General features: G+C 39.9%; 4 protein-coding genes across 10 annotated transcripts in view; all 4 read right to left on the bottom strand.

The window, feature by feature from the left end:
• Positions 1-39764, bottom strand: part of loxl2b (lysyl oxidase-like 2b) — a 77809-nt gene extending 38045 nt beyond the window's left edge. Inside the window, exons 1-5 of the mRNA XM_062051508.1 lie at positions 39664-39764; positions 31828-32166; positions 27616-27791; positions 6413-6624; positions 625-841 (exon numbers count right to left, since the gene is read on the bottom strand). Coding sequence (XP_061907492.1) covers positions 625-841; positions 6413-6624; positions 27616-27791; positions 31828-32155 — 933 coding nt within the window. The 5' untranslated portion in view covers positions 32156-32166; positions 39664-39764. The remainder of the gene's footprint in view (positions 1-624; positions 842-6412; positions 6625-27615; positions 27792-31827; positions 32167-39663) is intronic.
• Positions 39765-46944: 7180 nt separating this feature from the next.
• On the bottom strand, positions 46945-59727 carry LOC133651653 (lysosomal membrane ascorbate-dependent ferrireductase CYB561A3). Of its 2 annotated transcripts, XM_062049658.1 has the most exons (8): positions 59313-59722; positions 59070-59180; positions 58975-58997; positions 53538-53742; positions 50670-50878; positions 47469-47623; positions 47208-47376; positions 46945-47118 (listed from the first exon to the last, which is right to left on the bottom strand). In XM_062049658.1, exons 4-8 carry the CDS (start codon positions 53722-53724, stop codon positions 47092-47094), a joined length of 747 nt encoding a protein of 248 aa, XP_061905642.1. In that variant the 5' UTR covers positions 53725-53742; positions 58975-58997; positions 59070-59180; positions 59313-59722; the 3' UTR covers positions 46945-47091. The 2 variants fall into 2 exon arrangements, with proteins under 2 accessions (XP_061905642.1, XP_061905641.1); XM_062049657.1 differs by lacking the exon at positions 58975-58997 and having other exon boundaries at positions 59313-59727.
• Positions 59728-68169: 8442 nt separating this feature from the next.
• Positions 68170-88622, bottom strand: hdr (hematopoietic death receptor). 4 transcript variants are annotated; one of them, XM_062051505.1, is made up of 10 exons: positions 88519-88622; positions 81581-81722; positions 81331-81459; positions 81089-81200; positions 80908-80999; positions 77927-78028; positions 77736-77764; positions 76860-77030; positions 71699-71735; positions 68170-69850 (listed from the first exon to the last, which is right to left on the bottom strand). In XM_062051505.1, the coding sequence occupies exons 1-10, from the start codon at positions 88540-88542 to the stop codon at positions 69558-69560; spliced, it is 1131 nt and encodes a 376-aa protein (XP_061907489.1). In that variant the 5' UTR covers positions 88543-88622; the 3' UTR covers positions 68170-69557. The 4 variants fall into 4 exon arrangements, with proteins under 4 accessions (XP_061907489.1, XP_061907491.1, XP_061907488.1 ...); XM_062051507.1 differs by having other exon boundaries at positions 76968-77030; XM_062051504.1 differs by having other exon boundaries at positions 68171-69850; positions 76860-77042.
• An 18012-nt stretch (positions 88623-106634) lies between these two features.
• On the bottom strand, positions 106635-271761 carry unc5db (unc-5 netrin receptor Db). 3 transcript variants are annotated; one of them, XM_062051503.1, is made up of 17 exons: positions 271698-271755; positions 260844-261023; positions 216327-216530; positions 194890-194994; positions 192100-192203; positions 182155-182323; positions 175939-176106; positions 173867-174031; positions 170111-170296; positions 155325-155681; positions 151580-151664; positions 138358-138529; positions 134930-135157; positions 132821-132970; positions 123780-123944; positions 119048-119226; positions 106635-107491 (listed from the first exon to the last, which is right to left on the bottom strand). In XM_062051503.1, exons 2-17 carry the CDS (start codon positions 260923-260925, stop codon positions 107266-107268), a joined length of 2745 nt encoding a protein of 914 aa, XP_061907487.1. In that variant the 5' UTR covers positions 260926-261023; positions 271698-271755; the 3' UTR covers positions 106635-107265. The 3 variants fall into 3 exon arrangements, with proteins under 3 accessions (XP_061907487.1, XP_061907486.1, XP_061907485.1); XM_062051502.1 differs by having other exon boundaries at positions 106638-107491; positions 194851-194994; positions 260844-261026; positions 271698-271761; XM_062051501.1 differs by having other exon boundaries at positions 106638-107491; positions 194851-194994.
• Between the last annotated feature and the right edge of the window lie 16597 nt (positions 271762-288358).

Genomic DNA, 288358 nt, shown 5'->3' with positions numbered 1-288358 from the left:
GTGTTCACCTGCGTTCCGGCGATCGACGGCGCGACGAAGGACTTCACCCGATCACAGATGCGGTCGGCGGCCCGGAGACGGAGGAAGTCAAGGTGAGGTCGGCGGCTAGCGTGTCTGCTATCCATCTCAAAGTCCTCCTGGTTGTGTTGCTGTAGTCCGCCGCTAATACACCGATCCCACCTATAACTTTCTTCTTTGCGGTCTTCATTGTTCATTAAACAAATTGCAAAAGATTCACCAACACAGATGTCCAGAATACTGTGGAATTTTGAGATGAAAACAGAGCTTTTTGTATAGGATTCGATGTGTCCGCATACTTCCGTTTCAACCATTGACGTCACGCGCATACGTCATCATACAAAGACGTTTTCAACCGGAAGTTTAGCGGGAAATTTAAAATTGCACTTTATAAGTTAACCCGGCCGTATTGGCATGTGTTGCAATGTTAAGATTTCATCATTGATATATAAACTATCAGACTGCGTAGTCGGTAGTTGTGGGTTTCAGTAGGCCTTTAACTTACATAATCAGATGGGTAAGCTTACCCCAAACTGGTTTGCTTTAATTGAACATGCGTTTGCCCCAAGCCCAACACGCGTGACAAGAGGTCTGGTGAGAATGTACCTCTTGTTTAAAGGCCTTTTTGAATCCAGTGGTAGATGACGGGGCGAAGGCTCTGCCAGGCACACAGCTCACCACCACTGGCAAGCCACCGTCACAGGTCCTGTTGGAACTCAAGGAATCAGCCTGTCCCAGTTTGCAGCTGGACAAATGGGCCTCGGTGCCAGTGCAGTTCACGGAGAACTCCCAGTATGTTGGCTTTCTCCTGCGAGCAAACATCCTGCAGGAGGGAGGAGAGATCAATTTAGATTTACGTGAATAGATACGGTAATACCATTGGGAGACAAATAGATTGTACTTACAAATTCACATACATACTCACTTTCATACAATTATTTATACATATATACACACACTTACGTATATTCATTAATTAATACAAACCCCGTTTCCATATGAGTTGGGAAATTGTGTTAGATGTAAATATAAACGGAATACAATGATTTGCAAATCATTTTCAACCCATATTCAGTTAAATATGCTACAAAGACAACATATTTGATGTTCAAACTCATAAACTTTTTTTTTGTTGCAAATAATCATTAACTTTAGAATTTGATGCCAGCAACACGTGACAAAGAAGTTGGGAAAGGTGGCAATAAATACTGATAAAGTTGAGGAATGCTCATCAAACACTTATTTGGAACATCCCACAGGTGAACAGGCAAATTGGGAACAGGTGGGTGCCATGATTGGGTATAAAAGTAGATTCCATGAAATGCTCAGTCATTCACAAACAAGGATGGGGCGAGGGTCACCACTTTGTCAACAAATGCGTGAGCAAACTGTTGAACAGTTTAAGAAAAACCTTTCTCAACCAGCTATTGCAAGGAATTTAGGGACTTCACCATCTACGCTCCGTAATATCATCAAAGGGTTCAGAGAATCTGGAGAAATCACTGCACGTAAGCAACTAAGCCCGTGACCTTCGATCCCTCAGGCTGTACTGCATCTACAAGCGACATCAGTGTGTAAAGGATATCACCACATGGGCTCAGGAACACTTCAGAAACCCACTGTCAGTAACTACAGTTGGTCGCTACATCTGTAAGTGCAAGTTAAAACTCCCCTATGCAAGGCAAAAACCGTTTATCAACAACACCCAGAAACGCTGTCGGCTTGGCTGGGCCTGAGCTCATCTAAGATGGACTGATACAAAGTGGAAAAGTGTTCTGTGGTCTGACGAGTCCACATTTCAAATTGTTTTTGGAAACTGTGGATGCCGTGTCCTTCGGACCAAAGAGGAAAAGAACCATCCGGATTGTTATAGGCGCAAAGTTGAAAAACCAGCATCTGTGATGGTATGGGGGTGTATTAATGCCCAAGACATGGGTAACTTACACATCTGTGAAGGCGCCATTAATGCTGAAAGGTACATACAGCTTTTGGAGCAACATATGTTGCTATCCAAGCAACGTTACCATGGACGCCCCTGCTTATTTAAGCAAGACAATGCCAAGCCACGTGTTACATCAACGTGACTTCATAGTAAAAGAGTGCGGGTACTAGACTGGCCTGCCTGTAGTCCAGACCTGTCTCCCATTGAAAATGTGTGGCGCATTATGAAGCCTAAAATAGCACAACGTTGAACAACTTAAGCTGTACATCAAGCAAGAATGGGAAAGAATTCCACCTGAGAAGCTTAAAAAATGTGTCTCCTCAGTTCCCAAACGTTTACTGAGTGTTGTTAAAAGGAAAGGCCATGTAACACAGTGGTGAACATGCCCTTTCCCAACTACTTTGGCACGTGTTGCAGCCATGAAATTCTAAGTTAATTATTATTTGCAAAAAAAAATAAAGTTTATGAGTTTGAACATCAACTATCTTGTCTTTGTCGTACATTCAACTGAATATGGGTTGAAAAGGATTTGCAAATCATTGTATTCCGTTTATATTTACATCTAACAATTTCCCAACTCATATGGAAACGGGGTTTGTATATATCCCTAAATCACGAGTGTCTCAAAGGGCTGCACAAGCCATAACGACATCCTCGGCTCAGGGCAACAAAAAACTCAACCGGTGACGGTAACGGTGACATAGACCAAACTGTAATACATCAATTCCAGTGTGCAGCCTTTCCTTTGTTTCTCTGTGAAAGCGACATGTTCAAGTCGAGGGCTCACTCTTTGTATTTTGGATCGTGTACAATAATCCGACACGGAGAATAAAAGTGACTGATGTTCCAGCTCCAACAAACAATCTGAATGTTAGGAATTAGAACGATGGTTAGAATGATCTCATGCTCAGTCTTCATTGCTTACTACTATTAACCAAGAAGCTAAATAGCTAGTCAACGACAGCTGGCATTTTGGGAGAGAATTCAACTTCAAGCGTTCCACGCCGACAAAGAGTTTTCAAAAAATGAAGACGACGTGGGATGGGCTGGCATAGTGACTCAGCAAGAGCATAATCTAGGCTTAAGTCTGCGATGTTTTGAAGAGCAAGCTGTTTATGGGATCAAATCTAACAAGTCTAATGAGTGTGCATCACTCCGAATATTCTGCAGAGATTTGATTTCTTGATCACATTTAGTACCCAACATTCAAACCAGTGATGACTTAGGGTAGCCAGGTGTTGTACTTATGAGGGTAAATGTTGCCTATTGCTGTGAACATGAGTGAGAATGGTATATACTGTATGCTCTGGGCATGACGTTAAAGTGCATCCGGCAGTGGAGGCTCCTCTACGGGGTCTTGGGGCACTAGGAGGTTAACCTCTTTACTACTGTTACCCCAGGTGGCCCTTGGCAAAGGCCTAGTACCTGACTGCCCCCTAGCCAGGGATACGGTGAAGACCTCAACGGCGGAGCAGGCGGAAGACGGTAGATTTAGGAACTATCACAACGGCTGCGATGGCGGGAAAAGGGTCCCCAGTCGTCTTGGACTCCATGCCACTGGACCCTGACCCGATTCTGTCAAGGACCGTGTGGTGACTGTCTGTGCACCAGTCTCCCCACGTTAAACAAAGTCACGCACAGGCATCCTCCATGAAGGGATACACCCCTACCAGGAGGCTCGTCATACTCTTTCGAGTGACCGCCGATGACCTATGCTCTGGGATTGAGTGGCAACTAGTTCAGGACGCACCCCGCTTCTCAGAAGGACTAGGCTTCCACTCAACAACCACCTCAATGAGAACAACCAGTGTAGAAAACTATTTAAAAACTTTTAACAACCGGATAAATATGCGCATTCTTCAACTAAGACTTGGTTGTGGCACTTTTTGATTTCATTATAGCAGTCATTTTTTGGGGGGGTAGGAGTTCATTAGCATAGCACATCTTCAATTGTAATCATTGCACCAGTGCTCTAAATCTGTCAGCTTGAGCGGACTTCTTAATAATTCTTCCGACATGAGTAAGGCCAGACGGGATTGTTGTCACATGTCGGACACAGCAAGTACTTTCCACAAATTCCTGTAGCTCATTAAATCTGCTGACCAGTTTTCTTCTGGGATGCCATCACTGTGCTCCATGGACTAATACCTTCTAAAGACAGGATCCATATCAAGCTCTACACCAGGGGTGTCAAATGTACGGGCCAACATGTTTAATCCGGTCCGCAAGATTAGTTCGCCAAGTATAAAAACGATTTTTAAGGAAATAAACTGCTGTTCTGAATGTGTCCACTTGATGTCGCAACAGCAATTCGAGTGTAACCCAAGTCGTACATGACACCTTTTAAAGACGCCCTCTGGATTGGCTGCTGCTACTCCAATCAACTAACAACTTTTTGTTGCATTGTTGTCAAAGTCGTCTTTACTTTCTTTTAGTTTTAAAAGTCCCAGATGCTTTGTGATATCGTTTTGCATCTCCATCCACCGTAGCTATGCCTGGTTGTAGAAAATCGGCAGCGACAAGTACCTGGCGAGTTAGAGTACTGCGGAACTTGCTGTTTTGATATTTATCTACAGTTTATTGTCAGATAAGCACGGATAATGTTGTTGTACTTACATTAAATACATTACACAGACTGTAGAAAGTTACATAGTAAATGTTCCCGCAAATGACAAAATGCAATGAAACAAAGCATCCCAATCAGTGTATGCCAATCAGTGTAGCCTCTTCTCAGGTTTCTGCTCTATATTTGATCAGGAAATGTAAACATTCTGCGACGTTTACTTTGGGATATGTCAAATGATATTTGGAATCATACACAAAACACATTTATAACATAGTTAAATTCAGTTATGATAATGTATTTTCATGATGACTGCAAGCAACTCTTCCACACAACCACAATATTTGACATTATTTTCATTCAGTTTTTAGTTAAGAAATAAAACCATTTGTTTTTAGATGACGTTGTACAATATTTGACATTATTTTCATTCAGTTTTTAAGAAACAAAAGCATTTGTTTTTAGATGAGGTTGTACAGTGTATAGCTCATACAAAAAGGGAGCGAAGTAAAATTGTCATGTTTTTTTTTTAATTTATTTATTTATTTTTGTCCTGCCCAGCTTCTCAGGCAAATCATATAGTTGATGTAGATGCCCAAATCGGTTGTTCAGATTTACTTTACTAAAGAGAAGTGTAGGATACTTCTCTTGTTGCCTTATTTGTATTTGACTTTATTAAATGTATTTATATTATCATTTGGTGCAGCAGGGCCGGAGCAGGAGGGGATAGAAAGAGAAAAAAAGGAAGACAGAGGGGGAAATTGTGGGGACAATAGGGGGACCAGACAGAGAGACAAAAACAACAACAGCAAACACAACAACAACAACAACAGATCAACATCAGCAAATACTATATATATATATATATATGTATGTGTGGGAAAAAATCACAAGACTATTTCATCTCTACAGGCCTGTTTCATGAGGGTTTCCTCAATCATCAGAAATCTCCTGATGATTGAGGAAACCCTCATGAAACAGGCCTGTAGAGATGAAATAGTCTTGTGATTTTTTCCCACACATACATATTACGCTCTACCACAGTATCGAGCACTATTTTTTTGGATAATCTAATTAAGACATATATATATATATATATATATATATATATATATATATATATATATATATATATATATATATATATATATATATATATATATATATATATACTTATATAATAATACCACCTTAACGTCATTTTAATGTGAAATAAATTATATTGATATTATGATATTTTCTTAATTCATATCTTGTGTAAAAATATACCGAAAGTTTATTCCTGTGTAAAGAAACGTCATGACATTCATACTCAAGTTCAAAGATTGATATTTATATAGGGGTTGAAAAAAGTAATATATACATTTTTTAAATACATTTTTTGACCCTACCTCCTAAAAGATTCGGAATCGATACCAACAACCGGAATCAGAACCGGAATCGTACAAATTCTGATGATGCCCAACCCTAATTGCAACTATTGTAGTTATTCCTGACTACTGTCGAGGTGCCTTTGAGGAAGGCATCTCCCCGGTCTCAGACCCAGGGACGCAGTCACAGTTTGCGCACTTCTTAACAACCTTATCTGTACTGTAAAGTTCAAATTTGAATACAAAGGAAGTCTAAGTCTAAGTCAGTAGTACCTCAATTTACGAGCACATTGCATTGCACCACCAGCTCGTAACTCAAAACACTCAGATGTCAAATCAGCCCAGCCCATTGAAATACATTTAAATCAATAGAATCTGTGCGTGGCCCTACCAAAACACCACTGTGTTATTAACATGTGACATGCCTTTAGAAATGAAACCTAATTTCAAACTCTGAATGACCAACAACAACCCTGGTCAACATCACCAGACAATGTATTTTAGCACAAAAATACCTACTTGTAGACTCTGGTATTAAACTTCCTCTCCGAAGGGAATCCAAACATGCCGCAGATGACTCTGCTGTTCAACAGGCTCCACTCTGCATTACAGATCTGCTTCCATTTACCGCCATCCTTCACCTCCACATAGCCCTCTGTCACAGGGATCCGCTTGCGTAGTGATGACAAAATGGCTCGAATGCGCACATCTTCAACTTGAATATCAAGATTCTGTAGGGAATACATTGATGAACAGGAAAGAACACGTTTATATGATGCTTGTTTCCATACTAAACCTCAAGTCTAACCTCTAATGTTGCATACCAAACATCGTCTTTCCGCTTCCACCTTGGGCATAGATCGGCCAACTATTGTGCTGCTTGTAACTTCTCAGTCTGATCAAACTTTAGTGTCGTTAAAAGCTCCGATACTAAATAATCTCAACAGTAGACTACCGTTCAAAAGTTTGGGGTCACATTGAAATGTCCTTATTTTTGAAGGAAAAGCACTGTACTTTTCAATGAAGATAACTTTAAACTAGTCTTAACTTTAAAGAAATACTCTATACATTGCTAATGTGGTAAATGACTATTCTAGCTGCAAATGTCTGCTTTTTGCTGCAATATCTACATAGGTGTATAGAGGCCCATTTCCAGCAACTATCACTACAGTGTTCTAATGGTACAATGTGCTTGCTCATTGGCTCAGAAGGCTAATTGATGATTAGAAAACCCTTGTGCAATCATGTTCACACATCTGAAAACAGTTTAGCTCGTTACAGAAGCTACAAAACTGACCTTCCTTTGAGCAGATTGAGTTTCTGGAGCATCACATTTGTGGGGTCAATTAAACGCTCAAAATGGCCAGAAAAAGAGAACTTTCACCTGAAACTCGACAGTCTATTCTTGTTCTTAGAAATGAAGGCTATTCCACAAAATTGTTTGGGTGACCCCAAACTTTTGAACGGTAGTGTAAATTATTAGAATGCGTACCAATGGATCAGTAAATGAACAGTTGATTTTCAGCTGCATGGCGAACTATGAGAATTCTAATCTGCATTTAACACGCTTTCTTGCTTTCCTTAACATGTATTGGTTTATGCTTTTGGTGTATATTTTGCGTAAGTTTTGCTCCAGAGTCATATTTATAACCATTTTTTTGTGTGAGGAGGCGTTCCCAGATTGCCAATAAAATCCTCCACACCAACCTCTCCAACAAAATTAGAACTTATGGTAACACTTTAGTATGGGGAAGACATATTCAGCATTAATTAGTTGCTTATTAACATGCAAATTAGTAACATATTGGCTTTTAATTAGTCATTATTAAGTACCTATTAATGCCTTATTATACAACCAGTAAGCCATTAACTAAGAGTCTTCCCTCAATAACCTCAGAATTATTGCTTATTAGTAACCCTAACCCTAACCCTAACCCTTATATGTTCCCCTAGTATCCAAATAACTCTCCCAACCGGCGTGGCGCAGTTGGGAGAGTGGTCATGCCAGCAACCTGAGGGTTCCTGGTTGGACCCCCACCTTCTACCAACCTCGTCACGTCCGTAGTGTCCTTGAGCAAGACACTTCACCCTTGCTCCTGATGGGCCATGGCAGCTCCCACCATCAGTGTGTGAATGTGTGTGTGAATGGGTGAATGTGGAAATACTGTCAAAGAGCTTTGAGTGCCTTGAAGGTAGAAAAGCGCTATACGAGTACAACCCATTTGCCATTGAGAAGGCATAGTTTACTAATTAGGCATTTCCCTCCGAGAAGGAAGCAATGCCAAGAGATTGAGAAATAATTACAAGTTTATCTTTTTGCTATTTCCCGCCAACGATAACAACCTTTGTCAGGCCTACTGAAACCCACTACTACCGACCACGCAGTCTGATAGTTTATATATCAATGATGAAATCTTAACATTATAACACATGCCAATACGGCCGGGTTAACTTATAAAGTAACATTTTAAATTTGCCGCTAAACTTCCGGTTCGAAACACCTCTGAGGATGACGTATGCGCGTGACGTAGACCGGCGAACACGGGTATGCCTTCCACATTGAAGCCAATACGAAAAAGCTCTGTTTTCATTTCATAATTCCACAGTATTCTGGACATCTGTGTTCGTGAATCTGTTGCAATCATGTTCATTGCATTATGGAGAAGGAAGCTGAGCAAGCAAAGAAGAAAGTTGTCGGTGCGAAATGGACGTATTTTTCGAACGTAGTCAGCAACAACAGTACACAGCCGGCGCTTCTTTGTTTACATTCCCGAAAGATGCAGTCAAGATGGAAGAACTCGGATAACAGAGACTCTAACCAGGAGGACTTTTGACTTCGATACACAGACGCCTGTAGAGAACTGGGACAACACAGACTCTTACCAGGATTACTTTGATTTGGATGACAAAGACGCAGACGTGCTACTGTGAGTATGCAGCTTTGGCTTCTAAACATTTGATCGCTTGACCGTATGTGCTCAACTTTTTTTTGCGTATGTACGTAACTTTTTTAAAATATATAAGCTTTATGAACCTTGGGTTAGGTGAACGGTCTTTTGGGCTGAGTGATTGTGTGTGTTGATCAGGTGTTTGAATTGTATTGGCGTGTTCTATGGAGCTAGGAGCTAGCATAGGAGCTAGGAGCTAGCATAACAAACACGCAGGTGTTTTTATGCAGGATTAATTTGTGGCATGTTAAATATAAGCCTGGTTGTGTTGTGGCTAATAGCGTATATATATGTCTTGTGTTTATTTACTGTTGTAGTCATTCCCAGCTGAATATCAGGTCACCCCCGGCTCTCACAGCATCTTCCCTATCTGAATAGCTTCAACTCCCCACTAGTCCTTCACTTGCACTTTCCTCATCCACAAATCTTTCATCCTCGCTCAAATTAATGGGGAAATTGTCGCTTTCTCGGTCCGAATCTCTCTCACTTCATGCGGCCATCATTGTAAACAATAGGGAACTTTGCGTATATGTTCAACTGACTACGTCACGCTACTTCCGGTAGGGGCAAGCCTTTTTTTTATCAGATACCAAAAGTTGCAATCTTTATCGTTGTTGTTCTATACTAAATCCTTTCAGCAAAAATATGGCAATATCGCGAAATGATCAAGTATGACACATAGAATAGATCTGCTATCCCCGTTTAAATAAAAAAAATTCATTTCAGTAGGCCTTTAAAGAGTGTGGTGATGTCTTCGGTCCACTCAGTGGCAGACATGTGCTAGCTAGTGTGAAGGACGTCCTGGCCGTACTCCAGTGAGAAAACAAAGGAAGTCAGAAGAAGTAAACAAGATCCCTGCCAAACCTCACATTGTCTGCACAAGGAACTTGTGTAAAAATATCTTCTCGCCCATTTAATGTGGACTAATTATTGTCTTGTCTGGATATCAGCTGCTTCTCACGTGGATTCACATAAAAAAAAGAGCAGTTCGGCCGATTACAAACATATGTGTCTTGTTTCGCTCGGCACTCTCCCAGGAGAGATGCCTTTCCTGTTCCTTGGTTTGGGGGAAACTAGCACAGACGGAAAAGCCATTTATGGCTGACGTAGAAAGCATGAAGAGGCCCTCCAGCAAGATAGCCATGCATGTTTTCAACCTAAATGTTCAAGGACTTGAATAAACCAGCCATGTAATCTTTGGACTCTGTAGACACTTCTTACATAACACCTTACATGTCACAGGTAAGGCCATGTCTACACTAAGTCGTTTAACCCCTTAAATAAATAATTATTTAGCCTAAGCCCCGTTTCAGCCACACTAAACCGGACATTTTACACGGGTAAGTCAGCTGTGTAATTATTGAATCTCCGGCACATAGCTTTGTATGGACACATTGATCGTTTACAAAGTGAGTTCGGAGAGGAAGTGACGCCAGAAAGATTGCGCCCCACACAGGAAGTGACGTCAGAAAGAACACGCCACAGCCAGCTTCATAATAAAACGGTTTCGTAGCTCGGAGCTAACCACTGGAAATATGACGGCGAGTCATCCAGACATGCCCGTGTTTCTCCTTCTTCTACACGTACAGTAACCACACATCAATACCTTAAGAGAAAGCGATTGCAGCTATTTGGGATACAACACTTCTCAGACGTTCCAATGTCCGGCCGGGTCAGCTGTGATGCTACTTAGCGAAAAACTTTGTCCGTTTGTCGAAGGAGAGAAAAGGAGAATGCCAGCTCCCGTGGATGTGATAACAAAGATAGCGTGTGCTTTGTATTACCTGGCCGTCGAGGGAAGACTACGGAAAACGGCGAATGCATTTGGACTGGCAAAGCAGACTGTATCAGTTATTGTCCGCCAGTAGACCCATAATAAATTCATAAAAGAACCAAACTTCATGAATGTTTTTTGTGACCAACAAGTATGTGCTCCAATCACTCTATCACACAAAAATAAGAGTTGTAGAAATGATTGGCACTCAGCATCAAGGGTTGGAATTGGGGGGTTAAATCACCAAAATGATTCCCAATGATTCCCGGGCGCGGCCACCGCTGCTGCTCACTGCTCCCCTCACCTCCCAGGGGGTGATCAAGGGTGATGGGTCAAATGCAGAGGATAATTTCACCACACCTAGTGTGTGTGCGTGTGACAATCATTGGGAATCTAACTTTTAACTTTAAACGTGTTAGCATATTTGCTAATGCTAACTACGCTAACATGATTACATTACGACAGCATGTACAAGCATGCATGAAAACACGACAGACATCACACATGGGACTGTTTAGTAAGTATGAATTGTTTTAGTTATATTGTAAAATTTACAAAAGTTGCTTGGAGTGATGAATGAAGAATCCTTTCGAGTGGAAACTACATGGACGAATATACTTCCGGCATAATACAGGAAGCACATTGTCAACCCAGCTGCGAACTCGTTGAAAATACGGCGCCGTAACACAAACAATAACACACCTTTTCGGTGTCTCTGTCGGGGTATTATGAACACTATTTGTTGAATACAAAACATTCATAATTCATAAATGAGTCACTCCACTTAATGAGCCGCAGGGTTCAAAGCGTTGGGGGAAAAGCAGTGGCTTATAAATAGAAAATATGGGGAATAAACCAAAACTGAGCCCTGGGAATACCAATTGTGGTTCGTTGTGGGGTTGAAAATTCAGTGCATATTTGAACGCTGCAGAAATAATGCAAAGCATGTTGAAGGTGGTGATTTTTTTCCTGAGTGTCTTCCCAGTAAGATGATGATTAAGTGTGTATTTGTCTCCTCTCTCAGTCAGTTTACACTTCATTCATGACTTGCATAAACAACATATACTATTTATAGGCTGGATGTCTCTGGGTCACTGCCATGTGTACGTTGTCGAATAGATAATGACGACAACGTCTTTCAGGCCTCTTTCCTGTGACGTGCCTTTACCCCAGTGTTTTTCAACCTTTTTTGAGCCAAGGCACATTTTTTTCATTAAAAAAAAAAATACGGAGGCACACCACCAGCAGAAAAGGTTACAAAATGAAACTCCACCAGGTCGTCATGCCTTATTTTGAGTTTGTTGTTGTTTCCTGTGTGTAGTGCTTTAGTCTCTGTCTTGCGCTGTTCATTTGGTGACCCTTCCTGTTTTGTTGCTGTTCTCCTGTAGCAGCTTCACGCTTTCCTTTGAGTTCTATTCCCCACACCTGCTTTGTTTTCGCAATCAAGACTATTTAAGTTGTGCGTACGCTATCCTTCTTTGTGGGGACACTGTTGATTGTCATGTCATGTACGGATGTGCTTGGTGGACGCCGTCTCCGCTCCACACGCTGTAAGTTTTTGCTGTCGTCCAGCATTCTGTTTTTGTTTACTTTGTAGCCAGTTCAGTTTTACTTTTGTTTTGCACAGCCATCCCTATGCTTCAGTGCCTTTTCCTAGCGGGACTTGCCTTTTGTTCATTTTGTTTCCTTACATTAACTTTTTACATACCAAAAAACACTGCACTAGACAACGGCACATTATTATAATTATTGATTTGCAAAAAATATTTTTTGGACCAATTAGGTGAAGTTGCATAATTTCCCACAGCACACCAGACAATATCTCACTGCACATGTGCCGCGGCACAGTGGTTGAAAAACACTGCTTTACCCAACAGACCTCTTCTGCAGCAGAGTAACATTTTCCAGCAAAAAAACCGAGAGCATGCCGTTTAAAAACATGTGTTTCTAATAGAAGCCTTCAACAGCTCTCTCAAGCACGCTCACAAGCAGAACAATCTGCCATGTCGCTGTGTGCTTTTTAGGGGGAAAGCCTCCATAGTTTGGTCTGTATTGTAATCATGTACAACTGTGTTAATACGGATTTTGAACTTTCTTGAAAAAAGATAAAAGGATTAAAATATAAGAAAAAAAACATTCTTTATCCGGATGCAGGAAAAAAAAACACTTACTGAGGTGACACTTTCAAATGAACTCATGTTAATATCGATTTGTTCACTAAGTGGAAACAGATGAGAAACCGTGAACCAGAACACAGAATAATTAATAACTAAATAAAAATGTCTTTTCATTTGGCATACGCATCTAAAACAACAATAACATTATCGAGCAAAGCTACCAGGATTTTTTTGTCATATTTTTAAATTCTGACCTACGTTTTCAGACTTAATGAGAAGTGCCTCGAGGCCACGTGGTTGCAACCCAGATGTTGGGTCAAAAGTACAAAAAGGCAACAGAGGTGTGGGGGATGTTGTTGTCATCATGGTATTTGTCATGAAATAAGCTCATAAAATGGCTAAAGAAACATTAAAGTAGGGATGTCCGATAATGGCTTTTTGCCGATATCCGATATTCCGATATTGTCCAACTCTTTAATTACCGATACCGATATCAACCGATATACAGTTGTGGAATTAACACATTATTATGCCTAATTTGGACAACCAGGTATGGTGAAGATAAGGTCCTTTTAAAAAATTAAAAAATAAGATAAATACATTAAAAACATTTTCTTGAATAAAAAAGAAAGTAAAACAATATAAAAACAGTTACATAGAAACTAGTAATTAATGAAAATGAGTAAAATTAACTGTTAAAGGTTAGTACTATTAGTGGACCAGCAGCACGCACAATCATGTGTGCTTACGGACTGTATCCCTTGCAGACTGTATTGACATATATTGATATATAATGTAGGAACCAGAATATTAATAACAGAAAGAAACAACCCTTTTGTGTGAATGTGTGTAAATGGGGGAGGGAGGTTTTTTGGGTTGGTGCACTGATTGTAAGTTTATCTTGTGTTTTTTATGTTGATTTAAAAAAATAAAAATAAAAAAACGATACCGATAATAAAAAATAACGATGCCGATAATTTCCAATATTACATTTTAAAGCATTTATCGGCCGATAATATCGGCCTGCTGATAATATCGGCCTGCCGATATTACTTATACACATACCATAATAATGCTCCTATGTTGAAGCACAGTACAATCCACCATAACTTCATAGCTTACAAAAAGTCCTACTAAAACATTTTGATATATTTTTGAGCGCCATGTGTAACGTTCTATATTTCAAGGGAACATATAAATGTTGGTGTTGTTTACTGCCATCATATTGTAGTCTACACATATCTTTTATGTGTGACTGCCATCTACTAGTCACACTTATCATTTCATCATGTCCCGAATAAAATAGCTTCGAGGTCGGTAAGCACAACCAAAATTATTCCGTACATTAGACGCACTGTCGAGTTTTGAGAAAATGAACGGATTTTAAGTGCGCCTAATAGTCTGAAAAATACGGTATCTTAATTAGGGCGAGTATGAGTAACCTGCATAGTTTTAAAACATAAATCCCCAGAATATATACGTACAATGTACAGTTGTGGTCAAGTTTATATACACTTGTAAAGAACATAATGTCATGGCTGTCTTGAGTTTCCAATCATTTCTACAACTCTTATTTTTTTGTGATAGAGTGATTGGAGCACATACTTGTTGGTCACAAAAAACATTCATGAAGTTTGGTCCTTTTATGAATTTATTATGGGTCTACTGAAATTGTGACCAAATCTGCTGGGTCAAAAGTACCGTCATTTCCGGACTATAAGCCGCTACATTTTCCCCTCGTTCTGGTCCCTGCGGCTTATACAAGGGTGCGGCTTATTTACGGTCTGTTCTTCTCCGACACGGACGAAGAGGATTTCGGTGGTTTTAGTACGCAGGAGGAAGACGATGACACAATGATTAAAGACTGACTTTTCATATACCGGTAGGCTGGTTATTTTGATAACGTACAGGCGAGCACTTTGTATTACTTTGCACCGTTGTATTATTTGTACTCTGCACGAATGCTGTTCGCCATGTCAAAGATGTGAAAGTTTGATTGAATGATTGAAAGATTTATTGTTAATAAATGGGACGCTTTGCATTCCCAAACAGTCATCTCTGTCCCGACAATCCCCTCCGTGGTAGCAGGAACCCCTATATACTACGGTAATTACACATCAAAACCCTGCGGCTTATAGTCGGGTGCGGCTTATATATGGAGCAAGCTGTATTTTCCCCAAAATGTAGCTGGTGCGGCTTATAGTCAGGTGCGGCTTATAGTCCGGAAATTACGGTATACATACAGCAATGATAAGATTTGGTTACATGTCCCTTGGCAAGTTTCACTGCAATAAGGCGCTTTCCTCCAGAAGGTCTTATCTTTGTCCATGTGATGTCAGATAAAACAAAAATTTAGCTGTTTGGCCACAATACCCAGCAATATGTTTGGAGGAGAAAAGGTGAGGCCTTTAATCCCAGGAACGCCATTCCTACTGTCAGGCATGGTGGTGTTTTGCTGCCAATGGAACTGGTGCTTTACAGAGAGTAAATGGGACAATGAAAAAGGAGGATTACCTCCAAATTCTTCAGGACAACCTAAAATCATCCGCCCGGAGGTTGGGTCTTGGGCGCAGTCGGGTGTTCCAACAGGACAATGACCCCAAACACACGTCAAAAGCGGTAGAGGAATGGCTAAATCAGGCTAGAACAGGGGTCGGCAACCCAAAATGTTGAAAGAGCCATATTGGACCAAAAATACAAAAACAAATCTGTCTGGAGCCGCAAAAAATTAAAAGCCATATTACATACAGATAGTGTACGTGTACACTAAGAGGACTTAGAGGAAACTAAATGACCTCAAATATACCTACTAATGAGGCATAATGATGCAATATGTACATATAGCTAGCCTAAATAGCATGTTAGCATCGGTTAGCTTGCAGTCATGCAGTGACCAAATATGTCTGATTAGCACTCCACACAAGTCAATAACATCAACAAAACTCACCTTTGTGCCTTCACGCACAACGTTAAAAGTCTGGTGGACAAAATGAGACAGAAAAAGAAGTGGCATAAAACACGTCCTAGATGGTCGGAGAAAGTTATACATGTAAACAAATTACGGTGAGTTCAAGGACTGCCAAAATTAGTAGGACAAAACGGCTCTCGCCAAATACTCGAATCAGTGAAGCATGTTTAATATAAACAGTGTGCTTTATAACAATTAGGGAGGTTTGTGTCATGTTTGTCCTCCTACAGAAACCACATTAAAACAAAAAATATATTTTTTTCCCCTCATCTTTTTCCATTTTTCATACATTTTTGAAAAAGCTCCAGAGAGCCACTAGGGCGGCGCTAAAGAGCCGCATGCGGCTCCAGAGCCGCGGGTTGCCGACCCCTGGGCTAGAATGAAGGTTTTAGAATGGCCTTCCCAAAGTCCTGACTTAAACGTGTGGACAATGCTGAAGAAACAAGTCCATGTCAGAAAACCAACAAATTTAGCTGAACTGCACCAATTTTGTCAAGAGGAGTGGTCAAAAATTCAAGCAGAAGCTTGTGGATGGCTACCAAAAGCGCCTTATTGCAGTGAAACTTGCCAAGGGACATGTAACCAAATATTAACATTGCTGTATGTATACTTTTGACCCAGCAGATTTGCTCACATTTTCAGTAGACTCATAATAAATTCATAAAAGAACCAAACTTCATGAATGTTTTCTGTGACCAACAAGTCTGTGCTCCAATCACTCTATCACAAAAAAATAAGAGTTGTAGAAATGATTGGAAACTCAACACAGCCATGACATTATGTTCTTTACGTATGTAAACTTTTGACCACGACTGTATATGTATTCAAAATGTAATGCCTCAGGAGAAAAACAACGGCTAATGTGCCAATCATAAATCACTTAGCAGTGATGAGAGGTCGACTCAGCAATGTACGTGTCGGCCTTAGGACGAAACTGGAAGGTAACAGAGAGAAGTGGAAGATTTGAATTTCCGTCTGCGGGAAGGGAAAAGCATGAGCTAAGATAGGAAAATGTGAGTTGTCATGGTCGGTCATGAGGTGGCTGTATAATCAGTGTGTGGGGGGGGGGAAGGTGAGAAAATAAAGGTTTAAAAGTTGTTAATCCTCAAACTTCAAGTCATTTGCCTGTTTATGTGCCACCTAAAATCTCAACTACAAGACATCAAATATGTGAAGGAGGGGGGTCAGGGGACTCAAATATACAATAAATAAAAATGGCTCAGTAAAATATTGGCAAACAAAGTTGCACTTCAATATTGCATATGTAAGCAGAGGTAGAGTTGTTCATCACTTTACAGACAATCAAGTTAGGACCTGTTTAAACAGAAGTGCAGGGTAACAACATAGCACGGAGGCACACCACCAGCAGAAATCATTGAAAAACGAAACTCAGTTGACAGTAAAAAGTCGTTGTCGCAATTGTTGGATATGACTTTAAACCATAACCAAGCATGCATCACTATAGCTCTTGTCTCAAAGTAGGTGTACTGTCACCACCTGTCACATCACGCCTTGGCTTATTTGGACTTTTTTGCTGTTTTCCTGTGTGTAGTGTTTTAGTTCTTGTCTTGCGCTCCTATTTTGGTGGCTTTTTCTCTTTTTTCGGTATTTTCCTGTAGCAGTTTCATGTCTTCCTTTGAGCGATATTTCCCGCATCTACAAACCCCGTTTCCATATGAGTTGGGAAATTGTGTTAGATGTAAATATAAACGGAATACAATGATTTGCAAATCATTTTCAACCCATATTCAGTTGAATATGCTACAAAGACAACATATTTGATGTTCAAACTGATAAACATTTTTTGCAAATAATCATTAACTTTAGAATTTGATGCCAGCAACACGTGACAAAGAAGTTGGGAAAGGTGGCAATAAATACTGATAAAGTTGAGGAATGCTCATCAAACACTTATTTGGAACATCCCACAGGTGAACAGGCAATTTGGGAACAGGTGGGTGCCATGATTGGGTATAAAAGTCGATTCCATGAAATGCTCAGTCATTCACAAACAAGGATGGGGCGAGGGTCACCACTTTGTCAACAAATGCGTGAGCAAATTGTTGAACAGTTTAAGAAAAACCTTTCTCAAACAGCTATTGCAAGGAATTTAAAGATTTCACCATCTACGCTCCGTAATATCATCAAAGGGTTCAGAGAATCTGGAGAAATCACTGCACGTGAGCAGCTAAGCCCGTGACCTTCGATCCCTCAGGTTGTACTGCATCAACAAGCGACATCAGTGTGTAAAGGATATCACCACATGGGCTCAGGAACACTTCAGAAACCCACTGTCAGTAACTACAGTTGGTCGCTACATCTGTAAGTGCAAGTTAAAACTCTCCTATGCAAGGCGAAAACCGTTTATCAACAACACCCAGAAACGCCGTCGGCTTGGCTGGGCCTGAGCTCATCTAAGATGGACTGATACAAAGTGGAAAAGTGTTCTGTGGTCTGACGAGTCCACATTTCAAATTGTTTTTGGAAACTGTGGACGTTGTGTCCCCTGGACCAAAGAGGAAAAGAACCATCCGGATTGTTATAGGCGCAAAGTGGAAAAGCCAGCATCTGTGATGGTATGGGGGTGTATTAGTGCCCAAGACATGGGTAACTTACACATCTGTGAAGGCGCCATTAATGCTGAAAGGTACATACAGCTTTTGGAGCAACATATGTTGCCATCCAAGCAACGTTACCATGGACGCCCCTGCTTATTTCAGCAAGACAATGCCAAGCCACATGTTACATCAACGTGGCTTCATAGTAAAAGAGTGCGGGTACTAGACTGGCCTGCCTGTAGTCCAGACCTGTCTCCCATTGAAAATGTGTGGCGCATTATGAAGCCTAAAATAGCACAACGGAGACCCCCGGACTGTTGAACAACTTAAGCTGTACATCAAGCAAGAATGGGAAAGAATTCCACCAGAGAAGCTTCAAAAATGTGTCTCCTCAGTTCCCAAACGTTTACTGAGTGTTGTTAAAAGGAAAGGCCATGTAACACAGTGGTGAACATGCCCTTTCCCAACTACTTTGGCACGTGTTGCAGCCATGAAATTCTAAGTTAATTATTATTTGCAAAAAATAAATAAAGTTTATGAGTTTGAACATCAAATATCTTGTCTTTGTAGTGCATTCATTTGAATATGGGTTGAAAAGGATTTGCAAATCATTGTATTCCGTTTATATTTACATCTAACACAATTTCCCAACTCATATGGAAACGGGGTTTGTACTTTGTTTTGGCAATCAAGAATATTTCAGTTGTTTTTATCCTTCTTTGTGGGGACATTGTTGATTGTCATGTCATGTTCGGATGTACATTGTGTACGCCGTCTTTGCTCCGCAGTAAGTCTTTGCTGTCGTCCTGCATTCTGTTTTTGTTTACTTTGTAGCCAGTTCAGTTTTAGTTTCGTTTTGCATAGCCTTCCCTAAGCTTCAATGCCTTTTCTTAGGGGCACTCACTTTTTGTTTATTTATGGTTTAAGCATTAGACACCGTTTTACCTGCACACTGCCTCCCGCTGTTTCCCACATCTACAAAGCAATTAGCTACCGGCTGCCACCTACTGATATGAAAGAGTATTACACGGTTACTAGCCCAAGAGTGTTCAACCTTGCGGTAAAAAATGTGTTGTTGGGAAACGAGTTCTTATTTATGGTTAAATCTGTATCCACAATAAAATGTTGAAGCAATACAAATACACAAAAAGGTTTAATATTTAGGAGTATGATCGCACCACAACAGATTTGGAGAAGCTACACTTCCTTGTTAGTGACAAAAATGCAAGACGGGGACACGCAAATATGACCACAGATGTCAAAGGTCATCAACACATACATGCAAGGGGTCATCTTTTACCTCCCCCTTGACTCACAAAGTATTTCTTTTGGGGTTGACTGGTCAGCTGGAGTGTCAACATTAAAGAGCATACTAATCAGCCAGTGGCATAAAAGCTGTAAGTGTATGTCATCATCATTGCACACCAGAGTGTGTCTAAATGTCATCATCATTGCACACCAGAGTGTGTCTAAATGTCATCATCATTGCACACCAGAGTGTCTAAATGTCATCATCATTGCACACCAGAGTGTGTCTAAATGTCATAATCATTGCACACCAGTGTGTCTAAATGTCATCATCATTGCACACCAGAATGTGTGTCTAAATGTCATAATCATTGCACACCAGTGTGTCTAAATGTCATCATCATTGCACACCAGTGTGTCTAAATGTCATCATCGTTGCACACCAGAGTGTCTAAATGTCATCATCATTGCACACCAGAGTGTCTAAATGTCATCATCATTGCACACCAGAGTTTGTCTAAATGTCATCATTGCACACCAGAGTGTGTCTAAATGTCATCATCATTGCACACCAGAGTGTGTCTAAATGTCATCATCATTGCACACCAGAGTTTGTCTAAATGTCATCATCATTGCACACCAGAGTGTCTAAATGTCATCATCATTGCACACCAGAGTGTGTCTAAATGTCATCGTCATTGCACACCAGAGTGTGTCTAAATGTCATCGTCATTGCACACCAGAGTGTCTAAATGTCATCATCATTGCACACCAGAGTGTGTTTAAATGTCATCATCATTGCACACCAGAGTGTGTCTAAATGTCATCATCATTGCACACCAGAGTGTGTCTAAATGTCATCGTCATTGCACACCAGTGTCTAAATGTCATCGTCATTGCACACCAGAGTGTGTCTAAATGTCATTGTCATTGCACACCAGAGTGTGTCTAAATGTCATCGTCATTGCACACCAGTGTCTAAATGTCATCGTCATTGCACACCAGTGTCTAAATGTCATCATCATTGCACACCAGAGTGTGTCTAAATGTCATCATCGTTGCACACCAGAGTGTGTCTAAATGTCATCATCATTGCACACCAGAGTGTGTCTAAATGTCATCATCATTGCACACCAGAGTGTGTCTAAATGTCATCATCATTGCACACCAGAGTGTGTCTAAATGTCATCATCATTGCACACCAGTGTGTCTAAATGTCATCATCGTTGCACACCAGAGTGTCTAAATGTCATCATCATTGCACACCAGAGTGTCTAAATGTCATCATCGTTGCACACCAGTGTGTCTAAATGTCATCATCATTGCACACCAGTGTCTAAATGTCATCATAATTGCACACCAGAGTGTGTCTAAATGTCATCATCATTGCACACCAGAGTGTCTAAATGTCATCATCATTGCACACCAGCATGTCTAAATGTCATCATCATTGCACACCAGAGTGTCTAACTGTCATCATCATTGCACACCAGCGTGTCTAAATGTCATCATCATTGCACACCAGAGTGTCTAAATGTCATCATCATTGCACACCAGAGTGTGTTTAAATGTCATCATCATTGCACACCAGAGTGTGTCTAAATGTTATCGTCATTGCACACCAGAGTGTGTCTAAATGTCATCGTCATTGCACACCAGAGTGTGTCTAAATGTCATCGTCATTGCACACCAGTGTCTAAATGTCATCGTCATTGCACACCAGTGTCTAAATGTCATCATCATTGCACACCAGAGTGTCTAAATGTCATCATCATTGCACACCAGAGTGTCTAAATGTCATCATCATTGCACACCAGAGTGTGTCTAAATGTCATCATCATTGCACACCAGCGTGTCTAAATGTCATCATCATTGCACACCAGAGTGTGTCTAAATGTCATCATCATTGCACACCAGAGTGTGTCTAAATGTCATCATCATTGCACACCAGTGTGTCTAAATGTCATCATCGTTGCACACCAGAGTGTCTAAATGTCATCATCATTGCACACCAGAGTGTGTCTAAATGTCATCGTCATTGCACACAAGAGTGTGTCTAAATGTCATCGTCATTGCACACCAGAGTGTGTCTAAATGTCATCGTCATTGCACACCAGTGTCTAAATGTCATCGTCATTGCACACCAGTGTCTAAATGTCATCATCATTGCACACCAGAGTGTGTCTAAATGTCATCATCGTTGCACACCAGAGTGTGTCTAAATGTCATCATCATTGCACACCAGTGTCTAAATGTCATCATCATTGCACACCAGTGTGTCTAAATGTCACCATCATTGCACACCAGAGTGTCTAAATGTCATCATCATTGCACACCAGAGTGTCTAACTGTCATCATCATTGCACACCAGCGTGTCTAAATGTCATCATCATTGCACACCAGAGTGTCTAAATGTCATCATCATTGCACACCAGAGTGTGTCTAAATGTCATCGTCATTGCACACAAGAGTGTGTCTAAATGTCATCGTCATTGCACACCAGAGTGTGTCTAAATGTCATCGTCATTGCACACCAGTGTCTAAATGTCATCGTCATTGCACACCAGTGTCTAAATGTCATCATCATTGCACACCAGAGTGTGTCTAAATGTCATCATCGTTGCACACCAGAGTGTGTCTAAATGTCATCATCATTGCACACCAGTGTCTAAATGTCATCATCATTGCACACCAGAGTGTGTCTAAATGTCATCATCATTGCACACCAGTGTCTAAATGTCATCATCATTGCACACCAGAGTGTGTCTAAATGTCATCATCATTGCACACCAGTGTCTAAATGTCATCATCATTGCACACCAGCGTGTCTAAATGTCATCATCATTGCACACCAGTGTCTAAATGTCATCATCATTGCACACCAGCGTGTCTAAATGTCATCATCATTGCACACCAGCGTGTCTAAATGTCATCATCATTGCACACCAGCGTGTCTAAATGTCATCATCATTGCACACAAGAGTATGTCTAAATGTCATCATCATTGCACACCAGAGTGTGTCTAAATGTCATCGTCATTGCACACCAGAGTGTGTCTAAATGTCATCGTCATTGCACACCAGTGTCTAAATGTCATCGTCATTGCACACCAGTGTCTAAATGTCATCATCATTGCACACCAGAGTGTCTAAATGTCATCATCATTGCACACCAGCGTGTCTAAATGTCATCATCATTGCACACCAGAGTGTGTCTAAATGTCATCATCATTGCACACCAGAGTGTGTCTAAATGTCATCATCATTGCACACCAGTGTGTCTAAATGTCATCATCGTTGCACACCAGAGTGTCTAAATGTCATCATCATTGCACACCAGAGTGTGTCTAAATGTCATCGTCATTGCACACCAGAGTGTGTCTAAATGTCATCGTCATTGCACACCAGTGTCTAAATGTCATCGTCATTGCACACCAGTGTCTAAATGTCATCATCATTGCACACCAGAGTGTGTCTAAATGTCATCATCGTTGCACACCAGAGTGTGTCTAAATGTCATCATCATTGCACACCAGTGTCTAAATGTCATCATCATTGCACACCAGAGTGTGTCTAAATGTCATCATCATTGCACACCAGAGTGTCTAAATGTCATCATCATTGCACACCAGAGTGTCTAACTGTCATCATCATTGCACACCAGCGTGTCTAAATGTCATCATCATTGCACACCAGAGTGTCTAAATGTCATCATCATTGCACACCAGAGTGTGTCTAAATGTCATCGTCATTGCACACAAGAGTGTGTCTAAATGTCATCGTCATTGCACACCAGAGTGTGTCTAAATGTCATCGTCATTGCACACCAGTGTCTAAATGTCATCGTCATTGCACACCAGTGTCTAAATGTCATCATCATTGCACACCAGAGTGTGTCTAAATGTCATCATCGTTGCACACCAGAGTGTGTCTAAATGTCATCATCATTGCACACCAGTGTCTAAATGTCATCATCATTGCACACCAGAGTGTGTCTAAATGTCATCATCATTGCACACCAGTGTCTAAATGTCATCATCATTGCACACCAGCGTGTCTAAATGTCATCATCATTGCACACCAGTGTCTAAATGTCATCATCATTGCACACCAGCGTGTCTAAATGTCATCATCATTGCACACCAGCGTGTCTAAATGTCATCATCATTGCACACCAGAGTGTCTAAATGTCATCATCATTGCACACCAGAGTAAGTCTAAATGTCATCATCATTGCACACCAGAGTGTGTCTAAATGTCATCGTCATTGCACACCAGTGTGTCTAAATGTCATCGTCATTGCACACCAGAGTGTCTAAATGTCATCGTCATTGCACACCAGTGTCTAAATGTCATCATCATTGCACACCAGAGTGTGTCTAAATGTCATCATCATTGCACACCAGAGTATGTTTAAATGTCATCGTCATTGCACACCAGAGTGTGTCTAAATGTCATCATCATTGCACACCAGAGTGTGTCTAAATGTCATCATCATTGCACACCAGAGTGTGTCTAAATGTCATCATCATTGCACACCAGTGTCTAAATGTCATCATCATTGCACACCAGAGTGTGTCTAAATGTCATCATCATTGCACACCAGAGTGTGTCTAAATGTCATCATCGTTGCACACCAGAGTGTGTCTAAATGTCATCATCATTGCACACCAGTGTCTAAATGTCATCATCATTGCACACCAGTGTGTCTAAATGTCACCATCATTGCACACCAGAGTGTCTAAATGTCATCATCATTGCACACCAGAGTGTCTAACTGTCATCATCATTGCACACCAGCGTGTCTAAATGTCATCATCATTGCACACCAGAGTGTCTAAATGTCATCATCATTGCACACCAGAGTGTGTCTAAATGTCATCGTCATTGCACACAAGAGTGTGTCTAAATGTCATCGTCATTGCACACCAGAGTGTGTCTAAATGTCATCGTCATTGCACACCAGTGTCTAAATGTCATCGTCATTGCACACCAGTGTCTAAATGTCATCATCATTGCACACCAGAGTGTGTCTAAATGTCATCATCGTTGCACACCAGAGTGTGTCTAAATGTCATCATCATTGCACACCAGTGTCTAAATGTCATCATCATTGCACACCAGAGTGTGTCTAAATGTCATCATCATTGCACACCAGTGTCTAAATGTCATCATCATTGCACACCAGCGTGTCTAAATGTCATCATCATTGCACACCAGTGTCTAAATGTCATCATCATTGCACACCAGCGTGTCTAAATGTCATCATCATTGCACACCAGCGTGTCTAAATGTCATCATCATTGCACACCAGCGTGTCTAAATGTCATCATCATTGCACACAAGAGTATGTCTAAATGTCATCATCATTGCACACCAGAGTGTGTCTAAATGTCATCGTCATTGCACACCAGAGTGTGTCTAAATGTCATCGTCATTGCACACCAGTGTCTAAATGTCATCGTCATTGCACACCAGTGTCTAAATGTCATCATCATTGCACACCAGAGTGTCTAAATGTCATCATCATTGCACACCAGCGTGTCTAAATGTCATCATCATTGCACACCAGAGTGTGTCTAAATGTCATCATCATTGCACACCAGAGTGTGTCTAAATGTCATCATCATTGCACACCAGTGTGTCTAAATGTCATCATCGTTGCACACCAGAGTGTCTAAATGTCATCATCATTGCACACCAGAGTGTGTTTAAATATCATCATCATTGCACACCAGAGTGTGTCTAAATGTCATCGTCATTGCACACAAGAGTGTGTCTAAATGTCATCGTCATTGCACACCAGAGTGTGTCTAAATGTCATCGTCATTGCACACCAGTGTCTAAATGTCATCGTCATTGCACACCAGTGTCTAAATGTCATCATCATTGCACACCAGAGTGTGTCTAAATGTCATCATCGTTGCACACCAGAGTGTGTCTAAATGTCATCATCATTGCACACCAGTGTCTAAATGTCATCATCATTGCACACCAGAGTGTGTCTAAATGTCATCATCATTGCACACCAGAGTGTCTAAATGTCATCATCATTGCACACCAGAGTGTCTAACTGTCAGCATCATTGCACACCAGCGTGTCTAAATGTCATCATCATTGCACACCAGAGTGTGTCTAAATGTCATCGTCATTGCACACAAGAGTGTGTCTAAATGTCATCGTCATTGCACACCAGAGTGTGTCTAAATGTCATCGTCATTGCACACCAGTGTCTAAATGTCATCGTCATTGCACACCAGTGTCTAAATGTCATCATCATTGCACACCAGAGTGTGTCTAAATGTCATCATCGTTGCACACCAGAGTGTGTCTAAATGTCATCATCATTGCACACCAGTGTCTAAATGTCATCATCATTGCACACCAGAGTGTGTCTAAATGTCATCATCATTGCACACCAGTGTCTAAATGTCATCATCATTGCACACCAGCGTGTCTAAATGTCATCATCATTGCACACCAGTGTCTAAATGTCATCATCATTGCACACCAGCGTGTCTAAATGTCATCATCATTGCACACCAGCGTGTCTAAATGTCATCATCATTGCACACCAGAGTGTCTAAATGTCATCATCATTGCACACCAGAGTAAGTCTAAATGTCATCATCATTGCACACCAGAGTGTGTCTAAATGTCATCGTCATTGCACACCAGTGTGTCTAAATGTCATCGTCATTGCACACCAGAGTGTCTAAATGTCATCGTCATTGCACACCAGTGTCTAAATGTCATCATCATTGCACACCAGAGTGTGTCTAAATGTCATCATCATTGCACACCAGAGTATGTTTAAATGTCATCGTCATTGCACACCAGAGTGTGTCTAAATGTCATCATCATTGCACACCAGAGTGTGTCTAAATGTCATCATCATTGCACACCAGAGTGTGTCTAAATGTCATCATCATTGCACACCAGTGTCTAAATGTCATCATCATTGCACACCAGAGTGTGTCTAAATGTCATCGTCATTGCACACCAGAGTGTGTCCACCGTGTCCAAATGATAGGACAATGTATTGGGCACTGGCAACCACATGCCTTTTATATTTAAAAAAAAACCTCTTGTGCAACCATGACCTTGAAATAATCAACCTGTTTGGTACGTTTACTCCTACATTGTTTGGTTCTAAGTGGACAAAACATCTGGCTGCAACAAATTCAGAAGTCACCAGGAACAAAAGTTCAAATACTACAGTTGCCTTTCAAGTAAGAACCCCTGAATCTGGTCCTGGCTCTGTTAGCTCAGTGTTCTCATAACATTGGAATGTGTCTTCATGGGGCCTGCACAGTGAACACAGAGATAAGATGGAGGATCATACTTCTGACCAGAGAGATAATAATACTTCTTGACCAGCCCAGAAATCCGCAGGCCCTTCAAATGTCCAGACAAAGAACTATGGCAGTGACGCTTGACAAATAGCAGTTAAACCTGCAGGCTACGTGGAAAGGACTGTTATTCAATCAGACTCTAGAGGCCTTTTTCAACCGCAGGAATCTTTACTTTTGACATTAACTACTATAGTTCCGGATAGTCGAACCTCGGATTCAGGAGGAACAGTGTGGTTTTCGTTCTGATCGTGGAACGGTAGACCAGCAACTAAAACCATTCAACAGTCTGTATTACGTTCTGAATATGTGTGCAAACTGGCACAGTTACATGTATTAGTCATATTGATGATTCCACAATTACATGTAATAATTTTAGAACTGCTAGATGACCTAACATACATTTACATTTAAAACACTTCTTGTGGTCTATATGACATGGAAAGAGGTTGTCTCTATAATTTAGTTTATACGGGGGCGCCCACAAGGATCAGATTAATAACAGTCTGGTACAATAATTACACATTTACAGCTAAACCTGTCTTAACATTGGGAAATTGCTGGGTGTGACACAAAGGTGATTATGTTAGTTACAAGAGACGGATCATTAAGATTCTAAAGCAGCTGATTTTAAACATAAACTTCTTGTAAATTTCAGAGTTTTGAACAGATGCAGTCAAATGATGTTTTTCTTATCAGCTTTCTGACTGTCCAAAATGTTCTGAAAAGCCTACAAATGAATTATGATCATGCTTTACCTCCACATGGTTGGGCAGGGTGTTGACAAATTTAAATCCAGGGATCCTCTTGTCGCTACACATCACACCCACGTCTTCACTGTGCTTGCAGTCAGAAACACCAATGCCATTGGAGGGACACAGTGACAAGGTCTTCTCTTTGCCCGTGCAGTGGAGATTGTCGAACCATATGGGTCCTGTTGGGCACAGGAGACATGGTTGAACAAGGACCTTTATTGTCATACCAGCACATACCATATTTAGCCCAATAAGTACCAAATTAACAATAGTATGTACAGTACAGGCCAAAGGTTTGGACACACCTTCTCCTCATTCAGTGCGTTTTCTTCAAGCACACCTGTGAAGTGAAACCCATTTCAGGTGACTACCTCTTGAAGCTCATGGAGAGAATGCCAAGAGTGTGCATGTGGTATGTGGTCAGGGAAATACCCCAAAAACTGAACAATTGGGAATAATGAACTAAAACTATCAATAGGAGAGTAACATTGGCCATTAAATGAGACTAAATCAATGAGAGTATCACTGACTGGGTCAGCCTCGTTTATATAGTGCAGGGGTCTTCAACTTCCATTGAAATAGGTCCAGAACACAAACCTACAAAATATGTGGGTTACACATTGCCCCTAGGCCGCACTTTGGAAATACCCCAGGTGAAAACCAGATCAGTTTAGGTGTTTATATTTGGCTTTGCGAGTGCTTATTTTTTGTGTCATCAGTTCAGACATCTACCATGAATTGATTAACGTGGACCCCGACTTAAACAAGTGGAAAAACTTATTCGGGTGTTACCATTTAGTGGTCAATTGTACGGAATATGTACTTCACTGTGCAGTCTACTAATACAAGTTTCAATCAATCAATCAAAGTTTGTATGTTTGGTCAAAAAAAGTTGTGCTTTGTGACATAATGGCATTGAAATGTTGTATTTATTATCATCTTTAAACATGAGACAAACTAAATGTGTGCTTCCAAAGGAAATCATGAACATAATATTTCCGCTGTCCACTGTCCATGTTCCTCTTCTTACGGAGCGTGGAATAATAAATACACGTTGTTTATCAGTCTTAGCGTTAATATTGTCCGAGTAGCCTCCTGTAAGTAACGTAGTTTCACACAGACAGTTGCTAAACTTTATTGCTGACCATAACACGCCAACAGCATCCCTCATGACACCGTTAGCACCAGCCGGTAGCCATAACAACAACACAGCACTTCCTCATTATGCACCAATGGCGGTTACTGCAAGTAAGGTTGCATTCATGCACCCCCGGAATTATGAGTACCAACATTACAATAAGGTCTCTATTTTCTGTATTGTTGCAATAATTATGACAATTTGGTTTGGCTTTTATTCATTGTTTTTGAATGTATTACTTAGTTAAGTAACACTTTAGTATGGGGAACATATTCTAAGTAACATAATTTAGAGTTATTTGGTTAGGGTTAGGGGTTAGGGTTGGGGTTAGGGTTAGAGTTGGGTTTAGGGTTAGGGTTAAAGTTAGGTTTAGGGTTAGAGTTAGGCATAAAGAAAAAGAGTTGGTTAGGGTTAGGGCTAGGGTTGGGGTTGGGGTTAGGGTTAAGGTTAGGGTTGGGGTTGGGTTTAGGGTTAGGGTTAGGCATAAAGAAAAAGAGTTTGTTAGGGTTGGGGCTAGGGTTGGGGTTGGGGTTAGGGTATAATAAGGCCATGCAGAATAAGGCATCAATAAGTACTTAATGACTAATTAAGAGCCAATATGTTACTAATTTGCATGTTAATAAGCAACTAACTAATGGTGAATATGTTCCCCATACTAAAGTGGTACCCTTAATTATTATTTAATTTATATAATTATTCGACATAGGGTAACATAATTATTCTAAGTAACAACGACTTAATTTAGAGTTATTTGGACACTAGGGGAACATATACTAAGTAGCAAAGACTTAATTTAGAGTTATTTGGTTAGGGTTGGGGTTAGGGTTAGGGTTAGAGCGTTGGGGTTAGGGTATGATAAGGCCATGCAGAATAAGGCATTAATAAGTACTTAATAATGACTAATTAAGAGCCAATATGTTACTAATTTGCATGTTAATAAGCAACTAACTAATGGTGAATATGTTCCCCATACTAAAGTGGTACCCTTAATTATTATTTAATTTATATAATTATTCGACATGGGGTAACATAATTATTCTAAGTAACAACGACTTAATTTAGAGTTATTTGGACACTAGGGGAACATATACTAAGTAGCAAAGACTTAATTTAGAGTTATTTGGTTAGGGTTGGGGTTAGGGTTAGGGTTAGAGCGTTAGGGTTAGCGTTGGGGTTAGGGTTAGGGTATAATAAGGCAATGCAGAATAAGGCATTAATAAGTACTTAATAATGACTAATTAAGAGCCAATGTGTTACTAATTTGCATGTTAATAAGCAACTAATTAATGGTGAATATGTTCCCCATACTAAAGTGGTACCCTTAATTATTATTTCATTTATATAATTATTCGACATAGGGTAACATAATTATTCTAAGTAACAACGACTTAATTTAGAGTTATTTGGACACTAGGGGAACATATACTAAGTAGCAAAGACTTAATTTAGAGTTATTTGGTTAGGGTTGGGGTTAGGGTTAGAGCGTTGGGGTTAGCGTTGGGGTTAGGGTATAATAAGGCCATGCAGAATAAGGCATTAATAAGTACTTAATAATGACTAATTAAGAGCCAATATGTTACTAATTTGCATGTTAATAAGCAACTAACTAATGGTGAATATGTTCCCCATACTAAAGTGGTACCCTTAATTATTATTTAATTTATATAATTATTCGACATGGGGTAACATAATTATTCTAAGTAACAACGACTTAATTTACAGTTATTTGGACACTAGGGGAACATATACTAAGTAGCAAAGACTTAATTTAGAGTTATTTGGTTAGGGTTGGGGTTAGGGTTAGAGCGTTGGGGTTAGCGTTGGGGTTAGGGTATAATAAGGCCATGCAGAATAAGGCATTAATAAGTACTTAATAATGACTAATTAAGAGCCAATATGTTACTAATTTGCATGTTAATAAGCAACTAACTAATGGTGAATATGTTCCCCATACTAAAGTGGTACCCTTAATTATTATTTAATTTATATAATTATTCGACATGGGTTAACATAATTATTCTAAGTAACCACGACTTAATTTAGAGTTATTTGGACACTAGGGGAACATATACTAAGTAGCAAAGACTTAATTTAGAGTTATTTGGTTAGGGTTGGGGTTTGGGTTAGGGTTAGAGCGTTAGGGTTAGCGTTGGGGTTAGGGTTAGGGTATAATAAGGCCATGCAGAATAAGGCATTAATAAGTACTTAATAATGACTAATTAAGAGCCAATGTGTTACTAGTTTGCATGTTAATAAGCAACTAATTAATGGTGAATATGTTCCCCATACTAAAGTGGTACCCTTAATTATTATTTAATTTATATAATTATTCGACATGGGGAACATATTCTAAGTAGCAAAGACTTAATTTAGAGTTATTTGGTTAGGGTTAGGGTTAGGGTTAGCGTTGGGTTTAGGGTATAATAAGGCCATGCAGAATAAGGCATTAATAAGTACTTAATAATGACTAATTAAGAGCCAATATGTTACTAATTTGCATGTTAATAAGCAACTAATTAATGGTGAATATGTTCCCCATACCAAAGTGGTACCCTTAGTTATTATTTAATTTATATAATCATTTGACAAATATTAGCATTTTCAAAAGTGCATTTTAAAAGATAAGAGTGCCAAATCGCTAAACGATGGCCATCTCTACTCTTGATTTAGCGCTCTTCTTGCTGCCGGCAGTTGTCCAATAAACAGCCAAAATGTTTAAATTGAAAAAAGGCCATTATAAAAAGGTCAACATTGTTCAACTTATTCTCAGTGGCTTAGTGATTAGAGTGTCCGCCCTGAGAGCGGTAGGTTGTGAGTCCGAGTCATACCAAAGACTATAAAAATGGGCACTCGGCATCAAGGGTTGGAATTGGGGTTAAATCACCAAAAATGATTCCTGGGCACGGCCACCGCTGCTGCTCACTGCTCCCCTCACCTCCCAGGGGGGTGAACAAGGGAATGGGTCAAATGCAGAGGACAAATTTCACCACACCTAGTGTGTGTGTGTGACAATCATTGGTACTTTAACTTTAATGGGGTTTTTCACAAACATATGAACCTATTTTGTGATCAAATACCTTCTCCTTTCCCGTATTTGGACGAGGGCGACCACGATACTGCTTCCACGTATCCCAGCTCTCGACACACCACCTGCGCGGCGTGGATGCTGAAGTCGTCATCGCAGACAGTTCCCCACTGGCTGTTGTAGAAGACCTCCACACGACCCTCGTTGTGCTTCCTCTTATCCCCGGCCAGTCGAAGCTGAATTCTGGGCGTGTCGGGTGCCAGCTGGGGGGCAGAGTACTGCTCCTGTGGCTCTGGGTAGCCCGGGTGCTCATACTGGCCAAGAACCGTCTTTAGTAGCACTAATAGACTGCAGCAGGTCAGGTACTGGATGGCCAGCATGTTGGTTAGATCTGGAAACAATGAGAAGAGCATACACTTAATATTTGCAGAACACAATGGTTTCATCAATAAATTGTTCATGGATCCCCTACCAACCAGAACATGATTCTGACCCCACAGACTGGTTACTGTATGAAGGTCCAAAATAATGATGTCATTCACCAATACGTTTGGTGAGAAAGAGCCTGTGAGTTTGCCCAACCAGTCTACATGTGCTTTGTGGACTTGGAAAAGGCATTCGACCGTGTCCCTCGGGAAGTCCTGTGGGGAGTGCTCAGAGAGTATGGGGTATCGGACTGTCTGATTGTGGCGGTCCGCTCCCTGTATGATCAGTGTCAGAGCTTGGTCCGCATTGCCGGCAGTAAGTCGGACACGTTTCCAGTGAGGGTTGGACTCCGCCAAGGCTGCCCTTTGTCACCGATTCTGTTCATAACTTTTATGGACAGAATTTCTAGGCGCAGTCAAGGCGTTGAGGGGATCCGGTTTGGTGGCTGCGGGATTAGGTCTCTGCTTTTTGCAGATGATGTGGTCCTGATGGCTTCATCTGGCCAGGATCTTCAGCTCTCACTGGATCGGTTCGCAGCCGAGTGTGAAGCGACTGGGATGAGAATCAGCACCTCCAAGTCCGAGTCCATGGTTCTTGCCCGGAAAAGGGTGGAGTGCCATCTCCGGGTTGGGGAGGAGATCTTGCCCCAAGTGGAGGAGTTCAAGTACCTCGGAGTCTTGTTCACGAGTGAGGGAAGAGTGGTTTGTGAGATCGACAGGCGGATCGGTGCGGCGTCTTCAGTAATGCGGGCGCTGTATCGATCCGTTGTGGTGAAGAAGGAGCTGAGCCGCAAGGCAAAGCTCTCAATTACCGGTCGATCTACGTTCCCATCCTCACCTATGGTCATGAGCTTTGGGTTATGACCGAAAGGACAAGATCACGGGTACAAGCGGCCGAAATGAGTTTCCTCCGCCGGGTGGCGGGTCTCTCCCTTAGAGATAGGGTGAGAAGCTCTGTCATCCGGGGGGAGCTCAAAGTAAAGCCGCTGCTCCTCCACATGGAGAGGAGCCAGTTGAGGTGGTTCGGGCATCTGGTCAGGATGCCACCCGAACGCCTCCCTAGGGAGGTGTTTAGGACACGTCCGACCGGTAGGAGGCCACGGGGAAGACCCAGGACACGTTGGGAAGACTATGTCTCCCGGCTGGCCTGGGAACGCCTCGGGATCCCCCGGGAAGAGCTAGACGAAGTGGCTGGGGAGAGGGAAGTCTGGGCTTCCCTGCTTAGGCTGCTGCCCCCACGACCCGACCTCGGATAAGCGGAAGAAGATGGGTGGATGGATGGATGGAGAAAGAGCCTCACATCTGTCTTGTGAAGCAAGAAGTTATCAGTATCAGCTCGAAAAAAAATAACATCAACATTAACTATACAATTCGATATTGAGGTTTTAATTAGTGTGACAACGTAACTGCAAGGTTTTTTTCCCCTGCTGTCACCTGCATTTGAGTAAATTGTCTGAATTGTTGAGTGTCACGACGGGGGGGGGGGGGGGGGTCGCAGCTTACTGCGGGGTTTGTTCCCCCGGGATGCAGACGGACCACTCTGGACAAGGCGTGCAGGTAAGAACATGATTTAATCTTCAAAACTAAACACGTACCAAAAACACAAAACAAGCAGAAGGAAAAGTGTGCCGATCACACGGGTTGCGTGTAGCAAACAATGAAGCTAGACTGAGCGTGGCGAGCAAGGTGAATAAATAGCTCTCTGATTAGTGGTTGACAGCGGCTGAGCGTGCCGACCACTAACCAGAGGCAGGTGAACCCAATGAATCCCCATGGAAACTAAAACAAACCCAGAGGCGCACAAACAGGAAGTCAGGGAGTCCAAAACTAACAGAACATAACAAAACATGATCCGGGCCACGGATCAGGACATCGAGTTTGTTGGTCTCTCGCTTCAAACATGGAGAAAGACTTCTCAACTCCGTGCACGGCTCTCAGGACCCGAGAGAGTTTATTAACTGAACGCAGCGAGCCCCTCTTTTCAGTCATTCCCAATCTTTTGTGTCGGTGGGCGAAAAGCAGGGGCGGCAGCTTGACACACACACGGGAAGCATGGACAGACATCCTCCCTAGTCGCCGTTCGCTAGTGAGAAGTGCTGCAGAGCAACAAAAATATGTAGATGTAGATATATAACATGTAGATACTAGCGCTGCAACAACCAATCGATTAAAATCGATTATAAAAATAGTTGGCGATCAATTTAGTCATCGATTCGTTGGATCTATGCTATGCGCATGCGAAGAGGCAATCTTTTTTTTTTTTTTTTTTTTTTTATAAACCTTTATTTATAAACTGCAACATGTACAAACAGCTGGGAAACAATAATCCAAATAAGTATGGTGCCAGTATGCTGGTTTTTTTTCAATAAAATAATGGAAAGGATAGAAATGTAGTTTGTCTCTTTTATCCGATTATTAAGCGATTAATCGAAGTAATAATCGACAGATTAATCGATTATCAAATTAATCGTTAGTTGCAGCCCTAGTAGATACATAACATGTAGATACGTAGACACGCACACAGCTGCTTGGATTGATGCCAAATATTAGCGGAGTTAAGACCGCTCATTAATTTTCCTGAGGGAACTCTCCTGAAGGAATCAATGAAGTACTATCTATCTATCTATCTATCTATCTATCTATCTATCTATCTATCTATCTATCTATCTATCTATCTATCTATCTATCTATCTATCTATCTATCTATCTATCTATCTATCTATCTATCTATCTATCTATCCAGCTATCTATCTGTCTGTCTATACAACATCAACTATTGCAAGTAAAATGACTGAATTTTGTAACAAATTGCTACAATTTGTGTTTTATCTTTAACAAAAGTGTGTTTTACCTGCTACATGGCTTATATGTGTACATTAATCCATGGTTTTGTTTTAGTACTTACTAGGGGTGTGGGAAAAAATCGATTCGAATTCGAATCGCGATTCTCACGTTGTGCGATTCAGAATCGATTCTCATTTTTGAAAAATCTATATATTTTTTTTAGATTTTTTTTTTTTTTTAATTTTTTTAATTTTTAAATTAATCAATCCAACAAAACAATACACAGCAATACCATAACAATGCAATCCAATTCCAAAACCAAACCCGACCCAGCAACACTCAGAACTGCAATAAACAGAGCAATTGAGAGGAGACACAAACACGACACAGAACAATCCAAAAGGAGTGAAACAAAAATGAATATTATCAACAACAGTATCAATATTAGTTACAATTTCAACATAGCAGTGATTAAAAATCCCTCATTGACATTATCATTAGACATTTATAAAAATAAAAATTAAAGAACAATAGTGTCACACTCTCATCGCATCTCATAAGCTTGACAACACACTGTGTCCAATATTTTCACAAAGATAAAATAAGTCATATTTTTGGTTCATTTAATAGTTAAAACAAATGTACATTATTGCAATCAGTTGATAAAACATTGTCCTTTACAATTATAAAAGCTTTTTACAAAAATCTACTACTCTGCTTGCTTGTCAGCAGACTGGGGTAGATCCTGCTGAAATCCTATGTGTTGAATGAATAGAGAATTGTTTTGAATCGAGAAAAAATTGTTTTTGAATTGAGAATCGAGAATCGTGTTGAATTGAAAAAAAAAAATCGATTTTGAATCGAATCGTAACCGCAAGAATCGATATTGAATCGTATCGTGGGACACCCAAAGACTCGCAGCCCTAGTACTTACTAATTATTGTATTTTTCTTAAAGCACAGACCAGGAGTGGCAACCATAAATCATGAATAATTGAATATAATGTAAATAAAGTTTTTTTAATTATATTCTAACTAGAGATGTCCGATAATATCGGTCTGCCGATATTATCGGCCGATAAATGCGTTAAAATGTAATATAGGAAATTATCGGTATCGGTTTTTTTATTATCAGTATCGGGTTTTTTTGTTTGTTTGTTTTTTGTTTTTTTTTATTAAATCAACATAAAAAACACAAGATACACTTACAATTAGTGCACCAACCCAAAAAACCTCCCTCCCCCATTTGCACTCATTCACACAAAAGGGTTGTTTCTTTCTGTTATTAATATTCTGGTTCCTACATTATATATCAATATATATCAATACAGTCTGCAAGGGATACAGTCCGTAAGCACACATGATTGTGCGTGCTGCTGGTCCACTAATAATACTAACCTTTAACAGTTAATTTTACAAATTTTCATTAATTACTAGTTTCTATGTAACTGTTTTTATATTGTTTTACTTTCTTTTTTATTCAAGAAAATGTTTTTAATTTATTTATCTTATTTTATTTGATCCATTTTTTTAAAAAAGTACCTTATCTTCACCATACCTGGTTGTCCAAATTAGGCATAATAATGTGTTAATTCCACGACTGTATATATCGGTTGATATCGGTATCGGTTGATATCGGTATCGGTAATTAAAGAGTTGGACAATATCGGCATATCGGATATCGGCAAAAAGCCATTATCGGACATCCCTAATTCTAACCTAATCCTTGATTATGGCAGACTATATGTAATATGGAAAATTGTAAATTGTTCTTGGAGTGCCATTTAATTTATAACTTAAACTATCTAAAAAAGGTTATTTGAGTGCAATAGGAAACTTATGTTGCAATGCAACATATGCAAGATTTTCTGTTAAAATAAAGCCAAAAATTAACATGTTTTCATAGTTCCCTTTATTTTGAAAAGTATTGCAAAGTATCAAAAAACATTTTGGTATTGGTACCAAATAATTGGTATGGGGACAACGCTAATGTCTACCATATTATATGGATAATCCGCTGACGTCACAAATGGGGTGAATTAAAGACGGCCCATGAGGGGGAAGTAGGAAGGAAGGCAAGATTGTTTTATAAACATCTCCGCATTGCCTCCACAGTTTGATCGAACATTTTTGGGACTTACCGTATTTTTCGGACTATAAGTCGCAGTTTTTTTCATAGTTTGGCCGGGGGTGCGACTTATACTCAGGAGCGACTTATGTGTGAAATGATTAACACATTACCGTAAAATATCAAATAATATTATTTAGCTCATTCACGTAAGAGACTAGACGTATAAGATTTCATGGGATTTAGCGATTAGGAGTGACAGATTGTTTGGTAAACGTATAGCATGTTCTATATGTTATAGTTATTTGAATGACTCTTACCATAATATGTTACGTTAACATACCAGGCACGTTCTCAGTTGGTTATTTATGCCTCATATAACGTACACTTATTCAGCCTGTTGTTCACTATTCTTTATTTATTTTAAATTGCATTTTCAAATGTCTATTCTTGGTGTTGGCTTTTATCAAATAAATTTCCCCCAAAAATGCGACTTATACTCCAGTGCGACTTATATATGTTTTTTTCCCTTTATTATGCATTTTCGGCAGGTGCGACTTATACTCCGAAAATACGGTATGCAGATCTCAAATATACAACAGCAGGTATTGATAGGTAGTGAAAGTTGACTTTGCATCCATAATTGTATGCAAAATGTATTGATATGATAAATATCAATACTAAACAGACTTCTGACAGGGCTCCAGCTCCTCTTAACCCCGCAGTGACTTTTAAACATAGTTTTAAACCACGTCTTTTTAAAGTAAAAACATAAGTTAAATGCATTGTGTTGATACAGTAAAATACAACTTTTTCCAACAATTACTTTCAATAAAAATGATCTAAAGCTTCCTCAATCCTCTCCCATTGGTGTGTTCAACATCAGACAACAATGCAGACGCTCTCTCAAGTTCCAAGCACTGATTGCACAACTTCATCTTATTTGGATGCACATGCAAGTTAATGTGCAACTTTTCAATATGTCATTCATTGAAAAAGTTAAGAACAGTAAACGCCAGCCAGCAGATGCGTGGCTGTTTGGCGTTACATCAAGTATTGCATCATCACTCAGATGTTTACAAGTAAAAGTACACGGCCGTCGCTTCACATTCAACACACGTCACTTTGTCAAAAGTTTTCCAATAACACGTAAAGTATCATTCTGAATGTACTTATATACTAAAGTATCATGCTGCATGTACTTACTGTATGTATTAAAGTATCATGTTGCATGTACTTATATATTAAAGTATCATGCTGCATGTACTTATGTACTAAAGTATCATGCTGCATGTACTTACTGTATGTATTAAAGTATCATGCTGCATGTACTTATATATTAAAGTGTCATGCCCCGCGACCCCGAAGGGAATAAGCGGTAGAAAATGGATGGATGGATGGATGGATGGATGGATGCTGAATGTACTTATATATTAAAGTCTCATGCTGCATGTACTTATATAATAAAGTATCATGCTGAATGGACTTATATATTAAAGTCTCATGCTGCATGTACTTATATAATAAAGTATCATGCTGAATGGACTTATATATTAAAGTCTCATGCTGAATGTACTTATATATTAAAGTCTCATGCTGCATGTACTTATATATTAAAGTATCATGCTGAATGGACTTATATAATAAATAAGTCTCATGCTGAATGTACTTATATATTAAAGTCTCATGCTGAATGTACTTATATATTAAAGTCTCATGCTGAATGTACTTATATATTAAAGTCTCATGCTGCATGTACTTATATAATAAAGTATCATGCTGAATGGACTTTTATATTAAAGTCTCATGCTGCATGTACTTATATATTAAAGTGTCATGCTGCATGTACTTATATATTAAAGTCTCGCGTTGCATGTACTTATATATTAAAGTCTCATGCTGAATGTACTTATATAATAAAGTCTCATGCTGAATGTACTTATATAATAAAGTATCATGCTGCATGTACTTATATAATAAAGTATCATGCTGCATGTACTTATATATTAAAGTCTCATGCTGCATGTACTTATATATTAAAGTCTCATGCTACATGTACTTATATAATAAAGTATCATGCTGAATGGGCTTTTATATTAAAGTCTCATGCTGCATGTACTTATATATTAAATTCTCATGCTGCATGTACTTATATATTAAAGTCTCATGCTGAATGGACTTATATATTAAAGTCTCATGCTGCATATACTTATATAATAAAGTATCATGCTGAATGTACTTATATATTAAAGTCTCATGCTGCATGTACTTATATAATAAAGTATCATGCTGAATGGACTTATATATTAAAGTCTCATGCTGCATGTACTTATATATTAAAGTCTCATGCTGAATGTACTTATATATTAAAGTCTCATGCTGCATGTACTTATATATTAAAGTATCATGCTGAATGGACTTATATAATAAATAAGTGTCATGCTGAATGTATTTATATATTAAAGTCTCATGCTGAATGTACTTATATACTAAAAGTCTCATGCTGCATGTACTTATATAATAAAGTATCATGCTGAATGTACTTATATATTAAAGTCTCATGCTGCATGTACTTATATATTAAAGTCTCACGCATATTTCAAGGGTCTTACTTTGCTTGTCGCTGGCGGCGCCGAGCAGGCTGCTGTGGTGACCAAAGTGTGAACAAAAGTCGTCCGCAGCGTCTTTTCACTTTTTCGCAACACTTTTCCTCATGCTGAATGTACTTATATATTAAAGTCTCATGCTGCATGTACTTATATAATAAAGTATCATGCTGAATGGACTTTTATATTAAAGTCTCATGCTGCATGTACTTATATATTAAAGTCTCATGCTGCATGTACTTATATATTAAAGTATCATGCTGAATGTACTTATATATTAAAGTCTCATGCTGAATGTACTTATACTCTATATTCATGTCTCATGCTGAATGTACTTATATATTAAAGTCTCATGCTGAATGTACTTATATATTAAAGTCTCATGCTGCATGTACTTATATATTAAAGTCTCATGCTGCATGTACTTATATAATAAAGTATCATGCTGAATGGACTTTTATATTAAAGTCTCATGCTGCATGTACTTATATATTAAAGTCTCATGCTGCATGTACTTATATATTAAAGTATCGCGTTGCATGTACTTATATATTAAAGTCTCATGCTGAATGTACTTATATAATAAAGTATCATGCTGCATGTACTTATATAATAAAGTATCATGCTGCATGTACTTATATATTAAAGTCTCATGCTGCATGTACTTATATATTAAAGTCTCATGCTGCATGTACTTATATATTAAAGTCTCATGCTACATGTACTTATATAATAAAGTATCATGCTGAATGGGCTTTTATATTAAAGTCTCATGCTGCATGTACTTATATATTAAAGTCTCATGCTGCATGTACTTATATATTAAAGTCTCATGCTGAATGGACTTATATATTAAAGTCTCATGCTGCATGTACTTATATAATAAAGTATCATGCTGAATGTACTTATATACTAAAGTCTCATGCTGTATGTACTTATATAATAAAGTATCATGCTGAATGGACTTATATATTAAAGTCTCATGCTGAATGTACTTATATATTAAAGTCTCATGCTGCATGTACTTATATATTAAAGTATCATGCTGAATGGACTTATATAATAAATAAGTGTCATGCTGAATGTATTTATATATTAAAGTCTCATGCTGAATGTACTTATATATTAAAGTCTCATGCTGAATGTACTTATATATTAAAAGTCTCATGCTGCATGTACTTATATAATAAAGTATCATGCTGCATGTACTTATATATTAAAGTCTCATGCTGCATGTACTTATATAATAAAGTATCATGCTGAATGTACTTATATATTAAAGTCTCATGCTGCATGTACTTATATAATAAAGTATCATGCTGAATGGACTTATTTATTAAAGTCTCATGCTGAATGTACTTATATTTTAAAGTCTCATGCTGCATGTACTTATATATTAAAGTATCATGCTGAATGGACTTATATAATAAATAAGTCTCATGCTGAATGTACTTATATATTAAAGTATCATGCTGAATGTACTTATATATTAAAGTCTCATGCTGCATGTACTTATATATTAAAGTCTCATGCTGAATGTACTTATATATTAAAGTATCATGCTGAATGCACTTGTATATTAAAGTCTCATGCTGAATGTAATTATATATTAAAGTCTCATGCTGCATGTACCTATATATTAAAGTCTCATGCTGAATGTACTTATATATTAAAGTCTCATGCTGAATGTACTTATACTCTATATTCATGTCTCATGCTGAATGTACTTATATATTAAAGTCTCATGCTGAATGTACTTATGTATTAAAGTCTCATGCTGAATGTACTTATATATTAAAGTCTCATGCTGAATGTACTTATGTATTAAAGTCTCATGCTGAATGTACTTATATATTAAAGTCTCATGCTGAATGTACTTATGTATTAAAGTCTCATGCTGAATGTACTTATATATTAAAGTCTCATGCTGAATGTACTTATACTCTATATTCATGTCTCATGCTGAATGTACTTATATATTAAAGTCTCATGCTGAATGTACTTATATATTAAAGTCTCATGCTGAATGTACTTATGTATTAAAGTCTCATGCTGAATGTACTTATATATTAAAGTCTCACGCTGAATGTACTCATATATTAAAGTCTCATGCTGAACGTACTTATATATACAAGGCTCATGCTGCATGTACTTATATATTAAAGACTCATGCTGAATGTACTTATATATTAAGTCTCATGCTGCATGTACTTATATATTAAAGACTCATGCTGAATGTACTTATATATTAAGTCTCATGCTGCATGTACTTATATATTAAAGTATCATGCTGAATGTACTTATATATTAAAGTCTCATGCTGCATGTACTTATATATTAAAGACTCATGCTGAATGTACTTATATATTAAGTCTCATGCTGCATGTACTTATATATTAAAGTATCATGCTGAATGTACTTATATATTAAAAGTCTCATGCTGCATGTACTTATATAATAAAGTATCCTGCTGCATGTACTTATATATTAAAGTCTCATGCTGCATGTACTTATATAATAAAGTATCATGCTGAATGTAATTATATATTAAAGTCTCATGCTGAATGTACTTATATATTAAAGTCTCATGCTGCATGTACTTATATAATAAAGTATCATGCTGAATGTACTTATATATTAAAGTCTCATGCTGCATGTACTTATATAATACAGTATCATGCTGAATGTACTTATATATTAAAGTCTCATGCTGCATGTACTTATATAATAAAGTATCATGCTGAATGTACTTATATATTAAAGTCTCATGCTGCATGTACTTATATAATAAAGTATCATGCTGAATGTACTTATATATTAAAGTCTCATGCTGCATGTACTTATATAATAAAGTATCATGCTGCATGTACTTATATATTAAAGTCTCATGCTGCATGTACTTATATATTAAAGTCTCATGCTGCATGTACTTATATATTAAAGTCTCATGCTGCATGTACTTATATATTAAAGTCTCACGCATATTTCAAGGGTCTTACTTTGCTTGTCGCTGGCGGCGCCGAGCAGGCTGCTGTGGTGACCAAAGTGTGAACAAAAGTCGTCCGCACTGTCTTTTCACTTTTTCTCAACACTTTTCCTCTCTTCGTCAGCATCTGTTCGGTCCCTCCACGCCCGCCTTTACGATGACGTCACTGGGTGCCGCGACGTGGTCACACGCACGGAGATGATCGCTGAAGAACCCGACCGTTCCCTGAAGGCAGCAGTGGTGCTTTCAAAGGCTGTCGGAACTGAACAGAAACGCAATGGTGGCGAACGAATGTTTTTCATTTTGCAACACATAATCAGACGTGAGCTAACAAATAACAGGAATAGTATATTGTAAATATGTGGTCGTTAACTGAGGAAAACATCAAAGGAAAATAAATCTTATTGTGAGAAATTGACCCGCGTGTTTATACGAGCCAGTACGGTATGTTGGTTTAATAGCAACAAATGAACTTTATAAGGACAAACAATAACTGTTGTGTACTTAAACAGATCCAACTCTTTACTCTGCTGCCACCTTGTGGATGGCAGCATAAACACCGAGAAAATGGTGCCATACAACAGTGATTCTTGAACTGTGGTACATGTACAGCTACATGTACATGTACATCTAGTGGTACATGTACATCTAGTGGTACACCAAATAATCTTTTGATAAAAATACAGTGTTTTATCTTCTTATATTCAAACAGTTTTACTGTGAAAACTGTGTAATTCTTAAATAAAAGCTCTGCCTTGTTTTTAATGGATACTTATGCCTACCACACTACTGTATTTTAATGTTGTCATTATGGTGGTACTTAATGGATACTTAGGTCTACTACACTAAGGTATTTTAATGTTGTCATTATGGTGGTACTTAATGAATACTTAGGTCGACTACACTACTGTATTTTAATGTTGTCATTATGGTGGTACTTAATGAATACTTAGGTCTACTATACTACTGTATTTTAATGTTGTCATTATGGTGGTACTTAATGAATACTTAGGTCTACTACACTACTGTATTTAATGTTGTCATTATGGTGGTACTTAATGAATACTTAGGTCTACTACTCTACTGTATTTAATGTTGTCATTGTGGTGGTACTTAATGAATACTTAGGTCTACTACTCTACTGTATTTAATGTTGTCATTGTGGTGGTACTTAATGAATACTTAGGTCTACTACCCTACTGTATTTTAATGTTGTCATTGTGGTGGTATTTAATGAATACTTAGGTCTACTACACTACTGTATTTTAATGTTGTCATTATGGTGGTACTTAATGAATACTTAGGTCTACTACACTACTGTATTTTAATGTTGTCATTATGGTGGTTCTTAATGAATACTTAGGTTTACTACAGTACTGTATTTAATGTTGTCATTATGGTGGTACTTAATGAATACTTAGGTCTACTACTCTACTGTATTTAATGTTGTCATTGTGGTGGTACTTAATGAATACTTAGGTCTACTACTCTACTGTATTTAATGTTGTCATTGTGGTTGTACTTAATGAATACTTAGGTCTACTACTCTACTGTATTTAATGTTGTCATTGTGGTGGTACTTAATGAATACTTAGGTCTACTACTCTACTGTATTTAATGTTGTCATTGTGGTGGTACTTAATGAATACTTAGGTCTACTATACTACTGTATTTTAATGTTGTCATTATGGTGGTACTTAATGAATACATAGGTCTACTACTCTACTGTATTTAATGTTGTCATTGTGGTGGTACTTAATGAATACTTAGGTCTACTACACTACTGTATTTTAATGTTGTCATTATGGTGGTACTTAATGAATACTTAGGTCTACTACTCTACTGTATTTAATGTTGTCATTGTGGTGGTACTTAATGAATACTTAGGTCTACTACTCTACTGTATTTAATGTTGTCATTGTGGTGGTACTTAATGAATACTTAGGTCTACTACACTACTGTATTTTAATGTTGTCATTATGGTGGTACTTAATGAATACTTAGGTCTACTACTCTACTGTATTTAATGTTGTCATTGTGGTGGTACTTAATGAATACTTAGGTCTACTATACTACTGTATTTTAATGTTGTCATTATGGTGGTACTTAATGAATACTTAGGTCTACTACACTACTGTATTTTAATGTTGTCATTATGGTGGTACTTAATGAATACTTAGGTCTACTACACTACTGTATTTTAATGTTGTCATTATGGTGGTACTTAATGAATACTTAGGTCTACTACACTACTATATTTTAATGTTGTCATTATGGTGGTTCTTAATGAATACTTAGGTCTACTACACTACTGTATTTTAATGTTGTCATTATGGTGGTACTTAATGAATACTTAGGTCTACTACACTACTGTATTTTAATGTTGTCATTATGGTGGTACTTAATGAATACTTAGGTCTACTACACTACTGTATTTTAATGTTGTCATTATGGTGGTACTTGTAGAGCAATTTTTTTTCTGAGGTGGTACTTAGTGGGAAAAAAAAGTCTGAGAAACCACTAAGGTACAACAACAACTTGGAATACCTTTTGTCCTTAAATGCCCAGTGAAAACTAAATGTTACTTCAAATAAAGTTTTGCCAATTCTGAAATTCCAAAGCAGAAACCCAAACTATGGCCAAATATAAGCAAAATAGTGGTACCTTGTACTGTTAGTAAGATTTGGTGTTGAATGAAAAGGTTTGTTAATACAACTTGTCTTAGTTCGTGTACACTAAACTATAGTTTGGAATATAGTGTGACCAAAATTGTTCAATATCTATAAAAAGGTATACAAAGGACTTAAAGTTAGTATTATTTGCAGACAACATGACTGTGTTTTGTTGAGGAGAAAACACACACTCTGGTACAAACAACAGAAGAAATAAATTAAAGATGGTTTGACAAAAACCGATATTTGAATCTCAGTAAATATATCTATAGGCTCGCGCTGTTCAGTAACAGTAGAGGAGAAAGTCAAATACAAATAGAAGTAGGAAAAATAAAAAATAAAACACATTTTTGAATGTAATAATAGTCGATAAAATAAACTGAATCTCAAAATCTCACTTAAAAAACATACAACAAAATAACAAGAATTAATCAATCAATAATGAATAAAGCAAAATATGTTCTGGACCAAAAATCACTTCATATTCTTTACTGCTCACTAGTGTTACATATCCGAGTTATTTAATTCACTAACGGTGTTACAAAAAAGATCAATTATAATAATATATAATGTTGGCTATCAAGAACACTCAACGCCTTTATGTATTGAATCGAACATATTGAAATTCAATGATTTGGTGCATTCGTAAACTGCTAAAATAATGTACAAAGCAAACTATAACCCGCTCGCCAAAATGTTCTCACCACAAGAAGAGAAATATAACCTGAGAGAAAAATCTAATTTAAAACACTTGTTTGCACATACATGTTTATGTATGTGTACAGTTAGTGTTCATGTATGTGTATGTGTACAGTTAGTGTTTATGTATGTGTACAGTTAGTGTTTATGTATGTGTATGTGTATGTGTACAGTTAGTGGTTATGTATGTGTACAGTTAGTGTTTATGTATTTGTATGTGTACAGTTAGTGTTGATGTATGTGTATAGTTAGTGTTTATGTACAGTATGTGTACAGTTAGTGTTTATGTATGTGCATGTGTACAGTTAGCGTGTATGTATGTGCATGTGTAGTTAGTGTTTATGAATGTGCATGTGTACAGCAGTTAGAAAGAACTTGCAGTAAAATATAAAAGGTATTTCTAGAAACAAAAACATTTAATTAAAGAAAGTGATGCAAAATGTTGATTTATTAATTTCATTGTTATCTATTAGGCATTCTTCTGTGCATGTCAAATTATATTTCTTGTGTTTTCTGTTAACATTTTTGAAGATTGATTGGATTTATCTTTTGGAGAAAAAATAAAAATAAACGGCAAGTCAAACGTTTGGACACAACCTCTCTTTTAAAGCATGCACAATTGTGTCTAAACATGAGTGATACTGTACGAAGGGCAGCTACTAACCTTCAATAATAAGACATATGATTATACACGTTTTCCATCCATCCATTTTCGACCGCTTGTCCCTTTTGGGGTCGCGGGGGGTGCTGGAGCCTATCTCAGCTGCATTCGGTTGGAAGGCGGGGTACACCCTGCACAAGGAAGGCGGCGTACACCCTGCACAAGGAAGGCGGCGTACACCCTGCACAAGGAAGGCGGGGTACACCCTGGACAAGTGACCACCTCATCACAGAGCCAACACAGACAAACAGACAACATTCACACTCACATTCAAACATATACACGATTTATTCTTTGTGAAAAAAGAGCAAGTTAAATACAATCAAACATCTGAAAAAAGACAGAACTGCTGGCACATTCAGAACAGAATCATTCTAAAAGGATTACCAAACTGTATGAACAATGCTGTATGTCCCTCATTGATGTTCTTCTTGTTGCAATGGCTGTGGACATACAGAAGATATTTTTATTGATGCTAATAGCACATCTTTTTTTAAAAATTCTAACCCCTCATGAGGCACTATTTTCTTACCGAATATGATACATCGGCAGGCGGACTTTCCGGTCTTTGCCATTCTGGACTGGACAAAATCTTTAGGACAACCAAGCCAAACGCTACAATCAACACTCCTAATGAATTTCCTAACAGGGCCTCAGATGGAAGTTGAGAATATGGCTGAGATCCATTGGTGTTTCCTTTCCTGTTGAAAATAAGGTTTTAAAATAGTTTATAGCCATTTGAAGTCACCATACGTGGGGGACAATCCCAAAGGCAAAAGAAGATGGTACTCACAGGACAAAGAAGAGTTTTTCGTTGATCCCAGAGATACAGGCAGCAATGCTGAGTGACACTAAAGAGCCCCCCAACCACACATGTTGGGGTTTCAGGAGTTTACGCAGGGATTGAGCAGTGCAGGGCAGGAGGAAGCCAGCCATACCTGTCGCCCACTGGATGGACGGAGGAGGTGCACATCGTCATTGACCAATGAAAATGTGTTCAACTAAATTCATTCTTACACTGCAAAAACTGAAATCTAAGTAAGATTAAATATCTCAAATAAGGGTGATATTTGCTTATTTTCTGTCTGATAAGATAATTCTTCTCACTAAGCAGATCTTATGTTCGAGTGTTTTACTTGTTTTAAGGGTTTTGGTCCTAAATGATCTCAGTAAGATATTACAGCTTGTTGCTGAGATTTGATGACCTACACTACCGTTCAAAAGTTTGGGGTCACATTGAAATGTCCTTATTTTTTAAGGAAAAGCACTTAAACTAGTCTTAACTTTAAAGAAATACACTCTATACATTGCTAATGTGGTAAATGACTATTCTAGCTGCAAATGTCTGGTTTTTGGTGCAATATCTACATAGGGGTATAGAGGCCCATTTCCAGCAACTATCACTCCAGTGTTCTAATGGTACAATGTGTTTGCTCATTGTTTCAGAAGGATAATTGATGATTAGAAAACCCTTGTGCAATCATGTTCACACATCTGAAAACAGTTTAGCTACAGAAGCTACAAAACTGACCTTCCTTTGAGCAGATTGAGTTTCTGGAGCATCACCTTTGTGGGGTCAATTAAACGCTCAAAATGTCCAGAAAAAGAGAACTTTCATCTGAAACTCGACAGTCTATTCTTGTTCTTAGAAATGAAGGCTATTCCACAAAATTGTTTGGGTGACCCTAAACTTTTGAACGGTAGTGTATATTGAGTAAAACATGCTTGAAACTAGAATATCAACTGTTGCAAAGCTGTGTCATCAACACTCACAAGTATAAAACTACTTTTTTAAAGTAATAATTTCTTACTTCAAGCATGAAAAAAAAATCATGATGCCGAGCGCATATCATTATGTCAAGATAATGGCACTAGCATTTACTTAATTTAAGAATATTTTTCAACATATTGAGCAAAAAGGTCTCTTTTTTTTTTCTACCAAGAAAAGTGCACTTGTTATTTGTGAGAATATACTTATTTTAAGGTATTTTTGGGTTAGCTAATTTTACTTGTTTTGGAAAGTCTTGACAAGCCGAATTTTCTTGTTCTATTGGCAGATAATTTTGCTTAGTTCAAATAAAATACCCCTCATTTTTGTATTTTTTTTTCTTGTTTTTGAACACTGACTTTTTGCACTGTAGGAGTGGTAATAGATGAAAATATCTCATGGAAGCCTAATATAAGTTCCCTGAGGACAAAAGTTGCTAAATGTGTTGGAATGAAGAGGAGATCATGTCATTTATTGAACACCAATGCTCTGCTGTTATTGTATCATTCATTTATTATGTCGTATTTAAACTATTGTGTTGAAGTATGGGGAAATTGTTATAAATCCCATCTACAGCCTTTAGTCACTCTGCAGAAAAAGGCCATTAGGATTGTGTCCAATGTTCACTACAGACATCATTCAAATCCACTATTCATGGAGATAAAGCAACTTAAACTGCACGATGTGATCAACTTTAAAACTGCTCAAATTATGTTTAGGGCATCCCAATACTCTCTACCATCCAATATACAGAACCTATTCCAGGATAAAGATGCTCACCCTAGTTACAGTCAATGTTCCCTCTAAGGTGCGCGCCTGTGCAATTGCGCACTGCTCAAGCGTCCTCTGCGCACGGCAAATCTATGCCACGCACAAAATCAAATAAAAAAATAAGCGCATAACAATTTTCGACACGACACGGACACGACAGAGAAAACAGTTTTCGTCATCATTGTTCAAATATTGTAACGTCTGTCGAGACGCTTTGAGGATATGAATTCCATCGATCACTTTACTGAGCAAAACTCTTTGTCGGCCATAAACACATCACCAAAATATTAGTAAAAAAAATTATATCTAGCAAAACTGGTCATTTCAAACCAGACCAAAACCAACTTTGTTATATCAACAGCAGCCGCTCGCTCTTTCTCACTTGCGCCAACACATGCACATATGGCACTTAGCCAGTGATGCGTTTACAGCCACACAAAAAGTCGGACAACTCCAACACCACACATAAAGTGTAATTCCAGGTCGTTACACTATGATTTACCAATCAAATGTGTGCTTACTCTAGCGTCATTTATTAGGAATCTTAATTTATAAATATTAATCATGAAATGCTGTTAGTATATTAAATAAATACTAATAAAAATATATTTTTTACAAACAGGAAGTTGCAGGAATGTACACATGATCCCCTGCTTACATCTCATTGTGCAACATGTGAATGTTTTAATGGGAACTAAATGCAATGTCTGAAAGAGGTATAAATTATTTCCAAAGCAGGACCTCCACCCAGACAAACAATACAAGTACACAGTTCATGAAAAACAATATTTTTTGTTATTGTCATTGTCAGTGGGCCTAAGCACGTATATTGGAAAATAACCTCATGGAAATGACTGCTGTCATTTGATTATAATAATAAGAGAATGTTGTCTGTCTATCTGTGTTGGCCCTGCGACGAGGTGGGGACTTGTCCAGGGTGTACCCCGCCTTCCGCCCGAATGCAGCTGAGATAGGCTCCAGCACCGCCCGCGACCCCGAAAGGGAAAAAAGGTAGGAAATGGATGGATGGATGGAGATTGAACTTGTTATTTAGTCAGGTTTGGGACAGGTGTGCTGCTGGTGTAGCCACAGTGTGCACGTCTGATGTTGCTCACATGGTCTCCACTGAATGCTCAGGGAGTTTTTGCGTTTGCTCACACACATGAAAAATTAGAGGGAACATTGGTTGGGATATTATAAGCATCTGCTTCATCCAACACCTTTTCAAGCCTTGCATAAATGTCTCTGCCAAAATGTACAAAAAAATGTGTTGTTGTACTGTGCAGGTTTGAAATAAATACTTCAAATAATGGTTTTCTTTTTTTTTTCCACAAGACATATTTCGGTAGAATCAAAAAGTGTTTTTCATTGGACAGCGATGATATTTATCTAAAAAGAGAAATATTGAAGAATTCATGCCATTTTCCCTGCACTGAAATGGACATGAAATTGTACCTGCATGGCGAAGAGAACTGTGGTGATGATGCCAATCCAGCTGTGCAGGGAGTAGAGGTTGGGGATGTTTGAAGCATTGTGATTGCCAAAAACAGCACAAAGTCCAATAACTGAGAGAACCAGGGCGAGGAGCATTACTCCAGCATGCAGCAGTTTCCAAGGACCTTTGTTCTGGCTCCAACTCAGGGGCACACGGTACAACACAGCCCCTGCGGGGAAGACCACCATTTTGATCAAAAATCCTCTTTGCCTGCCGGGGTTCCAACTACAGCTTGATGACATGTTTCTACTGTCACTCTTACCGTTTTCTGGGTTTGGGTGGTCCAAGTGTAAAATGTTGAAGTGACTCTGCATCACCCACTAGTGGGCATGTATGGCAGAGCCATTTTGTTTTCTTCAGGATTTAGTGTAAACATTTTTTTGTGTTTTTTTCCTCACCAAGGTGCTAAGTTTCCATTTTGGGGAGATTTTCTCAAATGTACCAAAATGCACTAGAAAACATTCATTTAAAACTTCTATGGGGCTGCTTTTGATAAATATTCTAAATAATAATAATAAATGGTAATGACAATATATTTGAGAGTAATACCAACTGCCATAAAAAGACTGTCTTCAACTTCACATCCCATTACATTTGGTTATTGTTATTAACTGCGCTATTAAATCATAATTCCACGTTTTAAAATGCAAGTTTGCTTATGACATTGATAAATTGAATATTTTGCTGTACATCAACATTCAGGCTTTGCTTTTGTATTTCTCAGAAAACTGCTGTTTTTTTTATTTTTTATTTGTCAATCTTTTGATCTGCAACAATATAATGCATTTAAATGAAAATACCTCAAGTAGAGGGTTTTTGTCAGCATTTTTTGCGTGAGATTAAAAAAAGAGATTACATTAATCAATTACAGATCATAAATATTAATGGCTCTTTTTTTTAAAATGCCTTGACAACATTATTTGTCATAAGCTCTATCGTCGGCCAAATGTATGTCAATTAAATCGTATACCATCTATATATATGTATATATATATATATATATATATATATATATATATATATATATATATATATATATATATATATATATATATATATATATATATTATGGGTGTAACGGTTCGTGTATTTGTATTGAACCGTTTCGGTACGGGGCTTTCGGTTCGGTGCGGAGGTGTACCGAACGAGTTTTCACACGGACATATTAAGTAGCGTACCGCACGTTTTGTAAACAATGCACACCGAGGCACAACACACAGCATGCTAGCAGCTAACGGGCTACGATAGACTGACCATACGTCCTCTTTTCACCGGACATGTCCTCTTTTGCGTCGCTGTCAGGGCGGGGTTTCTTAAATGCCTCAAATGTCCGGCATTTTGAGTTAGGGTCGCGTGTATTTTCAATGTACGTTCAGGGTTAAGAAGGGGTTAAAAACAAAACAGCAGCATTGGTGAGGGAGGGGCAGAGACAGAGAGAGCGAGAGAGTTATGATAAACGCGCATGCGTCACCAGGCGCTGCTTTTTATCCATAGATTTATCAGATTTAATTTTTTATTATCTATAGCAGGGGTGTCAAAAGTGTGCCCCGGAGGCCATTTGCGGCCCACAGCAAATGTTTTAAAGGCCCACGGCACATTCTAAAAATACTATTAAAATAAACAAAAACATAACAAAAAAGAAATAAAAAAGCTTAAAAGGCTAAATGTAATTTAGAAAAAGTTGCAATGTTGACTAATAAAACAAAGCTGTTTTTTTTCTTTCAAACTGTCATTGCTCAAAACATAATATTGAATCAAAATCAATGTTATTATGAATTATTGACCTATCCAAGGTTCCGATTACTTCACATCAAATATTGCACTAAGAAAAATATTTTTGGTGGAAGATTTTGCAAATTTGGTAAATAAATAACCAAAATATTTATATTTTGTTGTTTTCTTACTGTACCGAAAATTAACCGAACCGTGACCTCTAAACCGAGGTACGTACCGAACCGAAATGTTTGTGTTATATATATACATATATATATATATATATATATATATATATATATATATATATATATATATATATATATATATATATATATATAAATTAAATAAAGCTTGTCAAACGCATTGTTGCCTTGAAATCTAAGATCTGTTGAGTGCATGTTTCTTTTGTAAAGATTCTGAGGTTAGTAACATATACAGTAAGTACTTGTATGCATGTTTTTCATGATGCATGATCTCAAAGACATCTGTCATGTGTGATCAAAATGTTCTTCTATTAAAGTGAAGAAGAGAAGTGAAAAAAAGAAGTGAAACACGTTATGATCTAAAACTGATTTTTTAAGAAAACAACTAATGCCGTCATTTTTTTTAATAGATTATCACACTTTAGAATTTGGATTAATCATGATTAATCACAGGTAATTACTTGCTTGGTTAATTAAAACAAACTTTTAAAAAAGCCCAAAATTTGAACCCAAATGCAATTTTATTGTCAGAATGTCATTCAAGAACATTTCTTTATGTTTTAGGCTACTTGACCGCACTACATTTATTTGCTCAAAATTTGGAAACAGTTGTATCTAATGTCCAGTCAGGGTGTATTTTAAAGTGAAATTTGCCAACGAACACAACAGTTAAGAGTCTCTTTACTAATTTTTGCACCGACATATGCATTGATACAAACTGACAGCCCGTGCCACCTTTCAGGTAACCCTCCACGGTTAAGATAAAAGAGCATATGGGGTCAAAATAAATTGCGTGATTAACATGGTTAATGTTTAGTGCATGGAAACATACTAAACATGAACATAGTTTGTGATTAATCACAGGAGTCCCCTTGTTATTTTTGACAGCCCTAAGAAAAAACAACTCACCATTGCCATACAGCACCAGCATGCCGGTTACCATCAGGACCGGGTGCCAGTTGAACTGAAGAGAAGATCCGTCCCAGGCAAACCCGCCACGCCACTGGCTGCTCCAGCAGGACACACACACAACACAGGCCAGACCCAGGCCCGTGCACAACAGGTGGCACATGTAAAGGCTGACGGTGGACCTCATTCTGGGGAGATCTGCACACTGAGACAACCCAGGAAAATGTAGGCAGTTGTATTAAACGTGCTTATAATATTTCACCTTTTTTATTTTTTATTTGATGCCCTGGGGCCCTTCCTCCTTTTAATCATTTACCATTCAGGGGCTGGACTACATGGCACAACTCCCAAATACATGACTGCAGCTTCTGTTACAATACAACCAAGGTACATTAAGCTAATAGTTTGAAGGGTTTGGTGGGAAAGAGCATCTTCTAGAAAGTCTTTTCAGAGGGGTCTATGCGGATTAGTAGCAATGCAGACTTTCCAACCTTGAAGAAATGTTAATACCCCTTTAGTCTAGACTGACCATACGTCCTCTTTTCCCTGGACATGTCCTCTTTTGCAGGGCTGTCCATGCTGTCCGGGCGGAGTTTCTTAAATGCCTCAAATGTCCGGCATTTTGAGTTAGGGTTGCGTGTATTTTCAATGTACGTCCAGGGTTAAGAAAGGGTTAAAAACAAAACAAATTGTGAAAGTACGCGCACGCAGCATTCGTGAGGGAGGGGCAGAGACAGAGAGAGCGAGAGAGTTATGATAAACGTGCATGCGTCGCCAGGCTCTGCTTTTTATCAATAGGTTTATCAGATTTACCCGGAGGCCATTTGCGGCCCACAGCTAATGTTTTAAAGGCCCACGACACATTCTAAAAATACTATTAAAATAAACAAAAACATAACAAAAGTGAAATAAAAAAGCTTAAAGGTGAAAAGTAATTTAGAAAAAGTTGCAATGTTGACTAATAAAACAAAGCTGTTTTTTTTTTCTTTCAAACTGTTATTGCTCAAAACATAATATTGAATCAAAATTAGAGATGTCCGATATTATCGGCCGATAAATGCTTTAAAATGTAATATCGGAAATTATCGGTATCGGTTTTTTTATTATCGGTATCGGTTTTTTGTTGTTGTTTTTTTTATTAAATCAACATAAAAAACACAAGATACACTTACAATTAGTGTACCAACCCAAAAAACCTCCCTCCCCCATTTACACTCATTCACACTCATTCACACAAAAGGGTTGTTTCTTTCTGTTATTAATATTCTGGTTCCTACATTATATATCAATATATATCAATACAGTCTGCAAGGGATACAGTCCGTAAGCACACATGATTGTGCATGCTGCTGGTCCACTAATAGTACTAACCTTTAACAGTTAATTTTACTCAATTTCATTAATTACTAGTTTCTATGTAACTGTTTTTATATTGTTTTACTTTCTTTTTTATTCAAGAAAATGTTTTTAATTTATTTATCTTATTTTATTATTATTTTTTAAAAGGACCTTATCTTCACCATACCTGGTTGTCCAAATTAGGCATAATAATGTGTTAATTCCACGACAGTATATATCGGTATCGGTTGATATCGGTATCGGTAATTAAGAGTTGGACAATATCGGAATATCGGATATCGGCAAAAAGCCATTATCGGACATCCCTAATCAAAATCAATGTGTTATGAATTATTGACCTATCCAAGGTTCCGATTACTTCACATCAAATATTCCACTTTGAAAAATATTTTTGGTGGAAGATTTTGCCTATTTTGTGTGTTTGCCATTAAAAACATAGTTTTGTTTGACAAAAAAGGGCAGAAAACAAACAAACAAAAAAAACAACATAAAAAAAAACGTATTAAACATTTTGAAATGAGGGATAGATCTGAAGTTGATGTAGACTCCAGAGATTTAAGCATTAAATATAAAATGTATGTATGCCCTGGCACACCATTATCCTCATTTCATGACCGAAGCAAAACACTTTTCACACTTTTATACTGAAATAAATACACCTAAAACGTATTAAATAAAAACATAGAAAAAACTAGCGACAGTGGTAAAGTTTAGATCCATGAAGGAAAGATAAAAGTGAATGAATGTTTATAACTGAATACATTTACATATGTATACATTTTTTTTTAATGAATTAAAGTAACGTTTATGACAACCTTTTTCCAAAACACAATATAGAATGTGAGATATAACAGGACAATGCATACGTTTATCTTTTTTTTTTCAAAACGCTTACAAAAAAATGGGACCCCAAAAATTTACTATGGGACCCCATTTTGAAAATTCCTAGCGCCAACACTGCTGTCAACAGAGAAGAAAAAATGCTTTATTTAAATATATATATTATTTATATAGCAAGTTCGAGTATCATTGGCAAATTTTCACCTAGTCCCGGCCTTGGCGTGCTGCCCGCCTTGGCACGCATATATGTGTCCTCTCTTTGGGATTTCAGAATATGGTCAGCCTCCTTTAATCAGCTTCAGAGAAACAGAAACTAACAAAATGTAACAATAAACGTACCTAGGGAGCACTGAAACATATTCAAGGGTGAAAAAGTATGCCTATTAAGACTCATATATACATGTTGCCAGCCGTGGTAATGAAAATGTGTCAAAATACTTCTGTATGTCGTGTCTTGATGGAATTTAAAGTTATTTGACCTACAAGAGCTTATTGTGACACATGCAAAATGGGCTTCTACAGTACAGCTATGTGACTTTTTGGAGTGGTTGTCGTATGACAGTCATGTGACTTATTGCATGGTATGGCAGTGTACACATTTGATAGGGTGTATTGTACATTACAATTCAACTTGTCCTACTAGATTTATCGTATAAATTAGTAAAAAAAAACACACAAAAAAAACCTTCAGCTGAAATATTGTTGTGACGTATTTAATAATAATAATAATAATGAATAAGATTTTCTGTCGCGCTTTTCTATTATTAGATACTCAAAGCACTCACAGAGAAGTGGGAACCCATCATTCATTCACACCTGGTGGTGGTAAGCTACATTAGTAGCCACAGCTGCCCTGGGGTAGACTGACGGAAGCGAGGCTGACAGTTTGAGCCTACGGCTCTGTCACGCCACATTTCTTCCCTCTACAAAAACCTTCCCTCCCCCATTTACTTCCGTGGTCATGTTTCCTCTTACGTCATTGACAGCGATCGATAGCACTTCGGCTTTGACTGCCCGTCGCTGGAAGGATACTTCGTCTTTGACAGCTGCTGGAATCTGAAGAAATCGATTGTTTTTTTTTGTACAGGCGCGAAACAGGACAGTCGCGTGCAGGTTAAGGACTCCCGGCAACTTTTTGATTTTATTGGACGCAGCCCCGGAAGTAAATGGTGGAGGGAAGGTTTTTGTAGAGGGAAGAAATTTGGCGTGACAGCCCCTCCGACCACCACCTACAATTCATTCACCAGTGTGAGCGGCACCGGGGGCAAGGGTGAAGTGTCCTGCCCAAGGACACAACGGCAGCAATTTGGATGTCAAGAGGCGGGGAGCAAAACTGCAACCCTTCAGGTTTCTGGGACGGTCGCTCTACCCCAGGGGTCACCAACCTTTTTGAACCCAAGAGCTACTCCTTGGGTACTGATTAATGCGAAGGGCTACCAGTTAGATACACACTTAAATACATTTCCAGAAGTAGCCAATTTGCTCAATTTACCTTTAACTCTGTTATTATTAATAATTAATGATATTTATCTTTGTGGAAACACTGATCATCTGAATGATTTCTCACAATAAATATATATAGAAACAGATAAATATCAATATGCAACACTTTATTTTTATATTTTCTCTAAGTGCACATTTTTCAAATTGAACATTTTCAAATGATCACTTCTAAGACAGTCTTGTGAAATCATAATATCCCATTTTAACTAGCTAGCCACTAACATTTTTTAACATATCATGAATTACTTTGCACCATGTTTGTACAAATAATAACTCATGTAAAATACAAAATTAAACTCTCAAATTTTTAAATCATGTCACACTTTGAACTGGACACCAAATCTGTTATCTGTTTCTTTGTCAGTTAGTGGGAAGTCTGGCATTGCATGCTGTTAACTAGTGTGTTGTACTCTGGTGTGTAACTTGACACTGCAACTCTGAGTGAGTCTTGCAGATGTGCATCAGTGAGGCGTGTTCTGTGTTTGTTCTTGATGAAGTTCATGTCAGAAAAGGCTGATTCACAAAGATAAGATTTTTCCTCATTCTTTGCGGAACCTTCTTAATCTTTTGGACATATTTTCACAGCAATCTGGCCTTAAGCTTAATTATGATAAATGTAAAATGTTAAGGATCGGAAATCTAAAGGGAACGTCCTTTCGAATGGAATGCAAAGTGTTTTGTTTATAAATTATATGCAATCTGTTGTGTTCCCTAATTTTTTTCTGTGTACATGAATGAAGGTGTGTGTTGCTGAGTCCGACTTGGACATTATCTGGACTGGGCCTGGTTTAAAAAACCCTTTAAAAAAAATCTAATTTCATTGACAACCTGGTCTGTTGAAGATAAGGCCCTTTTTTTAAAAATAAAATAAAATAAGATAAATAAATAAAAAACATTTTCTTGGATAAAAAAGAAAGTAAAACAATATAAAAATAATTACATAAAAAATAGTAATTAATGAAAATGTTAGTGGACCAGCAGCCTATACAATCATGTGTCCCTTGCAGATGTGTTGTCTATGTTGTGGGAACCAGAATATTGGTAGCAGAAAGAAATAACCCCTTTTGTGTGAGTGGGTGTGGATGAGTGTGCATGGGGGAGGTTGTTTGGGTTGATGCACTGATTGAAAGTGTATCTTGTGTTTTTTCTATGTAGATTTAATTTAAAAAAAATAAAAAAAATTTTTTTTTTTTTAGAACAGGCCCGCGGGCGACTCATCTGGTCCTTACGGGCGACCTGGTGCCCGCGGGCACCGCGTTGGTGACCCCTGCTCTACCCACTACGCCATACCGCCCCTATTTGACACAAAGGCAACTAGAAAAGCACTTGGAGAGCAAAGACTTCTGTCAAATATGTAATGATTGTTCCTTATTCTATTTCTGACATTTCCTAAAAAGTTCGATTAAAAACCGCCAATAACTTTATAAGTTATCTGTAGCGGAATGAAAGAAACAAAATGAACCCTCTTGTCGGTCTCTACAATCTTTGTCTCTGCGGGGCAACTAGCAACACACACAGAATGTGAGTGGAAAGTAACATAAAGTATAAGAGAGTATCTGCAAAATGTATTCAATTGTTCTTTAACCCATTTTGGACATTTTCTTAGTTTCATGAACATCCTAACATTTCTATTTTTAAGCAATATCAATGTGTTCTATAGTTTGATTTTAAGCAGGGGGAGAGTGGAGAAACTATTAGTGTGTAAAAAAAAATATTCCAAGTTGAGTAGCCTTACCTTGTCCTCGATGCTTTGCAGACCTGTGGACTCACCACTCAACTTAATATGTATGAATCATTGCCAGCACTCATGATCCATGGACCTTGACTTACCTTCTTCCTCAAGCCTTGATTTACATCTACCAGTGAAAAGTTTTCCTGCTGTATACTTTCAGTTGTAGGGTGCAGGCTCGTACTCAGGTCAGCGACGTCTGCATGAGTCACCTAAAATTTAAACAACACGGAAGTCGGTCGAGGGAGACAAGTAGTTTTCGCTTCCATCATTCAATTACATATAATAAGAACATTTCACATATGCCGAATGAAATGATATATTACATATTATATATACCTTACCTTCATTTACCTGGGACACCTTTCATTATTGTTGTTCAAATAAGGCAACATGTAAACAATGTGCTCTGTAAATGAAGTCCTGTCAAAACAAAATAGCTTCCGGCACGTAGATATATATTATATTACTCACGTATTCGACATGAGTACAGAAAAGTACATTGTTATAAACATTAACGTTAATACAAGCGATAAGATGTTTGAGATATGTGCGACATTTTCAACTTTCCGAGCATTTCCGTGTTTGTAAAGCAAAGACTTGTGGGACTTTTCCACTTCCGCCTGACTGCAGCGACACCTGCTGGACGACAGGTGAATAAATATGTTGTTTTTTTTAAAGCCACAAAGTCAATTCAAAGGGTATTTTTTCTCGTGACCGAACATAGAGAATCTTGTTACTTTACTTTTACATTTTCTCCTAAAGTCAATGTAATGTTTACTGCTTAAACCATTATTGTGAAAGTCTGTATCCTTACTGCTGTAACAGGATAACCGGAAGTAGAGGGAAATGCCGGTGTTCGACCAAGAGGTAAAATAAATAAAGAGCTCCCGGGCTAAACTGAGAAATAAGACTTTTCTATCTTTTCTAAGTATAAAAGCCTAATACTCGCCAAGTGTAGTGTGATGCCATAAAGAAATAGTATATAAGTATGTAACAAACAGTTCAGGGTGTCCCAAGTTACCGGAGAGTGATATGTAAGGAGCAGGAGTTTTGTCCCTCCAGAGTTGCCGTAGGGCTGTGACGTAGGGGAGTGTGGAGTTAACATTAAAAGAAAATCATTAAATAGGTAAATTTATTAGAAAATATTGCAGTAATCTAGCTAAGAATAAGCGTTCTGAGGAAGAAAATGTGATTTCCATCATTACTGCATTATCCTCTTTATGTCCAGATAATATGTCAGCAGAAGAAAAAGAAAGTCTCTTAGAAAACCAAAATAAATTAGACAAAATGTATCAATCGAAAGCAGAAGGAGCCTTTGTAAGATCTAGAAAACAATGGCTGGAGGAAGGTGAACAAAATTCTGCGTATTTCTTTCGTTTAGAAAAATCGCAGGCTCAAAACAACACCACTGATCAACTGAAAATAAACGATTTGATTTGCAATGATGCAAAACAGATTGCAAATTATTGTTCTCAATTTTACAAAAAATTATACAATAGTCAATACTGTGAAAGTGATGCTATTTCGTTTATGGATGCCTTAACTGAAACTAAGTCAATCAGCACAGCTGACCAGGGATTCTGTGACCGTCCAATCTGTCTCAAGGAAGTAGTGGAATCAATTAATAGTTTAAAAAATAACAAATCTCCTGGGGTGGATGGTATTACATCTGAATTCTATAAAATATTTTCAAAAGAGCTAGCTCCTTTCTTACTAGAAGTGTTTTGTGAAAGTATTGATGCAGGTGCCCTTCCTCCAACTTTAACACAAGGCCTCATTACCCTTATACCCAAACCAAACAAAGATTTACTGATTATTGATAATTGGCGTCCAATTAGCCTCCTAAACAATGACTATAAGATTGTAGCTATTATTTTTGCTAAACGTTTAAAATTGGTTCTGGATGACATAATTGACGAGACACAGTCAGGATTTAGGAGAGGGAGACACATTTCGAATAATATCAGGCTTGTACTTGACATACTGGATTACCCAGAGGTCATTAATGATGAAGGCTTCCTGCTTTTCCTGGACTTCTACAAAGCTTTTGACTCGATCGAACATGAATTTATCTTCCGGACACTTGACAAATTTGGCTTCGGCAATTTTTTCCGCAAAACAATCAAGACTTTGTACTGCAATGGCAATAGTTCAATAAAGCTCAAATCTGGTACATCCCCAAGATTCGAATTAAAACGTGGGATACGGCAAGGTTGTCCTATTTCTCCATATTTCTTTTTGTTAGCCACCCAATTGCTATCGGTTCATATAAAATCTAGCTGTTTAAAGGGGATCTCTATATTAGACAGAGAAATAACTATCAGCCAACTGGCTGATGACACAACACTCTTTTTGAAGGACTCTTCTCAAATTCCTCTTGCCTTGGATGTGATTCATGTTTTTTCCTTGGCTTCTGGTCTCCGTCTGAATGTGAATAAGTGAACTAATGGCTGTGAAGAGATGTGAAATGATGTCTATATGTCAAATTCCAGTTAAGGATAGTATTAATTACCTAGGAATACTTATCACTAAAAATCAGAGTTCTAGATCGGTCTTGAACTTTAATCCAATTGTAGAAAAAACTAAGAAAAGATTTAACCAATGGCTACAGAGAGATTTATCCTAAAAAGGCAGAACCTTGCTTTCCAAAGCAGAAGGTATCTCCAGGCTTACGTATGCGGCTATTTCTTTAGATGTTAACCAAAAAATATGTAAAACTATTGACAAAATACTTGTTGACTTTGTTTGGAAAAACAAAATTCATTATATTAAGAAATCGGTTATAACGAACAATTATAATCAGGGTGGTCTAAACTTTCTGGATTTCACTACACTAAACAACACCTTCAAGATTAATTGGATAAGACACTATTTGAAAGACCCTACCTCAATTTGGAACTTAATTTCTCATCATGTATTTTTTAACCTTGGAGGCTTAACATTTTTGCTATTGTGTAACTACAACATTGATAGGATTCCTGTTACTCTTTCAAACTTCCACAAACGAGCCCTTCTGGCATGGTCTCTTATATGCAAGCACAATTTCTCACCTACCAAATACTTTATTTGGAACAATAAAGATATATGTTACAAAAGGAAATCTCTTATCCTCAACAATTGGTTCAAGAATGATATTATTTTAGTTAGTCAGCTTTTCAATAAGGAAGGTCAACTTTTTAATTACCAAGAATTTCTCAACCATTTTAAGGTCTCTGTGACTCCCAAACAATTTGCCATTGTATTTGATGCCATTCCAACAGGTGTGATGTTGTACAGGGCTTACTCATCTCCTCTTTCTGCTGTAAAATGGTGAATGATACACTTGACACTCCTGTGAGGAAACTTTGCTTTGATCAGAAAAATAACAGAAAAATCCGCAGCTTATTCCAAAAATGATTGTGTGTGTCTGTCTCCTATGTAATTGCGCACTGGAATAATATTGTGAATGACATCTGCTGGGTCAAAAAGTGGTCGCTTCCTAACAGGTCTTTACTTACCAACAAAGTCAAAGAGATATATTTTAAAATCATTCATGGTTATTACCCTGTAAAGACTGTGATGGTTAGATACAAGAAGGACGTTGATGTTACCTGCACCTTATGTAACATGCATCCAGAGACTGTTCACCACCTGTTTTGGACTTGTGAAAGCACTCCATCACTGTGGCAGGGCATCTGTCGCTTCATCCTGGACAATATTCATGACAAATTTGTGCTTTGTTTTAAAGATGTGCTATTTGGTTTTACACTATATGAACAAACTTTGAAAATGAATTTTACCTTTGCAACCTCATTATACTATTGACTAAGTTGTATATTCATAAATGTAAGTTTCTCAATACCCGACCTGTTTTTTGTGCCTTTAAAAAAGAGTTAGAACTGTACATTAAGACACTCTCTACCTCTAACAACCAGAAAGCTGTGAAGACGATGATGCTGTGTTCCAAATTTGAGTTGTTTACTGAAATTGAGTGAGCCTATGGCTTTGCACTTTGTTTATATTATATATATGTTTTTTTGCATTCTATTTTAGTTACTTTGAATTTATAACCCCCTGGCGCTGCTTTATATTCTTTTTGTACTGTTTTGTACTACTTTTGTACTTATTTGATTGTTGAAATGTTGAAATGTATAAATAAAACTTAAAAAAAAAAAAAAAAAAAAATCATTAATACAATATTACACATAATAACACATAATATTACAGATAAATAACACACAATATTACACAAACATAATACACAATATTACGCATGAATAACACACAATATTACACATAATTAACACAATATTACACATTAATAATACACAATATTACACACAACACACAATATTACACATTAATAACACAATATTATACATATATATAACACACAATATGACACATAAATAATACACAATATTACACATAATTAACACAATATTACACATTAACAATACACAATATTACACACAACACACAATATTACACATTAATAAAACAATATTACACATATATAACACACAATATGACACATAAATAATACACAATATTACACATATATAACACACAATATTACACAAAATTAACACAATATTACACATAATAACACACAGATAATTAACACACAATATTACACATAATACACAAAATTACACATGAATAACACAATATTACACATAAAAAACACACTATATTACACATACATAACACACATTACACTTTAATAATACACAATATTACACACAACACACAATATTACACATTAATAACACAATATTACACATAAATAACACACAATATTACATATAAATAACACACAATATTACACAAACATAATACACAATATTACACGTGCATAACACAATATTACACATATCTAACACAATATTACACACAACACACAATATTACACATAATTAACACAATATTACACATAAATAATACACAATATTACACAAAACACACATTACACATTAATAACACAATATTACACATAATTAACACATTAGACAGAAATAACACACAATATTACACATAAATAACACACCATATTACACACAAATAATACACCATATTACACACAACACACAATATTACACATTAATAACACAATATTACACATAAAAAACACAATATTACACATCAATAACACACATTACACATAAATAATACACAATATTACACATAAATAACACACAATATTACACATTAATAACACAATATTACACATAAATAACACACAATATTACACAAAAATAACACACATTACACAAACATAATACACAATATTACACATGCATAAAACAATATTACACATTATTAACACAATATTACACATTAATAACACACTATTTTACACATAAATAATACACAATATTACACACAACACAATATTACACATCAATAACACAGTATTACACATAAATAACACACATTACACATAAATAACACACATTACACATAAATAATACACAATATTACATATTAATAACACAATATTACACATCAATAACACACAATACTACACATAAATAAAACACACATTACACAAACATAATACACAATATTACACATGCATAACACATTATTACACATTAATAACACAATATTACAAATAAATAACACACAATATTACACATAATAATACACAATATTCCACATAATTAATACACAATATTACACACAACACACAATATTGCACATAATTAACACAATATTACACATAATTATGACACAATATTACACACAACACACACTATTACACATTAATAACACAATATTACACATTAGTAACACACAATATTACAGATAAATAACACAATATTACACATAAATAATACACAATATTAAACATGAATAACACAATATTACACATAATAACACACAATATTACACAAGCATAATCCTCTCTTACATTTATGATTTTCTTCTGCATTCACTTTCCGGACAAGAAGTATTTGATCCCTGCTGAGGTTGTACTCTCTATCCATGAAAATATATTACAGTACATCATTTGTAATACTTTGTACTATCAGAGACACAATGTACACAAACACAACCTTTATAGTATTCCACTGAGTAAAAGAAGTCTCTGTGGTCGGTCTCCTAGTAAGCAGCGTACGAATGAGTACTGTACCTTTAAGAAAGTACTTAGTATGTGTACCAAAAACATTCAAACATGGACAAGAAAAAAAAAAAAAAGAAAGTTAACATTAAAAACCTCTTAAGGCCCAAGCTGTTTGTTTACGTGCTTTTTTTTTTATTTCTCTTTGCTATTTGGGCTTATTGGACCCTAATTAGAATAAAAACTAAGAATCATCTTTTGATATGATGTACTTAGTCCATGATTGGCTGTTACCAACACAAATGTGTACTTCATGTTTAGTGACATGCTAATTCTTATTTTTACACTTTTTTTTCTTCTTCCAAATTCCATTGTATGTTATACTCTTCTGACACCACCAGATGGCAGTATAAGTGTCCATATAAGCGGCCATAAGACCCCAATTCAGTAGTGTACACAATTTTGGAAATAAGAGCTAAAAGGTGCTGTCCACGCATGTGGCCACTGAGCCTTTTTATTAAATTAAAGAAGTGGTGGCTATCGGACCTGCTCTAATGTCTCCCGTTTATTATTTTATTAGATAAGTACACAGTATAGGGCGGCAAACCCAGGCTATAAGTATATGAGTATAAAAGCCTAATAATCGCCTACTGTAGTCGGACGTCATAGAGAAATAGTATAAAAGTATATACCGTATTTTTCGGAGTGTAAGTCGCACCGGCCGAAAATGCATAATAAAGAAGGAAAAAAACATATACTGTAAGTCGCACTGGAGTATAAGTTGCATTTTTTGGGGAAATGTATTTGATAAAACCCAACACCAAGAATAGACATTTGAAAGGCAATTTAAAATAAAGAATAGTGAACAACAGGCTGAATAAGTGTACATTATATGAGGCATAAATAACAAACTGAGAACGTGCCTGGTATGTTAACGTAACATATTATGGTAAGAGTCATTCAAATAACTATAACATATAGAACATGCTATACGTTTACCAAACAATCTGTCACTCCTAATCGCTAAATCCCATGAAATCTTATACGTCTAGTCTCTTATGTGAATGAGCTAAATAATATTATTTGATATTTTAGGGTAATGTGTTAATAATTTCACACATAAGTCGCTCCTGAGTATAAGTCGCACCCCCGGCCAAACTATGAAAAAAACTGCGACTTATAGTCCGAAAAATAGGGTAAGTACAAAAGCCTAATAATGGCCTACTGTAGTCAGATGCCATAGAGAAATAGATCAATCGTACTATTAAGTGCGAGGCTAGTGTCAGTTTCCAATCGATTCTTCAGGTTCTCAATGGTGACATGAACTTCAGAACTGGGATCAGGGGCCGTATTTATCAAGCTTCTTAGAATTACTCCTAAGAAGTCTGCTAAGAGTTGACTTATGATTAAAGAAATTCTTTGCTGAAAGCTGCACTTAAAAGTTAGTTATCAAGCGTCTTACTCACTGAATCTTAAGTGTCACACTCAGAGCTGAATTACGACATTACTATGTGCCGTAAACGGAATTTTAGGTGACGACATTTCTGTGTCCATAGAAATGACCAATCACGGAAGGGAATCCCTTGTCTAAGAATAAAGAAATATCTTAGAAATATTTAAGTGGACAATGGGAGTGTAAATTTTGACAATAAACTACAAAATAATACAAAACAAACAATATTGGCAATGAATCAAAAATAAATGTTTCCTTTTTCTTTTCCAATTCAGATATCGAAGCATTGTGATGACCTTTAGTTCTGCTGTGAAAGCTCTGCTGCGTGATGTTGCTGATGAGATGCCGCCCCTTATTAAATCTGTGACAAAAATAATACCCGCTCTGTCGAAACAATAACGTTTGATCAGCTGCTCGTCATCAAACAAAGCCAGGACATCCTTCCGCTCCCTGAAAGTTCGCGCACGTCTCTCTCGCCTCAGTGCCATCCCCCGCTGGCAACTCCTAACCACTTAGGACACCTCGGAAGGTCTCTTAAATATCGTGGAGAGTAGGAGTGATTCTTAGACTTAAGAAAGTTGATAGCTTTTATTCTTAAGTTTGAGAGTAGGACTAAATTTCGCAAATTCTCAGGACTTAAATGTAAAATGGCACTCTAAGACGCCTGGGGCCGTACTTATCAAGCTTCTTAGAATTACTCCTAAGAAGTCTGCTAAGAGTTGACTTAAGAGTAAATAAATTCTTCGCTGAAAGCTGCACTTAAAAGTTAGTTATCAAGCGTCTTACTCACACTTTCAGCGAAGTGTAGGACTGAATCTTAAGTGTCACACTCAGAGCTGAATTACGACATTATGTGCCGTAAACGGAATTTTAGGTGACGTAATTTCTGTGTCCATAGAAATGACCAATCACGGAAGGGAATCCGTTGTCTAAGAATAAAGAAATATCTTGGAAATATTTAAGTGGACAATGGGAGTGTATATTTCGACAATAAACTACAAAATAATACAAAACAAACTAGTCCCCGCCGGCACTCACGCTACCGCTCCCTCTCTTCTATCGCCCACACACTCACTGACGTCACTCACCTCACGGCCACACACATACGCTACTGTCATTTTCTTTCCAATTCATTAATTAGGCAACTAATTTGAAACTGGTGTGGGTGGCTCTATATATACTAGCCCACTGCAGACATATGCAGAAATCAACAAGGAATCGAAAAGTATTAAATCTGTGACAAAAATAATATCCGCTCTGTCTAAACAATACCGTTTGATCAGCTGCTCGTCATAAAAAAACAACAACATTGTTCCGTTCCCTGAACGTTCGCGCACGTCTCTCTCGCCTCAGTGCCATCCCCTGCTGGCAACTCCTAACCACTTAAGACACCTCTGAAGGTCTCTTAAATATTGTGGAGAGTAGGAGTGATTCTTAGACTTAAGAACGTTGATAAAAAGCTTTTATCTTAAGTTTGAGAGTAGGACTAAATTTAGCAAATTCTCAGGACTTAAGTGTAAAATGGCACTCTAAGAAGCTTGATAAGTACAGCCCCTGATAAATACGGCCCCAGGTTCACTGCACTATGGGAACTGAAATGGTTCCAATATTTTGATGATTATGCCACACAAAAAAAATAAAAAAAATCACACAATGAATGCACTCACACAAAAGAACACAAACTCAATATGCAAAACAGAAATAAATACTTTATATATCTGTTGAACTTTGAAATAGAAAATACTCAATATACAGCAGTATTCCAATCTAATGCTGAACAAACACCTGATGAGTCCATTTGGACTATTTGAGTAGTTAGGAATGCATATTTAGCGAGGGTGGAGTAACTGACTCAAGCAAAAACATTCAAAGTGCATTTCATTCATATCTGCAATTATTAAAGCTGTAACGGAAAGGCAATATGTAGGAAACCCCGAAAAACTTCATGAAGTACGTTTTGACTCAAGTTTGTTCAAACACTAGGTCATTGTGCAGAGTAAACCAGCATTAATTATGATCAACATCACATTCCTGACCAAGTGAAATGTCCCTTTGCTCATCTTACAATAAATAATAATTCCTGAGGTTGAAATAAAGACACGTTTGAAAAAAACAATTGTTAGAAAAGCAATCACAGCTATTAAAAGTAATTATCAAAGTAATGCATATTCATTTCATGTAAAACTGCAGTGTCATGATTTCAACAGCAAACATTTGCACTCAAGTCGGAGCTCAGAAGTGCACTTTGGTTCAATGTGTTGCTCTTTGTGCTGTAATAACTATGACGTACTATTACAACTGTGCTGTTACAATTATTACAACTGTGAGGTCTTGCACTTCATCAGCAGCACTCAACTTTAGTAATATTAGTACAACAATACATTAGTAATAATAAATTAAAATAATTCCATTTCCAAAATAGATACACTGTAAATGTCCACTGTAGTTATTTCAAAAAATAAACAAATGATTTTAGCGACCACTGCTGTACAAGATAAATATACTGCTCACACTGCAAAAAGCAATAATACCTTAAAAAATATATATATTTGCACTAATAACAAGTGCACTTTTCTTGGTAGAAGAAAAAAAGAGATCTTTTTGCTCAATATGTTGAAAAATATTCTTAAATGAAGTAAATGCTAGTGCCATTATCTTGACATAATGATATGCGCTCGGCATCTTTTTTTTTCATGCTTGAAGTAAGAAATTATCACTTTAAAAAAGTAAGTTTTATACTTGCATGTTAATGACACAGCTTTGCATCAGTTGATATTCTAGTTTCAAGCATGTTTTACTTAATATAGGTCATCAAATCTCAGCAACAAGCTGTAATATCTTACTGAGGTCATTTAGGACCAAAACACTTAAAACAAGTAAAACATTAACATAAAATCTGCTTAGTGAGAAGAATTATCTTATCAGACAGAAAATAAGCAAATATCACCCTTATTTGAGATATTCAATCTTACTTAGATTTCAGTTTTTGCAGTGCATGTAATGCATGCATGCAGTCTTTTGATCAGGATTCTCCGGAATTAAAGTAAAACCCGTCAAACCGACTAAAAACTTCCTATAATTAGAGCTTTATTTATTCTCTAAAATGTAATGACCTTCTTCCAAGGCTTTCTTCTTGATCATCTCAGCTGTTTGCTTCTGGCCACACTCCAGTAGTGCGCTCAGGAGCTCGTTCAAGCAGGCTTCTTTCCCCTCTCGCTCCAACCAGATGTTCAGCAAATCATGAATCCGGTCATCATACGTGCGATTGATCGTGCTTTTGATCACGTTGTCGTCCATGCAAAGTTGGCGGAAGAATTTATTGTGGTAATCGCAGTCGACGTCCTCGAAATACGGGAAACACTTCCGTAGAGACTGGACGCCTGGAATCAAAGACTTGCCTTTAGATAACGGACTTGGTCATTTCATTTAGAGGGTAAAAAGAGCATCTTGCTGCATGCTAAACGGTTTTCTTCAGCTAAATTGAAATGATTGTCTTTGGCCCACAGGAGCAAAGAAACTATTATTAGTCACCCCACCTGGAGACCCTCTACCTGAAACCTATTAATAAGGTTAGAAATTACATTAAGGAGAACATCTCTGCCAAATGAAGACTACTGTAATGACTTTGTCACTGGACTCTCTAAGCCAGCTGTAGAGCAGCGGCACTACGTGCAAAATGCTGCTGCTCGTGTCCTGGCTAGAACCAGGATAGAACAGCATATTAGTCCAGTGACTTTAAAACTGCACTCCTTGTTTTCAAGTATTAAGCCAAAGTCCATCTGACATGTTGGAGCTCTGAGAACCTCAGGGAGGTCTCCTGCTGGTGCCTAGAGTCAAGACTAAACACGGTGAAACTTTTATGCTCCTAAAATGTGGAATAGTCTCACTGAAGATGTTCAACGTTGGCAATGTTCAAATTGCATTGAATTGTGCATATGACAACTGAAATAATTTTATCTACAGTATTTTAATGATGATTGTATTTCCTTATTTGAATTATTATATACTTGAATTGTTGCCTACTTTTATACAGGTATATTTGTGGAAAGCGCTTTGATGTGTTTTGTGATGTGGAAATAAACTTGCCTTCATGAAGAGTTGAAATGAACACACCCACATGCCCAGCGTTGAAATGAACACACCCAGAGTTGAAATGAACACACCCAGAGTTGAAATGAACACCCCCACGCGCCCAGAGTTGAAATGAACACACCCACACGCCCAGAGTTGAAATGAACACACCCAGAGTTGAAATTAACACACCCACACGCCCAGAGTTTAAATGAACACACCCAGAGTTTAAATGAACACACCCAGAGTTTAAATGAACACACCCACACACCCAGAGTTGAAATGAACACACCCAGAGTTGAATTGAACACACCCACACACCCAGAGTTGAAATGAACACACCCACACACCCAGAGTTGAAATGAACACACCCAGAGTTGAAATGAACACACCCAGAGTTGAAATTAACCCACCCAGAGTTGAAATTAACCCACCCAGAGTTGAAATTAACCCACCCAGAGTTGAAATTAACCCACCCAGAGTTGAAATTAACCCACCCAGAGTTGAAATTAACCCACCCACCCACACACCCAGAGTTGAAATTAACCCACCCACACACCCAGAGTTGAAATTAACCCACCCACACGCCCAGAGTTGAAATGAACCCACCCACACGCCCAGAGTTGAAATGAACACGCCCAGAGTTGAAATGAACACGCCCAGAGTTGAAATGAACACACCCAGAGTTGAAATGAACACACCCACGCGCCCAGTGTTGAAATGAACACACCCACACGCCCAGAGTTGAAATGAACACACCCAGAGTTGAAATTAACACACCCAGAGTTGAAATTAACACACCCAGAGTTGAAATTAACACACCCAGAGTTTAAATGAACACACCCACACACCCAGAGTTGAAATGAACACACCCAGAGTTGAAATGAACACACCCACACGCCCAGAGTTGAAATGAACACACCCAGAGTTGAAATGAACACACCCAGAGTTGAAATGAACACACCCAGAGTTGAAATGAACACACCCACACGCCCAGAGTTTAAATGAACACACCCAGAGTTGAAATGAACACACCCAGAGTTGAAATGAACACACCCAGAGTTGAAATGAACACACCCACACACCCAGAGTTGAAATGAACACACATGCACACGCACTAAGTGTGGGCGATTGTAGAAACAATTGTAAAGACATACCATTTACAGGCGTCACTTTAGGAAATGGCTCCTCTGCCTAAAAGACAACACAAGGCGCTGCGTTACACAACATGTGTGATAATCTTACACAAATAGTTTGAATCAAGTTGGAAATGTTTGCTTGCCAAGAGGGTTGAAATGGAAATGTTTTCAGGACAGTAACATAAATAAACTCCCCCTTTCCAGACCGTGATGTCTGTGCTATTATTATTCATCACATAGTGGAACAGTTATTTAACTTAACTTTATTAATCAGATTGACTTAAATTCTTAACAAAATGTGGTGTAAAAATCAAACAACGTAAAGGATATTTACTACATGTAGGTCTTCCAAAGGGGTTTTAAGCACAACTATTTGATAGGATATAGTCCCGAACCAAACTAAGAAAACATTTTTTTGGAAGGTCCTCAATCTCAACTGAATCGAACATTTGTGGACTATGCTTAAAAGTAGGGGTGTAACGGTACGTATATTTGTATTGAACCGTTTCGATACGGGTGTTTCGGTTCGGTTCGGAGGTGTACCGAACAAGTTTCCACACGAACATATTAAGTAGCCGCCTACGCTTCCGTCTGCCTCTGTCTCTGTCAGTCCTCTACACAACACCCAGCATTGTCCCACCCACACAACCATCTGATTGGTTACAAACAGAGCGGTAACAGCCAATCAGCAGTGCGTATTCAGAGCGGTAACAGCCAAACAGCAGTGCGTATTCAGAGCGCATGTAGTCAGTGCTTAGCGTTTAGCAGGTAAGCATCAGGCAGCGAACTCTCCCCAAATTATAATTAACACCTCCCAGTCAACTACTAGTAACATCACTATGAGCCCGTTGACCTTCTAGAAATATAAAAGGCAGTTCAGCTCGCTCGCAGTCCTGGCTTGAGGTGAAGGCTAATTCGCTTTTAGCGTAATGTTAGCTCATTTTGCGGTGTGTGTGTGTGTGTGTTACGGACAGCAAAGCCCTGTCTGTCTGTTATTTCACTTTACCTTTTTCTGTGTTGATTGAGCTGTGTTGAAGCAGCAAAAAAGGACATTATGTTAAATGAAGAGTTTCTGTCTCTGATAGTTGATATAATAATGTAACTGCATCATAAAGCCTACATGAACTCCATGGTGTTCAGGGATGAATAGTCTCTCCTATTGCTATCGTACCATTTTTTCAGCTATAGTTACATTAATCATTAGAAATGCAGCAGCCTAGTTTTGAATGGCAGGGTCCCTGCTATCACATGATAAAATATAACATTTACATAATAAAAATGAACTACAGGCTTCCCAAATGCTGTAATAAATTAAGCATGATGAGTTGACATGAAACTGTTTAATGTTGCACTTTTTATATGTAGAAGAAAAGTTTTGTCATTGTATTTAATCTGAGCAACAACTTGAGGCAGTTTAATGGACGGTGTGGCGAAGTTGGTAGAGCGGCCGTGCCAGCAATCGGAGGGTTGCTGGTTACTGGGGTTCAATCCCCACCTTCTACCATCCTAGTCACGTCCGTTGTGTCCTTGGGCAAGACACTTCACCCTTGCTCCTGATGGGTGCTGGTTAGCGCCTTGCATGGCAGCTCCCGCTATCAGTGTGTGAATGGGTGAATGTGGAAATACTGTCAAAGCGCTTTGAGTACCTTGAAGGTAGAAAAGCGCTATACAAGTATAACCCGTTTATCATAATTAACGTGGGCAGAATTATTATAGTGTTCCCAATGTTAAAAGAATAAAGCCATTGTTTACAAACTTGGTAAATAAATAACCAAAAAATTTATATTTTGTTGTTTTCTTACTGTTCGGAAAATGAACTGAACCGTGACCTCTAAACCGAGGTACGTACTGGACCGAAATTTTTGTGTACCGTTTCACCCCTACTTAAAAGTCATTACTTTACCACATTAACGGCTATTATTGCTCAAATACAATGTCAGACGGAAGTCCTAAAGACATACAGTGGAACCTCAATATGGATCTTGAATAGGGTTCATAAATACAAAAATTTGACTATGGAAATAAATTTCCCCACAAAAAATATATAAAAAAATAAATGCATAACTGGTTCCAGCCTCAAAAACTTCCATACAAGGTTTGTGATGTGTGTAAACTTTGAACACAATATGAAATTGTATAGAAACAATAATAAATAAACATTATAATGTTAAAACACAAGGTTGATTGGCAACACTAAATTGGCCCTAGTGTGTGAATGTAAGTGTGAATGTTGTCTATCTGTGTTGGCCCTGCGACGAGGTGGCGACTTGTCCAGGGTGTACCCCGCCTTCCGCCCGATTGTAGCTGAGATAGGCTCCAGCACCCCCGAAAGGGATAAGCGGCAGAAAATGGATGGATGGGATGTTGAAAAACAAAGATGGGTTACTGTTTAAGGGTTTCACTCTCCTTCGTTACAAAGTTAACTTTAAAGTTGGAGCGGTAAACTTTCTCATTGTAACTTCAAACTTCAGCTATAAGTACAATCATTTTTGTGGTCTCTCACCTAAACCCTTAACTGGGAAGATTTACTACTGGACAAACTGCAAAAAGTCAGTGTTCAAAAACAAGAAAAAATAAATAAATAAAAAAATTAGGGGTATTTTACTTGAACTAAACAAAATTATCTGCCAATAGAACAAGAACATTTGGCTTGTCAAGACTTTCCAAAACAAGTCAAATTAGCTAACCTCAATGCACCCAAAAATACCTTAAAATAAGTATATTCTCACTAATAACAATTGCACTTTTCTTGGTAGAAAAAAAAAAGAGACCTTTTTGCTCAATATGTTGAAAAATATTCTTCAATTAAGTAAATGCTGGTGCCATTATCTTGACATAATGATATGCGCTCGGCATTTACATTTCTTGAAACCAGCAAACTTATACTAAAAACGAGTTTATTGTTCTTAATGGAAAGGCAACAAGGCAACCGTTGTTACTCTCGGGGTCTCCTAGCCGCTCAGGCAAATCTTATGGTCTAAAAATGCATTTTTGTGATTTAGGGCTATATAAATAAACATTGATTGATTGATTTTTCCATCGATAACATGACATCATCGCGCCAAGTGCGTGCTCTTTCAGTCAATTAGTGTGCATATTTACAGCCCGCCCCCCGGCCAAATTTTTTTTTTATTGTAATTTTGAAGAATTTATCTGAATGTGCATGAACTATTTCTGTTCAAAATTGTTTGAAATGGCAAATGTTTAAATATCAACTGTCAGTTTACTGTACTGTGCCAACTGTACTACTATACGAGTACGTATTTTCTATTGTTTCATTGAAAATAAAACAGCAAAGTCCATTTGGCTGTCATCCGTTTTAATTATGAGACACATTCGTGTCAAAATCATGATTTTTTTTTCATGCTTGAAGTAAGAATTGATTACTTTAAAAAAAGTATTTTTATACTTGTGAGTGTTGATGACACAGCTTTGCAACAGTTGATATTCTAGTTTCAAGCATGTTTTACTCAATATATGTCATCAAATCTCAGCAACAAGCTGTAATATCTTACTGAGATCATTTAGGACCTAAACCCTTAGAACAAGTAAAACACTAACATAAAATCTGCTAAGTGAAAAGAATTATCTTATCAGGCAGAAAATAAGCAAACATCACCCTTTTTTGAGATATTTCATCTTACTTAGATTTCAGTTTTTGCAGCGCACTGCATTATCTGTGCAGGACAACAATGGAAATGTTCTCCCACCAACCACACATTTCCTTCATATATGTCAAAGGGTTAACAGTTTGTAATTCTGACATTTGTGACGAGCGTGTGTGTTTGTGGCAGACAATGAGGCCTCTCTCGCCAGGACAAGTGTGTGCAGTAGTATATTGTCAGGACTGTTAAGAGTGTTGGATGCTATGTAGGAGCATTAAGAAGCAAGTACCGTATTTTCCGCACCATAAGCCGCCCCGTGTTATTAGCCGCACTTTCAATGAATGGCATATTTCAAAACTTTGTTTACCTATTAGCCGCCCCGTGTTATTAGCCGCACCTACGCTGCGCTAAAGGGAATGTCAAAAAAACAGTCAGATAGGTCAGTCAAACTTTAATAATATATTACAAACCAGCGTTCTAACAACTCTGTTCACTCCCAAAATGTAATGAGCAAATGTGCAATCACAAAAATAGTAACACTCAAAATAGTGCAGAGCAATAGCAACATCAATAACTCAACGTTGCTCGAACGTTAATGTCACACAACACACAATATAAACATTTAAAGCTCACGTTCTGAAGTTATTACTCATCTACAAATCCCTCGAATTCTTCTTCTTCTTCGGTGTGCTTCACTTGTTTTTTGACACCATCTGTGATGTGGACGCGCATGCAGTCGTAGATCAACAGGGACGGAGCTGCGTGAAAAAAGTCACCCGGTCTCTTCGCTCATCTTTTCTTCATCCATCCATCCCTTCGAGTTAGCTTTTATGATGACGCCGGCTGGAAAGTTCTCTTTTGGCAAAGTCTTCCTTTTGAATATCACCATGGGTGGAAGTTTCTGGCCATTAGCATGGCAAGCTAACGGATATTCACCGTACGTGCTCCCGTTGTATCCACAGTGCGGTTCACAGGAATATCAAAAGTCAGTGGAACCTTGTACGCGTGTCTCTTAGTAGGAGCCATTTTGTGGTCTTTACAGAAACACACAAATGAAATGAAATATCCGCGCGCTTCTTCTACGGGGGCAGGTGCTCACCTTGGCGGTTGCTTACAGTAGAAGAAGAAGCGCTTCCTCTTCTATGGGGGCGGTTGCTTACCGTAGAAGAAGAAGCGCTTCCTCTTCTACGGGGAAAAAAGATGGTGGCTGTTTACCGTAGTTGCGAGACCTAAACTTTATGAAAATAAATATTAATCCATATATAAAGCGCACCGGGTTATTAGCCGCACTGTCAGCTTTTGAGAAAATTTGTGGTTTTTAGGTGCGGCTTATGGTGCGGAAAATACGGTAATAGGATATTGTCATGACTGTTAAAAAGAGTGTCCGTAGGAGCATGAAGAAGCAAGTAATAGGATATTGTCAGGACTGTTAAAAAGAGTGTTGGATGCTACGTAGGAGCATGAAGAAGCAAGTAATAGGATATTGTCAGGACTGTTAAAAAGACTGTACGTAGGAGCATGAAGAAGCAAGTGAAAGGCTTGGCAAGAAGCAAAAGGTGAAGGTTGTTGCTCACTTGGTGCACCATGGTTAGATTTTGCTGAGAGTTACTGGCAGAGCTGGAGATGCTTTCACACAAGCGTTGACACTCATCCACCACAACGGCTGGCTGTGGACTTCTCACCGCTGACTGGAAGAAGTGCAGACTGGGACATCTCACACTTTGGGTTGGATGGCTGCTGGTGGGCTGCACATTTTGCTGTAACATGTTAAAAACACTTGCATACCCGCCACCAAATCTGCTTGGCTTTTTTAACTCAGCTCATAATTCATCTTAAAGAGGACCCATGAGGATTTTCTATTTCACTGACTGGTCATTTCTCCTCATCTCATGTTCCAGGTTATGTTCTGTCCACAACATTTTACAAAGGTCTGTTTTGTCAGGATAAGCCACTAAACTCCATTGCAACATTTTCTAGGTTTGAGAGTCCTCAAAAAAGGTAGGATAAAGCATCATTCTCATCTAAATTGTAGCATGCACAATAACACAGGCGTGTAACATAAATGCCGTAAAATCAGTTTCTTTGTGATGCTGCTCTGTTTCAATCTGAGAGTGGGCAGGTGTACCTAATGTTGTAAATCTATATGCTATGTTTGTAAGTTTATTTTCAAGCGCATCTGAAAAAAACTCCCCCCAAAAAAACAAAGGTTTGTCTTCCAAGACATTTTTTTTTTTACATTTAATTAAGGGCAAGAGCATGGAAGATTTCAATTGCAATCTCAAAGGGCACAGCTCTACAAAGAAATGCAAAAAGTGGGTTATCAATTTGATTGTAGAGAAAAATTGACACCACTACATATTATCTAAACTGCAAGGAACTGAGTTGAATGTAGATTAGAATCATTATTGGTCCCCTTTAAGTATTCCCAAAGTAATGCTGACAAGACTCACCTGATCCTTCTCCAGGTTTTCCTGTGTGTCTGAAAAGAAAGAACACAATTCATTTTATCAAATGAAGCAACCATTTATTATTATGCAAAACACATTCAAAATTGTTTGAACGCACTTACAATTTTATTCTATTTCAATAAAATTAAAATTAACCAAAAAGCACACATTTGACTTATGAGTTTTAATCTTACCTGCTGATCTGGGACTCTTCTTATACAGGTACATGCAAACTCCCCCAATCACCACTGCTGAACCAATGAAGAATATAACCAGACTGACATAGAGAACATGTTCTGGTTAAAGGGAACAAAACAAATACCACCATTATTACTATTTTACTGTATTTATGATAGAGATTTTAAAATGACTGGAGATATGTTTAAAATCACTGAGCTAATCAGTTTATGAAAACATACTGAATCCCATACAAACATTTTAGGCCTATTATGTATGCAGCTTGTGTCTTACTTCCAAGATATATATATATACACACATACACACACACACACACACACACTTATTAGGTTTGGGTCTTATTGTTTTGTAGTCAGTTTTCTGCTCGGTTCAGTGTTTTTTTTACACCCCAGACTGTCCCAATAATCTACCATTGCCAGTTCTTTAAAACAATGTCATTTACTGTATAGTTAAAGAGCTGCCAAGATTTGGTGTTTGCACTTTTAGGAGAATTACTTCCATGCAGTTTTGTTTGAGATACGAGTGTTTTGTGAGTTGGTCATGGAAGGCAATCTGCTCCTAACTTCAGGAAACAGTTGTATTTTACAAAAGCATTACAATCTGGGAGATGTTTAACTTCAGTTGACATGCGAGCATACAGCAGACCTACACATTCTCTATGTACCTCTAACAGTTGGTATTTTCCCCTCACCAGGCTCACAACACTCCTGCTTCTCCGTCCCCTCACATTGTACAATGCACATCACACACTTTGAATAGAGTAGCTTCAAACGGTTCTAATTCTTTCATAAACCATTCTATCCATAATACCGTATTATCTGGGGCCATACTTATCAAGGTTCTTAGAGTGCCATTTTACACTTAAGTCCTGAGAATTTGCGAAATTTAGTCCTACGCTCAAACTTAAGAATAAAAGCTTTTTATCAACGTTCTTAAGTCTAAGAATCACTCCTACTCTCCACGATATTTAAGAGACCTTCAGAGGTGTCTTAAGTGGTTAGGAGTTGCCAGCAGGGGATGGCACTGAGGCGAGAGAGACGCGCGCGAACATTCAGGGAGCGGAACGATGTTCTGGATTTGTTTGATGACGAGCAGCTGATCAAACGGTATCGTTTAGACAGAGCGGGTATTATTTTTGTCACAGATTTAATACTTTTCGATTCCATGTTGATTTCTGCATGTGGCTGCAGTGGGCTAGTATATATAGAGCCACCCACACCAGTTTCAAATTAGTTGCCTAATTAATGAATTGGAAAGAAAATGTTATGACAGTAGCGTATGTGTGTGGCCGTGAGGTGAGTGACGTCAGTGAGTGTGTGGGCGACAGAAGAGAGGGAGCGGTAGCGACTAGTTTGTTTTGTATAATTTTGTAGTTTATTGTCAAAATATACACTCCCATTGTCCACTTAAATGTTTCCAAGATATTTCTTTATTCTTAGACAACGGATTCCCTTCCGTGATTGGTCATTTCTATGGACACAGAAATTACGTCACCTAAAATTCCATTTACGGCACATAGTAATGTCGTAATTCAGCTCTGAGTGTGACACTTAAGATTCAGTCCTACACTTCGCTGAAAGTGTGAGTAAGACGCTTGATAACTAACTTTTAAGTGCAGCTTTCAGCGAAGAATTCATTTACTCTTAAGTCAACTCTTAGCAGACTTCTTAGGAGTAATTCTGAGAAGCTTGATAAGTACGGCCCCTGGACTATAAGATGCTACTTTTTTTTTTTTAACCCTGCGGCTTCAGAAATAAATTCAGAATGTTTATCTTCTTCTTTGTAAACACTAAGTTTCAAGAGTTTCTTGAAGTGGATTATATTAGCACATTGTTTGATTTTTTTGCTTAATCCATTCTATCATTTAATTCCACATACTGATATACTGAAGGTCTTAAGTGTTGGACGTGAGTACCAATGTTTTAAATTAAATTTTTCTGTAAGATTATATTTCTCCTCTTTTGTTGAGAAGAATTGTTGTATATTCTTGGGTAGCAGGTTGTAGTTTGCTTTGTGTATAATTTTAGCTGTTTGCTAATTCACTATGTCGTGGAATTTCAGTATTTTTGATTCAACATATTAAAGGGTTTGTATGTTCTCTATATGCAACATTATGTATTATTCTAACTGATCTTTTTGTAACACTGTTAATGAATGAAGTGTACTTTTGTAGTTATTTCCCATATTTCTACACAATAACTCAGATAACACTAGTGAGAAGTAGAGAATATGAAGTGATTTTTGGTCTAGAACATGATTTGCTTTATTCATTATTGACGCGTTTCTTTCTACTTTATGTTGTATATTTTTTACATGAGATTTCCAGTTCAATTTATTAATCATTACACCTAGAATTTGGTCTCATCTACTCTTTGAATTTCTATTCCGTCTATTTGTATTTGTGTATGACTTTCCCTTCTACTGTTACCAAATAGCATATGTTTAGTTTTACTGAGATTCAAAGACAGTTTGTTTTTGTCAAAACATCTTTTTAATTTGTTCATTTCTTCTGTTATTATTTGTATTATCTTCTGTGTGTTCTCTCCTGAATAAAACGCTGCTGTATCATCCGCAAATAATACTAACTTTAAATCTTTTGTAACTTTACAAATGTCATTTATATAGACCTTATACAAAAGGTGTGGCTTATCTATAGATTTTTCCACTAAATGATGTAATGGATTAAGCAAAGAAATCAAACAACGTGTTAAAATTATTCACTTTAAGAAACTTTTCAAACTTAAGTGTTTACAAAGTATGTACATATCACAACCTACATCTGTATATCTGCAGCTTATAGTCCTGTGGCTAAAATGAAAAAAATATTTTCTTCATCTAAATGAAAAAAATATTTTCTTCTAAAATGTCATGGGTGCGGCTTATACTGTACACCATTGCGGTTTATAGTCCCAAAAATATGGTATTTAAAAATGATGACAGGAATAGAAATATGTTTGTGCAACCAAATATAGTATACTTGAGGGAGGGTCTGACTGCGGGGGGGTCTTCTTGCACTCAGTGTTGGAGGTAGCAGTACAGTTCCTGACAACTTTGTCATCTTCTTCACACCTTGATTAGGTCAAACCAAAAACAAAAAGAAGTAAATGCAAATGGCTATTTTTTAATTGGTCCTGATTAGACAGAGTCAGGAGTGTCACCTTGAACACTTCTTGCACACCTCACATGCTTCTTCAGGAGCACAAAATCTTCCTTCTTTACACCGACATTCAGTGTTCTGAGTAGGACTGCAAGGCCTCACGATTTCCTGATCTGTCATAACAAAAACAAACAAAAAAAGATACCTGGTTTAAATACATTTAAACTGAGCATTTTGAAAAGTGTGAAGGTTTTTCATCCTGGCTCATCACATTCAATAGTGAACTCCAACAAGCAGAAATACCTGAGCGACACTGTGCACATGGGATACATTTTTCGAAGTTGCTGGCATGTTCGGTAAACGTTGTATGGTCGCACTGCTCACACTGCCCCTTTCCATGTGCTGTGGTACAGTGGGACTTTACATGGGTACCTGAAAAAAAAAAGATCACCATTTAATGTTGAAACTAAACTTGCCCTTTGGGTAAACTCTTTGAAAGTGTTAAAGTGTGAGACAGCGACAATGTCAGTGGGCTAACATGTTGTTGCCTTACCAGCTGGGCAGTTTAAACAACAGATGTTGTTGATTAAGTACTCCTCATCTCCGCAGACAGCTTCCCGTCGTGTCCTGATGACAGAGCCAGCTTGGGAAAATGTGGCGGAGGATGCAAACGAGCCGATCAAAACAAAAAAAACCTTTGGGAAAACAGATAAAACATTGTCAACCAATGACTTGAGTATTAAAAGTAACGCTGCAACTAGGGATGATGTTTGATAAGAAATTGAGTTTGAGCCCATTATTGAATCCTCTTATCGAACCGATTCCTTATCGATTCTCTTATCGATTCCAGATAGGTTGTTGTATATGGAAAAAAACACAATATTTGGTTTAACAAAAGCTCACTTTTATTTCATAAGAAAAAAATAAAATAAATAAATAAATATTGAAAAAAATATATTGACTGTTACCCAAAGTATATTAAGTGGGATTTTTCAGAAAAACAAATATATACAGTAACACAAAAACAACATGTCTCTGTGATCACTATAGGTGTATAAATAATAATATAGTGTTAAATAAAATCAGTCCCTTGGGCACAAAACTGAAAATACAGCTCTCCAAAAAGTGCATTTCTGCTGCTATTGGAACATACCAACTACACACACTATGACACTAAGAACACCACAGTCATCAATCAACAATTCTTCTTCCCTTACATGAGAGCGAAGCCTGGCAAAAATTGCATATTGCCTGTTCTGCCCTCACTATACGTGTTGAGGTTATACAGCTTGGCAGACAGCTAACAAACAATCCAAGACGTCTAATAAAGTTCCAAAGCAGATTAATCCATTTAGGCTCTTTATTGTTGGTTATCTTGCTTTTTCTTTTCCTATCTTTACTTTTGTCTTGCACTGGACTGTTGTTTTTTTTTTAAACTGAAATACACACAATGACAAATGTATAAGCTATGTGATTCAATTAACATACTGAAGTGTAGTACACAATATGTAAATATTAGCTTCACACAAATATACAGTACTATCATCAAACAAATACTTCTGAGTGTTGAAACTATTTCGATGGTGGAAATACACGACTGGCAGCCATTTTAAGTCCTCAAAACATCCATTGAAACAGTGCACAAAAATCGTTTTTCAATAGACATCTTACTATCAAATTGAAACACTTTCCACCTTAATATTGAGTTATATAAACAAGTTAAACAGTTTACTTACAGACTCATCTTTTCCAAGGCTTGTAGGAGCTAACAACTTGTCTACTTCTCAATTGTCTCATGAACTGAACTGACTCGCCAAGTGCCCAAACTAATGACGCATAGTATTTTCATATCGCTACAAGGTGTCAGTAAGAGTCTACAATCAAATGGGCATAACATTGCGTCCCACAGGGCATTTTCTGTGTGAAGGGATTCGTTCTCAGGTATTCGAATAAAGAACCAACTCTTTTCTTTACTATAGTGGTCTCGATAACGGAGGGATTCGAGTCAGAGGACTCGGTTATTTTGTTATCGAACAACCGGGAAAACCGGTTTCGAGCATCATCCCTAGCTGCAACGATTCGTTTAATTCAATTAGAAAAAAAACATCGCTTTTGTATTTTGTTGCTTTGATGATTATTGTGATACATTGATTCTGATGATACTTTGTCAGAGCCTTATTGTTTAGTTTGGTTTAATTTTGTAATTTAGGCCGACTAAAATGTGAAATTTAGTTGACTAAAACTAAGTCAATTTAGATGACTAAAGTTTCAATAAAACATTTTCATTAAAATAATAACTAAAACCAAATTCATAAACTGCTGCTAAAATTAAAACAGATTTCAACATTTCCAATAAGTTAATTTAAGTACTGCAAAATATTGCAATGTCCTTCCGGTTTACCTTTAAAAACAAATTAACCACTAATAGCAATTTGTTTTTTGAAAATAAGTTTGCTGAATTGTCGTGGAAAAAAAAAAACTAACTAAAAAGTGTTTTGTTTAAAACAATATCCATGTCATGGCATCACCCCATTAATGGAGAATACAAATTAAATAATGTTAGTGGATCTCCACCAAAAAAAAAAAAAAAAAGTCAGTCAACAACTCCAGCAACTAGAACACATTGGCCTCGTTTACACTGCACACCAAACCTGATTTTGCCCTCAAGTGACACATCTGATTTTTTTGGGCAGTCCTAACGTTGCAAAGTGCTTCAAATATGATAGTTAGGCATCAGATTCAGGAATAAAATTTAGGAGAGCTACGACACTCGTGTGCGCCGGAAAGACACAGTCGCCAGTAGAAATAGATATTTCGTCACAACATTGGGCTTTGGTTTTTTATTTAGGACGACCGAATATTCGGGACATAACTTGTCAGTATTGTACAAAAATAATAGACTATATGTAATATACTAATGTATATTTTGATTCCAAAGAAATAGCGATTGTTGAAAGACCGCAATTGTCGCTGTGACACATTTGCTTACATGTGAGTAGAAAATAAAGCTCCCTTAAATCCATGCAGATGTCCGTGCCTCCTCTATTTAACAGCCATATATAGATTACACTATATACATCCATTCATACATTATATTACTTTAACATGAAAAAAACCCCACTTATTTTTAAAGTGTTGCGACCTTTATTTTATTTTGTAGTAATAGCGACTTCCTTCCGGTCAACTTGTTTTCACTATATGGAAGTCCACATGCAAGTGGCATAGAGGCCACATTTCCAAAGGTGTCTGATGAAAATCCCTTTTTACTTGCAGTGTAAACAGTCAGCTGGAAAAAATCAGATCTCAAAAAATTTGATTTGAAAAAAGGTAGTCAGCATACTTGCTACCCTCCCGAATTTTCCGGGAGACTCCCGAATTTCAGGGCCTCTCCCGAAAATTTCCCGGGACAACCATTCTCCCGATTTCCAGCCGGACTTAAGGCACGCCCCTCCAAGTCCGTGCAGACCTGAGTGAGGACAGCCTGTCGTCACGTCCGCTTGGCCAACCAAAAAGTAACCACAGAACACTAGTGTGGCCAACGGTTTACGTTGTATTGCGCACCCTGACGGCAAGTGTGGGAATCGGTTCTAAAGTATGAAGTAAAGAGACGTAACTTCGTCACCTCGCCTGGTTATTGACCACCAACCCAGAATATTACACTGCCCATACCCATGTTCCTTCAAAGCATTGCACTTTCAAATACAACAATGAGTAGAAGAGTGTTATGTGTGTCAATGTGTAAATAAATGAACACTGAAATTGAAGTTTTTATTTTATTTACAAACCCCGTTTCCATATGAGTTGGGAAATTGTTTTAGATGTAAATATAAACGGAATACAATGATTTGCAAATCATTTTCAACCCATATTTAGTTGAATATGCTACAAAGACAACATATTTGATGTTCAAACTGATAAACATATTTTTTTTTGCAAATAATCATTAACTTTAGAATTTAATGCCAGCAACACGTGACAAAGAAGTTGGGAAAGGTGGCATTTCATTCCATGAAATGCTCAGTCATTCACAAACAAGGATGGGGCGAGGGTCACCACTTTGTCAACAAATGCGTGAGCAAATTGTTGAACAGTTTAAGAAAAACCTTTCTCAACCAGCTATTGCAAGGAATTTAGGGATTTTACCATCTACGGTCCGTAATATCATCAAAAGGTTCAGAGAATCTGGAGAAATCACTGCACGCAAGCAGCTAAGCCCGTGACCTTCGATCCCTCAGGCTGTACTGCATCAACACTTCAGAAACCCAATGTCAGTAACTACAGTTGGTCGCTACATCTGTATATGCAAGTTAAAACTCTCCTATGCAAAGCGAAAACTGTTTATCAACAACACCCAGAAACGCAGTCGGCTTCGCTGGGCCTGAGCTCATCTAAGATGGACTGATACAAAGTGTAAAAGTGTTCTGTGGTCTGACGAGTCCACATTTAAAATTGTTTTTGGAAACTGTGGACGTCGTGTCCTCCGGACCAAAGAGGAAAAGAACCATCCGGATTGTTATAGGCGCAAAGTGTAAAAGCCAGCATCTGTGATGGTATGGGGGTGTATTAGTGCCCAAGACATGGGTAACTCACACATCTTTTAAGGCGCCATTAATGCTGAAAGATACATACAGGTTTTGGAGCAACATGTTGCCATCCAAGCAACATTACCATGGACGCCCCTGCTTATTTCAGCAAGACAATGCCAAGCCACGTGTTACATCAACGTGGCTTCATAGTAAAAGAGTGCGGGTACTAGACTGGCCTGCCTGTAGTCCAGACCTGTCTCCCATTGAAAATGTGTGGCGCATTATGAAGCCTAAAATACCACAACGGAGACCCCCGGACTGTTGAACAACTTAAGCTGTACATCAAGGAAGAATGGGAAAGAATTCCACCAGAGAAGCTTCAAAAATGTGTCTCCTCAGTTCCCAAATGTTTACTGAGTGTTGTTAAAAGGAAAGGCCATGTTGTTCTGTTACACAATTTCCAAACTCATATGGAAACGGGGTTTGTAGATACGTAGACACGCACACAGCTGCTTGGATTGATGCCAAATATTAGCGGAGTTAAGACCGCTCATTAATTTTCCTGAGGGAACTCTCCTGAAGGAATCAATGAAGTACTATCTATCTATCTATCTATCTATCTGTCAACTAATGCAAGTAAAATGACTGAATTTTGTAACAAATTGCTACAATTTGTGTTTTATCTTTAACAAAAGTGTGTTTTACCTGCTACATGGCTTACATGTGTACATTAATCCATAGTTTTGTTTTAGCACTTACTAATAATTGTATTGAATATGGGTTGAAAATGATTTGCAAATCATTGTATTCTGTTTATATTTACATCCAACACAATTTGCCAACTCATGGAAACAGGGTTTGTATATGTATATAATAAAATACATACATATATATATAGAGCTGGAATTAACTGAAAGTCAAGTTATATATATATATATATATATATATATATATATATATATATATATATATATATATATATATATATATATATATATATATATATATATATATATATATATATATATATATATATATGGGGGGTTAGGTTTGGTTGATATCAGCACTTCAGTCATCAACAATTGCATCATCAGAGAAATGGGCATTGAAACAGTGTAGGTCTTGACTTGGTAGGATATGTACAGCAAGTAGTGGACATAGAGAGAGAGATCAGAAAGCATAAGAACAAGTATCTACATTTGATTATTTACAATCCGGGTTGAAGTTGCCTGGAGGTGTTCTTTTAGTGCGGTTTTGAAGGAGGATAGAAATGCACTTTCTTTTACACATGTTGGGAGTGCATTCCATATTGATGAGGCATAGAAGGAGAATGAGTTAAGACCTGACTTGTCCTTGGCTCACCTTCTCCCTTTTTTTAACACTGCGCTCTACTCACCTGACAACAGGTGGTTTGATGGGCACCTTATTTGGCCAATCACACGCCAGGGCCCAGACTCACACCACTAAGTGACACAAAAAAAGGCTGAGTCACATCAAGTAGATCCTTCCTACTTGTCCTAACTTATACTCTGCGTATTCAGAGAGTGTGTGTATTTTTGACCCAGCATATTTGGTCACATTTTCAGTAGGCCCATAATAAATTCATAAAAGAACCAAACTTCATGAATGTTTTTTTGTGACCAACAAGTATGTGCTCCAATCACTCTATCACAAAAAAATAAGAGTTGTAGAAATTATTGGAAACTCAAGACAGCCATGACATTATGTTCTTTACAAGTGTATGTCAACTATTGATCGTGACTGTATACATGTCCTATTTAGTAGCACCAATACTGACATTACATATGTATATATGTCCTATTTAGTAGCACCAACACTGACATTATATATGTTTATATGTCCTATTTAGTAGCACCAACACTGACATTATATATGTTTATATGTCCTATTTAGTAGCACCAACACTGACATTATATATGTATATATGTCCTATTTAGTAGCACCAACACTGACATTACATATGTATATATGTCCTATTTAGTAGCACCAACACTGACATTATATATGTTTATATGTCCTATTTAGTAGCACCAACACTGACATTATATATGAATTTATGTCCTATTTAGTAGCACCAACACTGACATTATATATGTATATATATCCTATTTAGTAGCACCAACACTGACATTATATATGTTTATATGTCCTATTTAGTAGCACCAACACTGACATTATATATGTATATATGTCCTATTTAGTAGCACCAACACTGACATTACATATGTATATATGTCCTATTTAGTAGCACCAACACTGACATTATATATGTTTATATGTCCTATTTAGTAGCACCAACACTGACATTATATATGTATATATGTCCTATTTAGTAGCACCAACACTGACATAATATATGTATATATGTCCTATTTAGTAGCACCAACACTGACATTATATATGTATATATGTCCTATTTAGTAGCACCAACACTGACATTACATATGTATATATGTCCTATTTAGTAGCACAAACACTGACATTATATATGTATATATGTCCTATTTAGTAGCACCAACACTGACATTATATATGTATATATGTCCTATTTAGTAGCACCAGCACTGACATTTGGACGGAGCTTTAAACAACTTAAACGACTGAGTTTGCTTTGTCACTGCAGCGAGGAATGTGGCAAGTGCTTAGCAGAGAGAATGTAGCAAGTGTTTGGGAAGTTAGCAGAGCGACGCACTTGCAGGAAAGCCCCGCGGCCAACATTCTAAACTATCAATCCATCCATTTACTACCGCTTGTCCCTTTCGTGGTCGCAGAGGGGGGGTGTTGGAACCTAGCTCAGCTGCATTCGGGCGGCGTACACCCTGGACAAGTCGGCACCTCATCGCAGGGCCAACACAGATAGACAGTGTCGAATACATGGCGGAATAAAAATCTGATACGTGACATAACAAACGTTGCAAAATGAATATAGGCAAACATAACTTACAGTAAAAGGCAGGAATGTGGTCATTCTTCGGTGAATGTGAGCGCGCTAAAGTCCAGCGGAAAACTTTCGCTTCCGGGTTCCTCCGGTTCCTCGGGGAATGACGAAAGACTGGGATGTGCGCAGGTGTTAAATACTCGGGGGGGAGGGGGGCGGGGTCTAAAGTCTCTTTTCACTTCATCGTGTAGTAAAGTCACTAAAATGAACATGACCTCTTTCAGAATGTCAAAAACTAGCCTTTATTTGACATACAGTCTTCATGTTGTTCTGTTAGAGCCTAATTCCAAAACGGAATACATTCATTTATTTATGTCCTCAAAATTCTACACACAATACCCCATACTTGCCAACCTTGAGACCTCCGAATTCGGGAGATGGGGGTGGGGGGTGTTGAGGTGGTGGTAGGGGGGGGGGGGGGTGCATATATATATATATATATATATATATATATATATATATATATATATATATATATATATATATATATATATATATATATATATATATATATATATATATATATATATATATAAATAATCCGTTCATGAATGAGTATATCCGTTCGGCCATGGAGAAGTCTGATCTACAAACCCACTTTCCATATGAGTTGGGAAATTGTGTTAGATGTAAATATAAACGGAATACAATGATTTGCAAATCCTTTTCAACCCATATTCAGTTGAATGCACTACAAAGACAACATATTTGATGTTCAAACTCGTAAACTTTATTTTTTTTTTGCAAATAATAATTAACTTAGAATTCCATGGCTGCAACACGTGCCAAAGTAGTTGGGAAAGGGCATGTTCACCACTGTGTTACATCACCTTTTCTTTTAACAACACTCAATAAACGATTGGGAACTGAGGAAACTAATTGTTGAATTCTTTCCCATTCTTGTTTTATGTAGAGCTTCAGTCGTTCAACAGTCCGGGGGTCTCCGCTGTCGTATTTTACGCTTCATAATGCGCCACACATTTTTGATGGGAGACAGGTCTGGACTGCAGGCGGGCCAGGAAAGTACCCGCACTCTTTTTTTTACGAAGCCACGCTGTTGTAACACGTGCTGAATGTGGCTTGGCATTGTCTTACTGAAATAAGCAGGGGCGTCCATGAAAAAGATGGCGCTTAGATGGCAGCATATGTTGTTCCAAAACCTGTATGTACCTTTCAGCATTAATGGTGCCTTCACAGATGTGTAAGTTACCCATGCCTTGAGCACTAATGCACCCACATACCATCACAGATGCTGGCTTTTCAACTTTGCGTCGATAACAGTCTGGATGGTTTGCTTCCCCTTTGGTCCGGATGACACGATGTCGAATATTTCCAAAAACAATTTTAAATGTGGACTCGTCAGACCACAGAACACTTTTCCACTTTGCATGAGTCCATATTAGATGATCTCAGGCCCAGAGAAGCCGGCGGTGTTTCTGGGTGTTGTTGATAAATGGCTTTCGCTTTGCATAGTAGAGCTTTAACTTGCACTTACAGATGTAGTGACAGTGGTTTTCTGGAGTGTTCCTGAGCCCATGTGGGGATATCCTTTAGAGATTGATGTCGGTTTTTGATACAGTGCCGTCTGAGGGATCAAAGGTCACGGTCATTCAATGTTGGTTTCCGGCCATGCCGCTTACGTGGAGTGATTTCTCCAGATTCTCTGAACTTTTTGATGATATTATGGACCGTAGATGTTGAAATCCCTAAATTTCTTGCAATTGCACTTTGAGAAACGTTGTTCTTAAACTGTTTGACTATTTGCTCACGCAGTTGTGGACAAAGGGGTGTACCTCGCCCCATCCTTTCTTGTTAAAGACTGAGCATTTTTTGGGAAGCTGTTTTTATACCCAATCATGGCACCCACCTGTTCCCAATTAGCCTGCACACCTGTGGGATGTTCCAAATAAGTGTTTGATGAGCATTCCTCAACTTTATCAGTATTTATTGCCACCTTTCCCAACTTTTTTGTCTCGTGTTGCTGGCATCAAATTCTAAAGTTAATGATTATTTGCAACAAAAAAAAAATGTTTATCAGTTTGAACATCAAATATGTTGTCTTTGTAGTGCATTCAATTGAATATGGGTTGAAAATGATTTGCAAATTATTGTATTCCGTTTATATACTAACACAATTTCCCAACTCATATAAAAACGGGGTTTGTACTTCATTCATTTAAGATACTTGAAAATACGAGTACATTTAAAAAATATCTACAACATACTGACAAATAAACTAACTAACGTAAAGTCTGCCATTGGAAAATGTTCTCATTTGTCAGTTGACCTTATCTAAAGAAGCGGTTGTCTGCAGCTCCTAGATATCCAAGCACATAGGAAAGGGAGGCTTGATGTACAGACTGTTCAGCTTTATAAGGATACCTCCTTATAAATACAGTACCTCACTTACATTACATCTGCAATGGATTAAATAAGTATTTTCCTCACTCTATGTTGGTCCTCACTGAATAACTATGGTGGTAATTCTGCACTGTGTCCACTCTCCTGGAACTTGTGCTTTGCAATGATAAGCTCTAGTCGAGGTTAACAGACAAGCTTATTTTTCAAGATAAGACATGCATTTGCACGAAGACGCACTGGACTGCTGTTCGTCTGTTATGTTGAGGTCGTAATTAGTAAACAGAAATCTTGTTTGATGTTTTGTCAAATTGAATAAAGATAAATAGCACTTATAGTGCACATAGCATGACATCAGTGATGTGTGCAAGCGAGGCAGAAGTCGTGATAACAGTATTCAATAAATATGCGTATTTTCCATTGAATTCTGTTAAAAAAATATCTTTTTAATGGTTGCAATAATTCAACCAATAATTTTAATTAAAAATCTATTAATAATTCAGTTGTACTTTTCCTGATCAGAATCTCAAGATGAGGCTTTGACGAGTCTCTGCCCTCGCATAAGGATTGCGTTTCTTAAATCAGCAAACTAAAGAGCACAATCCATTTAGCGTGTGTGTGCTATATATGCTATGTATAAGAACGCCCCCAAATTACTGATATTTAGCACATTTGGAATGTACGTGCAAACTGGCACAGTTAGGCCAAATTGCTGAGAGAAAGGAGGGGTTTGTCAGTCAACACACTTAGGATAGGACCGGATAGGACTTTATTGTCATTGCACAAGTACAACGAAACAAAGTTTTCAGCACAAACCCGTTCAAGATTAGACAAACAAACAGTGTACAGGGTTACAGAACAGGAACGCTGATGGGTCGCCAAAGGTGCCCCGTAAAAGATAAGAAAAAGGTAAAACGCTGGGGAAGAAGACGAGTAAAAAAATACAATCCAGACTGGGCTCCTAAGGGGGCCCAGTCTGGAGTGGGAAAAAAACCTCCATGCAATGCACACATAAACACGTTACATTTAATCACGACAACTCTCAACAGAGGGGCGGGGGAGTTGGGGGCCTGGAGGGCGACTGCTGCTATGAAGCGCTGCCAGCCGTCCATCAGCCCGAGGGGAAACAAGCGGTGGTGAAGGCGTGGGGTGGGAGAGGGGGGGGGGGGGGGTGTGTGTGTATGTGCCCATTGTCTTGGGTGTGATGATGTAATGTTCATAGACTGGGGCCGTTCTGCATGCAAGTAAAAGTTCGACTCCAGGTGTCGTTGAGGAGGGAGGGAGGTCAAAAGCGTCGAAGAATTGAGGTGTCCTCGGGGGTGTTTTCAGAACAGCCTGTTGCTGTTGTTCACAGCGTCAAGGCCATTCGAGGGAGTCAAATCGTAGATTAGGATGTTTGTTTTCCGCGAGCAGACAATACAATGACTTGTCTGTTCAATTCGTCCATGCTGGCTGCTCTCATATTCAATTTTTCCTTTTCAAGCTTCTCCATGATGTGATCCATCTTGCGATTCAGTTCAGAAATCGCCACAATCTGTGATCCCACAGCCCGGCCCAAACCTTCCACTTGGACTTTAATATAACCAAATATCGTCGGTCCAACAATTACATTTTATAACTACAGTATGACTTAAGGGGTTGATTGAAACAAACTCCCTAAATTAGTCAAATAGTTGACAGGACCCATTGTCAGACAAAGAGGAGCCGTGGAAAGGAGATCTACCTCAATTGGTACATGCAGATAATTCACTCGACTATTCCCCTCATGACCTTCTTTATGGTCAACATCCCTGCCGTCCCCTAAATCTCCTGTTGGTCCTGACACCGCACACACACACTATGACACGAAGGATATGTAGAGAAGGGACACTGCACACACACACACACTATGACACAAAGGATATGTAGAGAAGTGGCGTCAAAAAATGACAGAGGCGTATCGCACACTTCAGGTATCGTGTCCACATAGATTTGTTTACAATGTGGTAAAACTATGTCAATATGTAACGGCATATGTAAGAGAGCTGAACACTGATATTTTACACAGTTCCTTTGGGGGAAATACAGGTGTATGCTTTATAGAGATGCGCGTATAGGCAATTATTTAATCCGCAACCGCATCACAAAAGTCGTCATCCACCCGCCATCCACCCGAACTAACATTTTATGAAAACCACAACTGCACGCCACCCGCCCGTTCAGGCCTGGCCCTAACCAATCTGGCGCCCTAGGCAAGATTTTAGGTGGCGCCCCCCCACATCGGCAGTGAAGTGTATATACTCACAAGAAACCGAATAGCTTTGTCTTTGACCTTTTTTTTTTTACTTAAAGAAAGCAAATTAACATATTATATGAGAATGTTATGTTATGATTATCTTTAACCGAATCACAGCAGTGCTCAAATTAAAAAACAGCATTCCCTCTCATGTGATATTGCTTAATTAACATTAATGATGTGCACTTTAACAACTAGGCTTACAATTATACCTAATATATAAAGTGACTATTACCTGCAGGGCAAACATTAGCTAACCAGAAGGCAATATACAATGTAAACAAAAAACACCTGCTTAAAAGATCTAATACAAATGTCCCTGAGGAATGTAAGGTGGGAGTACTGTAATTACCTAACGTTACATTATTATTTTCCATAACAATTTAGCCCCCTCCACAATATTAACCCGACGTTAAAACAGAACTAGCTATTTATTGATTAGCAATTGCAGAATCATGTAACATTAGCTTAATGCTAAAAAGACAGGTTACTATCACATTCTGTAACAGACAAATAATTTCATGTAGGCTAACGTTACCTACCTGCTACCTCTGTCTTTTTCTCGTTTCTCCTCCTCTTCTTTTCTATTTTTTCTTCCCTGGGCACCTGACAGTTTTGGCCGTTTTGACATCTTGTGTTGATTTTTTGATGTGGTGACGTCCAAAATAAGTCATGATACAGGAAGGGAGGGGGCGCAGTGTGCGGGGGGGGGGGGGGGGGGGGGCGTAATGTTGTAACAAATAATATTTCTATTAAATAGGCTTTACTTTGTATTTTAATTAACGTGGGATTATTTTTTGTATTTAGAAATAATAGTACCAACTTTTTTTTTCTTTTTTTTCTCCAACATTTGTGGCACTGGCGTGGCGCCCCCTGATGGACGGCGCCCTTAGCATTTGCCTATACGGCCTACGCCACGGGCCGGCCCTGCGCCCGTTGTTATATATCTAATATAGACGATGCAAGGCATTAGTGAGGTTAGAAAGGAGACTGATCCAATGCAGCAGAGACATTCAATGCGTGCCAAAAAATACATAGTTAAATGTTGTTACCCACATACGAAAAACGAGCAGCACTCTTTGAAACAGGCAATTATTCATCAGGCACTGCTGCAGCTGTCACGCCAAATTTCTTCCCCCTACAAAAACCTCCCCCCCCATTTACTTCCGTGGTCATTGACAGCAATCGATAGCACTTCGGCTTTGACTGCCCGTCGCTGGAAGGATACTTCGTCTTTGACCCCCGGCAACTTTGTGACTTTATTGGACGCAGCCCCGGAAGTAAATGGGGGGGGAAAGTGTCACGCCAAATTTCTTCCCCCTACAAAAACCTTCCCCCCCCATTTACTTCCGTGGTCATGTTTCCTCTTACGTCATTGACAGCGATCGATAGCACTTCGGCTTTGACTGCCCGTCGCTGGAAGGATACTTCGTCTTTGACAGCTGCTGGAATCTGAAGAAATCAATTATTGTTTTTTTTTGTACAGGCACGAAACAGGACAGTCGCGTGCCGGTTAAGGACCCACGACAACTTTGTGATTTTATTGGACGCAGCCACGGAAGTAAATGGGTGGTGGGGGGGAAGGTTTTTGTAGGGGGGAATAAATTTGGCGTGACAGCTGCAGCAGTGCCTGATGAATAATTGCCTGTTTCAAAGAGTGCTGCTCGTTTTTCGTATGTGGGTAACAACATTTAACTATGTATTTTTTTTTCCTGAATTGGTTCAACCGCCACCCGCCCGAATCTATTTAAAATACATTTTTTTCGTCATGCATCCGCCCGACCCGCGGATTATCCGCGGAGTCCGTGGTTTATCCGCGGAGTCCGTGGTTGTGTCCGCAAACCGCGCATCTCTAATGCTTCAATATGCAGATTTGAGGCAGAGCGTTGGTGTGTGTCTCCCGAGTGCGTAACGTTTGTGTGTGTGTCTCCCAAGTGTTTCCTGTTTGCCTCAGAAACAGTGGGCCCCACTCAGCAATAAGTTCCTAACAATTCCTCTTATCTTTCTTCCTAAGTGATTTCCAGCATGGTGGAAGAGGGGTTAGTGCGTCTGCCTCACAATACGAAGGTCCGGGGTTCGATCCTGCGCTCGGGATCTTTCTGTGTGGAGTTTGCATGTTCTCCCCCTTGACAAGGCAAGCTCGGAGATCCAGGGACAGGCAGGAGGTCATCGGTTGGAGCGAGGCGTCGTTGTCTGAAGGCAGGCGTGAGGTTGAGATCCAGGGAGGCAGCAGAGAGTCCCGAGGGGATCCAGGGAGACGAGACACACATCTCGAAACCGGGGGATGACAAAGGGCTGCTGGATGATGACACAGGACAAGACACGATGAGCACAGAGGACGGGAAACACAGAAAGCAAGAGACGTGTGGGCTTACTGTACAATACAGTTCTGGTACAGGAAAGCAGGTTGCGCGGGCTTAAGAAAAGTGGAGCCTCATCAGTGTCATGGTACGGTTGCAGCATGATGGGAACGCCCGTGGGTGTATCCAGCGGCACACTCAGGTGCTTGAGCCATTACAATTATAAAGTTATGCAATCATTGTTTTCATCCAAATGATTAACAAGATCGGCTAACAAGATTGAATGTTTGTAGTTTGTCCAAGTTGTGCTTCCCAACAAATGTGCACGGTTTGTGAGGAAGTCCAAAGGTCAAACAGTGACAGTGTGGGGTCAAACTGTCACACATGTACAAAAGCATTTTTGAGAGAAGCAACGTCCAAGTTGCTAATGCAAGTTACGCAGACATAGTGTGTTGCGTCACTTTGAGGACATCCTTCACTTCCACCTCCGGAAAGACTACAGTTCAACTAGGCTGCAATGCGAGCATAGTGACTCATAAAGAAAACCACAAGAAAAAACGTGGTTAACTGAAGGCTGTGTGTGTCTGCTCTGATACAGTGAAGAGGGAGGATGATATCATACATTTGTAGCGTGTTCCTTTTTAGCGGATTTCCACGCGACTGCTGATCATTTTGTCAAGTTGTCATATATCTGTATACTTTTTGTGGGTATATTAAAATGCACTTTCTCAACTTCAAACCTTTTGATTTGAGAGGGCAAGACATTTATTTGAGTGGGCTCCGCCCTACGTAGGGGCAACAATAACTACTTTGGGACAATCTTGAATTTTTTGAGCCTGAATATACGGAGTATGAGCCACATGTTTTAGAAGCTGAGTGATAAGCAGATCCAGTAGCACTATTGCTAAGTGCTAAAGAAGAAATACAAATTAGGAACATAAGAAAACAATCACTTACTTCCAGCTTAAATCCCAGCTTTTACCAACCTAGTCACGTCCGTTGTGCCCTTGAGCAAGACACTTCACCCTTGCTCCTGACCGGTTGTGGTTAGCACCTTGTATGGCAGCTCCCGCCATTAGTGTGTGAATGGGTGAATGTGGAAATACTGTCAAAGCGCTTTGAGTACCTTGAAGGTAGAAAAGCCCTATACAAGTATAACCCATAACCCACTTACTGTTAGTATGAAGCCCACAGTAATATTATTGTGGTAAATGTTCAAAAAAAAAGTTTAAGTTAAAATTTTTATAGTTTGTATAACATTTCCCGGTTAGGGTGAAGGCCGTTCATCCTCAGAAAGCCCGGTTTGTCCCAGAAAGAGAGCCAATTCTAAATAAACGTTAGTCTACCAAAACTAGCCAGCCACTTGTTAAAGGCCTACTGAAATGAATTGTTTTTATTCAAACGGGGATAGCAGATCCATTCTATGTGTCGTACTTGATCATTTCGCGATATTGCCATATTTTTGCTGAAAGGATTTAGTAGAGAACTTCGACGATAAAGGTTGCAACTTTTGGTCGCTGATAAAAAAGAGCCTTGCCTATACCGGAAGTAGCGTGACGTCACCGGAGGAAGGACTCCTCACATTTTACCATTGTTTACAATGCAGCGAGAGAGATTCGGACCGAGAAAGCGACGATTACCCCATTAATTTGAGCGAGGATGAAAGATCGTGGATGAGGATGTGAGAGTGAAGGACTAGAGTGCAGTGCAGGACGTATCTTTTTTCGCTCTGACCGTAACTTAGGTACAAGGGTTCATTGGATTCCACACTTTCTCCTTTTTCTATTGTGGATCACGGATTTGTATTTTAAACCACCTCGGATACTATATCCTCTTGAAAATGAGAGTCGAGAACGCGAAATGGACATTCACAATGACTTTTATCTCCACGACAATACATCGGCGAAGCTCTTTAGCTACTGAGCTAACGTGATAGCATCGGGCTCAAATGCAGATAGAAACAAAATAAATAAATCCATGACAGGAAGGATAGACAGAAGATCAACAATACTATTAAACCATGGACCTGTAACTACACGGTTAATAATTCCCAGCTTGGCGAAGCTTAACAATGCTGTTGCTAACGACACCATTGAAGCTAACTTAGCAACAGGACCTCACAGAGCTATGATAAAAACATTAGTGCTCCACCTACGCCAGCCAGCCCTCATCTGCTCATCAACACCCGTGCTCACCTGCGTTCCAGCGATCGACGGAAGGACGAAGGACTTCACCCGATCATCCGTGCGGTCGGCGGCTAGCGTCGGCTAGCGCGTCTGCTATCCAAGTCAAAGTCCTCCTGGTTGTGTTGCTGTAGCCAGCCGCTAATACACCGATCCCACCTACAGCTTTCTTCTTTGCAGTCTTCATTGTTCATTAAACAAATTGCAAAAGATTCACCAACACAGATGTCCAGAATACTGTGGAATTTTGAGATGAAAACAGAGCTTTTTTGTATTGGATTCAATGGGGTACCAATACTTCCGTTTCAACCATTGACGTCACGCGCATACGTCATCATACATAGACGTTTTCAACCGGAAGTTTAGCGGGAAATTTAAAATTGCACTTTATAAGTTAACCCGGCCGTATTGGCATGTGTTGCAATGTTAAGATTTCATCATTGATATATAAACTATCAGACTGCGTGGTCGGTAGTAGTGGCTTTCAGTAGGCCTTTAAGCGAGACTAATCTGCTATACCTCTCATCATTGCCTCTCGCAGGCAGGAGGCCCGAGACAAGTACTCCATGCCTGGACATCTTTCTAGCGAGATTACAAGTCTTAGCTGTGTTCCTCTTTGTAATAGCTGACTGTCTCGTCCTAGTGTCATTTGAGCCGACGTGTACAACTATGTTGGCGTAGCTAGTGGTGCAATTAGCCTTTCGTTATGTGTTTACTAGGCCTGTTGCCAGTCAGCTTCCTAAGATTAGCGTCAATGTCGTGTGCTTGGGCCAAGGGAATACACTTAGTTATGGCTGGTTTACTAAGCTGTATGTTTCGGGTGATGGAGTCCCCTATGACTAAGGTGTGGTGCCCGGTAGACTGGCCTAAAAATAGGCCAGTCTTATCATAACCAGCTCACTGTGGCTTATATGCCGTTTAAGGCTCCTACAGACTAGGCTAGCTATAGCTCGCTACGGTTAATGCTAGCAAACGTGTCCATGGCGTCTAAATTGATGAAGTTACCCTGCTCTAACTGCAGACACAGTCGTCTAGCAAGGCTAACCTATGAACGAGAAGGGTGCATGAAGAACAGGAAGTCATACTCACGTTATTTCTTTCACCGAGTCTAGTTCTTGCTGTCTTCGGACTGGGCCTAGCTTAGCTTTGCTAGCTTAGCAACGAGCTAGCTGAAAGTGAAGCAGCGAAACAGAAAGAGTGGGTGCTTTGCAAGTTCAATAAGAGTACTTAAAGGCCTACTGAAACCCACTACTACCGACCACGCAGTCTGATAGTTTATATATCAATGATGAAATCTTAACATTGCAACACATGCCAATACGGCCGGGTTAGATTAGTAAAGTGCAATTTTAAATTTCCCACGAAATATTCTGCTGAAAACATCTCGGTATGATGACGTTTGCCCGTGACGTCACGGATTGTGCGGCCATATTGGGACAGCATTGTGGGCAGCTATTAAGTCGTCTGTTTTCATCGCAAAATTCCACAGTATTCTGGACATCTGTGTTGGTGAATCTTTTGCAATTTGTTTAATGAACAATGAAGACAGCAAAGAAGAAAGCTGTAGGTGGGAAGCGGTGTATTAGCGGCCGGCTGCAGCAACACAACCAGGAGGACTTTGAGTTGGATAGCAGACGTGCTACGGTGAGTACGCAGCTGCGGCTTCCAAACATTTGATCGCTTGCCCGTACGTGCGTGCCGCTATGTGCATGTCACGTACGTAACTTTGGGGACTTTGGGGAAATATATGTGCTGTATGAACTTTGGGGAGGTGAACGGTACTTTGGGCTGTGGGATTGAGTGTGTTGTGCGGGTGTTTGATTTGTATTGGCGGGTTATATGGACGGGAGGGGGGAGGTGTTTGTTATGCGGGATTAATTTGTGGCATGCCCTCTAGTCATTCACTCTCACTTTCCTCATCCACGAATCTTTCATCCTCGCTCAAATTAATGGGGAAATCGTCGCTTTCTCGGTCCGAATCGCTCTCGCTGCTGGTGGCCATGATTGTAAACAATGTGCAGATGTGAGGAGCTCCACAACCGGTGACGTCACGCGCATATCGTCTGCTACTTCCGGTACAGGCAAGGCTTTTTTATCAGCGACCAAAAGTTGCGAACTTTATTGTCCATGTTCTCTATTAAATCCTTTCAGCAAAAATATGGCAATATCGCGAAATGATCAAGTATGACACATGGAATGGACCTCCTATCCCCGTTTAAATAAGAAAATCGCATTTCAGTAGGCCTTTAACATGCACTTAACATTAACTTAACATGCACTTAACGTTTATTTGCACATTCCCTTTGTTCTGTGCGCACGCTTTCTTTTGCTGTGATAATTGTGACATTTTGCTTTGAGTTTTATGTCATATCTGTGAACTTATTTGTGGAAGTTGCCCTCCAGGGGGTTCTTCGGACCACCAAGCACTGACATGATAGTCCGGTCCAGGTTCACAATACAGTTTTATTTTACAACAAAGTCTGTGTCTTGCTTTCCAGCAATTGTCTTTTGTGTCCGTCTCAGGCTCGCTCTTACTCCAGCTCCAACAACTCTCTCCTCCCGGCTGCTGCCTTTTAACAGACCGACAGGTGATTAGATAACCAGGCTCAGGTGGGTCATCTACGCACCTGTCGCTGATTTCGAAGCCGGTCCTGGCACACCCTGCTTTGCTGGAGACCCGCAGGCCACGCCCCCTCCACATTATTACTTAGTTATAATTTTATATATTTTTGAAGTACTTAAATTACTGTAAAAATTCACTATTATGTTTGGACAAAATGTGGATGTTTTCCATGTTTTTAAAGTACCAGACGTTGCGACCGACATCGTTCAACAGGTACAAACTTGTTACCGGTATTAGATAATATGTAAACACTACTCTACGCTATCAATGGGATAAGATCACACTAAAATGGAATAAAAAAACACAAGTGACGTTGATAACCTTCAACTGTACATTTATTACCAAAAGGCTGCATATACATTTGCAAATTCCAATATACAGAAAACATCCAAAATGTCCATGATTATATATACAATATACCACAAAGCTGCCCTGGCATTACCAAACATATACTATAAACTCAGCACTAGAAAAGCTTTCTAGCCTACTAAGTATTATAATTTAAATGTACAAAACCCAAAAGCAGTGAAGTTGGCACATTGTGTAAATGGTAAATAAAAACAGAATACAATAATTTGCAAATCCTCTTCAACTTATATTCAATTGAATAGACTGCAAAGACAAGATATTTAATGTTCACACTTAAAAACGTATTTTTTTTTTTTTGCAAATGATCATTAACTTAGAATTTAATGGCAGCAACACATTGCAAAAAAGTTGTCAGAGGGGCATTTTTACCACTGTGTTACATGGCCTTTCCTTTTAACAAAACTCAGTAAACGTTTGGGAACTGAGGAGACACATTTTTGAAGTGGAATTATTTCCCATTCTTGCTTGATGTACAGCTTAAGTTGTTCAACAGTCTCCCTTCTGCTATTTTAGGCTTCATAATGCGTCACACATTTTCAATGGAAGACAGGTCTGGACTACAGGCAGGCCAGTCTAGTACCCGCACTCTTGTACTATGAAGCCATGCTGTTGTAACTGACAAACCATCAACATTGCTGAAATAAGCAGGGGCGTCCATGATAACGTTGCTTGGATGGCAACATATGTTGTTCCAAAACCTGTATGTACCTTTCGGCACTACTATATCCCCATTCCATCACAGATGTGAAGTGAATTAGTGAAGTGAATTATATTTATATACCACTTTTCTCTAGTGACTAGATGGTTCTTTTCCTCTTTGGTCCGGTGGACACGACGTCCACAGTTTCCAAAAACAATTTGAAATCTGGACTCGTCAGACCAAAGAACACTTTTCCACTTTGCATAAGTCCATCTTAGATGAGCTCGGGCCCAGCGAAGCGTTTCTGGGTGTTGTTGATAAATGGCTTTGGCTTTGCATATAGTAGAGTTTTAACTTGCACTTACAGATGTAGCAACAAACTGTAGTTACTGACAGTGGTTTTCTCAAGTGTTCCTGAGCCCATGTGGTGATATCCTGTACACACTGATGTAGGTTTTTGATGCACTACCGCCTGAGCGATCGAAGGGCACGGGCATTCAATGTTGGTTTTCGGCCTTGCCATACATGCAGTGATTTCTCCAGGACTGTAGATGGTGAAATCCCTAAATTCAAAGCAATAGCTGGTTAAGAAATGTTGTTCTTAAACAATTTGCTCAGGAATTTGTTGACAAAGTGGTGACCCTCGCCCCATCCTTGTTTGTGAATGACTGAGCATTTCATGGAAGCTGCTTTTATACCCAATCATGGCACCCACCTGTTCCCAATTAGCCTATTCATCTGTGGGACGTTACAAATAAGTGTTTGGTGAGCATTCCTCACTTGTGCCAGCTTTTTTGAAACATGTTGCAGGCATCAAATTCCAAATGAGCTAATCTTTGCACAAAATGGTAAATGGTAAATGGTTGTACTTGTATAGCGCTTTTCTACCCCTTTTTTAAGGAGCCCAAAGCGCTTTGACAGTATTTCCACATTCACCCATTCACACACACATTCACACACTGATGGCGGGAGCTGCCATGCAAGGCGCTAACCAGGACCCATTAGGAGCAAGGGTGAAGTGTCTTGCCCAAGGACACAACGGACGTGACTAGGATGGTAGAAGGTGGGGATTGAACCAGTAACCCTCAGATTGCTGGCACGGCCACTCTCCCAACTTCGCCACGCCGTCCCCTAAAACAAAGTTTTCCAGTTCGAACGTTAAGTATCTTGTCTTTGCGGTCAATTCAATTGAATATAAGTTGAAAAGGATTGACAAATCATTGTATTCTGTTTTTTTTTTTACCATTTACACAACGTGGCAACTTCACTGGTTTTGTACATGTATATCTTTTTCAAAGAAAGACCTTTACATGTTAATAAGCGTGATTTTTTTTTGTCATTCTCATTTGTACCTTACAAGATTCACAGTAGTTAAAAAGGCACAATAATAGTAATATGAAGCCAAGGGCCATGCGTGGAGCAAACCCTAAAAAAACATGAAAAGGACCAAGTAGGCTTGAAAGGATAAAGACAATGCCAAAGCTCCTGAAATAGTGTCCGTCTTCTTAAACCATCAACAAACATTGCAAAATCATAGTTTACAGAATGTCTTTTATATAGCAAATCAAATCTGTCACAGTTACAGAGACCAACCAACAGTTAACCTGCCAGTATAAATTGTGTAATTCTTTGTTTTGGTTGGTAATGTGAGTATTACTTTGCATAATTGCCAATTAAACTCATTGACAAGTATCATGTCAGTGACAATTCAGTTTATTGAAAGCTATGCCATTAACTGCGAGAGTATCAAAGAGTAAAATAAATGTATTCAAACTGCATCTTTGCACCAAGGGTCACAAGTTGTGACTGTCCTGGTACATTTTAAGCATGGCAATGATTCCCTATCAATAGCAGAAAGGAGTAAATGTTAGTATCTATATGTTGCCTGCCATTGCCTCGCAACTAGTCGAGAGTGTAGCCTGCCATTGCCTCGCAACTAGTCGAGAGTGTAGCCTGTCATTGCCTCGCAACTAGTCGAGAGTGTAGCCTGTCATTGCCTCGCAACTAGTCGAGAGAGTAGCCTGTCATTGCCCCTCAACTAGTCGAGTGTAGCCTGCCATTGCCTCGCAACTAGTCGAGAGTGTAGCCTGTCATTGCCTCGCAACTAGTCGAGAGTGTAGCCTGTCATTGCCTCGCAACTAGTCGGGAGTGTAGCCTGTCATTGCTTTGCAACTAGTCGAGAGTGTAGCCTGTCATTGCCTCGCAACTAGTCGAGAGTGTGGCCTGTCATTGCCTCGCAACTAGTCGAGAGTGTAGCCTGTCATTGCCTCGCAACTAGTCGAGAGTGTGGCCTGTCACTGCCCCGCAACTAGTCGAGAGTGTAGCCTGTCATTGTCTCGCAACTAATCGAGAGTTTAGCCTGTCATTGCCTCGCAACTAGTCAAAGTGTAGCCTGTCATTGCCTCGCAACTAGTCGAGAGTGTAGCCTGCCATTGCCTCGCAACTAGTCGAGAGTGTGGCCTGTCATTGCCTCGCAACTAGTCGAGAGTGTAGCCTGTCATTGTCTCACAACTAGTCGAGAGTGTGGCCTGTCATTGCCTCGCAACTAGTCGAGAGTGTGGCCTGTCATTGCCTCGCAACTAGTCGAGAGTGTAGCCTGTCATTGTCTCGCAACTAGTCGAGAGTGTGGCCTGTCATTGCCTCGCAACTAGTGAGAGTGTAGCCTGTCATTGTCTCGCAACTAGTCGAGAGTGTATCAATCAATCAATCAATGTTTATTTATATAGCCCTAAATCACAAGTGTCTCAAAGGGCTGAGCCTGTCATCGCCTCGCAACTAGTCGAGAGTGTAGCCTGTCATTGCCTCGCAACTAGTCGGGAGTGTAGCCTGTCATTGCTTCGCAACTAGTCGAGAGTGTAGCCTGTCATTGCCTCGCAACTAGTCGAGAGTGTAGCCTGTCATTGCCTCGCAACTAGTCGGGAGTGTGGCCTGTCATTGCCCCGCAACTAGTCGAGTGTAGCCTGTCATTGCCTCGCAACTAGTCGAGAGTGTAGCCTGTCATTGCCTCGCAACTAGTTGAGCGTGTAGGCTGTCATTGCCTCGCAACTAGTCGAGAGTGTAGCCTGTCATTGCCTCGCAACTAGTCGAGAGTGTGGCCTGTCATTTCCTCGCAACTAGTCGGGAGTGTAGCCTGTCATTGCCTCGCAACTAGTCGAGAGTGTAGCCTGTCATTGCCTCGCAACTAGTCGAGAGTGTAGCCTGTCATTGCCTCGCAACTAGTCGAGAGTGTAGCCTGTCATTGCTTCGCAACTAGTCGAGAGTGTAGCCTGTCATTGCCTCGCAACTAGTCGAGAGTGTAGCCTGTCATTGCCTCACAACTAGTCGGGAGTGTGGCCTGTCATTGCCCCGCAACTAGTCGAGTGTAGCCTGTCATTGCCTCGCAACTAGTCGAGAGTGTAGCCTGTCATTGCCTCGCAACTAGTTGAGCGTGTAGGCTGTCATTGCCTCGCAACTAGTCGAGAGTGTAGCCTGTCATTGCCTCGCAACTAGTCGAGAGTCTGGCCTGTCATTTCCTCGCAACTAGTCGGGAGTGTAGCCTGTCATTGCCTCGCAACTAGTCGAGAGTGTAGCCTGTCACTGCCTCGCAACTAGTCGAGAGTGTTGCCTGTCATTGCCTCGCAACTAGTCGAGAGTGTAGCCTGTCATTGCCTCGCAACTAGTCGAGTGTAGCCTGTCATTGCCTCCCAACTAGTCGAGAGTGTGGCCTGTCATTGCCTCGCAACTAGTCGAGAGTGTAGAACTGTCATTGCCTCGCAACTAGTCGAGAGTGTAGCCTGTCACTGCCTCGCAACTAGTCGAGAGTGTGGCCTGTCATTGCCTCGCAACTAATCTAAAGTGTAGCCTGTCATTGTCTCGCAACTAGTCGAGAGTGTAACCTGTCACTGCCTCGCAACTAGTCGAGAGTGTAGCCTGCCATTGCCTCGCAACTAGTCGAGAGTGTAGCCTGCCATTGCCTCGCAACTAGTCGAGAGTGTAGCCTGCCATTGCCTCGCAACTAGTCGAGAGTGTAGCCTGTCATTGCCTCGCAACTAATCAAGAGTGTAGCCTGTCATTGCCTCGCAACTAGTCGAGAGTGTAGCCTGTCATTGCCTCGCAACTAGTCGAGTATAGCCTGTCATTGCCTCACAACTAGTCGAGAGTGTGTCCTGTCATTGCCTCGCAACTAGTCGAGAGTGTAGCCTGTCATTGCCTCGCAACTAATCGAGAGTGTAGCCTGTCATTGCCTCGCAACTAGTCGAGAGTGTAGCCTGTCATTGCTTCGCAACTAGTCGAGAGTGTAGCCTGTCATTGCCTCGCAACTAGTCGAGTATAGCCTGTCATTGCCTCACAACTAGTCGAGTGTGTAGCCTGACACACCCTCCCCAATCGACTGACACAACCTCCACCATCGACTGACACACCCTCTGCCATGAACTGACACACCCTCCGCCATGGACTGACACACCTTCCGCCATCGACTGACACAACCTCCACCATGAACTGACACACCCTCCGCCATGGACTGACACACCTTCCGCCATCGACTGACACAACCTCCACCATCGACTGACACAACCTCCACCATCGACTGACACAACCTCCACCATCGACTGACACAACCTCCACCATCGACTGACAGACCCTCCCCAATCGACTGACACAACCTCCACCATCGACTGACACACCCTCCACCACCGACTGACACACCCTCCGCCATGGACTGACACACCCTCCGCCATGGACTGACACACCCTCCACCATGGACTGACACACCCTCCACCATGGACTGACACACCCTCCACCATCGACTGACACACCCTCCACCATGGACTGACACACCCTCCACCATGTACTGACACACACTCAGCCATGGACTGACACACCCTCCACCATCGACTGACACACCCTCCGCCATTGACTGACACACCCTCTGCCATCGACTCACACACCCTCCGCCATCGACTGACACAACCTCCACCGTGAACTGACACACCCTCCGCCATGTACTGACACACACTCCGCCATGGACTGACACACCCTCCACCATGGACTGACACAACCTCCACCATCGACTGACACAACCTCCACCATCTCCACCATCGACTGACACAACCTCCACCATCGACTGACAGACCCTCCCCAATCGACTGACACAACCTCCACCATCGACTGACACACCCTCCACCACCGACTGACACACCCTCCGCCATGGACTGACACACCCTCCACCATGGACTGACACACCCTCCACCATGGACTGACACACCCTCCACCATCGACTGACACACCCTCCACCATGGACTGACACACCCTCCGCCATGTACTGACACACACTCAGCCATGGACTGACACACCCTCCACCATCGACTGACACACCCTCCGCCATTGACTGACACACCCTCCGCCATCGACTGACACACCCTCCGCCATCGACTGACACACCCTCCGCCATCGACTGACACACCCTCCTCCATCGACTGGTAGCTGGCCATGGACGTAATGGGCACCCCTGGTGTAATTGGTTGCCAGAGGCAGTGATGCACTTTGTACAGTAGGAGGGAAATGAGGGTTTACTTTACACCTTGTGCCATGCTATCTTGATGGTGAAAGAAAACTGCTATCTTTAATTCCACAGCTGGACATCTCACCCCACCAGGCAATCACTTTGACTAGATGCTATGAATGAAATGTATCTTTAGCTTCATACAACAAACAGCAAGTCTAAGGTTTAAAATAAAACTAGACCTTCAGAGACAGGATTTAGGAGATTATGTTCTTCTTTTTTTTATTCACCTGGCGCATTGTCCATTCCCTCTTTCTTGACATATCATGTCTCAACTAAATTGTAAACACAAAAATAAAGTGAAGAAGGCTGTGGGTTTGTAGGTCGTTAATCTTGATTAAAATACACAGCAGGTCAAGTTTTACCTCCACCTGTTTAGATGTGTTAACTTTAAACCAAAGCATAACAATTATATGACAAATTCTTCTCAGGCTGAATATTAATACCTTGACTCCACTGCATTCTAATTGGAAAATGTACATGTTCCTCCCAGGCTATCTTTCTGTATTTGGTTGAAGTTAGTCTCATGCTCATTCTGATCCTTAGGATAACGTTTGTAATGGATATTGCCAATTTCCTCCAGGGCACTGGCAAGAGAGTGGAGGTCAGCAGTGTCCTGGTGGCGAGCTTCCCACAGGCTCAATATGACAGCCGATGGACTCCGCTGCTTTGCGAAATAACCCAGGTTTCTGTAGATGGTACACACAAAAAGTAAAGGATTAAAATGAATAATGAACAGGTATCAAATACATTAGATCAGTGGTTCTTAACCTGGGTTCGATCGAACCCTAGGGGTTCGGTGAGTCGGCCGCAGGGGTTCGGCGGAGGTCAAGACACACCCGACTCATCGTGTGAATCCAAACTTCTCCCTATCGGCGTATTACGGATACGGCCACAGCGGACTGATTTGCAGCTGTGTAATTTGATGTGAGTTTATGCACTGTGTTGGTTTTGTTGTTTGAACAAGGTGATGTTCATGCACGGTTCATTTTATCCACCAGTAAAAAAAACCTGGTAACACTTTAGTATGGGAAACATATTCACCATTAATTAGTAACATATTGGCTCTTAACTAGTCATTATTAAGTACTTATTAATGCCTTATTCGGCATGGCCTTATTATAACCCTAACCCTCTAACCCTGACCCTAACCCTAACCAAATAACTCTAAATGAAGTCTTTGTTACTTAGAATATGTTCCCCATACTAAAGTGTTACCAAAAACATATAACTTTGTCTTGAATTTGAAAAAAAAAAACATTTTATTTTTCACTAAAAAAAGGGTTCAGTGAATGCGCATATGAAACTGGTGGGGTTCGGTACCTCCAACAAGGTTAAGAACCACTGCATTAGATGCCATACGCCTTCACCATTGCTTGATTCCCCTTAGGGGCGATGGATGGCTGAGTAGCGCTTAAATAGCTGCAGTAGCTCCCACTCCCTCCCCTCTGTTGCAAGTTTTGTTGATTCTATGTAACTTGTTAACGTGTGCTATGGCTATGAGTTTTTTTCCCTTGGCCTCAGTCTGGGTATTCAGCCTTTGACTGCGATCCTGTTTCTGTCTCCCTGTAATGTTTGTCTGATCTTGAATGGGATTGTACTGAAATTCTCAATTTCCCCTTGGGGATTAATAAAGTACTTCTGATTCTGATATGGACAAAAGTATCGTAGCATTTGGCCATTACACAAATTGGAACTTAAAATGGAAGAAACATGCAGTTGGTGCCTGTATGCATCTGTAACGGAATTCATTCTTGAATTCCCATTAATTGTCGCTTCTCCTTTTTCACGGTGCAAATAATTTGTATAATTTATACTGCAGGTTATGGGATATAAAAAAAGTTATGTCAAAATACTTTAGCAGTTTATTGCTCTGGTAAAAAAAACTAACTGCAAAGATTAGAAAAAAAAATATATATATATTTTTCATTCATGCAAAGCATACAGAAAAATGGAGATAGCGTTTCTCTCTCACCGTGTACTCTGGAGCGCCAAACAGTTTGTCATTTAACCCTTGTGTGGTGTTCGGGTCTGTGGGACCCGTTTTCATTTTTTATTAAAAGAAAAATGACACAATTAATTAATTTTTCAAACCGAGACTCACTGACTTTGGGTCATTTTCTGTGAAGAACATATATCAGAATACATATTTAATGACCACACACCATACACCCCCCTACACATTTCTATTACATATAAGATGTCCGGGTCCACTGGACCCGGGGCTAATAGAAGTGTGGAAATTGATGTTCTGTGTACCACACACACACGCACACGCACACACACACACACACACACACACACACACACACACACACACACACACACACACACACACACACACACACACACACACACACACACACACACACACACACACACACACACAGCAGGCCTAGACAGGAGGAGGACAGAGTGCAGGTACACAGAACATCAGAGGGTCAAATGTGCGAGAAAATGAGAGCAGACAGTGTTGACAAACAATGTTGCAACCTTGTGTGGGAACCGCAGGTGCAGAAACACAAAAGAAGAATCCCTGTGGGATGCAGAAACTGGCAGAGAAATCTTCCGTGCAACGTTCATATTGTTGTTTCTCAGCCAGCGTTTGTGGGTCTGATGGACCCGCAACGGGTCCATCAGACCCACAAACGCTGGCTGAGTAACAACAATATGAACATTACACAAGGGTTAAAAAAACAGAAAAGAAAAATTAACACATCAGAGTGACGCCACAATTTCTCCATGAAACAAAAACCCTTACAAATATCTGGAAAAACTACTCAAGTCCAACACTGACTGATTTTGCACTTCAAATGAAGTCCCAAAGCCTTTGCTCATCTTTCTCCAATTTGCAGTTCTTCCGAATGACTCACAGTGAATCAATTTGTTCACAGCATGATAGGATCCTGTCAACATGTTACTCCTCGGTACCAACATGATCTACTCTTATTCCTGGACTTTGTGTAGTCTACAGCTCCTAAATTAAAAGATGATTATGCAAGGTATCGTAGGTCTTCAGTGGCAACATTTCTGTGAACCATCTTTTTTTGGTCCAAGTGATGCCGAAGAACCAACTTTAGCAGACCTTTTCCATTGCAGATCAATATATTACAAGTACTGCTGTTTATTTGAAAGCCATGTCAACATATGGAATCACCAGACTAGGAGGCTGTTCATTCAATTGTTTGATTTTGAAACAAAAAAAAGCATTTGAATGCAACTTTCTAGCTTTAAGAAACCCTAAAAGAAATCAAGAATATAAATTGTCAATTACGGTTTCATTTTTAGATCAAGCAGAGTGAAAACAAATATGGAATCTGTCAATTCTGAGGATAAAAATGATGGAAGCAGCCTGTATATTTTCACTTCTAACACCTGCATCAGATTAGTTATGTTCGTTGGTTTGCAGTTGAATAGGAGCGTTCAAATCTTTAACCCTTGATCAAAAAACAGACATTTTCTGCATTTTTTTAGTTAAATTTAAAGGTGAGAGTGCTGAAATTTGACCTGTCGAAGTTATTGCTGGCGTGTGAGCTGCAGGACAAATAAAGAGAGTCAACAAGAGGCATCGTTACAAGTTATTCTTCGGAGATAAATAACACAATATTAAAAGCCTACTGAAATGAATTTTTTAAATTTAAACGGGGATAGCAGATCCATTCTATGTGTCATACTTGATAATTTTGCGATATTGCCATATTTTTGCTGAAAGGATTTAGTAGAGAACATCGACGATAAAGTTTGCAACTTTTGGTCGCTGATAAAAAAAAAGCCTTGCCTGTACCGGAAGTAGCGTGACGTCACAAATTGAAAGGCTCCTCACATTTCCCCATTGTTTACACCAGCAGCGAGAGCGATTCGGACCGAGAAAGCGACGATTACCCCATTAATTTGAGCGAGGATGAAAGATTCATGGATGAGGAACGTCAGAGTGAAGGACTAGAGTGTAGTGCAGGACGTATCTTTTTTTGCTCGACCGTAACTTAGGTACAAGCTGGCTCATTGGATTCCACACTTTCTCCTTTTTCTATTGTGGATCACGGATTTGTATTTTAAACCACCTCGGATACTATATCCTCTTGAAAATGAGAGTCGAGAACGCGAAATGGACATTCACAGTGACTTTTATCTCCACGACAATACATCGGCGAAGCTCTTTAGCTACGGAGCTAACGTGATAGCATCGGGATTAAATGCAGATAGAAACAAAATAAATAAACCCCTGACTGGAAGGATAGCCAGAAAATCAACAATACTATTAAACCATGGACATGTAACTACACGGTTAATGCTTTCCAGCTTGGCGAAGCTTAACAATGCTGTTGCTAACGACACCATTGAAGCTAACTTAGCAACGGGAACTCACAGAACTATGATAAAAACATTAGCTATCCACCTACGCCAGCCAGCCCTCATCTGCTCATCAACACCCGTGCTCACCTGCGTTCCAGCGATCGACGGAGCAACGATCATAGATGCGGTCGGCGGCCCGGAGACGGAGGAAGTCAAGGTGAGGTCGGCGGCTAGCGCTTCTGCTATCCATCTCAAAGTCCTCCTGGTTGTGTTGCTGTAGTCCGCCACTATTACACCGATCCCACCTACAGCTTTCTTCTTTGCCGTCTTCATTGTTCATTAAACAAATTGCAAAAGATTCACCAACACAGATGTCCAGAATACTGTGGAATTTTGAGATGAAAACAGAGCTTTTTTGTATTGAAAAGGTGTACCAATACTTCCGGTTCAACGACTGACGTCACGCGCATACGTCATCATACATAGACGTTTTCAACCGGAAGTTTAGTGGGAAATTTAAAATTGCACTTTATAAGTTAACCCGGCCGTATTGGCATGTGTTGCAATGTTAAGATTTCATCATTGATGTATAAACTATCAGACCGCGTGGTCGGTAGGAGTGGTTTTCGGTAGGCCTTTAAAGGGGAACACTGCCTGTAAGATTTGGTAATAATTGACATTGATGTAAATGTTTCAATTAATTTAGGAATTTTCTCAAATTGACAAAGCATCATATTACAAACAGACTTAAATATAAACTATATTCACTAAAGGTTCAAACATGTATTGACATCCTATTAGGGATAATGACTGAGTTCAAATGCTAGTTTCAATTTGCAAAAGTGCATTTTTTATTTACTATTATTCAGGGAAAATGCAAAGTTCTGAGGAACTCAGTGAAGATCCAAGAAAGAGAATTGTAGATATAAACAGGTGTGGAAAATAGACATACAATTGGAAGAAGTTGTTGGAGAAATTTTCTAATCCAAGATCCTCTGTTCAAATAATTCTTTTTAGCTACATATTTGGGAAATGTCACCAATTTGCCAAGATAAGGAAGAAGACCCAAGCTGTCACCCTCCTGAAGTTTCAGAATCAATGGACTTTTAACCAAAGTAGACAGCTTGTGTCTCCTAACGGATGTTAGCAAAGTGCTGACACTTATACTTTCATGCAATTGTTATACAGATGACCATGAAATATGCAGAAGTTCAAGCCAGTTGTGGTCACTACAGGAAGTCTTGTTGATTCATCTTTCCATCCTAGTAAAAACAGTTTTTTTTTAATACATTTGGTGATGTTTATCATGTGATTGTCCTAAAGCTGAGAAGTGGCTGGAGGCGATGAGACTTGGGCCTTGTGGGCTACCCTATCATACATTTTTAACGGCGGCTTGCTCTGTCCCTAAACTAAAGATAGTTTTTTGACTCTGGGTGTATAAACTTCATTGTCATGCTGCAAATTGACGATGAGGCTCCTCACTGATAGTAATGCGTTCGGTCTGAGCTTCTCTGTGCTCCACCATTGCAAAAATAGAAGAGGTATGTGCAAGGAATTCTCATCAACATAGCCTTCACTTGTCTGTTTTTTTGTCATCTTCCAAAAAAACATTAAAAAAAACCCTCAGGGTTTTATCTGCCGGGTGCTGGATATCTCTTTCTTCCAGAAATAAATCCACTTGTATCTATTTGTCCGTTTGTTGCTTTGGTTGTAGGTCTGCCCCGTTAGCCACAACATACATTATTAGAATAAACTTCACTCACTCTTATAATCATGTATTGTTTTGAAGGAGAAGAAAGGGTCATTTATGGGACAGCCTAATCTTTTTTTGAGTATTTTATCTCATGTCATTTATTTATTGACCCAAGGTCAGTGTTGTACAACAGCATGAATTATTTTCCTCTAATCAATGTTGACACAGATTGCATATGAAGATAACAAACAAGAGAAGATCATTCATTGTAGGTCAAAAATGTGTTTTTAAATCATTCTTACTCTCATTTAAAATAAACAGAGCTGCCAGAGAAATAGTTGAGAGGAGGCTGTGGTTGTGGAACAGGGCTGAGTAGAACGACCGTTTTCCGAAATCCATTCCATTTTCATTCATAAGATTCTGAAAGGATTGATAACAATTTGTTTTGCACTTCTTAAACAAATGTAAAAGTCTCAACTAAGTGCGAAAGTGTAAATATGACAGCTTAGACAAAAGTGTGGTTTTAAAATAAGAAAGGAATCGCAAATAAAAGTCTACTTGCACCACTGCAATTAGTATTTGTCACGGTTTACTGCGCGGTTTGTTCTCCCGGGATGCAAACGGACGACTCCGGACAGGACTTGCAGGTAGGAACATGATTTAATCTTGAAACAAGACTCAAAGAGGTACAAAACAGAAAACAACCCGACGGGACAAGGTGTCGATCGCACTTGAAGCTAAGTGCTTAGCATGGGCTAGGAGGCAAGCAAAACCTAGCACTGGAATCAAGAACTAGAAAACTTACTAGCTGTGGCATGAACAAACAAATCTTACTTGACAGTAGCGTGAAACAAACAAAGAAGCCAGGACGAGTGACCGGCAAAGGCAGGCTTAAATAGTGTCTCTGATGAGCAACAGGTGAGCGTCCCGAACACAAGAGGCAGGTGAAAATAATAAGCAGCTATGGCAGTGGTTCTTAACCTGGGTTCGATCGAACCCTAGGGGTTCGGTGAGTCGGGCTCAGGGGTTCGGCGGAGGTCAAGACACACCCGACTCATCGTGTAAATAAAAACTTCTCCCTATCGGCGTATTACGGATACGGCAACAGCAGAAGTCACACTGATTTGCAGGTGTGTAATTTGTTGTGAGTTTATGCACTGTGTTGGTTTTGTTCTTTGAACAAGGTGATGTTCATGCACGGTTCATTTTGTGCACCAGTAATAAAACGTGGTAACACTTTAGTATGGGGAACATATTCACCATTAATTAGTTGCTTATTAACATGCAAATTAGTAACATATTGGCTCTTAACTAGTCATTATTAAGTACTTATTAATGCCTTATTCTGCATGGCCTTATTATAACCCTAACCCTCTAATCCTGGCCCTAACCCTCTAACCCTAACCAAATAACTCTAAATTAAGTCTTTGTTACTTAGAATATGTTCCCCTAGTGTCCAAAAAACTCTAAATTAAGTCTTTGTTACTTAGAAAATGTTCCCCACACTAAAGTGTTACCAAAAACATATAACTTTGTCTTGAATGTGAAAAAAAACCAACATTTTATTTTTCACTAAAGAAGGGTTCGGTGAATGCGCATATGAAACTGGTGGGGTTCGGTACCTCCAACAAGGTTAAGAACCACTGAGCTATGGTAACAACTCAGAGGTGCACAAACAGGAACTAAGGAAGTCCAAAACTAACAGAAAACACAAAACATAATCCGGACCACGGATCATGACAGTATTAAGGTAGTGTTTCTTCTAGTGCCAATTAATAATAACAGTAAATATCTAAGTTATTTGTCTGACACCCTTATTTTGTTAGCACAGTCAGACAGGATATGCACAGTGATTTTACTGTGAAGGCACTGAGTGTTCACTTGTTTTTTGGGGGGTTTGGGGAGAAAATGGATAGGATTGAAATCATTCAGAAAAATACATTCATCACACAGAAAAATGAACGCATATTAATATGTATTTTATTATCATTAATGATATTTTTTATGATCATAGCTCTGCCTCTGGTGCGTAACTGGTATTATTTATATTGGTAGCACAAATCTTCTCTGGCAGACTCCAGGGACATAAAGACAGATGGAACATTTGCATAACGGGCAGCAAGTAGCATAACCACACTGTGATTTTAATTATTTATTTTGGAAAGGATTCATGTTGAGAATGAGATGCAAATCAATTTTACATATCGAAGTATTTGACATTTAAATTTCAAATTGCACTAGTTGTTGATTAAGGATTCTAAGCTCCATTTTGAAATTCCACTTTGCACACTAATGAAAGCGTTTTCAATTACCGTATGCAGCGGGGGAATCTTTATTACATCGGATGTTGATTTTGTGAGCTACAAAGAACAGAACATTAATTGAAGGATAGGAATATAGCAGGGGCCATTCAACTGACGGCCGAGGGGCCAAATCCTGCAGTGACACCAGAAAAGATGCGGATGCTTTGAGTTGCCAATGAAGAGGTCTGTGTCTGGATGGAAATAACAACTGGGAATTGAGATTGTAGGGAGAATATGGAGTTCACTTTCCCACGCTAGCCACAGTTGAAGGGGGTCCTCCGGAAGATTAGGGTCGTCCCAATCACGTTTCTTTCCCCGCAGGTGCTGCACCAGGATTTTGGCTCTGGTAGTATAAGGAATGAGCAGCTCTATTGGGTCATATTGTCTGGCTAAAACCCTGTAGATGTTGCGCATTGTGGGCTGAGACCTCTCTGTGTGGCGATGACGGTAAGTAACATACTTGCCAACCTTGAGACCTCCGATTCCGGGAGGTGGGGGTTGGGGGGTGGGGTGGGGCGTGGTCGGGGGTGGGGCAGGGGCAGGGGCAGGGGCGTGGTTAGGGGCGTGGTTAAGAGGGGAGGAATATATTTACAGCTAGAATTCACCAACTCGAGTATTTCATATATATTTCATATATATATATATATATATATATATGTGTGTATGAAATACTTGACTTTCAGTGAATTCCAGCTATATATATATATATATATATATATATATATATATATATATATATATATATATATATATATATATATATATATATATATATATACACTACCGTTCAAAAGTTTGGGTTCACATTAAAATGTCCTTATTTTTCAATGAAGATAACTTTAAACTAGTCTTAACTTTAAAGAAGTACACTCTATACATTGTTAATGTGGTAAATGACTATTCTAGCTGCAAATGTCTGGTTTTTGGTGCAATATCTACATAGGTGTATAGAGGCCCATTTCCAGCAACTATCACTCCAGTGTTCTAATGGTACAATGTGTTTGCTCATTGGCTCAGAAGGCTAATTGATGATTAGAAAACCCTTGTGCAATCATGTTCACACATCTGAAAACAGTTTAGCTCGTTACAGAAGCTACAAAACTGACCTTCCTTTGAGCAGATTGAGTTTCTGGAGCATCACATTTGTGGGGTCAATTAAACGCTCAAAATGGCCAGAAAAAGAGAACTTTCATCTGAAACGCGACAGTCTATTCTTGTTCTTAGAAATGAAGGCTATTCCACAAAATTGTTTGGGTGACCCCAAACTTTTGAACGGTAGTGTATATATATATATATATATATATATATATATATATATATATATATATATATATATATATATATATATATATATACACATATATATATTTATTTGATTATACATATAAATAAAATAAATACATGAATTTCAGTGTTCCGGAGGCTATCCAGTAGATGGCAGTATTGTCCTGTTTAAGAGTGTCACAACATTGCTGTTTACGGCAGACAAACTGCTTTACGGTAGACGGAAACGTGACTGCTGTTGTTGTGTGTTGTTACCGCGCTGGGAGGACGTTAACGAAACTGCCTAACAATAAACCCACATAAGAAACCAAGAACTCGCCCTCGATCATTCTACAGTTATAACGTGATTGGGCAGGCACGCTGTTTATATCGTGGGAAAGCGGACGTGAAAACAGACTGTCGCCGCTGTCCCCACTCAGGTCCGCATGGAGCTGGAGGGGGCGTGGCCTCCAGCTCTGGCTGAATTCCGGGAGTTTTTCGGGAGAAAATTTCTTCCGGGAGGTTTTCGGGAGAGGTGCTGAATTCCGGGAGTCTCCCGGAAAATCCGGGAGGGTTGGCAAGTATGGTAAGTAATGATATCTGACGTGCAGTGCCAGTGTAGTCCCAGAGTTTGTTCTGGTGGGTCTGCTTCTTCAATTGACAGCCAGAGTGCCCCCCAAGTTCAGTTCAAAACTTGGGAGAGATTTTTTTCCCCCAGTAGATTCCTAGAAAGACTCGAGTGCTTCTGTTGTATAGAAGAACTTAGACGAGTGGAAGCAGATCCTTGCTTGGACATTGTAACCATCTAAAGGTCAGCGTCCCGTACATTTTACATAGCAGAGCTATTTTGTCCTGAAATGTGTAACTCAGATAAAAGAAAAAGCCCAAAAGCAATTGATCACTACAGACGGTGCCGGTTCTCATAATAGTGAAAAGAGAAGTCCGGTCTTTACTTTCTGAAACTTTGGCCCATAAAACAATTCCATTGAATAACCCTGGAATATAGTATAATATATAGCATTTGATCCTTTGACTTGTGCATGAAATGGGACTTTGAACTTCCATCCATTTTCTACAGCTTGTCCCTCTCGGGGGCGCCTATCCCAGCTGCATTCGGGTATACCCTGGACAAGTCACCAGCTCATCACAGGGGCCAACACAGATAGACATCACTCACATTCACACACTAGGGACCATTTAATGGAGACATTCTTGTTGGCAAGCACAGAGGTCAGATGTTTGTGTAGTTGGTCAACAGGGTAGCACACATCTCAGTAGGGATTTTGGTCCAATCCTCTTATAGATATAGATTTTTTTAATTTTCCTGAGGGAACTCTCCTGAAGGAATCAATAAAGTACTATCTCAATGGTCTCGCCCCAGCTTACATCAAAGATCTCCTGGACCAACCTACAAGCTCCAGGCTTGGTCGTTGCCTTAGATCTGACAACCAGATGACCCTGAAGGTCCCACTGTCAAACCTAGTGACAAAGGGAGACCGTGCTTTCTCAGTGATGGCACTTCGGCTATGGAATAAGCTCCCTCTGAATATCAAGTCCGCCACCACTCTGGACTCTTTTAGAGCACAGCTTAAAAACATTTTTTTTAATTTGTATTACTTTATATCAACTTGAAGTTGATATAGAGATTTCCTGTAAGCGTTAAATAATTAAAAAAAAATAATAATCTGACTCATTTTTAACATTTTAATGACCCTTTATGGTCCCCGAGACCCGTAAAGGTAAAATAAATAAAAAATCCATATATTTTGTTATGGTTTGAAAATGAAAAATATCAAAATGGCCCCCACATGCTTTAATTTTTCCGTGTGCGGCCCTCAGTGGAAAAAGTTTGGACACCCCTGATTTAAGACAACATCCATCCATCCATTTTCTACCGCTTGTCCCTTTCGGGGTCGCGGGGGGGTGCTGGAGCCTATCCCAGCTGCACTCGGGCGGAAGGCGGGGTACACCCTGGACAAGTCACCACCTCATCACAGGGCCAACACAGATAGACAACATTCACACACTAGGGACCATTTGGTGTTGCCAATCAACCTATCCCCAGGTGCATGTCTTTGGAGGTGGGAGGAAGCCGGAGTACCCGGAGGGAACCCACTCAGTCACGGGGAGAACATGCAAACTCCACACAGAAAGACCCCGAACCCAGGACCTTCGTATTGTGAGGCACACGTGCCACCGTGCTGCCCCATTTAAGACAACAAACCAGTCCAATACTATTCAAAATGACATTAGCAACTAATGTGATGGCTTCAAGTTGACAGTAAATGTATTTGTTGCCAAGCCACTGTATTGACTTGTCATGTAGCGACAGTCCAGTAGGGGTCAGTGTTTAGCTACAGTTCTCTTACAGCCACCTTCAAAGGCTGCAGCCGTTAGTCACATCAGACCCAGTGTGGAGAGAAAATCAGATAACTTGAAATACCAAAGGAATGCAAGATAACAGACTGCCTTGAAGCATCCAGTTAACAGGAGATTATAGGCTCCAAAAGTCAAGATTTTGCCAAAGAAAAATCCATTATTTGAACCTTACTGAAACAGGCTCACCTCACATGTTACAGGAAAACAAGTACATACATATATTTGGTCTACGTTTGGGTTTGCTCCACAACATTGATCAGCAGACCAGACGCCACGCATTCTCAAAAAGGGGGAAAAGTGACGGGTGGGCTCACCCATCTAAGTAGAGTTTGTGGGCCAACAGTTGCCAGTCCTTTCCCTCTGCGTTGGCAGTGTCAAACGTGGCGCAGATCCTCTGGCGGATGGATGATGGGACTCTGAAGGCCTTGGGCCCTGTCTGGGATGTGATGGTGCAGTCTGTCTCCATCCACATTGGAACCAGCTCCTTAGGAGTCTGGGGGAACACATTTGTTAGCAGCGTTAAAACAGAAGAGTTACTCACTTAACGGGTATTCTCAATAATTACTAGAGATGTCCGATAATGGCTTTTTTGCCGAAATCCGATATTGTCCAACTCTTAATTACCGATTCCGATATCAACCGATACCGATGTATACAGTCGTGGAATTAACACATTATTATGCCTAATTTTGTTGTGATGCCCCGCTGGATGCATTAAACAATGTAACAAGGTTTTCCAAAAATAAATCAACTCAAGTTATGGAAAAAAATGCCAACATGGCACTGCCATATTTATTATTGAAGTCACACAGTGCAATTATTTTTTTATTAACAGCTTGGCATTTGGGACATGCTCTCCCTGAGACCCACTACAACTATGGCAGGGGTCGGCAACCCAAAATGTTGAAAGAGCCATATTGGACCAAAAATACAAAAACAAATCTGTCCGGAGCCGCAAAAAGTTAAAAGCCATATTACATACAGATAGTATGTCATGAGATATAAATTGAATTAAGATAACTTAAAGGAAACTAAATGACCTCAAATATACCCACAAATGAGGCATAATGTAGCAATATGTACATATAGATAGCCTAAATAGCATGCTAGCATCGATTAGCTTGCAGTCATGCAGTGACCAAATATGTCTGATTAGCACTCCACACACGTCAATAACATCAACAAAACTCACCTTTGTGCCTTCACGCACAACGTTAAAAGTTTGGTGGACAAAAAGAGACAGAAAAAGAAGTGGCATAAAACACGTCCTAGAAAGTCGGAGAAAGTTGTACATGTAAACAAACTACGGTGAGTTCAAGGACCGCCAAAATTAGTAGGACAAAACGTTGCTCGCCAAATACTCGAATCAGTGAAGCATGCTTAATATAAACAGTCTGATTTATAACAATTAGGGGGGTTTGTGTCATGTTTGTCCTCCTACAGAAACCACATTAAAACAAAAAATATATTTTTTTACCCTCATCTTTTTCAATTTTTCATACATTTAGGAAAAAGCTCCAGAGAGCCACTAGGGCGGCGCTAAAGAGCCGTAGAGCCGCGGGTTGCCGACCCCTGAACTATGGGAAGTACTATACTTTCACTTTCACAAAGTGCATTATTTTTTTATTTTTTTTAAACATGCCTGAAAACAACAGCTACTAAAACAATGAAGGCACACAGCTTCAGTCCAGAGTATACTAGAGTCATAAAGTAAACAATAACATAGTCCTCCTTTAGTGCGAGACTGCCTGGCATACTGTATAATAGGAAATTATAAACAGGGCTCAATCTAGCGTATTTGTATGAGTAACACAAATGTGCTGCAAGCTAGTGGTGAGTGCTTGATGTTTGTAACTCAGTTACCGTTACTACATGATGCGTTACTGCGCTATTTTACGTGATTTTTTATGTAGTATCGGCTAGAAACTGAGAAGATCTGAGTGTGTTTTATTGGAGCGCCGCAGAAGAGGCGCTGATTTTATTTCATAATTCCTTGAGAGAAAAAAAATGCCTGGTTAGGCTTTTTCCTGAGGGAACTCTCCTGAAGGAATCAATAAAGTACTATCTATCTATTTGTGTATGTAGTGTGTGCCTTCCTTGGTTTACAGCTATGTTGTTATCATGCTGTTTGTTACTTTTGTATATTATGTTGCAGCTATTCAAAATAGTTTTGTCAATTTGTTCTGGCCTGAAAAAAATTGGCCCTTTGAAACATACACTACCGTTCAAAAGTTTGGGGTCACATGGAAATGTCCTTATTTTTGAAGGAAAAGCACTGTACTTTTCAATGAAGATAACTTTAAACTAGTCTTAACTTTAAAGAAATACACTCTATACATTGCTAATGTGGTAAATGACTATTCTAGCTGCAAATGTCTGGTTTTTGGTGCAATATCTACATAGGTGTATAGAGGCCCATTTCCAGCAACTATCACTCCAGTGTTCTAATGGTACAATGTGTTTGCTCGTTGGCTCAGAAGGCTAATTGATGATTAGAAAACCCTTGTGCAATCATGTTCACACATCTGAAAACAGTTTAGCTCGTTACAGAAGCTACAAAACTGACCTTCCTTTGAGCAGATTGAGTTTCTGGAGCATCACATTTGTGGGGTCAATTAAACGCTCAAAATGGCCAGAAAAAGAGAACTTTCATCTGAAACTCGACAGTCTATTCTTGTTCTTAGAAATGAAGGCTATTCCACAAAATTGTTTGGGTGACCCCAAACTTTTGAACGGTAGTGTATCTTTGTCTTTGTGTGTTGTATGTAGAGCACATTGCTTAGCAGAGTTCAGTGATGCAAATGCATGTCAAGTTGATCAACAGATTGTATTATTCTCCAGTGCAATAACAGTACTGAAATGAAGGCTTAAAGGGCATTAAAGGGGGCCTTAAAAATTTTATAAAATAAAATAAAATATATATAAGCAACTAAATAGTTACTTTTCACAGGAACGCATTACTTTTTGTGTGTAAGTAACCGAGTTACTTTTGAAATAAAGTAACAAGTAACTGTAACTAGTTACTGGTTTTCAGTAACTAACCCAACACTGCCAAACCATATGATGCCACACCACAGTCACTTCTACATTGATCAGTCACTGCGGGCAAATTCTAATTACGGGTTCTAATTATTTAAACTATGATATTATTTTGGAGAAAAGCTGGACTATTCCATCAAGCTCCAAAACCTGCCGTGTTGACGTTTGCCTTCACGTCTGAGGAAGTAATCGTCCACATGGGGATGATAAAAGCTTGTAGTTGTCCAAGGAGAAGAATGCAAGTGAAAGAGACTGGTGAGCGTCACTCTCCCAAGATGCTCTTGAATAAGGATGTTCAAACTCCGAGCTGCTCCAGTGGAGCTGCTTATCTGCTGACAGAAAACGGTTCTTATTCCAGGCAGCTCCCTGGGTGCATGTAAATGTGAAACTGCCAACTTGTCTCTGCAAATAGTAGTAGATACTCTTGTTGCTCTTGTTTTGTTCTGTATATTGTACAGTATTTTGTATATTGTTTTGTATATTGTACAGGATTGCTTATTGTTTTTATTTGATAATAGTCTGTTTATTTCAATTCTTATTTTTTTAAATCTTTATTACTACTTGTGTGATTTATTTTTATTCCATATTTGTTTCCACTACCGCACCTTAAATTGGAGTCCTTAATCTCGTTATATAATGACAATAAAGTCCATTATATTCTATTCCAGACACATTCTACTTCCAGACTGCGGTAAACTTTGGAAAATAACAATAAGCCATTGTCATTACTCTTTTCAGGCATGCACACACTGCAAAAACTGAAATCTAAATCTAATCTCAATTAAGGGTGATATTTGCTTATTTTCGGTCTGATAAGAAAATTCTTCTCACTAAGCAGATTTTATGTTAGAGTGTTTTACTTTTTTTAAGGGTTTTGGTCCTAATTGATCTCAGTAAGATATTACAGCTTGTTGCTGAGTTTTTATGACCTATATTGAGTAAAACATGCTTGAAACTAGAATATCAACTGATGCAAAGCTGTGTCATCAACACTCACACGTATAAAACTACTTTTTTAATATTTTCTTACTTCAAGCATGAAAAAAAAAATCATGATGCCGAGCGCATATCATTATGTCAAGATAATGGCACTAGCATTTACTTAATTTAAGAATATTTTTCAACATATTGAGCAAAAAGATCTCTTTTTTTTTCTACCAAGAAAAGTGCACTTGTTATTAGTGAGAATATACTTATTTTAAGGTATTTTTGGGTTCCTTGAGGTTAGCTAATTAGGGACCGAGTCCCTTTGGGACAGAGGACCCTATTGTATTTCTAGCGTTTTATTATTATACCGCCGCCTCTTTGAGCTGTAATTTGACCCCCTTAACATGCTTCAAAACTCACCAAATTGGACACACACATCAGGACTGGCGAAAATTGCGATCTAATCAAAAACCAAACCCCAAAACTCAAAATTGCGCTCTAGCGCCCCCTAGGAAGAAAACACAGACAAAACTGCCTGTAACTCCCAGTAGGAATGTCGTAGAGACATGAAACAAAAACCTCTATGTAAGTCTCACTTAGACCTATATTTCATACACTGACAACCCCCAGAAAAAATCAACAGGAAGTTTGCAATTCCCCCTTCAAAACAAAAGTTGTGTAGAAACAGTCACCTTTTTTCAAACATTATCTCCTCTGAGCGCGTTTGTCGTGTCGGCTTCAAATTAGCACAGGAGAGAGATTGAACCCTTCTGATTAAAAGTTGATGAAAGAGTTTTAATTACTGCTCCGGTTTGGATTTTATGAGCCCTCAAAGTCGGTCCCGTCCATCGCTGCTTGCAGCTTTAATTCTACTTGTTTTGGAAAGTCTTGACAAGCCGAATTTTCTTGTTCTATTGGCAGATCATTTTGCTTAGTTCAAATGAAATACCCCTAATTTTTGTATTTATTTTCTTGTTTTTGAACACTGACTTTTTGCAGTGCAGCAGATGTGAGCCAGCGGCGAGTAAACACAGAGTTAGTAAACACAGGGTTAGTAAACACACAGCGAGCTCCACACACCTCACCGACGACTGTGTAAACCTGCAGAATTTGATCATGCCCTTTGACCTGGCTCACGCTGATTTTGCAGGAGAGTTGGGTGCTGGCTGGGCTGAATCTCTCCAGAAAGAAGGCACAATGCAGGGGCTGCTGCTTGCTGCACCACACTTGGGAGAAGGAGAATTCCTGCGGAAGGACACCAGCAAATTATAGCGACAGTCAGTCTAAAAAAAATGACTCAATTCCAAAGCTCAACAGCATGCACATCAGCCACAACATTAAGTACACTAAAATGATAGACTCTTTTAATCTTGGGCCACACAATTTACCTTATTGTTATATGAACATATTATAATGCTTCAGGATTATACTGGGAGTTATAACAATGAATTATTACATACCATGAAAAATCAAGCATAATATTTTATTCGACTATTGTTGTCAGCAACGCACTACACAGTTTTCATCTGTTAATCAAAACCTAAGTTCCTGTTTAAATGAAATCAATTCATATATTATTGTTTGACAGGCTTTATACTGACATGCATTTTGAATATTTATCTCCTTTTTATATATCTAATACATCAGTGTTTTTTAACCTTTTTCGAGCCAAGGCAGATTTATTGCGTTGAAAAAATCCGGAGGCACACCACCAGCAGAAATCATTAAAAAAACGAAACTCAGTTGACAGTAAAAAGTCGTTGTCGCAATTGTTGGATATGACTTTAAACCATAACCAAGCATGCATCAATATAACTCTTGTCTCAAAGTAGGTGTGCTGTCACCACCTGTCACATCACGCCCTGACTTATGTGGAGTTTTTTGCTGTTTTCCTGTGCGTAGTGTTTTAGTTCTTGTCTTGCGCTCCTATTTTGGTGGCTTTTTCTCTTTTTTGGGGTATTTTCCTGTAGCAGTTTCATGTCTTCCTTTGAGCGCTATTTCCCACATCTACTTTGTTTTAGCAATCAAGAATATTTCAGTTGTTTTTATCCTTCTTTGTGGGGACATTGTTGATTGTCATGTCATGTACGGATGTACATTGTGGACGCCGTCTTTGCTCCGCAGTAAGTCTTTGCTGTCGTCCAGCATTCTGTTTTTGTTGACTTTGTAGCCAGTAGGAATGTCGTAGAGACATGAAACAAAAACCTCTATGTAAGTCTCACTTAGACCTATATTTCATACACTGACAACCCCCAGCAAAAATCAACAGGAAGTTTGCAACTCCCCCTTCAAAACAAAAGTTGTGTAAAAACAGTCACCTTTTTCAAACATTATCTCCTCTGAGCGCGTTTGTCGTGTCGGCTTCAAATTAGCACAGGAGAGAGATTGAACCCTTCTGATTAAAAGTTGATGACAGAGTTTTAATTACTGCTCCGGTTTGGATTTTATGAGCCCTCAAAGTCGGTCCCGTCCATCGCTGCTTGCAGCTTTAATTTTACTTGTTTTGGAAAGTCTTGACAAGCCGAATTTTCTTGTTCTATTGGCAGATCATTTTGCTTAGTTCAAATAGTTTTAGTTTCGTTCTGCTGGAGTGCAGCCATCTGGCGACAAGAGGTCGTCAGAAGCTGAGAATGCGGAGCCCCAGTCGGGGGCTGGCGGAGCGGACGTCTGAGGAGGAGCTGACGCCCGAGGGGACGCTGCCATCCGAGGAGGAGCAGAGGTCCGAGGGGTAGCTGACGCCTGAGGAGATGCTGCCGTCCGTGGAGGAGCTGTCGCCTGGGACGCCTGGGAGGATCCCGCCGCCCGAGGAGCAGCCGGCCGATGGGAAGGTGCCATCCGAGGGGAAAACGCCGCCCGAGGAGCAGCCTACGCTCTGGGGGAAGCAGCTGCCCAAGGTGCAGGTGATGCCCGAGCAGCGCAAGCCGCCCGGGGATCAGCCATGGCTCTAGGGGTAGCAGCCGCCATGGGTGCAGCCAAGGACTGGAGTGCTGAACCAGACAGCGGCAAGGCGGCAGACGGAACCGCTGAGAGAGATGACAACGGCGGCAGAAAGGACACTTATGTAAAGAAAATGGTTTTGATACCGTTAAAGGAAAGACTGTAACCCATGAAGGGCTATGGAAGAAAATCGCTGAATTACAAGTCCACATGGACTTGGACGGGGTGCACCAGAAAGCGCATTCACGAGAAGGCGCTCACTGGAGAGGAAACGAAGAAGTGGATCGTTTCGTCCAGCTGAGAAAAGTTATTTTTGTCGGGATCGAGAATTGGGACGAATCGCCTAAGGGCAAAATAGTCCCCCAACAGAGCGTAAAGGGGGTGACGCTGGCGGTGCATGAGGCGCTAGGCCAAGGGGGATCGGTCCCGACACGCAAGAAACTGGAAAAGCAGCAACTTTGGATTCCAGAAAAAGATGTCCGCTGTGTCCTGAGGGACTGTGAGCTGTGTGGTCAGTACAACGCAGGACGGAGAGGATGGCGGACCGGAGGCCCCACCATCAAGAGATCCGTGCCATGCTAAGAAGGGCTTCTCCTGCGAAGAAAAAGAGATGCTCAAGTGGACACAAGTAAAGAATACTTGTGTCGTGTGTCAGAATCCTTCTACACTTCAAGTACTGTGGGAAAGACCTGGTTGAGAGAAACCTCTCGGTTTTTCCATGAAGATGAAGGTTTTCAGCCGCATGCTTTACAAACCTGTGAAAGTGCTGGACGCCTTTGTGTGCGGCAGGTGCCGCTGGGACACGTTGCCATGGCTTTCCTTCCTAACCCCGTGGAGTACGTGCGGTGCTCTTAGATACTACTCTCCCTGGGGACAGAGATGATACTATCTTGTGACCTCCCTACCGTGGGTTTCTAGAAGGGGGTGTGGAGTTTAGTAGAAACCCTCGGGTCCTAACACCTATAACCACCTATGCACGGCACAACCGAAGGGCCCAGATATATAATCAGTTATATATTCCAGAGTGTAATCAATGATTGTAATCACAACATAGTTAATCGTTTATGGTAATCATATTAATCAAGTGTGGGTTTCTAGAAGGGGGTGTTGAGTTTAGTAGAAACCCTCGGGTCCTAACACCTATAACCACCTATGCACGGCACAACCGAAGGGCCCAGATATATAATCAGTTATATATTCCAGAGTGTAATCAATGATTGTAATCACAACATAGTTAATCGTTTATGGTAATCATATTAATCAAGTGTTTGTCCTGGGTATGACTCAAAACTGCATCCGGTGATGAGGCTTCAGTTCGGGAGTTCTGGAGTTTTGGGGAAGGTGGAGTTACCCCTCAGTCATCATTGCTCCCAGGTCCACTCTGACCCGGGGTGGTAGTACCTGTCAGGGTCCCAGCTATGGGTTGAATAGCATTTCAAAGACCTCAACGGTGGAAGTGGCGGAGGATGACACTGCATGTCACAACAGCACTGAAGGTGGATGAAGGCTGCAACAGAGGGTGGTCTCCAGTCGTCATGGATCCATGCCACTGGATCAAGGCCCCTCTCTGCCAAGGACCGTGTGGTGGCTGCAGGCGCATCAGTCTCCCCACGCTAAAAGACGTCACGCGCAGGCGTCCTCCCGAATGGGAATCCATCCATTCTGAGGACAGTCATACTCGACTACGAGTGACTGCCGATGATGATGAATCAAGTGTGGTAAAACAAGTTAATCAAGTGGGGAATATGTGTATTATCCTAGTATGATAAAAGAAGAAGGCTTAGAGCTGAAAGGAGGGAATGAGAGGGCATAGCCGATATATGACCATTGAGGTGGAGGAAGAGTTGAGTCAGGGGAAACTGTGCTCAGAGACAGATGGTCAGTAAGAAACGGGAAGTTAGAGACGGATGGCCAGTTAGAAACGGAAAGTTGGGTAAGATTCTGGGAAGTTGGGTAAGATTCTGGAAAGTACCAGAGTCTTCCAGTCAACGGGTAGTAACAAGTATACTGTGTCCAATGAAAAGATAGTATGCGGGACAAACTGAAACCATATCCAATGAAAAGTTGAGAACTATGTGATGTATTGTAACCCAAGAGCGTGGAGAGATGTGGTTGGCTTAGAAATGTATCAACCCAAATCGAAGGGTAAATACGGATGCAGAATTCGCTATTATACGGGATTTTGTATTTCGACATGGCATCGGATGGACTACAGAGAGGACTCTTGACCTGCTTGGACTAAAATAACTTTTCCAACTCTCCAAGAAGGACTTAATTCGACACCGAGAGACTTTTCACCAAATGATCTCCCCCTGCAACAAAAGCAGAAGAGGAACAGGATTCGACTTCTGCATTCTGGCACCAGAGGACTGACTCCTGAATCTACCAGAAGAACAAGGGCGTTGGCCGCCCGGGCCACGGCTCTTGGCCGACACCACTTCTCCTGCTGGCTCCCCTCTTCTGCTGACGCAGCCGAAGCCTGGATGTGTTCACCGGGCCCGTGTGACCTATCCAGCTTCTTCTAAATTATAGACACTTTTTTGGACATTTTCGGACCTTCCCCGAAGAACCTTGCACAGTAAGATCCAACCAAATTTCCATTTGGACTGAATTAGATACACATTGATTAGCCATTTATTAAATTTTTACAATTTTTCATTCTTTCAGTTTTCATTATTATCGTGAATGATTTATTGACCCTGTGCAATGCTTACGCTATTGAGCCTGCAATAAAAAGCATTAAAAAAAGTATCACGATTTTATCCCTTATCGTACCATTACGTCATTGAAGTAAAAAGTTAGGACTCCTGTGTGTCCAACACCTAGCTCTGGAAGGTCACTCTAATGCAGTCCACTTACAAATATGTCCTGAAGGGCTTTTCTTTTCCCAGCCCTCTAATCGAACCTAGTCAGTAACAAAAGCCAATATTCATTAGAGGCAAGGTACCATTAAACAGCGGGATTTGGGGGGTTTTGACTCGGTCTTAAGAGATAGGCTTCTCTGCCGAGTCGACCACAAAGGGAAGCGGGACAGACGCTGAACCAACACAGGGTAGTTAGAACTAGGCGAATTGCCTCGCCATCCAGCTGAGTAGAGCCTACGTCGGTGGAGCAGCCGGTAAGACCGCCTTTGCCGAGAGGACAGGACCCCTTTGACGGAGGGCTGGATTTTGACTCGCAAAAGAACTTGTGCGTCAATTACCGGAATCTAACAATAGCCTTCCCTAAGCTTCAATGCCCTTTTTTAGGGGCACCCACCTTTTGTTTATTTTTGGTTTAAGCATTAGACACCTTTTTACCTGCACACTGCCTCCCGCTGTTTCCGACATCTACAAAGCAATTAGCTACCGGCTGCCACCTACTGATATGGAAGAGTATTACACGGTTACTCTGCCGAGCTCTAGACAGCACCGACACTCAACAACAACACATCATTTGCAGACTATAATTACTGGTTTGCAAAAAATATTTGTAACCCAAATAGGCGAAATTAGATAATCTCCCACGGCACACCAGACTGTATCCAGACAGTGGTTGAAAAACACTGTTATACATAATACAGTTCTGTTTTCATCTCAAAATTCCACAGTATTCTGGACATCTGTGTTGGTGAATCTTTTGCAATTTGTTTAATGAACAATGGAGACTGCAAAGAAGAAAGTTGTAGGTGGGATCGGTGTATTAGCGGCGGACAAAAGCAACACAACCAGGAGGACTTTGAGGATAGCTGACGCGCTAGCCGAACGACCTCACCTTGACTTCCTCCGTCTCCGGGCCGCCAACCGCATCGGTGATCGGGTGAAGTCCTTCGTCGTACCGTCGATCGCTGGAACGCAGGTGAGCACGGGTCGTGATGAGCAGATGAGAGCTGGCGTAGGTGCAGAGCTAATGTTTTTAGCATTGCTCTGTAGATGTTCCGTAGCTAAGTTAGCTTCAATGGTGTTGTTAGCAACAGCATTGCTAAGCTTCGCCAAGCTGGAAAGCATTAACCGTGTAGTTACATGTCCAGAGTTTGGTAGTATTGTTGATCTTCTGTCTATCCTTCCAGTCAGGGGCGTATTTGTTTTGTTTCTGTATGCAGTTAAGCCCGATGCTATCACGTTAGCTCAGTAGCTAAAGTGCTTCACCGATGTATTGTCGTGGAGATAAAAGTCACTGTGAATGTCCATTTCGCGTTCTCGACTCTCATTTTCAAGAGGATATAGTATCCGAGGTGGTTTAAAATACAAATCCGTGATCCACAATAGAAAAAGGAGAGAGTGTGGAATCCAATGAGCCAGCTTGTACCTAAGTTACGGTCAGAGCGAAAAAAGATACATTCTGCTGCACTGCACGCTAGTCCTTCACTTTCACGTTCCTCATCCACAAATCTTTCATCCTCGCTCAAATTAATGGGGTAATCGTCGCTTTCTCGGTCCGAATCGCTCTCGCTGCTGGTGTAAACAATAGCAAAATGTGAGCAGTCCTTCCTCCGGTGTCGTCACGCTACTTCCGGTACAGGCAAGGCTTTTTTTTATCAGAGACCAAAAGTTGCGAACTTTATCGTCGTTGTTCTCTACTAAATCCTTTCAGCAAAAATATGGCAATATCGCGAAATGATCAAGTATGACACATAGAATGGATCTGCTATCCCCGTTTAAATAAAAAAAAATCATTTCAGTAGGCCTTTAAGCCTGGGTACAGCTCAGAAGTTCTGCACAAGATTTCCGGTAAAAAAAAAAAACATGTACCGTATGAAAGAAATAATGGATGACAGTTGCAGTGTGTCTAATTTATTAGATCATTTTGTCTTTCTGATCCTGAATAAACAAATGCGGGTGAATTATACTGGAGAAGAAATTTGTAACACCATTGGAAAGTGATTAAAAAAATCGGTAACACGTTAGTATGGGGAACATATTCACCATTAATTAGTTGCTTATTAACATGCACATTAGTAACATCCATCCATTTATCCATTTTCTTCCGCTTGTCCCCTTTTTGCGGTCGCTGGAGGTGCTAGAGCCTATCGCAGCCGCATTCGGGCGAAAGGCGGGGTACACCCTGGACAAGTCGCCACCTCATCGCAGGGACAGACAACATTCACACTCACATTCACACACTAGGGCCCATTTAGTGTTGCCAATCAACCTATCCCCAGGTGCATGTCTTTGGAGGTGGGAGGAAGCCGGAGTACCCGGAGGGAACCCACGCAGTCACGGGGAGAACATGCAAACTCCACACAGAAAGATGAGCCCGGGATTGAACTCAGGACTACTCAGGACCTTCGTATTGTGAGGCACATGCACTAACCCCTGATTTGCAAATCCTTTTCAACTTATATTCAATTGAATAGACTGCAAAGACAAGATATTTAATGTTCACACTGAGAAACTTCTTTTTTTGGGGGGCAAAAAATCATGAACTTAGAATTTAATGGCAGCAACACATTGCAAAAATGTTGTCACGGGAGCATTTTTACCACTGTGTTACATGGCCTTTCCTTTTAACAACACTCAGTAAACGTTTGGGAACTGAGGAGACACATTTTTGAAGTGGAATTATTTCCCATTCTTGCTTGATGTACAGCTTAAGTTGTTCAACAGTCTCCCTTCTGCTATTTTAGGCTTCATAATGCGCCACACATTTTCAATGGGAGACAGGTCTGGACTACAGGCAGGCCAGTCTAGTACCCGCACTCTTTTACTACGAAGCCACGCTGTTGTAACACGTGACTTGGCATTGTCTTGCTGAAATAAGCAGGGGCGTCCATGGTAACGTTGCTTGGATGGCAACATATGTTGCTCCAAAACCTGTATGTACCTTTCAGCATTAATGGAGCCTTCACAGATGTGTAAGTTACCCATGTCTTGGGCACTAATACACCCCCATACCATCACAGATGCTGGCTTTTCACACTTTGAGCCTAGAACAATCCGGATGGTTCTTTTCCTCTTTGGTCTGGAAGACACGACGTCCACAGTTTCCAAAAACAATTTGAAATGTGGACTCGTCAGACCGCAGAACACGCTGGCTTCGCTGGGCCCGAGCTCATCTAAGATGGACTGATGCAAAGTGGAAAAGTGTTCTGTGGTAATATCATCAAAAGGTTCAGAGAATCTGGAGAAATCACTGCACGTAAGCAGCTAAGCCTGTGACCTTCGATCCCTCAGGCTGTACTGCATCAACAAGCGACATCAGTGTGTAAAGGATATCACCACATGGGCTCAGGAACACTTCAGAAACCCACTGTCAGTAACTACAGTTGGTCGCTACATCTGTAAGTGCAAGTTAAAAATCTCCTATGCAAAGCGAAAACCGTTTATCAACAACACCCAGAAACGCCGTCGGCTTTGCTGGGCCTGAGCTCATCTAAGATGGATTGATACAAAGTGGAAAAGTGTTCTGTGGTCTGACTAGTCCACATTTCAAATTTTTTTTGGAAACTGTGGACGTCGTGTCCTCCGGACCAAAGAGGACAAGAACCATCTAGATTTTTATAGGTGCAAAGTTGAAAAGCCAGCATCTGTGATGGTATGGGGGTGTATTAGTGCCCAAGGCATGGGTAACTTACACATCTGTGAAGGCGCCATTAATGCTGAAAGGTACATACAGGTTTTGGAGCAACATATGTTGCCATCCAAGCAACGTTACCATGGACGCCCCTGCTTATTTCAGCAAGACAATGTGTGTTACAACAGCGTGGCTTCATAGTAAAAGAGTGCGGGTACTAGACTGGCCTGCCTGTAGTCCAGACCTGTCTCCCATTGAAAATGTGTGGCGCATTATGAAGCCTAAAATAGCACAAAGGAGACCCCCGGACTGTTGAACAACTTAAGCTGTACATCAAGCAAGAATGGGAAATAATTCCACTTCAAAAATGTGTCTCCTCAGTTCCCAAACGTTTACTGAGTGTTGTTAAAAGGAAAGGCCATGTGACACAGTGGTAAAAATGCCCCTGTGACAACTATTTTGCTGCCATTAAATTCTAAGTTCATGATTATTTGCAAAAAAAAACAAAGTTTCTCAGTGTGAACATTAAATATCTTGTCTTTGCAGTCTATTCAATTGAATATAAGTTGAAAAGGATTTGCAAATCATTGTATTCTGTTTTTATTTACCATTGACACACCGTGACCACTTCTTTTGTACACTAATTAGCAATGAATTGGCAGCACATATGTTTTAGTTCCATCCATCATTACCTGAAACGTGGTAAAGGGTTTAATGCTCCACAGGAACTGAGGAACATCCTGGATGGATACCTGGAGACTGAAGGTGTTTGCTAGGAAAGGCAAGATCTTTGGCTCTTGGAGGAGCTGACCCCCTCTGCTCTTCTCTGCTCTCACTACTCCCTGGAGGAAGAAGTCATCATAGATATGGGGTCAAAGGAATCGGGAAAAATAGAAGAGGAAAGCAAGTGGACATTTAAATAAAATACATTAAAAATAGAACCACATTTGGTCACTTCATTCTTGTTGTACATGTTGTCAAACTTTTGTCATTAATGCAAAAAGGGATGTGGCAAACGCATGATGATTTATCTCAATTTTACCGCCATTTCAAGAAAATTAAACATGTGACTCTAATCACACTCGAGGGTTTATTTCCAATCTTCAATATTTGAATGCATTTGGATATCAGTATGTGGAATTAGATTGTGGAATGGATTGAGTAAAGAAATCAAACCGTGTACTAATATGATCCAATTTAAAGGCCTACTGAAAGCCACTACTACCGACCACGCAGTCTGATAGTTTATATATCAATGATGAAATCTTAACATTGCAACACATGCCAATACGGCCGGGTTAACTTATAAAGTGACATTTTAAATTTCCCGGGGAACTTCCGGTTGAAAACGTCTATGTATGATGACGTATGCGTGTGACGTCAATGGTTGAAACGGAAGTATTCGGACACATTGTATCCCAATACAAACAGCTCTGTTTTCATCTCAAAATTCCACAGTATTCTGGACATCTGTGTTGGTGAATCTTTTGCAATTGTTTAATGAACAATGGAGACTGCAAAGAAGAAAGCTGTAGGTGGGATCGGTGTATTAGCGGCTGGCTGCAACAACACAACCAGGAGGACTTTGAGATGGATAGCAGACGCGCTATCCGATGCTAGCCGCCGACCGCATCGATGATCGGGTGAAGTCCTTCGTCGCGCAGTCGATTACTGGAACGCAGGTGAGCACGGGTGTTGATGAGCAGATGAGGGCTGGCGTAGGTGGATAGCTAATGTTTTTATCATAGCTCTGACGAGGTCCCGTAGCTAAGTTAGCTTCAATGGCGTCGTTAGCAACAACATTGCTAGGCTTCGACAGGCGGCACAGCATTAACCGTGTGGTTACAGGTCCAGTGTTTGGTTCGGTGTCTCCTGATAGTAGTATTGTTGATCTGCTGTCTATCCTTCCAGTCAGGGGCTTATTTCTTTTGTTTCTATCTGCATTTAAGCACGGTGCTATCACGTTAGCTCTGTAGCTAAAGTGCTTCGCCGATGTATTGTCGTGGAGATAAAAGTCACTGTGAATGTCCATTTCGCGTTCTCGACTCTCATTTTCAAGAGGATATAGTATCCGAGGTGGTTTAAAATACAAATCCGTGATCCACAATAGAAAAAGGAGAAAGTGTGGAATCCAATGAGCCAGCTTGTACCTAAGTTACGGTCAGAGCGAAAAAAGATACGTCCTGCACTGCACTCTAGTCCTTCACTCTCACGTTCCTCATCCACGAATCTTTCATCCTGGCTCAAATTAATGGGGTAATCGTCGCTTTCTCGGTCCGAATCGCTCTCGCTGCTGGTGTAAACAATGGGGAAATGTGAGGAGCCTTTCAACCTGCGACGTCACGCTACTTCCGGTACAGGCAAGGCTTTTTTTTTTATCAGCGACCAAAAGTTGCGAACTTTATCGTCGATGTTCTCTACTAAATCCTTCCAGCAAAAATATGGCAATATCACAAAATGATCAAGTATGACACATAGAATGGATCTGCTATCCCCGTTTAAATAAAAAAAAATCATTTCAGTAGCCCTTTAAGAAACTGTTCAAACTCAAAGTCTTTGCAAAGTACAAAGAAGAAGAACCATGATAAACATTCTGAACTTATTAATAATCTTATTCATCTCACTATATGAAATACTACTTACTTAGAAATAATCAAAATGGTAAAAAATTGTAAATCCAAGACCTCAACCGACTGTCATGGAATTGATATGTTAACGATAAAAAAGATTATAAGAGAAATTTCAAAACCTCTGTGTGAAATAAAGACTTTTATGAAACAAAGTATCTTGTTGCTCCCCACCTGAAAAGCAAGTGGCGTGTCATCCACACAGTACACCCGCAGGCTGTAGTCCATGGAAGTGGTTTCCACGTTGCCAAACACGGCCAGCTTCAGCCTCTTGATGGCAGCCTGTGTCAGGGGCTCACCCACCAGGGCGTATGAACCAGGCTGCTCCAGCAGCAAGTGGCAGCTGGTTGAGTCCATCAGACAGTAACAGGAAGTGGACTCATCCTCCACCAACATCACCTCCTGGAACACACAACATTTTAACATTCAATAATAGTATGCAAAAATTCTAAGCGATAGTGACCACACTAGGGTTGTACAGTATACCGGTATTAGTATAGTACCGCGATACTAATGAATCATTTTCGGTACTATATCGCCTCTGAAACGTACCGGTCCCGCACCCCCCCGCGCCCGCGTCGAAGTCACGTCGTGACATTGCTGGTTTACGAGCAGAGGAGCATGTTCGGCGGCACACAATCACAGAGTACTTACAAGCAGACACAGTGTGTAGACAGAAAAGGGAGAACGGACGCATTTTGCCTTAAAAACTAACGATAAAGGTGCAGTTATAACACTGAAACGCCCTCAGGAAGAGGTGCTTTAAGACACAGCTAGCTAGCTAGCGGCGAACGTCCATCCGCCATCGGCAGTGTTTTAGCTACTTCTAAATCACTAATCCTGGTCTCCATGGCGACAAATAAAGTACGTTTCTTACAAGTATCATCCCTGCCGGACGAGGAATAACTAAACATGTTTCACTACACACCGTAGCTCACCGGCATCAAAATGTAAACAAACACTATGGGTGGATCTACACCTAACATCCACTGTAATGATACCAAGTACAGGCACGTATCTAGTCGATACTACTATGATTACGTCAATATTTTTGGGCACAAAAACATCTTCTTTCGTTCTTAAAAAAAAATATATTATGTTTATAAACTCAGGAAATATGTCCCTGGACACATGAGGACCTTGAATATGACCAATGTATGATCCTGTAACGCAGAGGTGTCCAAACTTTTTCCACTGAGGGCCGCACACGGAAAAATTAAAGCATGCGGGGGCCATTTTGATATTTTTCATTTTCAAATCATAACAAAATATATGGATTTTGTTTGTTTTTTACCTTTAGGGCTCCCGGGGGACCATAAAGGGTCTAAGTCATTAAAATGTTAAAAACAAGTCAAATTATTTATTTATTTATTTATATAACGCTTACAGTAAATCTGTACAGTATATCAACTTCAGGTTGATGTAAAGTTTAAAAAAACAAAAAGGTTTTATGCCTTTTCTGTCAAAGACAACTTAGTTTTTTATAATAAAACTGAAATATGCAGTATTTCCCCCACTGCCCAAAACATTCAGAAAGCAATGTTTGATGTGAAGTAATTAGAGCCTTAAAAAGATCAATAATGCAGGACACCATTGATTTTAATTCATTATTATTTTTGAGTAATCACAGTGAAAAGATACATAAAATCCCATTAAATATATTTGGGATCCAAAAGGTGCCCCACTCAGAAAGTGATACATTTTTATTAGTTGTTTTTTTTACTTTCAACACTTAAGTTACGAGCTCAACTTCAGATAAATCTGTCGATTTTACGTTTGAACTATTATTTTGTTTGTATTATGCTCTTTTGTCAAATAAAATGTTGATGTTTTTGTATGGCAACCACACAATATATGCAATATTTTCCACATAAAACATTTTAAAGTGAAATATTTGAAATAATTGGAGCCTTGAATAGGTCAATAATTCTTTATAACATTGATTTTTTTTTTTTTTTTTTGAGCAATGGCAAAAAAAGAAAAAAGAAAGATAGACAAAAGAAGAAAAAAAGCCTGCATGGCAGCTTTGTGTCAACATTGCAACTTTTTCTAGTTAGATTTCACCTCATTCCACTTTTTTAAATGTTTTTTAAATTTTTGCAATAGCATTTCCAGAATGTGTGGCGGGCCGGTAAACAATTAGCTGCGGGCCGCAAATGGCCCCCGGGCCGCACTTTGGACACCCCTGCTGTAACGAATTGGTGTCAGATTGATACCCAAATGTGTGGTATCATTCAAAACTAATGTAAAGTATCAAACAACAGAAGAATAAGTGATTATTACATTTTAACAGAAGTGTAGAAAGAACATGTTAAAAGAAAAAGTAAGCAGATATCAACAGTAAATGAACAAGTAGATTAATAATACATTTTCTACCACTTGTCCTTAATAATGTTGACAAAATAATAGAATGATAAATGACACAATATGTTACTACATATGTCAGCAGACTAATTAGGAGCCTTTGTTTGTTTACTTACTACTAAAAGACAAGTTGTCTTGTATGTTCACTATTTTATTTAAGGACTTAACTGCAATAAGAAAACATATGTTTAATGTACCCTAAGATTTTGTGTTAAAATAAAGCCAATAATGCAATATGTTTGTGGTACCCTGTATTTAGAAAAAACAAACAAAAAAAGAAGTAGATTAATGATTCATAATAAAGCAAGCACATATAGAACCTGAATGGATTTGTTCTTCTGCTTCAACACTTTTAGAGTGAAGTTTTGTTGAATACAAAGAAGCACCAAATATTCATGCTGCATGGATGAAGTGGACACATTATGGATTGTGCAGCACTGTAGAACAAGAGTGTCAATATATAAAATGTGTAAGTCATAAAATAAATTCCACAAAGTCTCTGGGGAAGAGTGAAAAGATGGTAGACAGCAAGAGGAGAACACAACATAGTATGAACAACACAGTGTTTTATTTATGAGACAACAGCATTCTAAGTACGTAAATATTTTCAACTGGAAGGAAGGAATTATTTCTATTGAGCTTGACTCCTCATTTCCTTTCTGACTTTCTGTGTTAAGGTGCCAAAAGATGGCGCCATAGCACAAGCAATTCCACACCTTTCCAGTGTCTCTGCTTGTGTTTAATGAAGACTATATGTTGAACACAAAACACTATGGTCATTAGCGAAGAAAAATCCATAAATTAGCCGCACCGTTTTATAAGCCGCAGGGTTTAAAGCCTAGGAACAAAGCAGTGGCTTATAGTCCGGAATTTACCATACTGTAAATCTCTATTTATCTTGTGGTGCAGCACTTCTCAACCACAATGAATACTCATAACAATACAGTTTTGAGGTAATGCTTACTGCTGGTATTCTAATGTAAACATTTAGCTGCAAAACTCAGAATAGAAACATTGTGGAAAAATGCAATCAAGAAGAGTCATTTCAGCTTCACAAACTTTACTCGTAGCTCTCTTTACCATGAATTGACTAACGTGGACCCCAGACTTAAACAAGTTGAAAAACTTATTCAGGTGTTACCATTTAGTGGTCAATTGTACGGAATATGTACTGTACTGTGCAATCTACTAATAAAAGTTTCAATCGATCAAATAATCAATCAATCAATCAATCTCACCTCCCATTTACTGTCCTGGGTCCTTCTCTTGAGCTGGATGTTCCAGTTCTCAGAGTCCACCTCGGCACAGTGAGCCATGGTCATGGCCACTGGGCAGGCTAGGTCCAGACCAGGAGGACCGTACGTCACCTCTGGGCTCAGGGGGATTTGGTAGCCTTCCAGTGTATCTGCACTAAACAGAATTACAAAGAGAAGCATCAATCCACCACAGACAACAAAAGTCATTTGCACATCCAGTAAGTGGTCCCGAAGGTCTTCGTAGCTGTGTGAATTCAGTGTCTATTACGATGCATCATATGCTGGTATTGGAGGAACTGCATGGTAGAAGCAAATGCTTTCTTCATTTGATTCATGTAAAAACCCCAAGAGTCCCACAAGTAATTCCAGTTTAAAGAGAGACTCTCAATTGGACTTCTTTGGTCCCCGACTGACAAAAAAAGGTACAGGCTGCACATGATTACCAAATGGATTCCAGCGCATAATTGATTATCCAATTGTTTTATAGCTCAGACCTGCCATATGAGCCTACAGCGGCTCCTCAGATCTGTTCCGGCCTTTTAATAATTCCTAGAATAAATATTAAAACCCACAAAATGTATTTAACAATTCTTTTCAGATCTGAAGATGTCGTTGTGGTCTGTGAATCCCTTTGAGGCACTCGTAATTAAAGGGTTATACAAATAACTATTGATTGATTCATTAAAGGCCTACTGAAACACACTACTACCGACCACGCAGTCTGATAGTTAATATATCAATGATGAAATCTTAACATTGCAACACATGCTAATACGGCCGGGTTAACTTATAAAGTGCAATTTTAAATTTCCTGCGGAACTTCCGGTTGAAAACGTCTCGGTATGATGACGTATGCGCGTGACGTCACGGAGTGAACGGAAGTATTCGGACCCCATTGGATCCAATACAAAAAGCTCTGTTTTCACCACATAATTCCACAGTATTCTGGACATCTGTGTTGGTGAATCTTTTGCAATTTGTTTAATGAACAATGAAGACTGCAAAGAAGAAAGTTGTAGGTGGGATTGGTGTATTAGCGGCGGTCTACAGCAACACAACCAGGAAGACTTTGAGATGGATAGCAGACGCGCTAGCCGCCAACCTCACCTTGACTTCCTCCGTCTCCGGGCCGCCGACCGCATCTATGATCGGGTGAAGTCCTTTCGTTGCTCCGTCGATCGCTGGAACGCAGGTGAGCACGGGTGTTGATTAGCAGATGAGGGCTGGCTGGCGTAGGTGGATAGCTAATGTTTTTAGCATAGCTCTGTCGAGGTCCCGTAGCTAAGTTAGCTTCAATGGCGTCGTTAGCAACAGCATTGTTAAGCTTCGCCAGCCTGGAAAGCATTAACCGTGTAGTTACATGTCCATGGTTTAATAGTATTGTTGATTTTCTGTCTATCCTTCCAGTCAGGGGTTTATTTCTTTTGTTTCTATCTGCATTTAAGCACGATGCTATCACGTTAGCTCCGTAGCTAAAGAGCTTCGCCGATGTATTGTCGTGGAGATAAAAGTCACTGTGAATGTCCATTTCGCGTGCTCGACTCTCATTTTCAAGAGGATATAGTATCCGAGGTGGTTTGAAATACAAATCCGTGATCCACAATAGAAAAAGGAGAAAGTGTGGAATCCAATGAACCCTTGTACCTAAGTTACGGTCAGAGCGAAAAAAGATACGTCCTGCACTGCACTCTAGTCCTTCACTCTCCCGTTCCTCATCCACGAATCTTTCATCCTCGCTCAAATTAATGGGGTAATCGTCGCTTTCTCGGTCCGAATCGCTCTCGCTGCATTGTAAACAATGGGGAAATGTGAGCAGCCCTTCAGCCTGTGACGTCACGCTACTTCCGGTACAGGCAAGACTTTTTTTTATCAGCGATCAAAAGTTGCGAACTTTAACGTCGTTGTTCTCTACTAAATCCTTTCAGCAAAAATATGGCAATATCGCGAAATGATCAAGTATGACACATAGAATGGATCTGCTATCTCCGTTTAAATAAAAAAAAATCATTTCAGTAGGCATTTAAATGACTTATCATTTAGCTTTTTAGTTCACCTCATTGTTTAATGAGGTGAATTGTATAAACAATTCACACAGATGAACTCTAAGCACTGTATCTGACAAAACGTTTTTTTTTTTTTTTTTTATACCCGTCTGTTCAACACTCCCTTTACGCGGCTGAAGCACAAAAAACCACCAGACTAATGAGCAGCTTATGCAAACAGGTGGGCTAGAAGCAAAACATGCCTTGAGGCTTGACTCCTTGCAAGCGTGAATGTTAGCTCTCTAGTGTTCAGGCTGCAGGATTTGTTTCCCAGCTCGGGTCAAAGTCATTGCAATTTGCTGCTGCGTTGGAGTGTGTTCATTAAAAAAGGCTTAGAACAAACAAGAAAGTCAACAGTAAAGTAAGTTTGGCGTTTAGAAGAAATTGTTCTGGGAATCTTAAAAGGAGGGAACAATGGTTCAGCATAGGGACGGGTACGGGATTTGGTAATTTCACAGGCACTGACGGAATTTGGTCGGTGTCTATAAAAGTACCATCGATTTTCCGTAAATTCAAACGGTGCCATATTTCAATAGCTTTGTTGCATGTGACGTCAGGTCCGGTTGCAGACTAAACATCGGATCACGTTAACGATCACTCAAGCACATATTTGCCAACCCTCCCGTTTTTAGCGGGAGACTCCCGGTATTCAGCGCCTCTCCCGATAACCTCCCGGCAGAAATTTTCTCCCGACAAACTCCCGGTATTCAGCCGGAGGGGGCGTGGCCTCCAGCTCAATGTGGACCTGAGTGGGGACAGCCTGTTCTCACGTCCGCTTTCCCACAATATAAACAGCTTGCCTGCCCAAAGACGTCATAACATCTAGGGCTTTTATAGAGTAGAGTGTACAACTGCGCACACAACAAGGAGACGAAGCAGAAGAACGAGGAAGTTACAGACATGGCGACGCCGTCGACGAGCAAGATGAAGAAATACGCTTGCAAGTTCCAAAACGAATGGAAACAAAAATTTCAGTTCATCCAGGACAGTTCGAAGGGGAAAGGGTATGTATGTTGCCTGTACATTTTGTAGAACAGACTTCTCCATTGAACACGGTGGCCGAAATGATATACTCATTCATGAACGGAGAAGTTAAACAGGACAATGCTGCCATCTACTGGATAGCCTCCGGAACACTGAAATTCAAGTATTTATTTTATTTATATGTATAATAAAATAAATATATATATATATATATATATATATATATATATATATATATATATATATATATATATATATATATATATATATATATATATATATATATATATATAGCTAGAATTCACTGAAAGTCAAGTATTTCATACATATATATATATATACATATATATATATATATATATATATATATATATATATATATATATATATATATATATATATATATATATATATATATATATATATATATATATGTGTATGAAATACTTGAGTTGGTGAATTCTAGCTGTAAATATACTCTCCTCTTAACCACGCCCCCCACCCCCGACCTCCCGATATCGGAGGTCTCAAGGTTGGCAAGTATGCTCAAGCAGCACTCAGCCAAACTCCCTTTCAGTAACGTTGCCATTTTCAACAGCAACAAAGCAAGTATTCTTGGTAGAAAATGCTCGAACGTAAAGTAATGCTCCACTCTTTCAAAATGCGCTACCGTAAAGCCAATTTTCATTGGATTTGCCATGGACAGGCTACTATTAGCATTAGCTATTTTACATGGTGATTTCAATACCTCCAAATTGGGTATAGGAAACTACAACTAAGATTATTGAAAATGCCGGACAAACAGATTTAAGAACACTTTTTACCCGAGAGCAATAGTGTCGCTGAACACAAGACAATAATGACTGTGCATGTGAGCTGTGTGCTTGGTATTTTTATGTATTTTATGTATTTTTATCTATTTATTAATGTTCTTATGTTTTTATGTGTTATTATGAATTTGCACTAAATTAGTTTTGCATACAATTTCGTTGTACAATGTACAATGACAGTAAATATATATTCTATTCTATTCTGATACAATCAAAGAGCTGGTGTGTAATAAGCACAATACTTACAGTATAAACGCTTTGTAGGGCGCAACATAACATCTCAACTTAATGGAAAAATGTGCTTCTTTGTTAGACAACATACCATAGATAAATCTTCGGCCATCTAATGTTTTCGAAGTCCAACTGCATTACAATTGAGACTCAATTGTAATGAAAAAACAAGATACCGTATAATAACTGAACACTATGTATCATTGTTTTAATTTTACATTAAAAATATTTTTTTTATTAACAAATCACATTCCATAACAAAAGCACCATTGGGTACCGGTATTGATTCCCAGGTGCCGGGAATTGGTACCATATCAGTTCAAATGTAAAGGATACAGATCCCTAGTTCAGCATAACTTTCAATGCTGAACACTCATAGTAGAAGAATGTTGTTGTAGAAAAAGCCAGACTGTTTGCTGGAAACACTGGCACCGATGACAGAGCGTCCAGATTGCAATTGTTTTACAATATTTTGATAACCAATATCGGTGTTTAAAAGTGAAAAAACATAAAACATGCCAGCTCAGTTGAAACTTGAGTTCTAAACTTGCAAGGTAACTGGAAGGGCCATACAGTAGGAGTTGCCCAACCTGTCCACATGTGCTTTGTGGATTTGCAAAAGGCATTCAACCATGTCCTTCTCTGTGTCCTATGTGAAGTTCTGCGGGAGAACCGAATTTGTGGCACCTCACTAAGTGTCATTCAGTCCTCTTACAACTGAAACAGGAGCCTGGTTTGCATTTTCAGCTGCAAGTCAACCCTGTTCACAGAAACATTGGACTCAAAGATTGTCCTTTGTCACCCAGTCCTGTCCATAATTTCCATTGACATCATTTTTAGGCATAGCCAAGGCTTTCAAGTTGTCCAGTTGGCGGACCTTAGGATCTCATCTCGGCTATTTGAAGATGATGTGTTCCTGATATCATCAGTCTATGACCTTTCAGGGTTGACTGGGGCGAATCACAGCTAAGAGTGGAGCTTCTGGGACCAAGTTCAGCATCTCCTGATATAAGGCCATGGTTTACAGACGTAAAAGGGGGATTTGTACCCCACATTTAATATATTTGGGAATATTTTGTACGAGTGAGGGAAAGAGCGCAAGATTGACAGGCAAATCGGTGCAGCATTTGCAATAATGCAGTCGCTGTACCAGACTGTCGTGGAAAAAGAGCTGCGTTGAAAGGCAAGCTGCGTTTGTACCCTCACTTGTGGTCCCTAGCTTTGGGCAGTGACCTAAAGAACAAGATTGCAGGTACAAGAGACCAACATGAGTTTCCTCCATAGGGTATCTGGACTGACCGACTTGAGCGTACTCTAGATAGAACGGACTCTGTGCAGAATGTCTACAGACATGGGGACGGCGTGGCGCGGTTGGGAGAGTGGCCGTGCCAGCAACCTGAGGGTTCCTGGTTCCATCCCCACCTACTTCCAACCTCGTCACGTCTGTTGTGTCCTTGAGCAAGACACTTCACCCTTGCTCCTGATGGGTCGTGGTTAGGGCCTTGCATGGCAGCTCCCGCCATCAGTGTGTGAATGGGTGGATGTGGAAATAGTGTCAAAGCGCTTTGAGTACCCCACTATTTGAGAAGGACTGCTTTAACGTTTTGACTGCACGGTTGAAAGTCCAATCAGACTCCTCCTAATTGAAACTTTGAATCTTCGACAATTTGAAGACAGTTCTAATAGTATGAAGTGCACCTTTTGAACAATACTATTATGGACTATCTAGATCAGGGGTCAACAACCTTTTTGAAACCAAGAGCTACTTCTTGGGTACTGATTAATGCGAAGGGCTACCAGTTTGATACACACTTAAATAAATTGCCAGAAATAGCCAATTTGCTCAATTTACCTTTAACTCTATGCTATTATTAATAATTAATAGGGATGTCCGATAATGGCTTTTTGCCGATATCCGATATTCCGATATTGTCCAAATCTTTAATTACCGATACCGATATCAACCGATACCGATATCAACCGATATATGCAGTCGTGGAATTAACACATTATTATGCCTAATTTGGACAACCATGTATGGTGAAGATAAGGTACTTTTTAAAAATAATAATAAAATAAGATAACTAAATTAAAAACATTTTCTTGAATAAAAAAGAAAGTAAAACAATATAAAAACAGTTACATAGAAACTAGTAATTAATGAAAATTAGTAAAATTAACTGTTAAAGGTTAGTACTATTAGTGGACCAGCAGCACGCACAATCATGTGTGCTTACGGACTGTATCCCTTGCAGACTGTATTGATATATATTGATATATAATGTAGGAACCAGAATATTGATAACAGAAAGAAATGGGGGGAGGGAGGTTTTTTGGGTTGGTGCACTAATTGTAAGTGTATCTTGTGTTTTTTATGTTGATTTAATAAAAAAATAAAAAAAACCCGATACAGATAATAAAAAAACCGATACCGATAATTTCCAATATTACATTTTAACGCATTTATCGGCCGATAATATCGGCAGGCCGATATTATCGGACATCCCTAATAATTAATGATATTTATCTTTGTGGAAACACTCATCATCTTAATGATTTCTCACAATAAATATGTATAGCAACAGATAAATATCAACATGCAACACTTTATTTTTATATTTTCTCTAAGTGCACATTTTTCAAATTGAACATTTTCAAATGATCACTTCTAAGACAGTCTTGTGAAATCACAATATCCCATTTTAACTAGCTAGCCACTAACATTTTTATAAAAGAGGAGAAAACACGAAAAAAATCAAAATTACATTTTCAAACATAGTTTATCTTCAATTTCGACTCTTTAAAATTCAAAATTAAACCGAAAAAAAGAAGACAAAAACTAGCTAATTCGAATCTTTTTGAAAAAATTAAAAAAATAATTTATGGAACATCATTAGTAATTTTTACTGATTAAGATTAATTTTAGAATTTTGATGACATGCTTTAAATAGGTTAAAATCCAATCTGCACTTTGTTAGAATATATAACAAATTGGACCAAGCTATATTTCTAACAAAGACAAATCATTATTTCTTCTAGATTTTCCAGAACAAAAATTTTAAAAGAAATTCAAAAGACTTTGAAATAAGATTTAAATTTGATTCTACAGATTTTCTAGATTTGCCAGAATAATTTTTTTGAATTTTAATCATAATAAGCTTGAAGAAATATTTCACAAATATTATTCGTCGAAAAAACAGAAGCTAAAATGAAGAATTAAATTAAAATGTATTTATTATTCTTTACAAAAAAAAAATAAAAAAAATTACTTGAACATTGATTTAAATTGTCAGTAAAGAAGAGGAAGGAATTTAAAAGGTAAAAAGGTATATGTGTTTAAAAATCCTAAAATCTTTTTTAAGGTTGTATTTTTTCTCTAAAATTGTCTTTCTGAAAGTTATAAGAAGCAAAGTAAAAAAATAAATGAATTTATTTAAACAAGTGAAGACCAAGTCTTTAAAATATTTTCTTGGATTTTCAAATTCTATTTGAGTTTTGTCTCTCTTAGAATTAAAAATGTCGAGCAAAGCGAGACCAGCTTGCTAGTAAATAAATAACATTTAAAAAATAGAGGCAGCTCACTGGTAAGTGCTGCTATTTGAGCTATTTTTAGAACAGGCCAGCGGGCTACTCATCTGGTCGTTACGGGCAACCTGGTGCCCGCGGGCACCGCGTTGGTGACCCCTGATCTAGATAATGTACTTCAGTGTTAACCATGTGACCTTTCTCAGCCGTATGGGCCGCAGCGTTAGGTAATACACTTTTCCACCACTTGTGGCTGTAATGACAACATCAAACAAACAGAAGGCGTCTGGAAGTCATAGAGAAGTTACTAAAGCGCAAAAATGATGACTAAGTGGTGAAGCTTTTAATGTTATTTCCAATTGAGCGACCGAGAGAGCGCGACAAAGAGCTGACCACAAACTTTGTGTCTCTTTTTCCTCAAATTGACCAAACTTTTTCAAACTTGACCAACCTTCTGGCTTGGTGCCGCAGCCTTCCACCATCCCAGGCACGACCAATAACACCATCCCATGCACGACCAATAACACCATCCCAAGCACGACCAATAACACCATCCCAGGCACGACCAATAACACCATCCCAGGCACGACCAATAACACCATCCCATGCACGACCAATAACACCATCCCAGGCACGACCAATAACACCATCCCAGGCACGACCAATAACACCATCCCAGGCACGACCAATAACACCATCCCAGGCACGACCAATAACACCATCCCAGGCACGACCAATAACACCATCCCAGGCACGACCAATAACACCATCCCAGGCACGACCAATAACACCATCCCAGGCACGACCAATAACACCATCCCAGGAAAGACCAATAACAGACAGTGGCAGTGGCCCGGGAGTAACTCTGACAGCGAGGCCCAGCGAGCAACGGTTAGGCCCGGAGCGACTACTGTACGTTAGCGGGGCCGAGCGAGAGACACCATGTTGTAAAGAAAAATTAAAATATGTGATGTGTCATACTGAAATGTTATACATGTTCCAAATAAACTTCTACCAACCAACCATGAGGACCAATAAGTATTCAATCGGATGATCCGAAGATTTCTCCGACAAACTGATGAAATGAGTTAGGAGTTATGTCAACACAGCACCTTTAGTCTTAGACATCTATTTATAATCTATATTTGTTCACCTTTTAGAACTTATTGTTCAAGAACAGAGGGCATAAAGACAAAAATACATAACAAAGAGCATTACTTTGGACAGAAATTCTGCAAAAACACCAACAGAAACCACTTTCCTCTTCTTTAAAGGTTTTTTTTCTCATCAGAACAAAGCTGCTTCCGCCTCAGTAGTACAAAGCCCTCATAAAACCTGGGCTGCATAGGGAATATGTCTGACCTAAGCAAAAGTGCACCTTGGAGAACACATCTAAAAAAAAAAGACTCAATAGGAATCTGTCAGAGTTTGCAGAATTGGCACTGATAGGAGCTGGACATTAAAGTGAAGCAATTCTTTGTGGGCTTGGCGTGATTGACAGCTGCTCAGATACACAGTGATTGACAGCTGATCAGATACATAGCACTAACATCTACAGGGAAACATGGCAGTCTCCAAAATAGGTTTTCAGAATCAGAATACCTTTATTGTCGTTGCATGGAAACAACGAAATTGAACAGCAATCCAGCTCAGTGCTTTTATAACAACCTACATAGAATACTCTTAAGACAACAAACAATAACAATTTTAAAAACATATTGCACAGCAGATCTATCAGAGTTAAGCAAGTTAATAAAGTGGTGAGTGTTCAGGTATGTGCAGAGTTTAGGGCAATAACAGCTCTAAGATATAAACTGTTTTTCAGTCTATTTGTTCTTGCTTTGATGGTCTTATAGCGCCTCCCTGAGGGAAAGAGTTCAGGCCAGCGGTGACCTGGGTGGGATGAGTCCCTGAGGATGCTGTTTGCTCTCCTGCTGCAGTGTCTCTTATACAGGTCCTCTAGAGATGTAAGAGGACATGCACACTCACTGACATGATAAACAAGCACATTAGGAATCAAATCTAAAGGCAAAACAGAATTTTTTCACTAAATGTTGTAAAGTCACGAGGAAGGACTGAAGACAAGGACAGCTTGAGTACTTTATGTTCCATTTATTTTAACCACCGCTCTGCACAAGTGACTCATTTGAACAGTGAACGCTGACAACCCTACCGAGCTGAATTGCTCCATGGTAATTCATGGTAATACACCTGAGAGAAGCCTTTCCAAGTTACAGAAAGACACTTGTAAATCAAGTCATTTTTAGAGACAACTACTCACTGGCCTAGTGGTTAGAGTGTCCACCCTGAGATCGGTAGGTTGGAAGTTCAAACCCTGGCCGAGTCTTACCAAAGACTGTAAAAATGGGACCCATTACCCCCCTGCTTGGCACTCAGCATCAAGGGTCGTAATTGGGGGTTACATCACCAAAAATGATTCCCGGGCGCGGTCACCACTGCTGCTCACTGCTCCCCTCACCTCCCAGGGGGTGATCAAGGGTGATGGGTCAAATGCAGAGAATAATTTCGCCACACCTAGTGTGTGTGTGACAATCATTGGTACTTTAACTTAAGATGATTGCTAGCCATTATTTCAATCATCTTGGGTCCCTATCCTTCTACCGTGTACTGCATGAATGTAGCTCCATTTTATTTTGTGACCTTGCTCTAATGGAGGACTTTGAATAAACGTTGGTGCTTCAGAAGAAATGGGTGTCCCTCATGGCTCATCGCAGTGAAGAGCATCGAGAGTCCATCCAAGGGTCATTACCAAGCCGTGACACGTGCACCGCAGAGATAGCGTGTCTCGAGGGATGGTGATGCCTTCTACTCTGTGATCCGTCACCACATTCTGTTTCTACACGCCTCTGAGGTGGTGACTCTCATCCAGAGCACACATATTGACTCTTAGGCAGAGTGGGTGGGATGAATAAGAGCTTGAAGGTTTGATTTTGCTTCATGCCAGTCAGTAGGAGAAATGGAATACTATTTAAAAGCCTTCATCCGAGGTCATGTGCAACGAACTGAAGCTTCCCCACAGCCTCCTGAGCATCAATGTGTACATCACCACCTGTCAGGATTCTGCAAATAACAAACTTCATTCCGACTCTTGCAGCTTTGCAGGCTGGCCGTCAACACAATGAGATGTGAGGAAGGTCAAACACTTCTGCCTTTGGAATCTTTATCCAACCTGAGATTTGTCCAATTCATAGGGATGTTCCGATCAGGGTTTTATGCTGCCCATTCCGATGATCCATAAGTGAAATCGGCTGACGCCAATGCTGATACCGATCACATGTATCAAACGTAAATTGTTCAATTAATTTATGGTGAGTGCTATTGACATTTCAACAATATCGAAACATTATGTACTCAGCGGTATCTAAGTGCATGAGTATCGTAACTCACAAGTAATTTGACATATGAACAGTGTCTGGGCTTTTTGCTTCGAATTGTGAGCATACCTTGAATAAAGAGCATTTCCACCATGAGTTAAAGTAGTCCAGTATGTGTCACAGGGTTGTGCAGATAAGAGTAGGGTGTAACCATTTCTTTCAACAACGATTCAATTCCATTCGATATTTGTGGTTGCGATACGATTTAGGGACAATCTAATTTTTTTTAGAACAATACAATCCGAAACGGTTCAGTGAGCTGATATCAAATCAGTACGTTTACAGCAAAAAAAAAATAATAAATCAAGCAGTGCTACTGTGAAATAAATACTAGATACTGGACACTGCAGGTAACGTTTCCTATAATCCTGGTATATTTAGGTATAAAGGAATTATAGATACAAGCAAGTAAACAACAATTAATGGCCAGAGGTGGGTAGAGTACCCAAATATTGTACTCAAGTAAGAGTGCTGTTATTTTAAAAGTAAAAGTAAAAAGTAGTCATCAAAATAATTACTTGAGTAAGAGTAAGTATTCTGTGAAAAAACGACTTATTATTATTATTGAGTAAGTTGTGAGTAACTTCTGATTTATTTAGTAGCTATTTTTAATGGTTCTTTGACTACGGCTGTAGTTGATTTGAGCGTGTGTGTGTGTGTGTGTGTGTGTGTGTGTGTGTGTGTGTGTATGTGTAAAACATAAAAATCGTCATTTCTACTGACACAGATGACAGCACATAATGCAATTGTTCTTTTTACTAGTTTGAAATTAATCATTGAAGATGTGTGCTGCCTTGTCTGACGTCATGTCACTTTTTTAAGTCGGTATGTTTCTGTGCACTAAATTAGTCTGATTTGTCAAACAATACCCAGCATGTGTCTGCAGAATCAAAACAGCAACTGACAGAATTCTGATCTCTTTTGGGCACCGCTAATTAATTTCCTAAACTGAGATCCATGGGGGCTGGGGCTGTGGCTCTGCCCCTTGGGGTCTTGCTCCGTGGATGGGGGGTCCTGGGTGCCGGGTTCTGGGGGTCGGATGGGCCTGCGGTGTGTTCCCTGGTTCCGGCCTGGCGGGCTGATCCATAGGTGGTCTAGCGGTTAGGGGTGGATGGAGTGCCTGGGCGGGGGTTGGGGTGCGGGCGGGGCTTGGGGCGGTCGCCTTGGGTTGGGTTAGGGTGGTTTGTCCCTCTCGTGGGTGGTTGGGCTGGGGGCTGCACCCGGGGTGCTAGGGGGCTTGCCGCGGTCGGGCGGGGGCCGGCCCGTGCCGCACTGGCTTTGGGTCTCCTTGGGCTTTCTCCTTCCCCTCTCCTGTGTTTTTTTTATTTTGTATTTTTTAAATGTATTTATTTTTTATTTATTTGTAAGTTTCCCCTTTCATTTGGTCATTATCATGTTGTATGCCAACAAAAATGGAAACACTGCTTTGCAACCATTAGTCAAGGTGACAAGCAGGTGTTAAAGTTCAGCTATAGAAAATGTATTTCAAAATGGGTTTCAATGACCACAAAAACACTTGTAATAGTTTTTTGCATCAAATAATGTTGAGTTGTGAAAAATGGCAGTTGCATGCAGTAAAATTGATTTTATGTCATTAAAGAAACACATTTAACATTCATGATAAAATGCCATATTGACACACATTTCCAGGTTTTTGCGGGCCATATAAAATGATTTGGTGGGCCAGGTGTGATGTGTTTTAGAGCTCATTTGTGATCAGACGGATGCACATTAGAATCCTGTTTATTTAATGCTTCTTTAGTGTAATTATCATAACATTAATGAACTGTTTTAAACATCTTTCACATCCTTAATGAGAATGTGTTTGATATTGTAAAGCAGTTGGTAAATTAAATCCCTGAACCAACATTTGACTTGGAAAGTTCTTTTGATAGGAGTGCCTTCTATATGTATGTTTTTTTCATGAAAAAGCTTATTACGTGTGTCTCTGTGATGCATTACTACATAAAGTCCCTGCCGGTTTGCATAAACGCCCAAGAAACACAATTTCATTAAGCTATACTACTCCCAACCTGCCAGTAAGATGTCAGTTTTTGTGCCACCCTTATCTGAGAAATGGTCTTATTTTTTGCGTATTCCACTGGTGGTGAACCAAGGATGAAACGTTGAGGGAGATGGGCGACACAATAATGTGACAAATGAACAGATGGTAGATAAGATGTTTAGTTAGCCTCACCTTGCCTCCCCGAGACTGATCACCATGTACATCTCCCACCACATATCTTCAGCCACAGCTCCATGAGGCACCAGCATGCTGACTCCTGGAAAACATGCAGAGTTGTGTCAAAGCAACAACTCAGCAGGCATTTGATACGTTTTAGAACTGAATCAAGGCTTTACTGAAATCTGTCAAAAAAATAACCTTCTTATGTGGAGACTTCAACATTGCCCTTTGAACCCTAACAAACAAAAGTCTACAGATGACTTCATAGACACAATGTATAGCCTGAGTTTATATCCTAAAATCACAAGGCCAAGCAGAATCTCAGGACACACTTATTGATAGTATTTTTAGTAATGATTTTGATAATAAATAATACCACAATTGGTCTGCTAATATCCGACCTCAGTGATCATCTGCCAGTTTTCATAATCTATGACGGAAACTACAAGAAGAGGAACATTGATGAAAAAAGACTTTCCAAAAAATATGTACAGAACAAAGTATGACAGCTTTCAAGAATGACCTGAGAGATCAAAGTTGGGACAATGTCTGTGGCAAGTGTTGTGAATTATTTGTAACTTGATTATGTGTGCAAATGGCTATTGAGTTTTCTTTTCCTAGCCTTAGTCTGGACTCAATCCCCAGGGGCCAGCCTTAGACTGATAATTTTTTTACCCCCCCCCCCCCCCAATGTTTACCTGTTTCCCACCTTTTTAAGGGGCGCCAGAAACTGGCTGACCCGTCAGTGGTCCTGTTCTGTTTCCCTGTAATGTTTGTCTGCTCTTCAATGGGACTGTGCTGAAAATGAAATTTTGATTCGTATGTATTGTACATGTTACGAATTGACAATATAGTTGAACCTTGAACCTTGATAACCTGGGATAGCAATCGTGGTTTTCGATACTTGATTAAGGCAGTGCTTACCACCAAGGTTTTGTTGAAAAGTGTTCCAAACATCTAACTGCATTTAGCCCACCTTGGGCATTATATGAGTAGCTGTGCCTTCCTTTTGGCCTTACCAATGCCCCAGCTGCATTTCAGATATGCATGGAAGGAGTCATCGACAGTTTTAGTGATGAGTGCTGTGTTCTGTACTTAGATGATGTACTGTGTTTTTCTAAAACGTTTCATGCCCACGTTAACGAGGTGAGGCGAGTGCTTAGTTGTCTGCGAGAACATGGTATAAAATTACGCCCCAAAAAATGTGAACTGTTTTAGTTAAGTATTCAAATGGACCTAAATGACCTCAGGGCAGTGCAGCAATTAAAAGATAGGGAGCCAAAGAATATACAAAAGTAGGAGAGGTCAGAGCCCTCCTAAGGTTTCTAGGCTATTATATAGATTTCATATGGGAATTTTTGATGGAGAATAATTTTTGATGGAGAATAATTATGTATATATTATCATCATAAATGTATGCTTAAGGGCCGTTGCTATAAAGTATTGTCATTTGTGCTGAAGTGGTATTTTTGTATCTGTGCAAGCTGGCAATCCAAAAGATTGCCAGCCACTTTATCAGTGTTGTGTCCAGACTCGGCCTGCTGACTGCCAAGGCCGAACATCGGGTACCGGGATGCAGACAAAGCAGAGACTGGGTGATAGCACCAGTGTATTTGGATTTTTGTATAATCATATATTGTGTCTAACTGGAGTTGTCGAGATTACCCCCTTCCCTCAGCGACAATGATGTAATAGGGACCTTCCTAATAAATAGAGGAGACACGCGGGCTGGACTTTTAGAACGTAGTTTGGATCTGTAACTAGAATACTGCCCGAAACACGTGTCTGCTCGAGCTAAATTGAACTCTGTCTCTGCATGATTCCTTGCTTGTTGTCTGATTATTAGATGTCATCAGTATTAGAACCTGACACCAAGCCACTCTTTAGACTCATAGAAACGTGAGTCAAGTCAGAAAGCCTCTCCATCCACATTTAATAAGGCTCAGCTAAAGTATAGTAGTATAGCGGTCAACTTTTCCAAAACCCCTGTCTTGTAGGAGCCAGAACATCACGCTGTTGTGTCACGCCTTGTTGGCTTATCCAGACTTTAACCTGCCCTTTGTGCTGCACACTCACGCATCAAATGATGGCCTTTGAAGAGTGTTCTACCAACAAAAGGAAAGCTACTTCATGTTATTGCTTGTGTTATCAGGACACTCACAGCTGATGAGAATAGTTGCATCTTTATTCAGGCAAGCTTGAGTTCCTGGCGTTGAAGTGGGCAATTTGTGATAAAATTAGAGACTGCCTCTATTATGCGTCGAGCTTCACAGTATACACAGGTATTATTCCTCTGACTTATCTTTTTAGCACAGCCAAGCTGAATGCAGTGGGACATTGTTGGTTTGGTTACTTAGCTGACACAAACTATTCTCCCCTCTCCCCTCAGGCAGGAGACTACGGTCCATCCAGACCTACACCTCCCGCCACCTGAACAGTTTTTTCCCCTCGGCCATCAGACACATGAACAATAACAAGATCTGATAGCTCAGTTACAGCTCATGTTATTCTATTCTGTGTTATATGTGTTTTATGTTGCACGATTGCGCCAAGTAAAATTCCTAGTCTGTGAACCCGTTCTCAAACAATGGCAATAAAAACTCTTCTGATTCTGATTCTGATTTTGATTCCATTTTACCATCAAGTATCGGCGAGGCAAGTCAGATGCAGACGCTGATACTCTGTCACGATGGTTAGTGCAGCTACATGACCACCTGACGGAGTACTCAGAGACAATACCCCCAGATGTCATTTCTGACTTATTGCAGGGGGATACGGCTAGGCAAGATAGTGATGTGCCAGGGGTAAGACGTCCCAATAAATGAGGTCATTAACTTGATGAGGAGAGAATCAAAGCCTAATTATAAAGACAAGAAACAAATCAATCTGGAAACACGCAGACTCGTACAGGAATGGAACAAACTCATACTTGACAAAGGAATATTGTGTAAGCAGACAGGACAACGGAAACAGGTGGTTCGTCCAAGTGATTTAAAGCCGACTGTGCTAAAACACCTTCATGATGATATGTTGGGGGTGGACAAATGTGTTCACTTAGCGAGAGACAGATTTTATTTACCATTGTCATAACGGGGGGGTCGAAGCTTTCTGCGAGGTTTGTTCTCCCAGGATGCGAACCGACTTGAAGGTAGGAACATATTTAATAATCACTTAATCCTAAACATCAGAAAAGACAGGAACCAAAACAAAAGGAAAGCGTGCCGTTCGCACGAGAGGCTAAAGAACAAAAAAAAACTTAACGCAGGAAACATAGACGCTAACACTTAGCATGAACTATGGCCATAGAACAAACACGACTTACTGTGGCATGAAACAACTAACATAACTATGGCATAGCACAACATGAAACTGTGGCATGAAACCAATAATGACGCCAGGACGACTGACTGGCAAAGACAGGCTTAAATAATGGTCTCTTGATTAGAGCAGGTGCGTGTACCGAACACCAGAGGCAGGTGAAACTAATAAGTCGCCATGGTAACTAAAACAAACAAGGGTGCACAAAAACAGGAACCAATGGAGTCCAAAACCAACAGAACATAACAAAAACATGATCCGGACTACGGATCATGACAACCATTTCTGCAACATGGTATAGAAGACTATGTAACTCACCAATGCCAGTGCATTAAGCGGAAAAAGCCAAGCATCCCTGAAGAAGCGCTGATGCGGTGCATAACAACAAGCACCCTTTTCAAACTTGATTATCTCCATTTGGAACCAAACTCCTACTCACCAGTATTAGGTAGAACCAGTCGTCCTCCAGTGGAACCAAACACACCAGTGGTCCTCAGCTGCTCTCTACGGGTCCTCAAAGGTCCATTGAAGGTGAGCACACCTGTCTTGTCTATTGAGCTGCAGTAATCCCGCCTGTGATCCTGTGGGAAAGCCCCAACGGGGGCTTTGGCATGGAACTCTGTCCCTTCTGCTACACCAAGTGAGACCATAAGTGAGTTTTGCACTTTCACCTTGATGTCTGGAAAGGGGTCAAAAAGTGCTTTGTCTGCACCACCCTGGAGGCACATGGGAGTGCTGTAGGCGCGTCCCACACTTAAATCTACTTGTATGGACGAGTTGAGAAGCAGGGGGTTGCCTGTAGAGACATAGAATACACGTCATCTAAACATGTACAACACTTTGCACACCCAAAAAGGTCGAGTTAATTATGTTTCATTTTCGTTGCATTTTCTACTGTACAGAGCGCCAGCTCGCACTTATGATTCATATAACCGCATGGCATTTCCGTCTCCCGGTGAAAGGGTAGGGAAAAAAAGACATTAAAAATAAACTCTTGACGTCAATGTGCAGAGTAAAATCAATTGAACGGACTACAAGTACAAGACTTAGGCAATGTCCTATTATGTTTTTTTTTTACACAGTGTCTGTTCATTAATCATTTAGTCCTGGATTTATTGCTATTTTATACATGATTTATTGTATTGTTGTTTCTCCTGTATTTATTATTACAGAAATGAATACATATTTACGTCCTGGGCATGACGTTAAAGTGCATCCGGCAGTGGAGGCTCCTCTATGGGGTCTTGGGGCACTAGGAGGTTAACCCCTTTACTACGGTTACCCCAGGTGGCCCTTGGCAAAGGCTTAGTACCTGACTGCCCCCTAGCCAGGGATACGGTGAAGACCTCAACGACGGAGCAGGCAATAGACGGTAGATGTAAGAACTACCACAACGGCTGCGATGGCGGAAGAAGGCACCTCCACAGTTAGTGGGCCCAGTTATGGGCCCACATGATGATTGCTAACCCTATGGAGCGTCACAATGGCTGGGATGGCGGATGAAGGGTGCAGCAGAAAAGGGTCCCCAGTCGTCTTGGACTCCATGCAACTGGACCCTGACCCGGATCTGTCAAGGATGGTGTGGTGACTGTCTGTGCACCAGTCCCCCCACGTTAAACAAAGTCACGCACAGGCATTCTCCATAAAGGGATACCCCCCTACCAGGAGGATCGTCATACTCGCTTCGAGTGACCGATTATGATGACATATTCATGGAGCCCCTAAAGGGACATGGGGAATTTTTTTTTTTACTTGTTCAAATACCCGCGAGACACATCTCTCGTGCGCACGAGAGATGTGTCTCGCGGGTATTTCAACAAGTAAACAGTACAGTAGGTACTTGATGTTGATATATGTAATGCTCATATGGGTATTGTAGTAAAATACGCGTGTGTAAATATCCATCCATCCATTTTCTACCCGCTTGTCCCTTTCGGGGTCGCGGGGGGTGCTGGATCCTATCTCAGCTACAATCAGGCGGAAGGCGGGGTACACCCCTGGACAAGTCACCACCTCATCACAGGGCCAACACAGGTAGACAGACAACATTCACACTCTAGGGCCAATTTAGTGTTGCCAATCATGTCTTTGGAGGTGGGAAGAAGCCGGGAGTACCCGGAAGGGAACCCACGCAGTCACGGGGAGAACATGCAAACTCCACACGGAAAGATCCCGAGCCCGGGATTGAACACAGGACCTTCGTATTGTGAGGCACGTGCACTAACCCCTGTCCCACCGTGCTGCCTGTGTGTAAATATGCTATGTGTAAATATCAAAATATTACATTTAATCACATTTGGTCAGGCAATATTACATTTAATGACAATCTGACATAAATGAATACATCCAAACACTTTATACATATTCATTATGTGCATGAAGAAATAAGTTACGATTGTATGTGTAACAGATAGAAAAAGGAAACAGCATATTTTGGTATTTTTTATTTTATATTAAGAGTACTACACACGAACAGCGTAGTCGGGACCCTGCAGACCCGTCCCAGCTACATACACCAAAAGTTTGGGGTCACATTGAAATGTCCTTATTTTTGAAGGAAAAGCACTGTACTTTATAATGAAGATAACTTTAAACTAGTCTTAACTTTAAATAAATACACTCTATACATTGCTAATGTGGTAAATGACTATTCTAGCTGCAAATGTCTGGTTTTTGGTGCAATATCTACATAGGTGTATAGAGGCCCATTTCCAGCAACTATCACTCCAGTGTTCTAATGGTACAATGTGTTTGCTCATTGGCTCAGAAGGCTAATTGATGATTAGAAAACCCTTGTGCAATCATGTTCACACATCTGAAAGCAGTTTAGCCCGTTACAGAAGCTACAAAACTGACCTTCCTTTGAGCAGATTGAGTTTCTGGAGCATCACATTTGTGGGGTCAATTAAACGCTCAAAATGGCCAGAAAAAGAGAACTTTCATCTGAAATTCGACAGTCTATTGTTTTTCTTAGAAATGAAGGCTATTCCACAAAATTGTTTGGGTGACCCCAAACTTTTGAACGGTAGTGTATGTATCTTCCAAACAAGAAAGAGGTTTTTATCACATCAACATCGGACTAACAACACTCCTTTAAATCTCATCAATACCACAGAAAAGGCAAACTGTCATTTTCCGGGCACGATAAAGTCTCAAATAATGTCACACACGTAGCGTTACAATAATCACGAAGATAAAGTGTTTATCTTACACCTAGTAATCCGCTGTGGACAGACCAAGACCAAAATGCAGGTTCAGCGAGCGCTGCGCACGAGATACATATCTAAAAAAAAAAAAAAAATCCCAATGTCCCTTTAGGGCAGGCTTGGGCAATTATTTTGACTAGGGGGCCACATTTAGAGAAAAAAATTTGTCTTTAGGACAGTGGTTCTCAAACTTTTTTTGTCATCCCCCACTTTGGACAAGGGGGAGTTTTCAAGCCCCACCTGCCCCCATCGCCCCAACAGAACGCTAATGCCAAGCTTAACATTTTCAAATTTATTGAACATAAAGTAACATCAAGTTGTATACATTCAAACTCAATAACATAAAATAACATCAAGTTCAATAATAAATAAAATAACTGTGCAGCTGTGGTATAACTTGCATCAAGTTCAATATCAAATAAAATAACTTGCATCAAGTTCAATATCAAATAAAATAACTTGCATCAAGTTCAATAATAAATAAAATAACTTGCATCAAGTTCAATAATAAATAAAACAAAAGTGTTATAACTTGCATCAAGTTCAATAATAAATAAATAAAAAGTGTTATAACTTGCATCAAGTTCAATAATAAATAAATAAAGTGTTATAACTTGCATCAAGTTCAATAATAAATCAAATAAAAGTGTTATAACTTGCATCAAGTTCAACAATAAATAAAAAAAAGTGTTATAACTTGCATCAAGTTCAATAATAAATCAAATAAAAGTGTTATAACTTGCATCAAGTTCAATAATAAATCAAAAAAGTGTTATAACTTGCATCAAGTTCAATAATAAATCAAATAAAAGTGTTATAACTTGCATCAAGTTCAATAGTAAATCAAATAAGTGTTATAACTTGCATCAAGTTCAATAATAAATCAAATAAAAGTGTTATAACTTGCATCAAGTTCAATAATAAATCAAATAAAAGTGTTATAACTTGCATCAAGTTCAATAATAAATCAAATAAAAGTGTTATACTTGCATCAAGTTCAATAATAAATCAAATAAGTGTTATAACTTGCATAAAGTTCAATAATTAATCAAATAACTTGCATCAAGTTCAATAATAAATCAAATAAAAGTGTTATAACTTGCATCAAGTTCAATAATAAATCAAATAAAAGTGTTATAACTTGCATCAAGTTCAATAATAAATCAAATAAAAGTGTTATAACTTGCATCAAGTTCAATAATAAATCAAATCAAAGTGTTATAACTTGCATCAAGTTCAATAATAAATCAAATAACTTGCATCAAGTTCAATAATAAATAAAAATAAAAGTGCCACTTTGCAATCTTTGCAAAAAAAAAAGGAGGAGCTAATGCATTTGGCAAGACAGGGCAGGTGAACATGAGTTTTACAGTACTCCAGCATTAGTGGCTGCAATGAGCCTGTTGTGCACTGCACAGCTTTTCAAATCGGGGTTGCAGGCTTGACACTGCCACTGTTAAAACCTCATTGAATTCGGGGCTGAGCTGCCTTGATGCGAGTGCTTCCTGGTGAATGACACAGTGTGTCCAATGCGCATTTGGCGCAACCCTCTTTATTAGAGCCTGCAGCCCGTTTCTTGACTTTGCCATGGTCTGTGCGCCATCAGAGCAAAAGCCCACACAGTTTTCCCATTTAAGGTCGTGTTCTTTGAGGAAACTGTCCATTATCTTGAACAGCTCATCAGCAGTGGCTCTATTTTTTATGTATTTGCAAAACAGCAAATCCTCGCACAGTGACTCGCCATTCACAAAGCTTCCGCTTAGCCCCGCCCCCATTAGTTACTGTTGCTATGTGTGTCAAACTTTCGCTCCTACCTAGAAATTTAAAGCCTACAGGAAAAATAAGTAATTTACATTTATTTATATAGCGGATTACACAGACAGAATCCCAAAGTGATTTACAGTGTGTATAGAAAATGAAAGCATAGTAAAAAAAAATATCTAAGAATATAATTGAAAAAAAACAAAACAATTAAAGTGAAATTTCCTCCCGTTCCTCGCGCCCCACCTGTCTATTCCCCACCAGTGGGGCGCGCCCCACACTTTGAGAAACGCTGCTTTAGGAACACTAATACAAAACCTCACAATAATGTCTGATTGAATGCTAAAAACGTTATGACAGACCGCCTTAAAAAACGTAATGGAATTTTAAATTTTTCTACGAAGGATAAAACACTGAATATTGACAAAATATGAACGTCACACCCCCTTTCGGTCAACATATTTTACAATCAAGTGGAACGCAACAAAAATGCAACAAACAGTGAAATATGAACGCGAAGGGTACAAAATAAACTCACTGACAATCTGATATATCTGATACATCACTAAGCTTTAGAACTTTGTTGTGAAAATCTCCTTCCGCGTCTGTGGAAACGCTTCCCGCCCACACTGCTTGGTGCCTCGTCTGAGCTGCTGTGACGTAGATTACATACATAGTAACTAATTAGATGATCATAGTAACTAATTAGATTACCATTGTAACTAATTAGATGGCCATAGTAACTAGTATATCATCCCAAAGCGCAGATTCCAACCATTGAAATACTTTGTATAGTTCAAGACTTACGGTCATTTGAAAACATCACTGCACATCTACAGTTTCCATCTTAAAGACTTGGGAATGTCCGGCGGGCCAGATTGAAAAGCTCACCGGGCCGCATTTGGCCTTGGTTTGCCCAGATCTGCTTCAGGGGCTCCGTACATATTGTAGGTATTAAGTTATTTTTTGTTACTTTTTTGAAAATAAAGAATGTGTAACTTATAGTAAGTGTAAACAGGCTAAACACAGGAAGAGCAGAGACAATGTCGGATTAAACAATGTAATAATAATATTAATGTTAATAATAATAAAAATTATAATAATTTTTTTTTTAAATTGTTTTTGGCATTTTGAATTCTGTAACCATATTAAGTTCCTTATTGTCAATTTGATTATCACGTTCAAAAGATACTAAACTATCACCATAATCCATCTTTTGTGATGTACAGCCAGCTGAGCGCCTGAAGGACAAGTGAAGGACCACAGGAAGGCCAGGAGGGTTTAGGGAAATGGTTTGTAAATCAGGGGAGATCTTCCGCTCCCAGTGTGGAAGCAAACGCCTGGAGAGCGACGCCTTCATATGCGTTAATGAAATGTGAGGATGATGCCACAACAAGTCAGGAGTGCACGCCATCGATCTGGCAGATTCTGCCTTGAGCCCTGGCCAAAAAGACCTGAAGTCACCGCGTCCTTGCTGCCCAGCTGTTGCCTGGCGAGGGTGCAAGGTGGGAGGCTAATGTTGTTTTATTTTTAGGGGAATCATTAATTACAGAACCATTTGTGGAGTTTTTTGTTTTTTTTGTATATTTGCGGTGAGCTTTGATTTGTGTTTGTGTGTATTATGCCACCAAAAATGTCTTTGAAGTACAATATGTACGGAAAAAACATGTTAAGAAACAGACACATTTAGCCTTTCTATATTTAAAAAACATATATTTTTCACTTTACCAAAGTGGTACCTCAATTTACAAGTGCCCCTACTTAAGAGTGTTTTGACATAAGAGCTGTACATTGTCTTATTATTATGCTTTAAAATGCAGGCGCAAATTAGAGTTACAAGCATCCCAGCCATTACCTGGGGATAGGCACCTCCCACCTCCAAAGACATGCACTTGGGGATAAGCCCCTCCCACCTCCAAAGACATGCACCTGGGCATAGGCCCCTCCCACCTCCAAAGACATGCACCTAGGGATCGCCCCCTCCCACCTCCAAAGACATGCACCTGGGGATAGGCCCCTCCCACCTCCAAAGACATGCACCTGGGGATAGGCCCCTCCCACCTCCAAAGACATGCACCTGGGGATAGGGTCCTCCCACCTCCAAAGACATGCACCTAGGGATAGGCCCCTCCCACCTCCAAAGACATGCACCTAGGGATAGGCCCCTCCCACCTCCAAAGACATGCACCTGGGGATAGGCCCCTCCCACCTCCAAAGACATGCACCTGGGGATAGGGTCCTCCCACCTCCAAAGACATGCACCTGGGGATAGGCTCCTCCCACATCCAAAGACATGCACCTGTTCTCAAATCCCTTCACTGGCTTCCTGTTCCACTCAGGATTGAATACAAAGTCTCCCTACTAACCCGCCAGTGCCTCCATGGAAATGCCCCCCCTCTACCTCAAAGAACTACTCACCCCCAAATCCTCCACACGACACCTCCGCTCCGGACTGGCTAACCTCCTCCAACCTCCGAGGACAAAGCTACGAACAATGGGAGACCGGGCTTTCTGCTCCGCCGCTCCCGGTCTGTGGAACGCTCTCCCTGACCACCTGAGGGCACCACAGACTGTGGATGCTTTTAAAAAAGGCTTAAAAACCCTTCTTTTTAAAAAATGCTTTTTTTTTAGATATATGCATACTAGTTCTAGCTATTTGGCTGTTCTAGTTTTTATTTTTATTTATTTTTTATTATCTTTTTATTCTTATTTTTTTTAATACACTGTAGCACTTTGAGGTTGTTTACTCAATGTAAAGTGCTTTTTACAAATAAAATACATTATTATTATTATTATTATTATTATTATAGGTTGATTGTCAACACTAAATGGTCCCTAGTGTGTGAGTGTGAATGTTGTCTGTTTATGTTGTCCCTGTGATGAGGTAGTGTCTTGTCCAAGGTGTTACTTGGACAAGTCTTGTATAGGCTCCAGACCTCGAGAGGGACAAGCGGTAGAAAACGAATTTGTAGTACATGCCATTTTATTGTTTTTCTAATCTAAAAGTTAGTTTTTCTTTCAAAAGCAAAGTCGCATGTCAAAATGCTGGTGTTTTACGAGCCAAACACCGATTAAATTGATTCAAATGTATTTCAATGGGTGAGGCTGTTTTTTGAGGTATAGCTGCGTCACAGAAACTCACAGTGTGAAGGCTGAAATTGATCATCTTGGAGAACATTTTCTGTGTGCAACTGGCTTAACTCCACCTTCTTCAATCTTGGATCAACATTTGCAATAAAAATGAGTTGTAAGACATCGGTTAGTTTGAACAGTGAGGACACTTCCCTTCTCTCTTTCATTACCATCCTTTGATGGTAATGAAAGAGATGGGAAGATAACAAGCTGAATAATACATGGGAGGTTGCACGGTATACCGGTACTAGTATAGTATCGTGGTACTAATGAATCAAAAACGGTACTATACTCTGTTTGAAAAGAACCAGTTCGCCTTATTTTTTTTTTTTCAGGCATGACGGCGCATCGTCACGTTATGACGTTGCTGGTTCACACACGCGCAGTACTTACAAGCAGACACAGTGTGTAGACAGAAAAGGGAGAATGGACGCATTTTGGCTTAAAAAAACAATGACAAAAGTGAAGTTATAACACTGAAATGCCCTCAGGAAGAGGCGCTTTAAGACATGGCTGGATCTACACTGTAATGATACCAGGTACAAAAGCGTATCTAGTCGATACTACTATGATTAAATCAATATGTTTTATTCATATTATATTCATAAACTCAGGAAATATGTCCCTGGACACATGAGGACTTTGAATATGACCAACGTATGATCCTGTAACTACTTGGTATCGGATCCATACCTAAATGTATGGTATCATCCAAAACTAATGTAAAGTATCAAACAACAGAAGAATAAGTGATTATTACATTTGAACAGAAGTGTAGATAGAACATGTTAAAACAGAAAATAAGCAGGTATTAACAGTAAATGAACAAGTAGATTAATAATACATTTTTACAGTTTGTCCCTCATAATGTAGACAAAATATTAGAATGATAAATGCCACAATATGTTATTGCATACGTCAGCAGACTAATCAGGAGTCTTTCTTTGTTTACTTACCAATAAAAGACAAGTTGTCTTGTATGTTCACTATTTTATTTAAGGACTAAATTGCAATAAGAAACATATGTTTAATGTACCCTAAGATTTTTTGTTAAAACAAAGACAATAATGCTATTTTTTTGTGGTCCCCTTTATTTAGAAAAGTATTGAAAATGTTGGTACCGGTACCAAAATATTGGTATGGAGACAACCCTAGTGTGGCCATTTGTGGCTTATTTTTTTATCGGATTGCAAAATTAAAATTAAACAAAAAAGAACAGGAAAAAAATACAATAGAACAAAAGCCATAATGTATTGGGAAAAAAGCTTAATAGTACACACCAATACTATTTTGTAGCCTTTAAAGAAAAAAACAACAATTCCCAAGAGCCCCTCTGACCCATTTGTTTCCCAGTCTACTCCCTACTTTGAAGTAATGTTAAAATATCATCTTGAACCCAATATCGTGTATCGTCACACCCTGAACATGAAGTACCGTATTTCCTTGAATTGGCGCAGGGAATATAGTATTCGCACGTCTAGAATTACTGCCGGGTCAAACTCGTTTCTCAAAATAATTAACGCATGCTTGGCCTTATCGCCGGTTTATTATTGAAGCTGGATCAAATTCGTTTCGCAAAATATTAATTTTATTATCGCATGTCTATAATTTTCGCCGGGTCAAACTCGTTTCGCAAAATATTTAGCATATGTCTACAACTTCCACCGGGTCAAATTCGTTACGTCACGAGTGACGCATTTGTCCTCATTTTCAAAATGGAGGAAGCTGCTTTCAGTAGTTTACAATCGCACAAAGGAAAAAAGATAAAGAGCTTTTCAGTTGGATTTAAGGTCCAAGCTATTGAATACCGGTACAGTATGCTAAAGAGAACAGTAAGCAGCTATGTTTTATTAATATACCGTAGCTGCGTGTGTGAAATACTGTATAAGGCATTAAATGACTCCCGCCTCCTGGTGGTAGAGGGCGCTGCCGCGCTAGTGATCCTTCTTGCGACTTCCGGTACTGCAGAAGAAGTGAACACACGCAGCAAGAGATTTTTTTTTTTCCTCTGCCTGAACTTTTAACATGGAGGATTACATACCGGTATCTAAAATAAAACAGTTTTCTAAACTGGACTTTCAATGGAAGCAGGAGGTAATAATTAAATGAATATCTCCATCGAAACAGAGACTTTTAAAACTGAAGAAAGAAAATAAGGAAGACTTCTATAAACAAGTTATCGATGCTTTTGGTCAGAAGGAGCTGCAAATGGACTCCATTTATAAGTACAGGTAAGACCATAATAACGTTTTTTTTAATTAAATGTGCTTTTCATGATGGTATGCTTACATCACACTCAAAGCACACGTCTAAATTTTATGGATTCCTTTTGGTAAACGCCGGAGTGAGAAGAGGTTTTAAAATAATTACCGCATGCACGGCCATCCCGCCGGTTTCCGGTAAACGCAGGAGTGACAGGAGGTTTTAAATTAATTAACGCCCCTGCGGCTATTCAAGGAAATACGGTACTTTTGATTTAGGTTTATGTGTTATTAAAAAAATAACATATCTCACTAAAACAAAAAAGATCTGCCCCTATGGACAATGGCACAGGATTACCCTATACTGCCCACACCCAGGGTTGCAGCCCTCTGCAGCTGACATTCAATCACTGCTGAATTTCCCCCCATCGGTCAAGTTCAGAAACATCCCATTATCACATTAAGAATGGGGCGCCAGGAATGGAATGGCAGTGGTGAGGAAGCGCAATGGGGAAGGATAGCTTTGGAATTGGACGTCTGATTAAAAATCAAGTGGAGGGACAGGTTCAGAATTATATCGCCTCCAATAGCGTTCCATCCCAAAGCATTGAAGGATTTTATTAGTACGTTTTGTAGCTTTTAAAAAAAATGAATGTCTACATTTTAGGATGTTGAATATGATGAGGTTATTATGAAATACATGCACAACTTCTTCCAGACCAAAGTTGGTTTTAATAAAGTTCTGCCCAGATGATGGAGAACAAGGAAAGGAGTGAATGAGGCCAGTGGAGGTCCCAGCAGGCTGGCTGGGGAAGAGCTGGCCTATTTAAAGAGGATTGATGAATGTGGTCATCACCAACCTTGCTTCTACCCTCACATCTTAGGCCCCGTTTACACTAAGCCGGATAAGTTTATCCAGGGTAAATAACACCTAACCTTATCCGTGTCCACACACAACAATGCCACCGTTTAAGACCCTCGCCCCCAATTTTTTGTAAGTCATGTTGCATTTTAAGTTGTATTTTGTCCTTCAGCCGTATGAGCAGCTGTCTTGTTTCTACAAAAGCCAAAACCAGTGAAGTTGGCACATTGTGTAAATGGTAAATAAAAACAGAACACAATGATTTGCAAATCCTTTTCAACTTATATTCAATTGAATAGAATGCAAAGACAAGATATTTAATGTTCACACTGAGAAACTTCAATTTTTTTTGCAAATAATCATGAACTTAGAATTTAATGGCAGCAACACATTGCAAAAAAGTTGTCAGAGGGGCATTTTTACCACTGTGTTACATGGCCTTTCCTTTTAACAACACTCAGTAAATGTTTGGGAACTGAGGAGACACATTTTTGAAGTGGAATTATTTCCCATTCTTGCTTGATGTACAGCTTAAGTTGTTCAACAGTCTCCCTTCTGCTATTTTAGGCTTCATAATGCGCCACACATTTTCAATGGGAGACAGGTCTGGACTACAGGCAGGCCAGTCTAGTACCCGCACTCTTTTACTATGAAGCCACGTTGATGTAACACGTGGCTTGGCATTGTCTTGCTGAAATAAGCAGGGGCGTCCATGGTAACGTTGCTTGGATGGCAACATATGTTGCTCCAAAACCTGTATGTACCTTTCAGCATTAATGGCGCCTTCACAGATGTGTAAGTTACCCATGTCTTGGGCACTAATACACCCCCATACCATCACAGTTCCACTAACCACGTTAAACCCAGATTCCGAACTAACAAAGGTCTTAACTCATTCTCTTTCTATGCCACATCAATGTGGAATGCGCTCCCAACAGGTATAAAAGAAAGGGCATCTCTATCCTCATTAAAAACCACAATAAAAGTTCACCTCCAGGCAGCTACAACCCTAAACTAACACCCTACCCGGATTGCTAATAATCAAATGTAGATGCAGATACTTTTTCTTGTGCTTTCTGATCTCTCTCTCTCTCTCTCTCTCTCTCTCTCTCTCTCTCTCTCTCTCTCTCTCTCTCTCTCTCTCTCTCTCTCTCTCTCTCTCTATGTCCACTACTTGATGTCCATATCCTACCCCCCCCGCACACCCCTGATTGTAAATAATGTAAATAATTCAATGTGATTATCTTGTGTGATGACTGTATTATGATGATAGTATATATGATAGTATATATCTGTATCATGAATCAATTTAAGTGGACCCCGATTAAACAAGTTGAAAAACTTATTCGTTACCATTTAGTGGTCAATTGTACGGAATATGTACTTCACTGTGCAACCAACTAATAAAAGTCTCAATCAATCAATCAATCAATCAAACAGATGCTGGCTTTTCAACTTTGCGCCTAGAACAATCCGAAGGGTTCTTTTCCTCTTTGACGACATCCACAGTTTCCAAAAAAAAATTGAAATGTGGACTCGTCAGACCACAGAACCCTTTTCCACTTTGCATCAGTCCATCTTAGATGAGCTCGGGCCCAGCGAAGCGTTTCTGGGTGTTGTTGATAAATTGCTTTGATAATTGGCTCATGACCATAGGTGAGGATGGGAACGTAGATTGACCGGTAAATTGAGAGCTTTGCCTTCCGGCTCAGCTCCTTCTTCACCACAACGGATCGATACAGCGTCTGCATTACTGAAGACGCCGCACCGATCCGCCTGTCGATCTCACGATCCACTCTTCCCTCACTCGTGAACAAGACTCCGAGGTACTTGAACTCCTCCACTTGGGGCAGGGTCTGGCACTCCACCCTTTTCCGGGCAAGAACCATGGACTCGGACTTGGAGGTGCGGATTCTCATCCCAGTCGCTTCACACTCGGCTGTGAACCGATCCAGTGAGAGCTGAAGATCTTTTGAACGTGCTAATCAAATTGACAAGGGAGGCGTTTGGGTAGCATCCTGACCAGATGCCCGAACCACCTCATCTGGATCCTCTCGATGTGGAGGAGCAGCAGCTTTACTTTGAGCTCCTCCCGGATGGCAGATCTTCTCACCCTATCTCTAAGGGAGAGGGAACTCATTTCGGCCGCTTGTACCCGTGATCTTGTCCTTTCGGTCATAACCCAAAGCTCATGACCATAGGTGACGATGGGAACATAGATCGACCGGTAAATTGAGAGCTTTGCCTTCCGGCTCAGCTCCTTCTTCACCACAACGGATCGATACAGCGTCCGCATTACTGAAGACGCCGCACCGATCCGCCTGTCGATCTCAAGATCCACTCGTGAACAAGACTCCAAGGTACTTGAACTTCTCCACTTGGGGCAGGGTCTCTTCCCCAACCCGGAGATGGCACTCCACCCTTTTCCGGGCGAGAACCATGGACTCGGACTTGGAGGTGCTGAGCTTTATTTCTGTCTGCTGCTTTCGACACCGTCGACCACGCCACCTTAATCACTCGTCTTGAGAACTGTGTGGGCATTAAGGGCACCGCCCTCAACTGGTTCCGGTCGTACCTAACTGACAGGAGTTTTTGTGTAAAAATAGACAGTTTTATGTCTTCCACAGCTCCTTTACTACATGGGGTTCCCCAGGGCTCAATCCTTGCCCCAATCTTATTTGCGCTTTACCTTCTCCCCCTTGGTTCTATTTTTAGGAAGTACGATATTGCATTTCATTTTTATGCCGATGATTGCCCGATTTATTTTCCCATGGCACAAAATAACACGGTTCAACGTCTTATTGACTGCCTGCACGACATCAAAGCCTGGCTTTCAGCTAACTTCCTGAGCCTAAATGAAGACAAAACAGAAGTTATGTTGTTCGGTCCAAGTCGCTCCCCCTCCCTCAACGTTGACCTCGGCACTCTGACCCCGTATCTCAGCGACTGTGTCACAAACCTGGGGGTAAAGTTCGACTCAGATTTTAAATTCGAAAAACAAATCAGCAGCGTCGTACAAAAAAGCTTTTATCAATTACGCCAAATAGCGAAAGTGAAACCGCTTCTATCAGGACATGATCTTGAGGAATTAATCCACGCCTTTATCTCGACTCGTTTAGACTACTGCAATGCCCTGTATGTAGGCATTAGCCAGGCCTCCCTCGCCCGCCTGCAGCTCGTGCAGAACTCTGCTGCTCGTCTGCTAACACAGACCCGCAGACGTGAGCACATCACCCCTATATTAGCGTCCCTTCACTGGCTCCCTGTGCGTTACAGAATCAATTTTAAACTCCTTTTATTTGTTTTTAAATGTCTAAACAACCTCGCGCCAACATATCTCTCCGACCTCCTTCAGCCTTACTGCCCCACCCGATCCCTAAGATCAGTCGATCAGCTGCTACTGACGGTCCCGGACACAAGGCTGAAGCTTAGAGGTGACAGAGCTTTCGCCGCTGCTGCTCCCAAGCTCTGGAACGACCTACCTCTTAGTGTTAGACAAGCCTCCTCTCTTCCTGTTTTTAAATCTCTCTTAAAAACATACTTTTATTCCATGGCTTTTAACACTAAATGATATCCATCCTGCAATGGCGCCCCATAATACACCTGCTGTGAACCTGTTTTTATGTTTTTATATTTTATATTTTATTTTTTTATTTTTTTATCGTGTTCTGTTTGTGTTGTGTTGTGTTTGCTCGGTTCTCGTATTATTTTTAACCTGCCCATTGTACAGCACTTTGGCTACCCCTGTGGTAAATTTTAAATGTGCTTTATAAATAAAGTTGATTAGATTTGATTTGATTTGATGGTGACGCAATGGTCAAAATTAGGCAACCTTCTTCCGCATAGAATTTTCTATACATACCAACTTTTTTGTGAGCAGCAACCTTTATCAATGAGGCCTCAGCTATGACAAATAGCACCTCACTGTGGCTGGCTTGAAAACACGGAGTGCCAACACCAATAGTAAGTTGACAAAGTAGGCGCCTGGAGTAGATAGGCGGCTTTGAAGTGAGAAATATGTTTGTGTGTGATTGTACTGTCGGCTACACAAATGTTTTCTCACCTTGTCCGGCAGTCTTGAAGTTGAAAGACTGGAATCCCCCAGCGAGTGCCGAGGAATCAATGACATCCTCACCATATCCACTGGGATGTTTCCTGTACAGCATGATAACCACTGCCAAGATGCCCACGGCAATAATGCCAGCTCCCAGGCCTGAGTATAGAGCCACGTCATTGGAACTGTCCATACCTAAAATACACAACGGGAATAAAACACTACAGTACAGAACCAATTGCAGTTGAGACAACAATAATTGAATGTGGACATTCAAGGGCAAACACTGGCAAGACAGCTGCAGGATGTTTGCATTAAATGTGTGTGTACTTTGGTAAGAGGGAGCAGTCTAATTGGATTTTGCACATGCAGTTATTCCGTTTGTCACAATCAAACTTCTAGAATGAACAATGATAAGCTTAAAACATTGACGCAATAGTCGATACACAGTGACAACCAGTGTTGGGACTAACGGCGTTACAGTAACGCGTTACTTTGTAACGCGTTACTGTAACGCGTTACTGTAACGCCGTTAGTTTCGGCGGTAACTAGTAATCTAATGCGTTATTTTTTATATTCAGTAACTCAGTTACCGTTACTACATGATGCGTTACTGCGTTATTTTACGTTATTTTTTGTGTAGTATCGGCTAGAAACAGAAGATCTGAGTGTGTTTTATTGGTGCGCTGCGGTGGAAAAGAAAAGGCGTGCTTTCTGTGGGTGGGGTCGGAGGGGGCTCCCATACCGTAGTTGAGGAGCGCAGGGGAGACGTTCCTTCGGGGCTAACAACCTTCACTTTACCCGGAAGTGGTCTTTACAGCTGAGGGTGAATGACGAGGTCGGCGGTTTGTTGCAACTTTGTGACTTTATTGGACGCAGCCATCCACCAAGCTAGAGCACCTGCACGCACTCACTGTCGCCGCTCGCTCACCTCTCTTGCCCACTCACTCACTCACTGACGTCACTCACCTCACATGTTGTCATATCTTAAAGGGCCACACACACACACACACACACACACACACACACACACACACACACACACACACACACACACACACACACACACACACACGCTACTATCATAACAACTAACAAGACATCATGGCGAAACCAGAAGTCGAGTTTTTTAACATGGAGACATTCTCAATACTTTTCTTTTGTCGAGCACAAAGAAAATAACATTTTAGTTAAATGTAAGTTGTGTCTTGGATCAAAGATCCTATCTACTTAAAGTTAACGTTAAAGTGCCATTATGTTGCAGCTATTTAAAATAGTTTTGTCAATTTGTTCTGGCCTGAAACAAATTGGCCCTTTGAAACATATCTTTGTCTTTGTGTGTTGTATGTAGACCACATTGCTTAGCAGAGTTCAGTGATGCAAATGCATGTCAAGTTGATCAACACATTGTATTATTCTCCAGTGCAATAACAGCACTGAAATGAAGGCTAAAAGGGCATTAATGGGAGCCTTAAAAAAAGGGGGGGAAAAAGAAGTAACTAAAGAGTTACTTTTCACAGTAACGCATTACTTTTTGGTGTAAGTAACTGAGTTAGTAACGGAGTTACTTTTGAAATAAAGTAACTAGTAACTGTAACTAGTTACTGGTTTTCAGTATGATGGTATTGTAAGATGATTTTTCGTTGTTTTGTTGGTTAGACCCGATACTATTAACTATTATTGTGACGCCGCTAACAGGACATATGTGATTGGTATGAGAAAAGACTTGTTTTGACGAAAATCTCCGATAAAAGTGACTTTAAACTTCCTCTCTGCAGTATTTGTTTCTTCTGAGCTTGTTGTATTAAGAGTGTTACTAAAACGGCCTTCTTTCATCTCCGTAATATCGCTAAAATCCGTTCCATTTTGTCCACTAGCGACGCTGAGATCATTATTCATGCGTTCGTTACGTCTCGTCTCGATTACTGTAACATATTATTTTCGGGTCTCCTTATGTCTAGCATTAAAAGATTACAGTTGGTACAAAATGCGGCTGCTAGACTTTTGACAAGAACAAGAAACTTTGATCATATTACACCTATACTGTATATACCTTTATATACTTATATACATACCTATACTGGCTCACCTACACTGGCTTCCTGTGCACTTAAGATGTGACTTTAAGGTTTTACTACTTACATATAAAATACTACACGGTCTAGCTCCATCCTATCTTGCTGATTGTATTGTACCATATGTCCCGGCAAGAAATCTGCGTTCAAAGATGTTACAACATTACATAAACACTTACAACTTATAGTTAAAGCATTTTTTGGCGTTTTTGTGAGGTTGTTTTTAGAGAGCTTTATAGGTGAAATAGAGAGTTGTCTTTACTTGCATTGTTAAGGAGTGCACATGTGACCCCGGGCAACAAACCCTGCTTCAAAAAGCTGTGCACTACAAAACGTTGTAATTACAGTCATTAATCATGACTTCCTCATATTGATAAAAAAAAAGAATCAGCACAATTTGTTTTGTTCATTTTTGTTTTGTGGGACAAGGGGTAGAAAATGGATGGATGGACGTAGGTTAAATATTGAGCTCCTAAGTTAATGTTGCTGATCATTTGAATGTACTATTTATTGAGTTCATTTTATTTTATTTTTCTGTGTCACATGGTTCAAGTCGGTCAAAAAATTATTAGTTTAAATAATGATAAAACAAATGTTATTTCCGGCAAATTGATGCATTTTAAATTGTTTCTGTTGTAGACTAAAACAATGTTAATAGTTACTTTTTGTTGTAAGTCCATACATGCATATTGATTTTTTCTTTAATGTTAAAAATGATACAATGTTATGCAGAGGTGTACTTATAATAAAATGATAACATTTATAGTTGTGGTGGAGAATGTGTTCTACTTCCTGAGGGGGGTAACGGAACATAATTGATAAGCACTACACAACGGTTAGTTAATTTATTAATATATTCATTGAGAGCAGTTGAACCTTTTGTTACACTGTAGATTTTATTATTGAGATACTTTGCAGGTGGCTTAAAAAAAGTCGGTTTAAAGAAACTTTAAAGATGTTGTGAGGGGGCGTGGCCTGCGGACCTGCATCGAGGCGGGGTGGGCTGGGGCCGGCTCCGAGATCGGCGACAGGTGCGTAGATGGCCCACCTAGGCGCATTTATCTGATCACCTGTCACTCTATAAAAGGGCAGCAGCCGGGAAGGAAGAGGTTGGAGAGGTTGGAGAAGTTGGAGGGGTTGATGGTGAAGAGAAAACCCGAGCATGAGCGAGAGCGAGACGGAAACGGAAACGGAGACGATGGCTGAAAAGCAACCCGAAGAGCGAGACCGTCACGAGAGGCGATTGCTGAAAAGCAGAGCGATACGTTTATTGCAAAATAAACCAAATCACAAAACAGTCAAGCCTGTCATGTCCGTCCTTGGTGGTCCAAAGAACCCGGAAGTGCAAGACCTCCACAGATGCCTAATTTTCCTATTACTTATTTTTAATCTTCTTAATCTTCTAACTAAAATGTGAAATGTAGTCAACTAATACTAAACAGTTTCAATGACAAAAACTAAAATACACTCAGTCAAAATTTTTTTTTGAAATGAACACTGGTCCCCAACACATCTGTGAAGATTGGTCATGATAATGGTCATTACTGGATAAGACATGACTTGTCCAGGGTGTACCCCACCTTCTGCCCGAATGCAGCTGGAATAGGCTCCGGCCACCCTCGCGACCCCGAGAAGGATAAGCGGTAGAAAATTGATGGATGGATGAATGATAAGATCAGAATGGATTTACCTTGTGTACACTGTCCATCTGTGCAATTGCCAGTGGACTGGGAGCTCCCTTGGCACATCTTGCCTCTGTGTTTGGGTGATGGGGAATTGCACCCGCGACTACGTTGTCTCTCACACTGTCTGCCGCACAGCGTCCATTGGCTCCACTCATCCCAGCCTCCGTCAACTGCAACACAAGGCCAAGGTAAGAAAAAAACTCAACCCAATGGGATGACAATGAGAAACCTCGGAGGGGACTGCAGATGTGGGGACCCCAGCCCCTGGGCGACCGGTGCAATGGACGTCCAGTGGATCTAGCATAATAGTGTGAGAGTCCAGTCCATAGTGGATCTAACATAATAGTGTGAGAGTCCAGTCCATAGTGGATCTAACATAATAGTGTGAGAGTGCAGTCCATAGTGGATCTAACATAATAGTGTGAGAGTCCAGTCCATAGTGGATCTAACATAATAGTGTGAGAGTCCAGTCCACAGTGGATCTAACATAATAGTGTGAGAGTCCAGTCCATAGTGGATCTAACATAATAGTGTGAGAGTGCAGTCCATAGTGGATCTAACATAATAGTGTGAGAGTCCAGTCCATAGTGGATCTAACATAATAGTGTGAGAGTCCAGTCCATAGTGGATCTAACATAATAGTGTGAGAGTCCAGTCCATAGTGGATCTAACATAATAGTGTGGCTATTACAGCTGAATCAGTCCATAGTGGATCTAGCTTAATAGTGTGAGAGTCCAGTCCATAGTGGATCTAACATAATAGTGTGAGAGTCCAGTCCATAGTGGATCTAACATAATAGTGTGGCTATTACAGCTGAATCAGTCCATAGTGGATCTAGCTTAATAGTGTGAGAGTCCAGTCCATAGTGGATCTAACATAATAGTGTGAGTGTCCAGTCCATAGTGGATCTAACATAATAGTGTGGCTATTACAGCTGAATCAGTCCATAGTGGATCTAGCTTAATAGTGTGAGAGTCCAGTCCATAGTGGATCTAACATAATAGTGTGAGAGTCCAGTCCATAGTGGATCTAGCATAATAGTGTGAGAGTCCAGTCCATAGTGGATCTAACATAATAGTGTGACAGTCCAGTCCATAGTGGATCTAACATAATAGTGTGAAAGTCCAGCCCATAGTGGATCTAACTTAATAGTGTGAGAGTCCAGTCCATAGTGGATCTAACATAATAGTGTGAGAGTCCAGTCCATAGTGGATCTAACATAATAGTGTGAGAGTCCAGTCCATAGTGGATCTAACATAATAGTGTGAGAGTCCAGTCCATAGTGGATCTAACATAATAGTGTGGCTATTACAGCTGAATCAGTCCATAGTGGATCTAGCTTAATAGTGTGAGAGTCCAGTCCATAGTGGATCTAACATAATAGTGTGAGAGTACAGTGCATAGTGGATCTAACATAATAGTGTGAGAGTCCAGTCCATAGTGGATCTAACATAATAGTGTGAAAGTCCAGTCCATAGTGGATCTAACTTAATAGTGTGAGAGTCCAGTCCATAGTGGATCTAACATAATAGTGCTATACATATTATAGCCTGAAGCAGATGGCAAACAATAACATCATCTTACCTAAATACAGTACACTGAAAGCTATAATACACTGCTAAATACAAGGCATGCTGGTACAATACACAGCGTGCAATGTATGTTAACAATTGGTATCAACAGCAGTAAACATGCATTTTGTTAAAAAAAAAATACAAATAAACAGTCATAATATAAGTCATCCGTGACTTGTACAACAGGAAGCACAAACACAACTCAATACGGGGCTGTCAATATTATTAGTTCCTCATGCAGTTTTCAAAGTCAAACATTGTGGGGCTCTCACCGAAGAACCCATCAACCCCTCAAACAACAGCCCACCCCAAATTTTAATTACCAAAACAAAACCAAAAAATTGCTGTGCAACCAATTTTAAAACATTTTTTTTAATCAGGATTTAGCATTTAGTACATTTGATTCAAGCATTGAGCTTACATTTTTGAATATAACAATTTCAATTAGGCAATTAACTGATTAGATGAATCAATTAGATGCATGTGTGTAAGTGTGACTGACTTGGACAGGGGGGGTTGCAGGATATCTTCTGTACAGACATGCCTTGGCAGAAAGCGCCACCGTTCAGCGGTGCCGGGTTAGTACAGCTCCGTGACCTCCTCTGCACACCACGTCCACACGGCACATCACAGGAGGACCAGTCTGTCCACAGGGACCAGCCGCCCGCCACTGCACAAAGTTGAAGAATGTTAGAGGACAGCAACACACCACACTTCCAGTACACCATCATGCTGCAAAATAAACTCTGCCCCCGGAAGGCAACTGTGGTTAATTACATCATGTATAATTATCTTAAAGGCTTGGAAGTAGCATGTTTGTATTTGGCCACATCATCTTTTTAAAAGTATTCTTCTACTAAGGTCAAAGTGCAAAGGTCCATCACCAGCACTGTAGAGAGTGTCCACAGAGGATGTCAGGTGTCAGGTTTGGGAGGAAGATTAAAGACATTAGCAACACCAGGTAGAAGGTCCACAGATAGGGACAGAGGATAGAGGTCGGATAGCTCACCCGACTTAAACTAATCACAGGAATAATGGCAAGGAAAGATAGACGGACCAGACTGTCCGGCATCAAGATTAGACCATTAGAACATGTCATTTAGTCACTGTGGCCCCCACCTGTGGAACATACCATTTTGTCACTATGGCCCCCACCTGTGGAACATGTTATTTAGCAACCGTGGCCCCCACCTGTGGAACATGTAATTTAGTCACTATGGCCCCCACCTGTGCAACATAACATTTAGCCACTGTGGGCCCCACCTGTGGAACATGTCATTTAGCCACTGTGGGCCCCCACCTGTGGAACATGTCCTTTTGTCACTATGGCCCCCACCTGTGCAACATAACATTTAGCCACTGTGGGCCCCACCTGTGGAACATGTCCTTTTGTCACTATGGCCCCCACCTGTGCAACATAACATTTAGCCACTGTGGGCCCCACCTGTGGAACATGTCCTTTTGTCACTATGGCCCCCACCTGTGCAACATAACATTTAGCCACTGTGGCCCCCACCTGTGCAACATAACATTTAGCCACTGTGGGCCCCACCTGTGGAACATGTCCTTTTGTCACTATGGCCCCCACCTGTGGAACATGTCATTTAGTCACTATGGCCCCCACCTGTGGAACATGTCATTTAGTGACTATGGCCCCGACCTGTGGAACATGACATTTAGCCACTGTGGCCCCCACCTGTGGAACATGTCATTTAGCCACTATGGCCCCCACCTGTAAAACATGTCATTTAGCCACCCACCATGGCCCCCACCTGTGGAACATGTCATTTAGCCACCCACCATGGCCCCCACCTGTGGAACATGTCATTTAGCCACTGTAACCCCCTCCTGTGGAACATGACATTTAGCCACTGTGGCCCCCACCGGTGCAACATGTCATTTAGCCACTATGGCCCCCACCTGTGGAACATGACATTTAGCCACTGTGGCCCCCACCTGTGGAACATGTCATTTAGTGACTATGGCCCGACCTGTGGAACATGACATTTAGCCACTGTGGCCCCCACCTGTGGAACATGTCATTTAGCCACTATGGCCCCCACCTGTAAAACATGTCATTTAGCCACCCACCATGGCCCCCACCTGTGGAACATGTCATTTAGCCACTGTAGCCCCCTCCTGTGGAACATGACATTTTGCCACTGTGGCCCCCACCGGTGGAACATGTCATTTAGCCACTATGGCCCCCACCTGTGGAACATGACATTTAGCCACTGTGGCCCCCACCTGTGGAACATGTCATTTAGCCACTATGGCCCCCACCTGTAAAACATGTCATTTAGCCACCCACCATGGCCCCCACCTGTGGAACATGACAATTAGCCACTATGGCCCCCACCTGTGGAACATGTCCTTTTGTCACTATGGCCCCCACCTGTGGAACATGTAATTTAGTAGCTATGGCCCCCACCTGTGGAACATGTCATTTAGCCACTGTGGCCCCCACCTGTGGAACATGACAATTAGCCACTATGGCCCCCACCTGTGGAACATGATATTTAGCCACTGTGGCCCCCACCTGTAGAAACATGTCATTTAGCCACTGTGGCCCCCACCTGTGGAACATGTCATTTAGTTACTATGGCCCCCACCTGTGGAACATATCATTTAGCCACTGTGGCCCTCACCTGTGGAACATGTCATTTAGCCACTGTGGCCCCCACCTGTGGAACAGAACATTTAGTCACTGTGGCCCCCACCTGTGGAACATGTCATTTAGTCACTGTGGCCCCCACCTGTGGAACAACATTTAGTCACTATGGCCCCCACCTGTGCAACATAACATTTAGCCACTGTGGGCCCTACCTGTGGAACATGTCCTTTTGTCACTATGGCCCCCACCTGTGGAACATGTAATTTAGTCGCTATGGCCCCCACCTGTGGAACATGTCATTTAGCCACTGTGGCCCCCACCTGTGGAACATGACAATTAGCCACTATGGCCCCCACCTGTGGAACATGTCCTTTTGTCACTATGGCCCCCACCTGTGGAACATGTAATTTAGTAGCTATGGCCCCCACCTGTGGAACATGTCCTTTTGTCACTATGGCCCCCACCTGTGGAACATATAATTTAGTAGCTATGGCCCCCACCTGTGGAACATGTCATTTAGCCACTGTGGCCCCCACCTGTGGAACATGACAATTAGCCACTATGGCCCCCACCTGTGGAACATGATATTTAGCCACTGTGGCCCCCACCTGTAGAAACATGTCATTTAGCCATTGTGGCCCCCACCTGTGGAACATGACAATTAGCCACTGTGGCCCCCACCTGTGGAACATGACATTTAGTTACTATGGCCCCCACCTGTGGAACATGTCATTTAGTTACTATGGACCCCACCTGTGGAACATGTCATTTAGTTACTATGGCCCCCACCTGTGGAACATGACATTTAGTTACTATGGCCCCCACCTGTGGAACATATCATTTAGCCACTGTGGCCCTCACCTGTGTAACATGACATTTAGTTACTATGGCCCCCACCTGTGGAACATGTCATTTAGCCACTGTGGCCCCCACCTGTGGAACATGTCATTTAGCTACTGTGGCCCCCACTTGTGGAACATGTCAGTTAGCCACTATGGCCCCCACCTGTGGAACATGACAATTAGCCACTGTGGCCCCCACCTGTGGAACATGACATTTAGCCATTGTGGGCCCCCACCTGTGGAACATGATATTTAGCCACTGTGGCCCCCACCTGTGGAACATGTCATTTAGCCACTGTGGCCCCCACCTGTGGAACATGACATTTAGCCATTGTGGGCCCCACCTGTGGAACATGATATTTAGCCACTGTGGCCCCCACCTGTGGAACATGTAATTTAGCCACTATGGCCCCCACCTGTGGAACATGACATGTATTACTATGGCCCCCACCTGTGGAACATGACATTCAGCCACTGTGGCCCCCACCTGTGGAACATGACATTTAGCCATTGTGGGCCCCCACCTGTGGAACATGATATTCAGCCACTGTGGCCCCCACCTGTGGAACATGTCATTTAGCTACTGTGGCCCCCACCTGTGGAACATGTACTTTAGCCACTATGGCCCCCACCTGTAGAACATGTCATTTAGCCACTGTGGCCCCCACCTGTGGAACATGACAATTAGCCACTATGGCCCCCACCTGTGGAACATGTCATTTAGCTACTGTGGCCCCCACCTGTGGAACATGACAATTAGCCACTGTGGCTCCCACCTGTGGAACATGACATTTAGCCATTGTGGGCCCCCACCTGTGGAACATGATATTTAGCCACTGTGGCCCCCACCTGTGGAACATGTAATTTAGCCACTATGGCCCCCACCTGTGGAACATGTCATTTAGCCACTGTGGCCCCCACCTGTGGAACATGACATTTAGCCATTGTGGGCCCCCACCTGTGGAACATGATATTTAGCCACTGTGGCCCCCACCTGTGGAACATGTAATTTAGCCACTATAGCCCCCACCTGTGGAACATGACATTTAGTTACTATGGCCCCCACCTGTGGAACATGACATTCAGCCACTGTGGCCCCCACCTGTGGAACATGACATTCAGCCATTGTGGGCCCCCACCTGTGGAACATGATATTCAGCCACTGTGGCCCCCACCTGTGGAACATGACATTCAGCCATTGTGGGCCCCCACCTGTGGAACATGATATTCAGCCACTGTGGCCCCCACCTGTGGAACATGACATTTAGCCATTGTGGGCCCCCACCTGTGGAACATGATATTTAGCCACTGTGGCCCCCACCTGTGGAACATGTAATTTAGCCACTATAGCCCCCACCTGTGGAACATGACATTTAGTTACTATGGCCCCCACCTGTGGAACATGACATTCAGCCACTGTGGCCCCCACCTGTGGAACATGACATTCAGCCATTGTGGGCCCCCACCTGTGGAACATGACATTCAGCCACTGTGGCCCCCACCTGTGGAACATGACATTTAGCCATTGTGGGCCCCCACCTGTGGAACATGATATTTAGCCACTGTGGCCCCCACCTGTGGAACATGTAATTTAGCCACTATAGCCCCCACCTGTGGAACATGACATTTAGTTACTATGGCCCCCACCTGTGGAACATGACATTCAGCCACTGTGGCCCCCACCTGTGGAACATGACATTCAGCCATTGTGGGCCCCCACCTGTGGAACATGACATTCAGCCACTGTGGCCCCCACCTGTGGAACAGCCTGCCAGAGAGTGTCAGGACTGCAGAGACCTTTTATATTTTTTTATGTTTTATTTCAAATTATTGATTGTGTTTTCTATCGTAATTATTAATAGTACTACTATTATTCTGTCAGCTACATTTTTACTAAGGTATTAATGTATTATTTATATTACTTATATTTTATTTTTACATATGTTTCACACCATTTTTTTAGATGGTGTTAATTTGAGTTCTTCTCCAGTGTGGACGCCTCAAAGGTGTTTTTACTCAAATCCTCAGTGCCATGTCAGGTTTTGTTTTGGCAAACAGTGATGTGTGTGCGTGCGTGCGTGCGTGTGTGTGTGTGTGTGTGTGTGTGTGTGTGTGTGTGTGTGTGTGTGTGTGTGTGTGTGTGTGTGTGTGTGTGTGTGTGTGTGTGTGTGTGTGTGTGTTTTCTTCCCTTTTTTTGTGTACAGCACATTGTGTTTGTCACTTGCCTGTGTATGGAAAAGTGTTATATAAACAAAATTGGATTTGATTTGACAATGTTTCACTAAAGCCGGATCTGTTTAGCAAACAGCTTCTAAAACTGGTAGCTCCTCCCCCTAATAAAATCAGGTTCTGGATCATCAATTGTCCCAACACAGTTGTTGGCTCTCATGATTAGTAGTGGTGTCTGCCATGAGTAGTAGTGGTGTTGTTGTTACTATTAAAGAAAATAGCGGAAGTTGTGAAATGAATACGCCGCTGTATGCTTAAAATGACCAAATATATAAACATTACATGTTATTACGAATGTATATTACATATATAATTACAGTGTGTCAATAAAACGATGTAGGTTTTTGGGGCGCTTTATAGGTAGAATGAGTTGACCTTGACCTTTGACCTTCAATGTTTGCTGACTTTTGCGACCGTTTATGAATTAGAATGCATTAAAAAATAAATACATACTGTATGTGTTCTTGTCTTACACAAATATTGTGAATGATTCCCCTTTGATTGGGATTATGATCCAGGCGAACAACTGCAGCCATCACATGTAATTATTCATCCCAAATGCAAGGTTGTGAGTTCAAACCCCGGCCGAGTCATACCAAAGACTATAAAAATGGGACCCATTACCTCCCTGCTTGGCACTCAGCATCAAGGGTTGGAATTGGGGGTTAAATCAGCAAAAAATATTCCCGGGCGCGACCACCGCTGCTGCTCACTGCTCCCCTCACCTCCCAGGGGGTGATCAAGGGTGATGGGTCAAATGCAGAGAATGATTTCGCCACACCTAGTGTGTGTGTGACAATCATTGATACTTTAACTTTAACTATCACTGTGGTTCAGAACATTTGCTAAAAGGCTGTTTTGCAAAGAAAATAATAATACAACTCATTTAAAATTTGCAAAATATACTGAGGGGTTATTATATAGTAAAAATGTATAAAAAATAATAATACATCCAATTAAACAAAGAGGTTACAGAGATAATCAGTTGCATTGACCAATTAAGTCCATGTGACATAACGGAGGCACAACATACCAAAGACTATCACCGTGGCCGTGGTACTTTGTCTCTTTGCCACAATGTTGCTGGCCAGGCAGGTGTAGTTGCCGGAGTCCGAGAGACGAGCCTTATTTATGACCAGGTTGTAGTCTGCCCCGGCGTCAGTGAGGGAACTCACAAGCTCTTCATTCTTCAACCATTCCACCTACAGATGACACCATGAAGAATTTGTCAAAATCACTGATTAGAAGTTTAAATATTCAGGTCACTGCGCATGTATAAGTCTATTTACAGAGCCGTATAGAAGATAGGATGTACTAAGATGACAAGGATTTTCATCTCATCATGCAGATGACACACTGGGTGAATTAACCACCTAAAAATGGTTTGTTGAAAACAGATTATCCTTGAATTTAAAGGCCTACTGAAATGAAGTTTTTTTTATTTAAACGGGGATAGCAGATCCATTCTATGTGTCATACTTGATCATTTCGCGATATTGCCATATTTTTGCTGAAAGGATTTAGTAGAGAACAACGACGATAAAGATCGCAACTTTTGGTATCTGATAAAAAAAAGCCTTGCCCCTACCGGAAGTAGCGTGACGTAGTCAATTGAAAGGCTCCTCACATTTTCCTATTGTTTTCAACGCAGCTAGAGCGATTCGGACCGAGAAAGCGACGATTACCCCATTAATTTGAGCGAGGTTGAAAGATTCTTGGATGAGGAACGTTAGAGTGAAGGACTTGATGCAGTGCAAGACATATCTTTTTTGGCTCTGACCGTAACTTAGGTACAAGCTGGCTCATTGGATTCCACACTCTCCTTTTTCAATTGTGGATCACGGATTTGTATTTTAAACCACCTCGGATATTATATCCTCTTGAAAATGAGAGTCGAGAACGCGAAATGGACATTCACAGTGACTTTTATCTCCACTACAATACATCGACGAAACACTTTAGCTACGGAGCTAACGTGATAGCATCGTGCTTAACTGCATATAGAAACAAAATAAATAAATTCCTGACTGGAAGGATAGACAGAAGATCAACAATACTGTTAAACCATGGACATGTAAATACACGGTTAATGCTTTCCAGCCTGGCGAAGGTTAACAATGCTGTTGCTAACGACGCCATTGAAGCTAACTTAGCAACCGGACCTCACAGAGCTATGCTAAAAACATTAGCTCTCCACCTACGCCAGCCAGCCCTCATCTGCTCATCAACACCCGTGCTCACCTGTGTTCCAGCAATCGACGGTGCGACGAAGGACTTCACCCGATCACAGATGCGGTCGGCGAGACGGAGGAAGTTAAGGTGAGTTTGGCGGCTAACGCGTCAGCTATCCATCTCTGTCTTCCTGGTTGTGTTGCTGTAGTCCGCCGCTAATACACCGATCCCACCTACAACTTTCTTCTTTACAGTCTCCATTGTTCATTAAACAAATTGCAAAAGATTCACCAACACAGATGTCCAGAATACTATGGAATTGTGAAATGAAAACAGAGCTTTTTTGTATTGTATTCAATGGGGTACCAATACTTCTGTATCAACCGTTTACGTCACGCGCATACGTCATCATATCTAGACGTTTTCAACCGGAAGTGTGGCGGGAAATTTAAAATTGCGATTTATAAGTTAACCCATATTGGCATGTGTTGCAATGTTAAGATTTCATCATTGATATATAAACTATCAGACTGCGTGGTCGGTAGTAGTGGGTTTCAGCAGGCCTTTAAGAAAAACTAAATAAATGTTGTTTGAAAAAAGTAAGAAAAATAGTATATAAATAGAGGGTGTTGACGCTCGGGTGGCATGACGGTGATTAGTGGCGTGTTCCCAAGATGCAGAAGGTCGAGGAGGCAACGTGCAGGTCAAAGTATTTAATGATGCTCAAAACAAAGAAAGATGAGTGCCGCTGGCAAGGCACCGAAGCATAGGGAGGGCTAAGCAAAAACTAAACTAAAGCTGACAGGTGAAAAACAACAAAAGGGAATGCTGGAATACAGCAAAACTCACGGCAGGAGGAAAGATGAATGATTATCATTTCCAAACAAGAACAGTGGCTCACACTCAACTTAAATAGAATTGATTGCAAATCGTAAACAGGTGAGGGGAAACACTCCGGGCAAGATGTGTGAAGCGGTCATGAAAAAAACACCAACACGACAGGAAGTGCCACCAAAAGAAAATCACAGGACAGGAACCAACACAAAACAAAGGAGAACACCAACAAAAGGGCACGGCCTGGTGTAAGCACCCGTGACAGACATAAAACTTAGTTTTAGGAGTTACAATAAGAATAAAAGGAGCTGGAAATCACACATCAAGTACATACAACACAACATGTTTCAATATTGAATAAGGCAAAACAACATCTGAATCAGAAGTGGCCTCATATTCTGTACTGTTGCCATACCTGAGGTGTGGCGATACGGGGGAAGCATGATAAAAGTACCATTGACTCACAAATGGAGGATACATAAAGCTGAATACGGGGAATGGATTAGATTTATATAGTGCTTTTTCTAGACACTAGGCACTCAAAAGTGCTCACAGAGAAGTGAGAAGTCATCATTCATTCACTCCACATTCACACAATAAGCTACATTTGCTGCCCTGGGGTCGACTGACAGAAGCCTAACTGCCAGTTTGCACCTCTGACCACCACAAACATGCATAAACATGAATGTGTCTTGCCCAAGGACACGTGTAATTATATTTATATACGGCTGCTCTACAATCACGCCACGCCATCCCCAAAAACATAAATATTTTGTTAATTCATTCTGAAATATTGAAAAGAACAGATCTCGAACATTTTACAACCACCAAAATTGTGTACAATGCAAATAACGGGCTGCCAAGAATTGGACAACAGTATTCTACAATAGGAGAATATTCCAAAGAAATGGAACTTAAAGCATTTATATACAGGCACAACTTAACCTAAGGCTGCCCCACCCAAGTCGGTCGCAGCAGGACCGCCAAGCACGGGGCCACAGGAACCACCCGCCCCACGTGCAGGGACCCCAACGATGGAGATGTAACATCCAGCAACTGTCCTGATGGCGATCACAGACACGCTGACACACAAGGTAACTACCTGAGCAGCTGGCCGCCATGCAACACTGCAGAATACCATGCAATGCACGCGGGGACTAGACTCAGCTGGCCCCAACCAAGACGGGCATCCGTAAGGGGTGGGCGGCGTGACCCAGGGGCCCCAGACACACGCAGACCAGCTGCAGTTGCCCCAGACGCCAAGCCCCACAGGGCAAGCATGGCCTCAAGACTGCCCTCCCCCGCCAAAATATGCGGTCCTCTCCAAGGTTTCTCATAGTCATTCACATCGACGTCCCACTGGGTTGTGAGTTTTTCCTTGCCCTTGTGTGGGCTCTGTACCGCGGAAGTCTTTGTGGCTTGCGCAGCCCTTTGAGACACTTGTGATTTAGGGCTATATAAATAAACATTGATTGATTGATTGATTGAAGAGTGTTGGCACATGCCCGATAGCTTCTCAACATCCAGGGCAACATCCAGCTCTGCCCAGAGACCTACCTCAACTCAAATGTATATTTGCTTGACTTAAGTATCTCTCCAATCCACTAAATGGAGGGGCTTCAGCATGCCAAAGAATCAGAAGTAAATCAATTGCTAAATTTTATACTTTTGTCCGGAAATGTGCAAGCAAATCCTGTACCTTGTCTGGTCTGAAATATGTTATTTTCAATGTACGGAGTTTACTACCACAATGGAGATGGTCAGAATTTGGGTGAATATAACAGGGGCAGATGTTGTTTTAATTTGGGAAACTTGGCTTACTAAGTCTATTATAAATCAAGACATTAACATTCATGGGTATAATGTTTAGCGCACGGATAGGCCAAAAAAAGGCGGGGGTGTAGCTATTCATGTTAAATCCAGATTCAATGCTTCAATTGTTCTTTCCCAGTCAATCAGTAAACACATGGAATTTTTGGCTCTGGATGTAGAAATAGTCAAATCACGACATATCACTGTACTAATTACATGCCTCCATCTGCTTCAAAGGATGCGCTAGTGTCATTAAAACAGCTTTTGGATAGATTAACCTACACTCTGTTACTTATGTTAGGAGATTTTCACTGGGACTGGTTGTTTAGTCCTTGTTAAAAGTCAGATTTTTGCAATTTATTAATTTTTTTTGTTCAGAGTTGAATAGGTTGTCTTCTTCTACGCACCCCAGTGCTGCTTCATTGTGACACATATACCTTGATGTTGCCCCCTGCTGGGTGGCAGGAGTACTGCATTCATGATCAAGCCTAGTTTTAATGGCTTCATCAAGCCTATTGATTGATTGATTGAGGCTTTTATTAGTAGGTTGCACAGTGAAGTACATATTCCGTACAATTCCGTACAATTGACCACTAAATGGTAACACCCGAATACGTTATTCAACTTGTTTAAGTCGGGGTCCACTTAAATTGATTCATGATACAGATATATACTATCATATATACTATCATCATAATACAGTCATCACACAAGATAATCACATTTAATTATTTACATTATTTACAATCAGGGGAGTGGGGGGGGGGGGGGGTAGGATATGGACAGCAAGTAATGGACATAGAGAGAGAGAGAGAGAGAGAGAGAGAGAGAGAGAGAGAGAGAGAGAGAGAGAGAGAGAGAGAGAGAGAGAGAGAGATATCAGAAGGCATAAGAAAAAGTATCTGCATTTGATTGTTTACATTTGATTATTAGCAATCCGGGGAGGGTGTTAGTTTAGGGTTGTAGCTGCCTGGAGGTGAACTTTTATTGCGGTTTTGAAGGAGGATAGAGATGCCCTATTTGGGCCATGTTCGGCAGGCCAAATGAAAAGCTTTGGCGGGCCAGATGTGGCCCGTGGGCTGCCAGTTGCATAGGCCTACTCTGGACTAATCACCAAGGCATAGACCTGTACAGACAAAATATAGATTTTTGATATGTGTCTTCCCAACGAGGACATTGTCACATTAGAATTGGTGTCTATTAAAAAACAGCTATACACTATATTTTATTATCCAATCCGTTCTTGTATACTGAATCATCTGTAAGATAAAAAGTATACCAAATGCAGGTTTCTTCTCTCAATAAAAATGTCTACAACACTCCATACCAGGTTGAGTGGTGACCACATGACTGGATAGATTATTGATGTGTGTCGGGTACATTTTTAGGTGGAGCCTGTACTGCATAAATGATTTCATATTCAAATAGAGTAGGAATTCCATCTCATCGATACAGAATCCACCTTGTGGATAACAATAGTTGAGTCCACGTAGCAAGGACCAAATCACAAGCTTATATCTAGTCCTTCGCCAACACAAATGAGTCCAGCCGCAAGAGATGGGAGTTAATAATGTAGAGGTCAATATTCTCAGCCCATTCGATTTCAGCACAACTGGTTCCATGAAATATTGAGATGGTGATCGTGCGGGAGTGTCAGGTCAGATTGCACCCACAGGGCGACTGCTACAAAACAGAAACCCAATACAAATTAAGTCTGGGGTTTGGAGAATTGTGTTGTGTTAAAGATGTCAGGGCAAGAGAGTTTTTTTAGCATTTTGTAAACTAATCCCACTGTGAGAAACATTTGTCACCTGCTCAGTGGGAGACAATCTTGAAATGACCATAGACTCTGATACAACGATAGTTTGGGAGCAAGCCTTTGTGTGTCTAAAACCATTCGTTTAACATTGTAATGACTGTGAAACTAGTCAAGCTAAAAGCTCACAATGTGTTACTTTTGTGCGCCACCTCTCGTATGATGTAGGCCTAGTATCCCTGTATACATGTATTCAGTACACAGGAATAATGTATACTATGTTCCCACATAGTCTTTGCCCTTTTCAAGCAGCCGATTTAGGGGCGAGAAAAAGGTAACAAAACCCCGCTTATTCCTGCGGTAGTAGGAGGCCAGCCAGGTTAAGGTCTTCAGCTGTCCTTGGTCACGAGGTGTGGGCCAGTCGTTCACAGCCCATCATCATCGGCGGTCACTCGAACGAGTATGACAATCCTCCTGGTAGGGGTGTATCCCCTTATGGAGGATGCCTGTGCGTGATTTTGTTTTACGTGGGGAGACTGGTGCACAGACAGTCACCACACAATCCTTGACATAATCGGGTCAGGGTCCAGTGGCATGGAGTCCAAGACGACTGGGGACCCTTTTCTGCTGCAGCCTTCTTCCGCCATCGCAGCCGTTGTGGTAGTTCTTAAATCTACCGTCTTCCGCCTGCTCCGCCGTTGAGGTCTTCACCGTATCTCTGGCTAGGGGGAAGTCAGGTACTAGGCCTTTACCAAGGGCCACCTGGGGTAACAGTAGTAAAGGGGTTAACCTCCTAGTGCCCCAAGACCCCATAGAGGAGCCTCCACTGCCGGATGCACTTTAATGTCATGCCCAGGACAAACAGTCCACAGCCCATACCTTCTCGCCAATGGCGCCAATACCATCTGCGCCCAGCTCGTGCCCTAAGAAGGTCGTCTCTTGCCGCATGAAACAGCATTTCTATGGTACAGTTTCAGGCTCGCTGCATGAATCCTCTCCGGGACTCTCCTCAGGGACCCCAGGGCTGCTTTGATGGACCGCCCATGTACCAAGATGTCATACAGGCACCAGGCACTCTTGGTGGAGGATACCAACCAGCAGGCGAAAGTGGCGGGGACATTACAAACACTTAGGACCTTGAACTGCCACAGGCCGATACAAAAAGTGGATTCAGGGCGGGATTCGAGGTGAAAGGGAGACTTGGTAGTATCCGCTCTTAAAAGGGAACTGTACTTTTTTTGGAATTTTACCTATCGTTCACAATCATTAGGAAAAACGCGTGTCTTTTTTTAATAGGAGTCAGCGTTGTAGCCTTCAAATTCCTCCTAATCAACATCAAAACGCTCCATCAACGTTTTGTATACAAACTGCAAGCAGGGCCGTAACTAGGATTTGACAAATGCCGAGGTCAGAAATTTGCTTTCCAAAAAGAACTTTGAAAGGCTGATATCATGGGTATCCCAGTCAGGGGTGCCGAAAAGGGGGGGTAAAGGAGACGGATTCTAGGGGCCCATGATGGAGGGGGGACTAGAGAGGCCCCTAATGATGATGAAATTATAATACAGGGGGCCCTGTAAAGATTCTTTTCATGGGGCCCAAAATCCCTCGCGGCGCCCCTGATCCCAGTACCAAATAAATCATATTACCTCGAGCAACACAATTCATTTCCAGAATAACTAAAGCTTTATTTGAGGTGTAACTATTTATCACTCATATAACATCTTTGATAATCAGCGTAAATATTAACTTTTTTATTAATATCCTGAAGTTTAGCATATTCCGAGAGCCAGCTCCAGCTGATGGTGCCCAAGACCAGACTTAAATCCAGGGGACACAGGGCCTTCTCTGTGGTCGGCCCTAAGCTCTGGAACACTCTGACCCTCCATGTTCAAACTGACCCCCAAAGTGGACTGTTTTAAGTCTCGTCTTAAGAGCCACTTTTATTCTTTGGCTTTTAACACAACGTGAGTTGTGTGGTCCTCTGTCCTCTGTTGTCCTCTGTGTTTTTTTTAATACGTTTTGATTTCTATTTACTGTTTTGATTGGTTTTTCCCTTTAAAATCGTTTTTAATCATATTTATTTTTATATTGTTTTTATATTGGTTCTATATTGATTTATTTTTTGTTTTTATTCAGTCATTGGTGGAGCTAAGGATAATATTTGATTATTGTTTTTAATATTGTTTTTAATATAATTTTTAATATTGTTGTGCAGCACTTTGGAAACATTTTTGTTGTTTAAATGTGCTATATAAATAAATTGGATTGGATTGATATTAACCAATTTAAACATCATTAAAACATACATTTAAAAAAACATACCAAATTTTCAACCACAACCAGAATTAAAACCCAAGAGTTTCTGCTTTACAGGACAAGTGCTAATGACAGAGCCACCGGAAGAAAAGGAGGACATGTTTTCCTCATAGTCTAATCAGTGACAGAGCATGACGTGGCCAGGATATGTTTGGGGTAAAATATTATATGTCATTCAATAATTTACATTTTAATCTGCTTCTTCATGCAAAAAGATTCAAATGTGGCCCCAAAGTGGCCTCTACGCCACTTGCATATGCACTTCCATGAAGTGAAAACAAAGGACGTTTTTTTTTACATGAAAGTAAATGAAAGTAAAGTAAAGTAAATGAAAGTACATTTGTAATATAAAGTATGACTGGATGTGTATAGTGTAATATATTGGGTAGAGTTGTAATCTTTTTATGGCTGTTAGGTAGAGGAGTAGGGATGATTTTTGATAAGAAATTATCAAGTTCGAGCCTATTAACGAATCCTCTTATCGAACCGATTCCTTATCGATTCTCTTATCGAATCCAGATAGGTTGTTGTAGATGGAAAAAAACACAATATTTGGTTTAACAAAAGCTCACTTTTATTTTATAAGAAAAAAATAAAATAAAATAAATAAATAAATATTGACTGTTACCCCCCTGAAAAAAAAATAAAAAAATATTGACTGTTGTTACCCAAAGTATATTAAGTGGGATTTTCAGTCCCTTGGGCACAAAACTGAAAATAATACAGCTCTCCAAAAAGTGCACTTCTGCTGCTATTGGAACATACTAACTACACACACAGGCAGACAGCTAACAAACAATCCAAGACGTCTAATAAAGTTCCAAAGCAGATTAATCCATTTAGGCTCTTTATTGTTGTTGATCTTGCTTTGTCTTTTCCTAGCTTTACTTTTGTCTTGCACTGGGCTGTTATTATTTTTTTTAAAAACTGAAATACACACAATGACAAATGTATAAGCTATGTGATTCAATTAACATACTGAAATGTAATACACAATATGTAAATATTAGCTTCACACAAATATACAGTACTATCATCAAACAAATACTTCTGAGTGTTGAAGCTATTTCGATGGTGGAAATACACGACTGGCAGCCATTTTAAGTCCTCAAAACATCCATTGAAACAGTGCACAGAAATCGTTTTTCAATAAACATCTTAGTTTTAAATTTAACCACTTTCCACTTTAATCTTGAGTTACATAAAAAAGTTAAACAGTTTACTTACAGACTTATCTTTTCCAAGGCTTGTAAGAGCTAACACAACTTGTCTACTTCTCAATTGTCTCATGAACTGAACTGACTCGCCAACCCGGAAGTGGCCAGACTAATGACGCGTAGTATTGTTATATCGCCACAAGGTGTCAGTAAGAGTCTACAATCAAATGGGCATAACATTGCCCATTTGGGATTCGTTCCCAGGGATTCGAATAAAGAACCAACTCTTTTTCTTTACTATAGTGGTCTCGATAACAGGTACCGGTTCTCAAAAAGGGATTTGAGTCTTTTCTTATCGAACAACCGGGAAAACCGGGTTCGAGCATCAACTCTATAGGAGACACGGGATCTATGGGAGTTTTATTTTTCAACTTCCATGTAAGCAAATGCACCACAGCCTCAATTCCGGTCTTTCAACAATCGCTATTTCTTCAGAATCAAAATATATATTCATATATATATTCACGTACTATTATTTGTGCCCTACTGAGAAGTGAACATCTAGTCGTCTTAAATATACTTTGCTCACCGAAACCGGATGTTGTGATGAAATATCCACTTTTTAACATGATATAACAATGGACTCTAACAAGACTCTCAACTGTTAATATTAATGATATGTTTACAGTATGTCTTTTCTTTCTCTTTGGAAAAAAAACCCTTTAATTTACCAGCAAGTGCTGGAGCACTTATCACAGGGATCAAACACAAGTATCCATCTCTATAAGGTCAAGAGACACAATTATTGACTGTCTGCTCTTCAGAGTTTTATCTTGAGGAATTACATAACACTTGATTCTCATCTGCTCTTCTGAGGGAGTATTTGCTTCTCGTCTTTCATGAGAGAAGGTAAGAAGAGGGTCTGTCATACCTCGGCCACAGGCACTCCCTCCGGTGGGCGGCAATGCAGGACGGTCATCCCATTGATTGGCACTTCCTTTCCCTGTGGGTCCTGCTGAAAGTTTTTTCTCAGGTCTGTGTGGGGAGATAAGAAGCAACTGTCAGGTGTCAAGTGTTCAGTCATCTTGGCTTCTATCTTTAAAAGGCCACACCCACCCTGCCTGTGCATGCCATCACCTTGAAAACCAACCATCGTCCTGCGCAAGACAATGTATTGACTAGGCGGTCTAGACCTTAACCTTTTTGAGTCCACAAACCGACTGATAGCTGGGCCACCGTTGATCCGTGTTTGACATTTTATCCGGGTAGCCTCCTTTTTTCTCATAAGAAAAAACTTTTCGTTTCTTTGGTTGTTTTAGCTTCTGCGATGATAGGAGTAATTGCAAGTAGGTGTTCTTCTTCCTTTTCTTTTGGTTTTCTGGCTGCACATGGGCGTTCTTTTATTACGAATGGGGGAGTGACATATGCACAGATCTATTCAACTGGCGGCTCTCGCCGAACAGCACCGAAAATGGCTTGACGAAACAATTAAAGGCCTACTGAAACCCACTACTACCGACCACACAGTCTGATAGTTTATATATCAATGATGAAATCTTAACATTGCAACACATGCCAATACGGCCGGGTTAACTTATAAAGTGCAATTTTAAATTTCCCGGCAAACTTCCGGCTGAAAACGTTTCGATATGATGACGTTTGCGCGTGACGTCAACTGTTGAAGCGGAAGTATTCGGAGCCCATTGAATCCAATACAAAAAGCTCTGTTTTCATCTCAAAATTCCACAGTATTCTGGACATCTGTGTTGGTGAATCTTTTGCAATTTGTTTAATGAACAATGGAGACTGCAAAGACGAAAGTTGTAGGTGGGATCGGTGTATTAGTGGCTGGCTGCAGCAACACAACCAGGAGGACTTTGAGGATAGCAGACGCGCTAGCCGAACGACCTCACCTTGACTTCCTCCGTCTCCGGGCCGCCGACCGCATCAGTGATCGGGTGAAGTCATTCGTCGTACCGTCGATCGCTGGAACGCAGGTGAGCACGGGTCGTGATGAGCAGATGAGAGCTGGCGTAGGTGCAGAGCTAATGTTTTTAGCATAGCTCTGTCGAGGTTCCGTAGCTAAGTTAGCTTCAATGGCGTCCTTAGCAACAGCATTGCTAAGCTTCGCCAAGCTGGAAAGCATTAACCGTGTAGTTAAATGTCCAGAGTTTGGTAGTATTGTTGATCTTCTGTCTATCCTTCATGTCAGGGGCGTATTTGTTTTGTTTCTATATGCAGTTAAGCCCGATGCTATCACGTTAACTCAGTAGCTAAAGTGCTTCACCGATGTATTGTCATGGAGATAAAAGTCACTGTGAATGTCCATTTCGCGTTCTCGACTCTCATTTTCAAGAGGATATAGTATCCGAGGTGGTTTAAAATACAAATCCGTGATCCACAATAGAAAAAGGAGAGAGTGTGGAATCCAATGAACCCTTGTACCTAAGTTACGGTCAGAGCGAAAAAAGATACGTCCTGCACTACACGCTAGTCCTTCACTTTCACGTTCCTCATCCACGAATCTTTCATCCTCGCTCAAATTAATGGGGTAATCGTCGCTTTCTCGGTCCGAATCGCTCTCACTGCTGGTGTAAACAACGGGGAAATGTGAGCAGCCCTTCCTCCGGTGACGTCACGCTACTTCCGGTAGGGGCAAGTCTTTTTTTTTATCAGAGACCAAAAGTTGCGAACTTTATCGTCGTTGTTCTATACTAAATCCTTTCAGCAAAAATATGGCAATATCGCAAAATGATCAAGTATGACACGTAGAATGGATCTGCTATCCCCGTTTAAATAAAAACATTTCATTTCAGTAGGCCTTTAAAACTAGGGTTAATCATGTATGCAGTACTCCCGCCACCCCGCAGGGTGCAAAAGCGAGGCATATGTGTCCCAATGAAGAAGCAGTGGGGTGAGTAGAAGAAGATTACTCATTCAAAGCTGGAAAAAAATCAAGATAAATTGCAAAAATCTAACTTTTAACAATGCCTGGACAACACTTTGCTGCTTGCATTGCTGAGATGAGTCGTGTCCAAAATGTTGTTGTGTTGTGTGTCGTTTTTTTAACAAGAAAGCAAACGTCGGCAAAACCTAAAATAGTTAAGCTTTTACCAAAGGCAACTACCATAAATACACAATGTTGACATCTATAGGTATAATATGATAAGACAAGGAAAAACGCGTACTCGCAAACGGTGCGTGCCACAGCAACAAACATGACTGCAGACGCAAAGTTATATCATGAAATGCAACCTTACCCGAGCAAAAACGATGCAAATCTACCTGGGAGAGTCTTGATACCAATTTCCTTGACCCAGACACACACAAAGAAGTTGTAGACCTCCATGCTTTTCCAAGTTTCCATCTGTTTTGTCGTGTAGAATGGCATCTGAAGCACAATAGTTCGATATGTCTGAGAACGCGACCGACATATAATCCTTGATATTACTCGACACAACTTGTTTTGATAAAAGTATAGGGATCTATTCCTTTGCATAGTTTGATTTTTTTTGCTGCTTTTTACAGGAAGATTTAAGCCTCTTTTTTTATTCAGATAGTTTGCCATCTTAGCGAACTACTGCCATCTTAGCTTGGTTGACCACCACTGGTTTTCGCGTCCGGGAAGAAGTCACGTGTCGGAATACAAGCAATACAAATGTTTAATTGTCCAACTACTTACATGCGATGCGAACAGTAGCCTTGCGACTCTTGGACGTACCCAGGTGACTCCAAGCCACACAGAGGCACCAGTAATCCTCCGGGCCGTGAAAATCCTCCACCTGCTGACGGGACACGTTGATCAGCACCTCTCGCACATTAAGCCCTGAAAACACAGGAAAATAAAAACTTTTGTGTCAAGACTCAAAACGGTTTCATATCAGTAAAGCTAAGAGCAGTGTTTCCCACACATTCATTCATTTGTGGCGGCCCGCCACGAAAGAATTAAGGCCGCCACAAATAGATTTTTCGGCTTTGTTTTTGTTTTGTTTTTTGTTGTTTTTTTTGTCCTGTCCAGCTTCTCAGGCAAATCATATAGTTGATGTACATGCCCATATCGGCTGTTCAGATTTACTTTACAAAAGAGAAGTGTAGGATCAAGATTTTTGGAGCTCTTTGTTCAGTGGATCAGATGTTTGATGAAGCTCTGTGTCTATCTACCACCACTACTGTTTTCTGTTTATTTGTTACTGACTGTGGCAGGACACCTCTGCCTCTGTTTCACTTTATGTTGCTGGTAAATAATATGGTTGTAGTAGTAGGCTAAAGTTAAATTATTTAGTATGCACTAATTAAAGGGGCAGAGATTTAAGAGACATTTTAGCTTCTATATTTTTATAAGATATATTTTTTGTAAGAACCACAATTAATAAATATATTTCAGTGAATAACTTATTGTTCAAATCTGTATATAAATATGTACATAAAGTGTTGTAATTATATTGTAAAATGGATGGATGGATGGATGGATGGATGGCTGGATGTTTAAAACAAAACTGTTATTATTAATTAGTAAGTATACATTTTTTGAGCCTTTTTAGAGAAAATCATATCATTGTAGTAAATTATGCAAATTACTCGATGATGTCATGGTGACCACGCCCATAGCCACGCCCCCACCGCCACAGGTATCTTGGCAGTTTATGGGAAACACTAAAGAGTATTTCAACAGGCACAAACAACCTTCTTGTATTATGGAGCTTTTACGACTATTTTCATATTGTGATGATTAATGTTGATAACATTAATCATCACAACTTTTTGTAATGTAGCGTATTCGCTGGCGAGGTAGCGACTAACGTCCTTTCACATTGCGAAGCTGCTTATCACTAACCCTCGCCTTGATGGCAGTAAATAAACAGTTTCTTGCAAGTATTATTATCACTGGTATTGCTACAACGTAGCTTGTAGCAATACAAGCTACGTTGCACCCTTTAGGACAGGGGTGTCCAAAGTGCGGCCCGGGGGCCATTTGCAGCCCGCAGGTAATTTTTTAACGGCCCCACGGCACATTCTAAAAATACGATGAAAAAAAAATACAAAATATAAAAAGTGGTATAATAGAGCAAACAGGTGAAATGTAACAAGAAAATGTTGCATTATGTACTCTAATAACACAAAGCTGCCATGCAGGCGGTTTCTTTCTTTAAAAAATAATAATGAATCAAAATCAATGTCGTTATGAATTATTGACCTATTCAAGGCTCCATTTACTTCACATTAAATATTCCACTTTGAGATATTTTGGGGGGGAAATATTGCATATTTTTTGGTTGTCATTTAAAAAACAAAGTTTTTTAAAGAAGGGCCTAAAATGAACAAACAAAAACATAAACAACAATAAAACTTATAATTGACGGATAGATCTGAAGTTGATCTTGAGACTATTGTGGTAAAAGTTTAAAAAAATGTTGGATTTATTTTTTTAAACTTTACTTAGCAGTACCCTTTTGGATCCCCAATAATTTTAGTGGGCTTTTTTTTTTTAAGTGTCATTGCTCCAAAAAATAATGAATTAAAATCAAAGTTTTATGAGTTATTGACCTTTTTAAGACTCTAATTATTATATAATCTCAAATATTCCACTTAAAAATTTTATTGGGGGAAAATATTGCATATTTTGTGTTTTTTTCCATAAAAAAACACAATTTTCCTTGACAAAAATGGCATACAACTCAAATCTTTAAAAGCGTTATATTGACAGATAGACCTAATGTTGATCTAGAGATTTAAACCTTGAATAATAATAATAATAATACTAAATAATTACACATTTGTAATATTTTTTTTGACTAAAACCTTTTGGGGTCCCCGGGATCAAGTCTGAGTGGAGGCCTAAATGTATCTTTTTTATACATATATTGTATTGGTTTTTAAAATAAAAAATATCAAAATGGCCCCCGCTTGCTTTGATTTTTCAGTGTGCGGCCCTCAGTGGAAAAAGTTTGGACACCCCTGCTGTAGGAGGATAGAATGAGCCATGCTAACCGCTAAGCTTGAATGTAAACAGGGATGGGTGGATTGGTACAAATATTCAACTCCAATCATGTGTCCTGTCGTCAAGCCTCAGCATGACCATACAAATAAACATTTTACATCAAATTACAAAGCTCTTTTCTCTCCGTTCTACAAGTCTCCATCATACAGACACACACAATATTCCTAAATGTTTATTAAAGAAATACTGCATGCACAATTGATGCACTTTATTTTACATGCACTCTGATATGAAGCTCCTGCAGACACACAAAGACTCGTTATGTTGTATTAGGCATTGCAATGACATACTGTACAAATACATTACAACCATAGCCCACGGCACTGCTGTGTGCATTGTGCATATGAATTCCTCCATCAACATGCGTCCCACGTGACATAACTTTAAATATACGGCCCCACACCAACAGCTCCCCTCACAGATATTGGATAAGCTGCAGTGTATGAAGACCAGAATCTGTTCACAAATGATTACATTCACCAGCTCCAGATGCCAGAAAGAAAGGTCAGAGTTTTCCTTCACTCTTTCGCTTCGCTTCTGCTCAATGGGTTAGTGCTGAACGATAATATTCCATCCAGTAGAGTTGGGTGGCTCGGTACTGCTATCGACTCAATACTATAGCGTGAAGAGATTTATATTTTCAGTTCTTCTATGTTGATATTTACAAATACATGTTTAAATATAATGTACTGAATATATGTGTATATTGTGTAAATATATATATATATATATATATATATATATATATATATATATATATATATATATATATATATATATATATATATATACAGTGTTTCCCATAAACTGCCAAGATACCTGTGGCGGTGGGGGCGTGGCTATGGGCGTATGCATGGGCGTGGTCACCATGACATCATCGAGTAATTTGCATAATTGACTACAATGATATGATTTTCTCTAAAAAGGCTCAAAAAATGTATACTTACTAATTAATAATAACAGTTTTGTTTTAAACGTCCATCCATCCATCCATCCATCCATTTTACAATATAATTACAACACTTTATGTACATATTTATATACAGATTTGAACAATAAGTTATTCACTGAAATATATTTATTAATTGTGGTTCTTACAAAAAATATAACTTATAAAATATAAAAGCTAAAATGTCTCAAAAAGCTCTGCCCCTTTAATTAGTGCATACTAACTAATTTAACTTTAGCCTACTACTACAACCATATTATTTACCAGCAACATAAAGTGAAACAGAGGCAGAGGTGTCCTGCCACAATCAGTAACAAATAAACAGAAAACAGTAGTGGTGGTAGATAGACACAGAGCTTCATCAAACATCAACACTGAACAAAGAGCTCCAAAAATCTTGAACTTTAGACTGCCATCAGTTTTACTCCCTACACTTAACCATGTGTTTCCTACTGCCTGCAGACTTTGCACCCTTTGTTATATACACATGTTGTGTTTCTAATATAAATACATTTAATAAAGTCAAATACAAATAAGGCAACAAGAGAAGTATCCTACACTTCTCTTTTGTAAAGTAAATCTGAACAGCCGATATGGGCATCTACATCAACTATATGATTTTCCTGAGGAAGCTGGAGAGGACAAAAAAAAAAAAAAAAAGGTTTTATTTTTCAATTTTTAATTTTTATTTTTTTATTTGTGGCGGACGTAATTCTTTCGTGGCGGGCCGCCACAAATAAATGAATGTGTGGGAAACACTGTATATATATATATATATATATATATATATATATATATATACATACATACACACACATAAGGAGGACTTTGGGGACATAACACTAAAGCAGGGGTGTCCAAAGTAGGGCTCGGGGGCCATTTGCGGCCAACAGGTCATTTTTTTAACGGCCCCACGACACATTCTAAAAATACGATAAAAAAGCCCAAACAAACGTGGTATAAAAGAGCAAACAGGTGAAATGTAACAAGAAAATGTTGCATTATTTACTCTAATAACACAAAGCTGCCATGTAGGCTGTTTCTTTTAAAAAAAATAATATTTAATCAAAATCAACGTCATTATGAATTATTGACCTATTCAAGGCTCCAATTACGTCACATTAAATATTCCACTTTGAGATATTCTTTGGGGGAAATGTTGCATATTTTGTGTTTGCCATATAAAAAACTGAGCTGTTGTTTTTTTAAAAGAAGGGCCTAAAACGAACAAACAAAAAACATAAACAACAATAAAACTTAGAATTGACGGACAGATCTGAAGCTGATCTCGAGATTATTGTGCTAAAAGTAATCAGTAAAAAAAAAAAAAGTATAATTTATTTTTTAACACTTTAATGAGGAGGACCCTTTTGGATCCCCAATAATTTTAGTGGGATTTTTTTTTGCGTGCGTCATTGCTCAAAAAATGTCAATGTTGTTATGAGTTATTGACCTTTTTAAGACTCCAATTATTTTATAATCTCAAATATTCTACTTTAAAATTTAATTGGGGGAAAACATTGCATATTTGGTGGGGTTTTTTCCATAAAAAACCTGGGTTTTCTTTGACAAAAAGGGCATACAACTTAAATGTTTAAAAACGTTTTTTTGACAGATAGACCTAATGTTGATCTAGAGATTTAAACTTTGAATAATAATAATAATAATAATAATGATAATAAATAATGACACATTTTTTATATTTTTTTGACCAAAACTCTTTGGGTTCACCGGGATCAAGCCTGAGTGGCGGCCTAAATGTATTTTTTTTAATACATTTATTGTATTGGTTTTTAAAATAAAAAATATCAAAATGGCCCCCGCTTGCTTTGATTTTTCAGTATGCGGCCCTCAGTGGAAAAAGTTTGGACACCCCTGCACTAAAGGATATGAATGAAAGCAAATTTGCCAATAATGGTATAAAAATAAGGCAAATATTACAGAATCATTCATTGATATTGAAACATAATCTATTGGCATTGGCGATACTTGCCCTTTATTCTACCGTACAGAATATGTTTGTGTGTTGAAGGGCGGCAATAGTCCAAGGAAAGCTTAAAGTCACATAAATAAGACTGTGTCTGTCCTAACCGCATGGCTGAAGTCTCCTCCTTTAGAACAAACGAGGACAAAGGCTTTTCCTATGAGAGAGCCTGGATGATGCTGATATCCTCACACTTCCAAGTTGGAAATGGTCACCATAATTAGGGGAAGTGCCAAGACGGGCAATGAACGATAGCTTTCCCTGATTTATCAGACATGTGCCAGCTGTATACCCAGGAGCGTAGGGATCAGTCAGCAATGTATGTCTACAGATTTTAGAGCAAAAATACAATCTGAACTAAAGAGACAACTGAAAACCCTATATTGTTTGTGTTGTGCAAAAAAGTTTGCTTTAATAGTCCTGTTCTTGTTGTTCAATCAGATGGGGGACTTTGGTAAGTGAAGCACACCGTCCGACATAGGTTTTCTCAACTGCTGTAGAGCTCGGTTTCCAGAAAAATGTCTTTCCTCCACGCCTTGTGTTCTAGGCTGTGTATGAAGAGGGTAAGTCTGGAGGAAATGCTGTGATGCCATGTTTTATGTTGAGCAAGGGCACTGGTCGGTTTGGGCAAAGATTATCTTTCTGAACAGATAGTGATTCATAGCTTGTTTTTAGCCTGGATATTGTGACTTGTGCAAACCGTGTCAGGGATGCTACGGATTTAATACTGCACTTAACATACACGGTAAATTTGCATTGAAAATTTAAGGAGTATATGTCTTAAAGCATTAGTAAACGTACACTTTGCTGGAGACGTGCTATCAAACTCATTATCGTGGACAGCCAAAAAAATACCTGCCCTGTGTTCCATGTGTGGCACTTGCAATATGTACCAACCCTGTTATCTAAAAACATTTCTTTAGCTTTAATTATTTAAATTGGAAAAAATATTATTTGATAATTTAATAACAATATTTTAATTGCAATGAATTGGATTTATGTAGCACTTTTTAGTACATTTTCAAAAGTCAGACCGTCCCAAAACTACCAAAGAGACATTGTTTTTTTTACTGTTCTATCCATCACACGCAATAGAATGGCTACCCTATACCACTGTTTTCTCTCATCACCAGCTGTCTGTTGCTTCTTCAAACATGTATTGTCCAACTGCTACATAAGGACTATACCAGACTCACCTATTGCATTGTACATGAATTTACCATGAATTGATTTTTGGACCCTGACTTAAACAAGTTAAAAAACTTATTCGGGTGTTACCATTTAGTGGTCAATTGTACGGAATATGTACTGTACTGTGCAATCTACTAATAAAAGTTTCAATCAATCAAAAACATTGGTTCTATGCACATGAAGGCTACCCAACATTCAGTGGCCAAACAGTACAAACCCAATTTCATGAATATAGAGAGAACCTTGAGTAAACCAAGGCTTAATGGACAGTAACCTCCAAACATTTTGTCCCAGGATCTAAAATTTTCAGTGACAGAATCTTTTGAACAAGTGATAATTTGTCAGGAGGCCTCAAGGTTATTTCTTTGTAGTACTACAACATTACCCTGAACTCTGGTGTACGATCAATAAATCCCATTTAGCCCTACCAGCTGCTACATCTAAAACCATATTTCTTCTAAAGAGATTTTCAAAAACAACCCATTTAAAAGTTCAGGTTAAACTACAAAAACTAATATCTCCACTGTACAGTTATGTGATTATGCTGGTTTATTAGCAAATTAATACTTATTTTTACCCCTAAAACCCTATAAAAGTGTGCAGGCAGTCTTTAAAAAAAAATATATATATACATATACAAACCCCGTTCCCATATGATTTGGGAAATTGTGTTAGATGTAAATATAAACGGAATACAATGATTTGCAAATCCGTTTCAACCCATATTCAATTGAATGCACTACAAAGACAACATATTTGATGTTCAAACTCATAAACTTTATTTTTTTTTTGCAAATAATAATTAACTTAGAATTTCATGGCTGCAACACGTGCCAAAGTAGTTGGGAAAGGGCATGTTCACCACTGTGTTACATCACCTTTCTTTTAACAACACTCGGTAAAGGTTTGGGAACTGAGGAGACACATTTTTGAAGCTTCTCAGGTGGAATTCTTTCCCATTCTTGCTTGATGTACAGCTTAAGTTGTTCAACAGTCCGGGGGTCTCCGTTGTGGTATTTTAGGCTTCATAATGCGCCACACATTTTCAATGGGAGACAGGTCTGGACTACAGGCAGGCCAGTCTAGTACCCGCACTCTTTTACTATGAAGCCACGTTGATGTAACATGTGGCTTGGCATTGTCTTGCTGAAATAAGCAGGGGCGTCCATGGTAACGTTGCTTGGATGGCAACATATGTTACTCCAAAACCTGTATGTACCTTTCAGCATTAATGCGCCTTCACAGATGTGTAAGTTACCCATGTCTTGGGTACTAATACACGCCCATACCATCACAGATGCTGGCTTTTCAACTTTGCGCCTATAACAATCCGGATGGTTCTTTTCTTCTTTGGTCCGGAGGACACGACGTCCACAGTTTCCAAAAACAATTTGAAATGTGGACTCGTCAGACGACAGAACACTTTTCCACTTTGTATCAGTCTATCTTAGATGAGCTCAGGCCCAGCGAAGCCGACGGCGTTTCTGGGTGTTGTTGATAATCGGTTTTCGCCTTGCATAGGAGAGTTTTAACTTGCACTTACAGATGTAGCGACCAACTGTAGTTACTGACAGTGGGTTTCTGAAGTGTTCCTGAGCCCATGTGGTGATATCCTTTACACACTGATGTCGCTTGTTGATGCAGTACAGCCTGAGGGATCGAAGGTCACGGGCTTAGCTGCTTACGTGCAGTGATTTCTCCAGATTCTCTGAACCCTTTGATGATATTACGGAGCGTAGATGGTGAAATCCCTAAATTACTTGCAATAGCTGGTTGAGAAAGGTTTTTCTTAAACTGTTCAACAATTTGCTCACGCATTTGTTGACAAAGTGGTGACCCTCGCCCCATCCTTGTTTGTGAATGACTGAGCATTTCATGGAATCTACTTTTATACCCAATCATGGCACCCACCTGTTCCCAATTTGCCTGTTCACCTGTGGGATGTTCCAAATAAGTGTTTGATGAGCATTCCTCAACTTTATCAGTATTTATTGCCACCTTTCCCAACTTCTTTGTCACGTGTTGCTGGCATCAAATTCTAAAGTTAATGATTATTTGCACAAAAAAAAAACGTTTATCAGTTTGAACATCAAATATGTTGTCTTTGTAGTATATTCAACTGAATATGGGTTGAAAATGATTTGCAAATCATTGTATTCCGTTTATATTTACATCTAACACAATTTCCCAACTCATATGGAAACGGGGTTTGTACATGGCAACATTCAGTGGCCAAACAGTACAAACCCCTATTCCAGGAATATGGAGAAAACCTTGAGTAAACCAGGGCTTAATGGACAGTAGCCTGCAAATATTTTGTCCCAGGATCTAAAATTTTCATTGACAGAATCTTTTGAACAAGTGATAATTTGTCAGGAGGCCTCAAGGTTATGTCTTTGTAGTACTACAACATATCCTGAACTCTGGTGTACGATCAATAAATCCCATTTAGCCCTACCAGCTGCTACATCTAAAACCATATTTCTTCTAAAGAGATTTTCAGTCAAAAATTCAACACAACCCATTTAAAAGTTCTGGTTAAACTACAAAAACTAATATCTCCACTGTACAGTTGTGTGATTAAGCTGGTTTATTAGCCAATTAAATTTTATTTTTTACCCCTAAAACCCTATAAAAGTGTGCAGGCAGTGTTTTGAAAAATATATATATATATATATATATATATATATTTAGGCTCCAGTACTCTGAAATTCCCTACCGGCAACAGTTAGAGATACTACCTCAGTGGAAGCATTCAAGTCCCACCTCAAAACTAATTTACATACTCCATCTTCTAAATATACCGCATTTTAGATAACGTGATTTGCCGCTTTTCGTCTGTGTCCCCCCTGGAGAAGGTACCAGGCGGCCACGGATAATTGTTGTGGAGGTGCCAATGTGGATGGAGCACTGGCTGACCCGAGGTGGACCTGGTGTGTAGCTGACGAGCTGAGCCCGGAAGAAGATCTTCCTTCCTCTCCCTCCTATGACTACCTATTAGTTTGCCCGTTCAATAATTCTAACCCCTAGACATCCACTACAGCCGGTTACCCTGGATAGGTGGGGTCCCTACATCTGCGGTCCCCTCTAAAGGTTTCTTCTTTTTCCCCGGCTGGACTGGTTTTTAAGGTTGTCCTTGTCTGGACAATAGTTTAGAGCTGGGGTTGTCATTGTGAGGTTGTGAAGCTCTTTGAGGCACTTGTGGTTATTGGCTACGTAAATTAAATTTGATTGATTGAAGGGAATAAGCGGTAGAAAATGGATGGATGGATGGATGTAAAAACTGTCAATCCCACACATTAGTAGACATCATTCATTTTTAGTTATTATAACTACGTCACCCATTATGACATACTCAGTCCATCATAAATGGTTATTGCAGTGGTTCTTAACCTGGGTTCGATCGAACCCTAGGGGTTCGGTAAGTCGGCCTGAGGGGTTCGGCGGAGCCTCCGCCGCGGAGGTCAAGACACACCTGACTCATCGTGTAAATAAAAACTTCTCCCTATCGGCGTATTATGGATACCCCCAAACAATGTTCCCTCTAATTTTCCATATGCGTGAGCAAACGTAAAAACTCCTTGAGCATTCAGTGGAGCACATGTGAGCGACGTCAGACGTGCACATGCACTGTGGTCACACCAGCAGCACACCTGTCCCAAACCTGACTAAATAAGTTAAATGTTTTATTATTATAATCAAATGACAGCAGTCATTTCCATGAGATTATTTTCTAATATAAGTGTTTTGGCCCACTTACGATGACAATAACAAAAATATTGTTTTTCATGAGCTGCGCACTAGTATTGTATGTCTGGGTGGGGTTCCTGCTTTGGAAATAATTTGTACCCCTTTCAGATATCGCATTTAATTCCCATTAAAACATTCACATGTTGCACAATGAGATGTAAACATGGGATCATGTGTACATTCTGTTTGTAAAATATATCTTTATTAGTATTTCTTTGATATAATAACATCATTTCATGGTTAATATTTATAAATTAAGATAAAATTAAGAAAAAAACATTTTATTTTTCACTAAAGAAGGGTTCGGTGAATGCGCATATGAAACTGGTGGGGTTCGGTACCTCCAACAAGGTTAAGAACCACTGGGTTATTGTGATATGTGTAATATGTTTATTATGTGTGTATAGTTATTATAGTTCCCTTTTCATTTATACTCCCACCTACCAAATCACTTTCTGGCCTCATGTAGATAATTCCCAAATCAAATACTTTTTAGTTAAGGTTTTACTTAGAGTTTGCTCACAAAAATATTTAGTAATACGTTTGGCTACTACTGGTGTACTTATCAGCCTTGTTTATTTTTTTCTGCAAATGTCATTAAATATGTTCTCATAACCAAGCATAATACAATAACACACGAATCAAACCTTTGGTGGGTTGATGAAACAGATTTGTTGTGAATTATTACAAATATTAGCCGGCATACATTATGCATTTGTCCTTTGGCTGAATGTTTTGCAGCTTGTCTTTGATTACTGGAACTTCAGTGATTTCTGGTGTGGGGAAAAATTTCCAGCGACAACATATCCGTTGCGCGCTCTGCTTCTTTGAATCCGGTATAAGTCCCTGTTTCCGAAGGATACCTTTGACGAATGGCACTGTCAACGCTTGATGGAGAAGGTTTGCCATTCCCTCTTCCCAACCACTCTTTCATTAGAGCCTACTGGAATACACAATGTTATGTTATCTCTGTGCTGACTGAAAAACATGAACAATCACAGCTTGGTGCGCTGCATGTCTCAGAATTATTACTATATATGTATTAACACTAACCCTTCTGTTTTGTTTATGTGAAATACACGATAGACATGATTTGTGTAAAACTATCCAGTGTAATGATGAATGTACTGGTTCATATATTGGGGAAACAAAACAACCACTAAGAGGACGCATTGCACAGCATATCTTCAGGCCAAGACTCGGCTCTATCTGCACCTCAGGGTGAAACAGCACTACTTTGACAACAAAGTCTTCAGGCCAAGACTCAGATGTCTACCTGCACCTCAGGGAGAAACAACACTCCTTTAAGAACAAAAATGTACCGATCTGGACAGGGAGGACGGATCATACCAAAGAGAAGTGAGGGAAGCCATCTATTTCAAGGTTGAAAAACCATCCTCGAATGGAGGAGGTGGTCTACGACACCACCTATCTCCCACATACAACTCTTTCCTTTCAACCATTCCTAAAAGCAGTGGCGGGCCGTGCGTTTCCCACCTAGGCCTTCAGTGATGTCCGACTTCAATGATTACCTCTCAAAGTACCATAATTTATGTCACCACATGACCATTGCTGGAGAAATACTATCCAGGAACACATTTACACCCTAATCACATCAACAGTTTACAAAACGGGTTATTTTCTGGCGCATTTAAAAATCTATTAAAACGCCTCAGCAATTAAATTATATCTTATGTGGTACTGTCAAAATTAAAATAGCAAAAAAAAAGCTGAGATAGGCTCCGGCACCCCCCGCGACCCTAAAAGGGACAAGCGGTAGAAAATGGATGTATAGATAGATATTAAAAGTTCAAAAATAAAATATTTGAACTCACAATTAGTAGGACCTATAAGCCAGCGATACCCCCTCGTCGTCGGCTTATTCGAGTGGAAATGGCGAGCATTTCATCGCCAGAACAGCTGAGCTAGCTTCCGGGGTTGGCTGACATGGTCTCACAAGATGTAGTTTCTCTTTAAATATCCTTCTTGAAAATGGCCTTGCAAATATATATCTGTTCTCCTTCTCTACTATCCCGGTATGGCTACGGCGCAACACCTCCCACTTGTGAATGGATACTCACTTTGGAATGACAAGTGAGTTTCCAATCACAGTCTCGTTAACATCAGGCTACCTAGATAGGCTACTGTCAACAACTTGTGATCTGATTGGCTATCGCAACAGTCTATCAACTGTATGTGTTCTCAAATTCATCTGCTAACGGTCCCGGTGAGTACCCAATCATCCATCCATCCATCTTCTTCCTCTTACCCGAGGTCGGGTTGCGGGGGCAGTAGCCCACGCAGGGAAGCCCAGACTTCCCTCTCCCCTGCCACTTCGTCCAACTCTTCCCGGGGGATCCCGAGGCGTTCCCAGACCAGCCGGAAGACAAAGTCTTCCCAACTTGTCCTGGGTCTTCCCCGTGGCCTCCTACCGGTCGGACGTGCCCTAAACACCTCCCTAGGGAGGCGTTCGGGTGTCATCCTGATCAAATGCCCGAACCACCTCATCTGGCTCCTCTCCATGTGGAGGAGCAGCGGCTTTACTTTGAGCTCCCCCCGGATGACAGAGCTTCTCACCCTATCTCTAAGGGAGAGCCCCGCCACCCGGCGGAGGAAACTCATTTTGGCCGCTTGTACCCGTGATCTTGTCCTTTCCGTCATAACCCAAAGCTCATGACCATAGGTGAGGATGGGAACGTAAATCGACCGGTAAATCAAAGCTTTGCCTTCCGGCTCAGCTCCTTCCTCACCACAACGGATCGATACAGCGTTCGCATTACTGAAGACGCCGCACCGATCCGCCTGTCGATCTCACGATCCACTCTTCCCTCACTCGTGAACAAGACTCCGAGGTACTTGAACTCCTCCACTTGGGGAAGGGTCTCCTCCCCAACCCGGAGATGGCACTCCACCCTTTTCTGGGCGAGAACCATGGACTCTGACTTGGAGGTGCTGATTCTCATCCCAGTCGCTTCACACTCGGCTGCGAACCGACGCGTAAATGTCACGTTCAACGTGAAGCCAGCTAGAAGGGCTTACTGACAACAACTCGTGATCTGATTGGCTATCGCAATTATCTATCAACTGTGTGTGTCCGTTCTTTTACAGTGCACAGACATTGTTGATTCTGAAGGCCCCGGGCAGATTTGGTATAGCATGGCAACATAAGCTAGCTGAATTCTGATTGGATACAAACTAAAACTAAAAACAACAGCACTAGAAGGCAGAGGTGTGGACTCGAGTCACATGACTTGGACTCGAGTCAGACTCGAGTCATGAATTTGATGACTTTGGACTCGACTTGACAAATTGTAAAGAGACTTGCAACTCGACTTAGACTTTAACATCAATGACTTGTGACTTCACTTGGACTTGAGCCTTTTGACTTGACATGACTTGCTACTTTCCCCAAAACCCAAAGATTAAAAAGTTATTTGGGAGCGCGCCGCTCCGTATTTTTCCTTTTCTTCGTCTGTGTCTATCAGCGTGTTGTTCCTATCAGCTGGTGTGCTCTCAGTACAACAGCCAATCAAATTAGATCTACGCTGTTTTCATCACACAGCTCTCATCCAATCAAATTGCAGGACAACCAATGAAGAAGAATTGTCAAACAATGCGGCAGTGACAAACAATTATGCCAAAGTTAATTTCGTTCGGGTATTAAAACTACGACTCGGTCAACAAAAAACGAATAGCCCTATGCAAATCATGCAGTTCGAATATTATAGACGGAGACGTAACAACTTCCAACTTCGTTCGACATTTGAAGATGCACAAAGAAGGGTACGTTTTGAATGTAAGCTAACGTTTATTGGCTAAGTAACATGACTTTTATTTGCTGTGTAGTTAAATCAGTGAGGCTGTAAACTCACTGCTAACGTCATAACCATAGACATCTTGTAAGGGTACGCAGCATCGAGCGCTACTGCCTACTGGCGCAGACGAGACGTGGGGCCGCCATCTTGGAGTGGTGATCCGCTCTACTAGTGCAATTCATTTGGCAGGAGCAATGAACTGTCAGCGCATTTAATTCATCTTACCTCACTGAATACCACTGATTTTCACGCGCTTTGTTGTCATACGTGTAGCTATGATAAAGGACACATGTTTTGGCGTGTTTTATTATTCATAGTTTGCTTAACAGTAATATAATATTCTTATATGCTATAAGTGACCAGACGTCCGAGATCAAAACTGGGAATATAATCCCCAGAGAAAGGGGAAAAAAACGGTCAGCTATTTTTAAATTGAAGAAACAATATGATTAGGTTATATATACATGTGTATATCCTACATAAACAATGTATGAATACATTAGATATCTATATATCTTATAGACTGTATCTCTGTTTATTCTGTCTTGACACTTTGTATTGATATTTTGTATTACATTCTTCCCTTAAATGATAATGTTTACAGTGATTGTTATATATGTATTTTTTATGTATGTCGCTTTGGATAAAAGCTTCTGCCAAATACTTAAACATATATAAACACCTGAAAGTCTTTATATCAGCTAAAACCACCAATCTGTTTCACTGGATTCAGAATAAAACCAAATGCTGTCTTACCCAACAATGTTAGTATTTGAATATTGTTACTTGAAGACTTATTCCTGGTTACAATTATACTGTTAAGAAAGTATTGTCTTATATTTTGCCTAAAATGAGAATGCATCATAATCAGTGGCGGCTGGTGAATTTTGTTTTAGGTGGGGCTGAAAGTTTGTAAACCAAACCCCTTTAGGGGCGTCATCCTCCCCCAGAAGATTTCTTTGTGATTTTCACATACAAATATTGAAGATCTTTGCTCCTTCTCAACTCTGTGGTAATGTTATTTTCTTAAAATACAACCAATAGTACATTAATGTTAAATCTTACTTGTGAAAAGTAATCCCCCGATTCCTATTTTCAACAGTCCGCTCATTTGAGCAGGAAAACGCTGAACACCAGCCCGGCATCTTTGTTTTCTACCTGTCAACTGTCAGTTTAGGCTGCTCGCCGGCTCCTCATCACCACTTCAAGATGCAATTTGCTCGCGTCACAGCAACCAATGCTGCGTCTACTTATAAGATGTCTGTGGTTATAACGTCATTGCAAACACGGCAATCTGTTGCGTCCACTGCAGTTTGCTACCTTATTCATACTTTTTGTCAAGTGATTTTTTTTAAGCAGGGTTGCATGAGGTACCTACAAATAACGTTACATTAGTCAATGTATCACACACAATAACGTAACGTTAGACGGCGGTCAGCAGCACCGCGTATTTTAGCCACCTACAAAAAGACAAACATAGTCAAATAAAGGTCAGTTAAAATGTATACTATATTAAGAATATGTGTACATATTGCATAGGGCCCTGACATCTAAAAAGTACAACTCTGTTCATTGTTATGTTCATGTATTTGTTATGTTTTTCATGTGTACGCACACATCAACACACATACAGTATGAGATGAGATCAATGAGATAAGGTAAGAACAGAATAGAAACTGCTGTGGAACTAGTTACAATGCAATATGCCATGGACATACAATGTTAACACTTTTGTACAAATAAGTACAGTTGCACTTGTTTTTGCAAAGGTGTTTATTCTGTAAAGGAATGAGTTAAATGTTTAAATTTGTTTACACTATTAAAATGACTGGTTAATAGTGCTATTATGAATTGCAATGTCAGTACTATTTTTTTTCCTGCTATTTCAAATGCACTTGTTTTAATAAATAAATACAACGTTTTAAAAGCATACACAATCTGTGTAAAAATATTAGTCTGTGGTTAAAAGGACTTGAAAGGACTCGAAACTCAAAATGCATGACTTGTGACTTGACTTGAGACTTTCCAGTCTTGACTTTGGACTTGACTCGGGACTTGCCTGTCTTGACTCGGGACTTGACTCGAGACTTGAGGGCAAAGACTTGAGACTTACTTGTGACTTGCAAAGCAATGACTTGGTCCCACCTCTGCTAGAAGGAGCATAATATGACATGAAGAGAATATGAATACTTTCAGATATTTAGGGAAAGTATCAATCAATCAATCAATCAATGTTTATTTATATAGCCCTAAATCACAAGTAAATAAAAAAAAAATTGTATCTTTAGTTATGATCATGATTTCTGGTTTTGTTAGGCCAGCAGAGAAGGCCTTGCTGGCCCTGACGGCACACCACTGCCTAAAAGACTCCACAATTTAGCATTCAGCAAATAACATGAGTTTGAAACATTCTGGTCCCAGAAGGTGACCACAATGCCATTAGCGCCATTTGTTTACAAATGAATGGAATGCTGATGTGAGGGATTCCGACTCTTTTGGACTGGCAATAGTTGATCCACAGCGAGCGTTCTGCCACACAATACCTCAATGCTAACAAGGGGAAATTCCACTTCAACAGCTGTCGTTGGCTTTGACAGTAGGATTGCTCGTTTGCATCAAAACATTTGTTTTTCTCACTACAATAGGGCGAAACCATCCTTGACCAGGCACTAGCCGCTAGACTAGATCTGACCAATCTAAGTCTAAGACTGGATCTGACCAATCTAAGTCTAAGACTAGAACTGACCAGTCTAAATCTATGAGTATGAACTAATGAAGTCTACTCGGATGAGAGGCAAAACGTCTTCGAAGACAAACAAAACAGTCCAGTTGCGATCGATTGAATGCCATGAGATTACAATGGATGTCATAGTTTTCTAACTTTTATTTTATGTTTATATTTTCAGTCTTACAAACCTAAATTTAGGAAGAAGAGTAAATAAATACAATTGAGGAAGGGAAAATAATTCAAAAGAAGGAACATCAATCTGGAGCTTCTGTTTTTTCATGTTGTTAACGATCTGTCTAACTGGAAACGAGTAGCAAGAGCAGGATAATGAATTTATTGACAGTGCAGTGTGAAAGCCAATGTGTTTACTTTGCAATTAAGTAATGTCGATTCGAAACGCGATGTCCGGCCCCTGAGCCCTTAGACTCTTAAAACTGCGGCCCCCTTCATTATGTAGTTGAATGTCCCCGCTTTATTGAGTGTTCTTTATCCCACCGTAGTAGTAGTAACATGTCAGGTGTGTGTGTGTGTGCGGTGGTTGCTACTTGCACTACTAAAGAGCTAATTCCTGTAGTCAACTTGCTGGGATTCCAGTACTGTCAAAAGTAGTGTGCCACGTTACATCAAACGTATCAGTAACAGTGTTGTAACTTACAAAAAATTATTTAATTAGATTACTCATTACTAGAAAAGCAATCGGCATTAGTAAAGCCAGTATTAAGTAACACCGTTTTTCCAAACACTGGTTATCGGTCAGTTTAGATGACAGTTTCTTGTGTGTATATACTGTAACTTCTTCAGATGGTATACAGCCCCCACTCTTGAATGCATTCAACTCCAATGTCAAATTAATATTTGAAATAAAAGGGAGTATTGTAACACATCGATGTGTTCCAGTTCGAAAAAACACTTTAAAATTGCCATTTTGCCTTTATGGCTGCATTGCAAACTGGACCAGAAAGGATACCGCAAATGGAGGAAAAATTAAGAAAATAACGGTTCTGTATCTGATAGACTGACTACAATGTTGAAGTTGTCACTGCAACATACTTGCCAACCCTCCCGTTTTTAGCGGGAGAATCCCGGTATTCAGCGCCTCTCCCGACAACCTCCCGGCAGAGATTTTCTCCCGACAAACTCCCGGTATTCAGCCGGAGCTGGAGGCCACGCCCCCTCCAGCTCAATGCGGACCTGAGTGGGGACAGCCGTTCTCACGTCCGCTTTCCCACAATATAAACAGCTTGCCTGCCCAATGACGTCATAACATCTACGGCTTTTAGAGAGTAGAGTGCACAACAAGGAGAGAGAGTTCTTGGTTTCTTATGTGGGTTTATTGTTAGGCAGTTTCATTAACGTCCTCCCAGCGCGGTAACAACACACAACAACAGCAGTCACGTTTAGTCTACTGTAAAGCAGTTTGTCTGCCGTAAACATCAATGTTGTGACACTCTTAAACAGGACAATACTGCCATCTACTGGATAGCCTGCAGAACACTGAAATTCAAGTATGTCTTTTATTTATATGTATAATAAAATCTAAAAAAATAAATTAAAAAAAATATATAGCTAGAATTCACTGAAAGTTAAGTATTTCATACACACACATATATATATATATATATATATATATATATATATATATATATATATATATATATAAATATATATATATATATATATGTATATATATATATATATATGAAATACTTGATTTGGTGAATTCTAGCTGTAAATATACTCTCCTCTTAACCACGCCCTTAGCCACGACCCCCCCCCCCCCCCCCCCCCCGACCCACCCCTCTCCCACCCCCGGCCACCTCCCGATATTGGAGGTCTCAAGGTTGGCAAGTATGCACTGCAAAGTCTTACAAGAACACCCTCAGGTTTTAGATGGTTCTTTTGATTTGAATTGTGGATAGAAAAGTATGCACTGATACCCATGAGCATACAGTAATTGTGTGGAGTGCATGGGGATCTGAAGTGCATTCTCAGCTTTGCAGTACTGGGTGATTCATCAGTCTAGTTGGTAAACAGGAAATGTTATCAGGTGTTCCTGATGGCAATGAAGTGCCCACGCTCTGATCAATAACGTTCTGGTTCTTCGCTGATCTCTACCGTGATAAACTGGACCAATTCAATGTGCAATGTTGCTGACTACTGCTGAGCTACAACCAAGTGGTGCACTTAAGACCGTGCTTATCTGGTTTTGTGTTTATTCCTGATAAGGCGAACCGATGCCATCAATGCAAGACGGTCTTTGGAAAGATCATCCTGTGGCCAATCTTATTGTTAATCCACTACAGCCGGATGATTGCAAGCAGGAGCTCCGACAACTTTGATATTTCACATACATTAAACTTTGGTGTGACGACACTGACTTGGTCGGACACAAACACCAAATCTTCTTTTCAAAATATGTTTGACATGAATAACGTACTGTTTGGTTTTATGTGACATCACTTCCAGTTGCTGTGTGGAAATAGCTCCAGTAAGGCTTTTGTAAAAAAATTATAACAGAGTTCCTTAGATAGTTTATTTTAAAAGGGAAAAGGTTGTTAAAACAACCAAAGATTTCAGAGAAACAATCTTTCTCTGCTGTGTTAAAGGGGAACTGCACTTTTTTTTTTTCAAATTTTGCCCTTCGTTCACAATCATTATAGGATTCTAAAGATGATAAAACACGCTAGCAAAGTGTGGCTAATGGGAGTCAGCATTGTAGCCTTCAAAGCCCTTTAAAACAACATCAAAACCCTCTATCAGCGTTTTATATACACACTGCAAGTATATAAATAATGTAGTAACATACACCTTATATGTAATATGTACAATATACACACTGTAAGTATATATCTATATATATATATATATATATATATATATATATATATATATATATATATATATATATATATATATATATATATATATATATATATATATATATTAGGGCTGCAACTAACGATTAATTTTATAATCGATTAATCTGTCGATTATTACTTTGATTAATCAATTAATAATCAGCTAAAAGAGACAAACTACATTTCTATCCTATCCAGTATTTTATTGAAAAAAACCAGCATACTGGCACCATACTTATGTTGATTATTGTTTGTCAGCTGTTTGTACATGTAGCATAGATCCAACGAATCGATGACGAAATTAATCAGCAACTATTTTAATAATCGATTTAATCGATTAGTTGTTGCAGCCCTAATATATATATATATATATATATATATATATATATATTATATATATATATATATATATATATATATATATATATATATATATATATATATATATATATATATATATATATATATATATATATAATGTTGGAGTAACATACACCTTCATAACAATATGTAATATCTACAAATTTGTACCGTATTTTGGTAATTTTATGCATTTTTCTCAGCGTATATATTTCAGTTTCCATAGAAGCGTCAATGTATGTTTCTATTTCCGTAGACAAACACGTGTGTGTTGTAATCATGGCAGACTTGGTAACAGACACCAAAGATACATTTTTTTTTGGAGAAATGAGGATTCACAACCTTATATTTTTGAGCCTGAACATACGGAGGATGAACTGTTAGCTGCTTGGAGCAGACGGAAGTCGAGCGAGTGATCGGTGAGACTGATGATACCCACTCATCGGCAGTGCGCATTATAATCCGGTGCGTCCTATGGTCCAGAAAATAAGGTAATTGGGTCGGTCCAAGAGGACTGGTAACATTCTGGACTAATGATACTGTTATTGGTACTTTTTTATTCAGCTGACCGTCCACCACAAAGACCTTCACAATCATATTATAACCCGTTTGATGCGCCTTATAATTTGGTGCACCTTGTGTATGAAAATAGACCTGACGAGACCCACTCACCGGCAGCACGCCTTATAATAGGTGCGTCCTATGGTCCGAAAAGTACGGTTGTGTATGGTACAGCAGTGTTAACATAGCTGAGGAACTTTGACAGTTCTACAGATTTCTACATATGTGGTGCAGTAAAAAAGTGGGCCAATGACTGTATTTGTGTGAGTAAACTAACTCTTCTCCTCCTGAACCACTGCACACAAAAGGTTTAAAAGATGTCAAAACGGGTACCATGGCTGTGTTGCATGGGATATTATGTATCTTAAATTTAGTAAACTATATTTAATATTCTATTTATAGTACACCACATGGTGGCACTATCAATAAATCCCAATGTTTGACCCTTGAAATGACTTTCACGCGGTCTACAAAAGACCCACTGTAGCTTAAGACAAATTACCAACACATTTGGTACACATTTTTAGCCGACTGATAAGCAAGTGTGTGTAAAATGGGAACAAAACTAGTTTTAAAAAAAACATTGACGCAATTAACATCTTTACAGGGGCACAAGCAGGATTTAGTCATGTCCCATAAATCATTGACCATTTGTCTAACGCTTATAAAACTTTGAGAGATTTCTTAGTATCACATGTCTGCCATTGGGGAAACCACAAATGTCACTTGGCAGTATTTATTTGACTATAAGCGTTGTCAAGACAGAAGAAGACTTATTAACCTCCCTTACTTGATGGTTAATATGCAAAATGTGTATCGAGAGTGTCTCATTTTTATTATCAAGTATTCATCATGTCAGTACTTCCAATTCAATTTGTGCAAGTCTATTTTACAATGAACTTAAAGGTTATTATGCAGCCTGTGGACATATGATCTGTGATGAGGTCACAAAGCTTTATCTTACCAGTGCTGACGTCTTTATACTCAGTGGAGAAGTGTTGGTTCTGGTGAACCCATTCTCCATTGCATTTAAAGAAGATCTGCAAAGCGGGTGTGGCTCGACAGCGCAGCTTAATGGGATTGCTCTTGACTATGTAGGCATCTCCTGGCTCCAGGATGAAGTGCGGCAGGGTGCCCTGCACCGCGGGTTGGGCATCCCCTCGAGCACCTGCAAGCAAACACTTAAGTTATTCGACTGAAAACAGTCACTTTTACTTCCTCTTGTGCATACTGTTTTATTTTGAACAGTGTCAACAGTGACTGCCAACAAATGTAACACGATTGCTGTTTTGAATTTTCCAATCATCAGAAAATAACATATTCCAGAGAGGTGATTGTCCACAAGAGTATACATCTATTCCATTAGAGCAAAATTGGTCCACTCAGAGCAATTTGTAGATAAATGGATTCACAGCAAACCAAGTGGAAGGGAATCAAGAGGGCAGTGATTAGCCAAATTGAGGCTGTGGAGTCTGAATGTAGAGTATATCTGGCACATTTTTGTTTGAGACAATAACAGCTTCTTCGCTGCTGTCAGCCTGCAACGGTCTCTTGACAAGCAGTTTACAACCATTGTTCCTTGAAAGCCACAATGGCATTTGAAAACTAAGCGATGTGAAGGCTTATTCAAGGAACCATGATACGGGCTGAAATCAGACAACATTACCTACTGAGCATGTTTGTGCTCTTTCCACCCCAGATATCCTTGTTTTAATTACAAGTCACACCAAGATAAGTCCACAAATCTAAGCGAAGTCTCCTCATTCTTTTGAAGGTCTTTTTTGGGAGATTATTGCTGTCACGTTGGGGTTTTCGCAGCTTACTCCCGAAATGCAGACGGACCACATGGCGTGCAGGTATGAACATGACTTAATTATCAAAACTCAAAGAGGTACAAAAAACAGAAAACGAGCCGACAGAACAACGTGCCTGATCGCACTCGAACACTAATCAGAGACAGATGGAAATTCTAAGTAACCATGGTAACTAAAACAAACAAGGGTGCACAAAAACAGGAACTATGGAGTCCAAAACTAACAGAACATAACAAAACCTGATCCGGGCCACGGATCATGACAATTGCAGCTTGAAATGTCTGATTCAGTGTGAGATTTTTGGGTTTTGATTTTTTTGCCCATATGTGACCTGTATCAGATTTTTTTTCATGCCAATGTGAACAATGCAATTCCAAATTTTCAAATCCGATACCCGACCCGGGCCTCTTTCATATGTGGATATGAATCAAATATTTATCCGACCATATACAAGTACATATGCACACATACACTCATGCACATAATCACGTTTCATCAAACATATATTAACGTTGTTGCCCTAGGGTAAACTGGGTATAACACATGGCACACTGACAAAGCTTAACCTATTGTTACTATAACAATCTACAAGGTTAATGTAGGTTGCTTCTCTTTCTTCCCCTCCATTTTTCTGCATTCTTTCGTATCTCAAGTTATCATTACGTATATGTATTGTTGCATTTGAACAATTGTATTGTTGATAATAAAGGTAAAGTACTGGTATTGTTTATTATCAATAGCACTATTTCTATTGGTATTCATATTGCTCCATTTTTAGTGTAATAATGCTCATTGTCATTTCTGTATTTTTTTTAAAATTTTCGCTAACTGCTTATTTGCTATTACTTTTACCATCATATTTGTACATGTCGTATTTGCTGATGTTGCTCTGTTGTTGTTGTTGTTGTTGTTGTGTTTGCTGTTGTTGTTTTTGTCTCTCTGTCTAATCCCCCTCTTGTCCCCACAATTCCCCCCTCTGTCTTTCTTTTTCTCTCTTTCTATCCCCTCCTGCTCCGGCCCGGCTGCACCAAATGATAATATAAATACATTTAAAAAAGTCAAAATACAAGTAAGGCAACAAGAGAAGTATCCTACACTTCTCTTTTGTAAAGTAAATCTGAACAGCCGATATGGGCATCTACATCTGCTATATGATTTGCCTGAGAAGCTGGACAGGACATTATAAAAAAAATAAAAAATAAAAAATAAAAATAAATAAATAAATAAATAAAATAAAATAAAAATAAAAATAAAAATAAAAATAAAAATAAAAATAAAAATAAAAAATAAATAAATAAAATAAAATAAAAAATAAAAATAAAAATATTTATCCGATGTGACTGCAGTCTTAGTGATCGTCACGTACAAAACCCAAAAGCAGTGAAGTTTTCACGTTGAATTTATTAATGGAAAACCCCTTGAGATGCAGCATCTCGTTTTCAAAGGGGACCAAATACATTTAAAATTAATACGATACAGTACAATACAGGACAAGATACGCAACAAACAATTACAGACAATTATTAAATACAATTATGCTCAGATACCTCTCAGCTCACACAACTCTCTCAGAATGTACAATATTTACAATAGAATACTATAATGCAGTACAGGGCCGGCCCGTGGCATAGGCCGTATAGGCAAATGCTAAGGGCGCCGTCCATCAGGGGGCGCCACGCCAGTGCCACAAATGTTGGAGAAAAAAAAAAGAAAAAAAGTTGGTACTACTATTTCTAAATACAAAAAATAATCCCACGTTAATTAAAATGCAAAGTAAAGCCTATTTAATAGAAATATTATTTGTTACAAGATTACGCCCCCCCCAACCCCCTGCACGGTGCGCCCCCTCCCTTCCCGTATCATGACTCTTACCACATCAAAAAATCAACACAAGATGTCAAAACGGCCAAAACTGTCAGGTGCCCAGGGAAGATAAAAGAGAAAAGAAGAGGAGGAGAAAGGAGAAAAAGACAGAGGTAGCAGGTAGGTAACGTTAGCCTACATGAAATTATTTGTCTGTTACAGAATGTGATAGTAACCTGGCTTTTTTCGCATTAAGCTAATGTTACATGATTCGGCAATTGCTAATCAATAAATAGCTAGTTCTGTTTTAACGTCGGGTTAATATTGTGGAGGGGGCTAAATTGTTATGGAAAATAATAATGTAACGTTAGGTAATTACAGTACTCCCACCTTACATTCCTCAGGGACATTTGTATTAGATCTTTTAAGCAGGTGTTTTTTGTTTACATTGTTATTGCCTTCTGGTTAGCTAATGTTTGCCCTGCAGGTAATAGTCACTTTTCCACCCCTTTATATATTAGGTATAGTTGTAAGACTAATTTTTAAAGTGCACATCATTAATGTTAATTAAGCAATATCACATGAGAGGGAATGCTGTTTTTTAATTTGAGCACTGCTGTGATTCGGTTAAAGATAATCATAACATAACATTCTCATATAATATGTTAATTTGCTTTCTTTAAGTAAAAAAAAAAGGTCAAAGATAAAGCTATTTGGTTTCTGGTGAGTATATACACTTCACTGCCGATGTGGGGGGGTGGGGGGGGGGCACCTAAAATCTTGCCTAGGGCGCCAGATTGGTTAGGGCCAGGCCTGATGCAGTAACATAAATATAACATCATTACATTAAATTCCAACCAAGGGCATACTACATACAGTGATGATATTACGGACATGTGTTCAATAATTGTTTTGATGCCTTCAGTGACAATCTACAATGTAAATAGTCATGAAAATAAAGAAAACGCATTGAAGGAGAAGGTGTGTCCAATCTTTTGACCTGTACTGTATAAATATATATATGAATAATTGATGTAATTAAAGTGTCAAAAAGTTTAGTTTTTAATGGAAAAAAAGTTATTGGAAAAAAAAAAGGAAATCTACAATATCCCTGAGACAAAATGCGTTCATGGCAATGTAGTACATTGTACATGTAGTAAATGTATCCCCGAAAAACTGAATTGTAATTGTTAAAAATAAAAGGATTTAGTTACAGCGTTACAGACAATGGTTACACATACAGAATTTGGTTGCAGGAAATGTAATTCAGCCTCGTACATGGTCTGTGATCAATTTTAAAAGGTTGTGCAATATAGGAAGCAATTACACGGTCTGTTGTGGCCAGGCTGGAGTCTCAGAGGCGGGATCCCCAGTGATTACAGAGCAGAGATTGTCAGTTGTAGGTTGTTTCTGTGAGATGGTCTTGGTACGGCACACAACCCAGCGGCCTACAGACCTGATTGACTCTGGCAGGTATCGACAAGCTGTTTCCACTTCCAAGAAAGGGATAACAGAGCGAGAGCGTAAGAAAAGGAAGCAAATACAAATGTGAATGCAAACACATTTATTCTATAAATGTGTCCCCACAGTCACATCCAGGCGGATGTATTTGTAAAGCGCTTTTCATACATAACAAGAAATGCAACGCAAAGTGCTTTACACAGTTAAAAAACAATACCCCGGTGACCCAGATCCCCCATTATCGCACGCACACAGATACCAAACACAAATACCCACCACACACACACACACATATGCACATATATAAACAAATGAATGCATGGTTGAGTACAGAGGAGACATGTGAGTAAACACTATCACATCTGCACCAGGAGGTCAACAGACCATGGCCACCAGGACGCTGACCCAAAGCCCCCCTCCACAGCACGGCGGACAACCCCTGAGGTAGATGGCTCATCTGGGGAACGCTGGGAAGTAAAAATAATCAAACTTGCAAAAATAGTAAGAACCATGAGTAGAGATAGACAATAAAATACAAGTAAGACGTATGAAGATTAAAAACAATAACAATAATAAATAAATGAATAAAAAAGATAAATAAAATGAATATACAGTAAATATATGATAAATAAATATAACTAAATCAAATCTTGCAAAAAATACGAATGACTTCAATAAAATAACTAATATTAGGTAAAAGCCATATCAAAAAGATGGGTCTTAATCAATCAATCAATCAATGTTTATTCATATAGACCTAAACCACAAGTGTCTCAAAGGGCTGCACAAGCCACAACGACATCCTCGGTTCAGAGCTCACATAAGGGCAAGGAAAAACTCACAACCCAGTGGGATGTCAATGTGAATGACTATGAGAAACCTTGGAGAGGACCGCAGATGTGGGTGACACCCACACCTCTAGGGGAGACCGGATGCAATGGACGTCGAATGGGTCTAGCATAATATTGTGAAAGTCCAGTCCATAGTGGATCTAACATAATAGTGAGAGTCCAGTCCATAGTGGATCTAACATAATAGTGAGAGTCCAGTCCATAGTGGGGCCAGCAGGAGACCATCCCAAGCGGAGACGGGTCAGCAGCGCAGAGATGTCCCCAACCGATGCACAGGCGAGCGGTCCACCCCGGGTCCCGACTCTGGACAGCCAGCACTTCATCCATGGCCACTGGACCTGTGCCCCCCCTTCCACAAGGGAGAGGGGGGCAGAAAAGAAAAGAAACGGCAGATCAACTGGTCTAGAAAGGGGGTCTATATAAAGGCTAGAGTATACAAATGAGTTTTAAGATGGGACTTAAATGCTTCTACTGAGGTAGCATCTCTAACTGTTACCGGGAGGGCATTCCATAGTACTGGAGCCCGAATAGAAAACGCTCTATAGCCCGTAGACTTTTTTTGGGCTCTGGGAATCACTTATAAGCCGGATTCTTAAGCCTGCTCTTAAAAAACATGAACAGTCTCCGCAGCTCTGAGGTCCTCCGGCAAGATGTTCCATAGACGGGGGCCATAACGGTGGAAAGATGCCATCTCATGACTTTGTGTCCTGACTTTTGGAATAATTAGTAGATGAGTGCCGGAGGATCTCAGGGCTCGCAAAGGTTTGTAGGGTAAAAAAAAACAACTTAAAGATTAGAAGGCCCAATACCATAAAAAACATTTCTAAACCATAAGAAGAACCTTCAAATGGTTGCTCTAAGTAAACAAAGCCCCCGGAACCACCAAAACTATAGAAGAAGAAACCGCACACACATATTAACTTGTATTCGCTTGTCTATTCAGCCATTATGGTCCCAGCACCTCAACCCTTAGTAAGAGGCAGTGGAAGTTTGAAGTTCCTTGGAGTAGTCCAGTCCATCCAGCAGGATTTGGCTGTGTGTCTGGCAACCTCAGTCAGGGAGAAGGGTAGGGGACTATAGAGTTTTGACCGTGATTGCAGTACCATTTCTGGTCACATTATTACATATGGCTCCTTTGAGTTAACTGACTGGCTGGTCATCTATCCTGTGTGCAAAGAGCCTCCAAAGTGGGTGGTTTACCAAATGTTCATACTTCATACTATTTGTTGAAACATGTTACAAATACAAACTATGTGAGAGTAAGAACAGTTCTGCTTTATTTATTCATTTTCAACTGCAAAAAAGGTCACCCTGTCTTTTGACCTGAAGCTCCTGGGCTTAAAAGTCAGTCCCTAGTTCCTGGAGGCTCCATGCTTTGGCACAATGAATATGGTCTCAGGCCCATGGACGCTCTTTGAAGTCGCTACTGATGTGCGGTTATTTATGCAAAGCAAAACCAAAGAGACCACAAGCAGAGCGCTGTGTGACCCACATTCAGTTTGGACTTGAAAGTGATGCGCATTGCCAAGTTTAAAACTGGCCAAAAGTAGACAGCATGCCTAATTCATTCAGGCTACTCATCTCATTCAGTCCAATCTCGAGCATGTCAATTGAGGGTCCAAAAAATGTACAGGTATTCTTGTTGATTTATATGTAAGAATAGGTTGTATCATTTGATGATTTGTTTTGCTCCACAGCTAAGTTATATCAGCTATATCAAATGTGTCAGAGTGATTGAAATTCGTAATTTCAATAATTATATGTCTATGCTGGTAGCCAAGTGTATTGTTTTTACAGAATATAACATTGTCAATCAAATCATGGCTTTATTGCATTAACATCCCATGCCACAGATTTTCTATGAGCATTTGTACTCAAATATACTGTTTTACTGATTAAAGCTGGAAGAATACATTCTCACTACCCATTATTCGTTTTAATTTGTCACTGGCAAAGCTCTGACTCTGCACAGCTTTCAAAACAATACTTTCTTCATCCTCATTTTAAACTAAGTGAGTGCCCTCCAGTTGTCATGGTAACAATGGCTAGTTTCTCACAGTACCAAAAGCAGATGTCGCAGTCTGACACAGAGTTTTTGCAAATGTCTAGCTTGGTGGCATACTGCAATGCATCCATTATTTTATAATATGCAGCTATTGTTCTGTAATGGATGCATATGCAGTACAGCTAAAAGCCCCTTAGATGAATATGAATGTTTTTTCAGTCATTATGTGGCCCGTCCTGTGATTGACAGGCGACCAGTCCAGGATATACAGTATATCAGTATATACATATATGTATATTGTGAATTGTGAATTATATTTATATAGCGCTTTTATCTAGTGACTCAAAGCACTTTTACATCGTGAAACCCAATATCTAAGTTACATTTAAACCAGTGTGGGTGGCACAGGGAGCAGGTGGGTAAAGTTAATGCACTTTGTGACTTCAATAATAAATATAACCGATTGGTACCGGGCTGCACAAGAAATCATTTTTTTAGTTTGTTTAATTTTTTTAATTAAATCAACATAAAAAAACACAATATATAAATTATATATCAATATACACTACCGTTCAAAAGTTTGGGGTCACATTGAAATGTCCTTATTTTTGAAGGAAAAGCACTGTACTTTTCAATGAAGATAACTTTAAACTAGTCTTAACTTTAAAGAAATACACTCTATACATTGCTAATGTGGTAAATGACTATTCTAGCTGCAAATGTCTGGTTTTTGGTGCAATATCTACATAGGTGTACAGAGCAACTATCCAGCAACTATCACTCCAGTGTTCTAATGGTACAATGTGTTTGCTCATTGGCTCAGAAGGCTAATTGATGATTAGAAAACCCTTGTGCAATCATGTTCACACATCTGAAAACAGTTTAGCTCGTTACAGAAGCTACAAAACGGACCTTCCTTTGAGCAGATTGAGTTTCTGGAGCATCACATTTGTGGGGTCAATTAAACGCTCAAAATGGCCAGAAAAAGAGAACTTTCATCTGAAACTCGACAGTCTATTCTTGTTCTTAGAAATGAAGGCTATTCCACAAAATTGTTTGGGTGACCCCAAACTTTTGAACGGTAGTGTATATATATATATATATATATATATATATATATATATATATATATATATATATATATATATATATATATATATATATATATATATATATATATATGTACAAACCCCGTTTCCATATGAGTTGGGAAATTGTGTTAGATGTAAATATAAATGGAATACAATGATTTGCAAATCATTTTCAACCCATATTCAATTGAATATGCTACAAAGACAACATATCTGATGTTCAAACTGATAAACATTTTTTTTTTGTTGTTGCAAATAATCATTAACTTAAGAATTTGATGCCAGCAACACGTGACAAAGAAGTTGGGAAAGGTGGCAATAAATACTGATAAAGTTGAGGAATGCTCATCAAACACTTATTTGGAACATCCCACAGGTGTGCAGGCTAATTGGGAACAGGTGGGTGCCATGATTGGGTATAAAAACAGCTTCCCAAAAAATGCTCAGTCTTTCACAAGAAAGGATGGGGCGAGGTACACCCCTTTGTCCACAACTGCGTGAGCAAATAGTCAAACAGTTTAAGAACAACGTTTCTCAAAGTGCAATTGCTAGAAATTTAGGGATTTCAACACCTACGGTCCATAATATCATCAAAAGGTTCAGAGAATCTGGAAAAATCACTCCACATAAGCGGCATGGCCGGAAACCAACATTGAATGACCGTGACCTTCGATCCCTCAGACGGCACTGTATCAAAAACCGACATCAATCTCTAAAGGATATCACCACACGGGCTTAGGAACACTTCAGAAAACCACTGTCACTAAATACATTTTGTCGCTACATCTGTAAGTGCAAGTTAAAGCTCTACTATGCAAAGCAAAAGCCATTTATCAACAACATCCAGAAACGCCGCCGGCTTCTCTGGGCCCGAGATCATCTAAGATGGACTCATGCAAAGTGGAAAAGTGTTCTGTGGTCTGACGAGTCCACATTTCAAATTGTTTTTGGAAATATTCGACATTGTGTCATCCGGACCAAAGGGGAAGCGAACCATCCAGACTGTTATCGATGCAAAGTTCAAAAGCCAGCATCTGTGATGGTATGGGGGTGTATTAGTGCTCAAGGCATGGGTAACTTACACATCTGTGAAGGCACCATTAATGCTGAAAGGCACATACAGGTTTTGGAACAACATATGCTGCCATCTAAGCGCTGTCTTTTTCATGGACGCCCCTGCTTATTTCAGCAAGACAATGCCAAGCCACATTCAGCACGTGTTACAACAGCGTGGCTTCGTAAAAAAAGAGTGCGGGTACTTTCCTGGCTCGCCTGCAGTCCAGACTTGTCTCCCATCGAAACATTTTTTTTTTATATACAGTATATAAATATATCCCTGTGGTATACCACAGGGATCAATACTAGGACCAAAATTGTGATGTATATTGCAAGTGCAAAAAATTCCGAATGAAAGAGGTTGTGCGCAGACAACATATCTTCGGGTGGACATCCAGCCCCTGTTCTCTAGGAGGGAAAGTCGCTTTCCACCAGAGCCTCCTCTGTATTCAGGTCAACTGTGTAGTGCTGTGCAAGGTCATTTCCACTGCTATCATCAGTGCAACCTTTCCCTGTTTGCAAGTTGCCTGCTAGCTTGCCCATGCAATACTGCCCTTATGTGTTTGGGCCATCTCACGCTTACTAAAGATGACTGAAGCTTTTTTACACTTCCACTTTCATTGTTGTGTAATTGTAATACAGTGCCAAAAAGTTGTGAGCGAAAGAATCTTGCACGTGCAAAAAATGTTTGCTTCGTGCGCGAGCATCACAGGAACCTCCTGGGGGCTAAGCCCCTCCTGTTCTTCAAACTTAGTGACGCCCCTGTACTGTGCCATCGGTAATTGGCCCCTGTACTGTGCCATCAGTGAGTGAACGAGGTGACAGTGTCAAAGCACTTTAGCTTATTCGCCATTTACATCTTGGCCAAGGACCGGTAATAAGGTAACCTAAAAATGTCACTGTGACATTTATATCAGTGTTTCTCATAAACTGCCAAGATACCTGTGGCGGTGGGGGCGTGGTCATGGGCGTGGTTATGGGCGTGGTCACCATGACATCATCGAGTAATTTGCATAATTGACTACAATGATATGATTTTCTCTAAAAAGGCTCAAAAAATGTATACTTACTAATTAATAATAACAGTTTTGTTTTAAACGTCCATGCATCCATCCATCCATCCATTTTACAATATAATTACAACACTTTATGTACATATTTATATACAGATTTGAACAATAAGTTATTCACGGAAATATATTTATTAATTGTGGTTCTTACAAAAAATATATCTTATAAAATATAAAAGCTAAATGTCTCTTAAAGCTCTGCCCCTTTAATTAGTGCATACTAAATAATTTAACTTTAGCCTACTACTACAACCATATTATTTACCAGCAACATAAAGTGAAACAGAGGCAGAGGTGTCCTGCCACAGTCAGTAACAAATAAACAGAAAACAGTAGTGGTGGTAGATAGACACAGAGCTTCATCAAACATCTGATCCACTGAACAAAGAGCTCCAAAAATCTTGAACTTTAGACTGTCATCAGTTTTACTCCCTACACTTAACCATGTGTTTCCTACTGCCTGCAGACTTTTCACCCTTTGTTATATACACATGTTGTGTTTCTAATATAAATACATTTAATAAAGTCAAATACAAATACGGCAACAAGAGAAGAATCCTACACTTCTCTTTTGTAAAGTAGATCTGAACAGCTGATATGGGCATCTACATCAACTATATGATTTGCCTGAGAAGCTGGACAGAACACAAAAAAAAAATTTAAAAAAAATTGTTTTTTTATTTGTGGCGGACGTAATTCTTTCGTGGCGGGCCGCTACAAATAAATGAATGTGTGGGAAACACGGTACATGTGACATACAGGCCCTGCAAGTGGGCAATGCTTAAATAGTTATGCAAGCTGTACAGCAAAATTATTTTTTTTTTTTTCAGGTTCAGGCAGACACTGTCATGTCTTTCTATAAAAGGGCCATGGAATTGATATAAGAATTAAGACAATGAACAAAGAGTACACAAACAAAAATGACAAAACTTAAGGTAAAGAAGTTAAATAATGTTTATGTTCAGGTATGGAATTGAACTGACATTAACTTATCTACAGGGCCAAACATATCGGATACATAAAATAAAATAATTAAAATGGAGGATGGAGTATTGGTGCGTGCAAAAGCGGGTCGATTCAAATACTAATCAAATATCCCGAAGCCAGAGATCATTCACTCGCGTGCCGGGTCTGGCTGGCGGGCCTCGACTTGATTGATTGATTGAAACTTTTATTAGTAGATTGCACAGTACAGTACATATTCCGTACAATTGACCACTAAATGGTAACACCCGAATAAGTTGTTCAACTTGTTTAAGTCGGGGTCCACGTTAATCAATTCATGGTACAAATATATACTCTCAGCATAATACAGTCATCACACAAGTTAATCATCAGAGTATATACATTGAATTATTTACATTATTTACAATCCGGGGGGTGGGATGTGGAGGGGGTTGGGGGGGGGGGGGGGTTAGGTTTGGTTGATATCAGCACTTCAGTCATCAACAATTAGATCATCTGAGAAATGGACATTGAAACAGTGTAGGTCTGACTTGGTAGGATATGTACAGCAAGTAGTGGGCATAGTGAGCTCAGAAAGCATAAGAACAAGTATATACATTTGATTATTTACAATCCGGAGAGGTGGAATGTGGTGGGGGGAGGGTGTTAGTCTAGGGTGTAGTTGCCTGGAGGTGTTCTTTCAGTGCGGTTTTGAAGGAGGATAGAAATGCACTTTCTTTTACACCTGTTGGCACATAGGCACTAGATGCTAGAGCCAAGGGGGAGAGTCAAATAGAAGAGGGTAGAGGAAGGAGAGAGAATTTAAATTGGTCCTTACTACCACCCCCAAACGTGTTTCCTGCACACGCATCAAACTCAAGCCTGATTGGAGAGCACAAACTCACCCACTATGCCAGTAGTGTTTGGGATTTGGCATGTACAACAATATTCTGGGCTTTTGATTGGCAGCAGAAGCCAGCATGTCTCACTTGTAACACACCTGATGACAGGAAGTTTTCACCAGATAAGACACATACCAACCTGCTAGATTAGACATTCTTCTAAAAATTCTACCTTTACCCTCTGGATTTCTTCAAAGGCTGGAAGAAACTATCCTGACTCTCACCAGACCCATGTAGTTCGCTGAGCTCCACACAAGGGTCTGGGCTCGAAGGCATTGCAAACTCCTTCCAGATAGCAAAAAATAATGAACCGATCAGGATCGCCAGGCGGGATTTCATAGATGTGACGTAGCGCCGAAGGGACTGTTTGATTCAAACAACAACATTGAGTATGCTATTGCAACTGTTTTGTCAAATCTATCGAATATTAATTCTTTAAAAGATGAACAGAGAATGGTTTTGAAGGCATTTATTGGTGGCAAGGATGTTTTGGCTCTTCTTCCGACCGGGTTGATTTCGATGTGAGTGGTTGAAGTAGCACGTCATTCAAGATAACGGACAACTGGTTTATCCAATCACATACAATGATTTTTTTTTTTACAAGGCCCCGCCTTCTGAAATACAGCCCCTATTGAGAACTCCCAGATTCTTGTGTGGAGCTCAGCGAACTACAAACCCCGTTTCCATATGAGTTGGGAAATTGTGTTAGATGTAAATATAAACAGAATACAATGATTAGCAAATCATTTTCAACCCATATTCAATTGAATGCACTACAAAGACAACATATTTGATGTTCAAACTCATAAACTTTTTTTTTTTTTTGCAAATAATAATCAACTTAGAATTTCATGGCTGCAACACGTGCCAAAGTAGTTGGGAAAGGGCATGTTCACCACTGTGTTACATGGCCTTTCCTTTAAACAACACTCAGTAAACGTTTGGAAACTGAGGAGACACATTTTTTAAGCTTCTCAGGTGGAATTCTTTCCCATTCTTGCTTGATGTTGTTCAACAGTCCGGGGGTCTCCGTTGTGCTATTTTAGGCTTCATAATGCGCCACACATTTTCAATGGGAGACAGGTCTGGACTACAGGCAGGCCAGTCTAGTACCCGCACTCTTTTACTATGAAGCCACGTTGATGTAACACGTGGCTTGGCATTGTCTTGCTGAAATAAGCAGGGGCGTCCATGGTAACGTTGCTTGGATGGCAACATATGTTGCTCCAAAACCTGTATGCACCTTTCAGCATTAATGGCGCCTTCACAGATGTGTAAGTTACCCATGTCTTGGGCACTAATACACCCCCATACCATCACAGATGCTGGCTTTTCAACTTTGCGCCTATAACAATCCGGATGGTTCTTTTCCTCTTTGGTCCGGAGGACACGACGTCCACAGTTTCCAAAAACAATTTGAAATGTGGACTCGTCAGACCACAGAACACTTTTCCACTTTGTATCAGTCCATCTTAGATGAGCTCAGGCACAGCGAAGCCGACGGCGTTTCTGGGTGTTGTTGATAAACGGTTTTCACCTTGCATAGGAGAGTTTTAACTTGCACTTACAGATGTAGCGACCAACTGTAGTTACTGACAGTGGGTTTCTGAAGTGTTCCTGAGCCCATGTGGTGATATCCTTTACACACTGATGTCGCTTGTTGATGCAGTACAGCCTGAGGGATCGAATGCCACGGGCTTAGCTGCTTACGTGCAGTGATTTCTCCAGATTCTCTGAACCTTTTGATGATATTACGGACCGTAGATGGTGAAATCCCTAATTTCCTTGCAATAGCTGGTTGAGAAAGGTTTTTCTTAAACTGTTCAACAATTTGCTCACGCATTTGTTGACAAAGTGGTGACCCTCGCCCCATCCTTGTTTGTGAATGACTGAGCATTTCATGGAATCTACTTTTATACCCAATCATGGCACCCACCTGTTCCCAATTTGCCGGGTCACCTGTGGGATGTTCCAAATAAGTGTTTGATGAGCATTCCTCAACTTTATCAGTATTTATTGCCACCTTTCCCAACTTCTTTGTCACGTGTTGCTGGCATCGAATTCTAAAGTTAATGATTATTTGCAAAAAAAAAAAATGTTTTTCAGTTTGAACATCAAATATGTTGTCTTTGTAGCATATTCAACTGAATATGGGTTAAAATTATTTGCAAATCATTGTATTCCGTTTATATTTACATCTAACACAATTTCCCAACATATGGAAACGGGGTTTGTACAAGGATCTGGCGAGACTAAGGTTAGGAAGAGACCCTTCTTCAGCTCATCATGGCTCTTCCCACCTCAGTGGAGTGATGGACAAGCAAGCGGGCGAGACGGGTAGCCACAACCACAGAGGAGTTGTGTCAAAACAGCTTTGATTTGTACTGGTGTGTGAGGAGATAGCCAGTTAGAGAGAAACACAAGGTGCCCGGAAGGCATTATTAAGTGTAATGAATGTCAGCGTACTGAGCCCGTCCAACTTATCCGGTGCCAATTATGAAAGATGGGCCGATGAACACAAGGCACCAAGGTGCAGCTCGTTTGGCCTGACTGACATCTGCCTCATTAACTGGAAGAAACAAGCACAGAAAGATAGGGAGCATATTTGCCTCCAGGCCTCTGTGGGCCCTCATGGGGGCACAGGGACACATTTTTTCCCTTTTTAACCTCCACTGACCTCAATCCTTACATATTATTGATGAGGTGGAGGGTAAATGGAATATGAATTTGGAGGTGATTAGATACTGGTTTGAGCAATAGCTGGAGTTTTTGCAAGGCAAGTTCATTCATTAGTCAGCACAGAATGGTGCTTCAAATGTTCATGCACAAAGAGGTAAATAAAGCATTCATGGGTATCATTGCCTGAGGCAGCTAGAGAAAACACTATATATTTTGCTGGAGTGCTCTGAAATAATGGTCACAGATGTGTCAAGGCATTCATCAAACAGTCCATTTGAGCCAAAATCCTCAGTGGCGTAAAAAGCCAATATGCTCTCGACACACAGCCAAATTGCAAATATTTGCTAGTGTTTGTAGTGATTTAAAGGCCTACTGAAAGCCACTACTACCAACCACGCAGTCTGATAGTTTATATATTAATGATGAAATCTTAACGTTGCAACACATGCCAATACGGCCGGGTTAACTTATAAAGTGCAATTTTAAATTTCCCGCTAAACTTCCGGTTGGAAACGTCTATGTATGATGACGTATGCGCGTGACGGCAACGGAAGTATTCGTACCCAATGTGTCACCATACAAACTGTTCTGTTTTCATCGAACAATTCCACAGTATTTTGGACATCTGTGTTGGTGAATCTTTTGCAATTTGTTTAATGAACAATGGAGATTGCAAAGAAGAAAGTTGTAGGTGGGATCGGTGTATTAGCGGCTGGCTGCAGCAACACAACAAGTAGGACTTACTTGGATAGCAGACGCGCTAGCCGATGCTAGCCGCCAACCGCATCTGTGATCGGGTGAAGTCCTTCGACGCGCCGTCGATCGCTGGAACGCAGGTGAGCACGGGTGTTGATGAGCAGATGAGGGCTGGCTGGCGTAGGTGGAGCGCTAATGTTTTTATCATAGCTCTGTGAGGTCCGGTTGCTAAGTTACTAAGTTAGCTTCAGCGTCATTAGCAACAGCATTGTTAAGCTTTGCCAGGCTGAGAATTATTAACCGTGCAGTTACATGTCCAAGGTTTAATAGTATTGTTGATCTTCTGTCTATCCTTCCAGTCAGGGATTTATTTATTTATTTTGTTTCTATCTGCATTTGAGCCAGATGCTATCACGTTAGCTCAGTAGCTAAAGAGCTTCGCTAAGTCACTGTGAATGTCCATTTCGCGTTCTCGACTCTCATTTTCAAGAGGATATAGTATCCGAGGTGGTTTGAAATACAAATCCGTGATCCACAATAGAAAAAGGAGAAAGTGTGGAATCCAATGAGACCTTGTACCTAAGTTACGGTCAGAGCGAAAAAAGATACACCCTGCACTGCCTCTCTAGTCCTTCACTCTAACGTTCCTCATCCACAAATCTTTCATCCCCGCTCAAATTAATGGGGTAATCGTCGCTTTCTCAGTCCGAATCGCTCTCGCTCCATTGTAAACAACGGGGAATTGTGAGGAATCCTTCCTCCTGTGACGTCATGCTACTTCCGGTATAGGCAAGGCTTTTTTTTTATCAGCGACCAAAAGTTGCAAACTTTATCGTCGATGTTCTATACTAAATCCTTTCAGCAAAAATATGGCAATATCACGAAATGATCAAGTATGACACATAAAATAGATCTGCTATCCCCGTTTAAATAAAACAATTTAATTTCAATAGGCCTTTAACCCAGCTGTTAAATTGTATAAAATAGTTTTATGAATACATAAAGGTTCAGTAGTGATTGACACGGTTATTCTATTTATCTAATATTGTAAGACAGATGCAATTTCTAGCAACTTATTTGTATATATTTGTGTATGTATTTCACTTTAAGGAAATTCTTTATGGCAGCTTCACGACAGTCACAGGTGGTTTTTGGTCATGCCACTAGCGGGAGTGCAGTCACAGTGCCTTGGAGTATCAACAATGTCTTAGGCTTGTCCATGCATTGTCTGTATGACTCTTTGATGTTTCCTTGCCAGCGTTTGGAATCAAAGAGGCTCCGGCTGTTTTCTTGGGCTACATTGGAGGACATTTTCTGGATCATCAAAGGCATTCCAACACTCACACTCCATCATACTTTGTATTTATACGCAGAGCTCTACAGACATTAATTATATCTCGCTGGACGCCCCTGCTTATTTCAGAAAGACAATGCCAAGCCACGTGTTACAACAGTGTGGCTTCGTAGTAAAAGAGTGCGGGTACTAGACTGGCCCTGCCTGTGGTCCAGACCTGTCTCCCATTGAAAGTGTGTGGTGCAATATGAGCCTAAAATAGCAGAATAACAACTTAAATGTACATCAAGCAAGAATGGGAAATACTACCACTTCAAAAATGTGTCTCTTCAGTTCCCAAACGTTGTTAAAAGGAAAGGCCATGTAACGCAGTGGTAAAAATGCCCCTGTGACAACTTTTTAGCAATGTGTTGCCGCCATTAAATTCTAAGTTAATGATCATTTTCCAAAAATAATTAAGTTTCTCAGTTCGAACATTAAATATCTTGTCTTTGCAGTCTATTCAATTGAATATAAGTTGAAAAGGATTTGCAAATCATTGTATTCTGTTTTTTAGGGATGTCCGATAATGGCTTTTTGCCGATTTCCGATATTCCGATATTGTCCAACTCTTTAATTACCGATACCGATATCAACCGATACAGATATCAACCGATACTGATATCTACCGATATCAACAGTCGTGGAATTAACACATTATTATGCCTAATTTGGACAACCAGGTACGGTGAGGATAAGGTCCTTTTTTTAAAAATGTATAAAATAAAATAAGATAAATATATTAAAAACCATTTACTTGAATAAAAAAGAAAGTAAAACATTATAAAAACAGTTACATAGAAACTAGTAATGAATGAAAATGAGTAAAATTAACTGTTAAAGGTTAGTACTATTAGTGGACCAGCAACACGCACAATCATGTGTGCTTACGGACTGTATCCCTTGCAGACTGTATTGATATATATCGATATATAATGTAGGAACCAGAATATTAATAACAGAAAGAAACAACCCTTTTGTGGGAATGAGTGGGAATGGGGGAGGGAGTTTTTTTGGGTTGATGCACTAATTGTAAGTGTATCTTGTGTTTTTTATGTTGATTTAATAAAAAAAATAAAATTAAAAAAAACGATACCGATAATAAAAAAAACGATACCGATAATTTCCGATATTACATTTTAAAGTATTTATCGGCCGATAATATCGGCATGCCGGTATTATCGGACATCTCTACTGTTTTTATTTACGAATTACACAACGTGCCAACTTCCCTGGTTTTGGGTTTTGTACAATTAAGCATATTTCCTGTGTCTTTCTTGCCATCACTGGGTCTCAGTTAAACATCAAAGTTGACCAACTTCTGTGTTTTTGTCAACAACTTACTATACAAGTCAGAGGCATGATCTCAAAGTAACTGTCACCAACTCGGAGGCGATGCAACAGCTCACCGGCTCAGTATGTCAATAGCTGCATAAGCGAGTTATCGCTCTGTGATCTTGGTGCCGCTAAAAGTAGTTCCTTACCATTAGAGCTTATAATAACAATACAGTGCAGTGTTTCCCACACATTCATTTATTTGTGGTGGCCCGCCACGAAAGAATTACGTCCGCCACAAATAAAAAAAACATTTTTTTTAATTTTTTTTGTCCTGTCCAGCTTCTCAGGCAAATCATATAGTTGATGTAGATGCCCATATGGGCTGTTCAGATTTACTTTACAAAAGAGAAGTGTAGGATACTTCTCTTGTTGCCTTATTTGTATTTGACCACTACTGTTTTCTGTTTATTTGTTACTGACTGTGGCAGGACACCTCTGCCTCTGTTTCACTTTATGTTGCTGGTAAATAATATGGTTGTAGTAGTAGGCTAAAGTTAAATTATTTAGTATGCACTAACTAAAGGGGCAGAGCTTTAAGAGACATTTTAGCTTTTATATTTTATAAGATATATTTTTTGTAAGAACCACAATTAATACATATATTTCAGTGAATAACTTATTGTTCAAATCTGTATATAAATATGTACATAAAGTGTTGTAATTATATTGTAAAATGGATGGATGGATGGATGGAAGTGTAAAACAAAACTGTTATTGTCAAGACTTGGTCTGTGGCGTGGTTTGTTCTCCCGTGGTGCAAAGGAATTGGACCAAACGTGGCGTGCAAGTGAGGACATGTTTAATATATTAACTCAAAAAAGGCTCAAAAGGGGATAAACAAAAAGCGCTCACAGCGGAGGGAAAAAAAACTTGACTATGAAAACAAAAGGCGCGCACAATGGCGGAAGTACAAAACTAGACTATGAAAACAAAACATTAGCACAAAGGCAAAAAACTATGAACAATAACAAAACTTACTTGACATGACAAGAGGGGCAAAAGGAAGAGCAGCATGGATCATGAGGGTGAACAGAGTGATGTCGCCAGGCCGACTGCCTGGCAACAATGGCCTTAAATACTGGTGACATGATTAGTGAAAACGTGAGACAGGTGCGTGACATGAGGATGTGAAACAGGTGCGTGACAAGACAGGTGAAAACTAATGGGTGACCATGGAAACCAAACCAAACAAGGAAGTGCAACCAGGAACTAAAAAAAGAGCCCAAAACCCAAGCAAAACAAAAACATGATTAACACAGACATGACAGAGCCCCCCCCCTTACGGACAGATCCCAGATGTCCCAACACAAAAAAATGAACAAGAGTCATGGGGGGGCGGGAGGGGGACATGGCGGTGGGTCGCCAGGCCAAGTGGCCCCGAATCCACCGAGGCATAGTCATGTGGCGGCGGCGAGTGGGACGCCGCCGCCACAGGCGAGGTGGGCGACCCGGGAAGGGCCACATCCGTGGCAGACGATGACGTGGCCGCACTTGGCGTGGCGGACGACCAGGCAGCGGCCATATCCGTGGCCGACGAGAAGACAGGTGCGGCGTCGTCGTCATGGCAGGCGTAGAAGCAGCAGATGAAGCAGGCGGCGAAGCTTGGCGTGGCGAAGCTTGTCGTGGCCATGGTTGGTCTTGGCATGGTTGGTCTTGGACTTGGTCTTGGCATGGTTGGTCTTGGACTTGGTATGGTTGGTCTTGGACTTGGTCTTGGACTTGGCATGGTTGGTCTTGGACTTGGTCTTGGCATGGTTGGTCTTGGACTTGGTCTTGGCATGGTTGGTCTTGGCATGGGTCTTGGCATGGGTCTTGGCATGGGGGGTCTTGGACTTGGCATGGGGGGTCTTGGACTTGGTCTTGGCATGGTGTGTCTTGGCATGGTGTGTCTTGGCATGGGGGGTCTTGGACTTGGTCTTGGCATGGTGTGTCTTGGCATGGGGGGTCTTGGACTTGGTCTTGGCATGGTGTGTCTTGGTTTTGGCGTGGAGCTGCGACTGGCGGCACTGGGCGTCGTGGAGCTGCGACTGGCGGCACTTGGCGTCGTGGAGCTGCGACTGGCGGCACTTGGCGTCGTGGAGCTGCGACTGGCGGCACTTGGCGTCGTGGAACTGCGACTGGCGGCATTGGGCGTCGTGGAGCTGCGACTGGCGGCACTGGGCGTCGTGGAGCTGCGACTGGCGGCACTGGGCGTCGTGGAGCTGCGACTGGCGGCACTTGGCGTCGTGGAGCTGCGACTGGCGGCACTTGGCGTCGTGGAGCTGCGACTGGCGGCACTTGGCGTCGTGGAGCTGCGACTGGCGGCACTTGGCGTCGTGGAGCTGCGACTGGCGGCACTTGGCGTCGTGAAGCTGCGACTGGCGGCACTTGGCGGCGTGGAGCAGGTAGCAGAACTTGACGTGGAACTACCACGGGTGGCGCTTGGCGTGGAGTTGCGACTGGTGGCGCTTGGCGTGGAGCTGCGACTGGTGCCGCTTGGCGTGGAGCTGCGACTGGTGGCGCTTGGCGTGGTGGAGCTTGGCGTGGAGCTGGTGGAGGTGGCCTAGCTGGAGGCTGTGGCTTGGCAGGTCGAAAGACTGGTGGTGGCGGCCGTGCTGGTGGCTGTGGCTTGGCAGGTCGAAAGACAGGTGGTGGTGGCCGAGCTGGTGGCTGTGGCTTGGCGTGATGAAAGACTGGTGGTGGTGGTCGTGCTGGAGGCTGTGGCTCGGCGTGACGATGCTGAGCCACCCCACCTGAACAATTCCCAGCCCTAGCCCCCCCCTCAAGGAGCGGATACCAGACGCGCGTCCTGCGGTCTGGAATCGTTTCTTTGGGTGGGTGGAGGGTGGTCAGGAGTGGGGCAGAATCCTCCCCTCCAAACTGTCCAAAAAGTATTTCTTTCCCCCCCCACCTGGGCTTTTGTGGGTGAAAAAAAAATGTGTGACTTGGGCGTGGCTTGAGTCCTGGGGGGCGGGGCATGGAATTTGGGTGGCTTGGATTGAACCGGTAAAGAATTTGGAAAAAAAATCTCCAGGTCTGTGGAGTGCTCCTTGAGCTGCCAGGCTGGCTGACTTCCATTTCCGCCCGGAGGGGGAGGAGCCCGCAGGAGTGATGCATCCTGTCCACTCGCGGAAGTCTTTCCTTGGCGACGTTTCCGGGGCGGGAGTGACGCGCCGATCGGCACCAGCTTGCCTCCGGGTCCCCACATCATACCCCTGCGCTCCCTGGGGAAAAAGCGCAGTATTTCCGCTTCCATAGCGTGCAGGACTTCCCACGCTCCCTCGTCCAATTTTGCGGGAGAACTCTTCTGCTGGCGACATCTGTCAAGACTTGATCTGTGGCGTGGTTTGTTCTCCCGTGGTGCAAAGGAATTGGACCAAACGTGGCGTGCAGGTGAGGACATGTTTAATATATTAACTCAAAAAAGGCTCAAAAGGGGATAAACAAAAAGCGCTCACAGCGGAGGGAAAAAACTTGACTATGAAAACAAAAGGCGCGCACAATGGCGGAAGTACAAAACTAGACTATGAAAACAAAACACTAGCACAAAGGCAAAAAACTATGAACAATAACAAAACTTACTTGACATGACAAGAGGGGCAAAAGGAAGAGCAGCATGGATCATGAGGGTGAACAGAGTGATGTCGCCAGGCCGACTGCCTGGCAACAATGGCCTTAAATACTGGTGACATGATTAGTGAAAACGTGAGACAGGTGCGTGACATGAGGATGTGAAACAGGTGCGTGACAAGACAGGTGAAAACTAATGGGTGACCATGGAAACCAAACCAAACAAGGAAGTGCAACCAGGAACTAAAAAAAGAGCCCAAAACCCAAGCAAAACAAAAACATGATTAACACAGATATATGACAGTTATTATTAATTAGTAAGTATACATTTTTTTTAGCCTTTTTAGAGAAAATCATATCATTGTAGTAAATGATGCAAATTACTCGATGATGTCATGGTGACCACGCCCATAGCCACGCCCCCACCGCCACAGGTATCTTGGCAGTTTATAGGAAACACTGCAGTGGAACCTCGATTTACGAACTTATTTGGTTCTTGAACAGGGTTCTATCTATCCATCCATCCATTTTCTACCGCTTTTCCTTACGGGGTCGCAGACTCGATGTACAAGGAAGTTGATTACAGACAACGCAAACTGGCATTAGCCGGCTTAACAATGAGCCCGTGTTGGCTGAGGCGCTGAAAAAGAGTCCTGAGGTGGTAATATGTTTGGCTTGAGAGGTGCTCGCTACCAGGATGTCGTCCAATTACACAAACAGAAATGGCAAGTCACGTAAAACAGAGTCCATCAGCCGCTGGAAAGTCTGTGCAGCGCTCTTAAGGCCAAAAAGCATCCGTAAAAATTGTAACAGGTCAAATGGGGTGTTGACCACTGTCTTTGGGATACCAGAGGGGTGGACCGGCACATGATGATAGCCCCGGACGAGATCTACCTTAGAAAAACAGTTTTCCCAGCCAAGTTGGCGGAAAAATCCTGTATGTGGGGGACTGGATAATGGTCCGGGGTAGTCGCATCGTTGAGCCTGTGATAACCACCGCATGGCCGCCAACCACCACCAGGCTTCTCTACCAGGTGGAGGGGCGATGCCCACAGGCTGTCTGAGTGGCGAATGATCCCGAGGCATTCTATGGTCTCAAATTCAGTTCTAGCGATGGAGAGCTTTGTAGGGTCCAGGCGCCAAGCTTGTGCTCTTGGAAATCATACAGCCCTACTCTGTCTCACAATGGGCATGCATATGATCAGAACCACACATACATGCTCCAAACAGATTAGAAACACAAAGAAAAGACACATCATCCGATCAACAAATATGGATGTTTTTCATATATCTATCCAGATAGATAGATGCCTGCAATATTTATATTTTCATAATTGCTGGGCTTTTTCTTCTCCATCCAAGCCATTTACCGTGAGATTTACAATTTACGAGCCACATGCCACGTACCCTCAAACTGTCGGCTCGGAAAAAATCTTTACGTTTGCAATTTTTGCTGAGCTTATCTACTGGGAGATTTAAGAGGAGATAACAAAATTTGGAAGCAAAAGTGCGGAATCAGCTGCCTTTATTGTGTGGAGAGTGAAAAGCAGGCTGCTCACTACATATCCACACAGATGCTAAGCGTAATTAAATGTGCTTTGTTTCTCTTTTTTTTTTTGCATACATTAAATTTTTAGTTTAGCGGAACATAGTTTCAAAGTTATTGCAAAAAGCAGATTAAAGAGCTGGCATCTGTGTGATGAAGTCCTGCTTTAAGCCCTTAAAAAACAAGTGTCAAACTCAAGGCCCGGGGGCCTTACCATGAATTGATTTACGTGGACCCCGACTTAAACAAGTTGAAAAACTTATTCGGGTGTTACCATTTAGTGGTCAATTGTACGGAATATGTGCTGAACTGTGCAATCTACTAATAAAAGTTTCAATCAATCAATCAGAACTGGCCCGGCACATAATTTAAAGGCCTACTGAAATGCGATTTTCTTATTTAAACGGGGATAGCAGGTCCATTCTATGTGTCATACTTGATCATTTCGCGATATTGCCATATTTTTGCTGAACGGATTTAGTAGAGAACATCGACAATAAATTTCGCAACTTTTGGTCGCTGATAAAAAAGCCTTGCCTGAAGTAGCGTGACATCACCAGTTGTGGAGCTCCACACATCTGCACATTGTTTACAATCATGGCCAACAGCAGTGAGAGCGATTCGGACCGAGAAAGCGACGATTTCCCCATTAATTTGAGCGAGGATGAAAGATTTGTGGATGAGGAAAGTGAGCGTGAAGGACTAGAGGGCAGTAAAAGCGATTCAGATAGGGAAGATGCTGTGAGAGGCGGGTGGGACCTGATATTCAGCTGGGAACTACTATAACAGTAAATAAACACAAGACATATATATACTCTATTAGCCACAACAAAACCAGGCTTATATTTAATATGCCACAAATTAATCCCGCATAACAAACGCCTCCCCCCTCCCGTCCATATAACCCGCCAATACAAATCAAACACCTGCACAACACACTCAATCCCACAGCCCAAAGTACCGTTCACCTCCCCAAAGTTCATACAGCACATATATTTCCCCAAAGTCCCCAAAGTTACGTACATGACATGCACATAGCGGCACGCACGTACGGGCAAGCGATCAAATGTTTGGAAGCCGCAGCTCATGCGTACTCACGGTACCGCGTCTGTGTATCCAACTCAAAGTCCTCCTGGTAAGAGTCTCTGTTGTCCCAGTTCTCCACAGGCCAATGGTAAAGCTTGACTGTCATCTTTCGGGAATGTAAACAATGAAACACCGGCTACGTGTTTGTGTTGCTGCAGCCGGCCGAAATACACCGCTTCCCACCTACAGCTTTCTTCTTTGCTGTCTCCATTGTTCTTTGAACAAATTGCAAAAGATTCACCAACACAGATGTCCAGAATACTGTGGAATTTTGCGATGAAAACAGATGACTTAATAGCTGGCCACAATGCTGTCCCAAAATGTCCTCTACAATCCGTGACGTCACGCGCAGGCGTCTTCATACCGAGACATTTTCAGCAGGATATTTCGCGGGAAATTTAAAATTGCACTTTAGTAATCTAACCCGGCCGTATTGGCATGTGTTGCAATGTTAAGATTTCATCATTGATATATAAACTATCAGACTGCGTGGTCGGTAGTAGTGGGTTTCAGTAGGCCTTTAATGTAGTCCACAATGTTGTTTAAAGTACCGGTATAATGGAAAAACAAGTTGCCTCTATATTGAAGCTCCTATCATATATATCTGATTTATAACATCAAAATACTTATAAAATAGTTGAGACTGGTGTGCTCATTATCTTTCAAAATGGCATGGTTGAATCGTTGACTATTCAACGATTTGATTCGGAGGAGTCTGCCAGCGGGTGTGTTGGGTGGACGTTGGGCATGTCGGTACTCTTCGGACACAGAGTTCTCCGCTGTGCGTCTTTGGCTGGCCGACGCTCACCGTTGTGACTTGCTGGATTTTGATCATGACACGTGTCAGGACGTGCCTCCTCGACTCGAAGTAGTAGCTTCGACCAGTTCGTCCGGGCAGGAGACTTCCAAAGCATCCAATCTCTACCATGTTTATCGGAGTCTTCAAGCATTTTTCTTTGAGGTTGAAAAAGGCGCAAATGAGATCTGTTTTAATTTCTTAACTGAAGAACTATTTTCCTTTTATTACCTTTGTGTGAATGACATTACCATCAAGTCCTATTTGGTATCCTAACACCTAACTCCTTCTTGCGGCTATATCCACATCCATGTAATGGTACTGAGACACCTAGTGACCAGTGTACAGTACTGCAAATCACAATCTGTTGGAAAAAAAATATCCAAATCCGAATCGCTATTCTTGTTTATTACAATTCTGTATGTAAGTGTTGTTGAAACTTACACTTAATATTTTAGTTTTAAGGGTTAATATTTTTTGTTGAAAATTATTATGGTTGTGAATTCATGTTACATTTTTTGTAAATAAGACACATTTTGTTTACTATAAAAAGGGCAATTTAATTCCTTTTGTTACACCGCTATTCTCGCAAGGTTTTGGTTTAGTATTAGAGACTGCGAGATTTGCATTCGCCCAGACATGCAAAAGACTTTGAGCGAGCCATCAGCAGCAGCAAGAACATTTAGCTAGCTGAACAAGGTATTTGTCATATTGTGTCGCATTGTTCTGTATATTTGTAAAGTACATTGGTTTAATTATTGTACGCTCATTTAGTATGCACAAGACTGAAATATTTGCTGCCCAAGAACCTCCGAAGTGGCAGGCGGCCACGAGGTAGCTATTTTGTTTAGCACTTTATTTGCCTGTGACTGAACTATGTCTAAAGCATTGTATTTCATGTCTTGTCCTGTAGTTTTCACGGCATAAACCCAAGTAAAGAGCCCGTCTTTAAGAAGCCGTGCCTGTGTTGTCATTTCGGAGCCACACTGTAACTATTGAACATTTTCAAGAACCTATTCATGAAAAAATATTGTGTAAGTCATGTCTGTGCTTACTCGCTACACTAATAGCTACGGCATAGGATAGCCAAAAAAGATTGTGTAACCTGTTATGAAATTGTTTAATTATAATTTGTCGACTAAATAATATATTGCGAGAATCGGTTTGAATCAAGAATTGTGTTGAATGTAAGAATCGTTTTTTAATGAAATTGCCACCCCCAGAATCAGATTCAAATTGAATTTTGATTGTTGGATTGTGAATCTTACAGATTTATATTTAGAACAATTTCCCTTGTGGATCATTAAAGTTTGTCTAAGTCTGTTCCTATTATCTGAACTCCTAAAAAAAAACAACGGCGTAGATTCGACTGATCGTTGACTATGGGCAAAACCTAACAAATCCGATTCAACAATACAAATCTTAAATTGAAGACAGCCCTAAAAAAGGCATTCAATACATCTCAAAGCCTACTTTGATGATCTAGGTCAGTGGTTCTTAACCTGGGTTTGATCGAACCCTAGGGGTTCGGTGAGTCGGGCTCAGGGGTTCGGCGGAGGTCAAAACACACCCGACTCATCGTGTAAATAAAAACTTCTCCCTATCGGCGTATTACGGATACGGCAACAGCAGAAGTCAGACTGATTTGCAGGTGTGTAATTTGTTGTGAGTTTATGCACTGTGTTGGTTTTGTTCTTTGAACAAGGTGATGTTCATGCACGGTTCATTTTGTGCACCAGTATAAAAACATGGTAACACTTTAGCATAGGGAACATATTCACCATTAATTAGTTGCTTATTAACATGCAAATTAGTAACATATTGGCTCTTAACTAGTCATTATTAAGTACTTATTAATGCTTTATTCTGCATGGCCTTATTATAACCCTAACCCTCTAACCCTGACCCTCTAACCCTAACCCTAACCAAATAACTCTAAATTAAGTCTTTGTTACTTAGAATATGTTCCCCTAGTGTCCAAAAAACTCTAAATTAAGTCTTTGTTACTTAGAATAAGTTCCCCATACTAAAGTGTTACCAAAAACGTATAACTTTGTCTTGAATTTGAAAAAAAACAACATTTTATTTTTCACTACAGAAGGGTTCGGTGAATGCGCATATGAAACTGGTGGGGTTCGGTACCTCCAACAAGGTTAAGAACCACTGATCTAGGTATCAACACTCTAAAGGAGATATTTTGATGGTTGCCGTAAATGTGAACACTGTATTTTATATTTGACAAGAGTGAATGAAGCCGCTTATTCAGTGAGTTTTCACAGTAGAGGTGATACTTGTATCGTCGGAAGTGTTCTTGTTTTCAAACGGTAAGTATGTTTAATTATAGGTCTCAGAATACTTGTTTTTGACATTTGCCCATTTAAGTGCCTGTCCTTGTCCATTGCCTTTTTTTGGTTTTATTCAGCTTTCAACTGACGTTCTTTTATTTAAGTGGACGGAAAGTGTGTGTATATAGATAGAAGCTTTGGCAACACACTGGGGTCCGGCAGTTTTAAAAGGTCAACCTAGCTATTGCAAGCCCCCAAATCCAGCTCTTATTTAACAACTGTTTCTGCGTTGTGGCTTTCTTCAACAGGCGGCATATTTTTCCACTCACAATTAAGTGAGAGGCTGGGAGCAGGCACGTGCACACATAGGGCCCAATGGGTGCTTGAGCCCCTGCCCTTTTTTGCCTCGTCTTAAAAAGTGCCCTCTGCCTGTGTGTGTGTTGTTTTTTTTTCTTTAAACAACATTAATAAATTCCTGTCAGGGATGTAAAAAAAAACAAAAAAAACTCCACCTTTTCTTGTAATACGGAGAGAGAGAGGGCGAGTGAGTGAGTAAGTGAGGAGAGAGAGCCACCTGCGCCCCTGAGACGTGACAGTGGAGCAACTTGAACCTGTGAGTTATGTTATGGTCTAGTCGCCGTCCACTTATTCAGCATCTAATATGGGTAATATTTCAGAAAAACGCTGTATTATTCTATTATTCAATGTGTCAGCTTCTGTTTTTGCCGGACGTCGGAGCACGGCGCATCAATTGAGCACGGCACATCAATTCCGCACAGAGCAGAGCGGATCGTGCGGGACAGGAAGTAGTGTACAAAATAAAACACCGGGTTCATTTTCAAAATAAAATGCACTGTGTTTACGGCGGATCACATTTCTCTCCCAGTAGAGGTTTAGATATAAAGTTTATTGTGACTTTGCTATTACTGTGTGGGTTAACAAAATAATAATAATAATCATGATAATAATGATAATAATAATAATAATAATTATTATTATTATTATTATTACTATTATTAATAATAATAATAATAATAATAATTTCAGCATTCTGGGGATATAAGATGTAGGTTATCTGTTAGGAATATTACCATCTGTATTTAAACTTGATTCATGTTGATTATGCCTGCAGCACAATGCCAAAAAAAGAAAGGATACAGAAAATGAAGGAGAAGGAGCGCCAGGAAGCAGCTAAGGGTAGCAGACCTCTTAATACATGGCTAAAATTGATGATTTCACAGCATTTCATGGAAGCCCTGAATTTACATTGAGGAGCATATTTGGGTATGGGTGGCCTCCATCCTACAGCCCTCTACTGGCCCCTGGTCCATATTTTTGGCCCTGTATTGCGTTTCAGTTGTTTAGTCTGAGCATTAAATGAGAAAGACCATAAGTTACAACTTGATGGTGTTTTCATCAAGTTAAGGGAAGAAGGACAGATTTTCACATTGAAGTTTTTTCCATTTGGGTATTTATTTTTGTATTTTTTTTCAAAGTTCATGTTGCACTGTTCAATGTTCAATATTAAAGTGCTTATCTTTAACAATAAATAGCCTAATAATAAACCAGTGTTTTGTTGCTTTTCATGTCTTCCAAGCCTATGATAATGTGAATTAACTCATTATGACAATAATTTGTTGACACAAAAGAAATGGCAATCACTTTTACCTACGAAGGACACACAGCTAAGTAGTTAGCTTCCTATTAGCAAATTAAATTTTACATTAATTTCCATATTGTGTAAAGGACCAAAAAAAAATGTTCTGCCCTTTTCTGACTTTGAGCCCCTGCCCCTCTATGATCATGTGCACGTCCCTGGCTGGGAGGCTGTGGATTTGATTTGAAAAATGATGTTGCAATAGAGAGCGATCCTCGGTGCAGAGGGTTTTGAGTGAAATGACAAAAGATGAAATATTTGATTTAGCGCCTATTACAGCCACATAAATGAACGTCAAATACCTTTCCTGTCTCATTCTTTATTATATCACTTCTGAGACAAACAAATGGCCAGCAGTAGATCAATTCAACTGCAAAAGTCACATCACAATAGCTACCCGGCAATGACTTATCAAATTCAATTACATGTATCATGTCCACAACTGGGGCAGCGCCTCACAATACGAAGGTCCTGGGTTCGATCCTGGGCTCTGGATCTTTCTGTGTGGAGTTTGCATGTTCTACCCATGACTGCGTGGGTTCCCTCTGAGTACTCCGGCTTCTTCCCACCTCCAAAGACATGCACCTGATCCATCCATCCATCCATGTTCTACCGCTTGTACCTTTCTGTCAAAGTCAAATACATCAGATGGCCAAAAAAACTAATTTGCTCCAAGCCCAGGGACTGGTTCAACGTTTATTAAAACATATTGAAATGATTGCACAAAACCTATTTTACCAAGACCTAACACAGTGTACTGTATTTTATTTAATGAATAATCCAACATTTTTGTATGGCTCTGTTACGGAGCCCCTAAAGAGACATGAGGGGAAAAAAATGTTTAGCGAGATCTCGCAATACTTTTTGCGAGATCTCGCCCAAGGTTTTTTTTCCTATGTCAGTGAACCGGAAGTAAAACAGACACAGCAATGGTGAACCGGAAGTGAAACAGACAAAGCGATGGAGGAGCCTACCCATCATCCATGGGAGAAGTTGATTGATTTCTATTTTAGTATTGGCCTAACACATAAAGACATCAAATCGTACTATGGTCCCACAACAGAGCACAGATGATGGGTAGGCTCCCGCATACTCCCGCTCCTCCATTGCTCTGTCTGTTTCACATCCGGTTCACCATCGCTGTGTCTGTTTTACTTCCGGTTCACTGACATAGGAAAAAAAACTTTTGCGAGATCTCGCAAAAAGTATTGCGAGATCTCGCAAAACATCCATGTCCCTTTAGGGGCTCCGTACTATATCACTAATTTCAAGTGAAAACATTTTTTCAACAGGCTCACAGACAAAAACAAACTTCCTTCAAAGAAAAATCACATTCAATGAATAAAGCTTTAAATTAATAAATGGCTCTGTCAGTTATTTCAAAGGGAAAACATTTTCAACAGTAAATGTCCTTCAAAAATAAAATGTTACTTAATATCATGATGAAAGCATAAATGACAACCTTTATATTTGCATGTTCTCAGTGGCCTTGTGGCTAGAGTGTCCGCCCTGAGATCGGTAGGTTGTGAGTTCAAACCCCGGCCGAGTCATACCAAAGACTAAAAAAATGGGACCCATTACCTCCCTGCTTGGCACTCAGCATCAAGGGTTGGAATTGGAGGTTAAATCTGTCATAACAGGGGCGTTTTTGCAGCTTACTGCAAGGTTTGTTCTCCCAGGACGCAAACGGACTATTACGGACAGGACTTGAAGGTAGGAACATATTTATTAATTAATTAATCCTACACATGACAAAAGACAGGAACTAAAACAAAAGGAAAGTGTGCCGATTGCACGAGAGGCTAAGGAACACAAAACTTAACACAGGAAACATAGACGCTAACACTTAGCCTGAACTATGGACATAGAACAAACAAGACGTACTGTGGCATGAAACAAATAACTAGCAAAAACTTGGAATCGGACATGGAACGAGCAGCATGAATTAAGCATGAAACTGTGGCATGAAAAGAGCAATGACGCCAGGACGACTAACTGGCAAAGACAGGCTTAAATAATAGTCTCTTGATTAGAGCAAGTGCGTGTCCCGAACACATGAGGCAGGTGAAACTAATAAGTCACCATGGTAACTAAACAAACAAGCGAGCGCAAACAGGAACTAAAAGAGTCCAAAACTAACAAAAAATAACAAAAACATAATCCAGACCACAGATCATGACAAAATCACCAAAAATGATTTCTGGGCGCGGCCACCGCTGCTGCCCACTGCTCCCCTCACCTCCCAGGGGGTGAACAAGGGGATGGGTCAAATGCAGAGGACTAATTTCACCACACCAAGTGTGTGTGAGACAATCATTGGTACTTTAACTTTAACTGTAATTTACTGTGGGACCCCATTTTTATGACTTGATGGGGTCCCTGGGACAGTAGCAGGTGGCTGTGTTCTAATACTAATCAAATATCATCCCGGGGGCCACAGATATTCATTCCATGTCTTGACTTTAACACAAAAGACTTAAGTGTTGCTCGTTTTCCCTGTCTTGAGTAATAAATACCCCTTTTACCGCACGCTCCAACCTCGTTCAACTGCATCCTTAAAATCACCACAACCTGACCAAAATGAAACCGTAAACTAAGAAACAAACAGGAGTCTTTTAATGTGTCATTCTGGACAATGCTTGGATACAGAGGTCTATAGATGTCTCTGAACAGCGAGGTTACTTGCACAAGCACCGTAAATCACAGAGGAAATCACCACAAGTGGGATTAGACATTTTTAGTTTAACTTCTCGCGAAGCAATTTGCACTACAGATCACTGCTTTTACTTTAGACACCTGTTGTCTCACAGTGGTTCGACCACATTACATTTGAAGAGCACTTCCTTGAGTGGAGAGACTAAGTCACTGCTGCAGCTGCCTTCGTCTTGTAATGAGGACCGTCGTGGGTTTGCGGCGCTGCACATTTCCACCTTTCTCAGTGGCCGATCAATAATTCATCCCTCAGCTCAACTCTTTGTTATACAACATTTCTCATTAGAATGTCTCGGCCACTTCCTATAAATTTACATTGTTCCCCAATTCAAACTTTCAAGGTCAATGGAAAGGGTGTGAAATATTATGCATTATCTAAGACACGGGTGTCAAACTTGTTTTCATTGAAGTGAAGTGAATTATATTTATATAGCGCTTTTCTCTAGTGACTCAAAGCGCTTTACATAGTGAAACCCAATATCTAAGTTACATTTAAACTAGAGATGGCCGATAAATGCTTTAAAATGTGATATCGGAAATTATCGGTATTGGTTTCAAAAAGTACAATTTATGACTTTTTAAAACGCCGCTGTACGGAGTGGTACACGGACGTAGGGAGAAGTACAGAGCGCCAATAAACCTTAAAGGCACTGCCTTTGCGTGCCGGCCCAGTCACATAATATCTACGGCTTTTCACACACACAAGTGAATGCCAAGCATACTTGGTCAACAGCCATACAGGTCACACTGAGGGTAGCCGTATAAACAACTTTAACACTGTTACAAATATGTGCCACACTGTGAACCCACACCAAACAAGAATGACAAACACATTTCGGGAGAACATGCACACCGTAACACGACATAAACACAACAGAACAAATACCCAGAACCCCTTGCAGCACTAACTCTTCCGGGATGCTACAATATACACCCACCCGCTACCTCTACCCCCCAAACCCGGCCCCCCCCCCAACCCCGCCCACCTAAACCTCCTCATGCTCTCTCAGGGAGAACATGTCCCAAATTCCAAGCTGCTGTTTTGAGGCATGTTAAAAAAAATAATGCACTTTGTGACTTCAATAATAAATATGGCAGTGCCATGTTGGCATTTTTTTCCGTAACTTCAGTTTATTTATTTTGGAAAACCTTGTTACATTGTTTAATGCATCCAGCGGGGCATCACAACAAAATGAAGCATAATAATGTGTTAATTCCACGACTGTATATATCGTATCGGTTGATATCGGAATCGGTAATTAAGAGTTGGACAATATCGGAATATCGGATATCGGCAAAAAAGCCATTATCGGACATCTCTAATTTAAACCAGTGTGGGTGGCACTGGGAGCAGGTGGGTAAAGTGTCTTGCCCAAGGACACAACGGCAGTGACTAGGATGGCGGAAGCGGGGATCCAACCTGAAACCCTCAAGTTGCTGGCACGGCCGCTCTACCAACCGAGCTATTCCGCCCCCATTGAGCCTTATTTACCGTATTTTTTTTACTTTAAATCGCACATAAAATCCTTTAATTTTCTCAAAAATCGACAGTTTGCCTTATAACCCGGTGCGCCTAATGTACGGAATAATTCTGGTTGTGCTTACCGACCTCAGAGCAATTTTATTTGGTCCATGGTGTAATGATAAGTGTGACCAGTAGACGGCAGTCACACATAAGAGATGTCCCATAACAAGAAGATAGAGAAAAAGAAGAAGATTATCGACTATGGTGTCGTCACGGACTACAAAGGCGCAATTTTTCAGAACTTATGCAGATCCCAAATACAGATCAGCAGGTACCAGAAGGTAAGAAAAGTTGCTTTTGCATAATATTGCGAAACAAAACGCCAGATATAATGTCGTACCTTATACACACATCATAATAATACTCCTATGTTGAAGCACAGTACAATCCATCAAGCGCTGCGGCTTCATAGTTTGCCAAAGCCGTACTAAAACATTTTGATAGATTTTTGAGCGCCGTGTGTAATGTTCTATATTTTCAATGGAACATATCAAATGTTGGTGTTGTTTACTGTCATATTGTGGTCTACACGTATCTCTTATGTTTGACTGCCATCTACTAGTCACACTTATCATTTTTACCTTGTTCCAAATAAAATAGCTTTGCGGTCGATAAGCATACTTGCCAACCCTCCCGGTATTACCGGGAGACTCCCGGAATTCAGCGCCTCTCCCGATAACCTCCCGGAAGAAATTTTCTCCCGATAAACTCCCGGAATTCAGCCGGAGCTGGAGGCCACGCCCCCTCCAGCTCAATGCGGACCTGAGTGGGGACAGCGGCGACAGTCTGTTTTCACGTCCGCTTTCCCACGATATAAACAGCGTGCCTGCCCAATCACGTTATAACTGTAGAATGATCAGGGCGAGTTCTTGGTTTCTTATGTGGGTTTATTGTTAGGCAGTTTCATTAACGTCCTCCCAGCGCGGTAACAACACACAAAAACAGCAGTCACGTTTTCGTCTACCGTAAAGCAGTTCGTCTGCCGTAAACAGCAATGTTGTGACACTCTTAAACAGGACAATACTGCCATCTACTGGATAGCCTCCGTAACACTAAAATTCAAGTATTTCTTTTATTTATATGTATAATAAAATATATTATATATATATATATATATACTTGAAAGTCAAGTATATATACTTGACTTTCAGTGAATTCTAGATATATATGTATATATATATATAGCTAGAATTCACTGAAAGTCAAGTATTTCATACATACATATATATATATATATATATATATATATATATATATATATATATATATATATATATATATATATATATATATATATATATATATGAAATACTTGACTTTCAGTGAATTCTAGATATATATGTATATATATATATAGCTAGAATTCACTGAAAGTCAAGTATTTCATACATACATATATATACATATATATATATATATATATATATATATATATATATATATATATATATATATATATATATATATATAAATATATATATATATATATATATATATATATATATATATATATATATATATATATATATATATATATATATATATATGAAATACTCGAGTTGGTGGATTCTAGCTGTAAATATACTCCTCCCCTCTTAACCACGCCCCCAACCACACACCCGCCCCGCCCCACCCCCGACCCTCCCGGAATCGGAGGTCTCAAGGTTGGCAAGTATGTCAATAAGCAAAACCAGAATTATTATGTACATTAGGCACACCGGGTTATAAGGCGCACTGTCGAGTTTTGAGAAATTATTTTAAGTGCGCCTTATAGTCCGGAAAATACGGTAATCGCTATCCTACATCATCGTCAGTCCATCATCAACAAAATCAATCGGCATTTGCCATAAAGATTTACAAATATAAATACAAATACCATAGTACTACTAAGCCACATAGCCAGAAAACCAAAATGAGCTCCAGGGTTGAGTGCTGACTGCAGTGGGGCTTTTAAAGAGCAAAATGACTAATCCACTCATTGAGATGTAAAAGGTACAGCCTGAAGACCATAATGGCATAATGCATAAACTGCACAAGTAGAGGTGCCAAATCCCAGGAACCCCACAAGGGAACGAGTCCAATATGAAAGTAGACTTTACTTATATTACCATCATTATTACAGTATCTCATTTCTGAATGCATGGCCATCACTTTCATTTAAATGTAAATCTGGGCGCTGAGCTGCACACATTGTCGTCACCCATGGCAACCTAACTATGGTCATTCACTATGTTGACAGCATAGGAGATGCTATACTTGAAAATAACCTATAACTTATGTCTGTATGTGTTCATAAAAAGCTGAAAACCTCCTGTATTGTTTTCCGGGTGAAAAATACAACACTTTTAAGCATATTTTTTTCAGTCAGTCCTTCCATCATGAAGAGAAATAATAAATAGTAAAATAAATTCATACAGTACACTACAGGAAGGTGGCAAAGCATAATGCTATTATGCTAGATCCACTCGACGTCTATTGCACCGGTCGCCCAGGGGTCCCCACATCTGCGGTCCCATCCCAGGTCTCTCATTGGGTTGAGTTTTTCCTTGCCCTGATGTGGGATCTGAGCCGAGGATGTCGTCGTGGCTTGTGCAGCCCTTTGAGACACTCGTGATTTAGGGCTATATAAATAAACTTTGATTGATTGATATTCGTGCTACAGTTAAGTTAAAGTTAAAGTGCCAATGATTGTCACACACACACTAGGTGTGGTGAAATTATTCTCTTCACCCTTGATCACCCCCTGGGGAGGTGAGGGGAGCAGTGGCTGCGCCCGGGAATCATTTTGGTGATTTAACCCCCAATTCCAAGCCTTGATGCTGAGTGCCAAGCAGGGAGGTAATGGGTCCCATTTTTATAGTCTTTGGTATGACTTGGCCGGGGCTTGAACTCACAACCTACCGATCTCAGGGCGGACACTCTAACCACTTGGCCACTGAGTAGGTTGGGTGTGCCAAATACGGTTGGCTCACTTCCTGGTACTTTAATGCAAATTGATATAGCTTTCATACATAATGTCAACATAATCTGGAAGAAAATCCTCTAATTCCACAAGGCAAATGTTTTCCCTGTTATAACATTTCCATTACTCTGCCACGCATGACTGCCAATTACGAACAACTTCAATAATCCTAAAAGATAAATATGAGCTAATCCTTCCACCTCACTGCTTTTCTTACTCAGCACACAATACAAACCTCAACTAAACCAAATAATGTGGGAACTGAGCCGAGGATGTCGTTATTAAAGTTAAAGTTAAAGGCCTACTGTGTAACGATCTGGAGTGGTGGATCCCAAGGATGCAGAGACGTTTTGCGTGCTGTCAATAGTCTTTCTCTTTATTCAAGAGGAGCACACAATAGCAAAAACAAAGGCGATGGTGGTAAACTAACAAAAACACACCATGTAAAAACTACCAATATAACTACCTACAAAAAACCAAAAGCGCTAGAAAGGCTAGGAGATATACTTCATGAAAGAAGTATCACTGAAAAAACAAAGTACAAAATAAAGGCGCTAGACAAGGCTAGGAAAAAATACAAGCAAACCTGAGAATGAAGCACAAGACGAACTAGTGAGTCCGCTGGCAAGTCTAAGTACAACTGCGTCTGAAGCAAACAGTAGACAAAGTTCCGGCGCCCACCTGCCGTCAGCAACCAGGTTAAATAGGTTACCCCTAATCAATCTCAGGTGTGTGCTGCTGCCTTGCGCCAGCTGCACTCAATACTGTGGACGAGAGAGAGAGTGAACATGGTGTGCAGACAACAACAGAAATGAGCAAGGATAAATCAGATTACCACATACTGAAAGCCACTACTACCGACCACACAGTCTGATAGTTTGTATATCAATGATGAAATCTTAACATTGCAACACAGGCCAATACGGCCGGGTTAACTTATAAAGTGCAATTTTAAATTTCCCGCTAAACTTCCGGTTGGAAACGTCTATGTATGATGACGTATGCGCGTGACGTCACGACGGCAACGGAAGTATTCGTACCCAATGTGTCACCATACAAACTGCTCTGTCTTCATCGAAAAATTCCACAGTATTCTGGACATCTGTGTTGGTGAATCTATTGCAATTTGTTTAATGGACAATGGAGACTGCAAAGAAGCAAGTTGTAGGTGCGATCGGTGTATTAGCGGCTGGCTGTAGCAACACCAACACCAGGAGGTTGTGTTGTGTTTGAGCTGGACAGCAGACGCGCTACCGTGAGTACAGCTTTGGCTTCCAAACATTTGATCGCTTGCCCGTACGTGCGTGTCGCTATGTGCATGTCACGTACGTAACTTTGGGGAAATATATGTTTCTTGCCGACTCTGATGGCGGCCGGGGTGTCGTCGAAAGCTACAACGCCCGCCGCCGCTCCGTAGCTAAGTTAGCTTCAATTGTTAAGCTTCGCCAAGCTGGAAATTATTAACCGTGTATTTACATGTTCATGGTTTATTAGTATTGTTGATCTTCTGTCTATCCTTCCAGTCAGGGTTTTTTAAAATTTTGTTTCTATCTGCATTTGAGCCTGACGCTATCACGTTAGCTCCGTAGCTAAGTTAGCTTCAATTGTTAAGCTTCGCCAAGCTGGAAATTATTAACCGTGTATTTACATGATCATGGTTTATTAGTATTGTTGATCTTCTGTCTATCCTTCCAGTCAGGTTTTTTTAAAATTTTGTTTCTATCTGCATTTGAGCCTGATGCTATCACGTTAGCTCTGTAGCTAAAGAGCTTCACCGATGTATTGTCGTAGAGATAAAAGTCACTGTGAATGTCCATTTCGCGTTCTCGACTCTCATTTTCAAGAGGATATAGTATCCGAGGTGGTTTAAAATACAAATCCGTGATCCACAATAGAAAAAGGAGAGAGTGTGGAATCCAATGAGACCTTGTACCTAAATTACGGTCAGAGCGAAAAAAGATACACCCTGCACTACACTCTAGTCCTTCACTCTAACGTTGCTCATCCACGAATCTTTCATCCTCGCTCAAATTAATGGGGTAATCGTCGCTTTCTCGGTCCGAATCTCTCTCGCTCCATTGTAAACAACGGGGAATTGTGAGGAATCCTTCCTCCTGTGACGTCACGCTACTTCCGGTATAGGCAAGGCTTTTTTTTATCAGCGACCAAAAGTTGCAAACTTTATCGTCGTTGTTCTATACTAAATCCTTTCAGCAAAAATATGGCAATATCGCGAAATGATCAAGTATGACACATAGAATGGATCTGCTATTCCCGTTTAAATAAAAACATTTCATTTCAGTAGGCCTTTAAAGTTAAAGTTCCAATGATTGTCACACACACACTGGGTGTGGTGAAATTTGTCCTATGCATTTCACCCATCCCCATGTTCACCCCACTGGGAGCTGAGGGGAGCAGTGAGCAGCAGCGTGCGCCACGCTCGGGAATCGTTTGGTGATTTAACCCCCAATTCCAACCCTTCATGCTGAGTTCCAAGCAGGGAGGCAATGGGTCCCATGTTTTGTCGTCTTTGGTATGACTCGGCCGGGGTTTGAACTCACGACCTCCCAGTCTCAGGGCGGACACTCCAACCACAAGGCCACTGAGCTGGTTTGTGGCTTGTGCAGCCCTTTGAGACACTCGTGATTTAGGGCTATATAAGTAAACTTTGATAGACCAAATTATCTGTTCGAAGAAAATCCTACATATATTCAGTCTATACCAGTGGTCGGCAACCCGCGGCTCTCCAGCAGCACCCAAGTGGCTCCCTGCAGCTTTTTCAAAAATGTATGAAAATGGAAAATGATGGGGGAGGAGGGAAATATATTTTTTGTTTTAATATGGTTTCTGTAGGAAAAAACATGACACAAACCTTCCCAATTGTTAGAAAGCCCACTGTTTAATATGTCACTAATGAGAGTACTGGGCGAGCGCCGTTTTGTCCTAATTTCGGCGGACCATGAACGCACCATAGTTATGTGGTCTGTGACGCAGCAGTTTGTTTACATCGGGCGTGCCCATCAGATCAAAGCAAGCTACCGGTCGAATGGTGAGGTTTTTTTTTTTTGATTGATTGAAACTTTTATTAGTAGATTGCACAGTACAGTAAATATTCCGTACAATTGACCACTAAATGGTAACACCCGAATAAGTTTTTCAACTTGTTTAAGTCGGGGTCCATGTTAATCGATTCATGGTAAATTCAGGGTGTGTCACTCGATCGCGAGGCATCAAAAAAAAAGTAAACCTAAAAATTACTGATCATCAATTTTCACTATGACGTCACTTTCGTTACTTGGTTGGCGTTCGCGGCGCTCGAGGATCTTGTGAAGAAGAAAAAAAACTGACCGCCAAGAAGGCGAAAAGCATTTTTTATTCCAACCGACTTCTCTCTCCGTAGCGGCTGTCTGAAGTGTAACGACTGACCGCACAGTTCCTGTTTTCACAACAAAAGTGCTGCTCCATCCTGCCTGCGCTGACAAAATAAAAGTATCAAACTATCGCATACAGGAGTTAACTCCAATGAGTCTTATAAACCAGTGGTCCCCAACCACCAGGCCGCGGCCCGGTACCGTTCCGCGGACCGATTGGTACCGGGCCGCACAAGAATTAAAAAAAAAAAAAAAAAAATATTTTTTTTAATTTTTTAATTTTTTTAATGAAATCAACATAAAAAACACAATATATACATTCTATATCAATATAGATCAACACAGCCTGCAGGGATACAGTCCGTAAGCACACATGATTGTATTCATTTATGTAAAAAAAATAAAAAATAAAAAAAAAATTAAAAATTTAAATACACCCCCCACACACACACACCCACCCACCCCCCCACCGGTCCGTGGGACAAATTTTCAAGCGTTGACCGGTCCGCAGCTACAAAAAGGTTGGGGACCACTGTTATAAACGGTATAAAAATTAGTATGGAATCTGGAAGAATAAAAAGTTAAAAACAACCACTGTGTTGGAAAGAAAAGAGGACTTTCTCCCCTCCCTTCGAAGTTGTGGAGCTTATCAGCAACAACTGTAAAGTCATCAAAATAAGCAATACACCAACATATATGTGTATGTGTGAATGTGTGTGTGCGTGTGTGTGTGAGGTGGATCACATCAACTTGGTCTTTTGATAAGTAGCGCGCCTGCTGAAAAAGTGTGGGCACCCCTAGTTTACACATATAACTTTCTCCGATGCTGCCACAGAAAGACTATTTTCCAATATTGTAAAAAATGTGTACAACAAATATGACATTTCAACATTTTTGTCAACAAGGATTGTTGCAAACAAAACAAATACCTGTGCAAGCAGATATTCTCAAACAAGAACAACATCAACTCCAAATACAGCACACGCCTCACATATAACAGCTTACAGTGTAATACAGCTAATATAGACACTTACACTATGTGTTGCTTTCATTATAACACTTGTATAAGACTTTTAAAGTAATTTTGATAGTAGGCTAACATAACTAATTTCGACACTTACCTCATGTGTTGTCTTCATTATAACACTTATATAAGACTTTTAAAGTCATTTTGATACACGCACACATACAAGATTGTGTGTATGTGTGTGTGCTTGTGTGTGTGTGTGTGTGTGTGTATGTGTGTGTGTGTGTGTGTGTGTGTGTGTGTGTGTGTGTGTGTGTGTGTGTGTGTGTGTGTGTGTGTGTGTTATGATAATGTATGGGCTGACATACTCAAACAGTATTGAAAACAGTATTGAAATCGCTCCTCGACAGTTAAATGTGAAAACAACCTCTTGTCATAAAGGAAATAGAAGGCATCAAAAATATATATATAATTCAAAATGTCAAAACAAAGATGTGCAATTTAATTATTGCAGGTTGCGCCCATGTGATCGAGTTCCGGATAAAAATTGTAAATGCATGACCATGTTGAGACAGCAACCACATGATTTTAATAAATGAGATAATACATTAATGTTGCATGATTAATACAATTACAATACGCACCTATTTAATATGAAACCTGCCACTAAATTATTTCTGCTGTGATCCAGTTATAGAATAAATACAATGTCATTGTAATGCACGGGGAGATACCTGCATCCTGTCTTAAATAAATAATAATAGAAATATAAAAGACCACCAAAAAGGATCAAAGCCTAATTTTAGCCACATCATGTGTGTGCCGGCATGATACACAGTATCATTGTGTCATTTTATACTTCATACATTTAGATCATTTGTGTCTTACAATGTCGACAAAAGAAAACAATCAGAGCACTATTGCAATTATTTGACTTAAGTAAAATAGATATTCTACAGAATATATTTTTTGTGTGAAATTGTGCTCTGAAGAAAAACGGACAAAACTACTTCAGTTTCAGTTCAGTTTCAGCTTATTTGGAACATGCATACGATACACTGTAGTGCATCACACAATTCCAGTTGTTTCAATACAGCGCGTCCGAAAAGGAGTAGGAAGAAGCAGAGCTTATTTAATCCTACCCCTTTTCATACCATAGCAATTTTATCCCTTCCTTGTTCTCTGTAACAGAACAGTGAACAAAATAATAATATACCATAGTAAGCATACAAATATTAAATACATAAATAATCTTTGTCTCAATAAAAAATGGGAAAAAAAGGGTTCAAAATATTCATCATAATTCTTGTTCGGTGTACTTTGTGAACACTTGTAGTTTGAACCATCTCTTAAACTGAATCATATTGGTGCTTTTTTAAAATGTCTTTACTTAATCCATTCTATAATTTAATTCCACATACTAAAGGTTTTAAGTGTTGTACGAGCATACAAATGTTTTAAAATACATTTTCCTCTAAGGTTATATTTCTCCTCTAGTTGAGAAGAATTGTTGTACATTCTTGGCTAGCAGGTTATAGTTTTCTTCATACATCATTTTAGCTGTTTGCAAATGCACAAAATCGTTGAATTTCAATAATTGTGATTTAATAAATAAAGGGTTTGTATGTTCTCTACATCCAACATGATGTATTATTCTAATTGACCTTTTTTGTAACACAGTTAGTGAATGAAGCGCACATTTGTAGTTGTTTCCCCATATTTCTGAACAATAACTCAGATATGTATGTTGGGTTTTAGCATTTCCCTGCCTTCTCCTTTATTGTGATGTCTGTTTCCTTCAGCTCATTGGACGGACACTAAGGCACACCTACAACCAATTTCAATCTAGGAGTATTTAAGCTCGTCATTGACAGCTTGGTCTTGCCGGTTATTGTCTCCCGAACCTCCTACGTGCATGCGCCTGCTTCACCTCGTCAGTCCTGGTACGTTGTCTCTCCTTAGTCCTGTAATCCCTCACCTCTTTGTGTTTGTTTCCTCCCTGAGGTAAAGAGGATTCCGTGTTGGACTTTATGCTGTGCTCAGTGCGCCCTGGCTTTTCCCCCCCGCCGACCACTGAGGACCCTGTTTTTGTTTGTAATCCATGGTGTGCACTTCTGCCCTATCGCCTTTTGTTACACTTTTTGGACTTATTAAATTTTTCCCTTTTTGTAATTCACCTTGCCTCCCGTCTCTGCATCCTGGGGTCACCTCCTTGATCAGTTCCTAACAATGTAACACTAGCAAGCAGTAGATAATATTATGTGACTTTTGGTCTAGAACAGTGGTTCTTAACCTTGTTGGAGGTACCGAACCCCACCAGTTTCATATGCGCATTCACCGAACCCTTCTTTAGTGAAAAATAAAATGTTTTTTTTTTCAAATTCAAGACAAAGTTATATGTTTTTGGTAACACTTTAGTATGGGGAACATATTCTAAGTAACAAAGACATATTTTAGAGTTATTTGGACACTAGGGGAACATATTCTAAGTAATAAAGACTTAATTTAGAGTTATTTGGTTATAGTTAGGGTCAGGGTTAGAGTTATAATAAGGCCATGCCGAATAAGGCATTAATAAGTACTTAATAATGACTAGTTAAGAGCCACTATGTTACTAATTTGCATGTTAATAAGCAACTAATTAATGGTGAATATGTTCCCCATACTAAAGTGTTACCATGTTTTTTTACTGGTGCATAAAATGAACCGTGCATGAACATCACCTTGTTCAAACAACAAAACCAACACAGTGCATAAACTCACAACAAATGACACACTTGCAAACCAGTCAGCTGTTGCCGTATCCGTAATACGCCGATAGGGAGAAGTTTGTATTTACACGATGAGTCGGGTGTGTCTTGACCTCCGCCGAACCCCTGAGGCCGACTCACCGAACCCCTAGGGTTCGATCGAACCCAGGTTAAGAACCACTGCTCTAGAACATGTTTTGCTTTATTCATTATTGATGTGTTTCTTGCTACTTTATGTTGTATATTTTTTTACATGAGATTTCCAATTAATTTTATCATCTATTATTACACCCAAAAAATTTGGTTTCTTTTACCCTTTCAATATTTACTTATTATGATAAATGATAAATGGGTTATACTTGTATAGCGCTTTTCTACCTTCAAGGTACTCAAAGCACTTTGACAGTATTTCCACATTCACCCATTCACACACACATTCACACACTGATGGCGGGAGCTGCCATGCAAGGCGCTAACCAGCAGCCATCAGGAGCAAGAGTGAAGTGTCTTGCCCAAGGACACAACGGACGTGACTAGGATGGTAGAAGGTGGGGATTATTAACTAGCTTTTTATCTTATGTTGTATTTTTCCATTGTATAATGTCTGGTAATGCATGTATTCTTTGTATTTTAATTTTGCATGCTCCGATATGGACCCCAGGAAGACTAGCAGTAGCCTTGGCGTCAGCTAATGGGGATCCATTCAATAAGCAATAAACAATATTTACTCCGTCTATTTGTGTTTGACTTTATCTCCTACCGTTACCAAATAGCATTATTTTAGTTTTGCTGAGATTAAAAAATAAGTCAGTTTTTTTGGTCAAACCATCTTTTTAATTTGTTCATTTCTTCTGTTACTATTTGTATTTGTATACTTAACTGGCTTATGAGTAAAAAAAAAAAGAAAAAAATTAAAATTAAAATTAAAAAACAACAAAAAACATTCCCTCTAATCACAACCCGACGATAGATACAACTATTGTAAAAAATAAATAAAAATAAAAATGAAATAACATTTTTGCATGAAGTCAATTAATTTTCAAAGACACCACAGTTTTATAGAAGGCGCGTCAAATCCATTGCACATCATATGCGCAAAAGCCCAAGTAAAGGCTGTGATTACGCACACAACTACGAGGCAAACGTAATTAGTATGAAGCATGTTTGCACACAATATGCAGTGTGCACTCGGGGGGGGAAGCCACACATTGTTTCATATCATCTTTCTTACCTTTGGAGGTGACAGAGGTGGAACAAAGAAGAAGTAGGAGACCAGCCGTGGCAAAGTCACGCCCTTTAGTCGGCGCACACATCCCGGCGCGTCACTCTGGTGGTCCACGCACGCCGGATGGTAGGCTGGATCTTCCCCGGGAGGTCCTCTCTGGAAAGCCAGCCGGGCAAGAGTCTGTGGCTGCTGAGGGAAGATAGTGAAGTCAAGAGAAGATGCATCTTCGCTTCTCTACTCAGAGTTCCTCCCTTCCCTCTGCCTCCAACCATAGGCGCAGATCTACATGTCTGCCTGTGGGTGCTCGGTGTGTGTGCGTGTTAGTGTTAAGTTCAAGTTAAAGTACCAATGATTGTTCCACACACACTAGGTGTGGCGAAATGTTTCTCTGCATTTGACCCATCACCCTTGATCACCCCCTGGGAGGTGAGGGGAGCAGTGAGCAGCAGCGGTGGCCGCGCCCGGGAATAATTTTTGGTGATTTAACCCCCCAATTCCAACCCTTGATGCTGAGTGCCAAGCAGGGAGGTAATGGGTCCCATTTGTAACGATAACCATTATTCTGGTACCGGTACCAAAAGTATTTCGGTACATTTCTAAATAAAGGGCACCACAAAAAAATGTTATTATTGGCTTTATTGTAATAAAAAAATCTTAGGGTACATTAAACATATTTTTCTTATTGCAATTTAGTCCTAAATAAAATAGTGAACATACTAGACAACTTGTCTTTTAGTAATAAGTAAACAAACAAAGGCTCCTAATTAGTCTGCTGACATATGCAGTAACATATTGTCTTATTTATCGTTCTATTATTATCTCAGTAAAACTAAAATAATGCTATTTGGTAACAGTAGAAGAGAAAGTCAAACACAAATACAAATAGACGGAATAGAAATTGAAAGAGTAAATGAAACCAAATTTCTAGGTATAATGATTGATGATAAATTGAACTGGAAATCTCACGTAAAAAAAAATACAACATAAAGTTGCAAGAAACACGTCAATAATGAATAAAGCAAAACATGTTCTAGACCAAAAATCCCTTCATATTCTCTACTGTTCACTAGTGTTACCATATCTGAGCTACTGTGTAGAAATATGGGGAAATAATTACAAAAGTACACTTCATTCATTAACGGTGTTACAAAAAGGATCAGTTAGAATAATACATAATGTTGGATATAGAGAACATACAAACCCTTTATTTATTGAATCAAAAATACTGAAATTCCACGACATAGTGAATTTGCAAACAGCTAAAATTATGCACAAAGCAAACTATAACCTGCTACCCAAGAATATACAATTCTTCTCAAAAAAAGAGGAGAAATATAATCTTAGAGAAAAACGTAATTTAAAACATTTGTTTGCACGTACAACACTTAAGACCTTCAGTATATCAGTATGTGGAATTAAATTATGGAATGGATTAAGCAAAGCAATCAAACAATGTAATAATATGATCCACTTTAAGAAACTCTTCAAACTTAAAGTGTTTACAAAGTACAAAGAAGAAGAACCATGACAAACATTCTCAATGTATTTCATCCATCCATTCATTCATTCTTAAAGTAATCGTACTTATCTCATCATATGAAATATGACTTACTTCACCAATTATTATTATTAAATTTTTACTATTATTTATTTATTTATTTTTATTGTGATTACTTATGGAGTTTATTGTGAATAAATTGTGAACAGGAAGTGAACAAAAAGTTTTGCAACTGTTATGGAAAGAAAAGGGGTAGGATTAAATAAGCTCTGCTTCTTCCTACTCCTTTTCGAACATGTTGAAAAGAGAAACTGGAAATTGTGATGTATCATGTTGTATGCTTGCATGTTCGAAATAAACTCAAACTCAAACTCAATTATTTTGTCAACATTATTAAAGACAAGTGGTAGAAAATTAATTATTCATCTTTACTTGTTCATTTATTGTTAATATCTGCTTACTTTTTCTTTCTCATATATTACCGTGAGGTGTATTATGAAACCGATCGAGTATGGCATCGCCATTGACTTCCAGGAAGAGGCTGGATGACAACCCCGAAAGAGTGGTGACAACTGGAGAGACAGTTGACAGCCCGGAAAGACGGCAACCGGGGCAGCATCCCAAGCTGCAGCTCCCGCAAGGGAGCACCCATATAACGCTGCGAAAAACCCTGAAGACACATGAGACCAAGATAGGCTGCCTGAGGAAACCCGTGGTGCAACGCACAGGGCCAGTACCTTGTACGGCCCTGATGAGACGGAGGAGGACCCAGGCCCGGACACTCCCCGCAGTGCCTGGAACCTCCAAGCACCACCGGCGCAACCCCGGGGCAGACCGTCGGAGGGGGGACGCGTGGCGTGGAGCGCTACCTGGACACAAGTCGAGGGACTGATCACCCTCGGCCCGGTCGCCCGGGAGAGGGTGTTTGATTAAGACCCGAAACACCCTATGACCCCGGGAGAATCACTGATGATGTGTCCAGGTTGCACCGTGAGGTGTATTATGAAACCGACAGTTAAAGAAGAGTTAGGGGGCCCTATCCCACAGTTTTATTCAACTTCTTAGACTTTTGTATGTGTTAATATTGTACTCTTGTTTTACATGATGAAAAAATGCGAGATTTCTACAAAATCTTCATGAAAATAGAAGCCAGAAAGGTTTTTTTATATGTCTCAACCGGTTTAAGTCAGCATTAGGAAGATTATATTGTTCAAAAAGCTACCTATCCAAATTGTTGCCACTGTTTCATTAGTTAAAAAAATGGTTAAGTGGGTGTGTCTTCATACAACGTTTAGCTAGGATTAGAGATGTCCGATAATATCGGCCTACCGATATCATCGGCCGATAAATGCTTTAAAATGTAATATCGGAAATTAGCGGTATAGTTTTTTTTTTTTTTTTTATAAAATCAACATAAAAAACACAAGATACACTTACAATTAGTGCACTAACCCAAAAAACCTCCCTCCCCCATTTACACTCATTCACACAAAAGGGTTGTTTCTTTCTGTTATTAATATTCTGGTTCCTACATTATATATCAATATAGATCAATACAGTCTGCAAGGGATACAGTCCGCAAGCACACAAAGATTGTGCATGCTGCTGGTACACTAATAGTACTAACCTTTAAAAGTTAATTTTACTCATTTTCATTAATTACTAGTTTCTATGTAACTGTTTTTTTAATTATTTTATTTATTTTTTATTCAAGAAAATGTTTTTAATTTATTTATCTTATTTTATTTTACTTTTTTTAAAAAAAAGGACATTATCTTCACCTTACCTGGTTGTCCAAATTAGGCATAATAATGTGTTAATTCCACGATTGTATATATCGGTATCGGTTGATATCGGTATCGGTAATTAAGAGTTGGACAATATCGGAATATCGGATACCGGCAAAAAAGCCATTATCGGACATCCCTATCTAGGATGGCAGTATCCGTGCATGTTGGCCAAGAGGAGATGAATGCAGATTTACCATGGAGTCAACTTGCGATTTTATGAAGTATTTCATTCAAAGAAACTTACTATACGCTCTCAAAAATAGTTATGACACAAAAACTTTCTGTACTTATAGGTACATTTTTAAGAATGGTGTCTCAAATGTACAATAATGGTCTTAAAGAGGCCAGAAGTGTACATTTGGGGCGGTATAGCTCGGTTGGTAGAGTGGCCGTGCCAGCAACTTGAGGGTTCCAGGTTCGATCCCCGCTTCCGCCATCCTAGTCACTGCCGTTGTGTCCTTGGGCAAGACACTTTACCCACCTGCTCCCAGTGCCACCCACACTGGTTTAAATGTAACTTAGATATATGTAAAGCGCTTTGAGTCACTAGAGAAAAGCGCTATATAAATATAATTCACTTCACTTCACTTCACATTTATATTTCTAAAAAAAAGGTACAATATGATATAAAGTACAAATATGTGTACTAGTGTTGTCCCGATACCAATATTAAAATTATTGCGATACTTTTCTGTACTTTTTGGTACTTTTCTAAATAAAGGGGACCACAAAAAATTGCAATATTGGCTTTATTTTAACAAAGAAATCTTAGGGTACATTAAACATATGTTTGTTATTGCAGTTAAGTCCTTAAATAAAATAGTGAACATACAAGACAACTTGTCTTTTATTAGTAAGTAAACAAACAAAGGCTCTTAATTAGTCTGCTGAAATATGCAGTAACATATTTTATCATTTATCATTCTATTATTGTGTCTACATTATTAAGGACAAGTGGTAGACATTAATTATTAATCTACTTGTTCATTTACTGTTCAAAGTTTATCAATCAAAGTGTATTTATATAGCCCTAAATCACAAGCCACAACGACAGACTGATCCCACATCAGGGCAAGAAAAAAACACAACCCCCCCCCCCCCCCCCCCCCCCCCACCCACCCCTCCTGTGGATCTAGCATAATATTGTGAGAGTCCAGTCCATAGTGGATCTAACATAGTGTGAGATTAATATTTGCTTACTTTCTCTTTTAACATGATCTGTCTACACTTCTGTTAAAATGTAATAATCACTTCTGTTGTTTGATACTTTACATTACTTTTGGATGATACCACACATTTGGGTATCAATCCGATACCAAGTAGTTACAGGATCATACATTGGTCATATTCAAAGTCCTCATGTGTCCAGGGACATATTTCCTGAGTTTATAAACATAATATAAAAAATTTTTTAAACAAAAGATGTGATGCAAAAAAATATCGACGTAATCATAGTAGTATCGACTAGATACGGCCTGTACTTGATATCGTTACAGTGGATGTTAGGTGTAGATCGACCCATGGCGTTTGTTTACATTGTGACGCCGGTGAGCTACGGTGTGTAGTGAAGCATGTTCAGCTATTCCTCGTCCTGCAGGGATGATACTTGTAAGAAACTCACTTTATTTGTCGCCATGGAAACCAGGATTAGTGATTTAGAAATAGCTAAAACACTGCCGACGGGGGATGGACGTTAGCCGCTAGCTAGCTAGCCATGTCTTAAAGCACCTCTTCCTGAGGGCGTTTCAGTGTTATAACTTCCCATTTATCTTTAGTTTTTAAGCCAAAATGCGTCCGTTCTCCCTTTTCTGTCTACACACTGTGTCTGTTTATAAGTACTCTGTGATTGTGTGCTGCCGAACATGCTCGTCTGCTCGTAAACCAGCAATGTCACGACGTGACTTCGACGCGGGCGCGGGGGGGTGCGGAACCGGTACGTTTCAGAGACGGTATCGTACCAAAAATGATTCATTAGTATCGCAGTACTATACTAATACCGGCATACCGTACAACCCTAGTGTGTATTAGTGTTGTCCTGATACCAATATTTTGGCACCGATACTAGTACCAGTACTAGTGGGTGTCGGTCTCCTTAACAAACACCTTGATGTCCAGGTGATGCGTATTCGCAAAGTCAGGAAACCTTAAAAATTGTGGTGTCCAAAAGGTCGACCGATATGATGCTAGTGGTCAACTTAATGATGATGTTTTTGTTGTGGGTGTTCAGCGCGTTCAAGAACACACTGAACTCCTCACTAAAATGGGTCCAAACCCCCCGCCCGCCCCCATGTCATCCAGGTACCGGAAATAGTGGCGAGGACGTTTTCGGCCAGCGGCCATGAAAATGTTGGCATAGGCCGGCGCAAATTTCTTGCCCATAGCAGTGCCCTTAATTTGGAGGTAGAAATGCCCATCAAATTCAAAATAATTTCTCTTGAAATTAATTTCAAGGAGCTGTAGGAGCTCCTTTTCGGGCCTGCTGATGTCCTGGTACCTGTGGAAGACATTTTTGACAGCCTGAATGCTCTCATCAATATCAATATTTGTGTAAAGGCTGTCGATGTCTATGGTAAACAAGCATCTGGGGGAATGTGCAGGTTCTTAATCTTATCTATGAAATCACAGGTGTCTTTAAGGTAGCTGTCGTGTCGAATGGAGAGTGGTGTTAAATAGTAATCGATGAACTCTGTTCTATAAGTCTCGCTGCCGCAGTCAGAAACAATGGGCCGGCCCGGAGGGATCTCGTGGGGCTTGCTCCACTTGTGTGGCTCCTTATGGATTTTTGGGAGCATATAAAATCTGCGGGGGCGAGGATCCAGCTCACCCAGAAGGTACGTTTTTTGTTTAGCTTTGATACATTTTTTTAGTAATAGATTGTGAACAATCTTTTCTACCATGGGGATGGTTTGAGGATAAATAGGTTTTGTCAGTGGTTGGTAATATGTGGTGTCCCCCAACTGTCTGGTGCTCTCCCATATATACAACAGCACTGCCCTTATCAGCTGGCTTGATAATGATGTGCTTGTTCCTCTTTAGAGGGTTAGGGGAATAGGGTTAGGGTTAGGACCTGCAAGGGTCACAACCCTGGTTAGCATTGTCCACTGAACACTGACGGACCCAATCTCAGGCCCCACCGAGGACCCCCGAAGGTCCAATCAGACACACTTAATTAATGCTGCTCCCCCCGAAGGATCCGATTTAGGGAGACTCCAAATGAGCTGTTGGAGCCAGTGTGTCAGCACTTTCCTGGGCGAGTTCTGAGTTGTAATGCTGACCTCTGTGGTGGGCTTCACAACGCCGGATGTAGTCTTTTGTAGGGCAGTTGAGGCTGGAGAAAGCGAGGTGCAACAGGTGTCGACCAGGGGCCTGATATGTTCAGCACGTTTTGGTCTTCCACTCTCTGTTCCAGGTAGGCTGCAGGTCGTGGGAAGGGGTTCATCGCGATTCTCCGCCCGTGTCTGTGGCTCTTGCAATGGGACGGAGGAAATCTTCAGCATGAAGTGCTCCGCGGGTCTTCTGCATTAGTATCGCCCTTGTCGTTCCGGTGCGATGCAGGTATCTAACGCATGTTCGTTGAGCTGTGGTCTGTCCGTCTTTGTTGCAGGTGCCAGGCAGGTCGTAGTAGGGAACTCACCAAAGGTCTCCACCCGTGCTTGTAGTTCCTGGAACTGGAACTTCCATCGCCTACACCGATGTTTATCACTATGATGTCGGCATGAGCCAAACTTTTGAACGGTAGTGTGTATATATACACTACCGTTCAGAAGTTTTGAACGGTAGTGTATATATATATACACTACCGTTCAAAAGTTTGGGGTCACATTGAAATGTCCTTATTTTTGAAGGAAAAGCACTGTACTTTTCAATGAAGATAACTTTAAACTAGTCTTAACTTTAAAGAAATACACTCTATACATTGCTAATGTGGTAAATGACTATTCTAGCTGAAAATGTCTGGTTTTTGGTGCAATATCTACATAGGTGTATAGAGGCCCATTTCCAGCAACTATCACTCCAGTGTTCTAATGGTACAATGTGTTTGCTCATTGGCTCAGAAGGCTAATTGATGATTAGAAAACCCTTGTGCAATCATGTTCACACATCTGAAAACAGTTTAGCTCGTTACAGAAGCTACAAAACTGACCTTCCTTTGAGCAGATTGAGTTTCTGGAGCATCACATTTGTGGGGTCAATTAAACGCTCAAAATGGCCAGAAAAAGAGAACTTTCATCTGAAACTCGACAGTCTATTCTTGTTCTTAGAAATTAAGGCTATTCCACAAAACTGTTTGGGTGACCCCAAACTTTTGAACGGTAGTGTGTATATATATATATATATATATATATATATATATATATATATATATATATATATATATATATATATATATATATATATATATATATATATATATATATATATATATATATATATATATATGTTTATTTATGTTTTTGTTTTGTTTTTATTTTGAATTTCATAAACCTTTATAAATTGCAACATTTACAAACAATTGTGAAATAATAATAATCAAAATAAGTACAAAAACAGTACAAAACCACGCCAGGTGTTTGTAAACTCAATTAAGTAACTAAAATAGAATGCAAAGTATATATACAGTATATATATAACAAAATGCAAAGCCATAGGCTCACACAAGTTCAGTAAATAATTTAAATTTGGAACGCAGCATCATCGTTTTCACAGCTTTTTGGTTGTTAGAGGTAGAGAGTATTTTAACGTAGAGTTCTAATTCTTTTTTAAAGGCACAAAAAAGAAACTTACATTTATGAATATACAACTTAGTCAATAGTATAATGAGGTTGCAAAGGTAAAATTCCTTTTCACATTTTTTTTCATACAGTGTAAATCCAGATAGCACATCTTTAAAACAAAGCACAAATTTGTCATGAATATTGTCCAGGATGAAGCGACAGATGCCCTGCCACAGTGATGGAGTGCTTTCACAAGTCCAAAACAGGTGGTGAACAGTCTCTGGATGCATGTTACATAAGGTGCAGGTAACATCAACGTCCTTCTTGTATCTAACCATCACAGTCTTTACAGGGTAATAACCATGAATGATTTTAAAAGATATCTCTTTGACTTTGTTGGTAAGTAAAAGACCTGTTAGGAAGCGACCACTTTTTGACCCAGCAGATGTCATTCACAACATTATTCCAGTGCGCAATTACATAGGAGACAGACACATACAATCATTTTTGGAATAAGCTGCGGATTTTTCTGTTATTTTTCTGATCAAAGCAAAGTTTCCTCACAGGAGTGTCAAGTGTATCATTCACCATTTTACAGCAGAAAGAGGAGATGAGTAAGCCCTGTACAACATCACACCTGTTGGAATGGCATCAAATACAATGGCAAATTGTTTGGAAGTCACAGAGACCTTAAAATGGTTGAGAAATTCTTGGTAATTAAAAAGTTTACATTCCTTATTGAAAAGCTGACTCACTAAAATAATATCATTCTTGAACCAATTGTTGAGGATAAGAGATTTCCTTTTGTAACATGTGTCTTGATTGTTCCAAATGAAGTATTTCGTAGGTGAGAAATTGTGCTTGCATATAAGAGACCATGCCAGAAGGGCTCGTTTGTGGAAGTTTGAAAGAGCAACAGGAATCCTATCAATGTTGTAGTTACACAATAGCAAAAATTGTAGGCCTCCAAGGTTGGAAAATAAGTGAAGTGAATTGTATTTATATAGCGCGCTTTTACAAACCCTGTTTCCATATGAGTTGGGAAATTGTGTTAGATGTAAATATAAACGGAATACAATGATTTGCAAATCCTTTTCAACCCATATTCAATTGAATGCACTACAAAGACAAGATATTTTATGTTCAAACTCATAAACTTTTTTTTTTTTTTGGCGAATAATAATTAACTTAGAATTTCATGGCTGCAACACGTGCCAAAGTAGTTGGGAAAGGGCATGTTCACCACTGTGTTACATGGCTTTTCCTTTTAACAACACTCAATAAACGTTTGGGAACTGAGGAGACACATTTTTGAAGCTTCTCAGGTGGAATTCTTTCCCATTCTTGCTTGATGTACAGCTTAAGTTGTTCAACAGTCCGGGGGTCTCCGTTGTGGTAATTTAGGCTTCATAATGTGCCACACATTTTCAATGGGAGACAGGTCTGGACTACAGGCAGGCCAGTTTAGTACACGCACTTTTTTACTATGAAGCTACGTTGATGTAACACGTGGCTTGGCATTGACTTGCTTGGATGGGAACATATGTTGCTCCAAAACCTGTATGTACCTTTCAGCATTAATGGCGCTTTCACAGATGTGTAAGTTACCCATGTCTTGGGCACTAATACACCCCCATACCATCACAGATGCTGGCTTTTCAACTTTGCCCCTATAACAATCCGGATGGTTCTTTTCCTCTTTGGTCCGGAGGACACGACGTCCACAGTTTCCAAAAACAATTTGAAATGTGGACTCGTCAGACCACAGAACACTTTTCCACTTTGTATCAGTCCATCTTAGATGAGCTCAGGCCCAGCCAAGCCGACGGCGTTTCTGGGTGTTGTTGATAAACGGTTTTCGCCTTGCATAGTAGAGTTTTAACTTGCACTTACAGATGTAGCGACCAACTGTAGTTACTGACAGTGGGTTTTTGAAGTGTTCCTGAGCCCATGTGGTGATATCCTTTACACACTGATGTCGCTTGTTGATGCAGTAGCCTGAGGGATCGGAGGTCACGGGCTTAGCTGCTTACATGCAGTGATTCTCTGAACCCTTTGATGGTATTACGGACCGTAGATGGTGAAATCCCTAAATTCCTTGCAATAGCTGGTTGAGAAAGGTTTTTCTTAAACTGTTCAACAATTTGCTCACGCATTTGTTGACAAAGTGGTGACCCTCGCCCCATCCTTGTTTGTGAATGACTGAGCATTTCATGGAATCTACTTTTATACCCAATCATGGCACACACCTGTTCCCAATTTGCCTGTTCACCTGTGGGATGTTCCAAATAAGTGTTTGATGAGCCTTCCTCAACTTTCTCAGTATTTATTGCCACCTTTCCCAACTTCTTTGTCACGTGTTGCTGGCATCAAATTCTAAAGTTAATGATTATTTGCAACAAAAAAAAAAGTTTATCAGTTTGAACATCAAATATGTTGTCTTTGTAGCATATTCAACTGTATATGGGTTGAAAATTATTTGCAAATCATTGTATTCCGTTTATATTTACATCTAACACAATTTCCCAACTCATATGGAAACGGGGTTTGTACATAGTGAAACCCAATATCTAAGTTACATTTAAACCAGTGTGCGTGGCACTGGGAGCAGGTGGGTAAAGTGTCTTGCCCAAGGACACAACGGCAGTGACTAGGATGGCGAAAGCGGGGATCGAACCTGGAACCCTCAAGTTGTTGGCATGGCCACTCTAACAACCGAGCTATCCCGCAAATACATGAGGAGAAATTAAGTTCCAAATTGAGGTAGGGTCTTTCAAATAGTGTCTTATGCTTTTAATCTTGAAGGTGTTGTTTAGTGTAGTGAAATCCAGAAAGAGAAACATATATGTATGCTTACACAAGCTAGCGCGAAGGATGTCATCAACTGCTTGGTGCCGCGTGAAATGCTAGTTAAGTGAAACCGGAAGCAAGATTGGAAAATCCGGTCGTCGTGCTATGTCATAGATGGAGCGATGGCGCCCTCCTCCGGCCAAACACAGCTATAGCAAGGTGTACAATATTTTCTCCATTGTAAATATAATGTAAAAAATAGAAATACTAATAAAAATTGATAGATAACAAAATATAAATTATAAAATAATATATAAATTGATACAGATTTCTGAATTAATACTAACTGACTCTCAGCCCCCCGCCTACCTGTGTCAGGGACAACCGCACAAAATACTGCGCTCTCTAATAACTGACTCTCAGCCCTCCCTCCCTCGTGGCTAAATCAGGCGAGAATTAAGGTTTTAAATTGGCCTTCCCAAAGTCCTGACTTAAAAGTGTGGACAATGCTGAAGAAACAAGTCCATGTCAGAAAACCAACACATTTAGCTGAACTGCACCAATTTTGTCAAGAGGAGTGGTCAACCACAGCCTTGTGGATGGCTACCAAAAGCGCCTTATTGCAGTGAAACTTGCCAAGGGACATACATGTAACCAAATATGAACATTGCTGTATGTATACTTTTGACCCAGCAGATTTGCTCACATTTTCAGTAGACCCATAATAAATTCATTAAAAAAACAAACTTCATGAATATTTTTTGTGACCAACAAGTATGTGCTCCAATCACTCTATCACAAAAAAATAAGAGTTGTAGAAATAATTGGAAACTCAAGAAAGCCATAACATTATGTTCTTTACAAGTGTATGTCAACTTTTGATCACGACCGTGTGCATTTTCCACCAAGGTTATATCTTTCTCTCATTCTTCTTTGTTAGTTTGTGATATTTTGGGGTTATGAATATTTCCCTAAAAGTAGTGATGTGCAGAAAATACCAATTATTGAACCTCCAGAATGTTGTGCACTGTCCCACACAAGAGAATGACTATTCAAAAGTAGAAAGAACATGTCTTAATTCATCTGGTCTGTTATTAAAATCAGATAATACTTTTAAACAAGTCAGTTAGTAGGACAGCACTTTTTGTTACCCATCTAACATGCAAAGTCTATTAATTATAAATAGAGGGAGAAGTATCAACCTTAATGTAACAATTTTTCAACTTTAACTTCTACCTTCTCAAACTCCTTTTATTTTCTTGTGCATCACTGCAGCCATGTCGTTGTAAAACCTCACCGGTTGGTGTTTTTCCATCACAGCCTGTTGAACATATGGACCCACAAAGAGGATACAACACTCTTGCTGAAAGAACTTACTGGAAATGAGCAGAAGATGGCAGCAACATACACGGAAAGAGCCCTGTCATGGCCTTGCATTAAAACAGAGGACATAAGGGGCCTCCAGGAATTCAAAGCAGTACACTCATGACCTGGACACACCATAAAACATGCTGAACATTATAAAGAAATTGCCATACACCACGAGGGACAAACAGGAGTTATGTCTGTGACCTGCAGGAGGAACACAAGAGTTGATTGACATTACACATTTTGTGGAAAAACAAGTGAAGATTCTGACTGATCCTGTGTTTGGAAACATACAGGACACAGCTACACCCAATACAAACATTAACAAACCCAGGACACAGCCCTACTCTGGGATACAATTAAGGATCCAGCTTTGCCACCACACTGCAAAAAGTCAGTGTTAAAAAACAAGAAAAAAAAAAAATCAAAAATTAGGGGTATTTTATTTGAACTAAGCAAAATTATCTGCCAATAGAACAAGAAAAATTTCGCTTGTCAAGGTTTTCCAAAACAAGTACAATTAGCTAACTTCAATGAACCCCAAAATACCTTAAAATAAGTACATTCTCACTAATAACAAGTGCACTTTTCTTATAGAAAAAAAAATATGAGACCTTTTTGCTCAATATGTTGAAAAATATTCTTAAATTAAGTAAATGCTAGTGCCATTATCTCATACTTGCCAACCTTGAGACCTCTGAATCCGGGGGTGGGGCGGGGGTGTGGTTGGGGTCGGGGGGCGTGGTTAAGAGGGGAGGAGTATATTTACAGCTAGAATTCACCAACTCGAGTATTTCATATATATATATATATATATATATATATATATATATATATATATATATATATATATATATATATATATATATATATGAAATACTTGACTTTCAGTGAATTCTACCTATATATATATATATATATATATATATATATATATATATATATATATATATATATATATATATATATATATATATACACATATATATATATATATATATATATATATATATATATATATATATACACATATATATATATATATATATATATATATATATATATATATATATATATATATATATATATATATATATATATATATATATATATATATTTATTTATATATATATATTATATATATATATTTATTTTATTATACATATAAATAAAATAAATACTTGAATTTCAGTGTTCTGGAGGCTATCCAGTAGATGGCAGTATTGTCCTGTTTAAGAGTGTCACAACATTGCTGTTTACGGCAGGCGAACTGCTTTACGGTAGACGAAAACGTGACGGCTGTTGTGTGTTGTTACCGCGCTAGGAGGACGTTGATGAAACTGCCTAACAATAAACCCACATAAGAAACCAAGAACTCGCCCTCGATCATTCTACAGTTATAACGTGATTGGGCAGGCACGCTGTTTGTATCTTGGGAAAGCGGACGTGAAAACAGACTGTCGCCGCTGTCCCCACTCAGGTCCGCATTGAGCTAGAGGGGGCGTGGCCTCCAGCTCCGGCTGAATTCCGTGAGTTTATCGGGAGAAAATTTCTTCCGGGAGGTTATCGGGTGAGGCGCTGAATTATGGGAGTCTCTCGGTAAAACCGGGAGGGTTGGCAAGTATGTCGTTGAGTGTTAGTTGAATAATTAGATATGTTCCTACCTTCACGTCTTGTCCGTAATAGTCCGACTGCTTCCCGGGAGAAAAAACCTCGCAGTAAGCTGCGACCCCCCGTCATGACAAGATCAAATTAGAAGGCAGTAGCAAAACAATCTTCACCTACTGTATGCGTTCCTGGACCAAAGCAGCACCGCAAATCAATGAAGGAACAACTTCATTGATTTGCCAAGAGCCTATACTTAGAAGTCAATGCCAGTACACAAAAGTATCATACCAACACAAGGTGCGATGGAAAATAGCCACACTTAAAACACCTTAAATTACCTACATTTAAAGTATGGATTGATATGTTAATAGGGACTAAGATACCCAAAGCCATGGAACCGCAGGAGGTTATTCGCAGTCTGGATGATGGACCCTATGCCATAAGGACTATGCTGTGCTGGACGGTGGTTGGAGCTCTGACAGGAAACCAGAGACAGATCATTGGTTGTGAGTTAGTAAGGCTTAATTGAGTGTGCATCATAAATCTGGATGAGTTGTGGCAGCAGCAGTTTTAAAACAGCTTTCCCAAACCCGCCATGGATAAGCAACCAGGACTCTCCAGAGAGGACCAGTGGACACATGCTCTAATTCAGGTGATGCAGCCTGGAGAGATGTCAACATGGAGAACTTTGTCAAGGACGCTTTGTGGGTTTCTCTGTCAATCTGCAAGAATGAGTGGTCGACAAACACTGAGATGCTTACCATCTCCTTTCAAAATGACCCATTATAACTTTTGGATCATGGGTCAAGTACTGTAGTCTGGACATAATGCAGCAAATGTCTACCACTTTTTCTGGGCATTTTAGAGGAAGTCTTGCAGTGCATCTACAATGGAACCCACTTTTTTTTTTACCGTGCTGAAGGTGCACTCATGGAAGATGCTAGCACCAACTGTGAGCGTGTCGTGGAACGTTACAGACACAATTAAATGCATATTGAAACAAGTTTTTTCATATATGAGATGTTAATAATATCTCATCTACACTATATTGCCAAAGGTATTTGGCCACCTGCCTTAGCTCACATATGAACTTGAAGTGCCATCCCATTCCTAACCCATAAGGTTCAATATGATGTCGGTCCACCTTTTGCAGCTATTACAGCTTCAACTCTTCTGGGAAGGCTGTCCACAAGGTTGCGGGGTTTGTTTATGGGAATTTTTCGACCATTCTTCCAAAAGCGCATTGGTGAGGTCACACACTGATGTTGGTCGAGAAGGCCTGGCTCTCAGTCGCCGTTCTAATTCATCTCAAAGGTGTTCTATCGGGTTCAGGTCAGGACTCTGTGCAAGCCAGTCAAGGTCATCCACACCAGACTCTGTTATCCTTTTCTTTACGGACCGTGCTTTGTGCACTGGTGCACAGTCATGTTGGAAGAGGAAGGGGCCCGCTCCAAACTGGTCCCACAAGGTTGGGAGCATGGAGTTGTCCAAAATGTTTTTGGTATCCTGGAGCATTCAAAGTTCCTTTCCTGTGTGTGATTAATATATGTGTATTGGCATTTTCTCCCCTCTGCACATTTTTTAATACACACATACCTAGGGATGATGTTTGATAAGAAATTATCGAGTTCGAGCCCATTATCCAATCCTCTTATCGAACTGATTCCTTATCGATTCTCTTATCGAATCCAGATAGATTGTTGTATATGGAAAAAAACACAATATTTGGTTTAACAAAAGCTCACTTTTACTTTATAAGAAAAAAATAAAATAAAATAAATAAATAAATATTGACTGTACCCCTGCGATGAGGTGGCGACTTGTCCAGGTTGTACCCCGCCTTCCGCCCGATTGTAGCTGAGATAGGCTCCAGCGACCCCGAAGGGAATAAGCGGTAGGAAATGGATGGATGGATGACTGTTACCCCCCTAAAAAAAAAAAAAAAAAAAATATTGACTGTTGTTACCCAAAGTATATTAATTGGGATTTTTCAGAACAACAAATATATACAGTAACACAAAAAAAACCTGTCTCTGTGATCACTATAGGTGTATAAATAATAATATAGTGTTAAATAAAATCAGTCCCTTGGGCACAAAACTGAAAATAATACAGCTCTCCAAAAAGTGCACTTCTGCTGCTATTGGAACATACTAACTACACACACAGGCAGACAGCTAACAAACAATCCAAGACGTCTAATAAAGTTCCAAAGCAGATTAATCTATTTAGGCTCTTTACTGTTGTTGATCTTGCTTTGTCTTTTCCTATCTTTACTTTTGTCTTGTTAATTTATTTATTTTAAAACTGAAATACACACAATGACAAATGTATAAGCTATGTGATTCAATTAACATACTGAAATGTAATACACAATATGTAAAAATTAGCTTCACACAAATATACTTGCCAACCTTGAGACCTCCAATATCGGGAGGTGGGGGGTGGGGGGGCTTGGTCGGGGGGGGGGGGGGGGGGGGGCGTGGTTATTTACAGCTAGAATTCACCAACTCGAGTATTTCATATATATATATATATATATATATATATATATATATATATATATATATATATATATATATATATATATATATATATATATATATATATGTGTATGAAATACTTGACTTACAGTGAATTCTAGCTATATATATATATATATATATATATATATATATATATATATATATTTATTTTATTTACATAAAATAAATACTTGAATTTCAGTGTTCCGGTGGCTATCCATTAGATGGCAGTATTGTCCTGTTTAACTTCTCCGTTCATGATGAGTATATCATTTCGACCACCGTGTTCAACGGAGAAGTCTGTTCTACATATTTACAGGCAACATACACCTTCCCCTTCGAACTGTCCTGGATGAACTGAAATTCTTGTTCCCATTCGTTTGAATTCGTTAGGCAAGCTGTTTATATTGTGGGAAAGCGGACGTGAGAACAGGCTGTCCCCCCTCAGTCTCAGGTCCGCATTGAGCTGGAGGGGGCGTGGCCTCCAGCTCCGGCTGAATACCGGGAGTTTGTCAGGAGAAAATCTCTGCCGGGAGGCGCTGAATACCGGGATTCTCCCGCTAAAAACGGGAGGGTTGGCAAGTATGACAGTACTATCATCAAACAAATACTTCTGAGTGTTGAAACTATTTCGATGGTGGAAATACACGACTGGCAGCCATTTTAAGTCCTCAAAACATCCATTGAAACAGTGCACAAAAATCGTTTTTCAATAAACATCTTAGTATCAAATTTAATCACTTGCCACCTTAATATTGAGTTACATAAACAAGTTAAACAGTTTACTTACAGACTTATCTTTTCCAAGGCTTGTAAAAGCTAACACAACTTGTCTACTTCTCAATTGTCTCATGAACCTGGAAGTGCCCAAACTAATGACGCGTGGTATTTTCATATCGCCACAAGGTGTCAGTAAGAGTCTACATTCAAATGGGCATAACATTGCCGTCCCACAGGGCATTTCCTGTGGGAAGGGATTCGTTCCCAGGGATTCGAATAAAGAACCAACTCTTTTTCTTTACTATAGTGGCCTCGATAACGGGAACCGGTTCTCAAGAAGGGATTCGAGTCCATGGAATCGGTTCTTTTCTTATCGAACAACCGGGAGAACCGGTTTCGAACATCATCCCTACACATACCTTTAGTACACTACTGTTCAAAAGTTTGGGGTCACATTGAAATGTCCTTATTTTTGAAGGAAAAGCACTGTACTTTTCAATGAAGATAACTTTAAACTAGTCTTAACTTTAAAGAAATACACTCTATACATTGCTAATGTGGTAAATGACTATTCTAGCTGCAAATGTCTGGTTTTTGGTGCAATATCTACATTGGTGTATAGAGGCCCATTTCCAGCAACTATCACTCCAGTGTTCTAATGGTACAATGTGTTTGCTCATTGGCTCAGAAGGCTAATTGAGGATTAGAAAACCCTTGTTCTATCATGTTCACACATCTGAAAACAGTTTAGCTCGTTACAGAAGCTACAAAACTGACCTTCCTTTGAGCAGATTGAGTTTCTGGAGCATCACATTTGTGGGGTCAATTAAACGCTCAAAATGGCCAGAAAAAGAGAACTTTCATCTGAAACGCGACAGTCTATTCTTGTTCTTAGAAATGAAGGCTATTCCACAAAATTGTTTGGGTGACCCCAAACTTTTGAACGGTAGTGTACCTTTAGTACATCAGGCCCAAAGTGTCTTGGGATTCCAGATTGCCATAATATATTTAACTATCAGCCACCCAGGCCACAAAATACGGGCCGACCGGGACACAAATGGTTCTTTAGCCACAAGTTTGAGACCCCTTCTCTAAATTAACAGTACTCTTAAATACAATTATTGTTTAGTCTACCAAACTCAGCTTTACACACAGAGTGCGATTGATGATCAAACACTAAAAAATAAAGGCTGGCTGCTGTTCATACGTCTCACATAAATTTTACTGCCTGTGAGATCTCCCAAGGTTTCGGGGCTCCGTCTGGTCTAACTGGGTTACTCATCTTTTAGTTCGTGGCTCCAAATAAAACACAACAGCCACGCCAAACAAAACCAAACGCAGCTTGTGTGTCCAGGCAAAATAAGAGGAAATCATTCAACTCTGAAGGTTCCTCATGTTTGACAAGCTCTATATCAGTGAGATGGAGGGGAAAGTTGAATCAACACGTTGTCAAGGTTCTTCTTGGACATGTCATCTTCCTCTGTAGGTGTCAAGCTCTCCCCCCAGCTGGAGAACGACTTCACGTTAAGGTCTGTCCGCCACACCCCCGTTTGAGCTGAGGACATCTGTGCTCAACCGCCGTCTTGTCTTTCATCGACACACCTCAGCCATCTTGACACTGTCTAGTGTTCCCACATGAACTGAAGATCACAGGTGCCGTGTCCACAACCAGGACATAGGGACCGAGGCGGCTGGGTCCTTAAGGCCTCATTGAGGGGATTCGGCTTGACTATCCTCTTTCAAAATAGGGCCGAAGAGGACCACGGAACACCCTGGCCCAGCTGTTTGGAAGGAAACTCAACACCAGCCGCACAGGAAAGCCACGGATTATGACCTTCTCTTCCTCAGCCATCTTCAGTGTGGCCGCGGACAAGGACCACAAAAACACATGCTTATAATTACATGCAATAATAAAACATTCCCATTCTTGTAATTCCCTTTGTAATAATGCACCATAACTACTCTGAAAAGTAACTCGTGCCTGATACTATAATATGCGGTGCATACTGTGCTATTTATTGGCAAATGGGTTTGAGTTTCTTTTTAGGAAATTCCTTCTGTGCTGTATTTTCATTGAATCGAGGGCAAAACTTTGGAATTCTGTTATCATACATTAAAAAGAGCCTTTATCTGCCACTCACTTAAATGTACTACCTTGCCAAAAACACTTGAAGCATCCATTAATCAAAAAAAAAATATACACTACAAAAAGTCAGTGTTCAAAAACAAGAAAAAAAAAATACAAAAATGAGGGGTATTTTATTTGAACTAAGCAAAATTATCTGCCAATAGAACAAGAAAATTCGGCTTGTCAAGACTTTCCAAAACAAGCAAAATTAGCTAACCTCAATGAACCCAAAAATACCTTAAAATAAGTATATTCTCACTTTTCTTGGTAAAAGAAAAAAAAGAGACCTTTTTGCTCAATTTGTTGAAAAATATTCTTAAATTAAGTGAATGCTAGTGCCATTATCTTGACATAATGATATGCGCTTGGCATTACATTTCTTGAAACCAGCAAACTTATACTAAAATCATACTTGCCAACCTTGAGACCTCCGATCTCGGGAGGTGGGGCGGGGGTGTGGTTGGGGGCGTGGTTGGGGGCGTGGTTAAGAGGGGAGGAGTATATTTACAGCTAGAATTCACCAAGTCAAGTATTTCATATATATATATATATATATATATATATATATATATATATATATATATATATATATATATATATATATATATATATATATATATATATATATATATATATATATATATATATATATATATGTCTACATCCTGAAAATATGCAAACAAAACTGTGTTTAGATAATTGATACTTCAAACTTGCATAAATAAATCTTAAGGAATATAACATAACTTGGCTTCTGAGAGCTTCAAAATGTAATGAATAAAATGCTAAAATTGTAGATAAACAAGCAATTATTTTAATAATTAAATATGGTCATTTTAAATGAATTATTATGATCATTTAAAATTAATTATTTCAAATATGTTTATTTTAATGTAGAATTATATGGCTGGATGTAATAAGGAGTCAGAAAATATACAAATAAAAATACAATTAATTTTGATGTTTTTAGCTAAATATAGTAAAAAATGTATTTATATTATTATGAATAAATATATTTATTTTTAGGTAAGATAAACATAATAATACAATTTATCCCTAGTCTGGATGATTTAGTTCTTGTCACCCTGTTGTCCTCCTGTCTCTTCCCCAAGGATGGCTCCATGAGCTGGGCAAACGCCTGGAGACGCCCTACGTCAAAAACACGGTCGGCGGCCCGTCGGTGTGCAGATCGTACATCGCTGCCCTCTACTTCACCCGCAGCAGCCTAACCTGCGTCGGCTTTGGCAACGTGTGCGCCAACACAGACGCCGAGAAGATCTTCTCCATCTGCACCATGCTCATCGGCGGTATGCCGGACGCCTCGTATGGAATAACGTGATTGGGCAGGCACGCTGTTTATATCGTGGGAAAGCGGACGTGAAAAAAGGCTGTCCTCACTCAGGTCCGCATGGAACTGGACGGGGCGTGGCCTCCAGCTCCGGCTGAAAATCGGGAGTTTTTCGGGAGAATATTTGTCCCGGGAGGTTTTCGGTAGAGGCGCTGAATTTCGGGAGTCTCCCGGAAAATTCGGGAGGGTTGGCAAGTATGACTAAAATTAATTTATTGTTCTTAATGGAAAGGCAACAAGGCAACATCTTGTTACTCTCGGGGTCTACTAGCCGCTCAGGCAAATCATATGGTCTAAAGATGCATTTTTCCATCGATAACATGACATCATCGCGCCAATTGCGTGCTCTTTCAGTCCATTAGTGTGCATATATACAGCCCGGCCACCGGCCACATTTTTTTTTATTGTAATTTTGAATAATTTATCTGAATGTGCATGAACTATTTCTGTTCAAAATTGTTTGAAATGTCACATGGTAAATGTTTGTCAGTTTACTGTACTGTGCCAACTGTACTACTATATGAGTACGTATTTTCTATTGTTTCATTGGCTGTCATCTGTTTTAATTATGAGACAAAATTGTGTCAAAGTCATGATTTTTTTATTTCATGCTTGAAATAAGAAATTTTTACTTTGAAAAAGCAGTTTTATTCTTGTGAGTGTTGATGACACAGCTTTGCAACAGTTGATATTCTAGTTCCAAGCATGTTTTACTCAATATAGGTCATCAAATCTGTCAGTAATATCTTACTGAGATAATTTAGAACCAAAACAAGTAAAACACTCTATCATAAAATCTGCTTAGTGAGAAGAATTATCTTATCAGACAGAAAATAAGCAAATATCACCCTTATTTGAGATATTTAATCTTACTTAGATTTCAGTTTTTGCAGTGTAGTTAGGAGTGGGGTTTGTATTGGACTGACAAAAACATTGTCACGGCGGGGTTTTCGCAGCTTACTGCTGGGTTCGTTCTCCCAAAATGCAGACGGACCACTCCGGACATGGTGTGCAGGTAAAACATGATTTAATTCTCAAAGGAGTACAAAAAACGGAAAAACAAGCAGAAGGCACTATGTGCTGATCACTTGGAGCCATACTTGCCAACATTGAGACCTTCGAATTCGGGAGATTGGGGTTGGGGGGGGCGGGGTTTGGTGGTAGCGGGGGTGTATATTGTAGCCCGGAAGAGTTAGGGATGCAAGGGCTTCTGGGTATTTGTTCTGTTGTGTTTATGTTGTGTTACGGTGCGGATGTTCTCCCGAAATGTGTTTGTCATTCTTGTTTGGTGTGGGTTCACAGTGTGGTGCATACTTGTAACAGTGTTAAAGTTATTTATACGGCCACCCTCAGTGTGACCTGTATGGCTGTTGATTAAGTATGTCTTGCAGTCACTGTCGTGTGTATGTGACTGGGCCGGCACGCTGTTCGTATGGTGAAAAAGCGGACGCGTCGACAGGTCGTAGAGGACGCTAAAGGCAGTGCCATCACGGCACTCCCTTAATATTGTTGTCTGGGTGAAAATCGGGAGAATGGTTGCCCCGGGAGATTTTCAGGAGGGGCACTGCAATTCGGGAGTCTGTCCGAAAAACCGGGAGGGTTGGCAAGTATGCTTGGAGCTATCGCTATCACTTAGCATGGACTTGAGACAAGTAATACTCACGAAGACAAGGCTACCACTTAGCATCGGCTAGGAGACAAGCAAAACTTTCGTAGACAGGTTGCATGAAGCAAACAATGACGCCAGACCGACTGACCGGCAAAGGCAGGCTTAAATAATGCCTCTGATTAAAGCTCGGGAAGCAGCACTAATCAGAGACAGGTGAACACAATGAGCAACCATGGCAACCAAAACAAACTCAGAGGTGCACAAACAGGAACTGAAGGAGTCCAAAACTAACAGAAAATACAAAACATAACCCGGACCACGGATCATGACAAACATAATCTTTTAGTTTTATGAGTAATTTAAACCAATGAGGCTTAAATCGGTTGATTGTTCCATATGAATAATGTTTGGAGCAATACTCTGGGTGAACCACTTTGACAAAGCAATACTTATTCCCTGCATGCTGACAATACCCTTGAAACCACACATGCCAATGCAACATGAATTCTCGCAGTGACAAACAGGACTCCACAAAGGTCGGCTTTTAGGAGCATGTGATGAAGAAAATAGCACCCGACAGGGTTGACTCATTTAGTGCGAGCTTGACAGATGAAATTTTGGAATTGGAGGTTGAGTAAACAAAGCTGCTGTCTGCTTGTAGACTCACCTCACTGCTGAGAGGACAGCTGCTGATCTGTCAGAGTGCAGTGAAGTGGCCACGAACGACAACAACATCAGAGTCAACCACAGAACATTACCGAATCAAATTACACTATTTACAAAATGGTTGTGCCACATACAATAATAGGGTTCCACTGTTCTGGCAATTTTTTTTGTGAAAATGACAGGCTGACCTTACAAAATAATTTTTTTTGGCCCCCCTCATTCATTCACCCATGTGACCTTACCATGAATTGATTAACGTGGACCCCGACTTAAACAAGTTGAAAAACGTATTCGGGTGTTACCATTTAGTGGGTCAATTGTACGGAATATGTACTGTACTGTGCAATCTACTAATGAAAGTTTCAATCAATCAAAAAAAAACCTGTATTAAAAAACTGCCACCGGTCAAAGGTGACAGTTGCCACTGGACTCTAGAGCAGTGGAGACGCGTTCTCTGGAGTGATGAATCACGCTTTTCCATCTGGCAATTTGATGGACGAGTCTGGGTTTGGAGGTTGGCAGGAGAACGGTCCATTTCGGACTGCATTGTGCCGAGTGTGAAATTTGGTGGAGGAGGAATTATGGTGTGGGGTTTGTTTTTCAGGAAATGGGCTTGGCCCTTTAGTTCCAGTGAAAGGAACCTTGAATGCTCCAGGATACCAAAACATGTTGGACAATTCCATGCGGGTAACAGTTTGGAGCGGGTCCCTTCTTCTTCCAACATGACTGTGCACCAGTGCACAAAGCAAGGTCCATAAAGACATGGATGACAGAGTCTGGTGTGGATTAACTTGACTGGCTTGCACAGAGTCCTGACCTGAACCCGATAGAACACCTTTGGGATGAGTTAGAACGGAGACTGAGAGCCGGGCCTTCTCGACCAACATCAGTGTGTGACCTCACCAATGCGCTTTTGGAAGAATGGTGGACAATTCCTATAAACACACTCCACAACCTTGTGGACAGCCTTCCCAGAAGAGTTGAAGCTGTAATAGGACCGAAATCATATTGAACCCTATGGGTTAGGAATGGGATAGCACTTCAAGTTAATATGTGAATCAAGGCAATACTTTTGGCAATATAGTGTATTTCCTGAGTTTGTTAACATTATATAACAGCTGTAAAATATTTTAGATTGCTCGTTTTTATTGTAATATTTTGGCTGGCTCTTTCTTCATAAACACACTTCGCAATATTTTGCGATCTATTTCTTTTTTTAACATTCACACTGAGAGCATATGTTATTCTGGTGAAAAAATAATAATAAAACAATTTTAAAAAAAAACCTTTCAGATGATGTGCAGAAAAAGAGCGACTGCGTTTGCTCACATTCCTACAAACCACACCTTTCCCTGGCAGCTCATGCCCGACAGCTTTCCCAGCTCCGTGGGCCCATGTCTTAGGTTTCTCCAAATATTTTCTAATGCCACTGAAGAATGTTCTAATGTCGTTAAAAAAGCAGCACTGTTGTATTTTCTTTCACGGGATACTATATGGAGAAGCTCGACTGAACTAAAAGTTATACTTCTCTTTAACCCACATACAGTATTCCCCTGTGAGGAGTTACAAAGCAGTTTACACACACACACACACACACACACACACACACACACACACACACACACACACACACACACACACACACACACACACACACACACACACACACACACACACATTTACACGTATGCACACACACCGTGCAGGATTGTATAGCAAGCATTAATGCCATAAATGTCATGATTTATTTCTGTCACTGACAGAAATATTTGCTACTGTATGAACTTGAATGACTACATTTGGCTAAAAATAAAGCTGCGGTGTCATGGAGAGTTTCTTTGGCTCAGTCCCTTTTTTTTTTTTTTTTGCCTTTGGACTCAGAGTGGGTCTGCAGGGCCTCTGCGTCTTTAGCCCAGCCAACATGTTCCAGTACTTTTTGTACAAAAACAAACAGAAACCACTAAGTCTGGCCACACCATGGAAGGGTATGGGAGTTAATGGCGGTAAACTTTGGTTACATTTCTTCATATATTACAGTAAAAGAGGAGTTAGGGGGGCCCTGTCCTACAGTTTTATTCAACTTTTTAGACTTTTGTATGTGTTAAAAATATTGTACTCTTGTTTTACATGATGAAAAAGTGTGAGATTTCGACAAAATCTTCATGAAAATAGAAGCCAGAAAGGTTATTTTGTGTATCTAAACCGCTTTAAGTCAGCATTGGGAAGATTATATTGTTTAAAAAGCTACCTATCCAAATATTTGCCACTGTTCATTAGTAGTGGACACGCCCACAGGCATTCCTCTCCTGCACACAATCAGCAATCAACACACCTGCCGCTGATGAGAGCTCCACGTCCTTCATAATCCAGCGTGTCCTGCGTTCCAGTGCCAGAACGTAGCTACTTGTCTCCGTACAGTAAGCCCGACACATCTCTCACTCTCCTCGCCTATGTGCTTCCTGTGTTACCCCTCCTTTGTGCTCATTGTATCCTGTCCTGTATCGTCACCCTGCACTTCCTCTTCGTTCCCTGGATTCGAGCTGGATTCCCTCTGGTCTTCTTGCTGCCTCCCTGGATCTTTACCTCTTGCCTGGACACGGACTCTTGACGCCTCGCTCCTGCCCCTGACCTCTTGCTTGCCCACGAGACTTCCTTGTCCCTTCTGGACTTCCGCACCTCTCACAACACGCACCTTCAACATTGTACGGTAAAACACTGCAGCTAGACGCACCACATAGTCAAACCCTACACATTTGGATTTATCGCGCACATAATTTTATTATGTTAATAAATACGCCTCAGGCTAAAGGACGTCCCCTGCCTCAGTGCCGACTTCTTCTCCACCGCACGTAACACAAGTGTTCACATTCAAAAAGTTAAAGCTTGTAAAGTAAACATAAGGTAACTGTCACGGCCAGGGCGCATTCCATTGCGCCCTCATCTTTGCGTCCTGACGAGCACACCGCGGGCCACGCTCACAGGCGCTCTCTCAATCTGCAATCATCGCACGTGCCCGTGATGAACGAGCTGCCTTTATAAGTCTGCTCAACCTGCCATCCTGCGCCGGAATATAGTCTTCTGTGCCGTAAACCGATACCCAGCTTTATGCTCTCTCTCTCTCTCTATGTTTCTCCCTCCGTGTTTCATTGTTCTTCCTTGTCGTCCTCCCCAGCAATCTGCCTTCGTCCCCGCGTGATCGAGCTGTGCGCCTCGACTTCTCTTTTGGACTTTGGACTGCCATCCTCGATCCCTCACATGGACTCGGACTCTGACGCCTCTCTCTCTCGCCCTGGACCATCTGCCTGCCCCATTGGACTGCCTCGTTCTTTCGCTCTCACCAACATTTACGGTAAAACGCTCCAGTTAAATACTACACATAGTCTTACACCATACACACTCTTGGATTTTGTAACACTCCATTTCCTATGGTCTATATCAGGGGTCACCAACCTTTTTGAAACCAAGAGCTACTTATTGGGTACTGATTAATGCGAAGGGCTACCAGTTTGATACACACTTAAATAAATTGCCAGAAATAGCCGATTTGCTCAATTTACCTTTAACTCCATGTTATTATTAATAATTAATTATATTTACACTTAATTGAACGGTTTAAAAGAGGAGAAAACACGAAAAAAATTACAATTAAATTTTAAAACATAGTTTATCTTCAATTTCGACTCTTTAAAATTCAAAATTCAACCGAAAAAAAGAAGAGATAAACTAGCTAATTCGAATCTTTTTGAAAAAATTAAAAAAATAATTTATGGAACATCAGTAGTAATTTTTCCTGATTAAGATTAATTTGAGAATTTTGATGACATGTTTTAAATAGGTTAAAATCCAATCTGCACTTTGTTAGAATATATAACAAATTGGACCAAGCTATATTTCTAACAAAGACAAATCATTATTTCTTCTACATTTTCCAGAATTTTTTTTAAAAAAGAAATTCAAAAGACTTTGAAATAAGATTTAAATTTGATTCTACAGATTTTCTAGATTTGCCAGAATAATTTTTTTTGAATTTTAATCATAATAAGTTTGAAGAAATATTTCACAAATATTCTTCGTCAAAAAAACAGAAGCTAAAATGAAGAATTAAATTAAAATGTATTTATTATTCTTTACAATAAAAAAATTAATTTACTTGAACATTGATTTAAATTGTCAGGAAAGAAGAGGAAGGAATTTAAAAGGTAAAAAGGTATATGTGTTTAAAAATCCTAAAATCATTTTTAAGGTTGTATTTTTTCTCTAAAATTGTCTTTCTGAAAGTTGTAAGAAGCAAAGTAAAAAAATTAATGAATTTATTTAAACAAGTGAAGACCAAGTCTTTAAAATATTTTCTTGGATTTTCAAACTCTATTTGAGTTTTGTCTCTCTTAGAATTAATTATTAAATAAATAAAATTTAAAAAATAGAGGCAGCTCACTGGTAAGTGCTGCTATTTGAGCTATTTTTAGAACAGGCCAGCGGGCTACTCATCTGGTCCTTACGGGCTCCCTGGTGCCCGTGGCCACCGTGTTGGTGACCCCTGGTCTATATATATATATAATAAATCTCAGAGCTACACACTTTCTCCTGGTGTCTGTTGCCGTCATCTCCCCTCCTACAACCATAACAGTAACATTGTGGAAATTATCCGAATCAGCTAACTTTTTAAGTTATGTTGCTAACTAAAACAGACAAAAATGGCAAGGATTACATTATTTCCTGGCAGAGGTCATAAAATAAAATAAAGTTGTGTGCCTAT

The sequence above is a fragment of the Entelurus aequoreus genome, linkage group LG06 (genome assembly GCF_033978785.1).
Source record: "Entelurus aequoreus isolate RoL-2023_Sb linkage group LG06, RoL_Eaeq_v1.1, whole genome shotgun sequence".
NCBI lineage: Eukaryota > Metazoa > Chordata > Actinopteri > Syngnathiformes > Syngnathidae > Entelurus > Entelurus aequoreus.
This window is presented reverse-complemented; position numbering and strand designations above follow the sequence as displayed.

Bases quoted from the DNA above. Each gene is read 5' to 3' on its own strand.
- unc5db (XM_062051502.1), bottom strand. From the start codon at position 260,925: ATGTGTGCGCCGACTAAAGGGCGTGACTTTGCCACGGCTGGTCTCCTA. The intron at 216,531-260,843 runs GTAAGAAAGATG...GTTTGCTTGCAG, and splicing joins CACCTCTGTCACCTCCAAAG to GTGCTCGAGGGGATGCCCAA. The intron at 192,204-194,850 runs GTAAGTAGTTGG...CTCCCCACACAG, and splicing joins GGCTACTGTTCGCATCGCAT to ACCTGAGAAAAAACTTTCAG.
- LOC133651653 (XM_062049657.1), bottom strand. The intron at 53,743-59,069 runs GTAAGTCAAGGT...GGGTTGTCTCAG, and splicing joins ATCAAGGCTTGAGGAAGAAG to TGTGCAGATCTCCCCAGAAT. The intron at 50,879-53,537 runs GTGAGTTGTTTT...TCTTCCCCGCAG, and splicing joins GCTGGTGCTGTATGGCAATG to GGGCTGTGTTGTACCGTGTG.
- hdr (XM_062051504.1), bottom strand. From the start codon at position 88,542: ATGACCACATTCCTGCCTTTTACT. The intron at 81,460-81,580 runs GTAAGGCAACAA...TTTTTTTTTCAG, and splicing joins TTGTTTAAACTGCCCAGCTG to GTACCCATGTAAAGTCCCAC. The intron at 69,851-71,698 runs GTATGTCTTTAC...CTTTGATTCCAG, and splicing joins TAAAGTGACGCCTGTAAATG to GCGTCCAGTCTCTACGGAAG.